Below are 236,417 nucleotides of genomic sequence, written 5' to 3'. Positions count from 1 at the left end.
TGCAAAAACATCTTTCTACACAAACAGCACCATTTATGGCTGCTTGGAGTGATTGTTTTGGTTTTATTGATGCAGAATATACAAAACCTCACTTAGGGACCATCCCAAATAGTTTCATAATTAAGTCACAATCAGCCAAAGTTTTCTAGTCTCTGTTGAGAGATGCAATTTTAAAGTGAAATGAAAGAAGAAATCTACCGTCAAACCAAAATAAATGGGTGACATCTCTTGTACATCCTAAACATGTAGAGAAGTAGAATTAAACCAACATAGGGGAAAATGTTTTACTGTATATGTATTTGAAACTTTTCAGAAAGTTTCTTTACAATCTGACATTGAACGTTTAGTTACCAGATGCAGTGACACTTGATAGGGTGATTTCAAGTTCTCATGACCTATTATAATAGGCAAATCTTCTCTGCTTGATGTCAATGGCTTTTAAATCTAAGTTATTTATTTTATCACTTACACTATATTCATTAATGTCCCTACACATGAATCTATTTTTTTGAACAACTGATTTAAATTAATTCTTTGTTCAGTTATATTCCTACGAACCATATGCATTCAGAATACCTTACTTGGTCCTGAATAACCATCAATAACTAGACTAAGGAACTGAGAAGAGGATCACCTTCAAGTACTAATCCCCAAAATGAAATGTCTTGAAAGAATATTGATACTGGCCTGTAACTTTTCTGGTTGTTTCATTCAATTCATTTGGTACTGATCTAGAAAAATTCCAGTAAAGTTATTTGAAGGCAGCAAAATCATAAATTCATTATTATTATTATTTTTTAAATAATTATTTTTTATTGAAGGGTAGTTGACGCACAGTATTACATTACATTAGTTTCAAGTGTACAACACAGTGATAAAACATTTATATACATAATTCTAGGTTCCAGCTATCACCCTACCAAGCTGTTACAATATCTTGACTTTATTCCTTATGCTATACATTACATCCCGGTTACTTATTTATTTTACCATTGGAAGTCTGTCCTTTTTTTTTTGTTTTTTTTTGTTTTTTTTGTTTTTTTTGTTTTTGTGAGGGCATCTCTCATATTTATTGATCAAATGGTTGTTAACGACAATAAAATTCTGTATAGGGGAGTCAATGCTCAATGCACAATCATTAATCCACCCCAAGCCTAATTTTCGTCAGTCTCCAATCTTCTGAGGCATAACAAACAAGTTCTTACATGTAGAACAAATTCTTACATAATGAATAAGTTACATAGTGAACAGTACAAGGGTAGTCATCACAGAAACTTTTGGTTTTGCTCATGCATTATGAACTCTAAACAGTCAGTTCAAATATGAATACTCATTTGGTTTTTATACTTGATTTATATGTGGATATCACATTTCTCTCTTTATTATTATTATTTTTAATAAAATGCTGAAGTGGTAGGTAGATACAAGATAAAGGTAGAAAACATAGTTTAGTGTTGTAAGAGAGCAAATGTAGATGATCAGGTGTGTGCCTGTAGACTATGTGTTAATCCAAGCTAGACCAGGGCAATAAAACATCCACGTATGCAGAAGATTTCTCTCAGAACAGGGGGGGTGAGGTTCTAAGCCTCACCTCTGTTGATCCCCAATTTCTCACCTGATGGCCCCCCTGCGACTGTGCCTGTCTTAGGTTGTTCCTCCCTTGAGGAATCTTACCCGTCTCTGGCTGACCAGTCATCTTCCGGGGCCATACAGGGAAATGTGAAGTTGGTAAGTGAGAGGGAAGCCTTATTGTTTGAAAAAGTTAGCTTTTTACTTCTTTGCATATTTATGCCCTGTGGCTTCTATGCCCAGCATTTGTCTTGAGGTATCTTTACCACTTGGAAGAATTATGATACTCGGTAAATTTGATATGAGGCACGAATTCTATTTAAGGGTTGTAATTAGGAAGGAAGAAGAAAAGCTATAGAAGTAGCAGGCGGAAGAAAACATGGGAAGATTGATTATTTCTTTGGCATATCTTCTTGTAGAGTAACTTCAGCATATATAGGTTTTAAGCTACTACTTAAATTGTGCACACACATTAACATAATAGGAGTATAGTTACATAACCAAAGCATATCTGTAATTACCAGCCATCTCCAGTGAAACCAAGAAAACCAGTTAGGCACCTTAGGCATTTGTGACAACTTATCTATGATATGGTGGATATTGTCCAACTGAACTTGAACAGTCTGAGAGAAATCAGACAAATTAAAACAACCCATTCCTGGGGACTGTTCACATGCCATATGTTCTTTTAACAGTAAATAGTCTGTAGTTGTAAGACTTTGGAGCGCTACAATTTGCACTTCTCCAAATTCTTGGTTGAGTTCCAACAGTATAGATCCAGTCAAATTTGTTGTTTTACTGTATGCACAGGCCAGCTTAGATATCTCCTTCCTCATTCCCATGGCAAGTCCAGGAACTGGTGGGATGAGTGCATCTACAGCTGTAGCAGTGCGTGGATCTTTATTGGGGTTTTTTGATGATCATCTTCTGGCATGAGTCTTCCAGAGAGTGCAGATGTTGGAAGTTCTTTTTCATATCATATCTTAGTTCATTTTCGGGATAAATTCATTATTATAGATAATAGTTTAGGTATGAGAATTACTTCCAGTTAGCATGGTTGTAAGCCTTTAACTTGGTAATCATTTTAATATGCTAATTGTTTAATTTTTCCCTTCATATCTATCCCTTCCTCCAAGAAGTAGACATACTCTCTTTGTATATCATCTCCCCATGGTTTCACAGTTCCATTTTTGGTGAGCCAGAAATAATTTATGAAACATTTGTTATGAAGTATACCAAGTATGAAAAAACAAATGTAACACCAAACAGTTAATTGCTTAAATATTTATAGCTGGGCCAGACCTAGGGTGAGGCAGGAAGGGTGTCTAGGGTGCAAAATTTAACATTTAGTTACCAGATGCAGTGGCACTTGACAGGGTGATTGTTCTCATGACCTGTTACAATAGGCAATGACCCCTCATTTGCAAGAACCTGGGGGTCTGCTTCCTTAAATCTTACACTCGGAAACCTCTTCTGCCTCACCGTAGTCCTAGGCCCTGATTGATAGCATCTAATTATGGGTTGGTTTTTTTTTGCTGTTTTGGTGAATCCAAAGTGGTTTACTAAATGAAATGTTAAAGTTTTTAAAAAAATTCATTTTATTATCATTAATCTACAATTACATGAAGAACATTATGGTTACTAGACTCCCCCCTTCACCAAGTCCCTCCCCACAAACCCCATTACAGTCACTGTCCATCAGCGTAGTAAGATGCTGTAGACTCACTACTTGTCTTCTCTGTGTTGCACATCCCTCCCTATGCCCCCCCCACATTATACATGCTAATCGTAAGGCCCCCTTTCTTTTCTCCCTGCCCTTATCCCTCCCTTCCCACCCCTCCTGCCCAGTACCTTTCCCTTTGGTAACCATTAGTCCATTCTTGGGTTCTGTGATTCTGCTCCTGTTTTGTTCCTTCAGTTTTTCTTTGTTCTTATACTCCACATCTGAGTGAAATCATTTGGTACTTGTCTTTCTCCACCTGGCTTATTTCACTGAGCATAATACCCTCTAGCTCCATTCATGTTGTTGCAAATGGTAGGATTCGTTTTCTTATGGTTGAATAATATTCCATTGTGTATATGTACCACATCTTCTTTATTCATTCATCTATTGATGGACACTTAAGTTGCTTCCATTTCTTGGCTATTGTAAATAATGCTGCGATAAACGTAGGGGTGCATCTGTCTTTTTCAAACTGGGCTGTTGGATACTTAGGGTAAATTCCTAGAAGTGAAATTCCTGGGTCAAATGGTATTTCTATTTTGAGCTTTTTGAGGAACCTCCATACTGCTTCCCACAATGGTTGAACTAATTTGCATTCCCACCAGCAGTGTAGGAGGGTTCCCCTTTCTCCACAACCTCGCCAACATTTGTTGTTTGTCGTTTGGATGGTGGCGATCCTTACTGGTGTGAGGTGATATCTCATTGTGGTTTTAATTTGCATTTCTCTGATGACAAGCGATGTGGAGCATCTTTTCATGTGTCTGTTGGCCATCTGAATTTCTTCATTGGAGAACAGTCTGTTCAGCTCCTCTGCCCATTTTTAATTGGATTGTTCACTTTTTGTTTTTTGAGGTGCGTGAGTTCTCTATATATTTTGGATGTCAACCCTTTATTGGATCTGTCATTTATGAATATATTCTCCCATACTGTAGGATACCTTTTTGTTTTATTGATGGTGTCCTTTGCTGTACAGAAGCTTTTCAGCTTGATATAGTCCCACTTGTTCATTTTTGCTTTTGTTTCCCTTGCCTGGGGAGATATGTTCATGAAGAAGTCGTTCATGAAGTTTATGTCCAAGAGGTTTTTGCCTATGTTTTTTTCTAAGAGTTTTATAGTTTCATGACTTACATTCAGGTCTTAGATCCATTTCGAATTTACTTTTGTGTATAGGGTTAGACAATGGTCCAGTTTCATTCTCCTACATGTAGCTGTCCAGTTTTGCCAGCACCATCTGTTGAAGAGGCTGTCATTTCCCCCATTGTATGTCCATGGCTCCTTTATCAAATATTAATTGACCATATATGTTTGGGTTAACGTCTGGAGTCTCTGTTCTGTTCCACTGGTCTGTGGCTCTGTTCTTGTGCCAGTACCAAATTGTCTTGATTACTATGGCTTTGTAGTAGAGCTTGAAGTTGGGGAGTGAGATCCCCCCCACTTTATTCTTCTCAGGACTGCTTTGGCTATTCAGGGTCTTTGGTGTTGCCATATGAATTTTTGAACTATTTGTTCTAGTTCGTTGAAGAATGCTATTGGTAATTTGATAGGGATTGCATCAAATCTGTATATTGCTTTGGGCAGGATGGCCATTTTGACGATATTAATTCTTCCTAGCCAAGAGCATGAGATGAGTTTCCATTTGTTAGTGTCCTCTTTAATTTCTCTTAAGAGTGTCTTATAGTTTTCAGGGTATAGGTCTTTCACTTCCTTGGTAAGGTTTATTCCTAAGTATTTTATTCTTTTTGATGCAATTGTGAATGGAATTGTTTTCCTGATTTCTCTTTCTATTAGTTCATTGTTAGTGTATAGGAAAGCCACAGATTTCTGTGTGTTAATTTCATATCCTGCAACTTTGCTGTATTCTGATGTCAGTTCTAGTAGTTTTGGAGTGGAGTCTTTAGGATTTTTTATGTACAATATCATGTCATCTGCAAATAGTGACAGTTTAACTTCTTCTTTACCAATCTGGATTCCTTGTATTTCTTTGTTTTGTCTAATTGCCGTGGCTAGGACCTCCAGTACTATGTTAAATAACAGTGGGGAGAATGGGCATCCCTGTCTTGTTCCCAATCTCAGAGGAAAAGCCTTCAGCTTTTCACTGTTCAGTATGATGTTGGCTGTGGGTTTGTCATATATGGCCTTTATTATGTTGAGGTTCCTGCCCTCTATACCCATTTTGTTGAGAGTTTTTATCATGAATTGATGTTGAATTTTGTCAAATGCTTTTTCAGCATCTATGGAGATGATCATGTGGTTTTTGTCCTTTTTGTTGATGTGGTGGATGATGTTGATGGATTTTGAATGTTGTACCATCCTTGCATCCCTGGGTTGAATCCCACTTGCTCATGGTGTATGATCCTTTTGATGTATTTTTGAATTTAGTTTGCTAATACTTTGTTGAGTATTTTTGCATCTGCGTTCATCAGGGATATTGGTCTGTAATTTTTTTGGTGGGGTCTTTGCCTGGTTTTGGTATAAGGGAGATGTTGGCTTCATAGAATGAGTTTGGGAGTATTCCTCCTCTTCTATTTTTTGGAAAACTTTAAGGAGAATGGGTATTATATCTTCTCTGTATGTCTGATAAAATTCCGAGGTAAATCCGTCTGGCCTGGGGGTTTTGTTCTTGGGTAGTTTTTTGATTACCGCTTCAGTTTCCTTGCTGGTAATTGGTCTGTTTAGATTTTATGTTTCTTTCTGGGTCAGTCTTGGAAGGTTGTATTTTTCTAGGAAGTTCTTCATTTCTTCTAGGTTTTCCAGCTTCTTAGCATGTAGGTTTTCATAGCAGTCTCTAATAATTCTTTGTATTTCTGTTGGGTCCGTCGTGATGTTTCCTTTCTCGTTTCTGATTCTGTTGATGTGTGTTGACTCTCTTTTTCTCTTAATAAGTCTGGCTAGAGGCTTATCTATTTTGTTTATTTTCTCGAAGAACCAGCTCTTGGTTTCATTGATTTTTGCTATTGTTTTATTCTTCTCAATTTTATTCATTTCTTCTCTGATCTTTATTATGTCCCTCCTTCTGCTGACCTTAGGCCTCATCTGTTCTTCTTTTTCCAATTTTGATAATTGTGACATTAGACCATTCATTTGGGATTGCTCTTCCTTTTTTAAATATGCTTGGATTGCTATATACTTTCCTCTTAAGACTGCTTTTGCTGCGTCGCACAGAAGTTGGGGCTTTGTGTTGTTGTTGTCATTTGTTTCCATATATTGCTGGATCTCCCTTTCAATTTGGTTGTTGATCCATTGACTATTTAGGAGCGTGTTGTTAAGCCTCCATGTGTTTGTGAGCCTTTTTGCTTTCTTTGTACAATTTATTTCTAGTTTTATACCTTTGTGGTCTGAAAAGTTGGTTGGTAGAATTTCAATGTTTTTGAATTTACTGAGGCTCTTTTTGTGGCCTAGTATGTGGTCTATTCTGGAGAATGTTCCATGTGCACTTGAGAAGAATGTGTATCCTGTTGCTTTTGGGTGTAGAGTTCTATAGATGTCTTTTAGGTCCGTCTGTTCTAGTGTGTTATTCAGTGCCTCTGTGTCCTTATTTTCTGTCTGGTGGATCTGTCCTTTGGAGTGAATGGTGTGTTGAAGTCTCCTAAAATGAATGCATTGCATTCTATTTCCTCCTTTAGTTCTGTTAGTATTTGTTTCACATATGCTGGTGCTCCTGTGTTGGGTGCATATATATTTATAATGGTTATATTCTCTAGTTGGACTGAGCTCTTCATCATTATGTAATATCCTTCTTTATCTCGTTACTTTCTTTGTTTTGAAGTCTATTTTGTCTGATACTAGTACTGCAACACCTGCTTTTTTCTCCCTATTGTTTGCATGAAATATCTTTTTCCATCCCTTGACTTTTAGTCTGTGCATGTCTTTGGGTTTGAGGTGAGTCTCTTGTACACAGCATATAGATGGGTCTTGTTTTTTTATCCATTCAGTGACTCTATGTCGTTTGATTGGTGCATTCAGTCCATTTACATTTAGGGTGATTATCGATAGGTATGTACTTAGTGCCATTTCAGGCTTTAGATTCGTGGTTACCAAATGTTCCAGGTTACTTTCCTTACTATCTAAGAGTCTAACTTAACTCACTTAGTATGCTGTTACAAACACAATCTAAAGGTTCTTTTCTATTTCTCCTCCTTTTTCTTCCTCCTTCATTCTTTATATATTACGTATCAAATTCTGTACTTTTTGTCTATCCCTTGATTGACTTTGAGGATAGTCAATTTAATTTTGCATTTGCCTCGCAATCAGCTGCTCTACCCTCCCTACTGTGGTTTTACTACCTCTGGTGACAGCTATGCAACCCTAGGAACACTTGCATCTATAGCAGTCCCTCCAAAATAGACTGCAGAGATGGTTTGTGGGAGGTAAACTCTCTCAGCTTTTGCTTATCTGGAAATTGTTTAATCCCTCCTTTAAATTTAAATGATAATCTTGCCAGATAAAGTAATCTTGGTTCCAGGCCCTTCTGCTTCATGGCATTTAATACATCATGCCACTCCCTTCTGGCCTGTAAGGTTTCTGCTGAGAAGTCTGATGTTAGCCTGATGGGCTTTCCTTTGTATGTGATCTCATTTCTCTCTCTGGCTGCTTTTAACAGTCTGTCCTTATCCTTGATCTTTCCCATTTTAATTACTATGTGTCTTGCTGTTGTCTTCCTTGGGTCCCTTGTGTTGGGGGATCTGTGGATCTCCATGGCCTCAGAGACTATCTCCTTCCCCAGACTGGGGAAGTTTTCAGCAACTACCTCCTCAAAGACACTTTCTATCCCTTTCTCTCTTCTTCTGGTATCCCTATAATGCGAATATTGTTCCGCTTGGATTGGTCACATAGTTCTCTCAATATTCTTTCATTCTTAGAGATCCTTTTCTCTCTCTGTGCCTCAGCTTCTTTGTATTCCTCTTCTCTAGTTTCTATTTCATTTATTGTCTCCTGCACCGTATCCAACCTGCTTTTAATACCCTCCATCGTGTTCTTTAACGATTGGATCTCTGACCTGAAGTCATTCCTGAGTTCTTGGATGTCTTTCTGTACATCCATTTGGATGTTGATAATTTTTATATTGAACCCCCTTTCAGGAAGAGTCAGGAGGTCCATATCATTTAAATCTTTCTCAGGAGTTGTATTAATAATTTTACTCTGGACAAGGGTCCTTTGGCGTTTCATGTTTGTATATGGCGCCCTCTAGTGTCCAGAAGCTCTATTCTGGAGCTGCTCAGCCCCTGAAGCAATGTCAGGGGTCACAGGGGAGCGGTACTGGTGCCTGGGGGGAGGAAAGAGCTGTTCCCCGCCTCCTGGCTGCTGTGCCTATCTCCACTGCCTGAGCCAGTGGGCTGGTCACACAGGTATAAGTTTTTGTCCCAGAGCAGCTGGATATGGATCCCCGCTTTCCACAAGTGGCCGGAATCCCAGTCTCCCCCAGGAACTCGGCCTGTATTAACTTTCCAACCTGGTAGTCATGCGAGTCTCATGAAAGCGCCATGAAATGTAGGTTTGTGCTCCCAGCGCAGACCTCCGGAGCCAGGTATTCAGCAGTCCCAAGCCTTCCACTCCCTCCCTGCTCCGTTTCTCTTCCTCCCGCCGGTGAGCTGGGGTGGGGGAGGGGCTCGGGTCCCGCGGAGCCACAGCTCTGGTACGTTACCCCCCGTTCGCTGAGGTCTGCTCTTTTCTCCAGGTGTGTGCAGTCTGACGCCCTCCTCTTTCCTGTTGCTCTCTCAGGATTAGTTTTGCCAATTAAATTTTCTAATTGTATCCAGTTTTAGGAGGAAGCCTCTGTGTCTCCACTCACGCCGCCATCTAATGGTATTGAAATGTTAAAGTTTTGTTTTTGACTGTTCATTGAAGCACAAATGTAATAAATATGAATTTTAAATGGAATTTCCAGATCATTAACATAGTGCTAATTAGTACCAGTTTTCTGAAGCACCAGAGCCCAGATTCCTCTGACATCCTTCCCCCAGGGTACTGCAAACCCTTTCAGGGCAGGGCCCTATCTTCATTTTATGATCTAGTGTCTTTGTCAGTGTCTGGTCCAGAGACAGTTCTAATAAACGGTGAATGCTTGAATGAATCTTGAATAAACAGTGAAAAATTCACCTACATTCTAAGAATCTGGCTTCCAAAGTTCTGCATGTTCTCATTAGGTGAAAATACTTTCATTCCAGAAGAACCACTAAAAATAAAAACATAATGAAACTACTCAATTGATTCTTTTGATATGTTAAAACGTCTTTCACCCAAGTCCAGTTCAGTGTAGAAACAATTCAGAGAATAAACTTTTTTTGGTCAAGATCTATCACTTAAGTCCGTCACTAAGCTAAGTTATTGAACATGCGAATCCTCCCTGGAGGAACTTACATTCGACCAGTCACATTTGTTGATTAACTGCCATATGCTCCACACTGTTCTTGGTGTGGTGGGGAAATTAAGGATAATTCAATCCAGCAAGCATTTATTGAGTGATTATTCTGATTAGGGCGAAGAGGATACACACATTATCCTCTTGTTAGGGGATTCATGCTTAAAAAAAATCTCAAACATCAGAGAATTAATATCTGGAGGGAAAGATATGTCCCTAGGTACCATGTAAGTGAAGTTGTGATAAGTGGCAAAATAGCAAAGTGCCATGGAGCACTTTAAGGAGAGAAATTAATTCTAATAAAAGTCCATAGAGAAAATGACTTTCCATGGTCCTTAAAAGATTAATAGATGTTTCACAGACTGGAGAGCAATGCAAGAGTCAGCAAAGTCTGCAGGTGTGACAGAATAAGATGTGGAAGAGAAAATCTGAGGAATTGGTGTGTTAGACAGTGTCTAACTTAGGTTAGACAGTGAGGCAAGGTGGCAGAGCTTTGGTATCCATACTAAGGAGTTTGGAGGTTATTCTGAAGAAAATGAAGAGTTTTTGGAGATTTGGGAGAAGTGAATGTATATTTATGTGTTGGAAATGAAGTAAAAGTACAGAAGATAGCTGATAGATGAAATATACAGTGATAGATATTGATACACAAGCATACATACATATATTTATAAACAGTATGTACTGTATATGTACTATAGCTTGACAGGAGAACTAGGCCAAGGCTGGACCTTGGGAATCTCATAAGTAACAGGGCATCTGTGAGGTTGAAGTTTAAGACAGGGTCCTTGCATTAGAGTAGCCTAGAAATTCCTTTGGGGTTTGATTAAAAGCTAATATATGCAAAATATGGCATAATTTGTGTGGTTTTAACCTTGAGAAAGGAGAGATTAGGGTAGGTTGGAGTTGTAGGAACTAGTTGGTGAAACTAATTTAGAAACACCAAACAGTAAACAAATTTCATGAATGATCAACTGAACTGCTCTTTAAAAAACTCATTTAATTTAAATCAGATTTGGCTTATATAAGTGCTGTTCTTAGGTTTGGCACTGTGTTTTGTGGTTTAAATCCCCATAGAGCTACTGTAGATTACACAGGGATTTAAAAACACCTCAGAACACTATTTGCTTTGTCCTAAATATGATAGATGTTTTTTCAATGAAGAAATTTCACAAAGTCAAATTACATTATCCGTATAAGTTTCTTCTGTTATTTCAAAGTGGAAAACAAGACCTGAAGATCATAAAATGGCATCAGAGCAGTGCTTTAATGCACAATTAGATAATGTTATTAAACTGTTTGTTTGAAAGAACTGTTATAGACTTCCTGTTGAGGCTCTGAGCTCTGATTACATATCACATGGGATAAGCAGATAAAACTGTAAATGAACTAAAAGCAACAGTGTCTGGAAGAGGAATAAAGACCAAATACCCTTGTTTTGCTGAATCAGCCAATCTTTTCTTATTAGTGTCTTTTATCCATGAAAGATTGCTGAACTTTGGTTTGTTATTCTTTTTTAAAAAATACCTCTGTTGAGATATAATTTACGTTAACAAATAATTCACCCATTTTCAGTGTACAATTCAATGGTTTTTAATATATTATTTACAGAGTTGTGCACCATCATTAAAATCAATTTTAGTTTTATCACCCCAAAAGAAACCCCATATGCATTAGTAGTTACTCCTCAGTCTTCTCCCCTCCCCACCAGCATCTACCCCTTCAGCATAGGCAACAACTAATGTTCCTGTCTCTGTAGATTCACCTATTCTGGACATTTCACATAAATGGAACATAATACATGATTTTTTTTGTGACTGGCTTTTTGACTTTACATAACGTTTTCAAGTTTCATCCATGTTGTAGCTTGTATTAACATTTCATTCCTTCTCATGGCCAAAAAAGATTCCATTGTATGAAAATAGCACATTTTGTTCATCCATTCATCTGTTTGTGGATATGTGGATTGCTTCCACTTTTTGGCTATTCTGAATAATGCTACTACTGACATTTTGTACAAGTTTTTGGGTGAACATCTATTTTCATTTCTTTTTGGGTATTACCTAGAAGTGGAATTGCTGGGCCATATGGTAACTGTGTTTAAACTTTTTGAGGACCCATCAGATTCTTTTCCAAAGTGCTGCACCATATTACATTCCCATGAACAATACAGGAGAATTCCAACTCTCCACATGGCTCACCAACGTTTGTTAGCATCTACCTTTTTGATTACAGCCATCTTGGATGGTGTGAAGTGGTATCTCAAGTGGCATCTCATTTATCTGCCTTTCCCTAATGTCTGATAATGTTGAGCATCTTTTCACTAAATCTGTTTTGAAAGAAGTCACTGTACAGAAAGCTCACTTAAATGGATGTACAAAAATGTATTATTTAAACCTAAGCAAAACAATCCATTTTATAGACTCTGCCCTTGATTTGCCAGAAAATGATACATTTGATAACGACATGCCTACAACTTTGGTCCAATGAAAATTTGGACCAAACTTGAATTAATAACAGGATAAATTTAAAATGCAGAACTGCATTCCAAGTATCATGAAGTGGTTATATACCATACAGATAAAACAGACTTAATGCCTCAGCTTGCAGAAAGGAAGCAAAATAATCTTCAGAGTTACGAGTTGGAAAGGAAGACTTGAGATAGGAGGGTTTTAAATATCAGGTTAGAAAACAACAGCTGACCTGACATGAGCAATGCCATTTATAAAATGGCCCGCAATGTTGATGTGAATATATACAAATTCAAATCTTTATCCAGTTTAAAAATTTTTTAATTGCAGCATCGTATTTAAGATCTTCCCTGAAAGTTGGATAATGAAAGAATAACTTATTTGTGTCCCATTTAATCCTAAATCCTACAGTTATATAATTCCTGGTTAACATCAAGCTTTTTTTTTAAGTACATAATAAAGCATAGTGTTTTAAACAATTCAGCTATTCACATGTCATGGGAACAGATAATCAGCCAAGAAACTTATCTTTTTGTTTTAAAGCTGTTGAGTTTTATATAAGAACTTTATACTTATTCCAGATTGTGTCCTAGTAATTTATTCATCTGTATTAAAATTTTTAACAGGTTTCTGACAAAGAACAGGTGTGATAAGTTGGAAGTCATTAGAAGTTCAGCCTAAAGTTCTTTTTGCCACCATTTGAAATCGCTGGACAAGAGGAAACAGATGGGTTTGGTGACATTATCCTTGCAGTGCCAAATAAACAGTTTAAACAAATAAAACGTTAAATGTCCTTTTGCTACATGTCTTCTTCTAGGCTAGGAATGGTGCTTGATGTTAACCATGCTAGTCTTTTCAGCTGCTCAATATTTAATGATAGAAACTTGATCTTTTAAAAATACATGGTATAAAACAGTTTATTTGAATCGTCACTGGATAACTCAGTTTATTCATTACAGGAAGCTAATTATGTGTAAGACACTGACTGTGCTGAGCAGAGGAAGGGGCTTAGATTCCTCAGGGAAATATTCAGGGGCCAGGTAGCATTTGAAGTGGGGTTGTAAACACAAGTACGATTGGGATACACATATGAAGATAAAACTAAGCATGGCAATAATCTAAAAAAGTAATAATCAAAGATAGTTACGAGTAGAAGCTTCCTGTCAAAGAATAGGTGAATAGCATCTATATATCCAAGAAATATTTAATAGTTCACAAAAGTAGTTCGGGTAATAACTGGAAATAACTAGTTCAAAAACATCCAGAAGGCAAAGATGCATACCTTTACAGGGCCACTGGAAGATACAGAGTAAACGAGAAATCAATGTGAGGGAAATGGATGGTGTGGGCAGAGGCAGTGTCTAAGCTGGGAGTTGAAAGATGAGAAGTACAGCCCGATTAAAGCTGGTGCCCTCCTGGCATTCAGTCACATTCAAAGGAACAACCTGACAAAGACATACTGGAAACCTTTGAACCTTTTTTTGCAACCTCAGAAAATGTCAAAAAGAGAGTCTCATTTCCAGTGTATAACACCAAGTTAAATGTTATTGTAAAGTGAGAAAATTTGTAAGCTAAAATGTGAATGGAATTTCAATCAAATTGATGGATAGATCATGCTTATTTTTCTCCTCTCCATGCCAAGAGTCATTAACATGGTAGTAAAGATGTTAAAAGAAATAGATTCACAAGAGCAATCTTATCAGTGGATGAGTGATTTCAATAAATTTCTGGAAGACAGAGAAAAGTAAATTAGAATAGACAATAGATGATATGGAGAATCTGGAGTGAATTGAAGCTGTGTATGTGTGTGCATATGTGTGCATAATTATGTAAGTGGGAACACATGATGTTGTTAACTTGAGACAAACTCTAAAAGCTATACAAGAGAGCAACTGCAATGTTAGTACACTACTCGGCTCTGCAATAAACAGTATTTATATACTTGTGATGATGTAAATGGTGGTTAATGATTTCATCAAAATCAGTGATATAATGCCGTGAAAGATTAGAGTAAGGGGAAATGTGAGATAGGATGCTAAACTCAATTCCCTGCTGAAAACTCTCTCATGGCTTACAATTGCAATTAGAATAATAGTGAAATTCCTCCCATGGTTTACAGATCTTTACCTTTTCTGCTCCTTGTCTGCCCCCTGATCGCACATTCACCTACTCTCTTCTTCTTTAACCACTGGCCTTCTTTCTCTCCTTTAGATAAGTCAAGGTCTTTCCCTACCCAGAGCCTTTGCCTTGATCTTTCCTCGGCATAAAGTGTTCCTTTGGCAGAAAATAAGTTGATCCCTGATACCCATTCTCCTCTTCTTCCTCAATAATGGGATTTTAGTTCAGTGCCTGGCTGCCCAGAAGGGAAACCGGCATTTTAAGTGGTTTCTTTTGCAGCTGAGTATGTCTGTGTGACTAAGTTCTGGCTAAAAGTATGAGAGCAGAAGAGATAGAAAGTTGCTGAGTCAAAGAGAAGAGACATGCCCTTCTTCCTCCACCTTGGGGTTGGGAAGGTAGATGTGGTGGCGTCATCTTAGGCCTTACAGATGAGGAACAAGAAAATAGAAGGAACTTACACTCCCAGATGGCCTACCCTCAGGCTATTATATAAGGCAAAATAGACTTCCCTTGTTCAAACCGTTGTTATAGGGTCTGTTACATGCATCCAACCCATATCGTAACTACTACAGCTCTTGCTCTAGATCTTCACTATGTGGCTCAACTCACATGGCATTTTAGAGAAACTTTTCTTGACCACCTGTGGATAAAGTGAAGGTTCCTGTGGCCAGGATTCTCACCTGGCTCTGGTTGGCAGGCTCACTACACACACGTGGGCAATATGTTGTTATTGACTCTATATAAAGAGCTCCTCCCAGTGCTCTGGGCAACACAGTGGCACAGCTACAAGGCTGCAGGAGAGCAGAGACGAGACTGGAGTGGTGGCAGTACCGAGAATAGAGAATGAGACAGCTGCGGGGGTAGAGCGGCCCAGAGATAGAGACTGGATTGCTGCATGCAGACTGGCTCTGAGAGGATGGGATTCTAGTGATTGACTTGCCACTGTGGGAATAAAGTTAGGTATAACCCTTTTACCCCAAGAGCATTCCACTGTCATTCTTTGGTTTCATTGAATCCATAGTGAACTTGTCCAGGGCTGAAACCCATTGGCAAGGTACCACCCTACCTGAAGTCAGTCTGTTTAATCTCTATTACCTTGTTTTCTTTTCTGTGTAGCAGGTAGCATATTAAATTGGTTTTTTTAGTTGTTTGCTTTGTAATTGCCCTTCTCTTAGAATTTAAGGTTCATGAATTCAGTAATCTTTCTGTTTTTCCCATTTCCTAGAACAGTGCCTGGCACACAGTAGATGACTAATATATATTTGTTGAATGACTGACTACATCACACTGCCAGTCAATAGATAAAACAGGTAAATCAATGAAAAGTGTTATATCCATGTTATTTGGAAATACAGAGATAAATTAAGAGAAACAACATCTGAAACATTCTTAAATGGTTACTTCTGGGGACTAAGGCTGAAGTGGGAACATGGCATGATGTTGCTTTTATTATAAATCCTTTAATACTGTTTGATTTTTTTAACTTGTGCATATATCACTTTGGAAAATATCAAATTTCAAAATAACTCAGTAAAACACTGTGCAATTGAAATTGAAGCGATGTGGTAGAAGAATGCTTAATGACGTGGAAAAAATATCTACAAAATGAAAATAAAAACAGTAGGTTACATAACATGTCAGAATGTAAAGCAGAACCCATTTTTGTATATGTGTGAAGCACATGTGGGTTAAAATGATGCTATATTATAGTCAGTGTATATGACAAATTCCTAACTTTAGATATAAATGGGTATTCAATTTTTATTAATAGACTCCTTTTTCCTGATTAACAATGTTGAATGAGTGTTTAAAGACTGGGTTTGAAGGAACCCTGTGTTGTCTTCCTTCCCAGGGCTTGACCAAGCCCTTCCTATAGGCCATTTAATAATGGGGTTTATCTTTATCTTATGGGCAGTGAGGAGCCACTGAAGTAAGTGAAGCAGACAGTGTGGTAAGATTGCTTTAGGGTTTCTCTCCCTAAACTGTGGAAATGTTTTGAGAGGCAAGCCCTGAATCAGAAGCAAGAGTTAGGAAGCAGTTAGGCAACAAGGCAGGAAACGCTGGGTTCCTGAAGCAGGAAAGCAGCGGCAGGGTTAGAGCGAAGGGGGCAGGGTCAGAAACGACGCGACAGTGTCAGCCGGACTAGTGGAGAGGCTGTGTGTCCGCAACTGTAAGCTCCGTGAGGATGAGGACCTCTTTGATGTCATTTACTGTTCCATCCCAGGTGTACCCAGCACAGTTTCTGATGCATGTTGACACTCAGTAAATATCTGTGATCTGAAGAAGAGGAAAGAATCAGGATGGCTGCCCAGAAGCCTGCCCGGGTTACGTGGGTGAAGGATGGGCTGTTCGCTGAGTGGTAACGTGAATGGCAGGCAGCGGGGCAGAGGGAGACGGGTGAGTAGTCTGGACTCGTGGGGTTGTGGATCCCCAGGGCTCTTTCACACGAAGGCAGTCAGTGGGCAGTGGGAACACCAGGGCGGCAAGACCTCGGATTGAGATAGATTTGACGGTCACCAGCGTAAAGATGGTACCTTGGGTAGGAGAGGGAATAACATTTCATTAGGAGAGCAGGACAGACCGTCTGAACACCTCCCAGAGTCAAGGATGGGGGCCTGGAGGAGAATAAAAGGGAGCTCCCAGAGAGGTAGGAGGGGAAAACTGGGTCACAAAAGGAGGGAGAGAGTTGGCAGTGAGGAAAGCGGCCGGTAGAGCATTAAGGTCACTTCTGAAAAACACCTATTGTATTTAGAACAGAGACAAAAAGGTTGTTGATGATGATCCCTGGGAGAGCTTTAGAATATACAGGGGAACTGGAGGCAGGGGACCGTTTTACTTTGCTAAGGAGACTGATGGAGTGATTTACCACCTTTCCCTCCCTTTTAGTTCTTCCCCTTTAATTTTACTGCATCTCTGAACTTATACCCTATACCCGCTGCTCAGTTGTCACTTTCTTATCCAGGTTCCCATGACTAGCTTGGCAGCAGGGAAGTTTTTCCACGTGGTCGCGCTGGTAATCAGTGCACTCCTGGTGAGCTGACGTGGACTTGTTTGTGGTGGTTCAGGAAGTGGCTCCTACAACACTGGGCCTCCAAATACTGGGCCTTTCCTACTTAATGAGGACATCCATAGTTTCTGTGTGTCTTTTTTTTCTATCTTTCCTAAAATAAACATGCAGACACACACACATACACACACACACACACACACACACACACACACACACACACACAATTCAGAAAAGGATAGATTTTATGACATTAAAAATTATGTCACCTTCACAGTCTTGATTATTGATTGGCATTTGGGTTGTGTCAAATTTTCTTGGGAAAGGATATTTCCAGCACATGGTTATTTTCTGAATACAGCTTTTTTCCCCCCTTTCTTCCCTCAAGCCATTATTTTTCTTTCTATCACAGCTCCATAAGATTTTTCCTTTTCCTTTATAATTAACCAGCCCTATTTCTTGCTCCTACTTAAACACTGCAAAATCTCTCTCTTTCATCTTCCCATCTTGCATTTCATGATTTTTCTCTTTGTAATAACTCTTGGAAGCAATAAGTGATTTGGCAAATTACAGAGGAATATTAAGGGCATGATTGCTTTGTGATAGAGTATACTGTGTTCAAACAAAATGTTTCTAATTTTTGTTTTGTCATCAAAACATTCAAGAAAGCACCTTTACTGGGCACATTCTAGGTGGTGGGTACCACATATGCCCCTGAAGATATCAAATGCAAATACAGTCCCTAGCAGCTATTCGCAGCTAACAGGTTTGTAAGTGAGAAACCTCAAGCAGCCACTGATACTGACAGGAGGTTTGGGGGATAGGATGAGAGGAGATTAGTCCCCACACTTGGAAAACCTTGCGATAAAGCTCTGACAACATTCTACAGGGGATGCTGCTCCCTCCCACACCAGCCCAGACAGGAGCAGATAAAGTGATGGATGGCAGGTCTTGAGTAACTTTGAGAGATGAATGTGAGTGGGTGACGCCCCACCCCCATCCCCCGCTCCACTATGTCTCTTTGATGATGACAACCTTTTGATTGGAAATCCCACCACCCAGAGGAAGAGGGGAATTTTTCCAGTTCTAATTAAATGTGGTGAAATTAGCCAAGTGAGCTGGGAACACTAACACAGCTTCATGACGTTCCAAGAGGTGAGGGGGGGTTAGCTCTGCGAAAAAAGCCATCAGTATCGTCATAAACCTGTGATTAATTTAGGACTCTGAGAAGAGATATTGCTTACACAGTAGGTGCAGTAATGAAAATTTTTGGTTTAGGGTCTGGAGACTATAGTTCAGGCCTGGTTCTGCCACTAGTTTTGTGATTGGCAAACTGATTCACTTTCCTGAATTACTGAAACTAGGTCTCAGTTTCCTCTACTACAGTGAGAGAGCTGATTGATCTCTAGGTCATACCTCAATAATTCTGTGAGTCTTAGCTCAGTTGCTTTTTTTTTTTTTAAAGTGTTTCAGGCTTTTCCAGGGCTTGGACATGATGGTGTTTATCAAACTAATTATCACAGCGGCTATGTCCTATAACATGAAAATATGTCAGATGATAAAATGCTTTGAGCCAATTTACTTTGATTAGTACTCAATATTTATTTAATTTTTCTAGTATATGAACAGCAAAAATTCTGCCAGCTTAGGTTTGGGGCCTTGGAGGTAGAGCAATGACCCATTCAGTACCTCATTGTGATATTAACTGAAAAACAGTTCTATCAATTGTAAAATGAGGCCATCAACAGCAACAGAGCAGCCTGACAGGTAGTGAATCAAACAGTGAGTGAGCAGAGCAGGTTCATTCGTTAGCATTCTCAGGGTAGAGCAAACACACCAGAGCGAACTAAGCCACAGGTGTAGATTATTCATTTTGATAAACAACATGTTGATACAAATAATTGGTAGGACCTATAAATTACATCAATTGCCAAACAATGGCTTATAGTTCAGAACCACAGTTCCCAGATTTACCTAGTGATGCAATGCTTTGGCAGGCTTTGGCAGATCTGCGGCACCCCTGGGTGACTCCGTGGGTTAATGCTATACTGCAGCGTCTGCTCCCCTTCTGCACATAGAATAAATGAATGGTCCAAGAGGTATCAATGAAGAGGATCTATTTGAAGGTCTGAGGTGGCACTGGGGTGAACTAGAAGTTGAAATATAGAGTAGTTGAGGGAGGCTGAGGAAGACCTGCTCATTTCTCGTTCATAGGAGAGAACTTTTGCATCCCATTTCCTTCCATGTATTCAGGATTCCCTCTCTAGGTTTAAGACAGCCAGATTCCCGGATGGAAATGGGCTCATTCCCTACAAGGCAAAGTAAGATGGAGGTTTGGCTCCTAATAGGAGTGCAAGAGGACACAGCTGTTTTGGAGAAAAGAGGAGCTTTTTAAAGTTTCATTTGCTTCTCTCTCTCTCTCTGCAGACCTCTTTATTAGCCACAGTGAGGATGGATACAAACACTACCAGGATTCAAACCCCACTGTTAGTCATGCAGCCGTTCTTGCAACTCCTTTCCTCCCAACCCTACAGCTAAATGTTCAAAAGACAATAAGCATTTCCCTCTGTTTATCCTAACGGGGTCCATGGAAACATTTTTCTCATCATTTCCTGGCTTGGTGAGAGAGGATATTGTCAACCAGCTGCCATTTTACTGATCAGATTATAGTGTCAAGACTAACAGCAGGGCAGCTGGTTTGCTTCACCGATAAAAGAATGAAAGACCTTGCTTGTAAATAGCTATGTCTGTATTAGCAGCCTCTTAAATTAGCGCTGCTCCCCTCACATTCCCCAACTGTTACTTCAGAAGTTCTGCTCCATTCCTGAGTTGTGAGTTACCGAGGCGACCTCATCTCGCTGATAGTCCTGCAGGTTTTCATTGTGGCATGTGGCATGTCTTGGTTAGCACCTGTGTGTGATGCCTTTGAATCTGGTGGGATGTGTGGCTCTGTTGACAGTTCTATGCCTGTTCCTAATAGTGTGTGTGTGTGTAGTGGGGTGGGGGAGGAATGTTCCCTTGCTGGGATCTGAGCTACTGAAGTTCTCCACCGCTTTACATCTTGCCCTTCACAATCACCTTAAAAATAAGAAAAGTAATCGATTCTCAACCAATGCCAAGACTCCGGAGATCGTGGCCTTTTGGCTTTTCTGAAGTTCTGACTCTCACCTCTGAGTTCTGCTGGCAGTTGTTACTCACTTACTGCATCTTCTAAAAATAGTCACCTGACAGACTTTGCAACAGCTTCTGGAAAAGGAGTTTGGATGAGAGGAGAAAAGAAGATAGTGCTTAAATGAACCACAAAAGAAGGGGAAAGGGGAGGGAGAGAAGAGGAAGGGGAGCAGGGAGAGGGACACTGGAAGGAGGAGGAAGAGAAGGCAACCAGAGGATGAAATGAGGCCACTTTTTGAAACAAAGCATTTGCCTTCATCTCTTCCCGAGGTATCCAGAAACTTCCCACTGTGGAATGTTTGGGTCACTTGCAGAAGGGCTTTTTAGCTCCTCATGGGTAGCCTTCTGAACTTACACTGAAATTACTCCAGATGACAGCTTAATAGGTGGGTGGGAACAGCTGAAGCAGCCCTGCTCTGCGCTCGGGGTTCTCAGAGGCCCATCTGGGGGCCTTTCTCATCATAATCACCTAAGGCAAATGCCTGGACCTAAATCAGTATCTCCAGTGGTGGGGTTTGGGTATTTGCAATCTTCAGGGCTTTTCACTTTGTATTTAAGAAGTAAGGGCCCCAGATGATTCTTAATGTCAACAAAAATTTGTGACTCACTGCTTTAATCCATAGGACTCAGAGCTCCGCTTTTCTCCCTGTAAAAGATAAATTTTAACAGTATTTTAGCACTGGAATCCTCAGCCAAGAAATGTGGGTGTTGCCTAGCTCTAAGCATCTTGAAACATTAAAAAAATATGTGTGTACAAATATTGAAAGAGAAAAGAGTTGCCACATTGCTATGACACAGTAGCTATCGTAAAAGATGCCAGCATTAATAGGTCACTTTGAAGAATATGCATTAGGATCCTCATCGGCTGGTGGCTTAAGAATGTAAGTATATATAAAGAAAAAGATGACTCACTGCAAGCACGGTTTGAATAGGAAGTGGCTTTGTCAGGGATCTCTCAGCAGACTGTCCTGCAGTGGATTTCTAGCACAGATGACCTCTGTCCACACTGGAAACATGCTCCACTGCTTTGGAGGGCACAGGGCTCATTACCCAACAGGTTTTGGGTAGTGGGGCCAGGAAAGGCAGCTGACTTTTAATTGTACTGTACTAACATCTGAGGCAGAAAAACATCGGGATCTAGCATCTAGCCAGATGGCTGGCTTATCCCACAATGCAAACCCACGCTGCCGAGTTTTCTCCGCTGTGGGCTCAATATGCAGAAGCTTCCGGAAGATGATCATAAATGACCCACAGAGGGGAGGGGGAGTAAGGATCATGGGGAGAGGACCATCTAGCTAACGGTGTGGTGAAAGATAAAACATGGAGGGCACCCAAAACCTGGTATCTGAGAATAACCCGAGGCAACAAACAAATGAGCGACAAACAAAAAATCCCTTTGCTTTCCATTTTATATTCCATGTTGACCCATCTGTTAACTGCATTTTTCTTGGACAGGAGTAGAATGGAGAGACTCCTATATGTATTTAGATGTAAACCTATCAAATCATTAAACTGAAATTTATCAAAAATGGCATCTTTTTAAATAAACAACGAGACTGAAGAACATTTCAAGAAGAAAATGGTCAGCACTGGTTCATTTCTGGTATCTGACATTAAAGTTTTTGGATGGTCAATATTCCATGAACAGGGGATTAAATGAACATTTCGTGGAACAATGAACTGGATAGAAAATAGTGCTGTGTTTTATTTGTAAAGGTTTATGTTGACAAATTTGGGAGTTTTCGATTTTTACTCAATCCTAATAGGTTTGGACAAATACTGCCTCTTTGCTTTTATGGAAGACCTACATTAGTACCGTTTTTGCTGACCAAATCCAAAGAGCATTTTTGCTTTCACAAAAAAAAGCCCCCAAGTGAGAAGAGCCTTCAGCTGTCGTGGGTTTTGCAGCGAGCGCACCGAGGCCCCCCACGCCCTGAGTGGGGAGCCGCCCCGCCCAGCTCCTATCCTGGGGGCCTCACTCAGCATCTCAGCACCAAGTCGCCACAGCTGTGAACTGGGTCTGGGAGCCTCTGCACTTTATCTTCACTTATTTTGTGCATTCGTTAGCAAGTCGCATCCTAAGGTATCAGAAAAGCCTGAGAGAGGTTATGTTTGGGGTCTGGGAGGGATCAAAAAATTTCCCATATAAATTAATGGTAGTTGCTTCTTCACTTAACGCCATTGCAGTTTATGAAAAATTTCATAGAACTCTCTACTTTTGGATAGTGGAGGGAACCTATATGTAAAACATTTACGACAACTTTGAAGAAAACTAAATATGCAGCCAGTAATTGGCACAGGACCCCAAGTTATAATACATACCCACTGATTTCTTACTACTCATGCTGATCACTCTTCACTCACTCTGGGAAGGAAATACACAGATAAGGAATATAAATCAATGATGTCTGTAAAACATTATCAAAAGGGATGCAAAAGGAGAAAATGACCACAATGAATGGAAAAGATGGAAAACTTTGTCATAAAATAGTTATTCAATTTCAGAGCTATTAACTACATAACAGGAAATCACTGCTTAAGATTTGTAATATTCTTTACTACATAAAGTTTTTATTTATTTATTTATTTTATTTTCCTATGCTATTAGGCTCTAAAGTTACTGATTATTTGTTACTTTTGTATTTTGGAAAATACAAATATATTTTATACACATATAATTTTATACAAATATACATGTGTATATTGTACAAATATATAATTATGTTTGCATATATTTATACAAAATAAAATATATTTGTATTTTCAAATATCATCACTCATTTGGATTTTTCATCCAAGAACTTATTTGAAGCATTCTTTAGCTCATTTATATTTTCAACCTGTACTTCCTGGTAGGGTGAGGAATGCCTTGATTCTATAGGTGTTTGGAAATGTGTTCATCTTGCATTCACTTCTTTAAAATTACATTTTCAAAATGTCACTAGTGCTCTCAGTCTCTACCCAAGCTCGGTGACTTAGAGCCCCCTCTTTCCAAAGGACATTACAAGGAGAGGCAGAGAGGCACTTTGTACTCCTGGAAAAGGGGATGGCAAAGGAGCAGACACAAGGGGAGGGACACTACCCAGATCCAAACAAAAACAGCCTCTGATGACTAGCTGCAGTCTGGCCTCCTTAGAAAGGGAATCAAAGTTGCATGGAAAAATCTAAAGAAAGGAGGTTAGCATAGTCCTGGAGTCAAACAGCCTGGGTGGGAATTCTTGCCCTTACTAGCATATCATTTAATCTAACCAAGCCTCAGTTCCTTCTGCTGCAAAGTGGCTAATATTTAGTCCTCACTTCGAGGGGTGACTATGAATAGTAAATGAGAAGATGCAAGCCTGCTAGGCGCTTAGCACTCCCTAGAGGCTGTTTGCTGGGGCCTTCAGCAGGCTAGAATGTTGCTCTGTTACCTCTAAGCTTGCTTCTGGAGGAATCCTGGTGTGGCAGCCTCCCAGGCCTTTCAGATGAAGCTTTGACCCCCCCCTCCAGTGGATCTTGGAGTACATTACAGTTCGTACAGAATTTAGAGTGCATTTTTTAATTTTCATGGCATCTGTTTCAGTTGCAGTAGTTGGAGCTCACCTTTCAGAAAACTCCAATTACAACTTCCTGTAGTCCCCTAATGATTTAAGCATGGTTTCATTATTCCCTTGCCTACACTGAAACTTTTCTGTTTTCATCCTGGCCACTCTCAGAAGTCAGCAAGCTCTTCTGCCGTCTGTCCTTATTAGCTTGGCGTTTGGCTTCTGGAAAAACTGAGCATGATGAACAAACGGAGAGATTTCAGTTCTAAATTACTTATAAAATTTTAGGACTAATTCTAGTGCAGATGGCTGGGAGGTCATTAACATTTGCAGTTTTCTATTCATAAAAGAATCATCCATCTATCCCCAAACTTTGACTGAGTTCCCAGTTCTTCTGGTTTGGGTTTATTTTATCTGAGGACAAAATCCATGGGCCTGAGCTCATTTGCATGTTAGCTTTAGACGGTCATTCCATCTACATCTGAGATTTAGCTTTTTTGCACAGTTAGCTTTTGGCTCCTAAAACCCATTACTGGGGATGAGCACAGTCCCCAGACTGGAGAAACTAAGTCTTCTTGTCCCCCAAGAACATAACCATATTAGCTGTTCAGCTAACATTCCTTGGCTGGGCGTGCACTAACACACGCATGCTGGGTCTTTGCTAGGGGGATATGACTTCCAGTTCTCATTGTCTTACTATCTTTCCTACCCCAGATATTTCTTGTCATGAACAGAGTCACATAGCTGAAACTGATATTTCACAGTGCAAACTTCAAGGGAAGCTCGGGTGGAGACTGAGAGCACTAGTGACATTTTGAAGATGTAATTTTAAAGAAGTGAATGCAAGATGAACAAATTTCCGAACACCTATAGAATCAAGGCATTCCTCACCCTACCAGGAAGTACAGGTTGATGCTTGAAATCACTACTTCTTTACATGAGAATTACTCACACAGATGTCCTTCTGTTCTTAACCACAGGTGGATTGGAATCCAATAAAAGTGACATGCTTCCTATATACCTTAGAATGAGGAAGTAGAGAGGGAACTTCACTTAGAGCAGTTGAGTCTTCCCTGCGATGACAGGAACAAGTGTGGCTGTTCTGTATTTTAAAAGCTAAGGTTGAATCCTGTAGCATCCTTTCTACAGTTTTGTTCTGATTCCAAATTCTGACTGTACAAATGAAAGCCAAGCCCTTCTTGGATGAAAACAAATGGTGGACAGTAATCTCCCTACCGCTTGTCTAGTGCTCTGTTTTTTAAGAATCCCTGTCCCACTCATCTCACTTACCCAAACTCTGACTAAAATGTGCAGATGCCATGAAAGCACTTAGTGAGAGCTCCGGTAAATTAGTGTGTTCCCTTCCAACAACCAGGTCCGGACAAGCTGGGGAAGCTCGTGGAGGCAGGCTGCGGTGGAAGGATCCTCCTACATTTTTTTCCGTGTCCTTATTTTCTCCCCAAATGCCACTACTTCTGCTTTTGTGTGCTCCTCAGACTTGTAACCTGGTGTCCTTCCATCATAGAGGACCTGCAGGGAGCTGGGGGGCAGAGATGGACTCCACACCTCTTAGTCCTTCTCAATGGCAGCCTTCTTCATTGGGTTTTCTAGGAGCCTTTCAACGCTTCTTACTAATTCATGCAATGACTCAGGGAGTTAGGAGTCCTAGGTTTACATTCTCGTTCTGCTACTGAGTTACCTCGGGCAAGTCTTTTGACTTTCTGGGGTCTTTTCACCTCACTGTGTAGATGAGCATGTTAGATCAGACGGTCTCACACATGCCTTCCAAATCCAGCACTCTATGTCTTACAAAGACACTTTAAGTGGCTGCTACGAATGAGACATACAGGAGACTGTGAGGAGGGATACCCGAAGGGACAGCCCTTCAGTAACTGTAGGGCAGTTGGGGCCTGAAGGCACACAAACAAGAGTCAGGTTTATCAGTCCAGGGCTATATGTTGTGAAATGTCCAAGCAGCTGACTGTTGAGGCTCACAATTTTGATTGCAAAGCTTGAAAATAATACTGAATACAGTTTGTAAACAAATCTGTGAGCTCTTGGGAGGCCAAATATCATCAACAGTCTTTTGCAATTTGTTGGAGTAGAGACAGACATCTGCAAATTGTGGGTATTTATACAGATGAAATGCAATACTCTAAGGGGATTAGACTGCGTCTCAGTTAAAATGCAATGTCCAGTTACCATATTATAAATTTAATTCCAACCACAATCTTTATTAAGCCTTTTGGGGCAAGAGGACTAGATGATATAAACATTTTAAAACTTGGCTGCTTTCCAGAAGCTAGTGCTCTAAAATACATCAGTTCTCTTTCCAGTGGCTGAGAAAAGATATCCTATTTTAGTCACATTTAAGTAACTTTAATTGAACTATCCACTCCTTATTAGTTAGTTCTTGAGACAGTAAGAAAAAAAATCAACCCATGTACAGGTATTTAGAAGACTGGCTACATTTCTGGTGCATATTCTTAACCATACTTGATAACAAATCAGGGTCTTCATGAGGCCACAGCCCTTAGTGTAAGGCTGTGTACATGGATGGCCTCAAAAAATTACTGCTGAGGGATTGACCTTGAAATTCCCATATAAAACCAACTTTAATTAAATAAAATAATTAACACTGTAAACTCAAAAATTTTATAAATGGTTTGCATTTCCATTATTTTTCCTTACAAATGAGGAAACTGAGGCTCATAGAGATTAACCTGCCCAAGATCATATTGTCAGGGCATCAGAATTCCTCTACCTCTAATTTAAAATCCTGTGGTTCTTTCTGGAGTCTTGACAGTTTAGAATATAGATAAATGCAGACATATAGATAGCTAGCTAGCTATATCTCCCAATAACTTTGCATATTTTGGAGGCAAAGAAGTCCTTGAGAAAGAAAAACTTTTTAATCTAGGATTTTTCCCTCCCTATCTCTTCTCCCATTTTCCAGGCATTCACAAACCTTACCTCGCTTGCACTGAGCTTTCCAAACGTCCACCCAAGTATAGGTTTCAGAAAAAGCCAAATAACATAGCCTTGAGAATCATTTTGAAGAAGTTCTTCTGTCCTAACAAATTCCTCTTGGTGCCCAGTGTGCATTGGCTGAGCTTCTGAACCCAGGCTGGCATCAGGCCTGGTTTTTTTTATTTCCCTCTACTGCTACCTGCTGGTAGCAGAGCTGCAATGGCGTCTTCCAGAACACAGACCATGTGATGATTCATGTTTTCTAGGGTCAGATTCTCTGTTCAGACCTAAATCAATGATTCCCAACTCTGGCCGCAGGTTAGAATCATACGGGATGCTTCCAAAATTATTGATGCTCAAGCTCCACACTGAGATTCTGATTCAGTTTGGTCTGGAGAGGAACCCATGCATTTGATGTTTTTTGGAAAGCTCACCAGAGAATTCTATTCAGCCATGATAGAGCACCACTGACTCAATTAATCAAATCTCACTAGTACAGATAATAAGGAGGTTAATGTAACCATGAAAAATATGCATTCAATTTTGTCACATCTATACCAGTTCTCCAATTTATTTCATACTTGTAATACAACTCATTTCAACTCTATGGGATTTTTATGGATTAAGAATAATTGAAAAAAAAAAAAAAGAATAATTGAAATCAATTATTTTCTCTGCAAATTTTCAGGATTTTCCTCATGACTAAACAGGAATCCAGCCTAAACTACATCAGCTTTATTATTTCATCACATTTCATATTTTAAGCTATTATATAAACAAATACTAAAAGTAAAATGGGTGATGAAAAATGTATAATTCAGAAAGAGGTAGGCTTGCATTTCAAATTAATGTTCCTGTAAACTTAGCATTCCTTTACCACATGAGTTCATGTTAGAACTAAGAAATCAGAGGCTTTCTTACTATTTTAGGCAGGCAGATTGAAAAGGCAATTTATTTGAGACTGAATTTTCTTTCTGTTCAGTCATGAAGAAAACTGAAAATCTGCAGAAAGAAAAGATAATACAAGCTTTAAACACACACACGCTCACCACATACATCATGTGTAGAGCCTCTATATTTTCATAAATTACATGTAAGTGGAAATAAGGTTTGATTTTCTTGGAAGTGAATTTGACATATAATCCAAGAACATCTATTAGAATAAGTGAATGTTTATTCAGGAGTTCCGTAGGCCTGCAGATCAGGAAGTGTCCCCTCAACCCTAGCCAACCCCAGTCTCAAACAACCCAAAAGAACGTGTGGCATGCTTATTCTATAGATCTTCATTCTTGTTGGGATGCTTTATATCTTGTTGGCACAGAATGTCAGGAAGTGTTAGGACAACCTGTACCTGCAACACCTTAACCCCTCAACCTGCTGGACTCCCTGTGTTAGGGAAACCACAGCGTGGGCATTTTCTCCTTTACTGTGTGAACTTTCTGGAAAAAAACCAAAACCAACCAACAAAAAACCCCCTTGGCATCTTTGGACCTTTAGACCTTTTCTTAGTTTTAAAAACATTAAGAACATATAAAAATTCACAACTTGTAAAGGAGTGTTTTTCCAGTCTGATGGGAGAGAATTGTCTCGGTTAGCTTCCACGGCAATTTCCACCGGGAAAAAAATTTTTTTTTATGTAATGGGACATAAGTCATTCCTTAACAAGATGAATCTGAAATTTTCACAGAAACTTAAAAGATTTCCAATAAATACAGCTCTTACAAAAAAACAAGGAAATGTGAAGGGCAGAGTCAATTCAGTTGTTTATAGTCTTACTGCCTGATTTCAACCTGATTTAAGTTCTGAAAATATTGTGCAATTATTTATTTTCATAGCTGAAGAGATGAGTTACAAAATGAGGGAGATGTGATCTTGGAATAATTTGAAAACAACTCACCAGCCCAGTCGCTCACCCTTGTTTCATCTCGAGGATTAGATTATAGTCCTGTGAGTTTCCTGATATTATTGTTTTGGATGTAGCCAAGATTCCAATTCTGATCATTCCAAACAGATCTAGGGGAGGTAATGTGATTTTAAAATATCTGTTAAAATCACTTTGTACATGGAAGGAAATAATTTCAATGCCCTTTGGTATTGAAAAGCAGACAGCCAGTTCTAAATTCCTGAGATCAGTGTCAATATCAACCAAAATGCTATCACTAAGGTGAATTGTTCCGCCTGGTTCTATTTAAAATGAAATGGGGGTACTCACAGAGATCCAGTCCACTTGATTCAAACGTCATCAAATTGCTTGTGAAGGAAGGCTCGTTATTTGGAGGGTAGATGTAGGTTTAAAATGAGGAGGGGGATGAGGACCCCATGAACTTATCACTTACCTAAAGTTTCACAGTGAGTGACTGGTGAAGGTCAGACCGACTCTGGACGTTTTCTTGTTCACCAACACCCCACTGCCTTGGGAATCCCACTGTTGGATTCACTGACAACATTACCCCCTTTTAATTCTTTTGATAAATGCAAGCGTCTGCAAATTTTTAACTGATTTCTTGTTTTTCCCAAAGGTGCACTTCATCATTTGAATGTTAAATTCCAGAACTCTTTATATCCAAAAGATGTTGCTAGGAAATATCTGATCCATTCCAACTACCTTGAAAAAATGAAGCAAAATTATGCAGTGAAAAATACTCAAGGCCTTTACAAGGCTATATATGTGGGCTTGCTACCTCTCAGGGCAAAAACAAGTTATTCAAGAGATTACGTTTGTCAGAGGGGAAAGCCAAGATTTTGCTGGCAGCCGAAACCATGATCCAGCAAGACCCAAGATGTTATTAGGAATAACAGCAAATTCACAAAAGCATTTTGATATTGTCAGCATGTTAAGCCTATTTGAAAATTTTAAATGATTAATTTAAAATATATGTATTCAATCAGTAGCATAGGTATACTTCATTTTAGGTCAGAACACTATTAAATTTTTTAGTAAGGATATAATTAAATAGTAAGCCGCTTGCATACTATTTAGAAGAGGTTATTTTCAATTCAGATGTTGGCCGATAAAAATTCTCCCCATCTATAATTGGCAGAAAATACATAGTATCTGTTAATTTTGTATGGAAAACACATCTATTATTATAATTCCTATGCTGGAGGTGATGAATTTACCAGAATGTAAGTTTTGTGAGAACAGAGATTTTTGTTTCTTTTGTTTATTGCTATAGCTCTGGTGCCCTGAATAGTACCTGGGATGTAATAGGTGCTGGAAATATTTTTTGAATACATGCTATTCTTAAACAGATACAAATTGGTCAGCAAGTAGCCAGGACTGGAAATTTGGAGGATTTACCAAGATTAAAGAGCATTTAATATTTGAATCTCATTCCCACTTTCAAGTTGAGGCTGGTCATGAATTTGAAGATAAGGAAGAGATTTTGGCTTTGACATTGATTTGTGTTTTCCAAATCGTCAGCCCATGTGTTGCAGCCACATGTTCACCCTGACAGTTTGCAATGCCAGAGATGGCAATAGAGAGAAGTGTTATGTTTCATCCATCTGCATATGTTCAGGGTGTCTTGCACAGGGTAGTTATTCAATACACGTTATTTATAGAGTTGCATTGGACTATGGAACTTAAATTTTAAGTGTAGCTTTCTATTTTTCTTGGCAAAGGTTAATCTGGGAAAGAATCAACATAAGGACTGACACATATTGTTTTTTAGTTCTGCCACAATGATTAAGTTTGGTTTTACTTCCAGACCTGAAATGAAAAGCAGTTGCCATATGGGAGAATGCTGCACAAACCCTTTCCACCTGCTGGTCGTTATCAAATAAAGTGCTATCTGCATTATTTTTCATGTGGTGGTTCTAGTGGACTTACGTTATAGGAAGATACTTTAGTTAAGCATTTCAATATGAGGCCCCACCAAGGGCCAGGTAGGTTGACACCGATTGGCTAAGCTTGCTCAATGGACTAACCAGGACTAACCACCTAACCAGGACCCATGCCCAGCTGGGGAGACTACATGGCGAGTTTTCACATGAGGGCACCAGGGGGAGTTGGGCACTCAGGAGAGGTGACAGCCAGTGTACTTCCCACCTCCTCACCACACCTACTTCTGCCCCTGCATATTCTCAGAGGGAGTGCAGATCATTGTTAAAGGCCGACTTCCAACAATTTTTACTTCCTTTCCAAATGGTCATCTTCACATCTAGAGCCATGAGATCAGGAATTTCCCATCTGAGAAGAGTTGTTATTTCTGGGTATTCATTCTGGTTTTATAAAGCTGGCATCTTGAGAAAGTCAGTTCAGGGTGTAACAGTAGAAACTTAGCCTAATGGTCACCGGATTTCCAAGTGATTGCCTCCTACCATGCGCTCTGGGTCCAGACTCCCTCCCAGAGCTGGGGACCAGCCTTGGAAGCACATTTCTGCCGTGAAGGTGGGTGAAGGGGCCGAGTGAGTCTTTGCTACTGCAAGTGAATAAAAGCGGGTGTGAATGCTTCCTTCTGAGGTGGTCATCTAAAGAATGGTTCTTTCTGAAAAGGGCCAATAAGCAAAGGTTTGATTTGCAGCCAGAATACTTCTTAACCCTGAAGACACATAGTCATGGCTTTTGGTTTTTCCATTTTGTGCAGGGCAGTGAGAAAGTGACTTCTTACATCATGTCATTTCTATACTAGAGATCTAGCTTTAAATTCTTAAACTGCTTGGAGTATAAGGACTAAAAAATATGTAATAGAACCAGAACCTCTAACCTAGAAATTCTTTGACACAGTATAGAAAGAATATATTAAAGAGCTTAAAGACAAGAGCAGAGAGTTAAGGGCCTCAAAGAAAGAGACAGAGGGGAAAACATCAATAGGTACATGAGATATGAGTCTTGAAATTATAACAATAATAAAAAAACTTAGTGCCCTTGGTTAAACATAGTGAAATAATAACAAATGGTAATCCCAGGGATGACAGAAAATTAGATTATCATATGTCAAAAAAAACTGGCTTTCCATATTCCCCTCCCAAGCTTCTCCAACGTGCACCAACTTTCCTACTTAGTCAGGAGCATGGAGTCAGACTCTGGGGTCTACAACTTAATAACTATGTGGCCCTGGGTAAATAACTTCACCTCTCACCTCTCTGCTCCTTAGTTTTCCCACCAGTAGAATGGGGATAATCAAGCAGCTAAGCTCAGAAGACTGTTGTCAGGACTAAATGAAATAATGCTTACAAAATGCTTGGCACACTTTCAGCTGTAGAGTAAACACACAATAAATGATAGTTTTGTTATCTTTATATGCAGTGGCCTTTTCACTGTCATCATTTTAAACTCTCTCCCTTTGCTCAGTCTGCTCTCTCCCTCCTCTTTCCAAACATTATTTATTCCTCCTATTCCCCATTTAGTCCTAGTCTATTCTAAGGGGCCTTGGGCCTTAGCTTGTATGCATGTTCTCTTCTTCTGAATTCCTGCATCATTTATTGTTTGGTAGATTCTAGCACTTAAATACATTCTTTATTAAGTTTTGCAATACTTGTTTCATGGTAATTAGTCATATCTCCCTGCATAGATTTAGAATAGGACTGAGGGTTGAAAGTGTTCCCTAAAAGATTAGATTATCATATGTCAAAAAAAGGTAATATTATTCCTATTTTACAGATGCAGTAACTGAGGCCCAAGAGGTCAATGAATGTTCGAGGCCAAGATCAAACAGCAACTAAATGACAGCTCAGTTGGACTCCAAATACCATGCCTCATATGGACACATGGGCTTCAGAGCCAGGCCGACCTGAGTTTGAATCTGTGACCTTGGGACAATTACCCTCTCTGAGCTTCATTTCCCTCATCTATAAAATGAAGGGTTTCATCTGTAAAATGATAGCAATTACCTTGACATGTTGTTTAGAAGATAAAATGGAATAATGTACATAAAGCCCCCTGTGTGGTGCCTACATTGTTGAATAGATGCTCAAACAAATTGGACCCAGCCTTTTCCTTTCTACATTCAGACTTACAAGGCATCTGCTGTAGCTTTTAAACTCTGTGCCTGTATACAGCAGCACTGGTAAAAAAATCAACACACTTTTTTATTGACTCAGGGGCAAAGTGGAGGAATTAGGGTAATGACAAATATTAGGACTCTATTGTCCCAAGACTCTCCAAACTGTACAGCCCTAAGAATTCGTCTTTGTAACTAAAACCAAGTGGAGGTTTGCCATACTGTGGGTATTGTAGCTGCATTTCAGGGAAGGCTGTGCATTATGAGATGTTAACATCATATTTCACTTCAATTTGCTATGCATCTATTATTCTGAGCACTCTTAAAACCTAACAATACATAAGTGACCAAGCTATGGCTTTGCTTGCAAACAATCCATGGACTTGTGTGAGATAACAAATATATTGTATTATATTAAAAGTGCTCATGGCACTGTGATTTGTTTCACTCTTATTTTCCCCTAATTCCTATATCACAGGGAATCAGTCAAGCAATTCAGATAGAGTTTTAATGATCTGGATCGTCATCTATGCTTTCAAATGCAGCAAATTGGGAGAGAAAGACTGTGGGGGTGGGGGAAGACTGTGGATGTGAAAACACTCTGAAGATAATGAATAATGTGCAAAGGCCTAAGACAACATAAGACCATATGAAGAGAAGCATCTTTCCTGAACTGAGGGTGACACTACTATCAACTCTATTTATATAGCTCAGTAAATAAATAGTGCATTAAAAATGTTCACAGCACTGCCTAATAAATCCACAGCCCAGCTCAAGTGTGGCTTACGTAAGCTGAGAGGAATCCTGGCAGAGCAATTTGCAATTTCACCCACTTTGTTTGGAAGTGTGAGATATTAATTAAAAGAAAAGCTGGATTACAGCATCTAGGCTGATTTGAGCTGGCAGCATCTTGTCAGCCATCTGTAATTGGTTAAGACCAATTTCTCCGTAAATCTCCCTCTTCTTGAGTTCAAGCCCTTAGCTCATTGCTAGAGCTTCTGATCTCCTAGCTGGGCTCTCAAGATTTGGTCATTGTTGAGGTTTCGTGAAGACCTTTTTACATGGTGTTAAATTTTGTGTGACATTTTTGTGGCAACATAATGGGATTGCAAGACAGTTTTTCAGAAACAGGGTCAGATTTGCACATCAGGCAAGAAACATTTGATCAAGGTTTTACCTTCCTTTGGAACACAAGAAATCCTGCCAGTCCTAAATATGACTGAGCAAAAATAGCAAGTATGTTTTCTCAGCAGTTCCTATAAGACTGGCTTATAGGAGTTCCCTTTATAGTAGGGAATATAATTTCTGGCCACTTTAGCCAATATCAATAGCTACTTAGTGTAGGGAATATTGAAGTTCCTATGGCCAGGATCCTCACCTGAACCTAAACTACCTGATGATGTAACTGGACTGCTGCTAGGCCACTGCTTCCACACCTGTAGGCAATAAGTTATTATTGACTGAGTCACTATATAAAGAGCTCTGCCCAGGGCTCTGGGCGGAGGCAGAGACAAGGAGGATTACAGACCTGCAGACTGTTGGATGCGGATGTAATTCTAGTCCTCAACCTGTCAACAGGAGAACAAGCCAGGTAATAAACCCTTTTACCCCAGAATGTTCCACTGTCATTCCTCAGTCTCATTGAATCCATAGTGAACTTGCCTGGGGCTGAAATCCATTGGCAATACACTTAGCTATTGAAAAGTTGAGAAATATGTTATTTGTCTTGGATGATTCATTGGTATCTGTCCTCTCTTTCTGTAGCCTAGCTCTGTATATCCTGCCCTTCTAGGCACTGAATGCTGTCTTGTCTTTTCTTGCCATCCTTCTATCTAAAGTAAGACTAGTATAGTCATTTATACCTTGGTATAAATGAACCCTTACATCGGCTCCATGGTCCTTGTGGTACTTTTATTTTAAGATTTGATGGTAGTAAGAATATCACCTATAAAGGAGTTAAAAATTATGGTTAATCAGTCAATCAACTGTTGTTTACACAGGGACACTCTTACCATCTTCACATGAAGTAATGTTTAAGAAAAGGCTGCTTAACCAGTCCTGGGGAAGGCTGCTCCTGCCTTTGCTCCTCATCAAGTATAAATGAGGCCTATCCCTGCGGTGCAGGAACGCCTTGATATCCAACATCTCTACCCTAGTTCAGAGTGTATGACTGAATTTTTTGTTTTATGTGTTTTACTGATATCATTTACATACCATAAAATTTACCTTTTATAGTTTACATATCATAATTTACCTTTTAAAGGTGTTAAATTCAGTGGTTTTTAATATATCCACAGAGTCATACAACCATCAGTACTATGCAATTTTGAAACATTTTCACCGCCCCAAAAAGAAACCCTATATCCATGGCAGTCACTCCCATTTTCCCTTCCCCCTTCCTTTGGCAACCATTAATCTACTTTCTATCTGTATGAATTTGCCTCTTTTCTGGATGTTTCAGAACAGAATCAAATGACATGTGACCTTTTAAGTCTGGTTTCTTTCACTTAGCACTGATTTCAAGGTTCATCCATGCTGTAGCCTGTCTCAGCACTTCATTCTTTTTTGTGGCTCAATGATACTCCATTGTATGGACATAACACATTTCACTTATCTGTATTTCAATTGATGGACATTGCCACTTGTTGACTATTTTAAATAATGCTGCTATGAATATTCATGTACAAGTTTTTGTGTGAACATATATTTCAATTCCACTTGGGAAATGTTTACCCCTAAGCAATTTTTAGGCTATCACCTTCCTGAGGTAATATATTTTATTTGTGTTAATATCACCAGTGCTTGGCATAGTGCCCTAAACCCAAAAGGTGCTCAAAAAGTGCTGATGGTGACAATTCAAAGGGTTTGAATTACTTGAGGATTAAGGAATTCTACAGGTCTTTGAGAACATCTTTGGACCTGCCAATTATATTGTGATCGCTATGCATTGGGGGTTGGCCTGTTCTAGAAGATCAAGCGAATTGTATTAACTCTTCCAGATGTAAAATTCAGACCCCTATACACTGCAAAAAAATAAATAATTATTATAAATATATAAAAGTCACCTTTCCTATGAAGCTTTCCCAAACCAACTAAATAGGATTAGTCTTCAAGTCTTTAACACTGAATTTGAACTTTAACAAAGGACTTAGGATATCTGGACTTGCCTTGTAGTTATCTATGTACCTGATTGTATTAACCCCACTTGATGATAAGGTTTGCAAAGTCAAGGGTTCTTTATTTCTTACTTCCTGTCCAAAGGACCAGCCTCATATTAGCCTTTGTCACTGAAGCACTGCATTAACTGCTTGTTAACTTGAATGTTAAATGAAGCCAGATGGACACCTTAAAGAAGGGATTGCAAAACATGCTAACCAGTCATAAGAGGCTCCTCCAGAGAATTTCCTGGTCCCTGGAACAAATGGTGTGGACTTTTATGGTTCTCCTGGGCAAGAGGTCCAGAAGATGAATGGATTTTATCGAAATCGGAGCTGTATGAAAAAGCTGAGTCATTTCACACATTCCTGGTTTCACTTGGAAAGCACGCTCCATGCTCGCTTCTGTCTGCATCACTGCCGTTTGTGGATTATCTTCTTCCAGACCTCAAGTCACCTCCTCCTCCTGCACAAAGTTTTCAGTGTGACAGCAAATTTGGCTTGTGGCCTCCAAAGCCAACCTGTCTGGTTTAAATTCTGGTATTGTCATGTACAGGTCAGAGCCTAGAGCGAGTGATTCAGTTCTCTGTGCTTTAGTTTCCCCATCCAAAATGTGGAGTGGGTGATAGTCCTGGTTTTACAAGGCTGGAGTAGGATTCAGTAGCATGTACTCACTGAATAGTAGTCCTGATTAACACCCCATTCCCCCATGATTTCTTTCCTCTCTGAACTCCTCTATCACCACACAGTTTGGTAGCTGATTGTTCTCTAATTTTACTTAGGGAGTAACTTTACTTGGCCACCCTTTTTCTGGTGGTCTCACCTATTTAGAACACGCTTGAGAATCAAGAGACTCGCAAATGACAGTACCACCAACACCACTATCAAAATAAGGGACCACCCCAAATCAATGCCACCAAACCCCTGCACTAAACACTAATGAGCTTTAGTCATAAACTCTCCTCTGCCCACAATCAGAGCCCATGAACTCTTAGTGTACGTGCACGTAAACAAACTATCATCTGCTTTCCCAGCTCACAGCATAAACAAAAGCAGTCCAGGATCATTTGGAATAGGGGAAATAGTCTCCCTATCTCAGCACTCCTTAGGAAATAGTTAGGGTGTGGTGAAGAAATAATGTCCATGACCATGACCTTGAGTAGAAAGAGTTTAAAAAGGCAAGAAAGTGTTAACAAATTTTAGAAAGATTATGATTAACGTACTCCCTAAATTAAATTTATAGAATAGTGCCTACTCAAATGACATCAGGTAAACAGAAGACCACAGTATGGTCATTTTTCTCTTTATCACCATGTCACAAGCTCTTGGTAAAGATTTTTAGATCTTGTATTTCTACAACAGCTGTCCCAGTCAATAGTGACTTCTTCAAAACACCTGTTAATTGTTGAGAAAACAGCTTACACTAAAAACGTACATATATTGGCTTTTAAATTGATTAGATCTGACCTCGTACCCAAAAAGAAATGCCATCAGAATCATTGCTGTGAATATTTTATTTGAATAATCAAATAGAATAATGCTTATGAATTAGTATTTAATCCCAAATTTAGTGATTCCTTCTTTCAATATGTGTTTATTGAGTACCTGTCATGAGTGATGCATTGTATTACATGCCAGGAATGTGGTGGCGAGCAAGGCATATGTGAATTGTTCCCCTTATGGGGGTCTCACATTCCAGAGCAGTGCTGTCCACTAGAACTGTCTGTGATGAGGAAAGTATTCTATAGCTGTTCTGTCCAGTACCTCAGCCTCTTGTCGTATGGGGCTGCTGAACCCTTCAAATGTGTCTAATGCAATTGAAATGCCAAATTTTAAATTTTATTTAATTTGAATTAGTTTGAATTTTAAGTCACATGTGTTTAGTGGCTACTGAAGGGAGCTTGCAGCTCCAGAGTCCAGTAGTATGAGTGCAAAGTTCAAGTAAAACCCTTAGTTTTCCAGAACAACCTACCCAGACTTGAGAATGATTCCCAAGATTCTTCCTGATCCTTGACCATTAGACAAAGATTTCATGAACACTAACATTTTCAAGAGCATTTTCCAATAAAACACATTTCTTGCATATCTGTAAATTCAACTTCGCTAAAGAACTGAGTTAATCCAGGTTCTGAATCTGAAAGCCCTCTCCCTGGGGACTGTTTATGATACTTTAAATTCTCCTTATCATCCCAAGGGAAAGTCACTTGGCATAAGCCCTGAAGAGAAAGAGTTGGAGAGGACATTGTGGTTTTTCAGCTTCTTAGAATTATTAATAATTAATAATTATGATCACATTTATAAATTATATTATATATTTACATTTATAATTAAAAATAATTAATATATTATTCCCTACCTGTCTTCTTTTTCTCAGTCTCTCTCTCATTTTAGCTCTCTCTTTGCACACACATATACATATGCACATACACACACATGTACATATATGTAAGCATACAGTGGTTCATTCTCTACGTAATGATGAATGCCTTTCTGGAATGTATGATGATATGTCAGCAGCTTCAAGTCAGGATGGATATATCTGGCCCAGCACATTCATTGCATATCTTACCAGCTGCTATTTAGATTTCATTCTGAATATTTCACATCCTCAGCAGGGAGAACAAAATGGAAAGCTATAGACTCCCTCTGAGGCATATTCTAGAGGCATTGGAAGAGGGGGCTGCTGGGGAGTAGCACCTGCCAGTGTCCTGCTGAAAAGTAGCGCAGGTGCACAAAAGGTGTTGATCTGGGAGCCGGGGTGGCCCCGGGAAGCCTCTTCACATTTCTGGGCTCTGGTTTCTTCTCCAGCAAGACTGAAGAGCTGCAGCACATTCAAGCGTGGTTGTGAGGGCCAAGAATGGCTTCTAATCCGTTCTCATCATCTCCTTCCCTCCAGGAACATGCCCAGAGCAGGGCCATCCCTTGCAGGGACAGCTGGGTCCATCACTCTTACCCTGTGAGTGACGCTCCCAGTCTGCCTGCAGCAGAATTCCCCGGAGCGGTCAATAGAATGCAGATTCTGCTGCAGCAGGATATTCTGGAAGTAGGAAAGGGCCAGGCGCTGGCTTGCTGCCCTCGCTGTGGAGTGCTGGGAGGAGCATGCACTGGGGGCCGGGAGTTCTGGGTTCCCCTCCCAGCACTTTTGTGAGCCATGTAAAGGATGAACTCCTATCAATGAGGAGGCTGAAGGGTCAGGTGGCTGCAGTTTGTCCATCTCTCTCATTTTAGCTTTTATTGGCCCTGTGATGTAGGCTTATGAACAAAAGAGGGAAGGATTTGGGGCTTCAAAGCCATATATCTGCCCACATTGTTGGTTTCCAGACAGTTTTACCTAGATGGCTTCTAATTTGCCTTCAGTGAGGTGGTTTACTTTCTTACTTCTGGAGGTTTAAAAAAATATATATGTGTATACATATATATATAATGTATATAAAAATATACATGAATATATTTATAACATAAATACATTAATTTTCCACACTTGTATTTATTTTTCATTATAAAAGTGACATACTGCAAAAAAAAGAAAGGAATTCAAACATTACAGAAATGTCTCTCATGGTCAACCCTGATCATGCTTCTCAGGGATGATTCTATTAATAATTCGATGTATGTTTTTCTAGACTTAATAAAAAGTATTGTCAGCAGCATAATTAACATTTATTGAGTGCTTAGTATATATCAAGCATAGGTGCCAGGGGACTGACAAACATCATCCATTTAAACCTTTAACAACCCAGTGAAGTAAGGCATTTCTCTCCCTAATCACGGTTGGGGAAATTTTATAAAAATGGATACTTACACACAAATAATTTATTTCCACAAAAATGGAATGATTTTATACCTCCTATCACTTGCTTTTTTTCATTCACAGTATGTTGTGAACATCGTTCCGTAACCATATATGCAGAACTTTTAGCATTTGGAGACTGTTCAGTTTTATGAAGTCATCATAATTAATCAATCCTCAAAGAATTTTTCTATTATTACAAATGATGCTGCAGTGCTACAGTAAACATTTGAAAAAAATATGTCTTTGTGTACCGTGTATTTCTGTAGGATAAATTTCTAGAAGTAGAAACACTAGGTCAAAATGCCTATCTCAAATCATTATGTTGTACACCTTAAACCAATATGCCACATGTCAATTCCATCTCAATAAAGCTGGGAAAAAAAGCAGTCAACTCCAGTCCAGTGTGAAAAAGAAACAGTAGGTCAAATGAGAAATTGTTATACTTTCGGCATAAGCTAGGTAGCAGAAAATGAACTGTTTTTGAATGTTTCTTCAAATATAGTTGGTCGTTTGTGCTGAAAGCCTTTTCAAATCCAAACTCAAACACAAAATGAAGATCAGGCTGTCTGTTTCTCAGAGCTGGTTTTATTTATTTATCAGAATAAAGTTGATATGCAATATTGGTTGCAGATATACAACATGGTGACTTGATAATAATATACACTACTAGATGCTTACCACAAACAGAGCGGGTTTTAGATTCTTGGTTCTGTCACTAAACAGCTATGAAATTGGGTGTCATAAAGGAAATGTATTATTGAACATTTGAGGCCTTGATTTTTCTCCCCACACAAAATAACAACAGGTTAAGATATATTCTCTGAAGCCCGTGTTTGCATTAACATTCATGGATTTTGATTAGTCCTTTAGTTGTCTGCCTTCGTTTCTGTATTTATGAAAAAATGATTTGATTTTGGGGGCCTTCCAGGATCTGTTAGTTAGTACATCAACCATTCAAACTTAGAACTGCTAAGTAGTTCTCTTATTACTTGCAGAGCAAACAAATCTTTGCTGGATATGACCTAAAACTGCTTCTACTAAAATAGTTCCTGGGTCTTTAAGAAAACAAGGTAATTATTGAACCCAAGAGGCCACTCTGTCTCAGCGTTCTGGACTATGCGCAGGATGTGTTTGGGAAGGCTGACACGGTATCACATCTCTCTCAGGAATCTTGCCTTCCTGGAATGAGTATTTCCAATTGGACAGTCCCAAACAAAGGCGGGTTGTGTGCAGTACGACTTCACAGAACACACTGTTTTATCTGAGGAACTTACCCATCTCTGTCTGTGGTGTCTGGGCAAAGTCTGAGATAATAAGGCCTTATATTGTCACAGTGTTCCATAATCATTAACCCACCTGGGCCTCTTAATATCCTCAATTCAATAGGCAGAGCGAATAGTTTAGATGCAGATGCAGAAATTCAGAGAGGTGCACTGACTTGCTCCTATCACACAGCAGCGAGTAGCAGAGTCCAGTACAGAGTCCAGGGCCCAGCCTGGCTCTGCTGAGGTGGGTCCTGCATTGCTACCTTCCAGCTCCTTTCAGCTGACCCTCCTGAATGGCCAGACTCCTCTTCAGTGTCCTCTGCAGTCCAGACTTATCCAGGTATAAAGGTACAACACCTTGGTATTTTAAGGGGCACCTACAGGCTATGGTATGGTATTTCTCTGAATTTGGGATCCGGCCAATGGTTTTACTTTCTAAAACTCAAGTGGCTAAACATTGTCCTTAGGATTATTTGTTCTTGGTCTGTCCTCATGCACACCCTCTGAAGCTGGTTTTGAAGAAAATCCTGCAATGAGCTATAATATCTGGGCCAGAGGAAGCCAGGATGACTTGTATTTCAGATGGAAGATGGGTTTTTATTCTCTGGCATCTACTGGCATTTTAAGGCTTTTAAGGCTGATACCAGAGAGCGTGAATGGTGCCTGGATGGGCCCAGTTGTACCAAGAATTAAAAAGCGTCTTGAAGCTAGAGAATCCAAATGAGAACCCCAGCCAGGAACAACCCCAGACAGAATCATGCTTTTCCTGCCATCTGGCATCTCCTCCCTGTTCCCATTCATCCCTTCTCCCCTCCTTTTAAAATCACACATCTCTCTTTTCATGGTCCCTACCCATCCCCACCCCAGCCTCCCTTTTCTCTCAACTGTAGCCTAACAGGAAGGAAAGTAGGTCTGATTGGTCCAAATGCTCTAAAACTGTGGTTTCCCATCTCCCCTTTGCTTTTGTTCCACATTCTCCCATCTTCCCTTCCAGGGGCCAGCTATTTGAATTTTTAAAAAGAACTGGCCATCCATTTTAACACGAAGAAGAAGTCAGGAATGTAGGAAAGTAGGGGAATTTTTTTATCTTCCAGATAATCACATTGGTGAACCCTCAGATTTCTCAATAGTATCTGTTATCCAACCAAAAGTGGGCAGGCAGAAGGAGCCCAGAAGTGCTCTTGTTCCCTTCCAGGCAACTGGCTTCACAATCTAGAAAGGCTGCAGTCAGTAACACCCAGGTAGAATTCCTGGCTCTGCTCCCGAGCGAAAATTCTTTTCTTGGCTTTGGAGCTGATGCCTGGATTTTGGGGTCAGTGCATCATTTAGTAACTTTCAAAAGAGTTCAGAAGATTATATCAAACCTTGGTCCCAGTGTGAATCTTTGACAAAGGAGATACTATAGTTACCAGACAGTTGTTCGGGGCACCTGAAAGCTGTCTCTTTTCCACCAAGCAAACATCTACCTAGTCTTTAAAACCCAAGCCAAAGACTCCTCTGAGACACCTTTCAGGCCTCCCTTAAGCAGATTTACTCCATTCTCTATGCTCCTGTGGCCCTGGGCTGCTATCTAGGGCACACACTGTATTGTAACTAGCCCATAACATGCTTGTTTCATCCACTAATCTGGAAGCTCCTTAAGCTCAGGCTGAGGCTGTTTTTGCTACTGTAGGACAGCACAGTATCCAGCATACAGTCGGTGTTCAATAAATGGGAGTGAGTGAATTCATGAACAAATGAGTTTTTACTTTGCCATTAACTAGTCACACATCTTAGACACTTAATCATTCTTAGTGGGTTTCCCATGTAGATAGCAGGGATAACACAATTTGTCTAACCAACAAGGTGATTGTGTAATCAAAATACTCTTTGCTCATTGATTGGAAATAATTTCCCTGGGCCATACATATTCTTGCCCATTTTTCCTTGCCTTCAAAAAATCAGAAATTTGCTGTTCACTGGACTTTTGGGTCCTCGTATACCCACCCACCTCCTGGCTGACACTCCCATACATCAATATCTTATTCCTGCCTCACTCAAAGACCTTTTGGGATGCAACAGTCTAAGCTCTGCTGAACAGCTTTTGCCATACACAGCATTTCGAGATGAAATTGTACTCTTCGTACACCCCATTTAGAATCATGAATCCTCACATCTCCGACCTACCATATCTGTCCTGCAGGTTCTGTGAGAGGAAAATAATTTATGATGTCAGGAGAAGAAAGGAACACATTGAGTTCCTGCCCATGGCTTTCATCAGGGACGTTACTATGAGATAAGATACTTGTAAAAGTCATATGATGCAACTCTCTCTGGCTCTGCACATACTTTCTGAGTAGATTTTGGCTTCCCACCTCTGAGATGGTATTTTCTAGCTGGAGATTGACCAAAACATTTGGAAAATAATATGAATGTAAGTTACTTATTAATGCCCAACCCCTCTTGGGATGTCTAGTGGATGGTAGACAATGGTATAGGAGTCACAAATGGACTAACTTGATTATATATCATGTCAGTTAGCACATTTCTCCACTGGAAATGATTCCAGAGATCATCCTGAAAAGAGTTAAAATTAAGAACAGTTTCATCAAATGCTCTTGGCCTTACTGAAAGCCTAAACATCTCCCTCCTGGTCTGTAAACAAACCTCCTAAGATTTGCATGCCCATAATTTTAACAGGAAAAGCTGGGTGACATGCTACCTAGATCTGTGTGATCCAAAGTTCCAGGACCTGAAAGTCTAGCCAAGGGAGAATTTCAAAAAATATTTGAAAATGCCACCCCACAGCTCAGGGAGCTGCTTTGCTTTTAGCTCTATGACTTGACTGTGCTTGGCCATCACATCAGGGAGAAGGGGAAGCTGGTCAGATTCTGGGCTGACTGGGAGACTTTTAGGAACTCCTTTAATTTGAATCCTGAGTAATGAGGGAAGCCTGCCTTTCTCTAACGGCACATAAAGTTTTAGCAGTTAGAACTTTATTTGTTTAATATAGACAATTGCACAACAGTCAGTGAGGCCGACTCCTTTTTGTCATCCATGGTCGGTGCTTCTGCATTGGCAGGTGAAAGACGAGTCAGTTCCTGAACCTTGTTCCTGCAGGGAAAGCCTCCCATTCTGGGTCTCTGGAAGATTCTGTGATTCCTCTTTGCTATCAGCAGACTCATGGGATGTCTCTTCGAAAAAACTAGAATATAAGAAGTTAACATGAACCCTTTTTTAGCATGTCTATTTACAACTTTCCATGGTGTGTGAATGAGATTTAAGTAGTGAACAGCTATGTGAAAACTAACAATGTCTTGAAGCATGTCCAACTGTCAGAGTCACAGCCACAGTTAGAATCAAATCCAATAAACTTCCCTTCTAAAAATGGCTACGGGATCAAAATAACTCTTTACACGGGAAGGTTCGGGGGACAGGAGTGAGAGTGTGAGAGGCGTAGATGCAAAATAGAAAATAACGTCCCCAGAAGACAGAAAATGTCCCGAGGATGTCACTAAATGGTTTTCTGTGGGTAGAGGAACTATTCTTACTTTTTCTTGGTTTTAGATTACTGAATAATGTGTTGAGCTTGGTCTATGGTAGTGCTTTTGTACTCATATATCAACAGTATTGTTCTATAACAATACATTAGCTAAAGTCAATTTAAAAAATATGTCAGTGTTACATACCAAGATTTCATTGACATGTAATAGTGCTCAATTCTCTTGGAGACCTGGTCTGCACTACCAGGTTCAATGGATTCACTAGAATCACTGGAAGCAGAAACATGGTCCAGCTATAGATGAGAGGAATAGATGTAAGGATGCAAGTCTATCAATAAGGCAGGTACCTTTTCATCCCTTACATGAGGGCTCAGGGCCCTGAAATAGTAACTACATCCACCATTGCAGGAACATGGTGCTCATTCTGGGAGACTGAACCAGGAAACTTCTGGCTGACCCAAAGTCTGCTTTTTTCTCCTGGGTTCCCCATGTTCCTGACACAAGTGTTGTATTGGACTAAACTGCTAGTTATTTTTCTGTTTCATTACACATTAAGTGTTACATCACTTAATGACATGAACTCTTTTTTCCCAACCAGTGTTACTGTAGAATCATGTCACCTGGTTGGGTCAAAGACTCTGGCATTTTGCAGAACTGGCCTCAGACTTCTTTGTTCCCAGGCAGTCAAGTTGCTTCAAGGAATGGTAAGGGTTCTAGAAAATACTGCCCTCAGGAGGCTCTCAAACTAGCTCCTTGGAATTATTTGAGTCATTTAAGGCAATGCTTGCTCAAAAACCTTAAAGACTTTCAATTGCTTACCTAACAAATTGATCGTTAACCCATCACTGGGACACTTCCTTCTGGTCCAGCCAGGTTTTCCGCCCTACACATAGTTCTCTTCTAGTAGCAGTTTTCATGCTTTTTCTTCACCTGGAACGCCCCTGTTCTCTTCTGCCTCATGAGGTTGTGTTCAGGCTTTGCCTGAGGTCCCATAGCAGCTCTGACCCCTTAGCCACTGACAACCTCTCCCCTCTCTGAACTTCAATTGCAGTTTTGTACTTAATTTTTCTGGTGGGGTAGGTGTCTTTTAAAAAATATCTTCAAGCTTGGTTTTATCTGCCTTACTAGACTTGGCATCTCATGAAGTATGTACCAAATGCCAGGCATGTAACCAACGCTCAGTACAACCTGGTTGTTGGACTGTCGTGATTGGTTGGTTGCCATCACCGTGTTCCAGAGAACACTGGCATTCAACTATTTTTGGTGAAAGAAGTGTTGTGTGGGCATATGAGCTTGGGAAATACTGTGTGTTGTATCCTGTTTGGCTATTTATGATGCCCCACTGCATACTACAGGCTCTGAGAACTCTGCAGTTAAGAAGTTAGAAGCTTGTTTAACTTACTTTAATTTGTTCTTTCTAGAACTTATTTGACCCCAGAATGCTTCTTCTGTGTGGACATGTCACCACTTTGTAGAAACCCCTAGTCTAAGAAATGTTGCAGCGCTGTCCCTCCCAATTTTGTCTTTCTACCTTTCATTTCCATTTCTTTTCTTTCTATCACCCATCTCAAATACAGTTGCTGGGTTAATTGTACTGGAAGATAATTCAGGTTTTGCCACTTCTCAACCCAGAAGCCTTCATTGCCCCTTGTGCTGCCTAAAAACTGCAGTCTGTTTGGCATGCAAGACCCATCATGACCAGCCCTTTTTTCTGTACCCTCATGTCCCCACTATGTCAGTCACTCACTTGAGATTGTAGCCCAACTAAACTACTCAGCACACACACACACACACACATGTATATATATATATGCCACTTCATCACTGAAGCCTTCTCTGACTCCAGTGGAGAGAGAAAATCTGTCCTTTTTCTATTGCTTCCAGAGCTCTTTGGCCATGCCTCTTGTGTAGCATTACCATGTGGTAACTGGTAAGAGGGTGAGCAATGTGGGCAGGAGCAATACTGGGTCCTTTCTTACAGCCATAATGTCTAGTACAGTATAGAACCTAGTATATAAAAGGTACTCAGTAGGGGCTTCCAAATGATCAATATATTGGCTGGTACATTCCACACAGTTTATCACCCAAGGACCTTTGCTCATATTGTTTCTGCCCAGAATGCAGAAAGATTCCCAAATCAACTCCCAAGTCCACATTTTACCCATTAAGTGGGGGTTGAATATCATCTCCACAGGATCTTCTCTGGCCTTCTGTCTGGAGGTCAGCTCTTCCACCTCCCACCCTTTGTGCAATCTGGGCACTTTATAAGCATCTCTCTTCAGCGTGGACTCCAATCTGTCCTGTTCCACGGTTGGCTCCTAGTCAGGTGTCAACACTGCGAACACATTCCTTTTGTCCTGATTCACCTCAGTTTTCCACTGAACCCAGCCTAGTGCCTCAGGAATAATGCATGGCAGGCACTCAGTAAACAGTTGCAGAAGGAATGAATAATTAATGGATGGAATGGTTATCTCTGAAAGAATGCTTCTAGGGCTAATACAGTGACTCTCTTCCTCTGTAGCTTGAGTGGTCTCTGAAGAGAAGTCATATGGTAGATGAGCTTGCCTGAGTCCTGAAGAACTTTTTCCCAATAAATGCTGAATAAAGAGATGAAGACAGAATTAATGTTTTTCTTCTTCTTTGCAAGAGACAAAACTAAACTACATACTTTCTGGAAAAGTCATAATAAATGAACTGGGTTTAGAAGATCAGAGGATCTTCCAAGGTCACATCCAGGGACCCGTACAACTTAGACTTGCCTCTTGAGTCTGGGTCACCACTGATGATGTAAAAACACAAGCCCATCTCCCAGGTTTTTCTCTAACACTGAGACATGTAACTCAGAACAAGTGGTTCTCTCCAGTGGGTGATATTCTAAGTCACACAGCTCCGCCACTGACTTTCCCACCCCCATCTTTTTTCTAGTTTTCATCCAGTGCCACCTGAGAAGGTAATTAGCTCAGATCAAGGCACTGCCCCTTTCTCGCTCTGCTCAATATTCTTCTTTTGTGTTCTGCTCATGTCCTTCTATTGTTTCCATAGCAATGCAATTTGGTAGTGTTGGTCATGTGATACTATGAATTATAGGCTTCAAGGTGATCTAGGTTCAACCAATTACTGCCTTCCCTCCCCAGTAGATACTAGATACTGTACTAAAGTAGCTGCTTTGCATGGCAGGAAAATTGGTATAAGTACAATTTAATTCTTCCAAGAACAATGCCTTAGAGCAGGGGTTTTTGAATATTCTCTAGGAAGTCCTTGTAAGAAAGTGATTTTTAAAACATAGATGTATTTGAGTTGTGTTCATTTTTTGAGCTCTAAGCTCGCAGAGCCAGATCATGCTGTGTTGGGGATGAGGAGGGGTGCCTACTTAATTTCAACAAGAACAACAACAATAAAATCCAAACAAGGTAGACGGTGCTCTTAACTGGGGCTGATTGAAAAATCCCTGGATTGGAATACATGGTGTGAAAAGACAAGATGGCCAGTACCGTTATCTTTAGGGAGAAGGGGTATCATGAGTGATAAATAAGAGGTATTTACTGAAAAGAGTTGCTCCCATTTCCTAGACCTTTCCTACGAACACCAAATGAGGTGTGTGGCCTGGTGAACTTGACATGCCACGAAAAGCTTTTAAAATAGTTGGCGAGCTCCCAATGAGATAAAACAGGAGGCTGTGACATATGAAGAAATACCTGGTACCTGGGGAGAAGGGAAAGTCAATGGTCACATCTCTGAAGGACAAAATAGTACCCATGGAAGAAAAGAAACCACTCTGCCTGGTTCTTAATAATACCCAAAATTGAGAAGATTGCAAACCCATAAAAGCTGACAGTACAATTACAAGTCACTTTCAAGGGGCAGATGTATTTTTTTCCTCAAAAGGACTTTATTAGAAATGAAGATGAAGTCTCCTACACATGCATACATACAGAGAAGCATGACTAATATGGATAAATGAAGGAAATTAATAGGAACTCTGATTTTGCCTCAGGAATACAGACGGATGGCAGAAGATCAAGTGGTGTTTTGGGAATCTTTTTACAGAGGCAATATGTGCCCTGTGTGTGAAAGGCAAGAGAAGATTGCCAGCCAGGCTTGTTTAGCTGGTGGGATCCCCACCCAACATGCCCAGATGCATGTTGAGGAGCATCTCCAAAATGAATGAATATATTTAGGGATAGGCTGGGCAACAGGAAGGATCATCTGCAGTACGAGAAACAGACCAAACATGACATAAATACTAGAGCTAAGAATTATTCGTATGGTGGGTTAGGTTTTGAGGATGTTGTCAGATACACTGTCAGATACAAGACTTTTGAAGCATCAATTGACACCTAGTTATGGCAACCTGAGAGAGAGGGGTAAGCCTCATTACCACGTCTGGAAGACTATTTCCTGGTATGGTAGAGCTGACAGCCTCCAGTGCTCTGCAAGGATGGCAGAGAGGGCTGGGGTCTGAAGAGGGCTTTTTATCAACCAATGAGAGTTTCTCCTACTTATTGAAAAGGCATATGGGAATGAGGGCACAGGTGATCTCTTGCCTGCAATGAAGGAACAGCCTCGTAACGGGCTCCCTGCCTCCAGTCTTTCACCACCGGCATTTATACTGCTGGCCAGCATTCTCTCACTAAAACCTGAAGAGATCTTGTCTCTTTCCTGCTTCCAAACCCTTGCGGACGCTCAGCCTCGCCCTCAGAGATGTCCTGAGCTTTCCTTCAACCTATCATCTCAACTCTATGTCTCTTCGCACCCCATTCCTTTGCTCTAATCGTTTGTGTCTACTTGTGGACACACCTTGTTTTCCCCTCCTTCTTGACCTCTACTTTTGTTGTAGCCTAGAACAATCTAGAAAACATGTCAAAACTAGAGACCAATGTTTCATTTATAAAGGTTTGCCCTAAGAAAGGACTTGTGTAAATTAGCAAAGGTTCTTAAGAAGTAAATTAAAAACTTAAAGCTGCTAGTCCTTACATTGAAGAGACATTATATTGAGTATATAAGATACGTGGAAAGCATTTTTATAGAAACCACCTTAGACTTAGTTATTTAAAAAGTAGCTGTTATGTACCTTGAATAACAATGATGGAAAACACGATAGTTTCAGCTACTATTAAAAAAAGCGACAGTTAACTTTCACTCCTCCCACCCTAATAAATAAAATTCTGAAGTCTCTGTATTTTGGGTCTCTTGCAAAACACAGAAGAAGTATTTTTTCCTATTGTTAATAATAAAAATAACAGAAACGAACATTTTCTCACTTACTTATTCCTTGCTAATGCCAGTTGCTAAGAAGGGGGGAAAAAAGCTATCGTTGTTTCTTTGTGAAAGAGGACTGCATTCAGGTGCCCTGTTATTTTATTAGTGATAATAGAGTCACCTCTGTATTCTGGGCTGCTTTTACATCCCGGCAGGATGATGACATGAAGGAGACCCAGTCTTTAATCTTCTCCCTGTTGATAGGAATAAACTTGCAGCTGGCATGTGGCAATAATAGCACCTGGTGCTCCTTTTGAATTAGAGAAGAATTATTTTATTAGGTTTGGAACAGAGGGTGGGAGAAGGTACTAGGAAATAAGGACATTTTCTTAAGGAGCTTAAGTGACCCACTGGTTCTTCACCACCTCCACACTCGTACACTAGAATCAACCCTCATGCTGCTTCTGTGAGGAAAGCTCAGAAAAATGGGAAGAAAGGTAGAAAACAGCAGAACTAATCATGGGGTGGGGAGCTTTGGGCTTTGGCAATGATTGCTTTTGTGCTCTTAAGTGAACGCCTTAACCTGTCAGTGCTGCTTTTGCATAGCTATCCAGGTGTGCCTCCCTTTCGGGCGTGCATGTGTTTATGAAGAATGCGTTTGAACAGATTTATAGAAATCACATCTTTTCTGTTGGCACTCATGACAACTTAAAAGAAAGCTTTTGCTTTGGGGGCAATGGATTTAAGTTCTTCATCTTTGGCTTTAGCATTTGCTGTCTCCTCTGCCCGGCTTCCTCCCCCAGCCTTAGTGTCTCTGTTCAGAGATAATCATCTGTAAAGAATCCATTAGGTCCCTTTGCTGGCATCAGGAGGCCCTTTGCTAGCATCAGGAGGCCTAGCAACTGGACTCTTTTCAGGGCTGGACAGAGCTCCTCCCTAATATATAGCTTGCACAAATGTTTGTGGATTGGGTTCTTTTCTGTGGAATGCATCTGGGGTGGTGGTGACTGTTATGGGTTTAATTGTGTCCCCCCCAAATTCATATGTTGAAGTCCCAGTCCCCAGTCCTTCAGCATGTGACCTTATGTGGAAATCGGGTTGGGTTGTTGCAGATCTAATGAACTAAAATGAGGTCATACTGGAGTAAGGCAGACTCAGAATCCGTTATGACTAGTGTCCTTATAAAAAGGGAAAAGTTGCATGCAGACACATGCACACAGAGCCAATGCCTTGTGAAGGTTGGACTTAGGCTTCCACAGGCCAAGGAACAACCAGAAATTAGGAGAGAGGCAGGAACAGATCTTCCCTAGAGTCGTCAGAGGAAGCATGGCCTTATGACACCTTGATTTCGGGCTCCTAGCTTCCAGAACAGTGAGATGATGCATTTCTAGGCCACCCAGTTTGTGTTGCTTTGCTATGGCAGCCCTAGGAAATGAATACTGTGACATTTTCAAGGTATTTTAACAAAGAATGCCTACCAGGATGGTGTTGAAGGTTGTCGCCATGAATTTCTGTTCAAAACATGTTTATGGCTTACCGATTTAAAATGATGTGTTTGTTTTTTATTTTGCACACAGGAGACACTGTGCTATCTTACTACTTACCTGTCACAGCCAATGAGGAAGCATTCCCTCTTAGTGGTTCTGATGGGCATCACCTCATCAGGGTAGCATTCAAACATCTTCTGAACGATTGCATTTTTTCATGGCTACTTATGCTAATTTGTACACTGGAGTTTCTAGTAGGTATAGATATAAAGTATTAAACAAATGCAAATACAAAATTAGAAAGAAAACTGACTAACGTTTTATATTAGGATTCAGACTAAATAAAACTATATATCTGATTGATTAATGATTTGAAAATTGTCTTTTAATTAAAAAAAATAAATTTAGATCTGGTTCATCACTGATTAAAACTAGTTTGTTTGGTCAGAAAGTTAATTCAAAACATTCTATTTCAATTGGATTCTTGGTTCCACAAATTATCACATTTTCTAATATTTTTGGTATGTAATTTCTTAAAGAGAAGATAAAAAAAACCAACCTAATATTTTTTAAAAGTCCATCTTGGGTTTATGAAATGATGCTTTCATCTGTTCTCGCTCATCCATAAGTTAAATCAAATCTTTTGTAACTAAATGCTTACTTATTAATGATTTATCAACTATAATATGTATAGGCACATAACAATATGAAGTAAGTGTTTAGCTATTTTTTACTCAAAATGTTGCCCATTTAGATTCTTTTCAGCAACAAATATTATACATGTGAAGATTTTGGTACTTTCAGTCAATGATTTAAACTTCAGTTTGCATGCAACTTGGTTATTATAAGCATTTTCTTGATTGAATGCGTACTGGTCAATTTCAGTGGACCCTCGGCATTGATGGTCTTTGTAATAGGAAATGCTAAAGCCCTTTTCCCCACTCTTTGCCAGATTAAAAAGACGCTTTTTCCAAGAGGCCTGAAAAATGAAAACATTTTGCATGTCAGTTAAATCTTAGAGGAAGAGAAAGGATTTAAAAAATGCTCATGAGGCTGGTGGGAGGCCTGTTAAATCATAATGAATACTTATAGCAGAGAAGAAAAGCTGAGGAGATGGTGATTTAATAAAGTAATCTTGTTTGCAGAATTCATTTTCATAATAAAATGTAAATTGTTTGCCTAATAAAAGAAAGCAAATAGACTCAGTTTGTTCCCTGTAAATTTCTGAAAAGAACTGCTTCAGTTGGAAAACACTGTTTCTCTCTGGAAGAGTCTTCAAATTATTCCGTTATGGAAAGAAACATCTACAATAGGCCAGGAAAACAAAGGACCCAAAGGACCAAGTGTGTGATTCTTACTCATCCATGGCCAGGACCTTCCCTCAGAGGACATTTGGAAGCTTCTTAATTCAGCTCATACCTGTCTTGCTCTCTGTTTCTGGAATACTTTGTTGGTTATCCGGTTGTGAGCAAAGGTTTGTCTCCATTCCTGTTGAAACATTAGCCACAGGAACTAGATAATGCTGCCTTGTCCTTCAGCTTGAAAAGGAGGTTAAGTCAAGAGGTTTCCAAAATGTTAACTGCTTCTCTGTAACTGTTGAAATTTTTTGGTACTTTTGATTTTTTCTTTATTTTTGAAAATGTCTGCAAGAAAATGTACATTATTTAGGGAAACACATTCATGTTGTTAAAATTTATTAAAAAAATAAAAGGAGCTTAATTTTGCTTTCACATCCAGGTTGTAGTTTTAGTTTGCCTATGGCTTTATAAAAGACAGCCTTTACTAAAGATGTAGGGGCTTCTTTATTAAGTGAAATCAGGATCAGGATTAGATAGTAGAGCTGACATGGCTATTATGCTAGTGTCCAGAAATTCTTAGGCAGCCTTTCTCTCCTTTCCTCCCCCTGCTCCTTCCGCGGCAACTCTGCCTGCTCCATCACCCTCAAACCCTCAGAAAAAAAGAAAAAAGAAAAAAAGAAAAAGAAAACAATACAGCAAAAAGTTTTAGCTCCTTTATTTAATAGTTGTGTGGCCTTGGATAAACTCATGGATTTACTTACTGACCAAAAAATTTTTAAAGCACCTTGAATCACCAAATTTCCCCCAGTTTCCTCAAATGTAAAATGGAGACAATGGCACTGACCTCGTAGGTCTGTGTTGAGGACTGTGGAGTTAAGGTACGGAAACCTCTCAGTCCTGGGCCTGGCCCACAGTAGATCTCATGGAAGAGAGGCTATTAATAATAGAGGAAAGTTTAGCCTTTATCACTGACAGAATAAACCAGTCTTCAATCTGCCTATAATATAGGTGCTCTTTGGTGGTATTAAGTTTAGAGGGTTCAGCAGATGTAGAGATTTTATGAAAATTTGGTCTTAGAAGTCTCTGATAACATTAACATAGACTTAGCAGAAAATTAGATTGAAGTAAATGTCTGTGAAGATGTAGCCCAGTTTTGGAACACTCAGGGTATCCCTTGTATTCACATCGGTGACCCGCTCCAGGGCACAAAAGTTCTGATGGTGTTTCTTGACTGTGCTGATGGTACAGTTTTCCCCAGAACTTGCACCGAGGAAACTAACCCAGTGGACAGTTTAGCCATGTTCATCTGAGCTCATGAAGCAATGCACACCTGGTAGTACCCCTGAAAGCATAGCAATAGGGACTGTAGGAATAAACGCAGAGTGAAAAAGGAACCCAAACACATTAGAAGAGCAACGGTGCACTGTGGAAGAATTTCAAGTGGCCTCATATACGAGCCATTGGAGTCCCTGAAGTGACGCAGGGAGACAGAAGAAATATTTGAAGAAGTAATGCCGAGCATTTTACAAATTTAAAACTATAAACCCAGAGATCCAAGCAGCTCAGGAATGCCAAACACAAGATATGTGAGGAAAACTATACCAAGGCACATCATAATCAAACTGTTCAAAATCAGTGATAAAAAAAATCCTTAAATGGAGCCAGAGAAGAAAAAAGATTTAATGCATACAGAGGGAAAAACAAAGATGTTGAATTTCTCACCAGAAACCACGTGAGCAAATAAACAAACAAAAATAAACAGAAATCACACAGCAGGAAAAACATATTTAAAGTACTGAAAGAAAAACACTGTCATTCTAGAACTCTATATGCAGTAAAACCATCTTTCAGAAATGTAGGCATCCATCATCAGGAGGTGTGCACTACAAGATACGTTAAAAGAAGTCCTTCAGGTGGAAAAACAGTGATACCAGATGGAGATCTGCATTTATAAAAATGAATAAAGACTGAACACTGAAGTGGTAACTGCAAATGTGAATATATAATCTTTAAATTATTTAAAACATTAAAAAATTCAATGAATTGTTCATACAAAAATAATAACAATGTATTTTGCAGATTATAACATATATAAGTAAAATGCAACCCTAATAAGTAAAATGCATGAAATCCAGGAAGGGAAAATGGAAGAGCACTTTTATAAAATTCTTATATGTAAATTGGTATAATATAATTTGTATTAAGATAGACTGTATGTAATATGATGAAACTGTATTCTATAAACCCTAATACAGCCACTAAAACAACAAAACAGAGTTATAGTGAATAAGCCAAGAAGGGAGGTAAAATGGAAACAAAAAATACTAAATGAATTCAAAAAATGAAAAAAAAAGAACAAATAAGACAAATAGAAAACAAGAGCATGTTAGCCTCAAACCTAACCATATCAAGAATCACATTAAATTTTAAATGATATAAAATAAAACATAGAGATTGTCAAATTGGATAAAAAAGCCAGCCTCAACTATATGCTGCCTGTAAGAAACACACTTTAAGTGTAAAGACACAAATAGGTTATAAGTAAAACATGAGAAAAAGATATACTATGATAACATCAGTCAAAAGAAAGCTGGAGGGGCTATAAGAATACCAATGCAGATTTCAAAGCAAAAATATATTACCAGGGATAAAGCAGGTCTTTTCATAATGATAAAGGGGGTTTTAATCAAGAGGATATCATAATCCTACACAGTTATGCATCTAATAACAAAGCTTCAATGTACATGAATCAAAAGCTGACAGAACTGCCCAAAGAAATAGACAAATCCATAATTATAGTAACAGATTTCAACACACCTCTCTTAGTAATTGATAGAAAAACCAAGCAGAAAATCACAAAGACATAGCAGACTTGAAAAACACTATCAACCAACTTGACCTGATTGATATTTATGGAACACTCCACTGAACAGCAGCAGAATACATGCTCTTCTCAAGGACACATGCAACATTTACCAAGACATTATATTCAGGACCATAAAATAAGTGTCAATAAATTTGAAGTCATACAAAGTATGTTTTCAGGACATAATGGAATCAAACTGAAAATCAATAACAGAAAAACCTCCAAAAAAAATCTGAAACAAATAACCCTTGGATCAAAGAAGAAACCCACAGAAAATTAGATAATTTTTTTGAACTGAATGAAAATGAAATCATAACATGTCAGAATATGTGGCATGCCAATAAAGCAGTACTTAGTGAAAGAAGCTAGACACAAAGCCTCATATAATTTAAGATTTCATTTATATGAAATATCTAGAATAGATAAATCCATGGAAATAGAAAGCATATTAGCAGTTGATGAGGGCCTAGGGGCTGGGGGAGAGTGGAAGAGAAACTGCTTAATGAGAGTAATGGTAATGTTTGGGAACTTGATAGAAGTGATGGTCACACAACACTGTGACTGTACTAAATGCCACTAAATTGTTTGCTTTATTTTTCCTTAAATTGAAAAAAAATTAAAGTGCTATTCCACTCTTGAGTAAAGGAATATATGATAAAAAAACACATACAAAAGTTTGTCATGAATGTTCATAGCAGCTTATTTGTAATAGACAAAGACTGGAAACAACCCATATGTTTATCAACAGGTAAATGGATTAACAAATTGTAGTACATCCATACAATGGGATACTACTTGGGAATAAAAAGGAATTAACTCATGATACGTAAAACAACATAGATGAAGCTCAAAAGAATTATGCTGAGTGAAAGAAGCTAGACAAAAAATGTACATAATGTGTGATCCTATTTATAGAAAATTCTAGAAAACCCAAGGAAATTTTTAGAGATAGAAAGCAGGTCAGTGGTTGTCTGGGGAAATATGGGTGTACTGAAGGCTGGAGTCGGGCGGAACAAGAAAACTTATGGGGTAATGGATATGTTCATCATCTTGATTTTGGTGATGGTTTTACAGATGTATACAGATGTCAAAACATATGAAATGATAGACTTAAAACAGGTCAGCATATAAGTGTATGCCAATTATACTTCAATAAAGTTTTAAAAAAATAAAAAAATATATTCAAAAAAAAGTAAAACATACTCTTACCAAACCCAGCCGTTCTACTCCTAGGTAAAGAAATACATGATCTTAGGAAATACTACATACAAATGTTTATATTGGCTTTCATCATAATAGGCAAAGACTGGAAGCAACCTAGGTGTTCATCAACAGGTAAATGAAATAAGCAAATATGATGCATCTATATAATGGAATATTGCTCAGTAAAAAAAAGGGTCAAACAAGTGATGTATGCAACAACATGAATGAATCTCAAAAAAATTATTCTGAGTGAAAGAAGCCAGACAAAATAATGCATAATGTATGATTCATTTATGTAAACTCTACTAAACACAAGAGAACTTAGAAAACAGAACAATAGGAAGGTGGATTGGGTAGTAGAGAGAAGGGTTACTAACAGGCATAAGAAAACTTTTGGGAATGATGCATATGTTCACTGTATTGATTATGATGATAGTTTCCCAGGAATACACACATACCAAAACTTAAATTGTATACTTTAAAGCAATTTATTGTGTGTCAATTATACCACAAAAATTATTTTAAAAATATGACCAATTCAACATGCATCTGATCATGTTATGCCTGTGTTCAAAAGGGCTGGTCATATGGGGTCAAGGTCCGGCTCAATATAGTGCCACATTTTTGCAGTCTCAACTACTTTCTCCTGTCCTACCTTATATCCATTCTTCTCTGACACATCCTGCCCCTAACCCACTCATTACTTCTGCTCATGCCATCCTTTTCTGAGATGGGCTCTCTTTTCCAATCCCTTTTAAAACTCTACACATCCTTTAGGGTCTCATATGACTTCTCCATAAAATGTCTCTGGATTCCCATAACTACTTGTATGCCTTTTTTCCCTTCAGACTCTGATAGCATTTTGCACTTATTTCATGATTTCTATCATAGCTGGATTGTATGTGTTTATCTTAACTTCCCAATAAAGCTACTCAAATATATTTATCTTAATTTCCCAATGAAATTGTAAACTCATTGAGAGCAATGATTCTCATTAATGATCCTGTATAGCCTCTTCAATATGAAGCCCAATGACTTATTAATAATAGGTGCTTTCAATAAATATTTAAAAATATTTGATTTTGAACTGAATTGGATAATTTGGTTTCTAAATAGTTTCATCTTAAACTCAGCAGTTCTAACCACTGGCCTCGAACGAACTATGTAAATATGAGTCTGAGCATTTGAGCAATGCACTTTGAGCTACCCCCATAATAAGCCCTGGTTACAATTTAGGCAGTTTCTCCAAGTAAGAATGTCATATAAAATGAAATAGTCTCCAGATTTCTCTGGGCTTTTGTTAGTACCGTCTCCAAGCAGCAAGTGGTCCATGACAATCAGAAAATGCCAGATTTCTAGTTAAGTGAGCTCTTGCAAAATAATTAACTGGATCCAATAGCCTGGCTACCTCCCCCAAATCAAGAATCATTGTTCTAGAACGCCAGTCCTCATCCCCACTAAAACCATCTTCTGTGACCTGGCTGGCTTGATGGCAACTGTTCGTCACTTGCAATAAAAAGTCTTTTCTTTCAGAGAGTATGAACCTCGGGTACCTGGACTCTCCTGAGGCTTGGCTTCCATTATGGTTGTCTGTTCTCGCCTGTCAAAAAGAAGGGTTACCTGTTCATTAGTTTCCAAACAGTGTGTTTCACTGACTACCCACTCAATCACCACGTATCAGGGTGGTGCCCACGAATGTGGGTGAGGTGGGTTATCAGCCTCCCCCTGTCCGTTCTGCTCCCAAGGCTGATAGTAGCCATGATAATATGGGCACATCCAGGCAGCTTGTGCTCAAGCAGCAGTTGTGTGGGGGTGTTGCCAGGATGGTCGAGACAGGGTCTTCCCTGGACTTTCTCTGCTCTTTCTCCTTAAGTGGCTCTGACAAGAGATCCCCTGGGAGAAGCAACGCTGAGGAGGAGGGATGAGAGCAGGGCAGGCGCAGGGTGCCAGGGGCCAAATGCAGCTGACAAAGCAGTTCTGGACGAGAGAAGGCCCAAGATAAGCCCTTCTGCATGCCAGGAACCTGGTTTCTCCAGATGGAAACCTAAGAGCAAGGGCCGGGGCATGCCTCTGTTCCTAAATTGCCTCAGTCTCTGAGCGGCCCGTTCCCAGGGCTGCCCGACTCTGGGGGCCGAGCGACTCTGAGAGGTGGAGTTCTTTCTGGACACCCCTGCTGGCGATCCCATGACCAGCATGGGCCTCTGTGAGAAGGGGACTCCCACAGGGTAAAGGGCTGCAGGGCAGGTGAGGTGTTGGTGACCAATTTTTACCTTGAATTACCAAGACTCAAAATAGAAGAAAGCACTGAACAGGACAGTCCCAGGGAAAAGGGAGATGGCGAAGGGCCCTCTGCCATCCAACTGCCCTACAGTCATTCTGTGCCCCCTCCCCCCGGTTCCTCCCTTTTTTCAGCATAAACTCATTCTTTCCTCCTAAGGCATAAATGGCTCATAGCATATATATATGTGTGTGTATATATATATATATAATTATATATGTATGTATATATAATTATATACATACATTCTTTAATCATATGCATATAAACATATGTATGTGTGTGTGTGTTTATGTATATATATATATAAATTCTTTAATTATATATATGATTTTTTTTAACAGAGATGGAAGTTCTAAGCCCACAGTTCTCAAAGTACACTTCTGGTGGTTTTTCACAAGCATGTGGAAGCTATCTGAAGATCAGAAGGGGATTTCCTGGACCCTGGACTCACCCCTTCCTGGACGCACCCCTTCCCTGACTGGAGAAAGGTATTTTTCTGTTGAGGTTCTCTTGTATAATAACAATAACGATTATGTGAACAAATAACAAACAGATAACAAGTAAAATATAATAAATTGCAGCCTCTCTGAAGTGTCTTAAAGGCATACTTTGAAGAACTGGTGCCCTTAACCCCTGCTTGGTGTGACATGCATACTTAGATCTGTGCAATGAGCTGGAATGCCTGAGAAAGGCGCTGTTGAGGCCAAAGCTCTCTGTTCTCTGGAAGAGCCATTCTACACAAGGAAGAGGAATAAAACCTATCTAAAACCTTGCCCACCCTCCAGAAAGCATGGGAAATTAAAAAATTTAATATCAAAGGTTTCATTTCATGTCTATGAGGTTCTTACCAGTTTCAGAGGTTTCACTGAAGCCGATTTGGGGACCAGTGGTTCTCAGCCCATCAACCTTCCCTCTATCCATGAGTGTGGGACTTGGCCACCCCTCCCATGGGGCATTTAGCCTCATGAGTGATGGAGCTCAAAGATCAGATCAGAGGACTGTGCAGGAGGGATTAGCTGAGGGTGACAGTTTTTCAAGCAGTGTGTTTACAGCAAGATCTTTGTTAAAATGCTAAAGTCTTTTTTTTTTCTTGATATAATAATTATTTCAAAAGCCTTTACAGTTTATAAAATGTGTTTGCAAGCATTATCATGCTTGGGTGTCTCAGTGCTGTCCTCTGACATAGCTTGTTTTACAAACGTAAAACTGCATGTGATAGAGGGAGAGCCCTGTGCCGTGTGTTAGGTTGCTCGGCAGAGCCGCACACGGCACCTCAGGGGTGCATGAGGGCACTCACAGCAACACGAGTGCGCCCTGCACATTGTGGATGACAAAGAGAGCTTTGGAGGACGTTTTTGGCCTTCCAATGTCTGTGAAAGTCTCCAAAGTCACGTAGGGACTACTTGTGTCGCTTTTCCTCACCCAACAAAAAAATGAGATGACAGATGAAGCAAAGCAGTAGGGTGTAGTGGTTTAGATTTAACTCTGGAATCTGGATTTAAATTCCATCTCCATCAGTGATGAGAGACGTGATTTGGGGTACATGATAACACCTTTCTACACTTCTGTTTCTTCATCTGTAAAATGGAAGTGGTGTTAATATTACCACCTCAAAGGATTACTGTCAACACTTGAGATAATCTGGCAGAGAAAAATCTACTATGCACTCAATGAATACTTCTTGTTAGGTAGCTCAGATAGTCTATGATTCTATGATTGGTTAATAATGACTAGCATTTATTGAGTACTTAATATATTCTAGGCACTTCTATGCAAAATTTGTATAATAGACTTCATATATATGTATACAGTGGATTTCATATATTTAATATATATTTATCTCATATTATCTATGTGAATTTTGTATTATATATACAAAATCCAGTAAATGCATACATATATGTAAAATCCATTACGTACATAGGCATGAAAGCTATTACATAAATTTTCTTATAAAAAATCAGCAAAGTTATAGTATATATATATAAACTATCAGTAGATTTCATTTATATATACTTATATATAAAACATAACAATACTATAAAATTTAACATTATTTTTACAATGGTATAATACCCATTTTATAGCTAAGGAAACTGTTACCAGAGAGATTAAGCAATTTGCCTTTGGTCATATAATTAAAAGAAGCAGAGTCAGAATTCTAACTTGAGAGTTGGTGTTTGAAACACTTTGTTCTCCCTCCTATCTAAGAAAGTATTAAATATTTTTACAGTTCTGCTTGCATTTCTTGTTGCCCCCAAACAAAAAAGCCTTTTAGATTTAGCTCTTTGGATTCATTCAGGAAAATCTACCCACTATTATTACCTAACCTGTTCATTGTAATGTCATTTGGGATTTGATGAGTGTGATACTAAGAGGCCCTATTTCCCTCTGACTATACAGCTCACAATAGAAGAAAGAGCCCATAATAGCAATTTTGCTCAGTAAGTTCCCAGATCACCCAGCCTTGAGAATCCAAGCCAGTCCCACCAAGCAGTACTTACTGGAAGTCAAGAGGTCACTATTCAGTTCGCAGCAAAGTGCCCTGTCCATGGATCTCCTGAAATTACCCCTTCTCACTCTGAGCTCTGATTGCCAGGGTGGGGATTAAGTACAAGTTTTGTTTGGAAGGTGAACCAACAGGAAGCTCCTGAACTACTATCTTAGGGCAGATTTTACTCATGCCTCAAGCTGCAAAGGAAGCTGGTGTCCCAGGAGGAGGTCCTGGGCTTTCATCCTTTTTGCGGTTTGGCACAAAACTGACCCTGGCATTCCAGATGTCTAGAGACAAAACTTAAAAGCAAACAAATAAAAAAATTCCCTACAGACTTTGGAACAAAGTCACAGTGGCTCTTATTGAGAACAGTGGCAGCCCAGCCTTGACGTCCGACAATGACTACCATTGAAACAATCCCTTTGCTTTCCACCCATCCATACCCTCCCACTGTCTTCCTGGGGAAGGTAGGAATGATTCCTTTGTGCCACGTGAAGAAACAAAAGCCTGGCTTCTCCAAAACACTTGCACATGCCAAGGTCTCCATGGAGATTTGCTTACTTATCCCTAATGAAATTGTCATCAGTAGGGTGGCACTAAGCAGGTTGTCCTGCCCAGGTACCCAACAATTCTTAAAAACAAGAGTTTGCTCAAAAAGAGGCAAGGGCAGTTGGCCAAGCCTTGTTGAAATTCTCTCTTCCCTTTGCTTCCAAGGTACTCTTCTCATCTGGTTCTCCCCAGCACCGACCAATTTGTCTTGCCTCTCGTTGCTCCTCTGCCTGCATTTAGCCCTTCCATTTCAGAATCCCCGGAGTTCCTTCCTTTGATATTTCCCCACTCTACAAACATCCCTCAGTGCTGGAAGTGCTGAGGGTCAATTGGGATTGGTAACCATGAATTCAGCAAGATTCTTATCTGCCTGATGTGTGGCTTTCTCTGAATAGCATTCAGCTATTCAGGAGCAGACACAGGGAAGCCAGGGGGTAAGGTTCATTCCAGGTTTCTGTTTTTGCCAGGGAGATACCACAGGGGGACAAAGAAGCAAGGGAGATTAGGATTCTTGCAAAAGCAATTGGAGATTACTATGGGGAGAATGGATATTGGGTGGGTTAATGTAAAGGTCTAGTGTGTATGTCCATGTTCGGTTCAAACGGCATGTGCGCAAGAAAAATCTTGATTTTCACCATTCTTACCCTTCTTACCAACATGTTCCTAGTCTCAAGAAATGACACCATTTCATCTACCTGCTTGGGGCATAAGCCTAGGAGTCATCCTCAATTTCGAGCTTTTTTTCACATTCCCACTTCAAATCTGCCAGCAAATCCTGTAGGCTCTACCTTCAAGGTAAGACCCCAATCTGAGTGCTTTTCATGACCTCCATGGCCACTCCAACCCACATCATCTCACATGGGCAACTTTAGCCAAAGCCTCCTGCCTGGGCCCCCTGCCTCCTCTCCTTCTCCCTTTAATCCAGTTTCCACATCATCTTGTACAGCAGTTCTTTTGATCCTATCACTTCCCCACTCAAATCCCTCCAATGTCTCCCCATTGCATTAGAATGAAATCCAAGGTGCTCATCATGGTTAGAGCCCTAGGTGATCCGCTCTACCTGCCTTTTACTCTTATTTCCCAGCACCTGCTCTGCAGCATCCACTTTCTTGATATTCCTCAAACAGGCCCAGGTGGTAGCTGCCTCAGGGCCTTTGCACTTGTTGCTTGCTCTGCTTAGAAACTTTCTTCTTCACATATCCATGTGGCCCACTCCTGCACTATACCAAGTTTCTGTGTAGACATGGACCTTAGAGAGGGCTTCCCAGCCTTTCTCTTGAACTTAACCTTCCCTTCTCCCACCTCACCATTCCTTAGCTCCTTTTCCTGCTTTTTTTTCTTCATAACACTTCTCACTATATGAAATTACATTAATGATCTGTCTTTTCCACTAAAATATAAATTCTATGATGACTATTTTGTTACCTACTCTATCCCCAATGCCAAGAACAGTGCTTGGCACCTCATTTAATAAATATTTGTTGATTGAAAAAAATATGTACAAAAAGTTATTTCCTTTTAGGTGTCTATCATGGTTAGTTAGACAAATGGTGGCTTCTCTTGTAAGTGTGGTTCACTCAGAACATGAATAGGTGCATTTTTACATAACCACCCACATCTTCTAAATCTTTATGCCTGAAAGAGAAATTGGTCTTCAGCTCCCACAAGTCCTGTTATAAGTTAGAAGAGAAATTGTGAACCATCTGTGATTTTGTGGAAAGTACAAATCCTCCAACCCAGGTTTCTTCAACTACAAATGGATCATTTTGCCCTTTGAAGTGAGAGAGATCTCTGCTCCCAATGGTTATGTAGCTGTTAGGTGCTGGTTGATTAATTATAGAAAATTCTCACCTGATATTCTTACCTAACCCATTACTTCTAGTCCAAATCTTCTGGTTTTAAAAATAGCCATAATGATTTTCCCTATACTAGGTGTTTTAAAATATAAGGTTTTTCTTTTTTAAGCAGGTGGAATATATTTGTGTCTATGTCACCTAGCTGGATCTATCTAAATTACCTCCTTCCTTTTTCCTATTTGTATTTTTTTCTCCTCCCCTTCAGATACTCAGTCTCTGATATCAATCTTATACCCACACTTTTCATTTAGAAATCTTCCCAGGCATATTTTGCCACAGGTTTACAAGCTTGGGAGCAAATTCGAATTCCATGGAGAGATTTCACAACCCTGGTTCCTGGTCCCACCCTGAAATCCTGGCCGAGTTGGTCTGGGTGCTGCCTGGGCACTGGGACTTGAAAAGTTCTCCAGGTGATTCTAAGATGTAACCACGGCTGAGAATCATCATATCTAGTCTCTCTCATTAGGGTCTTTAGAAACCGCCTGCTGAATAATCTCCTCAAACTCCTTGGAGCTTTCCAAACATCTCCTTAAATCCACTAAGACCTGGATTTTGCTTTATGACTCAGGGTTTTCATAACTGCACATACCAAAGGAAGTGTCTCCTACTTGATCTTAGAGTTCTTTGGAGTTTGCAAAACCTTTCCCACATATTATTTTTCTCCTTCCAACATCCCTGTGAGGTGGGCAATCAGGGCTAAGAGGAAGTGCTGGCAGCTGGAACAGAGGTCTTTAGAGTTAGGGCTAGGACTGCAAGAGTGGCACGCGCACACACACACACACACACACACACACACACACACACACACACCCCAATAACGACAACCACAACAACAAAACAGGGCAGACAAAACCAGTAAAAAAAATAACCACACAAAAAACAGGATACCCAGTTAAATTGGAATTCCAGATAAACAATGAAATTTTTTTAGTGTAAGTATGCTCCATGCCATGTTTGGGACTGAAAAGTGGTTGTTCTATCTGAAATTCCAATTAAGTAGGCACCCTTGTATTTCATTGGACATCTCTACACTCAGTGCCCTCTCCTCGTTCGAGGCCTGGGCTAGTGGCCAAGCCATGCTCTTGTCGTCCTTTGATCTCTTGGCAAGTTAACTTCAGCTCCTGCCCACCTTCTTCCTCTCTTCTGCATGCACAGCCATTATCCTCAGAAAGGGTCTTTTCTGTATATTAGAATCCACTTGCATGTCCTTTTCCCCCTTCCTAATGTCCTTTCTGTGACCCAAATTATTTATAAGGTCAGGCGGGTTGAAAAAAGAACCAAGCCTTTATCACTACTTCCTGTGTGCCAGGCATTGTGCCAGTGCTTTACATTAATTCTTCAATTTACTCCTTACAAGACCGTTGGAGGTTGGCACCACTTCCTATGTACCTACCCAGGACTATGTGCATTTTAAGCTGAAGAAATTGAGTTTTAGAGAGCTTGAGAGATTCATCAAGATCATATGACTTGGGTGTGCTAAAGCTGTGATTGAACAGATTTGTCTAACTCCAGAGCCTTTGTTCTTAACTAACATGTTAGGAAAACAAGATGGTACTAAGGGTCTTTGCAATTCAAGTCTTTCAGATTGTTCACTTTTGCTCTCTGAGGCTCCTGGGATTTGGCCCAACCATTGGATAAATCTTGTCCATGGCATGCGGGTGGCCTAGGAGATTAAAATTGTTGGCAATATAGCAATCCATAAGATGCATATGTATTTTTGGAAACCTTATTTTTAACCCTGAAAAGAAGAAGTGTCCCCCACAGGCTCTTGAAGAAACTTCAGCAACCATTGCCAGGCAAGTAAACACTAAATGAACCCAGGGACAATGTTCTTTAAACACATTTGCTCAGACCAAGGAGCAAAGAGTTTATGCTGATTCTGGGTAACTGGCCACAAATAAAATGTGTCAGAGAGGCCTTTTCCAAGTGTTCCATATCTTTTTTGGTCTAAGCTGCCCATGTGCTTTAGCAGTCTGTAAATATTTGTGCAATGAAAGATGGGTGCCTGCTGACACGAGCTGGAAAAGCCAGTGCACCTGCACCCATTCACTGCAAGCTGTCTGCTCTTCTCTTACGCTTCACAGGCTTCCAAGGAAAGTTGCCCTGGGCTTGAAGCTCCTCTTCAGCCTTGGAAAGTTCTTGAGAAAGAGTTCTCTAGTTCTTAGCATGTTTGGGATTTGAATCCTTTGCCGTTCAGTCTGGGGATAGGATAACTAAGTGTTATGGACTGACTGTATTCCCCCCAAATTCATATGTTGGAGTCCTAACCCCCAATGTGACGGTATTAGGAGGAGCTTGAATCATGAGTGTGGCTCCCTCATGAGTAGGATTAGGGCCCTTATAAAAGAGTTGCAGAGAGGTTTCTTTGCCTTTCCTCCATGTGAGGACATAGCAACAAGGTAAAGTGTAGGAAGCTGACTCTCACCAGACGCTGAATCTGCCAGCAATTTGATCCTAGACTTCCCAGCCTCCAGAAGAGTGAGAAACATGTTAACAAACTCAAGCTGCCTCATGCACGGTGACCTGTTATTGCAGCCCAGACTGACGGGGATACCTGGTCTGTGAAGAGCCAGTGCGTTGCTGGCCCTTTGCTGGTCTTTGCTGCCATTTGTGCCCATCTGCAAGGGAGCCTTTCAGTATCAGCATAAAGCTATCCTAAGACCACCTACATTAGAATCTCCAGGCAAGCTTGTTAAATGAGTAGATTCCTGGCCTCCACCCCAGAAATACTGAATCACTATGGCAGGTGGGATGAGATATAAAAATCTGCTTCATAGACAGATTCTCAAACAATCCAAAGCTTGGGAATCAATGGAGTGAAGGAAACATCTTCTACCTGCTGACCTTAATTTCCCCTTCTCTGCTGCCTCCCTTCAGCCTTTTTGGAAAGTTGAAGTAGAAGAGGATGATATTTCCTCTGGGAACCCCTCTCTGAATCCCCAAAGAGAGCGACACTACCTCATCTGCGTTCTGGAGTAATGTGCACACAGCGCTGTTAGAGCCACTATTTACTGGAGCGATTTGTTTACCTCCTCTGGGGAAAACATCATTTTTGGATCATCTTTGCCCAATACTTGACACAACAACTGACATTTAGTAGGATTCTAAGTGTTTGCTGCAGAAATCAGTCTTTGGTATAATCGCCGCACTTCTGGTAGACCTCACTTTGAGAGGCAATGACTAGAAGACAAGATTAAGGAAACAGCCCTTGAGGCACAAAGAGTGAGTGGAGGGTCCAGTGGAGCAGCTTCTGTTCTTTCCTTTCCATAAGCTTCTCATCATTGTCATCACCTTTGACCTTTGGCTGAGTATCTTGTGGCAGTCATTGTGCTAACATGCACTTCACATACATTAATCTCATTTGCTCTTCATGTTGCCATCCTCACGTGTACAGGAGGGAACTGAAGTATTGACTAAGATCACAGTATTAAATGGTCAAGTGGCAGAGCTGGGATTAGAACTCAGATCAGACTCAGAGCCAAATTTTAAATACTAATGGTTAAAACACCTTTGCTAACCCTAATCGTAAGAGGAAAGTATGATGCTATGATTGACATGTGTCTTAAACAAGTTAAGCTGGAAATAGCAATCTAGACCAAACCTATCAGACTGTTTGCCCTTCCTTCTCTTTTCCAAATCTTTCCTGAACTTTATGCCATCTACCTGGGTCAGACCATCAAAGCTCAAGAAATGCTCAGCCTTGTACATGTGTAGCCATAACCCCATGTTCCTCAAGTTAAGTCCTTTGACATAGTTTGACTTCAAATGCTTAAAATCAAGTTAGTAGGAAATTGTAATCCCATAAATATTTATGGTGTGCCATATATACCAAAATTCATGCCAAAGCCAACTCATCATATCTGGCTCTTTTTGAATGCTGATTAGGTACTTTTATTCGTGCGTGAAACTGCAGGCTAATGGAGTTTCCATGTCCGCATCAGTACTATGCTGGTGGCTGGGGCCTTCCAAATACGTTCTTGGTGTTTGTGTTAATGATTTATGAATCAAAAAGAATTACTTGCCATCTGATCCCAAAAGAAGTCCTAAGGCCTATCAAAAAGGTGATCTATGGCTTGATCACACTGGCAGGGAGAGGTAATAATTCTCTTGGTGTCTTGGTGTTTATCAGGATCTGAGGACAGGTGGAAAGAGACAAGCTCTGAGGCTTCAAGGTATAACGACTCCTGCCACCAGTGAACACATGCAATGAATGGTTCCCTTAATCCTGTTCTGTTTATGAAGATATTTTAAAGGCTGCAATTCACATTTGCAGATACTTTGAGAACATATAAATAATTTATACCACTCAGCAGAACACTCCTTTAAAATGGAGAAGGGCATAAAAAGTATACTATGTGAATTAAAGGCATCGTGTAGTTTTACAAGAGGACTTTGCTGAAGGTTAAGAGATGCCTGAAAACATGTCTTCTGTGAAAGCTCCGAAATATATACGTTCTTTCACTAATTTTCTTTAGGCATATAGTATATTATCAGCTCCATATTCAGTGCAGAGGGGAAGGAAAAAGGTGTAAGCAAGTGGCCCTTGACCTCAAAACAGAGTTTCTCAAACTGTAATGTGCACACGGATCCCCTGGTGATCTGGATAAAATGCAGATTTTTGTTGAGTAGGTCTCGGCCAGGGCCTGATATTCTGCATTTCTGACAAGCTCCCAGAGATGGCTGGTGTCACTGTGTGCATACCTGGAGTTGCAAGACACAATATTTATAAGGCAAGCATTGTAAAAGAACCTTTTGATCTGCATATCTGTGAAGAACTCTTAAGAACCACATTCCTTCAGAAATGAGTGATACCTGAGCTACTGCCATTTGTCTCTCTGCCTAATGACACTGAAGAATTGCCACTTTAAACTGATGACAGATGCACCTTCTCATCCAGCAGATGTTTGCTAGAAAAGAACCTGAAAGATGAAAAGCTGGACAGAAGGGTCTAGGTCTCCTAGGGAGTCAAAAGGCAATCCTTGGTTACGAGAGTAGTTGGTAACAAGATTTCAAGTGATGCCCTGCAAGACTGGGCAAAATAAGGTGTCTGTACCCTTTCAATGGACATCACTTTCTTTCTCACAAACAGGCTTTGGTTTCCTTGTTTTTAAACCATGTGAATATGCTGAACTCCAGCACTTAGTTTTGGGACCATTTTGAGCAATTCGTAGACATAATAGTCTTATGTTGGTTTATGGAAATTTTCTCAGAGAAAAAGCTCAGCGCAGAACGTACTGCTGACTGTGAATGTATTAACAGCTAACACCTAAAGCAGGTCAGTGGCACCTTCAGGAACAACAAAGAGCCCACTGAGTCGGCAGTAACACCACAGACCTGCACTGTCCTTTTCATATGACATCAGCAGTGCTCTGGATACTTTTATTCCAGAATAAAAGTATCCACACACGAATGAAAGTACCTAGAATAATCTATTCCTACCAAGGGCAGTTTGGTTTCTAAATAATCAGAATTAAGAATGTATATTCACCAGGACTGAGTTTTCCTTTAGTGTTACCTCAGAATTTTGAATTAGAAAAACCCAGGAAGTTTGAGGATGTAGGTGTGACTGAACACATACCCAACTTAGAATAGGACTTCTGATCTTAATAAACAAGTGTCTGCCCAATGAAGTATTCAAGGATGAAGACTCTTTCTTAACAGCCAGTCATATCTCTGATCCAAGGGACATGAGGTAATATTCATTATTTGTAAGCTTAAAAACACTAACTGCTGAGAGAATTAAAAAAATGTTCAGTGATTCAATAAGTCCAAATGACATTTGGAATCATTTCTCTCTTTAATGAAACTTACAAGGCAAATAACTAGAGGGCTGTTGTGTCTACTTCTGATGCGCTTAGGCATACTTATTTCCGTGATAGGGACCTGTAATAAAATAGGCTGTTTTCCAAAGAACAGCCTGTGAATTCTGGGAACGGTAAGGTAGGTGCATGTTTATTCTTAACTCATGATCTCCACTTATGTTTTGAACATTTGGTTTATTTTAGATGGCAGGATACCAAGGACAAGTCTAATAAACTGGCCCTAAATTAATTTTCTTATTGAAAGAAGATACTTTTACACCATCTGATCTTGTTGCCAAATTAATAAATGACAGCCCATCACACACAGCTTCAGAAGTTGATTAACGCTTTCGGTGAAGAGTTTCAGCTTCCTAAGTGATTATTTACTTATTGCTTTAATTCAAAAGGAACATGAATTATATTTTGTGTTGAGGTCAAGTCAGTGGGGTCAATTCTTACCCTGTTTTCCCATTTTTTCACTGCGATAAAAACTTTAAAAGGAAAGCAAACCAAGAGCATTAAGAATTAAACAACCACATTTTAATAAAAAATATAAACATTTGTTTGTTAACCAGTTATTATGCAGAATGAAATAGAATTCAAAAGATAACCTGGAGAGGAACAAAGTGCAAAAATCTTTACTATAAACTTTTCTCCACTTACAGAATTCGAGGTAACAAAAGATTTACTCAGAATAAGGATTAGAATAATCTAAAAAGGTCTAGGCGTATTTTAAAGCTAAAACAGATTATTTCGTACATCGTGGTCAATATAGAATATCTGACAACTCAATGAACAAATGATTCCATGGAGGAATGGCTGAACATGAGGGAATATGATTACTTATATTCACATTGTGGGCCAGGCCTCTCCCCATTTCTTGTTCCTCCCCTGCTTCACTAGCCCTCCCTCTGCTCTGTGCTACGGGAAGTCATATTTCTGAGGGCTCTTGTCAGCTGACCTCCAGGCAGGGCTGGAAGGACAAGGCACTGGAGGAAGGCTCAAGGGCAGAAGGAGGTGTGAAGCCAGGATTTCTCCATCTCTGGCTCAGCTGGTGTCATCATATCACAGGTGGTGGCTTTGTGCCTGCCATGGCTTCATTTTCCACAACCCCGTGGTGGTCCTAGCTCTTGCCAGGCACCTCCCTCTGTGGTCCCAGCTCCTGAGGAATGACCCCAGCTTCTGGACTAAGGGAACCACAGCTTTTCATAGCCCTTTGTGGTAACAGATTCCTTTCATTTGGCTTCTCTTTTATCACTTTTGTATGTCCATTTCCTCTGTTAATGCCTTCTGTTCAAACACCTGAAATGGTTTCTGGTGTTTTTTTTTATTGGGTTCTGACTGATACATATTAGAACCATTAGCTTTGTTCCCTCTCCAACTTACATGGGAAGTTTTCCATAAGAATCTGTCCTAAACCAATGAAAAATCACTCAAACCACAATCAATACCCACTTTCTGCAATACGAGTGAATACAGCCTGTGTTTTGTCAAGTACTGGGACTTTCCTTGCTAGGGGCAAATAGGACTCTGTCTACCGCTGTCATCAGCAATCACCATGGACACAGCTGAGAGTCATCTTCAGAGGTCACTTGTGTTGTATGACTAAGTGCAACAACAAGAAAAGTATAAACAGAAAATTAGTTTCAAGAGGAAATACAGTCATCACATGGAGAACACTGAAAAAAAGTTTCTGAAAACATAGGAACACAAGACAGCACCAGAAAGTTTTTCTTGTTGAATCAATACATTTTTCTGAAATTAAAATCCTTCAGGGTTTCCAGATATTTCAAGAGCATCAAAAATCTGATTCATCAACAAACGACTTGTACCTTCTGGGCTAGAATGCACCCCTGGAATGGTTATTTTCAGAAGTACAGTTCCTTGGTGAGCATGGAGACAACACATGGTATTTGCTTCTTCTCATGGAAGAGAGGGTCATCAGAATGAGACTGAAAGTGCCTGGCCACCCTGTTGTTCACTCTGGTGAGGATCTGCAAGATCTCCAGGCTTTTTCCATGCTCATTCAGGATGGAGCAGAGGGCCTGCACAAACCAGGAGCCGCTTCCGGGGCTCCTCCATGAGTAATAGCCTTCAGAGGGAGAGAAAGGAGAAGAGAGTATCAGTGCCCTGGCTGCTGCTCCACTCACTGAGAACTTCTCCCAACCCCAGGTCAGAGAATGAATCCCATACTGAGAACAGGCTCTCAGCATTTGGGGCCTTCACACCTGTTTTCTGAAATTATTTCACTCAACTCTGCCTGGAAGTCCCTGATGAGAATGATGTGATGCCGATGTGCTCAGAGAGCAAACAGCTTAGCTTTAGAGGGTTGCGTGAAGATGCTCAACAAGTGCTTCGCTGCTCCAGCACGGACACCCACCAGCTTCGTGAGTGAGCGCAGACAAGTCGGCACAAGGAGCTTTCCAAAGGAAAGGCTGGAGAACCACTCCCAAACTCTAGAACACCTCCCTGCCCTCTGGGGTGAGTGCCACTTTCTGATCCAAGCTTCAGGAGAGGGATTTGCAGGGGACGTTGAGGAATTTTGAGATGTGTTCCTGTCTCATTCAAGGGACACAGAATGAGAGCCTATCTCCTGTTGAAGAAATCTGGAAGTGAGAGGGGATGAATGATCAAGTGCCTTAGGGGTACATCCAGGAGGGCCCACTGCCATGGAAGGGCTGGCACCCTAAGAGCAAGGGGCGTTTCTCATGGGCAACTCATGGCAGAGAAAGCCGGCCTCAGTTTGCCCTGGGTCCTGTCCAACGGGATCTCTTGAAGGGACAAGGAGTCCTCAGCAGAAGGAGCTAGACAAGTACCTTAGAGGATGCTCAGGAGATAAGGGACCCCAGTGCACAACCAAGAATGGAGAAGCAAATCCAAGGGCCGGCAGCAGGGGTGGGAGGGCCGGGAACCCAGGGGCTCATGAAAGTGTCTAAGAGGAAAGCACCCAGCTTTGACCACGTCACTGGTCCAGAGCACAAGGAACCAGGCGACCATGGGACCAAGGTCTTACTGGTAACTCACTTCCCTCCATCCCCGCCTCCCTCCTGACTTTACCATGGGAGAATCTAAAAAGGGATCTGGCCAAGTGGGTAAGGAGGCAAGAGAGGTGAAGGATCAAGTCCTCCTACGACCTTAGTCCTGTAGCAGGGCTCACCTGGGATTGGGAAAAATTTAAAGCCAAGCCAGGTTCAGGGTTTTAAGTCACTATTTCAGTCTAAACATTCTGGTTACAGTACTGTGACTGAGTGTGACTTGGGAAGTGATCACAGTATTGTCTAATGTCTTAGCATGAGCAGCAAAGCCATGGCCCTGCTGGTTGTTCATTCAGGGCCAAGAGAAGATTCCACTACCCCCATCCCCTCAACTGAAAGGACAGCGTGCAACAAAATAAAGTTGTATCTGTTTTACATGAGGAGCTGTACTTCTTCCTCCTACTGCCAATTGGTCACACCAGTTTGATGATAATTGGGTCATTGTCCTTGTCATTTACAGCAACCAGTTACTGAATAAATGTACAATAAAAAGAAACAACCTATTTGTGTAAAGTGATTGAGGTACACTAAGAAATTCTTTCCTGTAGCATGTATATTGGTAACTATAGCATGAGGATTAAGGCTCTGTGCTGCTACAGTACAACAATGCATTGCATTTGTAGAGGGGGTAACATAAGTTATCTCATTCAGTATAATACCCTGGTGAGGCTGGACAAGTACCACAGTCTCCATTTCATTACCACCCTTGAGTCTGTGTCCTCTAACCACTGTCCTATGTTATCTGCAGGGAACCATTTGAGAAATGCAAATCTCATCCTGTGACTCTCCCCCCTAAAATAGTTTCCTACTACTCCTTTATCAGGGTGAAGTGCAGGCTGCTTAGCAAAGCACACGATGGGGCACCCTGCCTACCTGTCCAGGTCTGATCCATGCCAGGACTTGCCATATCCTGTGCTATGGACTGAATTGTGTCCCCAAAATTCAAGTGCTGAAGCCCCAACCTCCAGTGTGACAGGGCCTTTATGAAGGTATAAAGTTAAATGAAGTCATAGGGGTGGGGCCCTGACCCAAAGGAATCAGTGTCCTTACATGAGGAGATACCAGAGAGCCCCCTCCCCATCTTCCTGTCCTCTCTCTGCCATGTGAGGACAGAGCTAGAGGCAGCTGTCCACAAGCCAAGAAGCAGGCCTCACCAGAAACCAAAATGGCTGGCACCTTGATCCTGGACTATCCAGCCTCCAGAGCTGTGAGGAATACATTTCTGCCTCTGCGTGTGGTATTTCATTACAGCAATCCCAGCACGCTAACAGCCTGTGGTCCAGCCTCGTGAGTATTGCCAGTGCCCTTGGTACTCTGTCTGGGAAGCCATCTTTCTCATCCCCTTGTTTGATTTTCCAAGACAGTTACAGCAGGTCTTTTGCAGGGAAGCTGCACTTTCCTGCCTCCCCAGAGTCTTACCCTTCCTCCTGGCCCTGCTCAAAGGGCCTAGAACTCTGCTGGTCTTTGTTTACACAGATATGTGCCCCCATTGCACTGCTTACCTCTCAGGAGCAGGAAGACAAAATCCCTTTTTTACATGATTCTTAACTTTTGTGAAGTTATCATTGTCACAAAATCTCGTTTGTAGATCCTGCCAAAGCAGGGGTTTTCCAAATACACCGGCCTATTTACTGTAACCAATACCTTTGTATCAAGTATTTGACAAACTACTATTACAGCTGGGAGAATTCTAACTTAGTGATGCATTTTACCTAAAACAAAGGAACGGCCTTCCCTGAACTAAGGCAAACACAGAGCCTGGCAAATAATGGCCGGCTTGCTTATTACTGGAATTTTCTGGTATCTGCTTACAGATTGCAGTGTAAAAGAATCCTGGTCTGAGCTGTTGTGTGCCGTATAATCTCTGTGTGACCTTGAGCACATCACTGAAGCTTCCCCAAGCTCAACTTTTCTCCATCTGTAAAATTAGGATAGCAATAGCATCTTTCTTAACTTCCTACACAATTATTATGAAATTATTTAATATAAAAGACATGAAAAACACTCCCTAAGTTGTAAAGTGCTGTAGAAATGGTTTATCTTATAATTACCAGTAATAGTAATAATAAGGGAGAGAAGTCAGCTTTCTTGGAGAGAAAAGTGAATACATCCCCATGGTAGGCAGAAGAATGGCGCCCAGGGATGTCCATGCCTAACCCTGGAACCTGTGAGTATGTTACCGGATGTGGCAAAAGGGACTTTGCAGATGGGATGAAGGTTGTGGAAAGGGGTGGGGAGATTCTTCTGGGTTATCCAGGTAGGCCCTGTCTCATCACAGGAGTCCCTCAAAGCGGCTGTGGTCAGAAAGAGCGAAGTGAGGACAGAAGAGGAGTCGGAGAGACACGAGGCTGCTGGCTTTGAAGCTGGAGGAGGAAGGCCACAGAGCAAGGAATGTGGGTGGTTCTAATGTGCTGGGAAAAGCAAGATGTGGACTTTCCCTCCTAGAGCCTCCAGAAGGAATGTAGCCTTGCCAACCATTTGGAATTCTGACCTGCAGAATTCTACGATAATACATTTGTATGTTTAAAGCCACTGTGTTTGTGGTAATTTATCACTGCAGCAATAGGACATGGATACAGCCCAAGCCTTCATTTTGATGCTGGAATGGCACGGTCCAGTTAGCAGACAATGGACTTGATACCTGGAACTGTGGAATAGGCGAAGAGGAAGTCAGCTTCAACTGGGACCTTATATCGAGGATTGGCGTCCGTTTCACTGATAGGCCCAGAGTCAGCCTGGATCCCGTCATCGAGCTCTGTGCCCCGGCAAGCCTAAGTATCAAAGCGGAGATCACTTTGCGGAATTGGAACAGAGACATGTATCCTGCTCACTGCTCTGTTCTAGGCACCTAGTTCCTAAAACTGAGCGTGGCATGTACTGGCAGCTCAATGATAATCTGATGAAGTAATAAGTGAATGAATGTTGTGTCAAATTAGTAAACAAAGCAAATAGAAGTACTGCAAAGTCTTAAAGAAACCCTCATAATTTGCCATCTGACGCAAGTACCTATGCCAAACTTAGAGACAGAAATGTGAGTACCCCAAATGAAACATGTGCACATAAAGTTGTTTAATGATACAATTGGAGTCACTCTGTCATTTTTTCCCCATCTTCCATTGTATTGTCTTTGGAAAGTGATTACCTGAATGAAGAAGAGTTTGGGTTTCTCTAAAAGGGTTTTGCATCTATCCCCCCGAAAATGGGCTGTCAAGTTCTTTATTGCTGTCACACCATCCGTTCCATAAATTAAATTTTCCTCTCCATGGCTTAGTAAGACACAGGCGAAGCAAGCTGACTTTCTGTGGTCCTCTTCAGAAGCTGCAAGCAAGTGATGTGAACACGGAAAAAGTTAAAACCTAAGTCCTGTGTGAGTCCTCATAGATAACAGAGTATTCTGGCCTGGAGCTGCCACAGACTGCTGGAGATGGGAGAAGCACCTCTCTGGAGGACAGAGAGAGGATTCTAGAATTCTCTCTCAGTCTGAAACCAGAATGAGGCTGCCCCATGAGGAAAGGAGCCCCAAACTTGGGAGGGGTTCAGGCAGCGGCTGAGAGGCAGCATACTGGGGTGCCCAAGGGCATGTGACCCCACTGTAGGTTAGTTCTGTGACACTGGGCACATTACTTCACCATTTTGTGCCTTGGTTTCCTTATCTGTAAAATGGATATAGTAGTACCTATTAAATGAGTTACTATTTATAAAGCAGGCCACGTAGTAAGTGCCGTGCAAGTAATTGTTAAAGAAAATAAAACATCATGCTAAGTGAAATAAGCTAGTCATTGAAGGACAAATATTTTGTGACTTCCCTCGTGAGGTACCTAGAGTAATCAAGTTTGCAGAGGCAGAAAGTAGACTGGTCGCTGCCAGGGGGAGGGGAGGGAGAAATGGGCAGGTGGAGGTTCAATGGGGATGGAGTTGCAGTTTGGCAAGATAAAAAGATTCCAGAGATGGAGGGCAGGGATGGCTGCCCAACCATCTGAATGCCCCTAATGTCACTGAGCTATACATTTAGAAATGGTTAAGATGGTACATGTTGTGTTGTATATTTTACCACACTTTAAAAAGCAAACAAATAAAATTCCAAAAAAGGAAAAAACAATGCTAGATTGGCTGTCAGTTTAGGATACTGAGGAGAGGTTGGTTAAACTCAAACTCATCTCAGGTTCAGAGATTCCTAACTAGATAAATAGTTAGCTAGCTAGCTAATTAATATAACCTACTCTTTCTTGAATAAGATTTAGATTCTCCTGTGCAGTGATCTTGGTACTTAACCCCTGGCCCTCTGAAGGCCTCGTTTATCTATATTTCACTGATAAAAAAATGGAATCTTGGAGAGGCCCCATAACTTTGCCCAAAGTAGGCACAACCTCTTAGAGCCTCACAGCCATGCTTTACACCCAGGGAGTCGCAAAGCCCTGCCGTCTCCTCAGTTCCAGGCAGACAAGGAGGGGTGGCCCCTCCCATTCTGGTCCTGTGCCCCCTTTGCATCAACCTGCACAGTGACATTGTATTCACTTTGACAATAGAGGCACAAGGTGATGCACTTCTTTCTCCCCTTTAGCTTTTTTTTTGATCAGATGAATTAAGGCAGAGTTGGAAATCGGGAGCTTTGCCCACACTGGAACCTATTACACGTTAACAGTTGAGAAAAATAACTGCTTTGCTATTTTGATAGGACAAGAAATGAGAATTCTGTGATTGTGACATGCTCTGGGCTCAGGTGGAATGACTCACTGTTCATAAGAACAGAAATGACATTTGGGACAAGCCCTTACATCTGTACAGGCTGTCACCCTTCCCAAAGCACATTCACAAACCTCTTGGCTAAGCCTCACTCTGACCACTGAAACAGGAGGAGCTGGCATCATGATCTGCATTTCAGGAAAGCAAAGAATGAGGAGGACACAGTTGCCATGCCTTGGTGGCCCAGCTGTTAGAACTGGGATAGACCCCAAACTTGGGCTCCTAATTTCCAGTCTGCTCTACCACATGGCCTACTAGGGTACAGAAGGTCAGCTTTTAAGATTCATGTTTGAAGAAACAAGAAAAGATGCCTAGTTTTTAAAAACATAAGAGAGGGTAATATAAGAGATGGTGAGGCTCTTTTTCTTCGTTAGTTGTGTAGTTCAGAAAAGCAGCAGTGATTTGAACTCTGTGCCTGTCCGCTGCCTGTGGGTCACTGTCTAATCACTTTCAAACACTTGCCCTAAATGCCAGAGTCCCCTAGGTGGCAGCCACTAGACAGTGGTGTGACACAAAACGCAGTTGTTCTGGAGCCAGAACAAAGCTTGAGTTTCAGGTCTGCCTCTACTAACTACCTTTCAGGTCTTCCTCTACTAACTGTGCCTTCCGGATGTCCTTTACGCTGTCTAAAGCTCTGTCCCACATTTATGAATGGGGCATGATAATATTCTGATGGCCAGTACTGCAAGTCAGAGATCTAATGAAACGCTTTTGTGAATGTGCTGTTTAAAAAATAAGGCAGTTCTGAAGTATATGGGGATTATTATCCTCTGTCTGCCACAAGGGAAAAGATTACACTTAAACTCCACTCTGGGAAGAATGCCACAGATTTGCTACTTTCCTAGGAATTAGCCTTTTGACATTGAGACTGTCCTGTAGGTACTGAACCTATTTCTCTTGACGTCATGCAAGCTGACTTCAGCTTTTTAGGGAGCGATCTAAGCTTCCTGAAAGAGACCTGCCCTTTCCTGGAGACAGAGCTGGAGTAGCCTGGAGGAAGGGAAGGCTGCCCACGCTGAAATCCCTCTGTCCTGCAAAGGCGTCCGACACCAGCTGGGGCCCTGCGCATCTGCGGAGCAGGAAGGAGACTGCGGGAGGAGGCAGGTGTGCACCTTGTCTCAGCAGATCTTGCATCCTGGCACACGAGCAGTCATTATGGACAACCACGTCAAAACCCAGGTTTCGGAAGCACTTGAAAAGGGCCTCGGCATCTTTGTCCGTTCCGTTTCGGACGTCCATACCTGTGGGAAGCAAGCACCCAGCCCACGATGAGCAGTCCTTGGCTGAGTACTGCCTGCCAACATCAAGGGCAGCCTCGCTGGCTCTGGTGTAAACGCTGCCAAGGTTATAAGTGAAATGAGCAACTGAAGTAAGAAACAAACTCAAATGAGAGCGTACCTCAGCTCACCCACAGAAGGGGCTACTCTCTGCTCCAGTCAAGGCTACTCTCTGCTCTAGTCAAGGCTAATCAAGAATCTCCTTGACTCTTAGCCACTTGGTGCAGGTCCCGCCCTGGCAATGCACCTGAAGGGCCCTGAGACCGACAGTTCCCAACTCCCTGCACCCCCTTCCCCTGGACACTCAAATACCACTTTCCACAGGCTGTCTGCCACCACAGATGACATGGTGTTTTCCCAATGAAAATCTGATACAAGTCTTAACACAAGATGAAGAGAATGGAAGCAAGCAGGAGAGGCTGGCCCATGCCCACCACACCTACCTGTTTCTTTGTTGAAGTTCTTGTTGTTTATTATGATGCATTTTCCCACCTTCTCAAAATTCATGTTATACTGATATGCAGGCTCTCGGTCACGGGTGGTCTTGACTGAGCTCCCTGAGTCATTTTTCTTTTTCTTACTGGGGAAATATAAAGCCAGTCAGGGGTTGTGGAAGATGTTTGGACAGTAATGGCTTCTTAATTTTACTACTAGCATGGAAGGGGTGCCCAAGAAGACTGCAATATCTGCGAAGAAAAGACCTGGGGTGGACAGATGGCTCTGTTTAATTATCACAGTTAAAAGGAACAGGATCTCCTGTTTAATTCCACTGCATGCTAGAGAAATGCAAATTAAAGCACAATATGATGCCAGCGCACACTCACCAGAATGGCTACAACGTGTCAGGGACCATGTCTAGCACCTGGAGTTAATCATACATTGCTAGTGGGAACCTACTTTGTACATCCATTGTGGAGAAGCGGCACAGTCTACTAAAACTGAGCTTAAACCTATCTGAGGACAGAGCAGTTCTGCTCCTGGGCATATATATCTCAAAAGACAGACCCATGTACGTGCACAGTTGGTACTGTTCATCAAGAGCCCCAAACAGGAAACGGTCCAAATGTCCATTTACAGCAGAATGGGTCAACTGCTGGATGTTCATATAATGAAATGCCATACGACAATGAGAATGAGCACCATGACAACACAAAGCCCTATAAATGAATCTCACAAAAAACTGAGAAAGAGTCCATTAAAAGAACCCATATGCAGAAAACTTAGATCTGATATATTAGAAGTCAGGAGGAGGTTTTCTCTATGGTGGGAGGGTTAGGGGCTGAAAGGAGCCTCAGGACTTTCTCAGATGCTGTTCATATTTTGTTCTTGATATGGGTGTTATCTACATGGGTGTGTCAGTTATTGAAAATTATGAAGTGTGTGCTCTTTTCTATGTGGAATTATGATTCAATGAACATTTATATTAAAAGCGGGAGAAAAGGAACAGTGGTTTAAAAGAGAAAGTATCCCCCTTCCAATATCCAGACACTGACCATCCAGCTTACCAAAAGTCTGGCATGTAGTTGCTGAGGCTGGAACATGGGGCCTCACTCGGAGGGAGGACAGAGAAAAAAAACATTACATGTAAGTGGACAGCAGCCTTGTTAGTCATTTACCTGAATGTAAGCTTCACGACAGAAGAGACTTTTTATGTGTTCTGAAAAATCCTGAATTCCCAATACCTAGAACAATGCTTGACACCTAAGTTGCTCAATGAATATTTTTTATAAACTACAGACCAATATTTCTTATGAACATGATGCAAAAATCCTTAACAAAATATTAGCAAGTCAAATCCAGCAATCTATAGATAAGGTTATACACCATGAGCAGGTGTTTTTGATCCCAGGAATATAAGGTTGGTTTAACATCCAAAAATCAGTCAATGTAAGCCAGCATATTAGTAGAATCAAGGGCAAAATCATATGATCAACTCAGTTGATGCAAAAAAAGCATTTGACAGACTCCAATGCCGTGTTAGGATAAAAATACAGCATAAACTAGGACTACAACAGAACTAACTCCACCTGAAAAGGGCACCTGTGAGACACTCACAACTAAGATCCTGTTTAGTAATGAAAGACTGAATGCCTTCCCCTAAGATCAGGAGCAAGTCACATAAATCTGTTCTTGCCACTTGTATTAGACATTGTACAAGAGGTTCTAGTCAGGGCAGCTGGGTTTTAGAAATGTGTTATATGAATGAACAAAATCAAGTTTTATCCCCTCGTTTTATGGATCTGGAAACTGAGGAGAACGGGAGGGTGGGGTTGTCCAAGGCCGCCCAAGTGGGGTGCTCACCTAGGCCTCAGACCTCCATGGCAGCTTCTAGAGCCCTGGGCCCCTGAGTGTTTGTGCGGATGACTTGTCTGCCATTCTCCAGTTGGAAGAGGTAAAAGGAAAGTGAAAATTAAGCTTGTTAACCTGACAAATGTGGGTCCAAGGGAATTTCACTCTGAATTTTCATTGAGTCTTATTTTTGGAGTTTTTCAGAGCATCTGGAGGGACATGGCCTTTCCTACTTGGTCCAGATTACAGATCAGCTCCGTACATTGAGTCTTCAGACTCCATATTGCTATTTTTCAACTTCATTTATTTTTCAGTTTTATCCTCCACTTTTATGAAGCCCAGTTTTTCCATGATATCAGGTCTTTTTTTTTCTTTTTTTCTCCTCTAGCCCAGCCCAGCCCAGCCCTCATCATACCATTTTTCAAAGAGAAAAATGTCCTGCCTCTGTTCTGCTCCCTTCTCTATCTCCTTCCTAGACTCTCCCTCCCTCTAGTTTCTCTCTGTTTCCGGGGATGACTGGGGCCAGGGAGTCTCTGCCCTTCAAAGCATCAACTTCCTCTTCTGCAAAGCAGAGCCTTGTGTGACTGTCACGAGAAGGGAGGGTCGGGGCAGCAGGTACTCCCATGGAGTCTTCTCACATTCCCAGGCCTCTCTAAAGCTCAGAGACAAATATCGGCAAGATGAGTTAGTTTCTGTACTGTACAGGGTCATGTCATGCAGAGAGGAGTAAGATTTACTTCCTGATTGCTCCCCAGTCAGTGATCCCTACTGATTAAGTGTCTTCTGTGCACATTCAAGTATCTGCCCACAGTCTTTCACATGCACACAAAATCTTCCTCAATTGATGCCTCTGAGCTTAAGTGGAGGGGGCATAAATCATACCCATTTTATAGGTAATACATTTGTCATTGCTTACTAAGGGCCAGGACCTTGTGGAAAATCTCACCTGCATTTTCTCATGGACTCTTGACAGGTCTTCAGCTAATTTCAGGCATTCAAAGACCCTAATAAGAGTAACATTAAGTTTGACAGGCTGGAGATCTTTGAGAGATAAAATGCTACTTCTATTTTCTGTACTATCAATTATTTTAAACAAGCTGTACAACAATATCCAAGTAATAAACAAGCTGTGATTTCTTTAAAAGCTGCCATTAACTCCTCCTCAATAACGGGCAAAACCAAACCAGCAAGCATCTTTTATGAGAAGACAGACTTGGAATTAAGTCACACAAAAAAGAAAAGGAAACCACTTCTATCAGAATAGAATTTGGAAAATTAACTGGTTTAAAAAAAAAAGGGAATGCAAAAGCAGAAAAAGAAAATACTTTCCATGATTACAAAAAGAATCTTAAATTGATGATGAAATGTGATTCTTACCCCTGGTAAGTATCTCAAAAGGGAGTTAATGACAATTTCTCCTACCTATCCTGCCCCTAAATTGAACTCTTATTTTTAAAAAATAACTGACTACTTCCTCTTTCTGGATTTGAGTCAGTCACTATTAATATTTGCTTCTAACCAAAATAGCTTTTTTTGTTAAACCCAGGTCTTCCCGGACATGCGTATTAAAGAGTGATTATCAATTCACTCCCATTGAATTCATCTTCCTAAGGGGCGCTAGCCTGGGGAAAACCCCATCTGCAGTTTAACTTTGAGGAAGCAAACCTCCATGATTAGTTTAAAGCTTTGCACTAGAGAGACAAATAAGAGGAAATGATTGTTGAGAAAGCATCAGTGAGAAAAAGCCAGGGGAAAAAAGTGGACTAAAGTCCAGTGCACAGTCCACAAGAACAAGAGTCCAAGAGATTAGAGTCTGCCTCCTAACAGTTGTGAGACTTTGGGGCACCTTCTTCTGGGGTGCACCTTTCTGGCACCTTCTTCGTATCTCCCTTTCAGCCCCACTGCCCCTTCCAGACTCTGGTGAGAGCCGGGCCATTACTTCCATTCTGCCAATTCTTGCTGCAAGGCTGCCACAGAGATACTAAACATGGCCTTACATTTAGGAACTGATTGCTGAGAGGCAACTCTATTAAGGTAGCCACCCATCGCTGATTCTGCGGGAACACAGGACAATCGTTTTGCTTGACTATTTCTGTTGTGTGTGACACCTGATACTATTTGCAAACACTTTTGAACTGACAAGTTTTTGTCCCGTTTTTTCCCTGCCGCTCTGATTTCCAATTCTTAATAGTAAGCCTCAGTTAAAAACCCTGGCTAGCTGACATATGTTTATTCAATTAGCCACTCACTCCCATAATGGCAAGCAGGACAGGTACAAATATCTGGCTCAGTCTCTACTTCCTGGCTGGCCCATTAAGAAGAGGGTGTTTCACCAAAATCACACAGGGTTGTAAGAAAGAATGAGGAAACTATGTCCATATGTGGGGTGATTTCCAGTAAGTGGTGTTAGTTTGGAACTAAACGGGCAGAACAATGGGAAGAGTTTGCCACCTTCTGGAAAAAAATGAAGGGAAAACATCATACCTTATTATATTTGCCTGTATTTACATAAAGAGACTCTTGAAGGATGATTTAATGGATAAATCCATGGGTCCCGGGGCTGGATTGCGTGGGTTTGATACAGTGCTCCACCACGCAGGCTGAGTAATCATGGGCAAGTTACTTAACCTCACTTGTATAGAATTTGGAAAATTAACGGGTTAAAAAAAAAAAAGGAATGCAAAAGCAGAAAAAGAAAGTACTTTCCATGAACAAAATTACAGGATCCACCTCAGAGCATGTAAATTAGTTAAGATTCACAAGGCACAAGAACGGTCTGTGGCACATGGAAGTGGTAAATAAATGTTATTATTATTACTAATGTTATTCATTTATGGCATTAAAATTGGTTACCTGTGTAGGGAGCTAGGAGCCGGGCAGCAGGAAGGAGGGATTTTGACTATCTTCTTTAGACACGTGAATATGTGAATAAGTTAATTATTCAAAAGATTAAGATAAAAATTATTATTTAATAGTTAAAAATCACTTCTGCAAATGGATTTCAGATCTGGCCCATTGTGAAATTACTAGATTCATGCTTCTTGAGCTAAATGTTGAAAGGGCTCCCGAGACACACACCCCCCGCTTTTGTTTTTCACTGTGACTTTTACCTCTCTCCCCAGCCTTTTCAACTTGCTCCTCTATGTGTCAATAGTAAGAAAACAATAATAAATACCCTTATAATAATTACTATGTTTTGCATCCTCATCGCTTTATATGTGTATTATCTCATGTGACCTTTACAACTCTGTAAGGCATTAACCTCATTTCATAGAAAAAGGTTACATTAGCTTGGCCAAGATCACAAAGGCAGACGAGACAGAGCCCGGGTTTATTCTGAGGTCGGACACAGAGTCCCCTGTGCCGCATTTCTTACCTCCGTTAAACTTCAGATTCCTGTGCCTTGCCCTAGACCTAGAGAATCCGGTCTCGGTGTTTCCCTGGAGATGCTCACCCCCTCTGAAGTCTGAGGGCCGCAGCACTAGCTTGCCTGGCCACTGCCTGGGTCCTCTTGGCTCCCACCTTTCCTTGCTGTCTCTACTCTCGTTTCAAGCCCCTTGGCTGCGTCCATAACCCGGGGCAGCAGAGGTCCCGCCTGGCCACTCCTACTCCCACCAGCTTCCCCTAACCTATCAAACCAAACCTCACTCTCCATGTGGGTGCAGAACTATAGAATCCTTGGTTCTTGGCCAGAAGGTTGAAAAGATGTGCCTTGTGAAGCATGGCCTTGTAGAAGGCACCCCTTGGCCAGTGAGGGTATATTTAGGGTCACATGTGAGACGGCCAACTCTGTAAAAACCTGCAAGGTCCCCTAGGGGTGACAGTCAAGCTCAACATTAAGCTGAAGTTACTTTAACAACACAACTAAACTGTCCCCAGGAAATGCCATCCGCATGCTCCTCGTTTACACATTTGGTAAGTCCCCAGCACACCCTTGGTGGGGCAGTAACTCACTACCAGGGCAGGTAAGCTTTGTGATCCCAGTGGTAGCAGCTCCCAAAGAGTGACTGTCTGTTTGGAAACAATTCAGAGCCAAGCAGATCATCAGATGAACAACTGCTGTTGGACAGAAGCAAGAGCCTCCAGGGCTCCAAATAAATTGTGCTAATTAATTAGCCAACTGCAGAATGATGGCAGGAGTCCACAGCTCAGCGTGGGAGGCGCTTCCGGGGTGGGGCTTGGGGAGGGAATAGGAAGGGTAATAAGAAGCTTTCAAGGATCCAGGTTAAAAACTTCTTCAGCTGTTGATCAGCCCCCAGAGATAAGATTTTTTTTAAAGCAGCTGTTCTTGTCCCAGCTTCCAATGACCTTTCTGTAGAAGATGCTGGAACATATGACACAAGACTCCTACAGGGCGTGCACTCTAAGCTTCTTTCAAATCAAATCAATGGACACCAACCTTTCTCCTGAATCTGACAAATGGCATAAATATCCCCTAAGTCACCAGGGACAAGTACCAGTGATATTTGAATAGGTTTTTATGCTTTACAAAGTGTATTATTCTGCAAAGTACCAACAAGAGCCATGGAAAGACACAGCAAATAGAAGCTGGCCATGGTATTTTTAAGCCAGATTCTATCACCTGCCCATTCTACCCCACCCTCCTCCTTTCTCCTCCCTTTGCTAATTCTTCTCTGATAAACCCACACTTTGTCTTGACCTTTTTTTTCATGCTGAAGACTTTGGCCAAGATTAATATGCTGAGAAGAAACACAGGATTCTTGGAACCTGCTGTTAAGTGCAAGGCTCATGATAAACTAGACTAGTGAATTAAAAGTTTCAAATCCTCTTAAAAGCTCATGTGTTTCACAACTGGCAGCCGATTTTAAAAAATAAGTCTGGCCGTGAAATCACTGTGCTTGGGGTGAGGCAACCAAGATGGTAACAAAGTGCAATAGCCTGGTGCAGTGACTGGGTGAGTGAGTTTAAGTGTGCACTAAAATGCAATGGACAGTTAATTTACAGGAGCAGGTTAGCCACGAGGCTTCCTAACAATCCTTACTGTTTCTTGGTGCTGCATTTCTTCACTAATATGAGCAAGTACCATTATCTTCATTTCCCAGATGCATTCAGATGAGCTCAAATCTCTGCTAGGAACACAGAAAAGGCCAGCATTGATTATCAGGAAGGAACTAGATAACCCTAACTTTGCAGGTAGACAACCATTTTTTGGAACCTCAAATTTCACAGTGCAAGGCCAACTCAGTCATTTCAACAAAGTCAAGAGGCAAAAAATCACAACCAAGCTCTGATGGTTACTTATATGAAAAGACTTCCTTGAAGAGCCTATAGCAACTCACACCAGAAAACATTATATGATAATTATACTCTTTCTACCTTAACAAGAAGTGAAAAAACCTCTGGAAGTACAAGATGAATTTTACAATCCACTCTGGTGCCCTGGAGTGGATAAATACAGGTTTTATTCTCTTACAGATCCCCCAGGCTTCTCCAAACACAAATTATACCTTTCTAAATTTGGAAAGGAATATATAAGCATGCAAACCCACTATTATTTATTTTCTGAAGCATCTCCATGAATAGGATTCCCAGTAGCTTTGTCTGTTTGCAGACATTCATCAGCATGAAAGTAAACACACCACCGGGCACACATTTCCCCAGGGCTGTTTCATTTGGAACCAGAGCTCTGGTTTTCATAGCTGCTTTGTCTAAATATTTTTGGGCTGATTCAATGCATGGTTTCAACATTTCAACAGAGGGCATCCCCAGCAGTCCTGACATACCAAGGTACAGAGCAAGACAGAGAGGAGAGGATAGGGTGAAGGCAGATACCTTGCATCTCCATCCAAAAGCAGCCCCCTTTGCATCAGAAACAGGTTCTGCCCTGTAACAACGGGCAGCGGGTTCCCTTCTTCTCTGTAATAATAAAAACTCAACATGCTCAGCTCAGCAGGGAACAGAAGACTGGCACAGCCCGCCTGGCCCTGAAGGCTGTGACTGAATCAGCAGTGAACTGCAACGCTGGAGTTTTCCACAGCACCATTCATTCTGGGGCTGGGAAAGTCACACTGACCTCCCCCTTCTCTGCTGACCAGCAGAAATTCTCAGGCTCCACATTGCTGCAGCCCCCACCCCCCAGCTCCCCGGGGACAGCTCCCTAGAGAAAAGGTGACTTTCTAGGAGCACAGGGTTCAAAAAGAAAAAAACAAAAAACCCAAACCCCCCCACAAATTTCCACAAAGGTGCATCCAGTAGCACCATGTTTGAGAGTGAAAAGCTGGAAACAATAGTGGAATGGCTAAGCAAGAGACTGAGTATCACTAGAATAAAATACTACACAGCTATTTAAATAATGAGCATGCAGCTGCAGGCAACCCACCCAAGTGTCAAAACTACGAAAGGTGGCAAAACAGCACACACAGGAATTGAGAAATACATAAAATTATTGTAAGTAAATGAAGAAAAATAGGAAGTGAGTTTGTGATGAAATCAAAGAATTCGACTTTATTAGGTTATTTTTTTCTTCAGGAGGGTGCTCAAGGCAGTAATGCAAGTAATAAAAGACCTTAGAGTCATACCAAATACCTTGATTTTCAGATGAGGCATATAACTTTTTCAACGGCCTTGAAATAATGTGGATGGTGCAGGAGTTACTACACTTCTCCATCCCACCCATCCCTTCGCAATGAGGAAAATGTGAACACATAAAACCCAAGGCGCCTATTAAGCAAATGGCTCAGCAATGCTTTTCTCAATCTCCTGGTTCAAGGTCACAGCCAATGAAAGTGTGAAGTCCATGAAGGGGTGTGACACCCTCTGCTGCCCTGGGCAAAGCTCCTCGTCATTGGCCATCCTCAGGTCTGTCAGCAAAAGAGGAAACTGGCTCTGGACATTCTTCTCTGAAACTCAGTTTGCGAAAACATGCTTACACTGGAAAACGAAGTTGGATTAAAATAGGCTCAGGAGAGGAAGATTCCCCTCTCAAGCTTAGCCATCCTCCCATTGCCCTCTTTCCTCTGAAGAAAGGAACAGAGAGGCCTCTGACGATGAAAACTGACAAAAAACTTCAAAAAGATCAACCAGGAGAAATGAAGGATTGAATTCTTTTTAAATAGCCTAAAACTGTTTAAAAAGTAGAAGATACAATGATGTCTGTATCTTGGCCAGAGGCTCCCGAATTGAGAACAGCTGACATGCCTCAGTCGCATTCTCACGCCACCACTTCACTGCTCCTCTTCACTTCCAGCTGAGCGGTGTACAAACTCACCGTAACAGACGCATGCAGGCCAGAAAGCCATCAGCCCTGGTGAGCTCGGGGTCTGAACACGCAAGGCCAGGCTGCACATTTCTCACCTGTGGCCCCTTGTTCCCCTGAGAAGCAACAGGCCTTTTCATATTACTTCTCTATTACTACACTTAATTCCGTACTAAGTGTTCTAAAATTTCTTTTACTATGAAAACCCGATCATTCACCTCCCTTCCTCCCTTTTTCTTTTAACCTGACAGCTTATTTTTTCTTCTCTAGAAGAACAATAACTGAAAATAATTGGAGGCATTCTGTACAGGCAGAAGCCATGGCTTCGAAGGGTCTAGACCTTGTGAATATGTGTGAGAGGGTGGCTCGCCTCTCCTGAAATGTCCACTCGGCCCTCTTTATCAGAAAGCCCACTGCTAGTCCTGTTGGAACACCATCCATAGCCCATCCTTCAGCTGAAGTGAAGCAGAAAGGGAGCAGTTTCAATGAAGAACTAAATCTTGGAAGAAGAAAAAAACTGCCCTGCTGGTAGATTAATGTGCTTGCACAGCTTGATGCCACTGCAGTGGGTGACACTGATGAAAGGTGGGGAGCCCTGGACCCCAACACAGACCTAGGTCTTGGTCCTGGTTCTGCTGGGTGACCAGGGGTACAGCACTCTGCTGTCTCTCTGATCTTAATTTTCCTTGATCATTATAGAAGGAAATAGGGTAAGTTACGTTTTAAGGAGTCTTCCAGTTTTAACATTAGCATCCTATGATTTCTTCCTCATCAGGGATGCAGTCTGATTTCTTCCTTGTCAGGCAGTTCAGCAAGCGGACAGTTACTTTACTTAATTCTCATAAACAATCCAGTGGACAGGTATTCATATCCCTATAATGCAGATGAGGAAACTGAGGTTCAAGGACTTGCTATCATCCCTCAACGAGGGAGTGGGAGGCAGGACCAGGGTCTGTCCAACTCTACCACAGTGCCATTTTAAGGGGTATCATCACCTTTCTAAATACAGCATTCTATCTTTATTACTCTTCATATATCCATTTCAGAGACAGGCATTCAATATCCTGAAGTCTGAATTCAAAGTCTTCCTTTATGGGAAAGTAAACTCCGTCGGTATGTTGTAAAGTTCCTTTTATTTTAGGGGGCCCAGACCTGGCCTCTTTCAGTCAACGGCTGTGACTGAGCAGCTTCCTCCCCTTAGTCTGGAACATACTCTTGGGCATGAGTTAAGGTCTACTTTCTTTCTTCTTTTCTCCAGTTGCAAAGCATTGCTCCTTCTAAAAGCCCCCTGCACGAATGAAAAGGCAGGACACCTGCATCTTTCTCTCTTATAATTACACAAACGCATTTTTAGAAGGACCTGTTTACACGTATCATTTACTGTTGGAGAAACTTAAGTGGAGGTAGAGAAGAGAGAAGATTTATAACCAAGTGGGATTTACGAAACAAAGTGTAGGACACAGAGATGATCTGAGACAGAGGAAGCAGCTCATGTGATCTGAGCCAGCACCTCACAAGTGGGGAGTTCGTCCAGTTTTGAAAATGAGCCTTTTCTCCTGCTCTCTTCCCTGGGGAGCTGCAAGGATAAACAAACCCCTGTGCGGGGACACACAGGGCTCCACCAAGGCCCCAGGGAAATGTGAGAGTGTGTGGAGTGTTTGCTAATTTTTATTTCCTTTAATACTGATCTTGAGCAGAGCTCAGAAGGGAGCCTATGATTTCACAGCTGAAGTTTTCCTGGGAAGGACGTCTTCCAGGCTGCGCAGGGCTTGAACTTATTTCTACAATGGCCTGCAGTGGTGCCCCCAGGACCAAACTCACCCTGTCGGCGGGGTCCCGCCCACTTTGCCAGAGCCGGGGCTGCATGGCTGGGCCTGACCATGATTCCCTCTGTGGCCCTGGGCCTAGCAGGCAGGCTCTTCCAGTCCCCTGGCAACTCCACTTCCAACCCCTCTGCCCCCAGCCTTCCCTTCGCCTCCCAGCCTCCCAGAGCTCCCAGCACAGTTCAGCAGTTGGCTTTGGTGTCCTTAGGTATTTTCTGTAGCTGTGCCTAGACATTCAATAAGAACCTGAGTTGATATCCAAGGCAGGGACCATATTGTGACCTTGAATGGCAGGTAAGCTGTGCTGGGTGCTAGGGTTACCTTGATATCAAGAGGGATCCCTCTTCAAGTTCACAGACGACACTAGGCCTTGTTCCAAAACTATAGCTTGTAATGGATGTAGACTGTGCTATCTTTATTCCTTCTAAATCATGTTCTTTAAAAAGTCCAAACAATTAACTAATTTTAAATATCTCAAATATTTTTTCCCTCGTGGTCTTCTCTGTTTTTCAAGTGCTCACCAATAATCAGAAAATGAGAAAACACTTTAATACATTTTGAGGGTTTTTAAGAAAAATAAAAATCAGTCTGGATTACTCGGGGCTCAATGTAACGGAAATAAACGAGGCTGTCCTGCCATCTAGTGGCAGTGAGACAAAAGCGCCCAACAACCCAGGGCTTGGAACTACCTAGGGTCAGAGTCCCAGCCAGGCTTGCGGGAGAGGAGGGGTGGGCTGCTCTTTCCGTTTCCCAGAATCCTTGGGGTCTCCAGGGGCAGGTGGGTGTCCTAATTGTAGGCGCTACTGCCCCCTGCACTACTATACCTGATGGCAGTTCTGACACCTCGGAGAAGGGAGCTGGGGGTGGGTCGGGATGGGGAAGATGCCTGCCATCAGCGGAGGGGAGCGCCCAGGGGAGCTGCCAATGCACCCACACATCTGACCTGTGGGATACTTAGCACCCCGCACATGGCACGGGGGACCACACGAGGGTCTGCCATCTCCCCACACTCCACGATTTGCAGGAAACAACCCACCTCTCAGGCCATATTCAGTGACCCAATCAGTTAGATGTTAAAAGAATAACAATCCCATTAGAATCCTTAAGGCATGGGGGTGACAGCGGAGGGTGTAGCTGGGCCAGGTGTGCCAACGGACACCTGCTCCTTGGTCAGGCCACGCTGCTCTGAATCGCACTGAGAGTCTCATCCCACTACATTCAAGGTCCCTGACACCACTGAACTTCTCACAAGATCTCACAAGACCAAGGCAGCAGGGATGTTCAGGAGACAATGAAACGTGGCAAATGTTGGAGCGGTTCTGCACTGTGACAACAGGATAGAAATGTCATCAACCTTTTCCTAGCAAGAGGACTCAGTGGTTACTAGAGGAATTCAACCTTCCCTGAGGCCCGTCACTTCCTCATGATCTCTCCCTTCTTCAACCTCTCCCTCTTGGTCACAAAGTCCTATTGCTTCTACGTCCCAGGTACTCCCGGGGTCCTGCTGCCCCTCTCCACCCATCCCGTCCACTCCCATCCGCACCATCCACTTGCCCAGGAAACTCAGCAGCCCCTAACTTGCTTCCTCTCCTCAGTGTGTCTTCAACACAGTAGCTCAGGGTTGAGTATGTCCTGTACATATAATTGATCAAGACACTCCACTTCTTAGACCCTTTCATGACTTCTCTGTTCTTAGGATTGAATTCAAATCTTCAACGTGACAGGCAGACAATCCCTTCTAAAATCTGGCATCTGCCTATTTCCCCCACCTCCTCTTGTGCTGTCCCTCTGCACCCCACACTCCTGCCAGCTAAAACGATCCCTGATCATGCACACTTTCCCCTTCACCAGCCTCCGCCTCCCCATCAAGGCTCAGCACACACATCACGTCTCCAGGGGGCCTTGTTTGACCCCCAAGACCAGACCAGGTATCCTTTTTAATTTTACTTTCCCAGCGCACTGCTGTGCCCCTTCCTAGCACCATCTCACCTCAATTGCCTGGTCCATGCCTGCCTTTCCTACAAGAATGTGAGTGTCTGAAACTGGGGTCCTGTTGATCTGGTTGGTCTTTTCTTGGCTGCAGCCCCAGGGTCAAACACAGAACCCGGCACATAAAGGCCAAAACAGAGAGGCAGGTGAATGCAGTTCAAATCTTGGCTCTGCCACTAATCAACTATGAGGCTTGGTGACAGGCATTTAACTTCTGTCGTTCCTTAAGTATTTAATGAATGAATGAGATAATGAATTAGTGACCAAAAATGGCATCTCAAGTGGTTAATTTTAAAGGTAGTGATATTTTACCAGATGAAAGAAACTTCCATCTTACTGAAGAAAAACAAATGGAAAGGACTATCTAAATTTTAAGGGTACATCACAAATCTTAACTCATTTTATACAAACAGACTGCCTCCTGGGAGGTGGCCAGTGCATCATCTAACACATGGGTGGTCAGAGGGCAGCATCTGTTCAGTGCCCAGCAAAGGCAGGCGCGATAAGCAACTAGCAGTTCACAATCTGGAAGAAAAAGATAGCATATTGCCATTGACTGTAGCTCAGTATCATTTAATAATTCAACAATCATGTCTTACAAGAAATTCAACTAAAATAAGCAGTTTAGAAAATGGAATATAATTTAAATATTTTACAAGGATATTGTTTTTTTTTTTTTTTGATAATGAAGCTTGATGCCAACATCAGCCATGCTATAAAAAATATATAAATGTAGTAGAATGGAATGGGAGTGATGTGCCTCTCACGACTCGGCCTCTTTCACCCTGATTAATATTATCTCCAAACACACTATCACTGTCAAGCTAGGGTCCTGAGAGAGCAAAGCAAACACTGACTCAAGGAGGTAAACACAGCACCAGGATTTGTGCCCTTTCCTTCTTCCCTTACTACACTCCTCATCTCCATCCATCCATCTATCCATCCAAGAGTAAGAACTCAGAAACAAGCTGGTTGTCACGAAGCTGCCTAATAACACATTTATCAAATTGAAAACTGGTATCAGACCTTTACTGACTGAAAGGAAGTCTGGTGTGGCTGACTGGCTTGACAAGGAGGATTGGCTTTGTCAACTGGAACGTACAACAGACATTGTCCATAAATGGATGAGCTACATTTTAAGCTCCAAGGTTTTAACAAAAATATATATTTTAAAGCATAGAGTTTAAAAACATTTTATCAAAAAAGGATACTGACAAATGTTTGTTAATGCTATTTTAATTATCTCATCTCTGTTGGAGTATTTTGGGTTAAACAAGTTGCCACTAAGTAAAAGAGGAACAGGTTTAATCAACAACAGTTGTTTGAGAAGTTTTGATAAAGACTTTTCAGTGTACTTCCCAGAGACTGAAAAAATAGATGTCCTGAAGGGCTAAATAACAATTTCTTTTGTAAGTCAGGTAATTTCCAATCCTCTGTTTTCAATACAATTGAAAAAGGACCCAACTGAGTTGTCATTTCTGGCACAGAACTCAAACGGAATTCAAAGAATTAGGTGACATTATACCAAAACTCCTGTTATTCCTATGCTTATTTATGGTTTCTCAGCACTTCCATCTCTTAAAATGAAAAATAGGAGAATGAGGTGACATTGAGCACTCTTATTCTAGCAATAAGTATTATTTGTTCATTTATTCAAACTAGCTTTTTAAAAGTCCATTATGCCAGGTTGCAATTTCATTTTAATAATCATTTTGATGAATGACTTAAAAGTACTAATGAGGTGTCAACATTTATTTTTTTGAATCCACTGCACTAACAATACTGAGGAGGTAAGGCACTGCTCCGCATCCTTGCAGCCCTACTTTTAAATGGAAAGCACAGCAGAGCTGTTAGGTGAGTGGAGTTGGTACCGCGTGGGTTCTAATCTCAGTTCCACAATTTATTAACCATCATGAGAAAGGCAAGCTATTAAACCTCTTATCAGCTCCTCCCTAGCTATTAAAAGGTGATCCCGAGAGAACCATCTCCTGGGATCATGAGGACTAATGTAGTATTGAGCTGGCACGTAAAAGTTTAATAAATGAAGTTATTATTTTTGTTGTTGTTGTTAAATGTAGAGTTGAGAATTTTAAAAGTGAAGCCAAGAAAAGAAAGGTGGGAATCAGTAGACAGCATGCTTACTTCAGTGAAGTGCTGCCCTAAAACCTCAGATCCCGTGGCTCCTGGATTCTGCCTTTCAGCCAAGCCTGGTCCCAACTGGCAGCAGTGGCCCAGGCACTGCCCTGAAGGAGGCTGGCTGCAAATCACCTCTGATGAGGATGCACCCGTACTCCTGGGCAGCTGCCACCCAGATGCACGGCCACCAAGCAGGAGACCCCCAAAGCTTGGTTTCCCCCACACCTGGGCTTGCCGCAGAGACATGGGAGTGCACACAGGGGCCCTAGTGTTGGCACACACAGCTGGCAGGATTCTGGGCAAAGCTCCCATGCTCACACAGACCCCCTTCCCAGAATGTCCCCTCCCCATCATGGGTGGTGGAGACGGCACAGACATGGCAGGCTGACGTCGCCCAGAGCCCCTCTTTAACCCAGCAAGGAAGGGAACTTACCTCAGGAATGATGGGACAAAGGAAGACCGGTCTGGCTTAGCATCTACTGTATCTTCACTGGCTGAATCCCCAGCTCCCTGCTCCACAACGCAGCCTTGGTCATCTGCCATCTGGAAGGAAAGGAACCAACCGGAAAATTGGTATCCAGTGGCATCACTGGCCTCGTGATATTTTTAACTAATACTCATTAGGTGACTGAGTTTTAATTAAGCCTGGAGATGAGCAGTCTTGCGTATTTAGGTTCCAGGGCTACTAAACCAATAATTCATTCAAATGTCTGTGTGCTAACTCTATTTCAGACATTGTTCCGGAGACTCACTAAACAGTATTGAAGAAAACAAAGTCCTTGCCCTCAGGGAGCCTCTAAACCAGCATCCATGATTTTGTTGAATATTCACTGTGCACAAGAAGCTGTGGAAGGTCCATCCAAGTTTGTAACAAGAGACTCCCCCTAAATTTCTGACAAGTTATTCGCTGCTCATCCTTTGCCTGGCATTGCTCAAACCAAGTTCAAAAACAGCAGAAACCTGGAATGTACAGCTTTTTTTCTGTTTCAGATGGTTTTACATGGGTTTACCAAAATAAATTACATCAAATTATTTTTCTGCTCAAGAACCTTCAAGAGATCCCTATGATCTGAAAGTTCAAATCTACACCCAACTTCTCAGATCTCAAGGTGCGTCATTATCTACTACTAGAGTCAGCAAACTATGACCCACCACATGTTTTTCGTACATTGTTTTACTAGAACACAGCCATGCTCATTCCTTTACATATTGTCGAGGGCTGAGTTGAGGAGTTGTGCCAGAGACCATGTGGTCCAAAAAGCTTAAGTATTTGCTACCTGACCCTTCACAAAAGATGTGCCAACCTCTGATCTTAGGATAACTATCAGCCAATAGGATCCACTACTAACCTACTACCCCCTCTGCTCTGAGAAGTCAGTATAACAATAAGAATTGAACTCATATGTATTATTCCCTGTGCTAATTGTTTTATAAGCATTATTTTATTTAATACTCTCGATAATGCTGTTGTTAGATTAGCCCTATGATCACTGCCTTTTGACAGATGAGGAAGCTGAACCTAAAAAAAGGTTAACTTATCCTGAGCTGTGTAACTAATAAATAGGAGGCCTTGGAGCTGCAGCCAGCAAAGCACTCCAGAGCCCACTCCTCACACCATCCAGCCTTCCAGATCCAAGGTGTCCTCAGGCACACGGTACTCATTTCAGGCTCTTTCAGGGCTCGTGGTTCTCCCTTTCTGGAAGCTACCACCCACGTTTGCTGGACATGCCACCTCTGCTCAGCTGGCTAATTCTCAATCTTGAGAATTCAGCTTAAATGGCACCTCTGCACAGAGGCCCTCCTTGATTATGCCTACCCCATCAGCTACCCCTGATCCCCAATTCCCCTTGTATTTGTCTTATTTACATTCTGCCTCTCACTTGGCTCAAATATGACAACAGAAGTTCGCCATGGCAGAGGCACCTGGCACACAGCAGCTGCTTACTAGATAAACACTAAATGAATGGAAACAACCATCCCAAGAGAAGAGACTTAACTAAAAGTGAAGTAGCGGGTCAGAAGCAGAGCCTGTACTAGAGTCATTTCTCCTCAATCATGTCCTGTTTCCTTCCCCATGATGGGGCCAACTGTCAGGAACAAAGGGCCACCTCTCCAGACTAACTTCGGCTGGTCTCCACCTTGGAGAGTTGCCCAGAGAGGGCCGCAGCTGGCCCACGCAGGTCTGTTGCTGCTGGGCTCACCCAGGGATGTCTGCACTAGCTCGGAACCCAAGAAGGCATCTAACTGACAGAACATATTTGCCCCAAAGCATAAGTAAGGGCTTTTGGAGGTGAGGAGGAGTAGGAATCCAGCTAGGGGGAAGTGTCCAAGACAGCAGAGTGACGACATAGCACCCTTGAGCTCCAGGCGGCATTATTAAGTTACCTTGCAGCTTACCTACGGGGTGAGCTGGACAGTGAGAACTGGGAGGGAGGGAGAGTCCCACGTCAGGTCTCTACAGCAACTGCGTGGGAAGTCAGGTAGTCAACTTGTTTCTCAACACGTCATGAACTGTCCACCATCGCCACCCAAGTGTTTCTGGTTTGATTTTTCAGATTAGGGCCCAGAATATTTCTCAAAAACAGAGATAATCCTACCCCCAAAGGAGATAAGCTTAAGTCCAGGCACACAGAAATGCTCAGTAGTTTTTATTTCATCTCCTTTATGTAGATTTAGTTAACTTCCAGTGTGGATTGCTGTTAGAGAAGCATTAAAATATTTTCAAAATTAGCAAGTTAAAGTTATACAAAATCTACCAGAAAAAGACAAAAAAAAATATGTGGTGTTTAAGCCTTGAGCCTTTTGCCAATCTTAAAGGCTGAATCCAAGATGTATGATGATAAGATAATGTGACCATTATTTTTTAAAAAGGAGGGCCCTAGGCAAAACGGTTCCTAAGAGGGCCACACATTTGTTTTAATACTGCTGGGACCGCTGAGAATTTTGGAGACTCCTTTTCATTCACATGATGAAGATTTACCGGAAGTCTAATACCTCGGGAGCCGGGAGCCAGGACTACACCTGTGAGCAAACTGACCTTGTCCTGCCTTCCTGGGGACAGGCGCTGATAGAGGAATGACAAAAATATCAAGCTGTAACAGGGGTATGTGCCACGAGGACTAGCAATTTGTGGTCATATCAGGGGACCCCACTGAACCTCAGAGGAATTAGGGAACTCAGGGGAGGAGATGTCTAACCTGAGATCTAAAAAGGGGAAAAGGACTGGGTAGGGGTAGGGTGAGGCAGGCAGAGGGAATTGCACACTCATTAAACATCTCACACGCTTCCTCAAGGGAGGGGTGTGGCTGATATGCCTTGTCCTTCCCAGCCACGTGTCCGAACCTTTGGCCTTAGCTGCAGAGATACAAAGTACAGGCTGATGTTTATGGCTCTGTGGTGGAAGGCTTTCTCTTCCAACACTGGGCCAGCAGTGTCTCCTGTTCGAAACCTACCGCATCTTTTTGGGTTGATGCTGAACACTAGCTCGGGGCACAGCAAGCGTCCCTTCTAACAACCTGCCAGAGTGCATGGCTAGAACAAGTCGGTGGGGTGGGACTTTATTCTTTTAAATCTGTAAGGCCAATCATGCAGTGACTTACCTATTCTATGAGGCTGGGCTTGATTTCTGGGTGAAAACAAGTTCACCCAGAACAAGGATGATGACTGAGTGGGGTGCCTGATTTGATCCCACAGTTTCAGTCAAGCCAAGACTTGGTGTTGATCCCTTATTCTCACTCATCCTCCAAGCCCACCAAGGAAATATAGGCCTATCTCAGCTCTGCTGGGCCTGGAGAGGGCATAACGGGCATTATTTTCTTGTATTCATTCCCTTTATGGGGCTCAGGATGCAAAGAGCTGTCATTCATTCAAGGGACATTGCTTAGTCAGTTGTTAAACATGTCTATCTTCTCTTTAAATGAGTTAATACATGAGCACAGAAAGCATTACCAGTGCCAGGCACTCTAGGTAAGCATTCTATGTTAGCTCTTATTATTACCCTTAATATTATCCACTAGGACTCTTGAGTTCTTATCACTACCATTCAAGTCACAGAAAAGTGCCAGGAACATGGTAGGCATTCGTTAAATATTTCTTTATAAATGTTATAACTGAAACGTACTTAAAATTTTTAAATCCTTCAGTGCTCTGAATAAACTGTTGACACAGGACAGACAACAGAATCAAAGGGACCCAGGAAGGCAGCTGAGAGCCCAGCTGTGGGGGTCAGAGGTTAAATCGGCTCCTCCACCCTTTAGCCATGGGACCTTGAACAAAGTACTCAACTTCCCGAAGCCTCAGTTTCCTCATCTGTAAAGGGAAAACAACGATGCCTAAGTCACAGGTGGCTGTGAGGATGAATGCAACAATGAATTAGGATGAGGGGCACAGTAGAACATTCTAAATTTCACTAAACATTCCGTCTTATCACCACTGTCCACAGAAACTCAAGACTAAGAAAACATTCAGCTGTCAACTTTACTGATATTTTTAAGTCACACTCATATTTCAAGCAGCTTTTGTGGAGACAGAAAACAAAAATTCTGCTAGTTGTTGTTTTTAAACACTTATGATTGGTACACATCCGGTGGGAAACTCCCCAGCTCTTGGGAACTTTTCTTTTTCAAGATGGGGTGGAAATGGACTCATTGCAGCTGCTTCCCCTGAAAAATGTCATAATACAACTTGCACCCAACTCTTGTCACAGTGAACACAATCTCCCTAAAAGGCTCGAAGAGCGGCAGCCCTGAGGACCTCCACCTCTCACCTCTCACCTCTAGCACTTGGAGGAGGAGGGGGCTCTGCGGGGCACTCAGGCACTCCATGGTCACCTGATGCTCATATCACTGCTAGGAGGCTGGAGCCTTTAGCCTTTATTGCAGAAAAAACTTCAGTTTCTTCAGAGAGGTTAAGTAACTGGCCCCAAGCCACACAGCTAAGAGGAGGCAGAGGTGGATTCTGAACCTAGGCGATGGCTGCCTATGGAAGACAGGTCAGGCTAGAGACCCGGAAGGAGGAAACAGCCTGTAAATAAACAAGAGTTGGGGCCACGCAGCCTGCCAGCCCAGCAGTTCAAGGGAAAAGGCCTGGAAATGATTCACAAAGAATAAATCCCGTAAATGGCAAACGAGAACAGCAGTGACCGTCGCAAGGCCGCCTGCGGCCTGAGAATCGTGCCTTTTCTCACGTCCTCAAGGATGTTCAAAAGCCCTGCCCAAGGGCACCCCAACGACGATGGCAGGAGCTCCCGCGCGCTATGCCCGACGTTGGCACCGCTGTGCACCAACACCACTTTCTCGCATCCTCGCAGCAATGACCAGCGTGGGGCAACCCATCATCCGCATTTCACCGGCAGGCGCAGAGCAGGCCAAGGCCCCGCGGTGACGATCAGGGACGCGGGGACTGGAACCCAGGGCTGACCCAGAGCCCTCGCTGTTGGCCGTTGGAGGCAACGGACCCCTCCGTCCCGTCTAAATCGACGACTCCTCCCTTTCCAAATCCCGAAGAGCGGGGTGTTCCCAGCCCGCTGGCCGGGAGGGAAGGGAGGACCAGCCGAGCAAAGCGAGCGATGCCGCGGGCGCGGAGAGCCCACCGCCCAAGTTCGGGGTTCGGCGCGCGCCGTCGGGGCCGCCCTGTCCCGCCCGCCCGGCTCCCCTGGGGCTGCGCTGGGGGCGGCGGAGGGCCGGGAGGGAGGGCCGGGAGAGGAGGGAGGAGGCGCGCAGGGGACCGGCGGCGGCGGGGGCCGAAGTTACCGTTCCCGAGGCTGCTGGTGGCCCGAGGCGGCCGCGGTCTCCGGCCCTCCGCAGCCGGGGTCTGGGGCCGCTTTCCCGAAAACGAAAGTAAAAGCCCCAGCGCGGCCGGGGGAGGAGTCGCCCGCGGCGGGATGTGGCGCCGGGCTGGGCAGGCGCGCCGCCCGTGGCTCTGGACCGAGCACCCACGACGTCGGCGGCCGGCAAGACGCCCTGCGCCGCCGCGCGCCGTCTCGGCGGAGCGCTCCTGCACCCCGGCGGCGCGCCGGTGTCGCGGGCGCGGCTCCCGGAGGGCGCCCTCTGCACAGCCGGCGGCGTGCAAGGGGGAGCGTGCGCGGGGAAGTTTGCTGAGCCCTCCGGGATCCCGCCGCCGGACCACCAGTCCCGGCAGAGCCCGTTCGGAGCTCCGGCGCTCAGTGGCCGGGAGGGCGTGCTATGCACACCCGCCGCAGGCGGTGCCCCGGGCCACGGAAACTGAAGAGACTTCCTGGCGCTCTTCCGAGCCCCCATCTCCACGCCCCGCCGCTGCCCCCAGTCTACCCCTCCACTTGGCCATCCGCCCCAGTTCCCACTGACAGAGGGCTCTTCCCCAACCACAGCCTGGACCCACCCCAGTCTGTGAGGTTCGTGTCCCCAGCGCGGCTCGGGGGCTCCATCAGCTTGAGTTACCTTCCCTCAAGGCCGAGGCCCTCCGGACAGCAGTGGGATCCGCTACTTACCGGGCTCCCCGCACTGGCTTCCCCTTGAAAGGATGCTCTTCCTTGGCGCGTGGACAGCCGGACGCTAACTTAGGAGTCTCTGAGGCGGGTTCCCTCCTAAAGCCGCCCGTCTGAAGCAGCGCCAGAATCACTCGATCCGTTTATTGAACGCCCCCTTGTGCTAGCCACTGGGTATGTGGCCGTGACGGAGTCTAATACGCGGGAAGACCCCGTGCACTTTCGATTCCACCCCTTAATCCCACACCCGCGCAATACACGCACACGCACGCACGCACACACACGCACGTCTTTCTTCATCCTTATCCTTGGGGCTCCAACGGAGGCTTCCAATGCCTTTCTCTTCAAGACTCCTCAGGGTAGCAACTAATTAACTCAATCACACCGACATGTAAATATCTGAGAAGAAATTAGTTTAATTCATACCAGAGATATTTGCTATTAATGAACTATGAACACCTTGAGTGAACGGAGTGGAACCATGATGTCACATCGGGGAAGAACCATCTTGTCTTTCTGTCTGTTGGCTTCGCCTGGGCCTGAGACTTCAATATTGCCTCTAAATATTACCAGGTAAGGACACGTACTTGGTTTAAGAAAGACTAGCCCCTGGTAAGGAAATAATGATAGTTTATTAACTTGTGCAAAACTCCTGAATTCCTGAGTATTTTTAGCATGCCATGTGGTTAAACTATTTCCAATATGCCTATGCATACCCCCCATCCGCGACTTCTGCAGGTGTGGGGAGGGAGGGAAGAGCGTGGGAAGCTCAGAATACAGGCAGAATTCCCTGAAAGGGGCATTTATGTTGTACTTGATGTTGATTGATTGCCTCTCAGCTCCAAATTCACCCTTTTTATCTGTTCTCTGAACGCATCATTTTCCTTTGTTGCCTGTCCCCGCACCCCCGTGCTCCCCATTTTGTTAAGCTTTTCCAATATGAGGTGCTGGAGAAAGATTGCAGGAGGGAAAGATTTTGCTTCCTGGTTCTGCTGTGTCTGGCATGTACCTGGAGAATAATCAGGCTCTTGCCGTTTCCTGTAGCACCTGGCTTCCCTAGTGCCCACCTATTGCTGTGGCTGGTGTCCAGCAGGACCCAACAGCCAGCAACTTCCCTGGTCCTCCCTTCAGGTGTTTTGTGGCAGAGTGCCTCCATGGAGACACCTCCTAAGCTAGAGAGGAACAGCTCTCTCTAGCACCTACGGGGTAAATTTCCAGAAAGTTCTAGAGGACCAATTTCAAGCAAGTTCCCCTGTGTGGCACTGGCACCACACTGTCTTCTCTGCCATCTAATGAGCCATAGCCATATTTTCTCCAATGAAGTTTGGACCTCAGTCCTTGGGCAGGGCGAAGGTTGGGGGACTCTTTTCCCTTCTATCAGAGCTCTAGGGGTAGTGGCTTGTTAATATTGTTTTGTCATGTTATATGTTATTATGGGCTAGGTTGTGTTCCCTACTGCCACTTCCCCCAAATTTATATGTTGAAGTCCTAACCACCAGTACCTCAGAATGTGACTGTATTTGGAGGTAGAGTTTTTAAAGAGGTACAATGAGATTATTGGGGTAGGCCCTAATCCAGTACGACTGGCGTTCTTATAAAAAGAGATCAGGACATAGATACACACGGAGGGCAGACTGGAAACACAGGGAGATGGCTGTCTGCACGCCAAGGAGAGAGGCCTTAGAAGAAATCAGCCCTCTTCTCCCCTTGGTCTTGGCCTTCTAGCCTCCTGTGAGGAAGGAAGCTTCTGTTGTTGAAACCACCCTATCTGTGGTAGTTTGAGGTAGCAGCCCTACCTAATCAGTACATATGTTATCTGCAAGTATATTATATCTGCAACTGCTCTGTTTCTTAGAATTTTCTTGACTTCTTACTAGCCAATCTCTTGATATTCCAGTCCTCTGTTTTAGTTAATAATTTGTTGTATTAACCTTCCCCTGTTCAGATTACTGTACAGTTTCTCTCTCTTGACTGGATTCAGATGGAGAGACCTGTGTATCCCCAATCCAAGGGCTTCTTCATTTCGATTTTGTGATTTTCAGCACTAGGAATATCCATTTCTTGACTCAGAAAGAAAGCTCCAGCCCCATCCACAGGGTGTGTCATGATTCCCTGGCTCAGGAAAAGACAACCACAACAGTTGGGTATTACTGTTCACACCTGAGTGAGATTCCATCTGCAGACAGTCAAAGCCTCGGCCAGATGGGGCTGAGCTGATTCCTCTGCCTTCCTCCTTCCTGCCAGTCTCCCCAAAAGAATTCTGGTCTGGTTGCTCTTGGTGTCCTGTGAGCAGCCTCTTAGACTAGGGGTTAACAAACTATGGCCTGCGGGCTGTCTGTAGCCTACAAGCACAAGCATAAGAAAGGTTTCCTTTTTTTTTTTTAGTTGTAAACAACAACAAAGTTTTTTTTTTAGCTTGTTTTTTTAAAGTTTTAAAACTTTAAAGTTGTTTAAACAGCTTTTTTGCTGTTGTTGTAAACAACAACAAAAAGACAAAAAAGAAAATGAAGATGCAATGGAGATTGTATGTGGCCCACAAAGCCTACAGTATTTACAATCTGACTCTTTACAGAAGAAATTTGTGGACCCTATCTTAGACCAAAAGACACAATCTCATCTTCATAGCCAACAGCAATTTTCAATTAATGAGTGGTCTCAAACCAGAATTAGGCCTTTCTTCTAAGGCCTCTCAAACTAGTTCTCTGAGCTTTCTGTGTTTGAAGGGAGACAAACTAGTTCTCTGAGTTTTCTGGGCATGGACCTTACCATGGACCCAGTTTACATAAACCAAGAGATTACTTGCTTGATGTCTCAGTTAGGTACCTTCACCCATGTTCAGGCTTTCCCAGGGCGAGGAGAGACTATTGCCTAACTGTGGTCACCACGATCACAGCTACATGGAAGTACTTGCCTCTGAAGTCTCTAGTCCCCCATCAGCAGGTGCCCACCTACTTGACTCTGCCCGTAACCCACATGAACACCCCCACTAACCTCCCCCTCAGGGCACCTGTAAGCCCCTAGGGGTGGAGGTGAAGATAGGGTGGGAGTTGACCTGGGAAAGCATGAGAGCTAGAGGCAGGGTCCTGCTTGGGAAATTTTCCACTCCAGGTACCTGCCTCCAAGAGCAGGCCAGGGGAGTTCATGGTGTATCTCATAAAAACTTTCCTTTACCCTGGCTGCAGTCAGCTTCCTTGAGTGGCTGACTCTTGGGGTACCTTATGCCACAACTCTGTGCTCACTGATAGCTCCATACACATCACTGGGTCCTCTTAAGTTCCTGTAGTAGTGTCCCTCTGATTCTCTGCCTCTGAGCTTCCTCTGAAGCTAAAGTCTGTTCAGCTTATGCAGATAGCTATTCCCCGAGAGGTATAGGGGAGTTAATGCCCAAGAGACTAACTCACAACCAGTGTGAGATGAAAGTTCAGTGGATAAATCTCCCAGCTTCCCATCCTTCAGTGGGACAGTTCTGAGGTACATTCTGCTTGGTTCCTCAGAAGGTCACCAGCAAGACTGAGCCCCAGTTGCCCACAGGGGAATCAGCCAGAATATGACTTTTACTGACTCTTCTTTCTCTGGCTAACTCATCTCAAACCCCAACTCCTGCTTTTGGGACCACCTCCAAATAAACTCCCTGCACCCAAGTCCTTGTCTCAAACTCTTCTTTTAGGAGAACCTAAACTAAGGTAGGCACACCCCACCCTGCAGCCTGGCAGAAACAGCTCCAGTCTAACCAGACAATGACGGGGTGAGGGATCAGTAGCTTTTCCTCATTTTGCATTTGTCATCTCTCTGTAATTTCAAAATCATTTCACATCCACAGCCCTGGAGGGCACTGGGAATGATTCAGAGCTAAGAAGAATGCCTCATGTGCCTGGATGACAGACCAAGGCACAAAAAGATCTCGACCAGCTGAAGCAGTGGGCCACCATCAACAGGATGAAATTCAAAAGAGATAAATGAGTGCTACAGGTAAGGTCGAAAGGGAAATCAACTGCCCACATACTGAACATGATAGTCATTTATGTGAAACAAAATGTAGGGTTTTCCATTGAGCACAATCTCTGTATGAGTCAAGACTTAAACAAAAGTCAGAGCCACGTGGGGCAGGGTCAGCAGAGCATCCTGACGAAGAATCAGCACGACTCTCTGTGGCCTGGCTTTGCCACACACCACCACGCCCGGGTCCTGGCCTCGCTGCTGATTGGACAGCGTATCAGACACCTCTCAGGAGCCACTGCGCATCTGTTTGGCCTCCCGTCTTAGGGCCCTTGTCTGCTGTGCTGGTCCAGCCTCAGCAATGGCAACCAGCTCTGTGTGGGCTCTGGCCGTCTCCACAGGGGCACAACCAACAGAAGTCCCTGGCCTTCTGCTACCCTTACATTTTTTTCTCTTGTTGCTATTGAGGTAAATGATGCTGTGGGAAGCCCTGGGCATATAGACAGTTTGTAGTAACTGATTTAAAAAATGAATATACCTTTAAAAATAGTCACTCGGTCATCTTGGATAAAGTACATTTCTAATTTCCAACTAAAGCTTGAGAAATCCAGTACAGGGCAAACCATTCAGAGAACCCTTCATGTCTTTGTCCTTTACCTTTGCTGTTCCCCTTTGTCCCAATCCCATTTCAGCTTGGCTGTCTTCTGGAGCCTGGAGGCCCTCCTTCGAGTCCCCCTTCCTGCTGAGAGAGCAGCCTTGCACCCCACTGTCGCCTGTGGGGCACCTCAGACTGCGGCCTGTCCTTGGCATCCTGTGAACCCTACTCCTTGCTATGTAGCCTCCTTCTCTTCTTGGCTCTCCCAGCACCTCACAAAAGCACTTGTGATTTCTCTCCTCCTGGGGACCCCCAGCGTCATCTCAGAGCCTTTAGGCCAAAGGTCATTAATTGGTAGCCTGCCAGCCAAATACTGATTATGGCCCTGTTTTATTGTTTTAATCCCAGTGTTTTACAGAACAAGGCATTTTTCATGTGCAAATGCAGATATTTGGCTTCTCTGGAAAAATCCGAATATGTGGCAGTGCTGGCTAGTGATTCCCTCATGAACAGTTGGCTGGGACTGAGGAGTGATGGCTGCTTCAGATGGGGCATGTGCCCTTCTGTTTGGGACTGTCCCTACCATGACCTGTGACTTCACCTCTGGCCTCTGTATGCATTTTGGTGAGAGTATTACATTTATTTCATTGATTGGGTATATACCCATTGAGCGCCTTTGCTGTGCCAGGCCATGTTCTAGGCATTGAGGGTAGAGAAATGACAGGTACTAAGGATCTTATTTTGATGGAACTTATATTTTGATGGAAAAGACATAATTTTAAAAAGAAGAAACACTAATATTTAAGAAGTCAGGTGGTGGTAGCTGCTATGAAGACCAATAAGCAGGCAAGTGTCATAGAAGGTAGGGAGCTGAGGGGTGGGGACAGATGATAAGGTGCCATCTTCTATAAGCTGTTTCTAGATCTGTTTTAAGGTGACATTTCGGTATACACTGAGGGCCATGGAGGGCCTTCACAAAGCCAGGAAGAGAGTGTTTGTCTTCAAGCCTCCCCTCTTCAGCCTGGGAGGCAAGGGAATAAACAGACTGGCCTTCTTGGAACAGTCCCAGATAGCACACAGAGGCCAAAATCCTGGGAGTTCTCATTTGTTCTTATTTTTGCCTTCTAGTAGAAGCTAAATGCAAATTTATATCTTTATCAGTTTTCAGTCTCACTGTTGCAAACAATTTTCACAGATAAAGCTGAAGTTCAAATATGGTATCTACCCTTCCTGTGGAATGATTCAAGCCTGTTTTATTTCCTATATTTTTGGGAGCTGGCCTTTCTGCTTTAGTCATAGGCCTCAGAGAGCAAGCTTTTCTAATTTGATTGCTGGATGAAGGCGTGGAGTAGTCCTTGGGATTCTTTTCTTGGGTTATGATCACAGCTAGCGTTAAACTGCTACATGCTGCCTGATCATACACAAGTGTTTGATCATCCACATAAACATGATGCTGTTGTGAGTTCACTTTTCTATTTACAGAAGCATGTCAGCTAGAAATACCTCCACCTTACTGTCCAGACGCATGCGTACTGAGCAAGTCGCCAAAATAGCCCTTTGAGTAAGTGGCAGCTTTAAAAGCCATCCAGCTGCTGACTTCAAACTAGAAGGTCAGCAAAGGAAAGTGGAAGTTGGATTCTGAACGATCAAGGTGCCCACAGGAATTAACAGTGGTCAGGATTTTGAAGACTTGGACAACCAGCCTGGGGCTTCTCCTTAGATTTCTTGCCTGTTGCTTATTTTTCTCCTCTCTTTTGGGACATCAAGATGAATGTGCAGGCTTGCTCTAGGTGTGGATATGGAGTTTATCCTGCTGAAAAGATCAGCTGCCTGGATCAGGTCAGTGCATATTTCTTGACCTTTAGGAATAATAACAAACAAGGGAAATTTATCTTCTCACATATGGATATGTGGGTTTTTTTAACGATCAAAAAAATGACATGTTTCCCACCTTTCTTCAGTTCTACCCTTTTCTCTGTGTCTTCTATGTCATCTTGAAAAAAAACTTTGTTTATTTCATATATTGTAGCTGTGTGTTTGTGTGTGTGTTTATCACCATTTTATGCCCAAAGCTCAATTTTTTTAACCTGAAATATGTGAGAATCCTGAGTCTAAAAAAAAGATAATTTTGCTAAATCTTTTATATATGATTTTTAGATATGGCATAAGGCATGTTTTCACTGTGAAGTTTGCAAGATGATGCTATCGGTTAATAACTTTGTGAGTCACCAGAAAAAGCCATACTGTCATGCGTAAGTGTTTGGTGCCCTTCCCTCCCACCCTTTGAGTATACTTTATTTTTTAACAAGTAGCCAACAGAGGTTCAAATCATACACTTCAGAGTTAAGTCCAAGAAATCTCTTCTCAAAAGTCTCATATATTTGGCTTCTCTGGAAAAATCCGAATATGTGGCAGTGCTGGCTAGTGATTCCCTCATGAACAGTTGGCTGGGACTGAGGAGTGACGGCTGCTTCAGATGGGGCATGTGCCCTTCTGTTTGGGACTGTCCCTACCATGACCTGTGACTTCACCTCTGGCCTCTGTATGCATTTTGGTGAGAGTATTATGTTTATTTCATTGATTGGGTATAGACCCATTGAGCGCCTTTGCTGTGCCAGGCCGTCCCCACTACCCTTTGAGTATACTTTATGTTTTAACAAGTAGCCAACAGAAGTTCAAATCATACACTTCAGAGTTAAGTCCAAGAAATCTCTTCTCAAAAGTTCTTCACTTACATACAACCACTGAAGAGCTCTAAGGAGAGATTTTATGCAATGGCAGAAAGTCGAAAAATTTTTGATTTCTGATAAATAAGAAATAAATTTGTTCACTATAACCTCACATAAAATTATTAAATATTGTGCAGAATAGTGTAATGGCCATGGATATGCATATGGAGCTTTAAAATGTTTTCTTTTAAATAATTTCAGAATACTTTTCTATTTTTCAGAAAGTTTCAAGTGATTACTTCCAGTTAAATTTGTCTTTAAGGAATATATATTGAATTTATTTGATTTACTTTTTTATTCTTTAAGACTTACTGCCTAGAAAACATGAACATAATTATTATTTTATACTTATTGATTTAAAAAATGACTGTACCTTTAAAAATAGTCACTCAGTCATCTTGGATAAAGTATATTTCTAATTTTTGGTTTATATCTATTTTTGTAGTCATAACCCCAAGAACAACAGTTTCACAAGTGTCTATCACACTCCATTAAATCTAAACATGAGGAAGCAACCAGAAGCCATCCATGGGGTAAGTTACTTAATTTTGAATTTCAAAACAGCCTTTAATGAAAATTTCTTAGTTCATATACCTATTAGGTTTTTAAGCTCTGTGACTAGATGTGAACTTGACCATTTTTTCTACATATACAGGTGCAAAGTGCATTTTCATAAAAAATATTGCTATTTGTCCTACCACAATAGAGGGGTCAATACCCAGGATAATCTAGCTTGGATATCTAAGGTCCTTATATCCAGTGTAATCTCTCTGTGTCTGCCACCTCTAGACAAAAAGAAGACAGTTTATACAATAGGTCCTGTATACACTAGGTGCTTAATACATGAAACAAAGTTCATATAGTTGGAAAATATTATAAGGGCTTTCCTTTCTTTCTCTCATAATAATTTTCATATAGAAAATTAAAAACCTCTACTTCCACACTTAAATAGCTCTGAATTCAGTAGTGTTTAAGATTATTTGCAGCCTCTCTTTCCCCTTGGGGTAGGGGTAGGTCAAAAATATTTTGATTCTGAGTGATGTTTGGGTAGACAAGGAGGCCACGTTGATAAACCAGCCTCTTGAATAATCAACAGTGGAGTTTTATCAGATAACAAGCTATTCATTGGACACTTGCATTTATTAAAATGATGAATCATTTAGCCTCTCTTCCCCATGCCCCACAAGAAGTTATTCTGTGGGATGGAGCTAGAAGCTTTCTAAAATTAGAAAATTACACATGAGGCGAAAGGCTGTCAGTGATCTGCCTTCCTAATGTCACCTCACCTCATACTGACTCTCCTGCCTACCCAAGCCATGGTCCTCCTCAAGAAAACGTGTGTCAGATTGAGTTTATCCTTATCATGGGGCTCTCTGCACCTACTGTCAACTAGCTTTATTCACTCAGTGCTTTGCACTCATTTTGAGGTTTATTTTTAACAAGCTTATATAACATTTACTGTCCAATTGCTTGAATTCATTTAATACACGCTTCAAGCCAATAAACTAAGTACTATTATTATCCCATTATACTGGTGAGGAGCCTGAGGCACGGGAGTTGCTCATATATCATTGATTTCTAAGAAATCACAAGGCTTAAGAATTTAAAGCAATAAAGCAATCCTAGATTACTGAGAAGGCTAATTCTTCTAGGATTCTCTCTTCATCTCTTGGTGTCTAAGGGCAGCTACATGAAATTACAATAAATACTGGCTTTAGCTCGTACATAAATAGAGTGTCAAATACTCTGCTAGACACTATATGATCTCATTTACTCTTTACAAGAATCCTCTCCAATATTGTCATATTGCAGCTGGGAAGGCTGAGGCTCAGAGAGGTTAAATAACTCGCACAGTTTTACCCAGCTAGCATCTGGCTTTAGAACCCATATCCGGAACTGCTCCATTGGCCTATTTCCATGTACCTGGAGGGTGGCAAACTCTCCAGAAGGAAAAAAGGACTTGTTTATGTTTGCAAACATTCAGATGCTTCTGCAGTTATATAGCCAGAGTTTGACAGATTAAACACAAGGAGATACACATCAGAGTGCTGTTTGTGATAAATTATACTCTCTATGAAAAGATCTATAATATCTATCCTGCCAGATGCTAGCTCAGCTGGCATGTCCTTACCTTACAATCATGCAACAGGTCACATAATATTGCCTTTCTTTGAACTGGTGGTGGATTCACTTTCTTTTAACTGCGTGTGACAGGCCCAACCTGGAGTGAGGTTACTGGTGGCTCTGTTTCAAACCACAGATGCTGAAGTGAATTTCCCAGGAGGCCTGTGTGTGTGTATTTGTTTACATCTATGTGACTATGTGTGTATGTGTATAACTATATATGTGTGCATATGCGGAGTGTATGTTTGTGTGTATGTGTGTGTGAATATGTGTGTGCATGTATACCTACATGTATATGTGGTGTGTATGCATGTTTGTGTGTACATGCATATGTGTATACATCTATGTAGAAATGTCTGTGTATGCGTGTGTGGCATGCGTATGTATGAATATATGCATGCATATATCTCTGTGTGTATATGTGTGATTATGGTATGTGTACACACACATATATGGGTGTGCATGTATGTGTGTGTACCAAACAATTGACTGGTGAGATCACTTCCTCCTCTTTTCCCACCAGAGAAAAATTCAGATGGACAACTGTGTTCCTTTTAGACCCAGATCTTATAAGTGGCCTAGGGAGTGTGATGGATTACTTTCTTAATCCCCTGCATCTCTGAGAGACTTTGCTAGTTGAATAAAAAACAAATTCATTGTGCATGTGCTAAAATAAAGAGGAAAGAAATGGCTGCTTCAGTGATGGCATGAAGGAGAAAAATAAAGATTGTGAGTTGGCATTTGAAGCAGGCTGACATTTTTCTGTTTCCTAAATGTTATACTTTGAAAAATAAATAAATATTTACTAAGACAAAATTTCCTGTTTGGTAGGTGTGAATGGAATTTTTAGGAGAGCAAAACATCTAGGTTCTCTTCTCTTCAGAGAATGAACTTTAGCCCTGAATGCTTCCTTACCCCACCGGTAACATTTCTGGCTTTTTTTCCTTTTCCTGCTTCCTCAAAGAAATCATGAATCTCACGAAAGGTCTCAGGAGATGTGATTCTGATTCCAGAAGTCAGTGGCTCTCAGGGAGGGCAGTTTTACCCCCTAGGGGACATTCTGTGGTATACAGGGAATTTTTTGATTGTTATAATAATAACGAGTGAGGAGGGGTACTGTTGGTGGATGGAGACCAGCCACGCTGCTAAGTGCCCTGCCATGCAAAGACAGTCCCCCACAACGAAGGATGGAAGGCCCCCCCGTATCAGTAGGGCTGAGCCAACAAGAAACCCTGCCTTAAGTCTATATAATGTTCATGGTAGTTTCTCAAAATCCAGGGGAAAAAGCATGTACAGATTTCTCAATTTATGTATTAAAAAATGTACATATGGGAGCTGCATTAAGCAGCAGCAAGCCTAGAAAGCCAGTGACAAAAGGTGCCCTTGATAGGGAACAAGAATTCCTGATTCTAAACCTAGCTTGGATAATCCACAGAATGATTTTAGTAAGTTCACTTCTTTTCTCTGAGTTTCTTTCTTCATTTGTAAAATTAATGATTTGAGCTTCAGCTTGTTAAAATTGCATATTTCTGGGCCCTACCTTAGATCTCATAAATTATGACATGTGGGTTTGGACCTAAGACTTTCTGATTTTTTTTCTTTTATGGTTAGTCCTTTTTATGTTCTCTTTAAGAACGCTTTGCTTGTTCCAAGGTTATGAAGATATTGTTGAGATGTCAGTTCTCCCCAAATTGATCTATGCATTCAATTTAACCTCTGTCAAAATCCTGGTGTTTTTCATAGAAATTGACCACCTGATTCTAAAACTAATATGAACATAAGAAATATTCTAGGACAACCAAGAAATCTTGAAGAACAAAATTGAAGGAGTTAGATTACAAGATTTCAAGACTTACTACAAGAGTAGTAATAATTAACTCAGCATAGTGTTGGCATACAAATAGACAAATAGACCAGTGGAATATGATACAAGGTCCAGAAATAGAGGTGTACATATTTGGTCATTTGAATCTTGATGGTACACTGCACTTCAATGTGGCAAGAATGATCTTTCAATAAATAGTACTGGAGTGATTTGATACTTACATGGAAATAATGAACCTTGACACCTACTTCACATTATGCACCAAAATTAACTCAAGGTGATTTGTAGATCAAGGTGTTAAAGGTAAAATTATAAATCATAGGAGAGCACCTCTACTCTAATACCTGCTGTTTCTGAGGTTACTCTAACCTGAATACTTGGTGTTGTGTGATAAGCTCACAGAGACTTTAAGTCTTTTTAATTGCACTGCTAACTAGAGCTTTGCATGCAGCAGGTGCCCTATACATGCCTGCCACCTGGCTGGTGGAACAGATGAGGCTACAGTGAGATGACAGCACTGTGTGTGTTGTCATGCAGTTAGGATTCTTTGCAGTTGAGACTTAGGAACCACCTCCCCTCCAATTTCACTATATATTACTTTTTTTCTTTCTGTTCTCTGCTGGAAACATCACTGACAACATCTTCATTGTGCAGACTGGTGACCAAGACGATGGCGAGCGGTTTAAATCTGTTTTTCACTGGGATATGAAATCCAAGGATGGGGCAGCTGTACCGAATGGGCAACCCCTGGGGAATGAGGTGAGAGAATGGTCATGAATGAGCTTGGAAAAAGAGAAAAGAAAAATATGCTATACAAGTGGAACGTATTGTCATGATTACTTCTACAGGAGAGCAATTAGGCTTTCTGTTACCCAGTGTGTAATTCCAGTGTCTACAGAAGACCTCCATCAATGTGCCCTAGCCTCATCTTAACCCATCTACTCCAGTCCAAATTCACTGGCTTCTTCCTTCCAATCACTTTGTTTCTGTCTCTGGGAACAGCCATCCAGATGGAAACCAAGGTGCCCTTTCTTCTTCTGACCCTTCACTCAGCCCCACCCTTTCTCTCCATTTCACTCCCCCAGCTCTGACCCACTTCATCTCCTGCCTGGACCTTTGGGAGGGCTCCCAAGGAGACCTTTTCTCTTCTGCATTTGCCCCTCTCCAGCCTGTCATTGGTTACACACAGCTTCTAGGATGTCCCTTGCTCTTAACACTACCTAAGAATTTATGGCCACTCTATTGACAGCCCCATCATGTTAAAATTGCTCAGCTATTAATTTTTAATTATACACATAATACTTAAATTTTCTTATGAAAAAATCCAAGCAGTTTAAAGGGTGGACCCCTTGTGTACCATCTCCAGTTCCAGTTCTTCTATAGAGGCACCCATTGCTATCAGTCTTATGGGCATCCTTTCAGACTTGCTCTGCTCATTAACAAATCCATATCTATGTAATTTATTTACTTTTTTAGTACTTAACATTTGGATATGACTATTGGCACTTACTGAGGGACCTTTAATGAGGTCCATTTAACCATTCTTTTCTTTGGCTTTCTCACCTGTAAAGTGAACTCAAATAGTTCCTAATTCACAGAACTATTGTGAAGATTAAAAGAGTATATAAGTGTAAAGATCTTTGAACCATGGTAGGCATAATAAATACCAGCTTTTGTTTTTAATTGAAAATTATATATGTATATTTCTAGTGAAACGTATAATTTTTTTTCCATGAGATAACATGCATTGTTTTGCAACTTGTATTTTTCACTCAACAAATATCTTGGAGCTCTTTCTATGTCAGCATCCTTGTGAGCTGTTGTAGGTCGGTGCAGTTATCAAGAATGGATGGATTGTGCTTTCCTGTTGATGGGCAGAGTTATTTCCATTTTTTTAAAAATAATGAAGTTGCAATGAACATCTGCCTGTCCAGAATGAGGCCCACTGTCTACAGATTGCTTTCTAAGAACTCTCCTATTTCTCATCAATGCAGTATTAGAGTACACGAACCTTTTCTAATCTCTCATTATTTCATATGGGAGTTTTATCTCCCTAGATAGGCCATAAATATCTAAAAAGAGGAACTTTATCTTCCTTTCTTTTTTTTTCCCAGTGTTCATTGCCTAACACAGTATTAGCCACATAATAGGTAGTAGGTGTTTGCATGTTGTCTAATAATACTAATTAATCTCACATTGCCTGGCCATAGCAACTCCCCACTGCCCAGTGTTGGTGCAATAATGAGCAAAGAAGTGTTAAGTTACATTTGGAGCTCTTCTAGGATATAAGTGAATACCAAAAAGTTCAATTATTTAGCATGTTAGGTTATTTTCTAGTTTGAAAAATATGAACATTCTGGTTAGCTGACACCTACCATAATATGCCACTAGGAATTTAAAGTATTTAGAATGTTTCTATGTTGCATTGACCACATACATAGGCTTTCTGGGAGGCTAGTGTAGGTGGGGGGATCTTACCAAACAAATGTGTGGTGTGTGTGTTATTTGCATTTGTGTATTTCATTTATAGAGAGCCTACTGGTCTGGTTATGGTGAAGGGAATGCTTGGTGCCCAAGGGCTCTACCAGACCCAGAAATCGTAAGGATGGTTGAGACCCGAAAGTCTCTTGGTGAGGTAAGGGCCCTAGAAATTACTTTAGCAATGAGTTTGAATGTTTCTTTATTTTAAGATTGTGGTAGGCAGAATACTGGCCCCTCTCCCAAAAGGTTACCATGTCCTTATCCCTGGAACCTGTGTATAAGTTACCAAAAGGACCTTGTAGGTGTGATTTAGTCAAGTCTCCTGAGATGGGAAGATTATCCTGGATTGTTAGGGTGGGCTCACTGTAATCACGAGAGTCCTTATAAGGAGGGAGGCAGGAGAGGCAGAGGCAGAGAAAAGGCGATATGGCAACAGAAGCAGGGGTGCAAGCCATTTGGAGCTGTAAACCAAGGAATGCCGGTGGCCTCTAGAGCTAGAAAAGGCGAAGAACAGAGCCTTCTCTAGAGCCTCCAGAAGGACCTAGAACTGCCAGTCCATTTTAGGTTCCTGACTCCAGCTCTGTAAGAGAGACCAACTCAGTAGAAAAGGCACTTTTAGCCCAGACTGTGGAAATCATTAAATGATTTGCACACAGTACCCTCTAGTTCTCTCCACACGCCCAGGGCACCTGCCCTTTGAAGAAACCATTTTGGAAAATATTGCGTAACTTTTCTTTTAGCAAATGGAAAGAAAACAATATAAACATAAATGCTAAGATACTACATTTCATAGGAAAACTATTCATCAGAGATGCAAAATAAGCAGGAAAAAATGAACAGACATTATACTCCCAATGCTGTAGAACTATCTGTGGTGGAATAGTCACAGAAAAGTCTCCTGCAGATTAATTGCTGCATTGTTATGCAAGTCTTTGAGTCAAAGGGGTTATTTTCCCTTTGGGTCCCTTGGATTCTGATTTCACATAATTTGCTATAAGCATTGAAGGGGAATCCCTTGGACCTGGAAATACGATTTCTTTAGTGTTGAAGGTATTATTCAAATCACCAGTTGAATAACATTTTCAGATTCATTCCAGATTGAAATATTTTCCAAGTACCTTAGAAACCTAGTTGCATTGGTTCTGATGACATTTGCTATTGCAGTTTTATTAGTTTTCATCTGATACCATATTGGTTCTCATGCTGACTTGGTTCTGACCAGCAGGACTACACAGAAGACTATGAGCAACAGAGGGGTAAAGGGAGCTTTCCAGCCATGATCACACCTGCTTATCAAAGGGCTAAGAAAGCCAACCAGCTGGCCAGTCAAGTGAGTGTCTTAGTGCTTATGCACCACAGATTATGCTAACTTTTGTCATTAAGGAACCTCTGGGATTCAGACAAAATCCGTAAGACAGTGCTTTTGGGCAGTGGGTACCATTCACGTGGCATTACAGAGAAAACTATGTGCTTATCTTTTCTGCATCAGTTATCCCCTGTGCCTTGATTGGGCCACATCTATCAAATGGAGAGAAGACCATGGACCAATGGCTGGACCAAACAATTTCTTGAGGTTGCTTTAGCATCAAGGACACAGATTTTTATTAAGTGAATGGCAGATGCTCCTGAAGAGCAGCATAGTCTGTCAGTTAGCAGCTCAGATTTTGGAGCTAGAATGCTGGGATTTGAATCCTGGCTCTGTCACTGACTAGCGATGTGACCATGAGCAGATCACTCAACCTCTCAATTCCTCAGGAGCTCATTTATACAATGGGCAAAATAGTAGTCCTGCCTCGTGTGATTGTTACAGAGATGAAGTGAGTTGGTATTTGCTAACGTTTAGCTGTGTTTGGCACTCTTGGATGTACCCCATTAGCGTTGATGCTTTTTGCAGGGGAGCCCAGAACAGAGTCTTAAGGACAGGTTTGTGTTGAGTGCAGTCCAATGGTGTAGCTTCAGGACAGTTGCAAGGAGAGGTCCTCACAAAGGTGATGGGTATGGACTTGACTCTGTGCTGTCTCCTCACCAGGTGGAATACAAGAGAGGGCATGATGAGCGCATCTCCAGGTTCTCCACAGTGGCGGATACACCTGAGCTGCTGCGGGCCAAGGCGGGGGGACAGCTTCAGAGTGATGTAAGAAATGATGGAGGCTGAGGCTCAGTGACTGTGTTTATGATACCCCATTCTTTCCTTGCTTGGCAGTGGAGGTAGGGAGCATGTAGGCAGAATCTCAGTCCTGCATAGATGCCAAGAAGAACTTTCTGCTGAGATGGGTTAGCTGGCACAGACCTTGTGAAAACTCTTCTTTAGAGAGAAAACTTTAGATGGTAACAAACCCCATGTATCTGATTAATCTGAAAAAATTCTCTCTTGTCATTACAAATTATAGAGCATAACTTCTAAAGAATTTCTACCACTTGCCTTTTCTTAGCCCAGTTGCTGCATGGCAGAATAAGACCAAGAACTTACTATATTGTTCTGTGTGAGAAGTTTAAGCACAAATCCAGGTGCTGCTTAATAAGTGGCTCCCATTTGCCTTGAGTTGAGAGGCCTCTATGTCTCTCAAACTTGCCTGGCTTCTCCTCAAGGGCAGTCAGTCCTCCTCTGCTCAGCCCCACCACCTGGTCCACACCAGGTGCTTCACGAGTATGTGTTGAACTCTGCATTGAGTGTCTTCATATGCCGGACACTGTGCTGGGTGTTGGAAATAAAAAGGCAAATTTGATGCCCATGGTCCATCAAGCTAATCTCCCGTTACATTGATGTAAGAGCTGCCTCAGGGGATGTCCAGGATGGTATAGCGGCCCTTATAGGACTTCTCACTCAGATTGCCTGGTAGACAGTGGAACTGTAGCATGTGATTCACATTTTTTTTTCATTTTCCAGGTGAGATACACAGAGGACTATGAACAGCAGAGAGGGAAAGGCAGTTTTCCTGCTATGATCACCCCTGCCTACCAGATAGCCAAAAGAGCCAATGAGCTGGCGAGTGATGTAAGTGTCCGCAGCAAGTTGTCATGTTAGGGGAGGAGGCAGGAAGTTACCTGGGCCTGGCAAGTCCTGTGTGAGAACTTCCTGTCTGCTTTGGCATGCACCATGGATCCAGGAGGTGGCCTTCCTTCATAGTTGTCACTTTTACCAGGAAAATGATAGGGCACTTTCATGTCTAAGACACACTGCCTGGACCTAAGCAGCAAAAGACATTTCATTTTACACTTCTGACTTCTTTGCATAGGAGGCTAAATTCACCAGCCTTGTCTTTTCCCTTCAAATAGGTGAGATACCATCAACAATATCAAAGAGAAATGAAGGGAATGGCTGGCCCAGCTGCTGGAGCTGTGGGCACATTGCCAAAGGAATATGGGGACCCGTATGGCCAGGTATGTGATAAAATGATTCCCTGGGATAAAATGATGCCCTTTCCCATGATTGGCTCTCAGGTTACTAACTCACTAGCCTGTGACACAACCTGTGACCATCTAATCAGGACTTGGGCTGTGGTTTATCTTTGCCTAATTTATGAAAGGTGGATTTCCCAAGCCAGAAAGTAATAGACAAATAATTACACAGGGTGCAACTTGACCCACTTAGGAAAACAGATTCCAAGGACTTTTCTTTACCTTTTTAAAATAAAAGACCTACATCAATATGGTGGGTTTGCCAAATACAAATTGCCCTCACCTATTCGTTGAAGAATGGTCCCAAGGACTGAAACTGGCTACTTTTAGCTCATCACTGATAAGCATGAAAGGGATCAAAATGCATGTCATAAAAATGTTGAGCACTTTACTGAGTAGAAGACTCATTTTCCTAGAAAATACATATCTAATCGAGGTTGCTAGAGAAGGCATATGCCAAAGAATGCAAACCTTTTTCCCAGTTCCACTTTTCAAATAAAGGTTGAGGTGACAATTGCAAGATAATGTTTATGTGCACATCCCTTTGTATTTTCTGGTACTAACCAAGTCCTGTAGGAGAGAAAGGGAACGTTAGTTTTTCAGTTTTAACTAAAATTTATTGGGAGGCCTAGTATGTGTAGTGGAAGAGTACATTCAATGGGTTTAGTTGATTTTTTTAATTAATTGGACATTTGTTTGAATTTTTTGTCAGTGGGTAGATTCAACAACACACATGACTTATTCAATATACATGATTTATAAAAGGAAACAAATAACTTATTTTTCTACTTCATAAAAACAAGTTGCCTATATGGGGACACATTTATATGAGACTTAGAATGTGTGTAAAGATAGGCTGTGACCCCTCGGCAAATGTCCAAGCAAAAATGTCAAATTTTGAATATAAAATCCCATTTTATTAAATTCTACAATAGGTTAATTAAATGATTTCAGTGCTTTAAGCTCAATGAAATGTTGTTTTTTTTATTGGTTTCAAGTTTTAAAAATGTTTAGAAGGCTTAGGACAACTTAAAAAAAAATAAGTTTTAGAATATTTCGAAAATATTTGGTTTCTGTATCCGGCAAAAAATACTTGTTCTAAATTTGATAGGGCTGTCTGCCAGTACTTATCACCCACACATATAATTTCACGTGTGTATCTAGACATGTCTACACACATTGGTGAAATGAAACTTCGGGGTGTCATAGTTACTTCTTGATTATTAGGACATTCTGGCTAAAGTTTCCAATCCTAATAATAACGAATGCAAGAATCAAAGTGGGTGTAGTTTGATAGCACCACTAGCAGCTGTCAAAGGGTTCAGTCTTGTGTGGCATTTCACTGTGATTTAGCAGGACTCTCCAGGCATGAGTAGGAGGGAGTGAGAGAAGCAAGCAGTCATATAAACTATAAATATCTGTAGTGCCTAAACTGTCAAACAATTCATTCTTCTTTTTAATGAGTAACTATTCTTTTAGGTTCATGGACTAAATCATGTGATCAGTTTATTATTTGTAACCAGTCAGCTCCCCAATAGGACTGTCTCCCAAAAATGTTTGCAAACATAACATAGATACATATAAGCAGAGAAGTTAAATAAAGCTGCAAACTCGCCCCAAACCATGGAGCAGAATGGATACAAGGGGATTAACAAAGAATTTGAAAGCCTCCATTATTTTTTTTAGCTTTGGCCCAGAACATAAGGGAGCCAAGCACTCAGGCTAAACAGTTGTCTTTATTGGATAAAAAGGAAGCCTGGACATTCTGACCATGTCTCATCTAAGAAAGTGTGTGTGCCAGACTCCAAACCTGGTGCTGGCACAGGGCAGGCCCTTGCCCTGGAGGGGACCAGAGGGAGACGGGGTCATGAGCCAGAGGAGAGCATCCAGGGCAGGAGAGCTGTCCCAGATTTGTGGGAACACAGATAAGGAAGCAGCTGATTTCTGCCTGGGGCAGGTCTGGGAGCGAGGGAGGAGCTCTGCAGAGAGAAGGGAGCATCTGATGGGGCCTTGAAGCCATCTGAGTGCCAGGGAAAATGTACAGTATACTCGGTACATGATGACAGTTCTGTGAGAGAGAAGGGTTTCCCTTGTGAGGGTGGGTGGTGGGTGTGGGGAGGAAGAAGGAAGAATTCAAGACTCGGATTACAAAACTTTGTCTGAAATGTACATTTAGTCCCATTTCACATCCTCTTCTGGCAATTCGAAATATTTTCCCACAAATTACAAGAATTCAAATAGTTATATAATACTTTCCTTCTTGGCAAACTGCATCCATCCCCAGAGGAGTCCATATTTGGGATGTCAATGGGTCTCAATGCATAGATCTGCCAGTGGGCCTGAGAGAGCGAGTGTTTGAGATTTTTGGAAGACAGAGGGACTTCCCTGGTGTCAGCTAAGAAATGAGTTCTCTGTAACATGGGCCTTGGAGACTCAGAGAATGTCTTGATTCTTCTGGTGGAAATGATGGTGATGATAACGATAATAGTTACCATTTATTTAGTGCCGACTGTGTGCTTGGCACCAATATGGACAGGCCAATATGGGAACCAGCTCTAGGCAAGATCATTGCAAATCCCCCATGCATTCAGGGAGGCGAGCATTGCTGATTGACATTTTTGATTGGCCCAGCAGGGTTACTTGGAGGACTATGATGAACACAGAGGAAAGGGCAGCTTTCCTGCCATGATCACTCCAGCTTATCTGAATGCCAAGAAAGCCAACGAACTCACTAGTGATGTAAGTACTGCATAAAGATGACCCTCAGAGCCACAGAGGCAGAGCAGAAATGGGACTGTGCCTACTGAGATCTGCACACTGATAAATTTATTAGAACTGAGCCAAAGTAGAATGTTAGCCTTTAGTTTCTGTCCAAATTTCTGACGTCTACTTCTTTTGCTTGGGCTGTTGGGCCACATTTATCTGCTCCAGAGGAGATTGATGTGGCATAATTTGCTTTAGGTCAGTGGAAGCAAGTGTGAATACTGGCCCAGCCAGAGAAGCCGGGGTTAGGCGAGTCTTTACAAAACAACCCATCTAGAAATCAAGCACTTTAGAAGAAACAGCTGATTAAAATAAGTCATATGATTGTCAAACTGGGTGCAACCAAGTGGATAAAATTATTTTTATTTGCAGAATGTTGGCAATGTTGGCCAGCTGGCAATCTTGGGAAGATAGGCTATAATTAAACTTGGTAAAGTAACATGCACACTGTAGATCTAACATGACAGCTTCAACTTGGGCTATAATCAGAAGCTGAGAAGTCAGTTTGCAGCTCCTTTGCCCTTTTCCTATACTCTGTTACTATGCAGCTATTGTAGCCATTTTCCCAGAAAACAGCACTTTTGCCCTAAGCGCTGAAGTGAAAGACATATTGCTTCCTTCGCCCTATCATTAGCAGGCTACATGGGAAATGCCTACCAGGCAACCAAGGGCAGACCGAGTTTGGGATTACACCTTTTGCTATGATTGTTTTGAGACCTTTCTTCATGCAGAAGTAGAGTATAAACTATAAGAAGTGTGAAAAGGGCCAGAAAATTTTTAATACAGATGGGACCAAGTGGTGTGTGGATTTCGTGGAGAGAACGTCATAGGATTTTTTTCCTTCATAAAGTCCTATTAAATAAATGTTGACATTAAATACGGGGTGATTTTGAAGTAATTTCTCTCACAGAGCATGCAAACAACAACTCTGGACCCCCTTTGTGTGTTTCTTTCAGATAAAATACAGGCAGGACTTCCACAAGATGAAAGGCCCCGCGCATTATCACTCCCTCCCAGCCCAAGACAACTTGGTTCTTAAGCGGGCTCAGAGCGTGAACAAGCTTGTGAGTGAGGTGCGTATGGGGGACAGGTGCACCCTTGTGCTGACACCTCCTTTATCTCCTGGAGACAGTGGATGGGGCAGCCCCAGAACGAAAAGTTTGAGGGGGCACCACAGAACTACACGTGGGTTGCCAGCTCCCGAGGAATGAATATGCAGTACAAAGTAATTCATGAAACAGCCTAGAATCAAACAAATGCAATTTCTCTGATGGTTCAGAAGTTTCTTCCTGGATTCTCACAGGCCATAGATATTCAAAAGTTCCAGGCCATAGATTTTGGTTGCCAGCACACTGCCTGAGCCAACAACCTTCATAACAGTACTTCGTTCTTAGAGAGCAGAAGTCAAAGGTCAGGAAGTGCTTCATGCATCAGAGTGTGCCCTTGTCCTGTTACTGTAGTCAGGTTTCTGAGAAGCTGTGTGGACCCAGTGAATCCCCCTTACCTCAGATTCTGAACTGACGGCCAGAGGGTGTGTCTGTCTGGCCTACCCAGTTGGTAAGATTTTAGAATCGTTAGTCATTTTTGGCAAGGAAATGGCCTAGCTCCCCAAGTCCTTTTGATGCACTAGCATCTTTTCACAGAAGCTCCTCTCATTTGTGGTTCCTATCTGGACCCTAAAGGCATTTGAGTTGGCAAACAGGAGATTTAAAGGCATTAATTCTTTATAAATAAATCAAATAAAAAGTATTCACATAACAAGCTATCTGCAACTCAGACACAAATATGCAAAATAGCTGCAAATATTTGTTTCTCTCTGACCTCTAAAGATTTATCCTTTACCCAAAACTGTTACTTAACTTGAGGTTCCCTAATTTTGGGCTGCTCAGAGTCACCAGGAGTGACATTTTCCTGATCTCATCAGCAGCCTCATATACTTTGAAGGAGGAGGTGGGTACTGAGGTCTCAGAATCTGCATTTTAAAGACATATTCAGATGATTATGATGCTCTAGGTCAGAGGTCAGCAAACTTTGACCTGAGTACCAAATCCAGCCCACAGCCTGTTTCTGTAAATAAAGTTTTATTGGAACACAACAATGTCACGTTTGTTTACATATAATCTATGGCTACTTTCATGCTACCAGGGCAGAGGCCAGCAGCTGAGGTAGAGACTATGTGGCCCACAAAGCCTCAAATATTCACTGTCTAGTCATTTATAGAAGAAGTTTGCTGAACCTTGCTCTTGCTTCATAGAACATTATGTCTAGACAGGAACTTTGCAATATTTAGGCCCTCAGTTTGCCATAGGCCTGGAAAAGTAGGGGTCTTGTCCTGGTTTAGGGAGACTTTTAGGGATGTTCAGGCTACCAGACCTCTAATAGTACTGTTAACACTCTGGCTTTTTTTATGTGATATATATGAATATACAAAATATATCTGAATATAAAAAATATATAACATATATTTACTTAGAATTCAACTGTTTATACAGTTTTGTATACTTTTTTCACTTTCTGTCATATTGTGAGCACCATATGATTTTGCATACTTTAAAAGGCATAGTCCCACCATATGTTTTATAAGATGTGATAACAAATTGTATTTCCTTTGGTCAGAGGTGACAAGGGAACCTTCAATTTCTTTTTGCCCTTATGTATATCCAGTAAGAGAAACTGGAGAGAGCCTCACCTCTATTAATAGTAATCAGCCTTTAGCCACCTTCTCCAATTACTTGGGACACTTGGCATCTATTTAATGACTATACCCTCACGTCTTACATCTAGTTACCCAAGGGGGCTCAACAAGCCGGCCCATTAAAATTAGAAGACACTCTGTATCTCTGAGTGGTTTCATTGACTACACTCCTTTGTAACTTTTGTGGTTAAATTTTATTGAAGTATGCATACAGAGAGGTGCACACCTCGCAAGTGTGCAATAAGAATTTCTATAAGTAGACATATCTGTGTAACCAGCACCCAAGCTAAGAAACAGAACTTGACCAGAAGTCCAGCTATCCCCCCACAATCCCCAGACACTCCCCCAGGAGTAAACACCATCCTGATTTCTAAAACCAGTTTTGCCATCGTTTGAGCTGTATGAAATCTGACAGTATTTACTCTTGAAAGGGACTGTATATTTTTAACTTTCAGAACCACAACTGATTATCAACTTATTTATTATGTGAAGAGAAAATGTGTACAGTTAACTCACAGTAATACACGCTGCCTGGTAGTTTTAAATCTGGGGTTTGAAAGTTTTCTAAAAATATCCCAGTGAAGTCCTGTGGCATTTCCAAGAGTGACATTGGCTTTGGTTCTCTTGTGTGTCTGGTGTTTTGGTTTCCAAGGTGGAGTATAAAAAGGATCTGGAAAGTAGTAAAGGTCACAGTATCAACTACTGTGAAACGCCTCAGTTCAGGAACGTGAGCAAGATCTCAAAATTCACCAGTGATGTGAGTTTTCAATGCCTAAGCATTTTGGGTGCTTTTCTATGAGCTTCATTTCTAGGTCTACTGAGAGACAGTCTGTGTGAATGTATGTAAGTGTCTTGGAGAAGCATGGCCTCTTAGGCACAAATACTTAAGAGCAATGATTAAAATTGCCTGCCAGGACTGGTCCATATAGTGTTAAATTCTGTCACATCCCCCGCCACACACGTGACTTTGGGTCTTCAGGGCAGCACTTGCCTCTGCGTTCCTTGTGTATTGCAGTGTCTGGCTCCTGGGTGTGAAAGCTGGCGAGGGAGCCCGGCTGAGCATGCAGCGTCCCCCCTCCATGCAACTTGGTGCTTCTTAGTTAATGCACAGTCTCATTTAGTGTGTACGGTCACCCAGGAACCCGATGTTATTTCCCCATCTTACAGATGAGCAGATGTATGTTAGAGTGGCACTTGCAAATTTGGGAATTCTCAGAGAAGTTCTGGGGATGGTTCCTTGAGAGCATCCAGGACCTATACTAGATTATGTGATTTTATGTCTGATTAGCTGCACATAATAGTAGAATTTAAAATCGTGAGGGACTTTATAAGGCTTAGTGAAGAATTTATTGTGCATAAATGTAGTGGTTAAGAGGACCAGCTTTGGAGCTGACAGAGCCAAGTGGCTGACCTTTGGCAGATTGTTTAAGCTCTCTGAGCCACTTTGGCCATCTGTAAAATGGAGATTATACTAATTCGTTCCTTCTCATAGAATGCATGCGAAGATTAGCTGAGATAAGTAGAATCATGTCTGTTATATAGTAACAGTTTTCTTTTAATAGTCTGACTTACTGGAAACTCAGTGGCCTCCCAGGTTGGTGTTTCAATGTAGCTTCATTAGAAGCTACCCAGATTTTCCTATTTCTGACTTCTTGTCTTTCTGTTTTGATTCTTTCTTTATTTGATAAGCTGCATTCAGAACATTACATCATTATTTCATATGGTTGTAGTAGTAACCAATCTGTAATGTAAAAATCACAGAATTTGGCAAAGCTCAGATTTTATTCTTCATATATTTAGAAATGGAGATAGCAGCATGCAGTGATTTCTGCCAGCCCCCAGCATGGAGTTTTGCACACAGTGCCTGTAAAACTGGTTTTTGCCTGGTTTTGGAGAAATCTGGTATATTTACTTACAGCAGAAAATGTAAAAAAAAAAAAAAATCAGGTCTGTTTTGTGCTGTTTGTGATCATCAGATCCTATGTTTGCTTGTGCGCTTGTCTCACTCCAACGTCTTGTGCTTTAAAGTTAAGGTGTTTAAAAGAAAAGGTTCATATTTTATTCAGTGAAACACTACTTAAGTAGGTTCTATTTCATTATTTATATTTCCAATTTAGTGCATTAAGATGAATAGTTTATCTTCAGCAAATTGGGAAGAGAATGCTTTTTAAAAATCTTTTTGTTTATGTGTAGAATAAATATAAACAAAACTACCAGAACCACATGCGAGGCCACTATGAAGGAGTTGGTATGGACAGACGGACTCTCCATGCTATGAAGGTTGGAAGTCTGGCAAGCAATGTGAGTCCTTTTGTAAAGGGCCTGTAGGTCCTGGGGACCCGTGGGGTGGAGTGAGGTGGAGCATGAGAATTCAGTCAATTCTTTTTCAACCTTTCTTTTTAAAAATCAGTGTTTTTTTGTGTAAAGACTGACCCATAATATTTTATAAATGTTAACCAGTACAACCAAGGCTAAATAAAATCCTTAGCCTTTGAATTGACTTTTCAAAAGCTTCAATTTATTTCTCTCAGCTTTCTCTGGCTGGAAGAGTACTTAGATCTATTATAATTGATCCAGTGTGAGAAAAACTTTGTGTCTGAGAGATAAGTGAAATGGATGAGCATAATTCTTATTTGAAATTTCTCAAATGTCCAAAGCATTTGTGATTTATTTGGAGTTGATAGGTTGACTGGTCCATTTATTCACACAGTGGTCATTGAAGACCTTCCAAGGCCAGGCACTGGTCAAGGAAGAGGGACAACAAATAGATCAGGTCCCTGTTTTCCCCGTAACATGTCATCTATTAATCTCTCCTTGGCTTTGTCAATTAAGTTTACAGATTTGCAAATGCCAAGTTGTAAATCTTGGAGGTAAAGGGAACTTAAAATAAACTGATTTCATTATTAAAACATACAAATGTAAATTGGCCTCTGCTCAAGAATGTTAAATTTGACCTTTAGAAAAAAATTTAAATACTCTGAAGATTCTTGACTTTTCATTTATTTTCTGGGGGTTCGCCAAGAAGCTCTTTCATTGTATGCCCCTGTGCAAATGCTTCCTTTTAACAAAAACTGCAAGAGGTTCCATAATTAATAAGAAAGATAAAATAAACGTGCTACAGATGGAAGTTAACTAATGTTGGATTAATTAAGAAGAAGAATTCAAATTAATTAAAGGCAAAAGTGTGAACATAATTTTCCTTGGAGGTGATGAAATTGAATTAATTTTGTTTCTGGATGCTTTTAAAATATCTCCTGTGACATTCAAACAAGGTCAAAAGAAAGTGGGGGCTAATTTCTCTCTTTTTGTTCTTTTCTTTGTGTTTCAGATCGCCTACAAGGCCGATTATAAACACGATATTGTTGACTACAACTACCCAGCCACTCTCACGCCTTCCTATCAAACAACAATGAAACTGGTTCCCTTGAAAGATGTAAGTCCTCTTGCAATGGCCCCTCCTGCTTCATTCCTTGTCACTTTCCTTGTGTGGAATGGGTCCCAGGCAGCAAGATGGAAAGAAACAGGATAGTTCATAGGAGATGGAAGGGATTGAGAAGGGGAAGCCCTTTTGTGCATGTTTGGAAATGCTTCGATTTTTCAGTGTAAGGTGGGGACACCTCTGGTTTTTGCCTTGAAAATAACCTGCAGTTTAATTTCTCCTCTTGGAATTTGGTAGACTGCCGGCTGCTGGGCACATTTAAAGTGGCTGTTCCTTAACAGTGCTGAACTTTTTCTTTTATTGTAAAATTTAGGAGTGTGGTATTTTTAGGGGCTGAAAGAAGTACAGTGAAATGGTTGTAAGTTGAGAGGAAGTGGTAATGTTGACTTTTTTTTTCTCAGAAGCACTTTTATTTACTTATTTATAGTTTGACTTGCTCCCAATGAAATATGTATACTTAATTACATTTATTGTTTTCTAGTTATAAGAATTTTACTATGTATTATAGGAAATTTTGAAAAATACAGAAGTAAAAGGAAGATGATAAAAGTCATCTGCTATCTTAAAAAGTGGTTTAAAACTGAGTTGGTACCATGGTTATTTGTCAGCGAAGGTTATCTCCAATCAATCAGTAATTTATTCAAAATATATTTATTGAATACCCATTTATTGAATGCTACTTTCCTTCACATTCCTTTGGGATGGATGCAGCTCCAGTAGTTGACCTGGGTTTTGCTCTTGCCTGATAGGTCTTCACATCTCTCTCTCTCTTGCTCATCTCCAGTGTCTCAGCAGTTTACACAATGATGCTGGACAGTCACTGGCAGATGATTTAATGAATGAAATGGGCTTTCAAAGGTAGAGTAAAGCAGGGGATGAGAAGTAAAGGAATATGAAAGGCCTAAATTTTGCTTCTCCTTTCCTGAGAAGTTTGGTTGGGTTGACTTACTCATTTCACTTTAATGAAACTCAAGGTTAAACTTGACTGCCAAAGCTACTTGCTTTTTTGGGGGCTGCATGCATTACCTGGGAAAGTCAAGGGTCAAGAGCACCTCATTAAAATTTGAGTGTGTGCTCTTGCATTAGAATTCTGTAAATCACGCCTAATAGCACAAATCAAACACGATTCCTACAACTTTGTACACTTTCATTATAACATGACTTGCTTTATGTTGGTCTGTATAAGGCTGTGGATCAAACCATGCACCTGAATTATCCAGCTCAACTGGGGATTTCTGATAGAAGAATTAAACTAGACTGTATTAGAAAAATTAACTGGAAGCAGAGGTGGGTTCTAAGCTGGCAGCCCATGAGCCAGAGCCAGGCTGCAAAGGTGATTCACTTGGCCATACCATGTTTAAAAAATAATTGGACCAACATGTAGGAATTGGGAAAGTTTGCATGTAACTCATATTTTCACTTTTTTTGAAAAATTGAAAACTCTGGGAACTGCAGCCCTAGTTCCTGCCTGGTAGCAACTGGCTGGGACTGAGTGGCAGCTGCTCTCCATTTGCTTGTCCTCCTTTACCTTACCTTCTTGGCTCCCGTGTGAATCTGAGTTTACCATCCCTAATGGAGGGACTTCAGTCTTCAGGAAGCTTGTGGAATCCATTACAGTACATTTATTTTCTCTCTTTCTGTTTTGGTAGCTTTAAAGGTGGTCACTTAGCTATGAAATTAAATAAGCATAGGTCCTTAATTAGAGAGCATTCCTTTTAGATGGATTTTATAAACACTAATAGCATTGAAATGAGACTCTATTCTCAGTAAAGAGATCCTTCAGAAAGTAGATAGAAGCAATAGCTAAGCATCTGTAATGTTGCAAAGGTGTGATTAATCATGTCCTGTAGAGGAAAGTTATTGTACTCTGCAACATACTTAAGGTGGAATTAACAGAAAGGAGTATGCTATTTAAAAAATACAGGTTTTGTGACATTTGATCATGCATAATTCTGAATTCTAATAGACTTTTTATTATGAGATGATACTTTTCCTCTGAATTAATGTATTAGGAAGCAACTGTACTCTATTCTCAGTAATAGTTGACATTGAAATGACTTTGTATTTCCTTGTTTTCCTACATACCTCATACCCAAAACCCAGAATGAGCAAAACCTTTTTTCCTTGACCCACTAACCAAGGGCATAAAGCAATGCTGACCTTTATCTCTATGTTGTGGCCCAGTGTCAGGAACAGTCTGCTCTCCCTAGGTCCTGTTCTAGGAGTTCACTCACAAGTCATTGGTTTGTACCTGGAATACATTTCCTTGTTTAATTGATCTTAGCTCTGGCTCTGGGGAACCCCTGGTCCATCTGTATAATCACAAATAATAGTTCCAAGCACACTAGCTTTGGAGAACCAGGTTTATAATAATAGATTGAGGGCCATGTTAGGAGACAGAGTGCCGGGATTAGAATCCTAGCTCTGATGTTAGCTGGGTGGCCTTGCAAAAGTAACTTCAGGTCTCTGGGCCCCAGTGTTCACACTGTAAGGTAGGAATAGTGTAAGTGTCTACCTACAGGGTGGTTGGGAGGCTTAAATATGTTAATATGTGTACAACACTTGAAATAGTCCTAGGCACATGGTAAGTGCAATTTTTTAGCCATAATTTTTGTTAGCCAATGTTGGGACAGGTAACAATGGAGTGAGTACAAGAAAGAGGTGAGGTATTAAGTTGGCCCTTAGGCCTATTTCACCAAAGGTCTGTTTGGCTCTCATACACTTTGTGATCTTTGGGCTGCAAAGAGCCCCCAACATGGGCTGTCACTTGTGGAGGCAGCAATAGGAGGTAGCAGCAGGCAGATGGAATGGCAGGCGCATCAGATGCTAGTCTAGACAGGCAGGAAATGGGAGGGAAGTGCAGCAGTGGCTGCAGGCGTGGCCCCCATGAAGGGCAGAGCCAGCTGCCAGAGGAATGTGACCAGAGGCAGCAGGCAGAGGTCTGAGCAGGGATGGCAATAGGTCACGGGGTGCAGCAAGGGGGTGTGATGTTCTCAGGCAGAACCTAGGCCTAAAGAAGCTGCCATACCACGTGGGATGCTGGGTGGGGCCCTGGGCTTCAGGTAGTAAAACACAAGACTAGGCATGAATAAGAACAAGAATAAGAAAGACATAAAGACTGAGTAGATGTTCAGCGGTGATCTAATGACTGAACAAAGCCAGTGTCTCACCAACTAATGGGCCTACCTGGAGCATGTATGTGGACAGGTCACGTGTCCAGAGGGGCTGGCTCAGTGTGGGGTCCTGGGCGCAAGCACATGCCTAAGATCTCTACGTGCACAGGGCTGTGCTGAGTCTGCCCACTCTGTTCAGAAGAGACTCTCTGTAACTGTTGAAGGAACGAATGGCTGAGCAAGCAGATGCATGAAAGAGGACCAGGTGGGCACACCAGAAGAAGGTCAGGATTAGGGATGACTTAACTTTTCCTTCTTTACCTGGATTTAGGGCCAACCTTCATTAAATTGTGGAAGAGGCTATTTGCCCTCCATAGCCTCACGCTCTTTTCCTTCACCTGTCTGCATCCTGGCTCCCCTTCTACCTATACAGGTTTCTGGGGCTTTTCCTCAGCTCACCCCAGCCCTCACCCCTCATTACCCACCCACAGGTCTCAAACATATTCCTTTACCTCTCGGCTTGAGTTCCCATTCACTCTGCAGCTAATCTTAGGCATGTTTGGAGGAAAAGAAGATGACTGGATGAATATATTCTCATGTGGAGATGGCTAATCATCCTTGACTCTCTGAAGAGCAGATTATACTTTCAAAAGAGAAAATTCACTTGCCCCCAATATCTTGAAGTTGTGGGAGACTCAGGAGTCAATGCTCCAGGGTGCCCTCGAGGTTCCACGTCCTTCTCTTCTGAACCCACATCTTTTCTGGAAGTGCCAAGCTTAGGGCAGTTTTTTCAGGGGCTGTGGCATGGTGGAAGCTAGGGCCAGGCAGGGGCTGGTGTAAAGCGCAAAGGTACGTTCAGACCGTCCTCACAGAGCCACTGATACTCCATCATCTCCCACCTAGACATGCATATGGCTTTAGATGGACTTTCTATCCTTCTTTCATTTTCCTTTTCCTTAAAAGAAAAAGACTCTTTTCTTGTGAAGCAAAACATATACAGAGAAGTACACTGAGTGCATATACACAGCGTGAATTCCTGTGAAGTGACCTTGTGCCTGCAGTTTCACTGGGAATGCACCTAGGGACTGAAGAGTGGGGATGTCGGGGTGTGTATTTCCCACCAGGGGGCCACACCATTTCCCAAAGCGGTCTCCAGGCTGCTTTCCTGCCAGCTGTGTCATGAGGGTTTCCACAGCTCTGCCCCCTTGTCCCCACTGGGTATTGTCTGCCATTTACATTTTCACTCTTTGGGCGAATGTGGGGTGGTGTCTCTTATGGTTTTTACATGCATTTCTCTGATTAATAATATAGGTGAGCCCCTTTTCCTGTGCTCACTGGCCATTTAGTTGACCTCTTTTGTGAACTGCCTGTTCAAGCCACTCACTTTTCAATGTGCTATTTCACCATCAGTGTGCTGGAGTGTCTGTTGGTTTCCAATTGGAATATTTCATTTGTTTCCTAGTAGTTGAAACTCACAGCTCTGTTGGGTTTAGGGGGAGAGAGCTAAGCAAATCTTAGAGAAAAGTGCAAGCAACATCTTCTTGTGCCTCTTTTTACCTAGGCCAACTACAGGCAAAGCATTGACAAGTTGAAATACAGCTCTGTGAGCAACACGCCTCAGATTGTTCAAGCCAAAATCAGTGCCCAGCAACTGAGTCATGTGAGTGACCTACTCCTGCCCAGATGGATGTTGGGGACTTGTGCTTTGTGGCCTCTGGATATCTGGCTCCCTAAGGATATGACTTTGATTAATGCTGATATATGTCTTATCACAACCATGATGTGACCCCCTTGATTTAGACTCTTTATTATGGAAAATATCAAATACATTCAAAAATAGAATATATAATGAATCTCCATGCACCCATCACCCAGATTCAACAACTGTCAACTCATGGCCAGTCTTGCTTCATCTATATGCCCATCCATTTCTCCCCTCCCATATTGTTTTAAAGGAAATTCCAGGTGTTACGTAACTGAATCTAGAAATATTTTAGTATGCATCTCTTAAAAGATAAAAAATTATCCAATTTAATACTTTACAGCAAAAAAACAACAATAATTCTTAATGCCCCCAGTGTCCAATTAGCATTTGATATTCCAATAGTCTCTTAAGGTTAAAATTTTTTAACTTCCTTAGGATCTAAATAAGATCCACACTTTGTGATTGGTTGTTATGTCTTTAAGACTCTTATTGTCTTAAAGTATTCCTCTTTTCCTCCAAGTTGTTTGTTGAAGAAACTCAATTATTTATCCTGTAGCGTTTCCCACAGTCTGAGCTTTGCTGATTGCATCCCAGTGTAGACTTAATGTGTCCTCTGGCCTCCAAATGTCCTATAAAATACTAGTTGCATCTATTGGCTTGATCAGGTTCCATTTAATTTGGGGGCAAGATTGCTTCTCAGATAATTCTGTTTTCTTCCATTGGGAGTCACATAATGTCTGGCTTTTCTTTTGTGATTCTTTTCAATTTGGACAAGCATTTGATAATTACTGTTCGAGTATCTACCTTGCATATATCGTGAGATGTTCAGCACCACAGCAAGTTAAAACAAAGTAAGCTTCATACCCTCTCGTGTTTCCAAGGAGGCTGGGGACATCACCATGGAGAAACCTGTCACAAACTCATCTGAGTGTGCCTCTGAGTTGTTCTACTGTTCATTTGGCATGTTTGGTCTGTTAATTTAAGACATTCATAAAATTACAGGCTTCCTTGTAAAATGCCGTATCAAGAAACTCCTTCTCAGCTCTAGGTCTAAGAGAAAGGGGAAAAAGAGAGTGTTCTCTCCCAAATTCTCCTTCTGCCCATATAAAAACCTTGCATTGATCCCCTGGGTTTGCTTTAAATTGAACAGGTGAATTACCGTGCTGACTATGAGAAAAATAAGTTGAATTACACATTGCCACAAGATGTGCCTCAGCTGGTGAAGGCCAAATCCAATGCTGAACTATTTAGTGAGGTAAGCAAGCAACAGGCGTGAGAACGTGGGGTGGTTCTCCTGCAGATGTGGAGATGAAGGTACCAGTCCAACAGCAGGAACGGTGCTGTTCGTGGGAGGCCTTCATCACGTTATAGTGTTTCGTTTTGCTGCCTCAGCGGACAGATTGTGGCGATTTAAGTCATGTGAGCACGTGGGTGGTACTTGTTCAGACACACACGTGTCATCATCCTCTTTATCATCAGTCTAGTGACTGCCAACCGATGCTTTGCTATGTGGAGAAAATTTAAGTTTTAAGATCAATCTTAGTCACCAGATTCTTTCTGGAGTCGCAGGCAGGCTATGATGAAGCTTCTCATTCTAGATGGATTTGTGGGGCAGGAGAAGAAGAAAACGAACCAATGTGTTTTGAATGCTTGTTTTATGCTGGACACGGGGGTCGACACTTGAAGTATGGAATTATTCAGTTACGAGAACCCCCAGGAGGTATTTGTGGGAGGGACACAGTTAGTGGCAGGGCTTGCCCTGGGTCAGACGTCAGCATTGCTGTCTTTAATCCAAGTGACCCTGCATGAGGGGGCTGAGCCTCACAGCCTAGTGCGAAGAATTGGCAGCTGATGAGTAGAGGCCCTTAGGGAAGGAACACTAAGCTGTAGGTGGTGGCATCAGGCCGGCAGCAAACACCTTCCATTTGTGTGGCACTTTCCTAGCTTAGGATCGGTTCACATACTATATCCAATTTGGTCTCACAGCAACCCTGAGGCAGAAAATAGGATATTCTTTCTGCAGATGGCAGACTGAGGTCTAAAAAGGGAAGCGATTGGCCCAGGTCTCGTGATCAGCAGAGTGAGGATGAGCACGTGGGTTTTCTCTTTGTCCTGTCCCATTACCACTGCCCTGCATGGCCCAATAGCTCAGGAATCAATTAACTGGATTAATAATCACTATTACCATTTGATGATAATAGCCAAGATCCTGGTCTGTAAACAGGTGAAGAGACCAACTTTGCTGTTTTTTAATTTTTTAATGTCTTCTCAACCTTAGGCAGGAGTATAGAGAGTGAGTCCAGTTCACTTGCGTTTTTGTTTGTCAGGTTAAGTACAAAGAAGGCTGGGAGAAGACCAAGGGCAGAGGGTTTGAGATGAAGCTGGATGCCATGCCTCTGTTGGCCGCCAAAGTGTCTGGAGAGCTTGCAAGCAATGTAGGTTTTCTCTCATTATCTCAGAAATGCGTAAGAAATGGTTCTAATGAAATCTCAGTGGTCCTACAGAAAAAAAAAAAATGACTGCAAATGTTGAAAACATCAGAATACTTTAATCTTTTTCTGGGTTCAAGAAAGACTGGGAGGTGTTTTTTCTGAATCGTTCCCCTTGCTCTTGTTAAAACCAGAGCCTCTTAGATGGCAAAGTTTCTCTTTCCTTGATGGTAGACTTTCTTCTTTCACTCAAGATTAAATACAAAGAAGAATATGAAAAAACGAAAGGCAGAGTCATGGGAACTACAGACTCCAGGCTTCTGCACTCCCTGCAGGTTGCCAAGATGAGCAGCGAGGTAAACTCTTTTCTCCCTCAACCTTTTCCTTAGTGTTGAAAGTTTTCCCAGGCCTGCTTCACCTGGGACTCTTACCTTTTTATTGACTTCCACCTACAATTTCTTTCCTGGCTTGCATGAGAAGTTTGTTCACTTTCCTCATTTTGCCAAAGCATGCTATTCTTTTTTTTTTTATTGAAGCATCATTGATACACAATCTTATATTGGTTCAAATGTAAAGCACAGCAGTTCAACAGTTAACTGTATTATTAAATCCTCACCCCCTCTAGTGCGGTTACTATCAACATAGAAGGATGTTACAAAATCATTGACTGTATTCTCCATACTGTGCTACCCTCCCTGTGACCAATTTATATTGGGATTGTGAATTATTGTGCTCCTTTATCCCCCTTCCCCATCCGCCCCCAACCACCCCACTCCCTCTCTGGTGGTAACCACTGGTCACTTCTCAGTGTGTATGAGTCTACTGCTGTTTTGTTCATTCTGTTTTGCTTTGTTTTTGTACTCTGCAAGTAAGTAAAGTCATGGTGTTTGTTTCTCCACCTGGCTTATTTCACTGAACATAAAACCCTTTAGATCCATCCATGCTATTGCAAATGGCAGTATTTATTTTCTTTTTATGACTGAATAATATTCCATTGTGTATATGTACCACATCTTCTTTATCCATTCATTTATTAATGGACACTTAGGTTGCTTCCATAGCTTGGCTATCGTAAATAGTACTATGATAAACATAGGGGTGCATCTCTTTTTTCAAATCAGGGATTTTATTTTTGGGGGGTAAATTCCTAGAAGTGAAATTACTGGGTCGAACAGTATTTATATTTTTATTATTTTGAGGAATCTCCATACTGCTTTCTACAGTGGTTGCATCAATTCTCTTTCCCACCAACAGTGTAAGAGGGTTCCCATTTCTTTGCATCCTCACCAGCATTGGTTAGCATACTATTCTTTTAGAAAAGATAAGGCGTATAGCCCCTAACGGTGACCAGCATCTACTGACCAAGGTACAAAGGTGTTGGCTACATTTATTCATTCCATAGATATTTACAAACAACTATCCCGGACAAGATCCTGTGCAAGGGGGACAGATCCTGGGGCTCTAAGAATGGACAATGCATAACAGGGCTCCTTCCTAATGGAGCTTAATTCTCCTTGGAGAGTTAGACAGTAAGGATCCTACTTTTTGTGGAAATATCCTGGATGAATCTTGTGGTCACAATCACACGTGATTTTCAAAATATTTAACAAACCACTGAGGCGTCCAGGCTCCAACCAATCAAAAAAAAAGCTGTTGCTTGTAAATATCTGTGATGGCTGGACATTAACCTTGATAAATGTCATTTGCCAAAATCCTTTGGGGAAGGACAGTTCTGCTAGAAGGGACAGACTTGGTTGCTAAGCAAGTCTCCCCTGCCAGTGCCTAACAGGCCAAAAGGACATAAGAACATTGGGTTTCTGCCTTACAATTGCTGTTCCGAAGTGTGAAGCCAGCTTACGGTGCTCTGATGGTGCAGTCAGATCTAATTATCTGATGAGTCATTAAGGAGCCATAGCTTGAATAGAATTAGAGAGTTGGCGTCTGGGTTGCCACTTTGGATGTGACTACGGAACAAGCCCTGTGAAGCCCTGTGAAGTGCAGAGTCATGAAGCAAACAGAGACATTGAGGATTTGGCTTCAGTATCGACAGAGAACAAAATGGTATTTCACATTTTCAGCTGGAGCAACTGGAGCCAAAAAGATTGTGTCTTGCCCCAAATCATATATGAGACAGTGTGGAGGGGTAGAGAATTAGATCCTAGAACTCTTCCTGGCACCATACTGCTAATACTGTAGCATGCTACCTTACCCACCACCACACCACCCTCGTCACCACCATCATCACCACCATCACCACCAACATCACTACCACTATTATCATCAACATCACTATCACCAACATCACCACCCTTATCACCACCCACACCATCACCATCATCCCCACCCTCATCACCATAATCATTGCCATCCTCATTGCTAACCTTTGTCAAGTATTTGCTATCTTCCAGTCTCTGCACTAAGCAGGTTTCAGCTGCGATTTCATTTACTTATCACAGTCGTGGACTCTTAGAGAGGTGGTGTAACTTTCCAGAGGTCCTCCAGCTGGTGAAGGGCAGATCAGTTTTGAACTCAGATTTGGCTGGCTCTGGAGCCCAAGCTTTGTTATTCTCTCTCTTAAAGCTTCTACAGAAATCAGAGATAGAGTGTTCTCCCCCTGGAGCAGCCAGGTAAGAATATTTAGGATTGTTGAGGGGCACACCTTCAAGACAAAGCAGGGGCACCCTCAGCTCCTTGGCACACCACCTTAAAGAGCCAGGAATCAGGTCACACCCTTCTGACAAATGGATAGCATTCCCAAGAAAGCCAATTCCTCATGAAACCTGGGCTTCTTTCCTGTGTTTTTACATCACTCCTGCAAAGGCAGGCTTCAAGTAATGGGCCTCTTTCTGGTATATTCAAGGTTGAATATAAGAAAGGTTTTGAAGAGAGTAAGACCCACTTTCACCTACCCATGGATATGGTACACATCAAGCATGCTAAGAAGGCCCAAGCCCTGGCCAGCGACCTGGACTACAGGAAGAAGCTGCATGAATACACTGCACTGCCCGAAGACATGAAGACTCAGTGGGCCAAGAAAGCCTACGGGCTCCAGAGTGAGGTGAGTTCTGGCTCATTGCCAGTTCTCTCCAAGCTTCTCTTGTGATTGGATACAGTGACACATTCAGAGTGACTTTGAACCTGTGCATGAGTCTATTACAGGACTCAAAGAACTGCTGAGATGTGCTGGGCCGTGGGAGGATGGATAGGTTATAGATAGAGTTGAGACAATGGAGACTAGAGGATGGAGGATTGGCTCTCAGACCTACTGCAGCAGAAGCCAAGATGTTGGTAATGGGGATGAGCAGAAGGGATGCAGTGTTGAATAGTAAGAACATTTTGGAAATTTAGCACGATGGTTGATAGGGTCCTTGTCCTTTCAAAATATCTGAAAGGCCCTCTATTTGGTAAGGTTGTGGTATTTCAGTGCTGAGGTCGAGCATGCTCTTCTGGTGGCAAGGTGGGCCCAGTGGCTTCACCCCCAAGTAGAGTTCTGCCAGCTATAAAGGAGGAGGCAGCTGTTGTAGAAGGCAAAGGCAGGGCATGCATTTTCCTGACCCTCCTGTCAGCTTTGTCCAGTCTGCATCCGTGTGTCTGGTTATAGCTTGGGTTCTTCTCTTGCAGCTGCAGTACAAGGCTGACCTGGCATGGATGAAAGGAGTCAGTTGGCTGACTGAGGGGAGCCTCAATTTGGAACAGGCCAAGAAGGTTGGACAGCTGGTCAGCGAGGTAACCTGAGCTTAGGCCCTGGCTTTGAGGAGTTCTCAGCACCTGAGTCACCAAGAGCCATACTTTCCTCTGAGTCCACCTCCCCGGCCCCCACGCTTGGGCGTGACTTGGAGGAGTTCTTTGCTTTGCACCTGTAGCACACCCTGAATTAACCTTCCACACCCTTACACTTCTGGGGGAGGTATTTGTAAGAAGCCTCCAATTTACTTTAAGTACTTGCCTCCAAAGAGTATTTCAGTAGGGCTGTAATACACAAGCAGTTCACATGCGGGAAGACCGTGTTGGTTAAGGAGCGTGTGAAACGGAGAGTCTGATATTAGGAGGTCAGCATTCTCATTATGCCTGTGCCTTCAACTCACTGCAGACTTTGGGCAAGTCGCTCAGCCCTTCTGATTCTCTTCCTCTCATGTAAAACTAGGAACATTGAAGAGGTTCCTCTCGAAGTCCCTGTAGTTCTCAGCCTGTGCTTCTCTTTACACCAGGTAGGCTGGCTTTGGCAGCAAGCAGCAGACTTTTGAAGGGCATTTCATTTAGAAATGTGACTATTTCAGGAACTCCATTTGGGACCTTCAGAGGGAATTCTTGTTTCAGAACCAGGAAGGCTGAATTGGCATATCTCTTGTAAACGATAATAATAGCGATAAGGGTAGCTGCCATTTGCAGACTGCCAATGATTATGCAATAATTGCTCTAATTTATTGACCACCCTGAGTGGTCATTTCTTCATATTGTTCGTTTCTTGCTCACAATAGCCCTGTGTGAGTAGACGCTGTTAATATCCTATTAATATCCCCATGTGACACATTTGGAAAGTGAGACTTAAAGTCACATTTCAGGTGAGGAGCAGATCTGGGACCTATATCCAGCGTGTTTGGTGCAATGCCCCCGCCCTTGACCTTGAAGCCATATTGCATCCACAAGGCACATTTTGTAAGTTATTCTTATTTTTTCCAGTGTACTTAAACTTCTGTGAGACACAGGCACACTTAAGGTTAGACTGTATGTCTAAGGAAGTAGACAGGAGGGACTAACCTTTCAGAGTTGCTATTACTTAGCTTCTTTGAGACCAGCCGAGAGCCAGGTGAAGCCATCAGAACCCCATTTGTCTTGAATAGGAGCATGATAAGGCGACCTGACCAGCTGACCCTTCAGCCTGTGGAATTTTCGTTTCTTTCTCACTTCCTGGGCCTACTAATTGTTAAGCTCCTTGAGGGCCAGGAAGATACCATTTTCTTGGCCTGTTTTACATCTCTGTTGTGTACAGGGTAGATTCTTGGCTCCTCAGTAAGTACTTAGGATTGACCAACGTAGAGTCTGGGGTGACTGGGCATTCATTGCCAACAATGGACGGTCAACGTGACCTCCTTCAGTGATGTGCTGAAGTTTTCTCCATTCAACACCCTGGAACTGAAAAAGAAAAAGCACAAGTTTCTTTGGAAAGTCTTCTCCAGAATTTTTTTCCTAAAGGGAGGAAATTTGGAGTTTGAATATTCTAATCCCTCTTTGGGGTCCCGTTGGCATCTCTAACCCCCCTGCTGACAGCACTGGGGGTCTTGCTTATCTCTGATCTCCCCACCAAGGGAAGCTCCGCTTCAACCAGCATCCTCAGCAGCTGCCTTTCCTGTTGACTCTGGCACCTCCAGGGGAAATGCTAGAGGAACCAACCCCTGGGAGGGGAGAGAAGTCCCCGTGGGGAGACAGAATTAGCACATTTGAAATTTTGCCAGTTACCCTGTGGCTGTGAGATGGGGACACCATGAGGGCAAGCCCTTAGTCATCCAGGACATTAAGAAGCTGTGAGGATGAATCCCACATGACACTAGCCTCGTGTCTGCGGCTCCTGGCATTTCCCTCCCTTAGCTCTTAGTTGCCTCTTGGATAATATCACACCGTGAGTAACAGTTACGAATGACGGCTCATGCAGCGAGCACTGACTGCGCAAGGACTCCGCTCATGGAAAGCACGGTCTTGGGGCCTCCACTCTTCTGTTGTTTTCCTCACTGTACAGCTGAAGCAAGAGTGGTTCCAGTGATTAAGTGATATACCCAAGGTCGTGAAGCTGCAAAGAGGTGGAGCTGAGATTTGGACCTTGCTCTTTGTGGTTGTGAAGTCCAAGTTCCCTCCACCTCACTCTCCTATGTCAGACCTCAGTTTATAAAATGGATACCTCCCAGGGCACGTGGTGAAATACAGCATTTTTATTGAGGGGGAAAAATTCAAATCCCCACTCAGTAGTAGCGACTAAAACATGATCACCAGAGCAGACCATCTCAGTTTAAAGCGGCAGGACCCATGCTTGGGTCCCCGAATGTGTGCGTATGTGAGTGTGCATGTATGTGCTGGTGGGGACAGGCCACTCCTAATGCGGTAGGGCCCCTTTATTTTGGAAACAGAAAAACTACAGGCAGAAGGTGGATGAGCTGAAGTTCACCAGTGTGGCCGACAGCACCCAGATGGAGCACGCCAAGAAGAGCCAGGAGCTGCAGAGCGGGGTGAGTCCTGGGCTGCCCTTTCTCCACCAGGTGGCTGTGTCATGGGCCTGGGAACCTCTGGGGACAGGAGCTGGGGCTGCCCAGGCACAAACTGGAGACCAAAGAGCCTTCCCTTTAAATAGGCTGGACTCAACTTGCCACAGGCTTCCAGGCTGTCTCTGGGAACTGCTCACCAGGCCTGCCTGCCACCCACACCACACTTCTCCCCTGCTGGTTAGGGATAGATGCCAACTGATGTTATTCCTTCCCAGCCTTCAGTCTTGCCGAGTTCCCTCTTTCTCCTCCTTCTCTCTCACCCAGCACAGGATTCTCTTGGAGGAGGAGAATGCTTGCTTGCGGATGTGTGCATTGCATACCTACTAGAGCCTAAATACGGGAGGCAGAACAATAAAACACCACATATGCTGTTCGCATGTTAGTGTTCAACACTTTGTGTGCTTCTGCATGGAGCAGATGCCCAGCTGCTACAATCTAGCCAGCCCTTCCTAACCGTCTAGGTATACCTGCCACAAAGGAGGCTATCAGCATAAATGAGTCAGCAGAAAGCCACTCACGACTTGGAAAGTCAAATTGGGGAGTAGTTGGAAACCTTGGAAACTTGAGAAATAGCAAGAGTGATACATTTTCCTTGGAGGAGATGTTCACCCCTGTTGCCTTTGTGGTTGCTGCTCACTTTCCCAGGTGTCAGTACCTGTGGGTACAGGGGGCAGAGGATGCTTCCTCTTTTCCCATTTGTGGAGTCTGTGCTCATCTGAGTGGGCTGGTGGGTTATTCTTTGTGGCTGCAGCCATGTAAATGGAATAGCTTGGGGAGGTTGATGTCTTCTCAAGTGAAAAGTGTGAAAACAAACCCTTGGCAGGACTTTCAGGTTGCTGTCCTGGCCGCATTCTTCTCCCAGCTCCCCCCGGTTCTTTGCCTTCTCCCTTCCCGTCCCCCACCTTTAGCCTCGTGTGCTGTGTTCTGCCAGCTGGCATCTGGGCTGGTTGGTTTCATAATGCACCTGCTGTGCAAGTCACAGAAGAGCCAAGAAGACATGAAGACCCATGAGTGATGCCACCGCACCTGCTCCTGACCCGGTGCTCTCTCCCAACAGGTGGCCTACAAGGCAGGAAACGAGCAGTCTGTCCATCAGTACAGCATCAGCAAAGACGAGCCTCTCTTCTTACAGGCCCGAGTCAATGCTGCCAATCTCAGCGAGGTACAGCGAGTGGGAGTGCCAGCTGTGGGCCCTGCCTCCCTGTGTAGGTGCCTGGTCAGCAAGACCCACCCACCGAATTGGTGTGCCCACTGAGGTCACATGCTTCTGGACATTGTAAACGGCTTGTCCGGCAGATCTTGTTCCTGACCAGTGTTTTAGGGGGAGGGATGGACAACCTTTCATAGGCATAGGCTGGGGTGACTTGAAACCCTGACCGTATAGTGTGGCAGGAGGCAGGGGTTATTCCAGGGTCTGGCTGAAACAGCATTAGTGCATTCATAGAGGGGGAGCATGAGTTCAGATGTTAGTTCCAACTGGTCGGTTTCGATCCCTGGTGCTGCCACTTCAGGTCTGTGACCTTGGGCAAATCCTTTGCTCTCATTGCCCCGTTGGTAAAGTGAGGGCAATACTAGTCTCTTCCTCATGGGGTTGTCACGAGGCTTCAGTGAGTGCTTGGAGGGATGAGCAACAGGGTAGCCATTACTCTCAAGCATGAAAGCAGGCATTTTCCCAACTTTCTTCTGTCTTTTAAGGAGGGGCCTTCCATAGCTCCTCCATTCAGCTCCTAGGTCTTTGGGGTCCTGATCTGAGCAATGGGTAGAGAGGAGGATTAGAAGGAGCAGCAGAGGCTAAATTGATTCACATGGAGAAAGAGAGGAGAGCCTTCCAGAAGAAAGAATTTGCAATCTGGGCAGGACAGGAAATGGCAGCAACAAGGAAAAGACCCAAGTGCACAAAAGGCTAGGGGCAGAAAGAGAAGGGAATGTAGCTGGAGCAGCACCTGGGCTGCATGGGGGGTGTGGACAGAGATGGAGAACAGCCTTCAGATATGTTTCTGTGTGTTTTGCAATACTATTCCACCTTAAGCATGTCTTTGAGACTTCCACGAAGACTCCTAGTATTTTTCAAGGCCTTGGAAGTCAAGTTCTTCTTTTGATGTGTTAAGAGGGCTGAGGGCAGGAACAAGAGGCCTGGCTGTATTCAGGCTATGGGGTTTCTGTGGTTCTTGGCATTTCTGTGGAAGTGTGTAAGTGGTGTTTGCCTCCTAGAGAGGTAGTTACAGGGTCTAGGAAGCTCTCTCTCACAGGAGGATAAGCTCTTGTCTCCTAAATCCCTGTAGAAACTGTATAAGAACAACTGGGAGAATCAGAAGGCAAAAGGATTTGAGCTACGTCTTGACTCCTTGGCCTTTCTGGCAGCCAAAGCCAAGAGGGATCTGGCGAGTGAGGTGAGTTGTGCAGGACACCACGGATACTGCCTATTTACATCTGGGAGATCTGTAAGGGTCTGGGCAAGTTCTTAATCTCTCTGAGCCTCAGGGTTCTAATCTGTAAAATGGATAACTACAACCCCCTTTCCATGAAATAACCACGTAGGTGCCTAACACATAGCCTGCCACACATTGATTTTCAGTAAGTAGAAACTTATTATTAGTGGTAGTAGCAAGTGTAGTAATCTGAATAGCTCAGTTTACAGGTAAACGGATGCCCAGAGACATTGCATGACTCTCTGAGGATGCTGCAGCCTGTTAATGACTCAGAGTACAGGCCCTGGTGTCAGGTAGACCTTGGATAAAACCCTAGTTCCACCACCTACTAGCACTGTGACTTGGGGCTGTTGTTTAAGCTTTCAGAGTCTCAACTGGCAATTGCAAAATGACTATGAGGAAATGAACTGAACTGAGGCACATGGAATTCTGCAGATGAGTGCAGACAGTTGTGAGTCTGATGTGAGTGAGATAGAGAGCCAGAATGTAAGTTGAACTCTGTTTTCTTCATCAAGAGACCCTTACTTCCCAAACATACACAGATAGATAGATAGATGATAGATAGATAGATAGACAGATAGACAGATAGATATAGATATTAGCTGAATGTAACAGGGCTGGGTGATGCTGTTGACTGACATTCAACACCAGCTCCTCATCTCATCAACTGGTAACATTTCCAAACCAGCACTGGGTCTGCAGATGCACTTTGAATGGTTGATGCCATTAATTGATACCATACCCAGCTCAGAGTAAGTGTTCTATAAATGGTGGCAGATACTCACACTGTTGCTGTTGGCAGAGATGAGAGTGGAGCCCAAGTCTGCCAATGGCCACAGTAATGATAAAGTTGAAAATGGTGCCACACACTGGTAACCTATTTTTCAAGCATTTCCATATTGATTCTTTCTTCTGATCTTCATTCCTCTTGGACTAGTGTTTTTCTCCAAGCCTTTATGCTCCCTTTTGCTCCTCGAACTCCTGAATATTTCTATGTAGCCCAATTGTTCTTCAATTTGAGCTCCTTTTCAAACAGCAGTTGTATTTTGGATATTCTGCGTCTTTTTCATTTCATGACTACCTTTTATTTAAAATTTTCTCACTATTACCAAAAAGAATTTTAAAGGGGCTTTCATGAATGCAACAGGCCTTAAAAATAAATCCAGTAAGAGTGATCTCAAATAATACAGAACAAAGATGGAATTTCACCAGGAAATTGGGAGAAGACTGTTCCATAGCTGAGCATTCAGTTTAGCTCTGAGCTTTCTGACAGCTGAGGTGAAAAAGGAAATAATAGGTAATAATATTTTATCTCACTGTTTGTTGAAAAGAAGCCTATCGGTTGTTCAAAATTTGGAGGCAAGCTCTTCATGACATGAACTCTAGTAGGATTCTGTTGTACAGTTTTGTTTTAACTTTCATTCCTCTGGTTTGAACTTAACCATTCCTTTAGGAGAGTCTAATGTAGCCCTGCTCTCTTCCTCTCATTTAGGTGAAGTATAAGGAGGATTATGAGAGGTCCAGAGGGAAGCTCATTGGGGCCAAGGATGCCCAGGGTGATTCGCAAATGAGCCACTCACTGCAAATGTCCAAGCTGCAGAGTGAATTGGAATACAAGAAAGGATTTGAGGACACCAAATCCCAGTGCCATGTCCCCCTGGATATGATCCACCTTGTGCATGCCCGCAAGGCTCAGCATTTAGCCACAGACATAGGCTACAAGACAGCGTCACATCGCTTCACGGCTTTGCCCACAGACATGAAGGTGGAATGGGCCAAGAAGGCTTACAGTTTACAGAGCGATGTAAGCTCTGTGTGCATGCATGCGTGCATGTGCTGGTGTCGGTGAGAGGGTTTTCCCAAGCCCTTCAAGACAATAATTTATAGTCTGAAGTATCTGTTTCTGGATCCCTAAATGGAAACATTTTAGCTTCCTAGTGGTTTAACTTTTATTCAAACTATGCCCATTTTAGATTCTAGACTACCGAATGGAAAATCAGAAAGCTACTTTCTTATTCTTGGAATTCCATTGTATGCACATTTTCCATGTTTCCTTTTATTGCTGGGGAAAAATGCATTTGTTACCTTCTTAACTGTGGCCTCCCACACTGGTTGGAACTTCAGCAGTCCCCATTTTTAGAATGGGCAGATTGCTAATCTCACAACCCTCTCCCCTTTCTCCTTCTGTTCCTCACCTGGTTCACTTTTCGTCTGTCTTCAGTTGACTCTTGTACAAGAAAGTTGAGCTGAAAAGGCAGGTCAGCCAGACAGACAGTCGGTTACCTTCGGGATGGGGAGGGGGCAATGTAGACACACCCTTCCTGACAGAGCTGTTTCAGGGCAGACGGGTGACATCTAGTTTCAGTGAAGTGTCCATTTAAATGGCTTCCCATTAAAACTGTTCCTTCAAATGGCAAGTAAAGAAATGAGAAATAGGCCTTGCTCTGCACCGAGGTGCTTAGGAAGGAATGGACGCCATGGGAAGCCTCGGATGTCTTGTGAAATTCCCTCAAATAGCAACCCACCTGGGTTCTGTTGTGAGTTCTCATTTTCTTCTCCCCTGCATGTCATTTTAAACAAGAAAATGGGGAAAGCAGACAATGAGGACGCTCCTCTTTCCAAGGTAGACACAAGTCCATAATGAGGGATAAGGTGGATTCTACCCCTCCAGCTCCACCTCCGATAGTGTGGGGTGGGGCCTATGCCACCAGCAGCAGGGCGCTCCAATTAAAGCAGACATTAATTTACATTTTGGAGCCTTACCTGTGAGGGTGCAGAAATGGATAAGACAAAAGTGGCATCTAATTTGACTCGGCTGGCAGCAAGGCTACATCCGGGAGCCGTTAATAGCCCTTTAAATGTCTGTGCACCAACAATGGCCTGCCTTTTTTTTCCCCTTTCTCCTTTGTCAGAACCAATACAGGGCAGATGCGAAGTGGATGAAAGGCACGGGCTGGGTCGCTACCGGGTCATTAAATGTGGAGCAGGCGAAGAAGGCAGGAGAACTCATTAGTGAGGTGAGATTTCCTGACAGCGTGCAACAGGCCTGGCTGCACTAGGCGTGTGGCATTTCTGTATAAAATTAAAATAATTTCCATTCAAAAGGCAAAGCTACATGAAAGGCCTCTATGCCCAGACTAGGGCTGGTAATTAGAGGGAAACCATACACCAGACACACCAGTAGGGGCCCATAGAGCCCTGGCAAAAACAAAGTGGGTAACAAATGATATTATGAATAATAATGACAATCAAAAGGGGCTCAATTGCTACCCATCAACTTACCTTTTTAATGAAGCGACATGGGAAAGGTGATAAATTGATGCATGTATTGCACCAGGAAAGCCCTTTTGTGAATTTATGCACATTTCCTCCGTTTCTGCCTCGGTGTAAACAGATTTTGAATTCTCACGTGGTGTTGAACACGTTACCCAGTTCTCCCTTCTTGTGGGGTGGGTGGGGCTCACTTCTATTTAAATCTCACTCCTGTCTTCTCGTAGCCACCCTAGCTGGACCCTAAGGAATTGTGGCTTATAAAATTACTCACACTTTAGGACAATATCATTGAGTAGATCTTTTAAAGCCTAGATCAGCATTCAATCTCAGCACTGATTGACACTTGAAAATCCTTTGTTGTGGGGACTGCTGTCCTGGGCCTTGTAAGATGTTGGGCAGCACCCCTGGCCTTTACCCACTAGATGCCAGCAGTGCCTCTGCCCAGCTGTGACAATAAAAAATATCTCCAGAGGTTGCTGAAAGATGGAGAGGCGCTAGACTAGACACACTGGAGAGTTGTCATTGCCTCATACTCACAAGGAGGCTGCATACCCTCAAACAACACAAATCCGCCTCTGTTCATGTCTGTTTGGAGAGGAACTTATGCAGAAACCAAGTGAGCATTTTTAAAGTTGCCTTCAGAAAAGCCTGGTCTTTCTGGACTTTTCTGGGTGGGGAGGAGACCATAATAGCCATAGTCCCAGAAGAATTTAGTCTTGGCAATGAGCCTCCTGGAAACTTCTTTGGAGGAGACTTACTGAATATACAGTAAAAACAAAAGACACCTATGTAGTTTTTTCAAACACACCTGCCTGCCACTGATATTTTCCCATGGGCAAGTATTCTAGTTATCTGACATGTCACAGAGCTGATTTCAAAAGTGGGTTCATTCTAATTGGCTTAATTTTTAGGAACATTCATCAACATTCAAGGCTCAGAAGACCCTAGGAGCTCAGGGGAGACTGAACTGCCCTGAATAGTTCCATCTCATTAAGGAAAGGCCCTCTTAGCAGAATTAGCATGACTTACAGGAGCAACATTCAGGTTTGAGCATTCATGGTCCCATACTGTCAATATTGGGCCCACTCATAAAAGGATGCAAAGAATAAAGACCAATGTATACACAGTTTAGACTTTAAGATGATTCCTTCATCATTTTAGCCTGGCAACCAAGAGGTCTTTTTGGAACCATGTGTTGCACAGTGGTCTTAATTTTCCACCTAATTTTTCAGACTTACTCAACAAATGTGCTTATCGTCCATGTTTCATACCAGTTCTCAAACTTTATTGAGGCAGGACATCTTTCAGCAACTTTCCCCAACCATCTCAGTTCAGTTTGATCATTTCCAGTTTAGTGTCAAATTGACTAACCTCTTAATTTGCAGACAGAATGCCAGGCACTGTTGAGTCACAAATGTACACACACCTAGTATTTAAAGCAGGAGCCAGCAAACCTTTTTTTGTAAAGAACCAGATACTAAATATTTTCAGCTTTGTGGGCCATCTGGTTTCTGTGGCAGCTATTTGACTCTGCCATTGTTGCATGAGAACAGCCATAGACAATACATAAATGAATAAGCATGGCTGTGTCCCAATAAAACTTTATTTACATGAACAGGTAATGGGCCAGATTTTGACTTGATATTGAGCGGTGTCTTAAGACAGCTTTGCATACAAAAATCCAACCTGATAAATGAGGAAGTATTTATAAAATAGTTATTTGATTTGAGAAAAGATGTACTTCATAATTCCAGTAAGATAACAACGATTCTAGTCTCCTGGAAATGTACTTTGATTTAAAAAAACAAACAGGAAAGAAAATTGGGTATCTAGATCTCCAGCATTTAAATTTTTTGTAATTTTTAAAATTTTTACTTCAAATTGTGTGATGATTCCTTTTAATAGTAGCATACTTTTTCTTGTTATTGTAACATTTTAAAGAATTATTGTTTATGTTAACTGAACTGGATTATAAAGTGATTGGCTAGTGTACGATCACTAATTGTTAAATGCAGGAGTTTTCACTGTTAAGTCCTTTTGTAGAATGAAAATAGGAAGCTTCAGTTGATAAATGTAACTATGAAAGTTCTTTCTCTCTTGGGAGATCCAAGCTAAGATAGGTAAACAACTGCGAGATGGTATTTGATGCCTATAAAAAAGAATCCTTTCCTAAGTGGGTTTCCCATAGTATTTTACCAGGATAACCTAATTTTGAGATGCTTTATCTGCACCAGGTAGAAATACTTTAATGTTAATTGACATGAGGTTATTCTTAAATTGAAACAAATATTAACCTGAAGGCACCTCGGATATAAAGATGGAGGAAGCAGAATAATAATTATGTTCACAAATTCACTCTAATCTCAAGCAACCTATGATTTTCCCTTTCAAATGGCATGAAAGAGCAGCACAAAATTCACAGCTTTGATCTTTTTCTGCTCAACAGAAGAAGTACCGTCAGCATCCAGATGCTTTGAAGTTTACCAGTATTAAAGACACTCCGGAGATGGTCCAGGCCAGAATTAGTTATACCCAAGCAGTGGATGTAAGTGATAATATATATACATTATGACTTGAAGAGTGGGCTCTTCTTTCAACACTGCAATTGAAGCTGAGGGGTTCTTGGCTTGCTGCTTCTGTTGTTCTAAGGATGAAGGTGCTTCCTGTCCTTAGCAGGGGCGCACCTTAGCAGGGGTGCTTCCTCATTAGGATGCAAATGGGGTGTTACTTCTCTTAGGATGCCAAGTGGGGCTCTGCTCCCCCACTGCCCAGTGCTCTCATCCCTTCCCATTTGCATGTCTCCAAGATCTGTCTGGTGGGCCTTTGGCCCTCTCCTTTTGTCTTAAAGTCCTGTGTTCAGAACTGGAGCTTTTTGGCAAATTTCTTGGTAATTGGAATACTGAAGCCATGCTTAAGGCTCCTTGGGACCCAAGGGCAAGAATTCTTGCTCTCTGCATTCCTCAAAGACTGAAAATTATTTGGGTCTTACTTATTATGTACATTAGACTAACTTTCAAGCCATTTCCCAGATTCCCTTTACAATGTGACCTTCTGTCCTCTCAGCACACAGGTTCGAAAGTTTGTTGGAGACTAAATCGAATGATAAGGTCCTCTAAAAAAATCACTTTAGAATGGGAATCAGCCCTGTTTGGTTGATTCTGCTGAGAGAGGCCCACAGATGTTTGCACAAGGCAGAAACACCTTTTAAACATCTTCAAACCGTTCAACTTGCCACGAGGAAAATTTACACATCTTGGTGGGGGAGGGCTTTGAAAATTCTCTCTCTTGCTTCCCAATGGCACAAATTATTCTGGTTGTGCCTTATTTGACGGGCATTCTGAAGTGGTCTGAGTGCCTGTCAGAATATGTTGTGGGATGATTTACAAGTTTGTGGGTTTAGAAACTTATAATTTCCTGACCATCAGCCCATCAGAAGTCCAGTGAATTCTGAGAAACGGAGATGGTCAAATGACAACTTTTGCACGAAGGAAAACAATGCCTGCTTCTTCGTCACCCCAACCAACTCTAGAGGGCACTGCTGTGATATGTAGAAACTTGGACACATCTGATAAGATTTGGTATGGAAAAGCCTGCTTTAGAAACTTTCTCTGGTGGCTGATACCAGCACCAAGTGGCATCGCTCACCACTAAGCTCTCATAAGCCCAGATCAGAGTTCTGGGTGAACAGCACCCCATCCCAGTAGACACTGATTAGCACAAGAAGCCTTGAGATGGGGGATGGGCTAATAATTGAAGTAGGTCCAGGGGAAACCTCACTGTGGAAGTGATATGTCTCTCATGCCTTCTGAAGTTCGATGCCCTCTCACAGTTGATGGTTAATAACGAAATTGCTAGATATTAGCTAGACCTCATTTTCTCACTTGACACCCATCTCAGCAGCGGAGTGGTAACAGGTAACCAGCCTGTCAGGTTCTGAGGTGGAGGTAGAACTAGGGAGAGAGTGATGCACATATCACCCTGCTAACTCTGAAGTCTAGGTGGAGGCTGGGCACCCTGGAGCCTGTCTCTCTGGGGAGGCAGCAGCTATTGAACGCTTGTCTCCTGGAGGGTAACTTGGCTGATGGCTGCATGGAGCAGGCTTTTGGGTCTAATGCCAAACCTCTCCCTGTCTACAGAGGTTATACAAGGAGCAAGGAGAAAACATGAAGCATCATTATACACCCACAGCTGACCCCCCTGAAGTCCTGCTGGCCAAACTGAATGCCATGAATATCAGCGAGGTGAGGTTGATGGAAGGGGCGCTGCGTTTAGTTATGGGAGGTCAGGGCACCTGTGCAGTGCGTAGCATCTGTGCGCGGAGGCGCCCAGTGTCTGGTTTAACACTCTGCTGTCACCAGCTTGAAATGTGTAAGTTTTTGAACGACATGTTTGAACACATTTGCATTTGTACTGGGCCCTCCAAATTATGTAGCTGGTCTGAGAAAGAGTCAAGCTCATTTCTAAGCATGGGACTAGGAAAACTGCCTCAGTACAAAGGGCGTTTGTGTTGAGGGCCTCAAATGGAAGCACCCGAATGTAGGTGAGTAGATCCAGGGCTGTGGCAAGGATTTGGGAGATGTCAGTCTTCCCTCCCGTATTCTGTACCAGTAGCCCCTTCCTGTTCTCCAAAATAGACAATGGAGTTCTCTTTTTGCCACATGAAGAGCTCTGAACATAGCCTCATGCCTCCTTTTTCCAATCAACTTTCTGCTCAGACAAGTCTGGGTCTGTCTGACTCCAAAGTTCTTGCTTTTTACTACCAGCCCCCACCTCCGGCCCCCCGGCTCTCCACCTGCCACCAGGGGTGGACGCGGGGCAGGATCCAGCTCTTTGTTGGTTTTTGCTAAACCTTAATATCTCTAACTCCAACTGGGGAATTAAAAAACCCCACAACAAACCAGATTCCCATTTCGGTAATGGAAAGGACCAAGTCATGTGAATGTCTTTATTTGTGTGCATCTTCCCAACAGACACGGTATAAGGAATCCTGGAGCAAACTTCGAGATGGCGGATATAAACTGAGATTGGACGCTATTCCATTCCAGGCAGCAAAGGCTTCTGGTGAAATCATAAGTGATGTGAGCGTCCACCTCCATCACTGTGACAGTGTTGAATACTAACCAATTTTTTACTCCTTTTGCCCCTAACCTCTGCCTTCTTTTGCCTGTGGATAATATCCTCTCCTCTCCCCGCTGACTGTGTTAGGGCAATCAGATAACGACCAGTGAGAAAGAACGTACCTTACAACAAACAATCCCCTTGCCCAGGTACAAAGCCAGATGCTGGACTGTAGCCATGGGCGCCGGGCAGATGAAATGCACTCTCTGCCACATGTTTTCCTAAAGCAAGTCCATGTGAAGAGACTGTTAACAATGCACCACCTTCCTCCAACGTGGGCTGCCCGAGTGCTAGCATGTCCTGCCATTTCATATCCAGCCCTTTAGCATTGGGAGTCTTGCATATGAAAGAATAGGCCTTTTGACGACTCCCACACGTTTTCTTTTAACTCACCCAGGGACTGTCAAAAGAACAAAACATTTTTGCCCAATACCCACCTCTTCCATTCTGTGTCCCTTGTCCCTGAGCTGTTACTCTCTCCCGCTTTCTTTCCCTTTAGTACAAATACAAAGAGGCATTTGAGAAAATGAAAGGGCAGATGCTTGGCTCCCGGAGCCTGGAAGATGATGTCAGCCTTGCACATTCAGTGTATGCGAGCTCGCTACAGAGTGAAGTAAGTGGGAGAACGTGCAACGGAGCTGGGCCCCCTGCCTAATGATGCTCAGCTAGTTAATGGTGCCTGTCCTTCTGGTTATGGATACTGGCTCTGCTACAACTACTTACGTGGTGTTGTGAGGTCCCTGTGCCCCTCTGGGCTTCAGCTTCATCCTCAGTCAAGTGGCACATTGGGCTCATTGACCTCTTAGCTCCTTTTCATGCTGGACATTCTATGGTTTAACCAGGGAATCACTGAGATTATATCTGTCTCTTGAATTTCTGAATTTTCTCCAACTGAGGGAACCACAGGCCTTTGATACCTGAATCAGTGACCTCCAGGAGCTGGGGGTAGTGAGTGTCAGGGCCTGGAGCAAGTCCTGCTTGGTAAGCCAGCCCCCTGCAGAATGGCCCTGCCAAGAACATCTCCTGTGCTCACCTGGGACAACTGCATCGTAGCTGTTCTCTCTGATGGTCTGGATGCAAATGGTGGCTTTGAAATAGCTGCCGTTGTTCTGTCTACCCCTCTAGGTGAATTACAAGAAAGGCTTTGAACACTCAAAGGTGCAGTTCCATCTGCCGTTGGACATGGTAACCCTGGTGCATGCCAAGAAGGCTCAGAGCCTGGCCAGTGACCAGGACTACAGACATCCACTCCCCCAGTATACTTCCTTGGCGGAAGACCTGAGGCTCCGCTGTGCCAAGAAAGCTCACCAGTTACAGAGCGAGGTAAGGAGACCTGACCTCTCTCGGGGCTCTTTCCTCTCAGATTTCACCACAAGGCAGTGACCTGCAAGCTCTTGTCGGCACAGTGAAGGGCCTAAAGGTGAGGGGTCCTAAACCTGAGTTTTCTTTTGACAACACTGCCCCGGTGTTCCTGCCTAGCTCTCAAACACAACCCCACAAATCTCCCCAGCACCACCCCACCACCACCATCAGCACCACCACAATCACTTACTGAGTATTTCTGCTGAGTTCTAAGCATCACATCTTCATGTATTACCTCATTTAAACCTCAAAGTAACCCTACATCAATAGTCTTTATCCCCACTTTACAGAGAAATTGTAGTAAACCTCAAAGAAGTTAAGTAACTTGTGCAAGACCACACAGCTGTCAGAGAACAAGGAGGGGCAGGCTTGAGGCTTGAACTTAGATGGCATCTGGCACAGATGCCCTCAAGGTTCAGTTTTGCCAATGATATTGCCTCTGGCCTCAGGTTGGACTGGGGGTTCCTCTTGGGGTTCATATATTCCTGTGCCACATCTTCTGAGGAGGGCTACAGGCCTTGGGAGAGGTTGCTCACAGCCCCTTTGTAACTGGCCCACTTCAGGCAGAGAACATGTTAGGAGGAGGGCAGGGAAACCAGGGCCCCAGGGATCCTTCCTGGGTCCTCTTGAGCGGTCTTGGACACCATCACGCTTCTCTGGCTCCTGCCCCCTGTTTACGGAAGCAGAGCAGGCCGGGGAGGGTTGGGAAGCACGGGAAATTTCCTCACTCCCAAAGAGACACAGGATGTCTCCTCTGACCAGGCGGCAGCTTGCTTGGTTTTTCCTGTTCCCTAGCTTGCTGGGTTTCTGTGCTTGAGATTTGCAAGTTGTGGGTCTATGTGGAAAATAAAATGCCACACAAAACTGCTTCCTGGCTTGGTGATGCCTGCCCAGCACTCAGATCTGGGTATCTGTCATCTGTTGGAATTTTACACCTGTGTACAGTGTTTACTGAATGACATGAACTGTCAGGAACCCAAGAGCAGCTGTAGGAACAAGGGAGCTGCCGCGCTCGGCTCAGGGGCCCGTCTGTCACTTGAGCAGAGTCCTCGCTTGTCCTGCCTTGTATTGTGATAGCAATTGGAAGGCAGCACGCCCAGGGGGTACCTCAGTGGCTGAAGGGGAGTGAATTTGGGGACCCTTTAAAGTGTCACCCCTGTCACTCTGGCACACACACTCGCCCCCACCCACACAAACACGGGCAGGTCTTTGCCATCTTGTTCTGGATTCATTTATTAGTTCCTTCTTAACCCTTGATTAATTCATGCCACCCTCTGCTGCTGGGTTTTGTTTTAGAAGACCTATTAAACCATTTCCAGTTTGCCCCAAGACAACTGACTTTCTCACCACAGTCCGCCGCAGCGTTTATTTTTTGATAGCCCACATTAAAATAACAGTCTGCTAAGCATCCCTCTAACAGCTCTTGGGACAGGTGGCACCAGAAATTTTCTCTTCTGCCCTACATTTTTGTTTCCCTAAAGGGCATTTACTAAGAAGCATTTGTGTGTTTGCCGAGGATGATACACCTGGAGAGACGGGCTTGGCCTGGGGTTCAATTAGGATTCTGTCCGGTAGCGGGTCCTCCGGCGTCTCTCTGCTCGCTTGGTCTGTGAGTCTGACTTTTCTGATTCCTTGTATTGTTTCTCACAGAATCTGTACCGGTCAGACCTGAACTTTATGCGAGGTGTTGCCTGCATCATTCCAGGCACATTGGAGATTGAAGGGAGAAAGAAAGCGTCTGAACTCATCAGTGAGGTAACTGGGAGCCGGGCGTGGGGACGGTGTCCAGTATATTTGCACAGCCGCGGTAGGTCCACAGCGCTCGGTGTTTCTTATTGCTGGCTCGAGTTAGGTGTCACATCCTTAGCACTGGCAATTCTCTGCATAACCTCTTTTCCAGCCTGTCTTCTCATTGGTTTCTCCTTCATACTGGGTGTCATGAAGATGCCTTTGCAGAGAGTGATTCAGTTCCTCTATTAATGCAGAAGAATTATTCACTGGCTCCTAAGATGTACTTTCCTAGGGTCCCTTTGAAGAGTGGCCCTGGGGTACAATGAGAAGAGGGCAGACTTTGGAGACCCTCAGATGAAATTCCAGGCCAGCACTCATCTGCTGTGTGACCTCAAGCCAGTCACCTGTCCTCTCTGAGCCTCAACTTCTTAATTAGTCAAATAGGGATACTCATACTGCTCCTGTTTAGTTTTTGTGCGGATGAGCACTAATGTCAGCACTGGGTTTCTCCGGTGGCTGTATATCAAATGGTTGCTCTAAGTTTGGGGATAATTTCTTGGTAAAAATACGGAAGTCTAGAATTCTAAGTCTTTGAACTCCTAAGGGATGTTTATCTTATTTGACCCTGAGAGGGCTCTGGGACTTCCACTCATGGTGGATGCATAATGGAAGGCCCTGGAAGTAAAAGGCTGACCGTGGGCAGCCTGGGTGCTTCAGATGGGCTTACTCGTTGATGAGGAGCTCTGAGAAAGCGGGATTGGCCTCATTGTGGGAGGAGGGATTTAACTTTGTGCTTTGCTTTTCCAGTGAAATATCTAAAGCAAGTGGTTTCTAAACTTGGTAATGCATCAGAATCCCCTTTGGAGCTTTAAAAAAATACAGAGACCTGGGCCCAATGACGATTTACTGAATCCTGGCCTTTCTGGGTAGAGTGCAGGCATATGTATTTTTAAGATGCTCCGTTGTTTCTGGGACACTCCAAAGCTGGGGAGGTCTGGGTCTCCAGCAAGCAAAGGTCTCTGCTTCTTCATCCCACTGAGTTCTGAGGTCACAGGAGCGGCTGCTGGTCTGGATTCCAGATGGCAGACTAAGCAGCCTTTGCAAAATGACGTTGTATAACTAGTACTTAAGAGCTGGTTCTCCTTCTGGCTTTATCCCTTACCAAGTCTTCTCCTTCCCTCTTGTGTGTGACTTCAGAGTAAATATCGTCAGCATCCGCAGTCGTTCAGGTACACAGCCGTGGCAGACACTCCCAGCCTCCTTCACGCCAAACTCAGCAACCAGATCACAAATGAGGTAAAATCTCCTGACGGCTTTAGAATGGGCTTTTAAAAAACTGCTAGACTGTTAAAAATATGTGTGACTATTTCTGGGTGGGAGGAAGCATGGGTGTTTGCTTGGACGGTTGGAAAGAAAAGAATGTTATTATATGGAGCCTAAACATTTTTCCAGAAGGAAAGAAGACCTGGTTGGAAATCTGGTTTGGTCTATAGTCTTCCCCCATCAAATGCAAATGCAGTCACAGACCAGCAGTGCCAGCATCTCCTGGGAGCCTGTTAGAAATGCCAAACCTCAGGACCCACCTTGGACCCATTGAACCCTCACGATCTTTTAAGAAGATGCTCATGTAATGTGTTTCCCTTGCACATTACAGTTTGAGAAGTACTGGTCTGTCATTCAGTCGTTCTTTCTAGGCAAATATTGGTGAACCACTTTTATGTTGCCATTCAGTGATTAGCAGATGGAAGATGTGTGGTTATTCAAGGAGGTTATATGTGTGGTGTTTGTCAGACTTCTGGACTTTCTCTCTTCTCTTCTCCCTCACCATTTACCCAGTTCACACTTGAATATCTCTAGCAGAGGAGGCACGGAGAGGGAGGGAACCTCATTCATAAAATCACTGTCCCGGGCCTGTTGGTTCTGCTTCTTAGTGGCTCTTACAGGTTTGAAATAGAAAGTGAGCTCTTCGCAGAGAGTTAAATTAGAAGGCAGTTGAGATTTGGCTATTTATATGATTAGCTCCCACTCTCACCCAAGTCAAAAACTAAGAAACAGCAGCTTGGGATAAGAAAGTCCAAAGGGCTGTGTAATGACATTATCAATTTTAAATTCCTATGGAGCCTTCCCTGCCTGCTTTGTGAGTTGACTGCTGCGGGGTAACTATGCCTCTTAGGATGGCCTCTGGCCTCGGGGAGCGCAGCAACCACAGACCCAGTTCTGATCATGAGAAAAGATGCCTTCATACTGGCTGAGACCATCCAGGGCAGTGCTAGGACTTGCTCTCCCATGGAAGGAGCCCAGGGCTTTAGTAAAGGATGTAAACCAAGATTTGGGAACCTCCCTTTCACCAGGCAGAGCCTCCCCTAAATTTCTCAGATCTTAGTATTGTCTTTACACTGTGTCCTCAGGAAAAAGTTGATGGTGGGAAGAAGTTGGTAGTGTTCTGAAATGTGTTTTTCTTTCCTCAGCTTATTATTGAGCAAAGGGTAGGGGAGGAAAAAAAATACCTTTTCAGGGACCCATCTTAGGTTCTTAGCTGGGGTTCTGTAATGAAAGACAAATTAACAACAAAAAAAGCACACAACTTTATTTAATAGAAGCTTTACGTGAAACAGGCACTTTCATAAGAAAATGAAGAGCAAAATAAACAGTAAGTCTGAACATTTTTATACTAGGTGTGTTGAAGAGTGTAAAGTCACAGAAATGTGCTAGGACAAAAGAGGTAAGCTAAGTGTAGTAAAAGGGGCGATGTGGTGGTGGTGGTGGTGGTGGGGGAACCAGCAAGGTCTGTTACGATTCCCTCTGCATCCCTTGGTCTTTGGAGATAGGATGCGGTTTTCCTCCAGGTAGAGGGAGGGCACCTCTCCATGGAAGACCTTGCTGCTTGCTTCAGGAGAGAAGGTGAGAGAGTTCTTCCAGCACCTGCCATTTCTCAAATTCCTTCAGCTTAAAATATTCAATGTGCCAAGGTGCCATCTTTTGGGGTAACATGTTCCAAACCCCGCCAAAAGGAACTTGCAATTTCTTAGGTATATAGTCCTTTAATGGCACTCAGTTTGACTCATCAAAGACTGTCTTTCTGGAAAGAAACATCCCTGAGGCTGAAGGTGTATCCATGACACAGTGAATGGCCTTTTAAAACCTCTCTCTCAGTTGTAAACGAGGGACCTCCAATGCACTCACTCACTCACCTTCTGGCTTTTTCTTTTCTCTTGCTTTGCTCAGCGCCTCTATAAAGCAGCTGGAGAGGATGCGAGACACCAGTACACCACGACCGTGGGTCTGCCTGAGTTTGTCCGAGCGAAAACAAACGCAGACAATCTGAGTGACGTAAGCCTTCCCTGTTGCTGCGGTTCTGTGTGCTCCAAAGCCACGTGGACCTATGTCTGTGATGGGGTCTCACAGTGACCCTTCTGGTGGTCACGTAAACTTTTAGAAAAGTGTCTTCGAGATGCTCAGGTTAAATACACCTTTTCATAAATGCATCGGGGGCACATATACCAGAGCCCACGATGGTGTATGTGCTAATGAGATATTCTTTGCAAGATAGAAAGTTTTTGCTTGTCAGAAATGGATTCTGGAACAATGTACTACAAATGAAAGGGTTAGCTGACAGTACATGTTGGCTGATTCATGTAATTTTTTTTTTTAAAGATCTACATATGTTCCTACTGTAGGCAAAATACAAGGAGTCTTGGCGTAATCTCCGTGCTCAAGGCTACAAGCTGACAATAGAAGCTCTCCCCTTCCAGGCTGCTAGGGTCTCTGGAGATATAGCCAGTGATGTGAGTTGAATGATATGACCTTCCATCTTGCCTAATTTCTGTTAACTTCATGTAAAACCATGTCTACAGCTGATTTTCCTGAATTAAAGCAAATCTGTCATCGTGTGAGACACGATGTCACCTGCAGAATATATTAGTTATGAATGAGGTTCTTGGATGGAGGGAGGGAAAGAAAAGGCTCTGTGAATCAGAAGCTAAATTCAGGCCAAGGGCTCAAGCAGCTGGGAGACTATGATTTATTACTAATTGCAATGTCTAGGCAGTGATCCCACTGCAATGTGTGAACTAGCTGTTTTCTAATTCCACCCAAAACTATACAGACAACTCAGCCAAAATTGTAATACAGCCATAACACATCTCCCTCTCAGCTCTCTGTCATTTTCACACGTTGGCGTTAGGATTTGCCAGCTATGTCCCAGCCACTCTGTTGATAGCATCCATAGCTTTGGAATGTGAAGGTGACTTTTTCTTTCCCATGAACAAATCCTAGAAAATGTGGACTTCAAATAAATAGATCCTGTCTTTTGGGTTCCAAATGTGAACGGAGGAAGCAAAGTTTCTCTTTTACCCTTTCTGATAAATTCCTTTTAGCCACAGGACCTGTAAGGGAGTGGGGCCCTTACTTAGATTTTGAGGATCTGGTTTTAATTACGTAGAAAGAATGCAGCGATGTTTTAATTGTTCATCCCCCAGCGAGGAAGATTGCTCTCCGGCCAACCTCACTGTGCTCTTTCTTATAATCATCACCTCTTAGTGTAAGAACAGGTGATTTTTCTAGGGTTTGCAATGAAAATGCAATTGGTGGAATTGAAGCAGGTGCAATGCCAGCTCCTGACTGGCTTGTCCTCCCTTCCAGTTTCTCTATAGACATGACTTTGTGAAGGAACGAGGGAGGCTGATTGGGGCCCGGAGTGTGAGCGACGACCCCCGGCTCCAGCACTGTCGGCGGATGGGCCAGCTGCAGAGCGAGCATCAGTACAGGAGGGAGGCAGCGAGCAGCCAAGCCCAGTGCCACCTGCCCATGGACATGGTGCACCTGGTCCATGCCAGGAAGGCCCAGGCCCTGGCCAGCGACTGCAACTACAGGACTCGGTGCCATGAGTTCACAGCGCTGCCCGAGGACCTGAAGATGGCCTGGGCCAGGAAAGCTCATGCCCTGCAGAGTGAGGTAGGAGGGCCCTTGTGGGTCACACACCAGCCCCCACCTTCCTCCTCACATCAAGCCTGGGAAATCTGCTTCCTTAGCCTTTTGGACCCTTACCTCCCACTGCAAAAAAAGACTTGTTCAATTTATGTCATATAGATTGGAATCATTCAACAGATTTTATTGATCAGCTACTATGTACCAGACACCATTCCAGGCCCTGGGGATATAGCAGTCAACAAGAGTCAAAAAAGTCCTATGCTCATGGAGCTTCCATTGTATGAGAGGGAGATAAAATATGATAAGTAATATATATAGTACATCAGGTGGGGATGCATGCTATGGAAACAGACAAAGCCAAGATGTAGGGTAGGAGGGTGTGAACGTGTGTATGTACCTGCACATGTGTACATTAAAATAGGGGGTCAGGGTAGTTCCCACTGAAATGGTGACATGTGAGCAAAGACCAGAGTGGGTAAGGGCAGGGGTTAGAGCGCTCCAGCAAACAGAACAGCCAATTCAAAGGCCAAGACCCTGAGCTGGAGAAGCCTCTGCATTTGTGAGGCCAGAGAGCAGCAGGTGGGTGAGTGAGGAGGGCGAGGTCAGGGAGGGAGTCCCAGAGACAGCAGGGGCTGCACGGCGGGTGATGGGGATGGCGGGAGGAGAGCCATGAAGCACAGCTGACACCTGTGACTTCTTGCCCTCCTGTCACCCTTGCTACAGCACTATCAGGTGGGGACAGGTGTTGCTCTTATTTTACAAATGAGGTCACACAGGAGTGGCCAAGGCAGGACTGCTCCAGAACCCACACCCTCGTGCATCCCGCTCTCTGGGCAGGTGGCAGCTCAGTGCAGGGGAGTCATGCTTCCTACAGTGCAGGTGTAGACACCAGATATAGAAAGGAGAGCACCCCCCCAAGCCCCAAAGGCACCAACCCCTCCTACACGGTGGAAGGTTCTGGAGTCAGCTGCTCTGGAGTCGGTCCCATGCCTTCTCTGGGCCTCGCTTTTCTCAGCTGGACACGGTCAGATGATAGTGTGGTCATGGTCAGCACTGCAGAGCATGCAGTGCGTGGCAGGCACTGTGCCGAGTGGCAGGCACACATTGTCTCTTTAAGCCCCAGGAGGAAGGCACTCATTTTAGACCATAACCCTTGGGACCGTTGTCACGTAACCCTACCATCAGTATCAGGGTTTCTCCACGCCAGCTCCTTGGATGTTTTGGGCAGGATAACCCTTTGTTGTGGGGCCTGTTTTGTGTATTGCCGCATCCCTGGCCTCTAACCATTAGATACCCATAGCTCCAACCTATCCCCAGTTGTTCTAAATACCCCCAAGATGTTCTAAATATTGCCAAATTTGCCTGGGGGGCAAAATTACAGCAGATTGAGAACCCAGTTCTCAGTTGAGCCCTTAGCACAGGGTTGGGTCCATAGGACCATGCCAGTAAGTGTTAGCTGTTTTGATGATGTTCTCCATACCAAGCCTTTTCGGTTGCTTTCAGGGCAATGACTGCTCTTAGTTGAGCTTCATGGCACAGGCAGAGTATTATAGACACATAATTGATGACTAAGATGTAATAATGTAATGATTTAATGATCATCTAATTATCCATCACAATTTGCTGGAATGGCAACATTGTGCTGTTCACCATCAAGTCAAGTATGGAGCAGGTGAACTCATTGGGCCCCATACAGGGGACATAGTTACTAAAGTGCCAGCCGAAGTTCCATCTGGAAAGGCCTTCCACTTACTAGAATGTCATCCTGCAACCCTCAAGAATAGCTCATAGAAATAACTCCAGTGCCAATCAGGGCCCCTCTTGCCAATCGCCTATTCCTGGGGAGAAGAGAAACCTCTGGAACCAGGCAAGGCCCTGAAGAAGACCCAGAAGCCCCCTAGGGCAGGCGGAGACACTCAGCTGGTAGCCTGAAGATGTGCATTAGAAGCCCAGCTCTGTCACTTACTGGCTATGTGTCCCTGAGCGGCACCTTCACTTTCTGGGCCTCCATTCACTCCATCAGAAAAACAAAAACAATTTGATCAGTGACCCCAGATTTAGGGGCTCATGCGCAAATAGTTTTTAAATGGTGGCATCAACGTAATGTCAGATTTTAATTTTACTAAGTAAGGAAAAAGGAAAAAAACTAAACACCACCTCAAGCTATCATTTATGTCACTGTTATTTATTAAAAGAAAGGATATTTTAACACTAAAAATGGTAGGAAGAACAATCTAAGAAGTATTCCAAGGAATGGTAGTTGACAATAGGCTGACATTTTACAAAATAAGACAGGTATTAAAATTTAGAATGCTGAGAAACTATTACCTAAATTTTAAATTACCGTATTGTGTTTCATGTATTGTTTTTTGTTCATTTCAACTTTGTTCATTTAGGGGGTCTAGATTCTGAGATTCTGTGAACAGTAGACCTCACAAAGTCCAGCCTGGTTCTGAAGCTTCAGTTTTCTTGCAGTCATTATGGAAAAATCCAATTTCATGTGGCTATCTTATGCAGAAAAGGAAACAAATGGGCAACATGAGTTCACACAGTTCAGCAGAGGCTGTAGGAGGAAGAGTAGCCCCCTGCCTTCAGCCCCTTCTCCTGCCCTCTCCCACCCAGGCCTAAAGGAAAGCTGTGGGTCTGGCCAGAGGGAGCCAAGAGGTGCTCAGCCCTGGGGAGACGGTTCTCAAGGGCATGATTGCTCAAGTCAAGGAATGCTCCTGACACATGCTCTGTCCAGGCAATTCTCCACCATGAATGGCTGTGATCTTGCACAGGGGCAGGAGGAAGTACTAAAAAGCACAGGTAGGGACTGTCGGGGGACAGTCCTGGTCTCATCCTTTATAGCTTGTGACCTTGGGAAGACTCCTTAAGCTCTCTGGGCTTCAGCTTCCCCATTAGAAATAACAGTGATGACAATAACAATTTCTAAAATGCATGGGATGTTTACTCTGGGCCAGGCATCTGTTTAAATATTTTGCACGACTATGTCATTTAGTATCTAGACAGATACTAGTATTACTCGCATTCTTACAGATGCAGCAATATTAAGTAATTTGCCAGGATCCCAAGCTGGCAGGGAAATGACTTGCTCAAGATCAAACAGCGAATAAGGGGCAAAGACCAAGCAATGGTCTCCTGGCTCCTGGTTCAGTGCTCTTTGGTGCCCCCTGGTGGCTGGATTAGAAACCCAGGTGCTTTCTTAGTGCTACGTGTGTGTTACACCCAGACGACAGCAACTGATGGCTCCTCCAAGTTCTAAACAATCATTGGAACTCCAAAATTGCTCTGTAATGGGTAGAAGAAGCCCTCTGTTGCAGGATGGTGTGAGGACTGAGTGAGATCATGAGTCTAAAGCAAAATACATGCTATGTAAGGCAATGATTATAAAGAGTCTTATTAATACAATAAATATACTCCTTACCCACAGTCATCTCCCAGGTACAGTTGTTTATGTCATACCTGTTGGAATCAGGGACCAAAATGTGCAGCTCGTATATTTGTAATGCAGTGCTCCAAAATATGGGAGCTGGGAAACCCCATAGGTGGATTTGAAGGTGTCAGCCAGGCCTTAATATGTGCAAGAGAAAAAAAATAGAGACTACCGTTTGGAGAAGAATTTAGTTGGGCAGCATGAGAAGATGTCTTATTATCTCCGACTCTGTCTTGGAAACCATCTTTGGGCAGCTGATTCTTTTCGATTTCCTTCCCCTCCTCCCCTCTCCCATCACCAAGTCTGGGGCAGGCGTGTTGTTTTTAGGGTCTACGTGAATAGTCAGAGCTGGGCTGGGAGCTGAAATATCAATAGACAATCCATTTATAAGAGAGTCGGAGGCACAGTCAGATCTTTGGGGAACCTGCATCTTGCCTTCTGACTTACCTGCGATTGTACTGTTCAGCTCAACAAAAGGCAAGTTGAAAGAGTGCTCCCCACTTCATCTCGCTTATGAAAGGAGCAGGGCCTAGCTGTGAAGAGGCCCTGTAGGATTATTCTCTCTAACTTAGAAATTTATCCAATTTTCTCTGTTCTTTATCAGAGTGGAAGGCAAATGCTTTGCCGGTGTAGACTAAAGATCGCCGTATAAAAAGCAATCTTACTGACATGGGGTTTTGAAACCTGCTCCTGAACCTGAGTGATGTCTCCCTTCACCAGTTGGAAAGCAGAGTCGAATTTGCACAGGGGCATTAACCAGCAGACAGTAGATCAGAAAGGGGCCCTCTTTGAGGCCAGCTGTGAGCAATGCTGTGAATCCCAAAATGAAAGAAAACTAAAAACGATGAAAGCCTGACTTCTGGAGTGATATTTTGCGTTACAGCAGAGCTTATATCTAAATTAGACAAATGCCCTCAGCTTCATTTAAATCCAAATTTCAGATTTCCTTAGAGAGGCTTTTTCCACCTTTAAAAATACCTAATTTCCATAAAGGGAGCAAGAAAAGCATTCATGCAACTATCTCATCCTAGGAAATGGGCAGACAGAGGAATAGTAATAAGATTTAATGTTTTAGGAGACTACTAATAAGGCCTGTTGGCTTAAAGCACCACTTAACGATTTTCTCCCAGGAATGATGCCATAGTTCTAATCTTCTGAGTCCTTAAAATGAAGAAAATGGATACGACTTGGCCCATTTTTGCAATATAAGCAAATCATGAGTGATAGGAGGAGGAGTGCATAAACCTAGGCGCAAAAATATTAAAATGGCTTATATTACTCTTACTTAGACGGTGGCATCAAAGTTTGCTCCAGTTTCTGGAGTCCTGCTATAATTACCTCCCCCTCTCTCAGCTGCCACAAGACAAAAACAATTCTAACATATAGAGTGGCTTTTGCTCCTGAGCGCTGTCAGTTATTTTCATAGGAACAGAGGGTTGTTATGACCTTCAGGTATCAATAGAGAGAAACTGAGTCACATTTGGTAAAGTGATTTGCTTTGAGTCCCAGCAGGCTTGATCCAGAGCTCAAAGTCCTTTCATCAGTTGAAAGTGTATAAGATGTTTCTATTTAGGCAGGCAGGCAATCACCTCACTGCCAAAATGTAACAAGGTAATCAGGTCTGATGCTTGGGCTCAGGCATATTTCTCAGCTCTTTCTTAAGTTGATCCTCTGCAGAGGTCATTACCTTCTGCCTGAAATCCTGCCAATTCACTGGTGGGGCCTTCTTGTATCTTATGTATGATCCATTATTCAATTTTTGGCAGAGTGCACAAATTCAAACAGTTTGACTTAATGACATGCAGAAGACATCCAAATGAAGGTGTTGAAATGTTGTGACAAGGCATTATTACAAGTGTAATTACAAATCAAAGATCTTTTTGAAATGCCCTAACAGCCTTAGAGACTCCTCTGATAAAAGCCAATGATTCTTTTCCTGCAGTTGCGCTACAAATCAGACCTGATGGGCATGAAGGGGACAGGGTGGCTGGCACTGAGTTCCCCACAGATTGAGAATGCAAAGAAGGCTGGAGAACTCATCAGTGAGGTACTGTTAACATGACTCTATCATAAATACAACCAGCATTTATTTTCCCTTGAAGAGGAAACCTACTCATGGGGTGGAGAGGACCAAGAGGGCCCCAGGGTAACTGGACTCCCAGTGTAAAATTTTCCAGGGACATTTGCAACCAAATCCCAAGACAGAACAAGATTTCCCTCCAAATGAACACACATGCTGGGGAGTCAAAGGCATGTTCCAAATCAGACAGTGAAAGAGGGATGATGCATTAGAAGATTCTCAAGAGAAACCTCATATACAATTATGATCTGAACTGGCCCATTAATGGGGAGTGTGTGGAATTTGCCACCCACCTACTGAGTTTATTCCGAGTGTCCAGAACCCAGGGGTTAGCTACTTTCTGATACTATTAAAAGTTGCACAAGAGTCATTACATTTACTGAGCTCCCCACGGTATTGATGGGAATTCTTACCCTGAAATCTCCTCTAGGAGATCCTGCGGCCTTCTTCAGTTTCTTAATAGCAGAACTTACTTGGACAAGGTCTGAGCAGGGCCACACTGATGCCAAATCCTTCCCTCTGCTCAATTCCTCTGTTGTGGTGAGCTATGGTATTTTGCAGCCTCTTTTTTCAAGAGAGCAAATACCTATAAAATCATCCTTATCACAGAGGCAGCTTGGATCTCTTCTGTGCTCTTGTAAGGTGCCCACCAAGAAGAGGGACTTGTTTCCGATAATGTCATTGGCATCTTTGGTACTAGGTAGGTGGGGGGAGGCTGCATCCAGAAAAATGCATGGTGTTGGACTCTTCCTTGGAAAATCTTTGTCTTCCTCTTACAGACCAAATACCGTAAAAAACCGGACAGTATCAAGTTTACCACAGTGGTTGACTCCCCAGACCTGCTTCATGCCAAGAACAGCTACATGCATTGCAGTGAGGTGAGTGTTTTCTCATTGCTCATCCGAGGTGTCCAGTAGTGGGGAATGCTTCCCAGTGGTCAGTGCTTAGGAGAATGGGCTCCGGAGAGATGTGAGTGCAAACCTTCCATTTACCTGGGTCTTCCTGGGCTACTTCATCTCTTCTGACCTCCATTCCCTTCAAAGGAGGGGAATGATTGCACCATTTCATAAGATCAAGTGAATTAAAACAAGGATTATGTAAATAAAAATCCTTGAAGCTCTTAGCAAGTATCTAGAACATAGTAAGTCCTCAATAAATGTCCCTATGGTTTGATTTGTAATCATAACAATAATACTAAGTATTATTGATGATCCTTTGCCAAACACTACATCAGATACATTATAATAATTGATATATGGTGATGGAATTAAAAGCTGAACATAGCCCAGTTAGAAAAAAAGAAAAGGACAGCTATATGCAAAACTTCTTTCTGCTTTTACTCTAAGATTTATTCCAATTTCTTCTCTCCTGTATTTATTTCAAAGATTAGGAAGTTAAATATGTTTTTTCTCTGAAATTGTCAAGGGATTCGATTTCACACACACGTAACAAAGCTGGCCTATCCTTCCACAGAGTCCAAATGTTGTACTGACTCAGTCACATGTGCAAAGCCCAAATTGAATTTGGGGAAGAACCAGAATATTAAATCCTATATTTGCCTCTCTAAAAATAGATGAGATTCAATCACTTCCTAAAATTGTTTGCAATGCTCAGATCACTGCTCTAAAATAGCAACTAAGATTAAGCTTGAGTTTTAAAATTATATCTTCCTGGGACGCTGATGGACTTCCAAAACTTTAATTCTCTGAACACACATTAAGGCATTGTATGATAAAAAAGATGTGTTCGCTCTTGTGTCTTTTCATAATGTTAATGTTAAGCCGCAAAGGCGTGAAGGCATCTGGTTAGTAGTAAAAAGTTTGAACAACGGTCAATTGCAAAGACTCTGAAGTGTCCACTCACTTACACTGTTTGTAAAACACACATATGGCCAACCAGGATGTTGGTATGCTGCTCATCTGGAGCGGATCTTGATGAATTTTTTAAACAGGGTCTATTTTAAAACCAGCCAAGTCCACCTGACCCTGGGCACACGGGCCCCTCCATGAGTGCTTTTTGGCGGGGGGTGCTGTCCGTGTATAGGGCTGGGTTCTGCTCCCACGGTGGCACTTGGGTGGGAGGGGCAGCTTGCTTTTCACCTGCAGTTTCAGCAAGGACAGCTCTTTGTTTACTGTGAGCCTGTCTTACCCACAGCGCCTGTACAGGTTGGGGGATGCGGAATCCCTGCATAGATACACCCTGGTCCCTGACCACCCTGATTTCACCCGAGCCCGCCTCAACGCGCTGCATCTCAGCGATGTAAGTGAACCGGCAGGTCATGTGCTGTGTGCCTGATTTCTATGAAGTTATCTGTGCCCAGGCTGGATTTTATTTGTTTTTTTTTTTTTAAAAAGACAGTCTTAGGAAGGAGGACTTGGAACAGAAAGAACACTGGACTGAGAATGGGACAAACTGCATGTGCAACTTTGAGTCACTTTCCTTTCTGGGCCTCAGTTTCCTCAGCTGTGAAATGGGGATGAAGCTGAGCTAACTGACACCTGTGGTTCCTTCCAGCTCTACAATTCTGATTCTGGGCATGGCTCCAAAGAGCTCTGTCATCAGAGGCAAGGTCCCCTGGCCATGGCAGCTGTGGACCCCTGCTCTGTATGTTCCCTGCGCACCTCTCAGCTGTTCAGAGCAGCAGAACTTCGGAGATGGAGTGTTCCTCCTCGCTCCACAATTTGGAAAGACGCCGTGATTGTAGTGCATCGGGTCCGAAAGCAATCCGCTCCTTTGTGTATGAGGCTGTGGCCTCCAACACTTTAGTTTCCCTTGGATGTGTGCCCTTTGCGTGCATAACCAAGATGCTGTTTCCTAAACCCACGCTTGTTGTTAGCAGGGGTTGGAGGCCCCTGGTTGTAATAGAATAGGCAGCTGCTTGGCCAGCAAGGCTGTGATCCTGGGATAACAGGTAGCAAGGCGGCAGAATCAAAAGACGCTGTCAGATCAGAATAACACAGGCTGAGTGTGTCGGACCGGGGCAGCGTGGGGCCTCCCAGAGTCCGGCCATTCTTCCCTCCCTGGCCTGGCCATTGTGTCCTGGGGCTCCGTGCAGATCAACAGCTGCTACCGCTCACCCCAGAGGTGGCTGCCTTGCAGGGGTTGGCGAGAGGTGCCTTCTAGTTAGCGTGTGTATTAGTTTGTTGCATTTGTAAAGCCCTGTGGGATCCCATGCAGTGAATGCGATGGCGCTTTGTAAATATGAGTTATTATGACCATTTGATGCTTTTGAGGGATGCACGAGGGATAATTTTAGAACAGCAGCTCTGGTGGGCTGACCTCCATCTGGGGAAGCGGGGCCTCCCCCCCAGCAGAGCTCTGACAGAACATCCATCATGTTAGTGCTTCACGGATTGGGGAAGGCAGGGCCTCCATCTGAGGAATACTGGAGGCCCATAGCCCTGGACCCTGGGGTAAAACTGCCAGTCCACTGGGGGCCCAGCGTAAGGAGGACAGCCGCCCCAGGTTGGTGACAAAGCATCTTTCCTCTCACAAGTCTGTAGAGTCCAGGAGCTGAAATTAGCCACCAGGGCATGCGGATATGGAGAACTGATGAACCTCCTTTGAAAGAGCACTTCTTGGGGGGCGTGTAGAATACGCACAATTGGATCAAGTGCTCTGTGAGGAAGATGTGGAGGGAAAGTGACCTTTCTGGGCAAAGAAAGCCATTGAGATGTGTAAGGCAGCCGAAATAACTAAAAATCAAATGACTCTAATGTGTGAGGATGAGGACAAAACTGTGCCCACTGTGATAAAGAAGAGGAGCACCCCGGGTCCCAGATCAAAGAGCTGACGGAATCTAAAGACTCCCAGTGGCAAAGCAAAAAACCTCAACAGAATATAAAAACTCAGGGAGGAAGTGATGACAATCAAGCAAATAGTATACAGGGAGAAGTTACCAAGAGAAAGGGAGCCAGAGCCTTGGGAGAACCCCAATTTGGGCCATGTTCTCTAGGTGACCCTCAGTTGCAGAGACTTGGAAGCTGGGGTGCGTTGAACACCAAAGTGGGGGTGATACTGAAGTTTGCTGCCGTGTACAGTTGTTATCGAGCCTGGCTCTTTTGTGGGGAAGCGCTGACAGTCTCCTTTTCTAGGGAATGGGAAGGGTTTTGACTCCATTTGCTACTTGAATATTTGGGGGACTGCCAAATAGGATGCATCATGCTAAAGGGTTGGTTGATTATCTGAATGCTTCCCCCCTTCTGCATTGCTCAGTCCCACCTGCTAAACTCAGTGGTGACCCAGTTAGTCTAATTCCTTGGGCCTGTGTGTGACCCATCAGTTAGGTGAGTACCCCAGTGATTGCTGGCTCTGTGTTTTTTGCCCTTTGAACATAGGGGGTGTTTAGTATTTATCATGCTTTGTGGTGTTGGATGTTGGAGTCGGCGGTGAGACTGAAGGTGAAGGTGCTGACAGACAGCAGTACCTAAAAATGATGAGGTCCACCAAGTTTGGCGCAAGCTTTACATGGCCCCTTGCATTCCAGCCCACTTGTGGAGGGCGTGAGGCACTTTGCTTTTTATCTGCCATTCCTCCTTTGCTAAATCCCCCAGTCTCCTGTAGAAGAGAGCTTCAGCCTTGACCTCTGTTTCCAAGTGATAAAAATAAGGTTCTTAAGCCTCCCACCCCCCACCCCGCCCTGACCTGCTGGGGCTCCTGGAGTGAGTGAGCGACCGACCTGGTGTGGGGCTGTCACTTTGTCATCTGCTGGTGATGTGTTTCACCTGCTGTCTCCCTTCTCAGTGGCTGAATAAAGGACAGCCCTCCGCTGGGATCTCCAGATGGCTCCTTTCATGGTGCCATTCCCTTCTCTTAAAAAATAATATCAGCTCCATGAAAGCACGGGAGATTTTGATGCCTCTCTCGGTGCTGTGGGTCTACCTGAGGTCTAAGAGGATGTGATTACAGACTCCCAGAGGGTGTGTGAGAATGGCTTGAAAAGAGAAAAAAATGAAAGAGGAAGATGTGAAATACATGGGTCAGGAAGTCGGTCAGGTTCTTGGCAATCAGTTTAATTCAGGTGAAGGCTCTTCCTCACTGCAGGCACTGGGGGTGCACATGGGATGGGGCAGGCTTCAAAGTGGTGGTGTCACATGGCATCAGAGGTCGCTGAGGGACCCCTAGGAAGTCAATGCAGCTAATGAACACGCGGGTGCCAGGACCCAAAGAACAGCACATCCAGCATGTGGGAAGAAACAGGGTTCCCAAACTCTTGAGTTCTGGCATCTGTAAGCTACAAACTTGAGGCACAGAAAGTGAATTCCGAAACAGGAAGGAGTGGGGTGGGGTGTCTGATGATACCAATGGGATGTAGCCAATGAGCCAGACCCACTGGCCCCAAAACCCCCAAGAGGAGGGCCTCACGCTCATGTTGGGGGCTTAGAGCTGAAGCTCTCTGTGGTCAGCCCCACTAACCCCAGAGCCAGGGAGGTCCTTGGGATGGAGGTGGAGCCATGGGTTCTGCTGTTCTGGGCACCAGCAAGGCAGAGGGGATGCGCTTAGGAACTGCTCCCACTGAGAACCAGCTACGTGCCAGACATGGAGTGATTCACTGCCTGCTCACTCACTTTGTTGTGTTCCCCATCTAGAAAGTCTACAGAAACTCTTGGGAGCAGACCAGGGCTGGCGGCTATGACTTCCGGCTGGATGCCATCCCATTCCAGACTGCCCGGGCATCCCGGGAGATCGCCAGCGATGTAAGGCCTGCGGCTGTCTCTCTTTTCCTCTATCAGTGATGGGTTTTACTCTGGTTTTCCCAGTTCTGTTAAAAAGCAAACCACCGGGAGCCAAAACTGAACAAGTATTTCAAATGAAAGAACCTTATTTTCCAGAATCTTAGCCAGAAATTTGGAATTAAGGAGGGTTGTATTCCTACTCACTCTCTTCTAAGAGAGGCACTCTTAAAAACTGAGGTCTGAGTACCTAGAAGTTAATTAACTTGTGACTGATTGTTGATTTGCAACAGAAGGACTTCTCTTAGCTGAAGTGCAGTGTGATAGGGCAGAAAGAGTTTGGGCTTTTCTCCTGGATTGACTTGAGTTACATCCTGGCTCAGCCACTCTGGACTTGGTTCTGTGTTCCTGGGCAAGCTGCTTAATCCTCTGAACTCCAGCTTCTCCATCTGCGAAATAGGGATCAAATTCCTGTCTCATATGGTTGATATAGGAATGAAAACAAAGTAGTTTATGGTGTCATGCGAATAACAAGTGTTCGAAACATGACAGCCATTATTAACAAAGAGTAAGGCATCATTGACTAGATACAAAATCATTCATGAATAGCTTGGTACTGGTCCACATGAGGTAAGTACAGAAATCAAGAGCAAACACTTAGAAACATTTTTAGCAGTTAGATAGTGTGACACCAAGCATGTGACTCATGGACTCATCTCATTGAGCAGGGTGGAGACCAGTGTGTGTGTTATCAATCAGATGCATGTGGTGCTACTACATACTAATCAGGTGGTAGGACCACATGGTGGACTTCGAGACTGGAAATTTAAAAAGCGAAAGGAAATGAACCTGGTTCTTCACCTAGTTGGTCTCAGGACCACTGGACTGGGTCCCTGAAGGCTGGAAAGAATCAGAGGAAGAGTAGCTGCCAAGAGAGTGAGTGTACTTCTCTTCCTGCCAGATTGTTCATTGTAGCAGCAACAGTACCAGTGCCCACTCACTGCTCAGTAACCTTGAACCTGTGTCAGATATGAAGCTTTGCACTGAATCCTCTCACTATCCCATGGGGTGGAGGTTCATTCTCACATTTTATCAGGTGGGGAAACTGGGGTTCAGAGAGACTCAGTAACTGGCCCAAGGCCACACAGCTAAATAGCAGAGGGAGGTGCAGGTCCCAGGTCTACTTGAACCCAAACCTGTGCCCTTACGTTACTGTTGAGCTTCTTGCTGATAATCCTGTGGGCTGGCCCTGGAGAGGAGGTGGGTGCCCACGAGCCTCTCTGCTCCTCTGACCTGCAGTTTCGGTACAAAGAGGCCTTCCTGCGGGACCGGGGCCTGCAGATCGGGTACCGCACTGTGGATGACGACCCAAGGATGAAGCATTTCCTCAGTGTCGGCAAGCTCCAGAGTGACAATGAGTACAGGAAGGACTTCGCCAAGAGTCGGTCCCAGTTCCACAGCCGCCCAGACCAGCCTGGCTTCCTCCACGCCAAGAGGAGCCAGCAGCTGGCCAGCGACGTGTGCTACCGGCAGCGCCTGCCCCAGCCCACCTGTGACCCGGAGCAGCTGGGCCTGAAGCACGCACGGAAGGCCCACCAGCTGCAGAGTGATGTGAGTTGCCCCTGTCCACCTGGCCACAGGCCTTCCTCTGGTGCCCCATCATAAGAGAAGGCAATCCCACATTCCACATACCTTCTGGAAGAGCTGGACTGAGTAGAAGCCAGGAGACCTGACACTGTAGTGCCAGAAGGAGTAACAGTAATTGCAGCTTATTGAGTCCTTCCCATGGGCCTGATGCTTTGCAAGCACTGCCGTGTAGCTCTCGTGACTGCCCCACATTACAGAGGAGGAACCTGAGGCTCAGGGTAGGTACTGCTCAGTACTACTAGGGTGTATTATTACTCAGGTTAAGTAACTACTCAAGATCACTCAGCAAATACGGGGCAGACTGGGGCTATGAACCCCGTTCGGTTCATGTGAGAGCCCAAGCTCTTGACTGCTGTGCCAAACTGTTGCCATGGGTCTTAGTAGTCACCTCCCCCAGTCCTTGCATTTCCTCTGGGAGGGAACCGAAGCCCAGAGAAGGGAAATTACTTCCCTAAGGCCACAGAGCAAGTTCAGGTTGGAGCACGGACTTGAACCAGGTCTCCCTGCCCTCCGCCCCCCCTGCAGCTTCCATCACTGGAAGAGAAAGATGCAGGAAACAGTGCTATTCTGGCCAGCTCACGGCACACTGAGTCCTCAGTGCCGGGGAGCTGCTGCTTAAGATGCTTGCCCCCCTTGCTTTACTGACAGCATATTCTCCATCACATGGCAGCCTTTTGAAGCCTATCCCCTCTGTGGTCAAACCACCCCAAGCCCTGCTGATGTATTCCTCTGGTTTCCCTCCTTCCCCAAGGTCAAGTACAAATCAGACCTGAACCTGACCAGAGGTATTGGTTGGACACCTCCTGGGTCCTACAAAGTGGAAATGGCTCGGCGGGCTGCAGAACTGGCCCACAGGAGGGGCCTGGGCCTCCAGGGTGCTTATGTGAGTAGAAGCTACAAACCCGCCCCAGCTTGCAAGGCTGTGAGGAAAGGCAAACTCAACTGTTTCTTTTCAAACTTTATTTTTGGCCAAAGGTCAGCTAGCTCTAAAGAAGTGTGAAATGCAGTGCCTAATTCCATGGGTCTGAGGTGACCAGGCAGTTGATACCTGGGTTAAATTCCTGCAGGGTTTTCTCTGAAGTCACAGCTATTAGCTCTGCAGAGACAAACCCACTGGGCCCGTGTGAGTCCCAGGCCCCAGCAGCCCAGGCCGTGCTGACTGCTCACGTGTTACATTTGTGGAAAGGGTCAGGGACTTGCTGGCAGCAACAGTCTGGGTTTTGAACCCTACTTTGTTCAGAAGAGAGGCATCGTGTCTAAATGAGAGATGGGCTTTGCTTCTTTCTCCTTCTTGCCTTGAGGATCCTTTTTCTTGGGGCAGGTGAAGTGGGGGAGAAGGAAGGGGAAGGTGAACATTTAAATGTTTCCAGGGCTTCCTAGACAGCATACCCTGTGGGAGCAGGGTGGGAGCTTCATTTTAACACAGGAAGGTGTTTGATTTCTGCAGGGGGGGCCAGAAGCTGTGGAGACTGAAGATAATCAGAGGGGGGATGTGAACCCAGATGCCACTGAGATTCTGCATTTCAAAAGGAGGAAGGCTGTGCCATTGTGAGTGAGCGTTGTCTACCCAGGATTCTTGGGAGAGGACCTGGAAAGGAAATTGGTGCACCAGAGACACATTTAGATGGCTTCTGTTTGGGCGAGCTGTAAAAATAGCACACCAGCCCATTCCCTGATCTGCCTTTATTAAAATAGTGACTCTCTGAAAGCAGTTGTAGTTTGCATCCTCTGTCTGATACCTGGAAGTGGATGGCTGGTCCTGTTGTGTACCCTGAGTGTTTGACATGAGGAATAAAGATGTAAATGTGACTCCCACCAATGCTGGGTGTTCCTAAATCCTGCATTTGCAAGTGTCCGAGGTGGAGGCACTCTGTGAACACTGATTTTCTAGAAGGTACAGTTGTTCGAAGGGAAGCAAACATAATGTGTCTCAGGTTGATTCTCTCATTTCTCGAGTTACCCAGGAGGCACCCTGATGAGATGCTGGAAGCGCTGGTCCAGGACACCCCAGGCTGGGCAGCGTTTGCCTATGCGCGGACAATTCACGTCAGGCTTCCTGGCGGTTCCGGGGGGATCCATCGCTGCCGTGAGGAGGGTGGGCCTGAGGTTCGGAAGATGCCTTAGAAACCAGCCTCCCTTTGGATGGTGGCTTTGATCCAATTCAGGAATCTTGTGACTTGGGTGTAGACCCCAGGCTTCTTCCCACATTCCAGGCCCCAGCTCACTATCCCGTAGACATAGTGGGTGCCGTCCCTCTCACAGGTCAGAGGGCCCCCAGAGTCACCCTGAGGGAAAAAGACACAAGTTCAGCTTTGTGAATCAGAAAACATTCAGGGGCAACCCCACCTTCCATGAGGGGACGCCAGGGGGCGGCGGGGGGCGATGCTGGCCAGCCACCTGGGCCTCGGCTTCTCCCATTGTGAACTGTGGTGAGCAAAAGAAGCCCCACCCCCTCCCCGGGTTCTTGTGAGGATTGGTGTTTGTAAAGTACACAGAACACTGTGTGGTTCATGTTAAGCCCCCGGTTAGCTGGGGAGGAGGAGGATGGTGAGGAGAGCAGTTAGGACCATAGCTTACCTACTACAGCGGATAGGATTTTCAGTGAATTACCTCTTTTAATCTCAGCCACAACTTTATGACCCTGTGGAGATGCTATTTCTGTTTTTATATATTAGGCACCTGAGATTGGAGAATTATTTTGGTGCAGTGGACTGGATGTTTGTGTCTCCCAAATTCATGTGTTGAAGCTTAGTCCCCAGTGTGATGGTGTTAGAAAGTGAGGCCTTTGGTGGGTGATTAGGTCACGAGGCTGCAGACTTCCTGCATGCGATTAGTGCCCTTGTAAAAGGGACGCCAGAGAGCAGCTCTCTCTTTGCACCATAGGAGAAGGTGAAGCTTTCAGTCTGCAACTCACCAGAACCCAACCGTGCTTGCACCCTGATCTCAGACCTCCAGCTTCCAGAACTCTGAGAAGTTCCTATTGTTTAAGCCTCTCGGTCTATGGTGATTTATGATAGCAGTGCAAACTAACTAAGCCATTCAGTGGTGGGTAAATTCACACAGTAAGTGATGGAACCAGGTTTCAAATCCAGAGTGTCTGTTTCTAAAGCCTTGAGGTATCTAAGGAAGGAACAATCTGTTTTCTTTCTCATCTTTCAGATCAGGGCAGATCACACCCATCTGCCCACGCCTCTCCTTTGGGTAGGTGGATATCTGCACCCTCTTGGGAAGGGACAGAGGATCGCAGTAGAACCACAAACCCACAGGGAGAGTGAGCAGGATTTCCCGTCCCAAGTGGATTCAAGGCTGGCGGATCACTGCTGTCTCTGAAAGGAGGAGCTATAGGGGTTTGAATGCATCTGTTCTAGGGTTTCTAGTGCAATTGGGTGGTTTATGAGGACAACAGGCAGAAAATTCTAAATTTAGGTGTTCCTGAGTCTGGAAGGACATTTCCTGTGTGATGTGACCCCCCACAGAGAGGGGGACTATGGGGAGTAGGCTTTGACATGGGCCAAGAGCCTGAGGTCGCCTCAGCACAGCAGATGGGCTCACCACCATCTCCCGCTCCAGCAGCCGCTGAGTCACCACAGGCCTCACTAGCCTGGGGTCCCAAGTCCTAGACTGGGGGTATGTGAGGCTCTAGGTTGGCTGTGACCACAGAGGAGCCACTTAGACACTTTAGTTTCCTAGGTCTAAATCATTCTCTCTGTCTTTCTCTCTCATACACAAGCCCATTTAAATCCTAACGATCAGTTAATATTATTGCAAATTCTCTGGGCTTCTCCCCTCTTCTACCCACTGGTCTTTTGGAAGTTTCCCTGCTTGTTGGGATTTGCAGACCTGGTGCCCAGCACTAAGGCCAGAAGCACCGTCTTCATACTTAAACACAGTGGAGCAAGTTCCTGCTCTGCCACTTACCATCCAGGGGCTATGGGCCAAGATGATCTCTCTAAGCCTCTGTACAATGGAGGTGATGGCATTTCCCTTCACCAGAGTGTCATGAGAATTAAATAAGATAGTACTACAGGCGAAGTGACACCATGGTTATAGCGCTGAGTTATCCTGGGTTGATGTGATCCAGATTTGCCGGAGAACAGACATGCCCACCTGTGCCTTAGCTTTATGACAGGTAACCTTCTGAAGCACCTCCCATCCCAGGACTCTATAAGGGGCCTCTGTGCCCAAGTATAAGTCCTGCCAGCCTCTCCTTCTCCAAGTGCCATTAGGAGTGTCTGACCTGGCAGGAGTCTTGCCCAGGCTTCTGAAGGTTTCCAGCACAAATCATGCTGTCATCAATCATGTGGTCATAGAGTCGTCGGGAGTTGCACACGCCGTTGGTGATCAGCTTGACTTTGGCATCCAGGAGCTGGCGGGACCCTTCCCCTGTGGGGTACAGAAAAGAGGTCTCCACTGTAAGGACCAGAGTGGCACATAGACAGCCAGATGCCAGCAGTGGTAAGAAGAGGGCCACGAACTCTGAGCTTAGGGAGAGTTTTTCTGGGAGATGGGTGGAGAAGCCTCATCTTTCAAGGCTGGGGGCTCCTTGCCTTCAGCCTTCACCGTGGTTTGCAGATCTTGGTGCTGTGCCTGTCTCAATCAGCAGAATCATTTATTCCCTCCTCTGCCTCCTCAACTAGAGCGTGAGGTCAGGAGGGTAGTGATGGTGTCCTAAACCCTTTTGCAATTTCCCATGCCTGGTAGAAGGCTGGCACAGAGTGGATTCTTCATGATGGTCCCTCCAGCTCCTGGACGCCACGTCATCTACATAACGTGCGTCCTGGAGAAGACATTCCCTCCCTTAAAGAGCCACTATTCTGCTCAATCTGCTGTGGTCAACAGGGTGATGTTGAATGTTTTGGCTGGACTGCAACGAAGACAACAAGAAGGGTTTTCCGGTTAACCTGAATCCAGGTAACCAGAAATCTTTTCCCAAAAGCTTCTTACAAATTTGTGTATTACATTGCACCTTCTTCATGAAAACAGGCCTATTTAATGTGATTCTTGCTTTCCATGATTAAGGACAGGATTTCAAGGGAAGAGAAATATATTTTGAGTATTTGAGAAAGACATGAAATACACCTCTGACTTTTGTACACTAGAGGAAATATATAAGCTCACCATGAGGAAAGTACTGTGAGGAAAGTAACCCTTTGGTTATTTTTTTTAGCTAAGACCATATCCTAGAGACAAACCACAATCTTGATTTAACCACATTTTATAGGACACTACTATGAGGAGAGCGCCCCCCTGCAAAGCCTTTTGGGGGATACAAAGGTGAATGAGACCGAACCCCAGGGCCTGACTTAATAATGAATATCTCTATAGCATTCTATCATCTCCTATTATTATGATTCCAAACCAGGGAGGTAAGTGTCTTTACTGAGAAACTAAATCTCAGCTGGCCAAGTGACTCTAACACAAAACTGACTCCAAAATCCACTTTCTTTTCCATCTACCTAGGGAAGGAGAAAGGTTTCCATGGTTAAAGGATCAATGATTGACGAAAGTAGAGGATCTAGGGGTAGGGGCCTGGGACAGGGATATCAGAGAAGACTCCTTGGAGGTGATGAGGTTAAACTAGAACTTGAAGGACGAGGCAATGTCTTTCTTTTGAGAATACATTTTTGAATATAACACTGATTTCAAGTTCAGAAAGGCAGTCAAGTTGAACCCTTTCTTTTCAGGTTGATGTGACTCACGTGAGTCTTGGGAGACTGGATGGCCAGACTCACCTGTCTCCGTAACACCCCAGCCAGAGATGTGACACTCAGTCCCAGAGGGCAACGGGTCATCAGGCAAACACACAGTCTTCACGTACTTGGTTTCCACAGCACAGTGACCATCCACTGGCTGTAGCTTGAGCAGAGCTGGGCAGAGAGAGAGGGGGGACATGAGTAATGATCTGTCTGTCAGAGAAGCGTCAGCTTCAACTTGACAGGAGGTGGTCATAGCAAAGCCCGACTGGGGGATTTTGTCTAAAAACTTTCTTCCTCAGTTATTTCATTCTTTTAAATTCCACCTGGGGAGAAGTACCATTTCAGACTGAGAATAATAATAGGAAACAATAGTTGAGTTTGAGATCATTTCCAATCCATCCTGTAAAAATAGGCTTTAAGAGGGTAAAGATAAATATTGAAGGAGACAGAGTGAAAAGTTCCATGAATGCAGAAATAAGTGCAGAACTGAGTGTCAAGAACACCATTGACTGGGTACCTGAGCACCTTGCAGGTGCCAGCCGTGCATGGGGACACAGGCGTATCATGTCACTTAACACGTAGGAAGCTGAGAGCTATGCAATAGTGTCCCATTGTATAGAACAGGGACCTGCAGTATAGAGAGGTGAGGCCAGCTGGTAAGCAGGGCAGCTGGACTCCTTCCATGACACAACATTCTTGGTACCTCTTCCCCTCAATTTAAGAGCTTGTGCACATTTATCCATACACCAGCACACACCTTTAAAAACCAAAAAGCTTTGGAATCAATTCTCTACCTTTTAGGATCTATGAAGGACCAAAAAGCAGAGAGCACCTTCTAGAACTAAACCTCAGCTTTCCATCAGTAGAGAAGTCCACCCAGAACAAGACCCACGGGAGATCCACGACAGAAAAGAACTTGCCAATATCATTGTGGGGAATCTCATCTCTTTCATTGTAGTTGCTGTATTTGAATATCTTCTCCACCCCGAAGCTCTGCTCATGGAATTCTGTCTTCTTCAGGTCCTGGTCCCCTAAAACCACTTTCAGATGATTGGCTTTTATGCTACAAGGCAAAGTAGGATGGTCAGGAAAGAGGCCTGGCACTTGAAGGACTGGAGCTAAGCTCTGGCTCTGTTTCTGGTGAGCTGTGTCTCCTTTGAGAAATGATCTTTCTGCAGCCTCTGCCTCAGCATCACAGAACTCTGGTCCAAATAAGATATGTGAAGAAACTGCTTTGTTAATGGAACAGTCTCCAGATATTAGCTGTAACTTGCATTCTGTATTTCCTGAGGGACCTCCCATTCTCCCTGGTCTTCACTAACGAGCAGCGAACTAACATCTTGATCAAATATCCTTGGTAGATGGTAACATTTGCATGCTTTACCTCTCTTGAGGAGCACCTCCTAGAATTCTAGAGGAAATTGTTTAATAACAAGGTGAACTAGAAGAACTTCAAGCCCACCACCATGGGACCAGCCCTGACCATGAACTTAGGAACTTTGGGACTGTGGTGATACGCAGACTCTCAGAGGGTGCTGCTTCTCTAAGGCACGTGGGGTTTGTGACTGAAGACAACTGACCCACGAGGCTCATGGGTGATGGCATCAGTAGGGAGCTTGTTATTTTTCTCCAGGGAAGGACTGGAGAGGTTAAGGAAACAACTAGATCTGGGTTCAGATCCCTCTTGCTCACGTACTTTCTACATGCCTGTAGGCACGGTGCTAACTTTCCCATGACTCAAGGTCCTCGTTTACGAAATGAGAATAACTATCAACCCTCTCATCGCACAAATATTTACTGGGAACTTGCTCCATATGAAGATCTGTGCTAGGCACTGGGTATGCTACAATTAATAAAAGATAAAAATCCCTGTTTGCCCTCATCTTGTCTTCCAGGAGAAAGTTCTGAGATTAACTGTCATATACATTTACTGCACATGGTAAGCATTCTAGGCACAGTTGCTCTTCTCCATCTGGTTTTGAGGAGCCATTCTTTGTCCTTGAACTAGATCAGATGATCTAATCCTGCCTGAATCACCAACATATGCTCAGATGGGAAGGGTAGAACACTCGACCCATAGACTCGAGTCATCCCGGCCTCTGCTTCCAGCAGGCACCTACTCAGTGCAGTGGGCGGCAGTAAGCACCCAGCAGGGGCGGATCAGTGCCCCCCCACAGTAGTGGCCCTGGGGCATGGAAATGGCCAATGGCAACGAGGTCTGCAAGGACGCCTGCCATGGGTGCTTGCCCGCCGTGCTCTTGAAGCCTCCGTAGATCCTCTTGACCTTCCTCTCTGCTGTTTCAGTCCTCCCGCAAGAGTCAAACCCTGGAAGATTGGTCAGGGGCTCTGTGTGCGCAGTGTCTGTAGGACGCAAGAAGGACAGATCATGCTAATCACCCTCCCTTCGGGTCCTCAGAAGGACCTTGTCAGAGGTATGGCTCAGTACAGCAGCTTAGTTAGAGAGATTAGACTGGTGCATACAGGGTGGGCACGTACTAGGTGCACAATTAATATCTGTTGACTACATTGATTAATATAAAGCAAGGCTATAGAATTATCTATAGAAAAGGTTGCCTTTTCCTTATTTTGACATGTATACATACACAAAAAATGTGTGTATGTATATATATATATAATATAAATATATATATTCATATATATTTAGTAATATATAAAAACAATTTATAATATATATTGTAAATACATATTTTATATTATATATATTAGATTAAAATATATATAATATAAAAAATATATAAAATATAAAAAATATATATATAAATATATGATTCATCATTCATTAAGTACTTAGCTATTCATTAATGTACACTTTTATTTGGAGGCTTTTTCTGTGTCTAGGGGAAGATATCCAGAAGAAATAGAGTGGAGAGGATAAGACATTCGCACAGACGGCTGTCACACAAAGGAGGGTGTGATAAGTATAGGATGGTGGTGCCCATTCTACCCATGGGGTTTGTAAGGAGGGAGAGATAACACTTCACTTGGTAGATCACTGAGGACTCCCTGGGGGAGGGGCTACTTAAGTTGGTTCTCAAAGAATGGTTGGCTATAGGTAGGAGTAGATATGGAATGGAGTATTTTAGACAGAAGTGACTATAAGAGCAAAGGCACAGAATGAAAACTGTCAAGAGGGGTAATCCCACCGATTGGGGTGGGAGGGTACATTGTTCCACACCTGGGTAGGGAGGTGGGCCAGGGCAGCTCAGCAGGAAGACTGTGAGGCTGGAAAATTCAGTTCCTGCTGCATCCTGAGAGACTATGGAGGCCCAGCCAGTGTTCAATGACCATTGTGCACTGACGGTCCTCGCACAGTGTCTGGCACACAGCAAGCAATTGGTAAATGTGTACTGCATGCACTGACTAGGAGTCAGGAAACATGAGGGTACACTTGGAAAACTGGCCTGAGTGTACAAAGGTATCCGAGCTTCTGGGAATCTGGGAATCTGGGAATCTGAGCCTGGCATCTGGGAAGGGAGAAGAGGACTGGGTGGCTGGGTTGCCTCTGGGATCACAATTGTTAAGGCAGATGGGTAGACAGGGTGAGAGAGGGGGTATCTATGGAGGCGACCTCCCCACTACCAGGACCTCTACACAGCCACGGTCTTACCTAGGGCTGAGCAGGCTGAGACATCACAGTACTCCCATTTCACCTTTGAATTGTTTACTTTAATGAAACACCAGGGCCTTTTGTCTCCATCTGGGTTTCTAAAATAAAAATAAATAAATAATGCAGGGTCAAGGCTTTGTGAACCAGCTGGATCTCATTGAAGACCTTTGGGTAAGAGGGTACCAAGTCCTTCATCCCCTCCGGGACTACATTCCATTCCATTCCTCCGACAAGCTAGCAAACGCCGGCGTGTAAGGGTGGTCGTAGCATTTTGATAAAACTTTAATTTCCAGAAGCGAATCCCAATGGCCAGGAAGTAGCTCACAGCCTTGCGCTAGTCCATGGGGCATATCAAACCGCAGAAAAAGAAACGAGATCCCTGCTGGAGATCCTTCTTTGTCAGGAAAGTGGAATAGCCACCGAAGCATGGTGAGAGGAGGGCTTCTCTGCCCACGCCTCCAAGCCCCAGCATGGGAATTCTCTGAGGAAGGCTGCCCCAGGGGCTGCCCTGCAGACAGCTCCGTGGAGAGAACAGCCCTAACTGGTGATTTGTGCAAGGAAAATCCTCTTGCTCCATGGGACCAGTTTAAAGCCATACAAAAAACCGTTGCCCCTTACATGCAGATCACATACGTCTTTGGCCTGTGTTAGACAATGAGCAGTAGAAGGAAACCATCAGAACGGTCAGCATGAGGAAGAAGGCAGCTACTCATCACCAGGGACTGAAATGGCATTATCCTTACTTGGGACAACCTGAACATCCTGTGGCAGAGACGTTAATACTCACCAGACAGTCCATTTTCACCTCTATATTTTTCCCTTTAAGTTATGTGCGACTAGGCAACTATTTCTGGCTAATGAAATATGTGTGCAGAGATGATGTGTGACTTCCAGGTTGAGGTAGTAAAAAACCCATGTTATATTTTCCAGTCTCTCTTTGCCTTTCCTGGGTATTTGAGTAACTTTGTGGAGCTAATCTCCCACCCTTATCCCCAGATGACACAAGTAGCCTTAATGAGAAATAAACATTGATGCATTCAAGTCCCTGGGATTTGGGAGTTGTTTGTTGTAGCAATACAGCCTAGCCTATCCTGAGTAGGAGAATCTTCCTGGAAAAAAAAAATGTTGATGAGTTTCAGTGTTCTGTTCCAAAATTTTAGGCTGGCCCAGGAAAGCTAGGAGCAGGGGAAAGGGGCAAACAAAGCCTTACGCTGACAAATGGCCAAGACTGAGCATAAGGAAGGCAAGTTTTACCTGCAGAAGTTGTGCTCTGCAATCCCATGGGCCTCAGCATCCTCCATAAACGTGTTGTAATTCTTCTGCAGGAGGAGGTGGGAATTCCAGGGAAGGCACGAGTGCTGATTGACCGTCCTACTTACTTTCCCTCGGTAGGAGTAGCCATCACCAACATAGCAGTCATCAGGACCTCGGAGAAAGCAGGCAGGGACGTGAGAACTGGGAGCAGCTGGCATGCTGCTCCGGAAAAGGACTTGGCAGATGCATCAAGTGGAAAGAGGATTGGGCCTGAATAGTGATCACCCTGAGATTTCACCCCAATGTCTCAGAAAGAAGGCAGCTTGAATGTTCTGCATTCAACCCAGTCTGAGACACTGGGGTTATTCTGTTAGGTTGGAGGGCCGAGGCAATAGTAGTTTGGGAATCTTGACTTGAACCCCATTCTGGCAGCAAAACCCAAACAGGAAAGGATTCCAGGGCCCTAACTCGTGTCCCTGAGCTTCTGATGAAGTGGTGATAAGGAACCATACCTATTTCACAGAATCTCCCCTTGAACTGGTTGGGGCAGGTGCAGGAAAATTTGGATCTCCGCCTATGCCGGGAGCAGGTGCCACCATTCTGGCAGGGATTTGGCCGGCACACAGGAGCCGCTGTGAACACAGAAAGTGGGGCCAGAGAGGAGTTGCATCTGAATTGATGAGATGTTGGCATTCTTCTTGTGGCCATCATTTCACAAAAGATGAGTCACCAAAGGGAAAAGACAGACCCATTGACACTCTAGTAAATGTATGCATGAAACTTAAGAACATAAACAAACATGGATGAAGCATATGATTGGTTTTATGCAAAAAAAAAGCATGTGAATAGATGGATCATTCAGTAAGAAATAACAAGAGGCATACACTGAGCAGGAATTTGGGGCCTAATCTGAGCTAGGTTGAAACTTGGCTCTGCCTCTTGATGGCTGTGTGACTGTGAGCAAGTTAGTTAACCTCTCTGAACTTCACTTTCTTCATCTGTAAAACAGCGCTCTTGGGAGAATGTGAAAAACACAGAAATCTCCAGGGATAATGCCTGACTCATAGCAGTGACTAAATATAGACTTTTTCCTTTACCTGGCCCATTCCAGGAACAGACCAGGGCTGCTTCCTGGAGGAAGTAAGTTTCGAGATTCTTTCTGGATAGGAAGGGACACAGATTGGTCAATTCTCATGGCCTCTCCAGGAATGATGAATCCTAAAAAGTCTTAGTTAAAAGGGCTACCTTGGATGCCATTAAACCATTGGCTGTCTCTGAACTCCCAAACAGGGTAGAGAAAGCCTAGCATAGAAGGGGCCTCCGGCACTTACCGGTGGAGCAGTGTGGACCCCTGTAAGGGTGTTTACAGGCACAGCGATAGTAGGGAGGACTCTGAGTAATGACACATTCACCCGGGCCACATGGATTGTTCTTGCACTTGTTTTGCACTGTAGGAGAACCATAGAGAAGTAGGGCCAAAGTATAGGACATTATTTGGGGCACATTTTACTTATAGGGATACCTGTACAGTATAATGTTTGAGGGACGGGGTGGCACTCATAGAACACGTGCCCTTGTCCATGGTCCTGAAACAACATGCTACTCCCAGACAAGGTCTTTCTCTTATCCTTGGTTCATGGATGATTGCTTCCCAGTTCCTTCCCGTGCTCATAGTCTTTATTATTCTATCTTTATAAAAACCCTGGTAATTTTTACACCTTCAACAAAAAAAAAGAGCTGTGATTCGAGTTTCTCCACTTTATAGCTGATTTTATATGCTGTCTACAGTTTTGTCATTCTTGTGAAAAGTTGAGGGATGAACCCTAATACTGTTTATACCTGATATCCCAAACCATCCTGAAGCATTTGTAAAAGGATTCGTAGGATTGAAAACGGGAGGAATAAATGAAGAAGGAACAGAGGAAAGAAGTCAATCATAAAAATGCTATAAAAAGACCTGCATTGCCTCCCCAACCCCAGTTAGATGGTTGCTAGAGGAACAGAATCTGGGTTCTCTCTAGGGGTGCAATTAGCCCACAAGAGTTCTGTTCCCAACACCTAACCACATAGCCTCATGTTAGGTCCACAAGAGGTCACTAAATGTAGACACTATTTTATCAGAGTCTCCGTGAGTGAAGATGGCAGGAAGAAAGAGTTTGGAGCAGGAGTCAGGCACCAGGGCTCCAATTTCTGCTCTTCTTCTAGAGCTGTGTGGCTGTGAGCAAGTCCCTTGTACTCTCTGGGTTCCCTTTCTCTAACTGGATTGGGCCCATGTGCCCTGAGATCCTCCCACTCTCCCACCTAGGAACATTTCTCTGTTGTAGTTATTCTAAACACTCCTCTCAACAACAACAAATAATCCTGAATTTAGGATACATTTTGGTCAGAGCCCAGCTCCTATCTCCTCTTGGCTTCAATGTTCTCATCTGTAGACTGTGCATACTAATCCTATTTAGCATGCAGGGGTGAGGATACAGGGAGATGCTGTTTATGTCCAAGCTGAGGAATCCATTAGGCATGACACAAAGTGTGTGGCTATGTCCTTTCCGTGGGCTCACTCAGCCCCTCTTTACCTCCTGGAGCTGGAGGAGGACCTGCCTCTTGTTCAGCTCTGAGGGAAGAGTGAGTCTGGTGAAGATGCACTCACCATTCTGACACCTTTTTCCAGAGAATGGGGATGGGCAGCTGCACGTGAAGGTGTCCCCGCTGACAAGGCAGCCTCCACCATGTTCACAGGGGTTGGACAGGCATGGGTCTATGACACGTGGGTAGAAGTCAACATTTGCAATGAACTGCAGGTGAGAAAGCCCCCAACTTGCTCATCAAATTTCAGTCTTTTGAAAGACCATTTTTCAAAGCTAGATGGTTTATGCTTAATATCCCAATCCCAGATCATCCTGAAACATTCATTAAAGGACTTGTAAGATTGAGAATGGAAGGAATAAATGAAGAGGGCACAGAGGAAAGAAGTCAATCATAAAACCCTATAAAAAGACCTTCCCTTCCTCCCTGATCCCAGCCAGATGATTGAGGGTGACGAGAGGGTAACTGCATAGCCAGTGACTGGGGATGGGGGAAACACACATTGCCCCTAGAGAGCAAGGAAAACTGCAGCCACACAACTAGACAGAAGGATTCAGGGGAGTGAGAGGACAGGTGAGAAGGAGTAGTGACTGTCTCCCCTTGGCCTGGCTTTCGATGGGGCCTTTCTCATTGAGAAACTCTTCTTTCCATCATCAGTATTTTTCTCCTCCCAGTCTCGCTGGGAGTGCCACGGGGTCTGTCTCTGATGCTGAAGGCATTTCACAAGCCTGAAGACCTCCCCTACTCCAGTGCCCGGGGGTGGAGGTCAGGAGTGGGGAAAGAAAACCCACCCCTAATGAAACACAAGCTTTCTGAACATCAGGAAAGAAGACCAAAGGCAAGAGGGTGACAGAAGAATTGACGGCGAGGAGGAAATGACCCAGTGGCCTTCATCTTTCTTCAACTACTTGTTCAGTTAGATTTTGTCATATTTCATCTGTGCCTTTGGCTTTTCATGGTTGTCTGAATGGATCGTCCCTTGGGGAATTCTTTATCCTTCTGTTCACACACATTGTTCTTTGGTTCAGGAACGAGGATCCCTGGGCCCGGCTCTTGTTTTGATGGTCCCTTCTGATGTTCCCCTGATGCCCTGTGTCTTGGCCCTGCCTTCCAGGCCACTTCGCACAGTTACACAGTTTTTATTCCAGCTGCGAAGTGCTTTCCATCCCTTCTCCTGCTTTAATCTCATGTCTTTGCTTGGGCCCAGGTTCTCATTTTCCTGTCTGTCCCATTGCTTGGGTTTTGAAGCCATAAAAACAAAAACAAATATGGCAGAAGCACATGTGTGAGCACACAGACACACAGACACACGCACACACACACACACAAACACACACAACTGAGCAAAGCTTCTGAAAAAGAAAAACCCAGCATAGGTAGAACTGAATGGAAGTCCCAGTGCCAGATCTGAATGCTACAATCTGATGCCTGATGCAAACTCAAGCTCTTTAGCATCATTGCGTGTAACCAAAACTAGGCACGATTTTGAATGTGACTCTTGCAGTGTCAGGAGACCTGGAGGATGATGCAGTAACTTGCTGTCTGACTTTGGTAAATGATTCTAACTAAAAAAAAGTGGGTCTAAATAATTTCTTGGACACCTATTTTATGGTGCTGGTCAGAAAGGAAGAGAGCGAGACCCTTGCATATGGCCACACATAAACTCCCTTCCCGGCGCACTGCCCTTCTCCCAGGAGGGCCCCCCCAAACGGCATCGGGACCTACCATCCTCTGTGTAGTACCAGTCGGGATTCTCAGCATAGGCAGTAGTACTACTGGAGGGCTCCTCTGGGTCGTATTGCTCATAGCTGTACTCATAGTTATCAGGAGTCCAGACTACAGAAGTGGGAACAGGACAGAAGAAACCCTGATCATTAGACACAAATTAGTCCACATTTTATTTTGCTGAACAGCTTTTTTCCCTAAATATTTCTAAGTTGTGCAGAAAGAATTTGTGTGTCTTTCCAGCTCCTCACACAGATGAGGTAGACAGAAGGGGTCATGCGCAGCGAGTTTTCATTTGGGGGGATGTGATGACCCAGCAAGGCAGCCTTGGCATTTGGCAGGGTCAAGAGCAATGGATTGGAAAGGGGAGAAGTCAAGTTCTGGCTTTCCAATGACCATGACCTTGTATGCCAATTGCATTCTCAGTCCTCAGTTTTCTCGTCTGCAAACAGCAGGAAGATGATTGGCACCTGGAAGCTTTCCAAGGTCCTATATGAGATCTGCCCAAACTCAGACCCAGTGGCACTTGAATGCTTTGTTGGGTAGTTCTGTGAATGGCATTTCTCAATGTGACTTTATTAGTCACCTTAGCTTAATGAAGTAAAGAAACTCACCACCTTCCCCTTGGTCACAGCATCAAACTACTCCCAAGTTGTATCTACCAAGTCATTACAACAACTAATATTTATTAAGCCTTTACCACGTACCAGGCCCTGTACTAAGCATTTTACATGCAACATCTTCTTCCATCCTCATAAAAACCTAGGTTATTATTATCTCTACTCTAAGTTGAGAAACTTTAGGCTGAAAGAGGTTAAGTAATGCCCAAGATCATATAGCTAATGATTGGCAGGGTATGAATCAAGACAGTTTATATCCATGTAATTCCTAAATCACACTAGTTCGAGTCCTTCAACTGGTCTCTAACACTGCCTCAGATAATTCTCACTTCCCCTTGGGGAAGGATTCCAACCATCCCCATTGCATATTCCACCTGCTAATGAGAAATTGCCCGAGGACCACCATGAGAAGCTCCCTGCAGTTTGTCCCCAAAGACGGAGGGAAGTGTATGGTGTTGCCCACAGTTGTAAACCTCACACTAGGCCAGTCTGTTGGGACAAGTATGTGTGTTTAAGGCTGGACTCAAGCTCTTTGTTGTCTGGGGGCTTGGAAAATGCTGGTAGCTCTGTGGCTCATGGAAAGAATTTTTGGAATTTGAAGTGAGTTGACTTGATTTTGCTTTCTCCACCTGGCAAGTGGATAAGGAAGCTGTCCAGAGATGCGCATGATAAGGAGGCAGGAGCAAGTGCAGATAGCCAACTCCAAACGGCTCCCCCACAGAGCCAGCTGATGGCTGGTTAGATGGCGCTTTTCCTAAGCCTGATTATCAACCACATTATCTTACTGGTCTCTCAGTTCTTCCCCTTACAGTCTTTATCTCTTGGACTTTTGAAAAATCGACTTTTGCACAATGGCTGTTTTATATTTCCCATTAAAGTGGAACTATCTTTTTTATTTCCTTTTTGAATACGCCAACTCTGGTTCCTTGCCAGAGCTTCAGCTCATTTATCACAGTGTCAAGTCAAGACTCCCTTTGCTTGCTCATTATTTCTCCGGAGCTGCTTTTCCCCCACTATGAAAATGCTTACAGAGGAGGCCACCTTTCCAGGGATGAGGATCTAAGCTGAAGATAAGGCCATTGTTTTCCTGGAGCAAATAAAGTTTCTTTCCAGTCAGTGTGATAAAGCAGAGAGAGAGAAACTGAGAAAAAAATGTTTTTCTGAGTTTGACATGAAAGATTTCACACTGACATTTAGGAGAGACAACGGGCTTGGTAATGAGATGATTGCATCACTTCTTTCTTTTTTTCTTTGGAGAATTCATTTTTGTTTTTCCAACGGGTGTTTACAGATAAGTGCCTTCAGATTGCTCCTGTAATTTCTTCCATCACTCCCACAGGTTGAGGGTCAGACTGGCTAATCTTGGCTAGACCATTAAGAATCATTCTCTTCGCAGATACTTGGAAGCAGAGAAAGTTTTTACATGGAAGGAATGATGTGACCTTTCCAGGTGACAGACAATGGATGAAATGTCTGTTGGAGGATTTTGACTTGAATCCAGCTCCATTAACAAAGTCTGCTCATTTCTTAGTGAAGCGAAAGAGAAATAAAACGTGGGCTTTGAATCACACTTGTGCTAAGCAAGGCAATAAATCCCTCTTATTCTCTAGGACTCAGGTCCTTGTTTGATGTGGATAGAAGCAGGAGAGGCTTGGTGGCTCCAGAAGCCATCAAGTTGCAAGACTGTACAAAGGAAGGTACCAAGGTCCTTTACATTTGGGATGGGCTGCAACATATTTTAAAAGTGCTTTATGGGAGCAACCCTGGGAGTGTTTCTCTACCTCCAGATTCAAAGCTTATTTTGTCTTTTCCATTGTGTTGGCACTTAAGGAAGACATTGGGAACAGAGGACATCCCACATGAAAATGAGTGGGATGTGGCCTGTTATCAAAGGACCCTCCAGTCTAGGGTGGGTGGGGTAAGAAAGCCAGCCAAGGAAGGAGACGTGAGTTCTCCATGAGCCCTCTGGTGTGGTGTGAGCCGACCTGATGAACAAAATGGCCCCAGTTCTCCACTCCTCCCTGGAGCCACACCTTTTGCAAAGTGACTTTGCCGCTCCTCCTACCAAAAGATGGAGCCAATTTCCCCAGCCCTCTGGTCTGGGTTGGCCCTGGGGCTTGCTGCGGCCAAGAGCACATGGTGGAAGGATGGTGTGCCAGCTCCAAGCCTGTGGAGCACTTCCTTTCTCTTTTCCTCTTTCTCATGGACCCGTGACTGCCATGAGAACAAGTCTGGCTTTTTCTACAGAGGATGAGAGAAGATTTGGGGCAGCAGTAGGTCCGGCTGTCCCAGCCAAGGCTGCAGACGCATAAGAAAGCCCAGCCGATCTACTAGCTGACTGCACACACGTGGGGTGGCTCAGCCAGGACAAGGTGAGCCTGTCTGGACTGGAAGAACTGCCTGGCTGAGCCCAGTCTAAACTGCCAACCCAAAGAATTGAGTTCTCAATACATGGTTAATGGTTTAAGCCATTAAACTTGGGGTACAGTACTATGCAGTAATAACAAATGGACACACACAGGGCTCAGTTGATACTGGGTTGCTATTGGACTAAGAATTTTAGATACCAGAGCATTCCTCACTGGCCCAGGTGGCTGCCAAGCCTTCGGTTTCATGGATAGAGCTCAGATGGCACCTCTCTCTTGTGGCTATTGTTGAAGTTGGTCTATATGATTTGTTTCCTCCAACCAGACAGTTAGTTTCTTAAGAGTAGGGACCATGCCTACTCCTCCTTCTGTCCAGGGTCCAGCACAGAGCCCTATATGCTGTTAATGTATGTGTGTGACAGGTCACTTTTTCCCTCTGTGGCCAAGCCAGAAGGAATCTGATTGGCCAAGACACAGAGGATACCCAGCTCTCCCGGCAAAGATCGTTGTCTGCTTGGAGCACAGTAATCAAGGAATTTAAGAGAGAGTGAGATTTGGATCATAGGAGTTTGGTAAAGAAAATGCATCCTGAGCTTTGTAGGAGGCCAGAAATTTGTCCAAGTGCTTTTCTGGGTAAAAAGGGATTGCAGCCTGACATGAAATTTGGTTCCATTGATAGGTCCGAGAAAAACACTCCGGGTTCAAATAAAAATTATTTGAGACTTTCTCTAGGCTACAGAAAAGGAGAAAGCTTTAGGGGAAGAATGCAGCAGCTGTCAGAAGCATTTTATATTTAGTACAAGAAGAAAGCATTGTGGATTTATCTTGTTTATCAGAGTCTGTTTCTAGAATTTACAGGAAGAATGCTGAGAGTATCCTGAGTTAACTCAAATAATCCTAATAATAGTTTATTATCTGCTGAGTATTTTCTATGTATTTAACCTTAAAAAAAAAAAACCAAAGCTGTGGCATAGGTATTATCTTTCCTATTTTACAGAAAAGGGCAGGATGGTATCGGAACTCAGCTCTACCTAACTCCAAGTCTGTTTGGCTTTTTTGCAAGTCCCAGAGCCTCCTGTGGGTTTGTGTTTTATGGCATTCCATGAGTTTTAGCTTCCAGGAAGTAGCACACATTGCGGAATCATTTTTAGCACACACTTCAGGTCCCTCGACCAGGATTACTGTGGTCTATACCCACGGTCTCTCAGAAAAAGCTCAGAGTTCCCGTGAAGGGGGCTGTGCAGCTGCTCTGGTTAAAGAGCTTGCCAGATGTGTGGAACGGAATAAAAATCCCTGGAATGCCGTCCCTGTTGGTGTCATCCATCACCGTGGCACAGACGGTTCCTCTGAGGGCCTCCCCCCAAACCCCAGCCCTGTTGGCCCACATTTGACGTTTCCAATCCAGCTGACAGGGCAAGCCCAGCAGAGACCCTCACTGGCAGGCATCAGGACAGCTGATGGATGGGCTCAGCTTGTGTCGCTGGGCAGAGCCAAGCCAGCTTTGAAGAGGCATTTCCGCAGGCCTGTTGGCTGTCACGTCACCTGCTTTAGGGAGATGGGCAGAGTCTGTGCTGTTTGATGGCCACCTCCTCTGCCACCTGCTGGGGCTGATGGCCTGGGCACCTTCTGCTCCAGCAAGGCCCTCACCAGGCACTGTTTCCAGCAAGACCAACTAAAGAAGCAGGTTGCCTGTGGACATAAGCATGGTGTTACCTTGGCCACACGTTTGTCTAAAGCCAACTGGGATCTGACAGATTCCATCAAGCACAACCCCCATGTGAAATTAAATCAGACACTAACAAGGGTGTTTTAGAAACCTAACCTGTTCTTTGCAGGAAGGCCCAGCTACTACATGTAGCACGTTCCACAGCCAGATATTGACAGAACACCTTAAGATGGACTCGGGAGCCCAGAGGTGGTGTACTCCAGGGTCCCTTCATCTACTCACCAAACTGCCAGAAGCTATTGGCAGAGTTATAGAGCCCAGGATTTCCAAACTCTCCACTCCCTATTAAGTGGTTTTTCATCCTGTGCTTAAATACTACCAGTGATGGAGAACTCACTACCTCACAAGAGTCCAAAAGGACATTCAGTTTTTTGGCCAGCTCTTTAGAGAATTTTTCCTGTTTTCGATCAAATTTGACCCTACAGCTTCCAACCTGTTTAATTAAAGCTAAAAGCCTTATGGACACTCAGAATAAATCCACTCTGTGATCTCTGTTCAGTAGTGTCCCTGCCTACAGTTTGAGAGTTGCTCACTGCACAATTCCAGGGTGTCATAAATGGATAGTCATTGTAGGTGTCTTTTACAACTTCCTGGCAGAGGGCAGGGAAATGTCTAGCGATAAAGACACCTCCTCATTCTCACTAGGATGGGGCTTCTTTTTGACCCCTTGAAGAGAACAAGGTCCCTTGAGTCTTCTGTGTTCCTGTTTCTTCCACTCTGTGACTCCCCCACCCCCAGCTCTGCAGCTCTGTCTCTCTGACACCCAGACCTAAGCAGCCCCTCCGTGGAACCTGAGCAATTGGGGTGAAGGCTGGGGAGGGAGGCGCCTCTTTCCGCCTTTTGGCTTGGACCCTGCCTGGGCCCCACAGAGATGCTGGTGTGACCAGCCGGGGGAGGCTCTGACATCTGAATCTGCCGAGGAACTGCATTACATGCTGCTGAATAGAACACTCTCCTCTGCTTTGGGGGGAAAGACACAGGTCCTCTCCAAAACCCACATACCACGCTCATGTGTTTTTTTTCTTTCCAATTCCACAAACGTGCCAAGCACACGAGGTGACCAAAGTCAGACATCACTTGTGGTGAGCCAGCAGGAATTTGTCTGCCCATCCAGGGCTTTGCTGCTGGGCAGTATTAATTCTCAAGCTGAATTCGGCCCAGGGGTCACTGCCTTTGCTCCAAATAAATCCTCGATGCAAAGTTTTAGGAGTTACTGTGAAGTCCATGTGCCGCCTGCCTGCTAGCGCATGTCCGCTGGGGGGCACCAGCCTCTGCACCGATGGAGTAGGGAGCAGAGTTTCCTCTCTTGGGTCTCAGAGCAGCAAAGGGAGACTTGGACCCAGTGGCAGAGGCCACAAGGGGACGATGTGGCAGGGGCAGTGGCCCTGCTCAGCCCCAGCCGAGGGCAGCGGGCAGAGGAAACAGGACTGGGAGAAGGGGAGAGGGCGAGTCTGTGGGAGACAGAGCCTCTGTGAAAGGGCGGTGAGGACGCAAGTCAGCAGGGGGCAGCGGTGGGGTGCTGGTGGGTGGCCGTCGCTGGAGTGGGTCAGCCTGCATGCTGCCATCCTCTCAGCACCGGGTGCTGGCGCCCCACCAGGTGGGCTGCAGGGAGTCGGGGTGGCACTGGCTGCCTGCCTGGGGGTAGTCCCTGCCCAGGGACGCCCTCGCTTTGCCTTGGCCTTTTCATCTCATCTCAGCCACTAATGGGCTCTGTGACCTGTGGCAGGTTACTTCCCCTCTCTGGGCCACAGTTTCCTCCTCTGTAAAATGAAAGTGTTTAACTGAGCCAGTGTTTTTTCCCTTGGGGTCCTGAGACTGGGCACCAGGGGTGTCTACAAGCCACTTGAACTTTTGTAAGGCATTGTGTGGGTGCACGAACAAACATGCCGAGTGCACTTTTCTAGGAAAATTCTCAGAAGGGTCTGTGACACTTCCAAACCATTTGAACCTTGAGGCTGCTCCAGCATTTACGTGCATGGGCCCCCTTTCCTCCACCTCAAAACCAGCCTGAGGTTGGTAAAGAGCCCAGGGCGACCCTCACACTCACCTGGGTCCAGGTCTGCGCGCAAAGACATCAGGGAGAACTGAAAAACAGAAGGACACAGAGCAGAGGCAGGTGCAGTCAGCCCCCTGCTACACCTTCCCAAGCTCCTGCAGCCCAGAGGGGCCTTTTCCAGGGTCATAGCCAGGGCACAGGTGCTCTGGGCACTTTCTGACAGCTGCACTGCGACCAGGTCGGAGGAGGGGACTATTTGAAGAGGGCCCCTCTTGCTGTGCTGTCTGTGCATCTGAAGCATTGCCTTTCTCCGTATGGACTCGTGGAGTTTACACTTACCTGTTCCTGTCGGGAGTGTGGCTGCCCAGGTATTGAGGGTCTTGTCACTTATGGTGATTAGCATATATTGAGCACCTCAGCTCTGCCTGATTCTAATTGCTGCATTTAATGGTTAGGATGGCCCTATGAGGAGGCTTCTATTAGCCAGATGAGAACATTGAGGGTCAGAGATCATACAGCTGTAATAAAAATTTAGATTCACACGCAAGTCTAGGGATTGTCTCAGGTGAGAGCTCCTTGGGACTGGGGATGGACAGATGCTTAAAACTCTCCAGTGACTTCTCATTGTTCTTGGAATAAACTATAAGTACATGCCACGACCTACAAACCTCCTCCCATACCCTTCCCTCCCTCTGCCCCTTACTAATCTCCATCCACACCTGGGTTCACAAATGACACTAACCACACTCCCCCCACCTCAGAGCCTTTGCACATGCTGTTCCTTCTGCCAGAAAGCTCTTCTCCATGACTGTCACAACTTAAATGTCATCCTCTCAAGGAGAACTTCCCTAGGTGCCCTATCAGACACCCCCCTCACTGTCTTGTCCCTGCACCTGTTTCCTCCATGATCCTTGCTAGAACACATAGTTTTGTATTTGTTTATTGGCATGTTACCTGTTCCTCACGTTAGACTCTGCCCTCCAGAAAGGCAAGGATCTTGTCTGTTTTGCCAATGATGTATTATCCCCTATCAGGCACAGTGCTTGACACATAGCACTCCTCAAAAAGGTTTTGCTGAATAAATAGTGATATGAACAGTTCCTTTTAAAATGTGATACTTACCAGAAAAAGAAAGTTTTTCATCATTTAACAGCTGAAATATTTTCTTTCACTTACGTCAGGGGCCAGCAACCTGAGGCCCTTGGGTCAAACCAACAGTTTTGGTTGTATAAATACATTTTTACTGGAACACAGCCACACCCATTTGCTTACATATTGTCCAAGGCTGCTTTTGTGTTACAATGGCAGGATGGAGACAGAATAGCCCCAACTATTTCCTATCTGGCACTTTACTGATTTTTAAAACAAGAGTCCGATCACCCAACATTTTCCCCTTTGGATCTTGGCAGCTGAAAAGCTGCGTCCAACATGGTTATCTTCCCGGTACCCACATTCGTCTGGGCAGTCTAGTATATTTTCTCCCTCCACCCTCAGCAGAGGTTTTAATTTTCTGTTGTACTGAAGGCCTCCTTAACCATCTGGGGAAGTAGGCAGATGATAAATTAGGGAAGAAAGGTAAAACGCAAGAATGCATCCTGACCCGATGAACCGAGGGCACCACATGGAGCAGGATCCTCGACAAAAATGCTTATCCTGAATCTTCTCATGAGGGGCACAGCAGAGCCAAATGTGGCCATTCTACAAAACTAGCAGGTCAAACTCTAAAATAAGGCAAGTGTCATAAAAGGCAGAGAAGATGGGAAGATTGCTCTTTATTAAACGAGACTCAAAAGATATGACAAGTAAATGCTCCTTGCTTTTAAAAAAAAAACTATGAAGGACATTACTGGGACAATAGGAAATTTGAATATAGACTTATTTTAGACAGTATCAGTGTCTCAATGTGGTATTTCTTGAGAATAATGTTGGTGGGATACTGTAGGAAAATGTCCTTATCCTTAGAAGATGATGCTGAAGTACTGAGGGTGGTGTCTGCAGTGTAGCTGCAAATAATTCAGCCAAATAATTCAAACCAAAGCCAACATATGTAGAGACGCACATGGGAGAGCAAGAAAGCAAATGTGGCAAAATGTTCGTTGTTGCATCTATCTGGTGAAGAATATTCAGTGTATTATCCTTTCCATCTTTCTGGAGGGTTGACAAATTGCAAAATAAAAGGCTGGGGAGAGGAAAGGGATGCAAACAAGGAAGGGAGACCCTTTGCTGTCTGGCCTGAGCAGCTTTAATTCCCGCCTGGCCCGCCAGCCCTGTTTCTGCAGAGAATGAGACAAGAGGTGGGTGTTCTGTTTGGGGTGGTGGTTGATAGTGGGGACCCTCACAGAGGAAGGGTAATTTCAGGTCTGAGAGGTGTTCCAGGGCCTGGGGCTTGAACAGGGGGAGTCTGAAGTTGACCCCTCTGGGCTTGAGTGCCCCGGCAGTGCCACACAAGGGGCATGAGAGGACTCCCAGCACAAACCGTTACCCCCCTTCAATCTCACTGTCCTCGCAGCCAGCCACCTTGGTCCTGGTCCTTTGTCCCACCTCATTTTCCTCCCATGGAGCTTGACAGAGGGCAGGGCCTGTGTCACTCCACCTGTATTCTCCCAGCCTTGGGGAGACAGCTGCTGACATCTCTCGTTTGAGCTGAATAGCGCCGGTTGTGCCTGGCCACCGTCAGCCCTGAGAAGTGGGCAGGACAGGAGAGAGGACTTGGAGGAAAAGCTCCTCCAAAACCTGCCTGGGCCAGAGCCCCAGATCTCCAAAACTGGAGCCTGAGGGGTGACCAGGTGCTGCGCTGCCCACAGCCAGCAGGTGGCAGACGTGCCCTTCTCGGGAGCAGGAGCTGGGGCTGGAGGGAAAGCAGACAAAAAGAGCGGGCCTTCCAGGGCCGGAGGGCCTTCAGATGCCACTGGCTCTCAGGGGAGCAGATGCTGCCTCGCTGGGCAGCCTGGGCTGCATGTCCGGGGTCCCAAGGACTCGAAGCAGGCCCACTCATTCTGTGAATCACTGGGTCTACTCCCAGAAAAGCTGTGGTGACATGTGGAAACTGGCAGCCCAAACACCAGGCTTGTATCTGGGGAACCATCTGAGAAAGGCCAGGCCAGTAGCCAATTACTTATGCCATTCATCTGGATCCGGAAACTGCCCTGCATAGTGGTGGGGCACGTGGGGTGGGTGGACAGGCACAGTATTTGCCTCCTTTCATTCCATTATTCATTCACTTTTTCCACAGAGACAGGGAAATGATAGAACTCCGGGCCTAACACTTGCAAATCCAAAGAGGAAGATCACTGAAGCCAAAGGAGGAGGAGGAGGAGAAGGGAGAGACAGCTGAGACTTCAATGCACATTCATTAAGAGCTGCCACTGCGTCAAGGACTGTGCTCAATATTTTACATGCATTTTTTGCCCACAATACTTGGTAATTGAGGTACTATAATTAGGTCCATTTCAGAGGTGAGAAAACAGGTTTGCAAAGGTTAAGTTGCTCCGAGTAAATGAGCTGGGAAGGGCTGAGGCCAGCGTAGAATGGAGCCAGTCTCACAGGTGAGCTCTTGCCCTTGCTCCCCACTGCAGTGAGGGATGGGGGGCCACGGCAGGCATGCAGTGCAGTCAAAGGGTGGAGGAGAAGGAACCGGAAGAGCACCGAACTGTAAGAGAGGCAGGCACTGAGCCAGGTTAGGAGATCAGGCCCCTGTTCTTGGAAAGCTTCAGGAAAGGCCTGCCCAGACTAGTCCAGGCCAGCAGGACACAGAGAGGGCCACTGGGCCCCACTGACAGCTGTGGACGGCACAAAAGTCAGCTTGGGCCTCAGTCAGTTCACTGTGGCAAACACATCGCAACAAACATCACCACGCAAATCAAAAGGCATGCAAGCCACCGCTCTCTTCTCCCACATCCATTCCTAGTCTCAAGAGGGCTAATGCAGCATCTGGTCACAACTGCCCCAGTTCCTCTTAGAGTCCTGGAAATAGTTGCTTCTTGCACATGGAAAGAGAGATGCTTTGCAGTAGATTCAGAGAGACCCCTCTAGGTCCAATTGCTGGTCCACCTACTCCACACTCAGGCTTCTCAGTGGATCTGTGACTTGGGACTCTGGCCTTCCCCAGCTAAGAGCAGGCTCTCAGCAATGCTGAACTCCCCTCGGTCACCAAGGAGTGGTTGCAGTGTCATCTAGGCTAAGCCTGGTTAGTTAGGAAGACGGGGAGGGGTAGAGAGGATATGGTGCCTTGAGTATTGCAGTTTTTAAAGTGTAATCTTTGGGGTGGAAGGCATTGAGGTCTAATCTATTTTGTCCTATCTCTAATTTAGTGACTATTTTAACTCAGGTTCTTCCTCTACCTTTCAGAATTCTAAACCTTCTGGAAAACAAAACAAAAAGGCAGAGGCTAAAGTGCAAAAAGTCTGTGTTGATGAGTTTCAGGAATTAGGTGATGGAGAATGTTCTCAGAGGATTGGGAGGGAGCGGAGGGATGAGATATGGGGCTTGACTGTCCTTCGGGGCCAGAAGCTTGGCTTAGAATGAATCACCAACAGAAAAATATTTTACCTGGTAGGTAACGATGGGACTCTAATCCCAGCCATCCCTTCCTCCTTTGATTTTTTGCCATGACCTGGTGGTAGACCAGATGTCTACTGACCACCGAGGCAGGATTGCATTACTGCTGGGGCAGCTGGAGAGGAGAGAACTCAGCCCCATGGCCAAGCGAGGCTGCAGCTACTGGGCTGGGACAAGAGGGCGTAACTCAGGGACAAGCACGCAGGGGCAAGAGTACACAGCTCAGCAGGCCAGTCCTCCCTGCTGAACAAAGAGCTCAAGGTCAGGCTGAGCGGTGGCAGTGACAGAAGACAGAGGTGGCCAGTGTCCCCGTCACTAGCTCAAGTGTTGCCCCATACCCCTCCCACTCTGGCTCCTACTGCAAACAAGCTATGTCATAAGATGAACAGTCATACAGAGCCACTCGGTCCTTTTTTTAAAAAAAAAATATGTAAAATATATGTAACATAATGTTTTTCATTTTAACCATTTGTAAGCATACCATTCAGTGACATTAGGTACATTCACAATGATGTATAGCCATCACCACTATCTTTACCTAAAACTTTTTCATCATCTGCAACATAAACCCTATATTCATTAGACAATGATTCCTTCCTCCCTGTCCAGCTCCTAATAACTGCTATTCTATTTTCTGTTTCTATGAATTTGCTTATTCTAAGTACCTCTTTATAAGTGGAATCATACAATATTTGTCCTTCTGTGACTGGATTTATTTCACTCTGCATGCTATAGCATGTATCAAAATTTCATTCCTTTTATGGCTGAATAGCATTTCATTGAATATCTCATTTTGTTTATCCATTCATCTGTTGATGGACACTTGGGTTGTTTATATCTTTTGGCTATTGTGAATAATGCTACGAAGAATATGTACAAATATCTATTCTGGTCCCTGCTTTCCATTCTTTTGGGTTATACCTAGGAGTGGACTTTGCTGGGTCATATGGTAGTTCTGTTTAACCTTCTGAGGAGCAGCCATGCTCTTTTTGACAGTGGCTGCACCTTTGTACATTCCCATAATGCATGAGGGTTCCGATCTTCCCACATCTTTGCCAACACTTGTTATTTTTCATTTTTAGAAAGTCACCCACCCAGACTAATAGGTGTAAAGTGGTGCCACTCAATCCTTTGTTATCACAGGGAACCCTTCCCTTCTTGCTTTAGCATACAAGACGCACAGTGCTGTTTCAGGACTGGCGGGTTCACTGTGGCTTTGCTCTAATCTGAAGCTCAGGGCAAGGGGGTAAGACTCCAAAGGGGAAATTTAGAGGCCAAAGGAGACACACTGGCCAGTGGCCCACGTAGGTGGTTTCCTTCTTGAGAGCCTGGGTAAAGCCCAGGACCACAGTGACCGGCCATGGTGCATTGTGGAGAGGAGCTGGTCTAGACCCTTCATGTACAGAGGAGGAAGCTGAGGTCCAGTGGGGTGAAGTACTTCTATAAGGGCATGAGTAGGTTGGGGGACGGACTTGAGGACAGACCTCCTGGGGCCAATCATCGGTGTCTGGCTCAGAGGGACCCTGGGCAGCTTTGCTGCTGTAAAGCTCAGACCTGTGCGTAGTTAACTGAGGGCTGGCCTGAAATTCCATGTGGCAAGCAGAGATGGAGCAGGGGCAGAGAGAAGAGTTCGTTGGTAGAGCCTGGGCATCGCCATTTTGACCAGAGAGCTTGGTAAAAATTCAGATCCCAGGCCCTACTCGGAGCAGCTGTGCTTGCTGGGCCTGGAGTGGGCCCAGATCACGGACTTTCAACAGCACCCAGCAACAGCAAGGGCTCTGCCTTTGGCCACACCTTGATTATACCTCCCTTTGGCATGAAGCTCCTGGCCAAGGAGACTCATGAACCTATCTTTGCTCCCATGCAAGTCGTTGACTCTCTCTGTGCCTCAGTTTCCCTAATTATATAAGTAAGAATTCCCTTACCCAACCTGATGTTTTATTCCAGGGGATTTGGCTGCTCAGGGGGAGCATGGCATTTGCTAAGGACTTCCTGTTCCTTCAGGTAAGCACTTGGTGAGGAATATCAGTATAAATGGAGCATCCTAGGGACTTGGGTTAAACAGACTTGGGGGTGGAAGTTGATGGTTAAGGAGTGAGGTCATCCAAGATAGGGAGATTGAAAAAAAACAAACATTCATTTCTGGATCTGATAATGCACCTGGAAGCCTTTTGAAAAGGCAAATGAACAAGCAAAGCGCAGGATGAGTCTGAGGCCCACCATATTGGCCAAGCAGCCTCAGCAATAGCCCAGAGGTTCAAAAGAGGAACTTCCCGCTGATGGGAACCAGCTGCACCCCTGAAGCTGTCTCCACTTCTGTGTTTTCTTCTGTGTGTGGAACGTGAACCACGGGTGGTACCCCAGCTGACTTGGGTGTTGCCTGGCCAGCGCATGACATAACATCAAACCAGCGTGAGAAAGTCATTCCTTCTCAATATTACTGTCAACTCTTCCAATGCCATTACAAAGAAAGACTCAGGGTGCTGCTGGCAAGTCTCTCTCCTCTCCCTCTTGCTAATCTCCCCTTCTAGCAAGAAGACAGCAGGGCTTTAGGCTCTGGGCTTTAGTGTGACAACTGCAGCCAGTTAGAATTCAATGACACTGTTTTGTCTTTGATTTTTCTATTTATAGTAGTGACAGTTTCCTTTATAAATATATTTAGATAGCAAAAAGGTGAATCTGTTTAACAAAAGTATTTAGAAACCACTTTGGGCTTTGGCAAAATGCTGAAGGTGGATTTATTCACAGCTAAAGTTTTGGAAACACTGAACTAATATTTGGCAAGACTTGATCCTCCTGGGGTGCAAAAGAAAAGCTTTGGGAACTGTTGAAGGAACCTCCAAGTAATAGGAACTTTATCTGCAGTCTGAGGCCACTGTCCCTTCTGATACCCTCAGTATCACATTGAAAGGTCCCATTTGTTTTAGGGTAGCGCCTAGCATGGCCAGCTCGACCACACTAGTCCTGAACATGACTTGGCAGCGGACGGACCCGGGTTTCAGTCTCAGCTTTGGAACCCCCTGGGGCTGCCGTCTTAGGCAGATCATTTAACCTTCTCCATTGCTTAGTTTCTTATCTATAAAATGAGGATGACAGTGGTCCCTACCTCATACCTCATGGGGTTGTGGGAGGCTGGAAGAAGATAATACAGAAAGGATATAATATCTGATTAAAGATGTAATAAACTTAATAAATGGTTCCTGCTATGATTATCATTAGGATTATTAGCCACCGTTGTCAGTGAGTTGGAATAATTTTTTTTTCATAAATCGTGGAATGCCTGAGGAGAGCTCACGCAGCACAAACTCCTCCTGGAGCTTGTTTGTCAGGTCACAGGCATGTCACACCAACCCGCCCTCCCCCATTTTTCCCGGGATGCTTGCCAAATTTTAAGCCAGGAAACCTTGTTATATTAATTATGAAGAAAAAGCATGTTTTATTTAAAATCCTGGCTGCCAAATATTCTGCCATGCTGTTTCTCTGTGACGGCAGAATTGCTTTTGCATTTAGGAAACCTTAATGAATTTAAAAATATAACTATATCTGTGCCTATATACACACGTGATTTCCTGCGACCCGATTTCCCGCGACCCGATTTCCCTAAATACCAGTGTATACTGCCAAAGCTAATGAGCTGGACTCGTGCTTACGATGCATGTTTTTAAAAAAATCTGTAAGTCGCAGTGAAATACAGTCCCTCTTTTTTCCAAAGGGCTCTGTGTGGGTCACAGCCAGAGGGAGGGATATTCCTTTAGGCCTGAAAGAGACTGACATTCTGGAGTGTCACCGCTTTGAAAAGGGTGTCTTGTATCCTTCTGTCACAGGCCTTGTTTGGTTTCGGGGTCCATACAGAATTAGAAGCTTGGATTAATCAGATGCTGAGTCTAGTTAGTTGACCATCCAAAATGGGCTCTAATACTTTGATATCCGTAGTGTTTCTGAACAACAACCACACAAGCTTGTACTCTCTCTGTTAGTCTGTCACTCTCAAAGATAGAATCAGGCAGGTAATGTACATCCATCAAGCAGAAAGGGTGTCAACAGTAGAAAGTGGAGGGGCCTGTGGGGCCTAGGGGGGGCTTATTCTTACGATGATGGGAGTAATAGTCCCTCCCCTCCATGGTACTATGCAGGAATGTGAACCTCATGTTACTGGAGTATCTGATTTTCAAGAAAAGCTGAGTATCCATATTGTTCTGTGAAATGTGCTGATTTTCAAATGTTACCAAGCAATTGCAAGGAATTGAAATACTCTGCAGGCTGGACTTCGACCCACCAAATAAAACATGGGCTGTGAGCAGAATGCACCCCAAGCTGTCACTTTGCAAACTCTGGTTTATGCAAATATTTCCGAGGCTCTCTACTTGGGAGGATTCTAGAGTTCTAGAGTTTTTGCGTTTAAACTCTAAAGCCCAGAGATGGGGGAAAGAAAACAAGCATATTAACTGTAAGGTCCCTCGGGAGAGGAGAAGTCAGTATTTTCTCTCCTCTCTGGGGATAGGCCAAGATAAGCAGGATAGGCCTGACAAGCTTGTTCCTCTGGCTTCTGACTTTGGAAGAAGTCAAATTGTATTAATGGCCAAGGCCAGTGTCCTCCAAAATCATCCTAAGAACCAGAGCAGGAAGAGATTTCTAAGTTCTGGAGAGAGAGCATGCCCTTCATATAGCTGAGCAGACCTCCTGCAAGGGGCAAGGAGTCGGACAGACTTGGGTCTCCATCCTGGTTGGGAAATTAGTTTAACATCTCTGGGCTTGTTTCTCATCCATAAAACAGGGATAACAGTATGGGGCTGTGCTGGGGATAAGTGTTCAAAACTGAGAGCCAAATCAAGGCCAGACCAGGGAGGCACTGTGATTGAATCCCTGGAGGTCATTGCAACAGTATTTGAGCCATACTTCTCTGGATCATAGGTGTGGCTCAATAAAATCTAAGTTAAAGATGAAACCACAGAGAAGTTATCATAAGGTTGACTGCTTGCTCTGAATTCATGGGAGTATCCAGGCGTCTTTCCAATGGGTAGTGACCATATTTGTTGCTTTTCTTGAAAGTTCCAGAGGTACCTGAGTCCATGACACTCCAACCAGCAAACAGAGCCCTGATCTAGGAGCCTCCTGTTCCGACAGGAAGGAGCATGGCCCTGAAGCTCTGTGAGCTGAAGAAATCCCATCTTTAGCCAGGGGCCAGGCAACAGGCTTTCTGGACAGTGGACACCAGTCCATCGTCCCGAACTCAGTTCTGTCACTTTCCAGATGTATGACTTGAGCCCACTTATCTAGTTCTTTATCTGTAAAATGGGAGCAATAACAGCACATACTTCCTAGGGTCCTGTCAGAGATGAACTGAGCCACTGAAAGCAGAGCCTGGCACACTAGATTTCTCATTAAATGGTAGCAGTTGGTTATTATTTTTAGCTATCTGGCTATGTGGCTCCTTTCCCTGATGATGCCCGGGACCCTCCAAAGCATCTGAGCAAGTCGGCCACTCTCCCCTGGATGTGTGTGTAGTAGCCTGTGGAACACGAGCAGCCTTCCCGACCACCTGTCTGGCACACATCTGGGGCAAGAAAACATTCCAAAGCCCCAGATCCTCTCTGTGGAATTGACTAAGCTCATTGCCTGAAGGCTCTCTCTCATATTTTCTCTTTTATCCATTATTGACTTATAATTTCATTGCTAACCCTACAAATTCACTGGAGCTTGCAAAAAAAGGGATTTTGGGGGACCATTATCTTTCTGTGAACTTCAAACAGACTGCATCAGCTCTCCTCCTTGCCCACAAACTTTAGGATCTAATTCCTTCTGACTGGTTCTTTCTGTAGACCCCTCATGGGCCACTGATAATTTCCACCGCCTTTCTCTAGACTGTGTTATTTCTGCTGTGTCTCAGCCCCAGACAGCCAACGAGCAATCAAATGATGTAGGGACTTGATAATTTGTAATTGCGGCTATGCCACACATATACAAGTCATCATTGGAAGAGAAAATGCTTGCAGAGGTGAGTCACTTGGCAGCTTAATATGTGGCTAAGGTAGATTCTGAGAATAGTTCACCAAAACAGGAGGAGAAGCTGTTGTTTTTAATGCATCTAATCAGAAAACCTGGAATTTAATCTGCTTCCAACAGGAAAGCTCAATGGAGTAAAATGAGAAATAAAATGCAAAAGTATTTAACAAGATATGAAGGTTATGACTATTGCTTAAGTTCTCATTCTCTTCCTGTTCTTTAAACCCCCTTTTCAATGAAGGGGCACATGTACTGATTTTTAGAGAAGTCATGTTCATTCCGAAAATTTTGAGGGAAAAGAGCTAAAGTTTATTGAAAGCCACATGCAATACTTTGTTTAATTGGTCTAATCAGTTCTGCTCCTCCCCACATCTGTGAGATTATCACTTGGTTTGCAGTAGAAGAAATTTAGGCTCAGAGAGGTTAGGTTACTTGCCCAACATTCCACAGCTAGAAGGGGGCAAAACCGAGATTCAAACCCTGCCTCCTAAACCCACACTCAGGCTCAAACCATATCTTGTATGGAATTCCAGGAGGTTCTGTTTCTGTTGAAAGTCCCCCTCACGTGCCCACAGAGATCCAGTGACCACTCTTGGACCACAGTGGCACACGGCAGCAGCCGACATCTCTACAGCTCACTCGCTTCCAATGCCTAGTGTCCCCATGCAAGTCCCTCTGATGGTACTTCCTTTCCCTGATCATGATGGCCTCTCTTGGGTCCCTTGCTTGCCCTCTCTGCCCCATCCTTTGAAAGGATCCTTTGAAAAAGGAGGAAAAAGTATTACTCACAAATATGCTGCCCAAATCCAATCCATCTAAGTAAACCTGTTGCACAGATCAGTTGCATCCAGCAGGAATCTCCTTCAGGACAAATCACAGCGATTCTTACCCTAGTGTTGCCCGAAATGGCTGGAAAACTGGGTCTACATGTCAGCACGTAAGGGAGAATTTGTGGCTTTCACTGTCCTCTCAAAGGGATCTTGAGATCCATGCCAGATCACAACCCATTGTCTTAGCAGATTTTCTCACCGCGGTCCCCTTCATTGGAAGCTGTTTCTGGAAACTGCTCCAAGAGGGCTCAAGTCCTTTGGCTGCTGTACAGCCGCCAATGTTACAGGCCCTCATTAGCGTGGAACCTAGGCAACTTGGCAACCCCAGCCCTTCACAACTACAGCTTCTCATCACTCTTGGCCTAGCTGGTTTGTTCCTACTAGTAACCTTGGAGTCTCTCGACTACAGATACTTGTGAGTGAAAAGAACACTTACCCCAATGGCTGTCTTTCCCACCAGAACCATGAGCAGCGGAACATGGAGAGACATTCTGGCAAACATCTTTGCCGTTTAAGGACTCTTGTTTTGCTCTAAATACAATTTCTTTTGTTGTCTATGCCTTTGGGGGGTAGGGGGGACAGCAGTCTCCAAAGATTCAGGAACAAATGAAGAGGATGCCAATTATTAACTAGGCATCAAATACTGTTTAATGTTTAATGTTTTGCAAACCAACTATCTTGATTAAACAAATGGTAACTTTGGAGCTGGGCTGAGTCATGAGTGGTTTCTTTTCAGGGAAGAAAATCTCTAAAGAAAGTGGCAGCGATAAAGAGCTCCCGGCCCCTGGGTGCACCCAGGGGGCTGCTTTACCTAACATCCCGCTCATAGGATGAGAGCGCTGGATCAGGTGAGGCCCCTGTCACAGGCCCTGGCCATTGCTGGTTCAGACAATGTTAACAGAGCTCTGATTCATTCAAGCTCAGACAGAATTAAGGCATGGATGGGCTCCTAATAACATCATGCTTTATATTCATGAAAGATAAGGGATGCACAACTGCTATTGATGAACATTGATTTGGGCCCTTTGAAGCATTGCCCATGGTTGCTTACTGGCTTCAAAAGTTTTCTTTTAAATTTCATTATGTAAGTTTTTTACTTTTTATTTATTTTTTCCTTTCATTGGAGTCTTTCTTTGATCAAGAGGGGGAAGGCAAGCCACGATGCTCCTATCTGGGCCCAGTTGTTTCCTATGTACCATATTTAGCTCTACTGGTTGCAGGTAGGACTATATAAAGTGAGTTATCTATTAAGCATGGGCCTTTAAGGACGCAATTGATCTCTTTAGTAGGTGTGGTCTTGCGCTCTTATAAACACCTGATTGCCCACAGTAATCTATGCAGTGGCTCCAGAAATCCTCCCTCCCGGGTCCTAAATCCGAGGTCTGAAACCCTGCAACCGACTGAGGCAGGTGCTCACCTGGGCCTCCTGCTCTCCCATCTGCCGTCCCTGTTGAGCGCACGCACTCACACTGCTCGGTGGCTGCTTCACCTCTGGAAGCCGGGTTGCTATCTCTGGCAGGCCCCACAGGTACTAGCGCCAGGGAAGGCCAGTCACTGCCCCAGCCACCAGATGGCCTTTGGAGGACAAACCAAATCCTGCCATTTTACCTCCTAAGTGACTCCCACTTTGGATTCTTTTCTCCACTTATTTGTCTCCATCTCATCCCTGGTCAGTACTCACCTGTTCCCTATATGCTCACACTAGTCCCTTTTTCTGGAAAGTTCTTCTGTGACCTCCCTCAGTCCTTCCCTAATCCTAACTCTCTGCCTAACTTTAGCAAGTCCACTTAGTTAACTCACCTAGCTAATGCGCCTTTCAGATCTCGGCCCAGACATTACTTCCTCAGAAGGCCTGCCTGTGCTTTTCCTTCATAGCATATATCAAGGTCATAACGGTGCACCTGTATTGCTGTTTCATTAACAATTGTTCCTCCATTGCTTTGCGAGGCTGAAAGCTCAGAGGGCAGGCATTCTGTTTGCTCGCCATTGAATTCCAGGCATTAATGTCTGACACTTGTCTGGCATGTGGTAGGTACTCGATAAATATATCTTAAAAGAATAACCACTCTATTAAAGTGACAGCTGGATACTTTATAACCAGGACAACTAAGATAGCATAGCCAACTCGATGTGAAAAGAAAAATGGATGTGAAACACTGAAGTAGTTGTGAAATTTTAAACACATGTCAACTTATTCATGAATACGACATTCATATCCATTGAATATACGATGGTCTGCTGTGAGCTAGACGTTGGCAATGCTGGCATGGAGGGGGCAGACACCAACTTCCCTCTTAAGGAGCATGCAGCATGCTTTCTGTGAAGGGGAGACAGGTGGGCATTGAAAATGCAAACAAGCTAATCTTCGCTGGTGTTAAGTGTGAAATGAATGAAGAAAAGGTAATGGAACAGAACTCCCCGGGAGTGGGAGATTTCCATAGACTGGTAGGTGATGATGTTGGTGATGGTGGCTAAGTGGGTGACTGGTGCAGTGCTGAGGACATGTTGATGGCTATCTGATCACAGAGTGAGGGTCAAAGAGGCAGCATGCACAAGGAATCTGCTGTTTGCTGGAGACTTCGTAGCTTCTGTACAGTCAAAAGTAAAAATGGAAATTCTCAGGCAAGTGCATCACTCATGTGACTTAGGCACCTCTTTTCTCCCCTACAGCCTGGTGTCAGCTCCTGAGCTTCTGACTCGGTGGGAGAGATTCCCAGAAAACAAAGCAGAAGCTTTTCTACCTGTGTCAACAGGAAGTGCCCGGGGTGAGTTTGATGTTCACCTTTTTACTCCAGATTAATTTCCCTGACATATAATCTTCCCACTAACTCAGGCAAGAAGTGAACCGCTTGGCTCTTTGTGTGACAACCACAGGCCTCCCACATATTGTCTCTTATTTCCCTGAAGTTTGGTCATCACAACATTGTGAAGTTGAGGACGGTTCTGCATGTAGCCCTAATGGAGAGAGTTCTCTAAATGATGCTTAATCCTTTTAATTTAGGACAACAGGACTAGCTGATGATGTAATGTCTTTGTCAGGGAGTTGGAACAAACCTACCTGGGATCTCTGGTTTTAAAATTCAAACACAGAGCCGCTAGCCCCTCTCCTGGTGGGGTTTCAGATGGTACCAAGTCAGTCCATTCTGTGGGGCCGTTTTCTCCTGAGTTGGGTTACATGCTGCTGCAGACAGCTCCTGTCCTGCCTGGGGTGGCCCGGGGACACCTGTTCTCTGTGGACTGACTCTTCCACCCAAGGAAAGACTTCCTCATGATGCCCGTGCTGGAGACCCAGCCTTTGAGGTACCTGGTTAGGGACTGTTTTTATACCGCAACCACGGGTTGGGCCTGAATCAGCCTGCTGCATATGTACTTGTAGTCCTCATCGCTTATACGCAACAGCAGTTCCTTCCTGCTAGGCCTTCGGTCGGTCGAGTGCTGTGGGGTGAGGTGGGGGCAGCATGGAGCAGCCTTAAGATCAGCAGCTGAGACTCAAAGCCACAGCCCTGCAGAGCGGCTGTGAGCCCATCACTTACTCTCTCTGGGTCTCAGTTTCCTCATCTGTAAAATAGAGATAATACAGTGCCCGCATTATGGTGTTACTGACAAGTGTATGTGAGGCATTAAGTTAAGGCACTTAGTGCAATGGCTGGCCCAGGGGAGGCTTTGCAAAACACACTGGCTTTGATACCAGTAAAGTGTTTTGGTGGGACGGTGCTTGCTGGGCCCCCAGACCCTCAGAGATGAAAGGGCCCTGTGCTCAGTGAGTCTGGTCTCCAACCAGGGAAGGAAGACTGCCTTCTTGGGGGACTCTTTATCTTACTTGTTCTCGCTGGGACGGGGGTCAGCAAACTATTTCAGAAAGGGCCAGATAATAACAATTTTAGTTTTTTTTCTGGCCACCCAGTTTCTGTTGTGACTACTCAACCCTGACACTGTGAAAGCAGCCACAGATAATGCTTGTGCCAGTGGCCATGGCCTTGGCCCAGTAAGGCAGTATTTACAAAAAGAAAGCTGTAAGTTTGCAGTTCACTGTCCTAGGAGAAAACAATGCAGGTGCAATGAAAACATTGCCGACATGAAGGGGCCGCCAGAAAACAATGGGGACACACTAGAAACCACGGGAGGGGGCCTGGACCCAGGGGACCCGGCTGCCCTCAGAGGGCTTGCCCAGAAATTGTGCCCCCATCCCAGAATCCTCAACTTCTTTGTGGGGTGAGGGGGCTAAAGATCATTTGTCATTAATTCCAGAAGTATGTGTTGGGCACCTACTATGTGGCAGATAGTACTGCAGGGAATAAAGAGGATAGACCAGGTACCAGTGGTGTTACCTTCTCATGATGACCCTCACTCAGAGTCACATGACTTAAAGTCATCCCTAATTGGAGGAAAGAAGGCGTCCTGCGGGGAAGTGTCACTGCTCTTCCTGTTCTTCCCAGAGGCCCCTGCCTTCCAGGGGGGAACCCTCTTCAGGGGGGAAGGGAACAGGGGAGATGCTTGTTAACTTGGCATGGGGGTAACCTTTCCTCACTCAGACCCCGGAATGCTCATGCCACTGTAAACTCATTAGTACTGAACATCTCATTCTCTTACCGGAAGACACTAGGAAGTCTCCCACCCCCCTGGGTTCGTGAAAGGAAACCAGCAGTTACAGACCAGCTTCTCTGTTCCCATTACTTTTATAATCCTTAGCTCATGTAGTCTTTATAAATACCCTGCAATGTGATTCGACCCCTTTTACAGATGAAGAAACTGAGGCTCAGAGAGGTTACATAAATTGTTCAAGGTCACACAGCTTGAGAGAGAGCTAGGTTTCAAGCTCTTCCTGCTCTACTGCAAGGACTCCACGGTACTGGGGTAGTAGTTTACCATGAACTCCAAGCCACCTAAGAACTTACTGAAGAAAACAACTTGTCTAAAAGCGAAGATTGCCCACTGTCTGGCCAGTTTCCATGTTCTCATCATCCTCCCTATTACTTACTATTAGGGGTGGCAGTGTGCCCAGTATTTAGTAAAGAAATCCTGTCCTCCAGCAACAGATGGGTTTCCTGGGAAACAGAGATGTTGAGGTTTGTGGGCAGGAAGCTTAATGGGGAGTGTTCTTGGGATCAACACCCATGGGGGAACGAGGGAAGCAACGCTGAGCAGAGGGAGAAGTTGGGCTGCGATGCAGTCACAACCGAGACCCATCCACTGGATATTTCTGGTGCTGAGATGGCCCTCAGTGTTGTCCTGCCATGACCCAAGGCAGCTGGGCTTTTGTACTGGGGTCCACCTGTCACAGGCTATGGGCTATCCCCCCGGAAAGAGCTTGAGTTCAGGCAGGGCAACCCTGGCTGAGGGTGAGACTCAGAGTAGTACTCAGCTAAGAGCCTTCAACAGCCTTTTGAGAGGAAGAGGGCCTCACTTGTGCAGAGGAGATCTGGGTCCTCACCACAGCACCCACTCCAGCTACTGACTAGAAATTCATTCCTCATCCCCTAGCTCGAATACTCAATGAAGGACACTGGAACGACTCGGTCAGATTCTGGACGAGTATCCCTAGTTTGTTCTTGGTCCAAGCATTGCTAACTGGAGCCATGCACACAGCCAGGCTGATCCAGGTGCACAGGACAATTACAGCTGCTTATTTGGGGTAATGAATATCAAGGAGCAAACCAGAACGCTATTATGGAAACCATAAATTCTACACAGTTACTAAGCCAAGCTACGAATTTACAGCTAAGCTCTCTGTTGGCCAAAGGAAGGAGGAAACCCTGATCGTTTGGCATGATTTTCATTTACTGAAGTCAGTTTTGCAGGAAAAATAGGGTTTTTTTTAAACCTATGGTCAATTACAGGTCAATTTTTGTTTTTAAAAAACCTTATGATCTGATGAGCACAGGTTGGAGTTAGGTAAACAGAATGGGGAAGCCCACAGACACACTGGGAATCTCTTGCCAAAATGAACCCTGGTCTTTGGTCACTCGTTGGTGGTTCTGGCTTCTGTGATCTACAGGTTTGGAAAGATAGAAGGGCGGTCAATGCTGTTCAGCTTTGGAACTTTCAAATGCGGCACAGCCCCGTATGAATTAAACACCGCAGGATCTTCGCACAATAATTGATCTGCCCATTTGTAGACTTTTCCTTTCTTTAATCTTTCAGTGCAGCTTCAATCTTCCCTCTTGCATTTTAAATTTCCTCTGTTCGGTGGTTGTTTATGGCAGAGTGTATTTTTTCCTGATCTCTCCCATCTCATTAATCAGTTCTACAGAAATACAAGTTCTTCCTCTTGGATCTTCAGCCTCACAAGGAGCTATCACCTGGGCTGTGTGATGCTTCTTGTTCTAAGTGCGTCTTTGATTTATTAAACATTTTGAATAAAATTCTGCTTACGTTTTGCATGTTGGAAAGTTTCCCCCCCTCCCTTTGATGTAATAGAAAATTTGAAAGAGAAGAGGGATCTTGAGATTTGGGTGTCCCTTTCTGTCTAGACTTGTTGGCATTCTGAGTAGCTGTGATATTTTCAAAAGCCTTTTCTCTTTTGGAGAAGGCAGACCTCTGAGCACCTCTCTAAAATATACTACTTCTAGACATGGTCTGACATTGACATCTTTTCTAAGCACGTTTGCTTCTTATCTCTAGGCTGTGGTGGCAAGAACATGGGCTGGCATCAGAGCCAGTGGCAAAGCCATTTAGTTGCTGTGTGATCTTGAGCAAGTTTCTTAACCTCTCTGAGCCTGTCTCAAATAAGTGTGTGGATTAAAAGATGACATGTGAAAGTGCCTGGTATGCAGTAATTACTTCATGAGCATTAATTTTTCTTTCTCCCTTTTGCCATTCCATTTCTTGACTTATTTTTAATTTATTATGGAAACTATACATCTTTCTCCAAATTAGCATGATCATCAACGAAGTAAGTTTTTATAAAAGGAGTTAGACAAGAGTAGAAACAACACACATTAACACACAACAGCTGTGTGATTTGTCTTCCTGAATCATTCATCTTTGACTCATCTTAGGAGGTTTCATTGAGTTCTGGGGACTATGGCATCCTAGATGCATAAGAGACTTCTCTCTCTGCTGAGAGAAGCCCAAATAGGTGAACTGACAAACGTTTATGAGGCCAGATCCTTGCTGAGGCCAACTCTGAGCCACGCAGCGTGCACAGAAGTCAGAGCAAGGCCCACTGGAAGAACAATAGGTGCAAAATGGGTTCTACTGGTGGTTAAAGGACAACCTGTCACTCACACTCCAGCCTCATGTTTAGTTAGTAAAACCAGTTGCCATGTTGGTAATTATTGCCTATCACCTAACACGTATTTCTTGTGAGTCCAGCACTGGGATTGGCTCTGTGGACAGAAATCGGAGGACAGACCACACCCACAGCCTCTACTTTCAGGACCCTCATACCCTATCTTGGGAAGGAGGCTTTAATTTCTTTATGACTCAGTTTACTCATTTGGGACATAAGAACAGTATTAGTATGCACCTCATGAGGTTGTTACAACGATTATGATGTATAAAGTTCAAAGTACTTGGAATTGTGCCAGCATGTAGAGTGTGTTCTGCAAGCATTTGTTAAATGATCAGGCCTGCGGGGCATCTGTGGTCGGCGCTCCAGTGTTACTCTCTGTAGCCGCACCAAGGGCCCAGCTAATTAGCATGAAGGATGTTAAAAGAAATAAATTGTTGTGTTTAAAAATGAGTGATATTGAAGACAGATGATTGAGAGGACTGAGCAGGCACTTTTGCTCGGACATAAATAAAATGAAAGAATCTGGTGAAGCCTTCAGAGAATTCTAGGCCTCGACATCCTTCTGGTCTTGCCTCTGGCTCCTGGTCCAGCAAGGAGGCCAGCTGACCCTGCCATTGAACTGTGAATGCAAAGTGACCCTGCCCTGGAAAGTGGGGTCAGAGGGCCTGAAAAGGCAGAGGTTTGGGACTTTCAGGGACCCACACATGGGTGGTTTTATGCTTCTTTGAACATGTGGCAGAACTTATTTTAACATAATGCCACCAGGCAGCAGGTTGAGAAGGGAAGCTGTGTAGCACCCATCTTCGGCTACTTAGCAGAGGACCCTATTATTTCCCAAAGACCCTGACAGGTATTGAATGGACAAATTGGCTAGGTCAGTTCACAGCATATGAAAAGTTTAGAACATCTCCTACCATGTGGTACAGATGCAAATGTTAAGCCATTTCTACCCTATGACATGATTAGCAACTGGCCAAGTGTTAGATAATGTAGAACAGACCTATCGATTTTCATGCAACGTGAGTTGCAGAATTTAAGAATAGGAAGTCAGGAAAGTGTGACCAGAAGCTAAACTTGGTCTCTGGACATTGTGATGTAGTTCTAGCTCCATCTTGCTCCAGCTTGGTACCTCTGGGTAAGTCAGCTATTTCCCTGAGCATCAGTTTTCTCAAGTGTAAAATGTAGTTCATTCTCCCTATTTTGTTGATGTGATTGATGAGGCAGGGCTGGAATGCTTCAGAAACATGACCATGCCCCAGTGTAAGGGCTGGTTCTTTCCTTGCCCGGGCTGAGTTCCCTCCTCCCTGAACTGAAACGGTGGTCTATGTGCTGTCACTGTGCCGTGCACCTAGCTGCCACCTCTGTGATGTGCAGTCAGAGCTCATCAGCTGGCCTGGAGACACGTGATTTTGTCTTCAATCACCTCCTTTCTCCAGAATTCATCTCCTCCTCTGTTCTGCCAGGGTCTGTGGAATGTACTTCTTCCAGCTCCCAGGCCTAGTTCGCCCTGGGACGGGAATCCCTGCAAAGGATGCGCATGATGTGTCAGTCTGTGTGTGCACCCACTGGTAGCTGTCACGTCTGTCTTCTCAGCCCCGCCCTCACCACCACACTCTTGCTCAGACTCCCCACATCCCGTGTGGGCTCCTGCAGTGGTCTCCAGGTTCTCAGCCCTGTCCTCAAAGCCAGCCTTCACCAGGGCAGATGAGCCATCTTCTAAAATGCCAATCTGGTTGTATCATTCATCAGCTTAAAACTCATCAGAGGGGCCTCACTGCTTACGGGATCAAGTCCAGACTCATTAGTGTGACACAGGAGGCCCGACTAAACAGGTCCCTGGTGACTTGCTTTCTTCTTTCCCCACCAGCTTTGCTTTATTCCCCACTCCCCTGACAAACATTCTAAATGCTCACCCTATGCTCCAGTCACAGGCCAGTCTGATGCCTTCACTGACTTACACTCCTCATTCCCCTGAAGAAAACTCTCCTCACATCTCTGGCACTTGGAGAACCCCACCATTTTCTTTTTCAAAACTCAGCTCAAGAGTTATCCTAAGTAAAGTTTTATTTCCCTAGAAGTTGGAGTCCATTCTCTACCCTGAGGACTCATGTGGCATCTTGCATATTTATGACCTTAAGACACTGGCGTGTCATACCTGGGGACACTCTGGGGCCCAGACTGGTTCTCTGGGCTTTGAATCTCCAGCACATGGCACACAGTAGGTACTCAATACTTGTTGGTGAATGAGATGGATGTGTATATGTCGCCTTAAGAGTGTGTGCTATTACGGGGATCTTAGAAAGGAGAAAAAGGCAAGATAAAGAGGGAAGGAGGCAGCTTATACACAAGCAGTGGTGCCCTCTAGAGATAACAGGTCCCCAGGTCTGGTCTGAGTCTATTCAGTTGCTGTCCTTGACTTCTATCACTGGAGTTGAGAAAATAAGAGCAGCCCCAACAGTAAACAAATAAAGGGAGCGTTTGTTGATGGACCCATGGGAATTGCTTCTTTCTGAAACAGGCTGCCCTTCCCTGTCAGCAGTCACGCTCCTGCCAGTTCTGGCTCCTGTGACCCCTCCCATGGGCTTCCACAAAGATCTTTTCTGCAAGCCCATCCTGAGCGTTGATGTTCACCCACAGGAATGGTGGAGCTGGGGAGTTTGGGGTTTGGAGCCTGGAGCCTCCATTTTCTAGCCCATTGATCTGGGACTGGTTGGTTATTCAATCAGCTGTGACCAATAAGGCCAATTGAATTAGATAATATTCATGAAGATCTTTGCACAGTTCCTTGCACATAGTAAACACTCAATAAATGCAGCTGCTATTTCCCTGAGCTACTTAAAAGCAAAAATTCAGCAACCACAAATGAATGTACATTTTGCAAGAGAAAATTATTGATGTACTTTGTATAGCTTCCTCATGGTTCTTGTATGAGGCTGGCATTCTTCATTTGATTTCTGCCCTTGATTATGTGTACCCAAGGAAATCACAATAGAAACCATTACACATCAGTATTAGTTTCTAGAAAAATAATCACGTCTTCTCTTCAAGTCTTAAAGTCAAGCTCATTGCATGGTTGGATTTGGGACTTTGTGATCAGATTGAGGCCAACAGATCCCAGAGTTCTCCAGGTCTCTTTCTAAGTAGGACTTCTTCCAGCTCTTTCTCATGAAACCAGTTCTCTGGTATGTTCTTTGCAGAGATATCCTTGAAACTTTTACCCTGCCGATGGCAACCAACCCCAGAAAGGGACACGCTCCCTCAGAGAACAGCAAGAGTTTCCCAGTGTTTGAGGAATCAGTGATTCACCAATGACACTTGGATCAACTAGTCCATCCCTTGTTCTATACACAAGCAGTAGAGTGCTAGAGCTGGCTCATCCTGGCTCACAAGACTGTACCCACCTCTTCCCAACTCTATACTCAGTAACATCACATGGGTAGCTTGAAATCAGCCATGTGGAAATACTTATCACAGATATTGGCAAGAGCTATAGACCAGGGCTTCCTGACCCTAAAGAGCCAACTGTTCAATGGTCGCCAGTACACTACTTTCTCCAATGGAAAAGAGAAACAGAGAGACCAAGAGACTTTCTCAGTGTCACACAGGCCAGTGGTTTAGAAAGGAAATGGTTAAACAGGACATTTTAGAGGATGTAAAACTTGAACTGGGCTTCTGCAGGGTGTGATGAATAGATGAGAATAGAATAGAATAGATAGAATAATGGCCCCCAAACATGCCTGTGCTCTAATGCCCCAGAACTTGTATTAACAGGTTACCTTATATGGCAACAGGGACTTTGTAGATGTGATTAAGGGTATGCAGCTTGAATGGAATGATTATCTTTGCTTATCTGGGTGGGCCCAATTTCTTAAAGGCATGAGCCCTTTAAAGCAGAGAACCCTTCCTGGCCGGGTCAGAGGGATGAGACAGAAAAAAAAGAAGATTCAAAGTACAAAAGACCAGACTATGAAGATGGAGATAGGGGGACATAAGCCAAAAAATGTGGTGGCCTCTAGAAACTGAGAAATAGCTTGAAGAGGTCAATGAGCCTACCACCCATCCCAATGCTAGTCAACAGCATAGCCAGAATGTGAACTAAGGCAATCTGATTCTAGAACTCTTGCTCACCAAGGCATGTGCTTTACAAAACAGGGCTGGCCCATGCCTCACTTTGATCAGCAAACCATAACCCTCCCAGATCCCATGGGCTGACAACAGCTCACGATGGGCCTTCACAAGTGACATTTCTCCCTGCAGCTCCAGGAAGGGAAGAGCAGCCTCGAAATGCTCCGGCAGTTGAAGTTTTGATAGACACCACTACTTGGGCCCCAGAAAGGTCCTTTGGCTTTGATGGGAGACACGATCCCATCCAGGCAGTTCTGGGAGATAGCTTTGCTCTGAAGAGATAACTCAATACAAAGAACAGGAAAAAGTGGAGGGGTGGAGGGAGGGGAGAAGGGAGAGGGGGGCGGGGGTTGGGGGAGAAAGTCCCTGATTTCACAGAGTCCAGCCCCGACAAGACACTCTCTGATGACCAGGGGAAAGGCTTTGAAAGTGGAGGGGCAGTGCCACAAACCCCGTTCCCTGAAAGTGGAGGTGGATCCCGGCAGAAATCACATGGGGACCCCCGCTGTGGAACCAGGGAGACCAGGGAAAGAGTTCAGGTGATAAAAAAAAATGTTAATAGAGGACTGCAATGCGTCTGGCTGTCATTCCAGTCTCTGGATTCCCAGTTTGAAATTCTGGGGAAAAAACGAGCAAGCTGGCGCTGCTTCCAGCCCGCCGGGATGATGGTCCTCAAAGCCGGGGCACCTTTCGCTGTCTGCAGTGTGAGAGTTGCCGGATTAATCATGGCCAGGCAGCCACCCTGGTTTGAATGGCTCTTCTGTTAAGCACCTTCCTTCTCTCCCAGATCCCTGAATTACACTACACGTATGAAAAAGTCTGGAGAGGAGATGGACACTTTTCCCCAAGAAAAATATGTGTCCATGCATCTAGTTAGGAAAGAGGGTGATACCTACAGTTTGTTCTCCAAGAAGGACATCTTAAAGCACAAAACTGAGGGCATATTGCTTCCCTGCTGATATATTTCTGTTCCTTCCTATTGTGCTTAGAGTAAAATCCAAACTCCTTGCTTTGCCAGCCAAGCCCTGTGTAGTTTGACTCTTCTGGCAACTTCTCCATGGACCATTCTCCCCTTTGCCTGCCAACCTCCAGCTGAAGTACATCTTCTCATTGCTTAAACACACTCTGTTTCCAATCACTACCACAGGGCCTTTGCACTATGCACTTTCATCTTCTTGGACCTGTCTTCAGGCTGCTTTTTGCAAGCCTGCCTCCTTTGTATTCTCTGATCTCCACTTGAATTAAAGTATTGGCTGACCTTTTCAATGGCTTCTTGAGCCCCACTACCAGAGTTTAGGGACCTTGTCTGTCTGCACACTTGTGTTCTCAGCATCTAAGCATAGGGTGGTTCTCAGCGAGTATTTGTTGAATCCATGACTGACGGAAGGAGAGCAGGAAGCTGAGAAGCACAGCTGGGAACTTGGGCAAGAGGAGTGGGAACTGTTCCTGTGGGTGTCTCTTCCTATGGGTGGCTGTTCCTGTGGGTGACTGTTCCTGGGGGGTATTGTTTCTCAGGGGGACTGTTCCTGTGGGTGGCTCTTCCTGTGGGTGGCCGTTCCTGTGGATGACTGTTCCTGGGGGGACTGTTCTGGGGGGTTTGTTCCTGGGGAGACTCTTCCTGTGGTGGCTGCTCCTGTGGGGGCTGTTTCTGTGGGAGACTGTTCCAGGTGGAGACTGTTCCTGTGGGGCACTGTTCTGGGGTGGGGATTTTTCCTCAGGGGGACTGTTCTTGTGGTAGCTGTTCCTGTGGGGACTGTTCCTGTGGGGGACTGTTCCTGGAGAGACTATTCCTGGGGAGACTGTTCGTGTGGTGGCTGTTCCTGTGGGGACTTTTCCTGTAGTGGCTGTTCCTGTGGGGCTGTTCCTGTGGGGACTGTTCCTGTGGAGCTGTTCCTGTGGGACTGTTCCTGTGGTGGCTGTTCCTGTGGTGGCTGTTCCTGTGGGGACTGTTCCTGTGGAGCTGTTCCTGTGGGGACTGTTCCTGTGGGGACTGTTCCTGGGGAGACTGTTGCTGTGGGGACTGTTCCTGGAGGGGTATTGTTTCTCAGGGGGACTGTTCCTATGGGGACTGTTCCTGGAAGAGGTGAGAAGACAGAGTGAACAAATAGGAGCTGGCTGGTGAAGAAGGAAGATTACAAAAGAGGGTCCATGTCAGCAAGAGGAAGCCTGTGCTGATTGGCTCCCAGAACCCTTGGCATCAATGCCCAGCCTCTCTTGGCACCTGACTGTCTTTGGGCAGATGTGTGTAAGAGCAAACCTGGGTGGACCTTGATTGCGTCACTTTCCCTGGGCCGGCTTCCAGGGCTGGGGACACCAGCTCCTCAGGCATGTCACCCTCCCCTTCATTTTGCTTATCGGTGGGACTGCAACAGTACTGCGAGTGGTCATTCCACTCACCCAACCAAATTTTTTTCACCATTTTGAGATCATGTAGATGAAGTCATGTAAGAGAAATGATGAAAGAAGGGAAAGACACTACAGTACATACGTACATATACAGACATGTGTGTGAATAATTCTAAACACATGTGTGCGTTATTCAGACAAAGGCGACCAAGAGAAGAACTAGGAACTGTGCCCTAGTGCTGGTGGGAAGAAAGGAGAGAAGAGGTGGGGGAGTGCTTTGAGTGAGTCAAATCCTTATCTACCAAGCAGAAGGTCCACAGATATAGTGAGAAGTGGTGGCAGAAACAGTATTTGGAGATGTGGAGAGGATCAGGAACTAAAAACAGAAACGATGATAAAAATAAAAAAGAAGTTGCCTCTGTGCTTCAGAGTGGAGGGTCATTTTTCACCGTAAACCGCCAAGCACTATTATTTTTCTAATCGTGTACATATCACTTTGGTACAATTGTAAAATTGTTAAATTTTTTAAGTATACATTTTAATGGTTTTGGTAAGCATTAAAAAATATTTTATGTTTTCCAAAATATTCATACATTTAATTTTTTTTCCAAAAGATAAAGACAGGTAAAATTACAACAGGGCAAAAGGAATAGGTTAGAAGGCATGTGCTGGATGCCGTGTAAAAACCTGGAGAACAAGCTAAGATGCAGTATCTCCCCACCAGTACCCCTGTGCCCAGGTCCCCCAGGCGAGTTACATGGACCGCTTTCCTTTCTGGCATGTTCCCCAGCCTCATCCCCACCCAGCGCCCCTGGGAATGTTACAGATCCCTGAAAAGCATGCAAGCCCAACATCCTTCCTCTTCACCAGCTGTGGGGGCAGGAAATTAATGACAGAGAAGCCGTCATGACCCTGAGCACAGAAAATAAGCAGCACTTGAAAAATGACGAGTCCTTGAGGTTCCCAAATCCCTGGAGGACAGGAGCTCAGCGACTTCCTGGGGCACCTTCCCCATGTGGCAGCCTTTGAAGCATCAGTTCCCACCTTCCTAGGGCCCTGCCAAGCCCCGCAGACAGGGCTTCCATTTCCCAGGGCCGTGCTGGGCTCCAGGACTGGCCTGCATTCTCCTGGCATTCGCATAACCTTAGACGGAAGAGAAAACTATAGCTCTTCCTTTAGCCTGGAGCCGTTTCCCTCCCTTCTGAATATCTCTCTCTTCTCTTTCTTGTTTTTTAACAAAACAGGGCTGGGTCACTTGTGCTGCCCTGGGGACCCCTTTCTCCACCAGCCTCACTCTGCAGGGCCTTCCTGTGCATGGGGTCCTGTCACTTCCCTGCTCCTGACAGCCAGCGCTTGTAGGGTCCTACCTGCAGAGATTGCAGTTCAGTCTTGATAGGTGTGATTATGAACTCATGTGACTGTGATTTTAAGTCACCAGCACCTCCACATTAGTGCTGTCCTCTTGGAAGCTCTCAGTTCTCTTGGAAAACTCAGGAATCCCAGTCAGGATGCAATAGTCCTGTTGGACCCACCTTCAGATCCCATGTCCCGTTGGCGCCTTTGATGGCAATCCTCAGCTTTCAGGCACAGGCCTAGAATCCTCTGGAATAGAAGCCTGCCTCTCCTGAGAATGCTGTGGCCTTAGGTTAGACCCCAGGTGTGCCACGAGTGTGGTGTGTGGCTTCCTCATGGGTGTGTTAGGTCCTCTGCAAGTGTCCTTCTACTGGACCGGAAGCCAAACCAGCCAGCCCCACCCCTCAGTCTTTGCAGAGCCCACCATTCATGCTTTAAGTGGCAGGAAACAGGCAGATGGGTGGTCCCCAGGCGGAGAAGGAAGACACCTTGGTGGCTTGACAGAACGTATAAGTGACACCAGGGCGCCTCTTCCTCTCCCTGAGTGTCCTGAGGAAACTCACCCTCTGTTTGTCCTCTGTGGGCTTGTCTTTCTGTCCTTGGGCTGCAGGGAAAGGACGCATCCACATTTCCACAAACAGCTCAATGCTGGGGCTTTGGGGAGGGGCTCTCTCTTATCTGGACGCATCTTTCTCGGAATGATGTTCAGGGCCCATTTCAATCTGGGGATTAAGCTAACCCAACACAGGATCCACTTCTCTGCAAGGAGAGAGCTCTCCAGTCTGCTGTTTATCTGTCCTCTTCCCACCCCCTCCCTGTTGCTCCCTAATCTTTGGAGCTTAAAAAGGCTTATAATGCTTCTTAGGCATGGAATAGTTCTTATAAGGCAACTATTGATGAGCTAAACAGAAATGACTTCGAAACTTAGCATGTGAACTTTCCTCCCTGACTGCCTTGCAGGATGCCAAGAGAGAGGGGAGAGAGGGTCCTCTCCTGACTTTGATTGTCAGATATTTTCTTCCTGGGGGAAGGCTGACCACCAGTATGTTCAGATATGGAACCTGGAACCTGCCTTTGGGGCAGCTGTGCCAAGGGGCCCTCTCCCTTCTCCCTTCACCACTCAGCTGATGACGTGGTGACAGGCGGCAGGAGAGCCTCAGCCCAGCGCAGACCAAGCCCTGGGCCCCCTGACCCTGCCCTGTCACCTCACCCTACTGCTGCTCCACTCACCAATTCGTGCCAAGTGGCATGCAGCAGTCGCCCCTTATCCAAGGTTTCACCTTCCACGATTTCAGTTACCTGCGGTCAACTGCCGTCCAGAAGCAGATGATCCTCCTTCGAACGTATGGTCAGAAGGTCAATAGTAGCCTGACACTGTGTCACAGCGCCACATCGTTCCCTTCCTCTCGGCATGTAGGGATTTTACAATCTCACATCGTCATGAGGAGAGTGAGTACAGTATGCGGTACTTTGAGAGAGAAAGACCACATTCACATAACCTCTATTACAGTTCATTGCTATAACTGTTCTAGTTTACGATTAGCTATTGTTACACAACAATCTCTTACTGTGCTTAATTTAAGATTTAACTTTGTCATAGGTATGTGTGTATTGGAAATGATAGTCTATAGAGATTCTGGTACTATTCATGGTTTCAGGTATCCACTGGGTGTCTTAGAATGTGTCCCCTCTGGATATGGGGGCACAACTTTATTAAAATAGAAACCTAAGATCCAAGTTGCCCCTTCGGTTTGAAAACTGCTTTCACATGCATTGTTTCACCTTCTGCTCACTACAACGCAAAGAGGTAAAGCACAATGATTCCCGTTGGCCAGATGAGAGGACTGAGGCGCAGAGAGCAGAAATTACTTACCCAGGGGATCTCAGTTACTAAAGCTGTACTGTTAGGTTTGAACCCAAGCTTCTGACCCCATGGCCCTCCAGAGGCCTATTTGTTACCATAGCAATGAGCAAAGCTGCAAGACGGGTGATGGTGGGTAACCTAGGCAAAGCATGAGCCCTGTGCAGTATTAGGAAAAGACGGGTCTGTGAATCACTCCCCAGTCAAATCAACTGGAAACTCCATGCAATAGGATGGAAAGTAAAGGACCCCCAAGTCAGTATCTCTTAGCTGAAATGAACACACAAAGAACAATTTACCTTAGTGAGTTGGGGAGTTAGAATCCAGTGACCTTAAAACCTACCACCTAGGGTATATTAGGGCTGCCCTAAACATGCAAAGGTGGGTGGGGAATTAAGGGCAGAGCCAGATAATGGAGAGAATGCTGATGATTCTGGAGGGAAGCAGAGGCTAGAAGTCTCTCGATAATTCCATGGCATTCCCTTCACGCTGCATGTTTGGACAGGCTGAGCTGAAGGAGGAAAGAGAATTTATGAAATGCTCACTTGCCTTAGCAGCCCCCATCAAGGCTGATTGTCCAGAGAAACTGGAAGCACAAGTTTTGGGGTTAGAAACCTTTGCTGCTGACATTTAGCTTTTGAATCTACTATTTGCATCATTGAGAAGGCAGTCAGTGCTGGGTGCTTTCTTTACAATGCTTGTATATTCTCCTGATGTGGAAGGACAAAATGGCATGAAGTGAAAAGAAGAGATTCAGTAATACGAAGAGAGCCTGGGATGCAGGCATGGAAATCTGGCGATATTCGTTCTGAGTACTGGGAGGGACAAGGCCCCCAGCTGTCTTGTCTAAATCATTCGAGGAGCATGTGACATCTACTCAGGGACTCCTGGAATACCCAGTGGTGTCCTAATGAAACAATAATGGGGCATATCCTCTTCCCCAGCATTTCTACAGGGAAGATTTACCATTACCCCAGACAGGGATTAGGCCTAATAAATTACACTTCAGGACACAGGATGCACACAAAACGTCAGGGTTGCACACATACACACGGATGGCCCTGAGCACAGAAAATTCATCATCTTCAGGTTAGACACACAGCAGGCACCGAGCAGCAGGAAGTGGCCTGGAAAGCGTCCCAGTGCAGTGGTCTTGGAGCAGGGAAGGAAATACCAACGGTAATGCAGGGGGTACTGACCGCGGGGGGAGGCCGGGCCAGAGGACTTGGTTCCTGCTTTGGGAGCATGCTGTCCCTCGCTGCTTCTACACCCCGGTTTCTCAGCCTCGGCACCACTGACATTTCAGGACAGACGCTTCTTTGCTGGGGGTGGGGTGGGGCTGGCCTGTGCACGTTAGGGTGTTAGCATTATCCTTGGCCTGTACACATAGATGCCAGTAGCACACACCCTCCCCCTGACTTGGATGACCAAAAATGTCTCTAGACATTGGCAAACTCCCCAGGGTGGGGCAAATCACCCCCAGTTGAGAGCCGCTGGTCTATACTAGGAAAGACCGAGAGTAAGCCTGCTCCTCTGTTAGACTGCCAAAGCCTCCACTGGCTTCCAGTCTCCCTCGAAGCCCATCAAGGACCCCGGGCTCCTCTGTGATTCTCCAGTTCAGCCTCCCCCGCACCCAGTGCCTCTTCACCCTGCTGGCCCCATGCCAGCCGCTCTGGCCAGCTTGCTGCTCCTCATGTGCACCCAGCATCCCCTTGTCAGGGTTTGTGTATTTGCCTTTTCTTCCACCTGGAATGGCCTCGGCACTGCTCTCACCTGAGTGGGGAGGCTCACTCTGTGGTGTCCCTTCTTCCTCATGGGACGCATGCCCTTTGAGGACAGGAGCCTGTCTGCCAGTCACTAGCTACAGTCCCGGCTCCTCCAGCAGGGCCTGGCCAACCACAGGTGCTCGGACACGTGTTGATTGGAGTAGGATGGATGGTGCCTGTATTGGCCCCCAGTGGGAACTTAGCACCCACATAATGGTAAAGAGGGCTGCTAAGTTATGAAGAATGAACTCTTGTACAGTGTCTTCTCTCACAGGTATGAGGTGGGAGTAAAATAGAAGTCAGAACTAACCAAGCAAAACACACATACTGGGAATCTGCCTGCGCCCAGTTCTCTGTGGGGCTAAGAGCTTGGCTTGGGGTCAGACTGATCTGGGTTCAGATATGTACTGTGAGTCCTGGGGAGACAGGGTGTTCATTGGCTGTTAGATCTTCAATAAATTGTTTAACTCCTCTAAGCCTCGGTTTCCTTGTCTAGACCATGGGCATAACAGTAGTCTCTTCCTCAAAGGGTTTTGGGGATAAGGACATGAGATAATATGTACAATATACTTGGCACATCCTGGATGCAATGAATGGCTAGTCTTAGTTATACATAAGCCCAGGGCTGGTCCTCAAGACACTCATAATTTTGTTAGAGATGGAAGAGCAGTCAAGTGTAGAACCAGGCGGAAATGCTCCAATCTCACGGCAGGCTGAAAGGCCTCAGGGAGGAATTTCTGGGTACCAGGTGGTATTTACCACAGGGTGGGACAGAAGCCAGGGATGCACGTGGTGCATAAGCATCTCCAGTTGCACTGCACTTCACTTACAACACTCTTTCCCATTGTCATCTCATTTGATCCTCCCAGCACAGTAAAGCAGATAATCTTTCCCCCACAACGAGGGAGGAGAGGTTTAAGACACTGATGGTTATAAGGAACAATGAGGAAGTGGCAGGACCCAGACTCTAATGCAGGTCTTCTGGCTCTAAATTCACTCCAGTATTTGAAGGATCAGAGTACGGTAAAAATATGCCTAATACTATTAAAATACTAGCCACCCTTTGTTGCCGGCTACGAGGTAACAGGTGCTATGCTAAGAGCTCCGCAGGCATGGCCGTGTTCCCGGGCACCGTGACCCTGCGAGGGAGGTCTTCTCATGTACTCTTTGCAGTTGGGGAAGCTGAAGCTCAGAGACAGGAAGGCACTTGCTTAGGGAGGCAAAGCTGGGAGTCAGCGCTCCCTCCCTGCCTCCAACTGGTGTGAGATTCTGGCTGCCCCCTGAAGCAGATGCACTACGATGCTCCACGTGCCCTCTCTTCCTGCAGCCCACGCTGCTTGAGCAGGTTGAGTGATGGTGGGAATGGGGGAGAGAAGGAATGGCCCTGTACCTCCGACCTGGGCGAGCCCCACCTGGCATGGCTGCCCAGAGGGGCCTGAGGATGAGCTGAGAGGGGGACTGGCTGAGCTCGGGACTCAGGGTCAGTGGGCAGCTCATTCAGTGAGGGACCCACCCCACCCCTGCCTGCTGTGGGGCCCACTGCCAGCTTCGTCCTTCCAGCCTACCACTGTCTTCCCTGTGGGTAAGCAGGGAAGAGTCCCATGGCTCTCTGATCTTCCAAATGGTGACTGGGACTGTTTCAGCTGGGTGCCTGAGTCTGCCCTCTTGCCAGCCTGCAGGCTCCTTAGAGACTGTGTCCATTTTGGCTTTGTATACCCAGCTCATGGCAGGATTCCTGGCACAGGATGTGGAACGAACTAGTGACTCATGAGTGGGTGGCCTGCAGACCTTCATTCCATGACATTCCTGTGCCTGACTTAGGTTCCATGTGGACCAGTGGTAGGCCGGCAAGAGGAGGGCTTTGTGGACCTATTCTCCAAGGGCCCAGGTGACCTGAGATAGCTTTTCCTATTTCTGTCCCTACCATTTCTTCCTGAGGTTTTTCCCAAGACTCAGATCCATCCCCATACTCTCATACTCCTGGCTGCAAGAGAACATTGCACAGATGCATTTCCTCAGGTCTCCCCTAGGCAGGATGGATCCCTTCAGCTCCTTCTCCTGGAGCCGAGGACAGCCTCATTCCTTCCCACCACTCCACTTTTGCCCTGACCTTCTCAGTTCTTCATTAGAGCAGACACCGAGGTGGGAACAGCAGTCAAGGCCCTGGGTCACACTTTCAGCAAGGAGAGCCATTCAGCTAAGTGCCCAGGCCCTCTCCTGGTCCCCTTCTAGTGGGGAGGAGGGTGGCGTAACAGGACACCTTTTGCCTTTCCTGTGAAACATTGGGGATGAGAAGAATATTTATTCTATTTAAACCCAGGAAAGGGGCAAAGAGACAAAGGAACAGAGGCCCTTAGAAGAATCCAGGAGTTTCCTGACAGTGACTCATTGTGGGTAAAATCCTAATATTTCCAGAATCTCTTGCCTGGCTTTAGTGCATCTGCATATCAATAGGTGTTTCAAGGGGTGGAGACAGGTGGCCATCTAAGTATCAATAGGTAATTACAAGGGCATGTGAGGGTTTATCTGGACCAGGGAGGTTAGGTGGAGCTCTCTTCTGCTTCAGCCGGGTCCAGGACGACTGCTTGTAAGAAATAAACGGGTTTCTTAACTTTATTTTTCCCTTTTACTGATTTCAGTTTCAGAGGTATTTTGCCCTGGGATTTTTCCCCCGGAGTTACACCCATCATCGAACATCTGATGGAAAGTCTCCTTATCTGGATGCCTGACACCAGGCAAAATGTTACAGCGAGGTGGGCTTGGGCCTGGGACACAGCACTTAGGAGCAATGGTCTGTGGTCCTTCCCCTCCCTCAAGTGTGAACCCCAGTCTTGAGGCATGGCTGTAGCATGGTGGTTAGAGTATAGGTTCTGTACTTAGACATCCTGGGTTCAAATCTTTCCTCTGCCACTTGGTAACTGAGACCTGAGGGAAGTTTGTAACATCCCTGGGCCTCAGTGATCCAGCTATAAAGTGGAGATGATAGTTTCCTCCTAGTCACAGTGAGGTTGGACCGGGTTAGCACATACTTAGAACAGTCTCCGGCACGTGGCAATTGCTCAGTAAATGCTAGGTATTGTTATACTGACAGTTTAACCCTCCTACAATGAATTGCTTTTCTACCCTAAACTCCAACAAATGAATCAGAACCTTCCAGACTTTTAATCTTCTGGCCATCAGTGGTAAGAATTCTCCAGTTTCCTCAAGGACAGACCTGGGGTCAAGTAGAGGCCCCATTTCTGCCCACTGGCTTTGGTTCAAGGACATTTTCTTTGGGTTGGTAGGGTACCCCACCCATGGGTCAAGGAGGCTGCAGTACTGGTCAGTGTGACCCCTCAGGAACTCCTGTGTCATGTAAACATTGCTGGAAATGGGGAAGGACTGGAGAGCAGACAGCAAAGTCCTCCAGACCCCCCCCCCCACTCCGGGCACAAGCGAATGGAGTGTGACAGTGAGCTGCTAATCTCCTGCAGAATTCCTGAAGCCTCTCCCACTTTGTCCCTTACAGGACAGTGCAAAAGAAATGTGCCCTTTGGTTCATATCAGTGTAGGGTTTCTCTGTCTCCTTTACAGCACTTCTCAGGAATCCTATCAGCCATGAAAAGATACACTGATTGTTTAAAGTATGTTCTAAAAAAGTTAGGTGCTAGGATAAAAAGATAACTCTCCTACATTCATTGCTTATTATAAGTCAAATACTAGACTTAAACCTCTACACACGTTATTTCATTTGATTACTGTCACAGTCCTGTGAACTAGGTACCCTATTATCTCTATTTTATGGATGAGCGAACCAAGGTTCAGAGAGGTTAAGTATCTTATCCAGGGTCGCACAGCCAGGAAGTGGTAGAGCTGAGGTTCAAATCCAGGTCTGTTTGACCTCTGAGCCCAAATGACTTTATTATACATTAGAAAATGGAGTCTCCTAATGAACGAACTGCCCCTTGAACTCTCTTCTAATTGCTTGGGTATTTCAGTTAAACATCCACTTTCTTTTCTTAGCAACAGGGATCTTAGGGGTCCTGTGCCTGAGACTTACTGTCCCCTATTACCCGAAAACACTTTTTTCCCCACTCATTTTAGGTGATACTGTGAAAAGGACACTTGACCCAGATATGCAGTATCTTTTGGAATAACAGGATTGCAGCAAATGCCTCTTAATTAAGCCATGACCTTCACCCAGTTCATTTTCCTGAATGCATGCTCTCTTCTCCCACCCAAACTGCTTTGAGTAAAAGCGAGGCTAGGCGGGGAAAGCATGAACCTTTTTTCTCTCTTCCTCTCTAATATCTGCAGCTCTGGCTCTGTTTCCAATCTCCCATTTCCAGCTGCCCACAGGAAATCGCCACTGATGTCCCTAAGTCACCTCCAACTCCACATGCCTGAAACAAAGCCCATCCTCTGCTCTGTGCCCCAGCCTCCCTTCCCGTTGGAGAGGCTGTAGTCCTCTCACCCTGAAGAGCTCAAGGTCACAGAAGCAGCTTTGCGGCACCACTTCTTCATTCCTGAGGTGCCGGGAGGCACCAAGCCTACCAAGGCTTCCTTCCCAGTCTCCTGTGTTTACCTCCCTCAGCACCTTATCCCGAGTTCCAGCCTTCCTCACCAATCCTCAGGACTCGGGCCCCTTTGCAGGCAGCGCTGCACAGCTGCCAGAGAGATCTCTCCCCAAAAGGACCATTGTCACATGTTCTCTTGCCCACCGATCTTCTGTGATTCCCTTTGCCTACTGCTGCAAGTCAGCCCCGACTCAGTGGGCTCCATAAAGCAGCCGCTCTATAACTTACTCCCTTTTCCTATCAGATCTGTCTTCTCATAAGTCATCCAACTTTATTCTCTCTGGTTAAGATGCCTTCCCCCCTTCTTCTATTATTAACTACTCATGTGTCAAGACCTAGAAAGATAAATTAAATTATATGCCATTTCCCCCACTCTGCTTAATTGTTTAACTGGAGCGCTATCATGAGAACTTTGAGATTATGTGCTTGGTTTGTGTGAAAGAGAGCTGTGATTGATTAGTGATGTCTGCCATGGGTAACCGGGAGAAACTGAAGCATGTTGAATCTGGCTAGAGCCAGCTGACAGCCTGCCTCTTCCCTGCAACCTTGAGACAAGGCAGCCCTATGGGTCATATTTCCCACGATGCACTATCATATTAATAATGGACTCTGAGAAAAAAAAAAACAACCCTGAGATCTGCCTTGGGGAAGGCCATGATTAGGATTATATTTATCCCAGTCTTTATCACGTGCCACCTGGTTCTCTATCTGCACTAGACAATTAAAAACCTTATTTATAATAATAATGGGAATTACTCTGTGCTGGGCACCATGCTGAGGTCTTGGCACACATCATGTCATTTAACTGTCAAGACACTAAGAAAGAGGAACCCTTACCAGGTCCATCTGGCAGATGAGGAAATGTTCAGAGTGGTGGAGTAATTTGTTCAAGGTCATGCACGCAGTAAGTAGAGGACAGGGACGCACATCCAGGGCTGTCTGGTTTCAAAGCGTGGCTGTTAGGTTGACAGGTATTTCTATGACTCTGTGAGTAGACGGTGTCATATGGTGTCATCCTGAACTACTCACGTTCGGTGGAGGTGTTACGAACAGACTCTTAGGCCTCTGGGGGCAGAACTCTGCCGCGTACTTCGTCACATCCTTCTCTTCCACACCCAGGGTTGATGGACACTTGGAGTTTCTTTGATGCTTATTTTGAGGCTGGTCAGATCCTATTAGTTACTTGTCTATAATTATTTTAATATATTTCTCAAGATGCTGGAGGGCAGATTACAGATACATACAGGATATTTGGGGCCAGATCCACATGACTCAGGGATCCTAAAAAAAACCTGTACTCAGGGAAGGGAAACTATTTCCCTCAGGCCTCAAAGAAATCGCCTGCTTTTTCAGCTGCAGGAGCAACTTGTATCCACAAGAGGGCAGTAAAGACAAGGCTACCAGGACCAAATCTCACCAGACTCCTTCCAGGAGGGAGAAGCAGCAAGTGGAGACCTTGGCAGCAATTTTTGTTTCTTTCATTATGGCCACTAGCATAAATCTTCAGATGCAAAGTAACCACAACAGGCTGATGCAAAGACCTAATTTATGACTTCCTTGCGATTTTCAGCATAAACTAAGCTAAATAGGATTTAATTCATGAATGTATTTGTTCCACCTGTGTTTATTGAGCACCTACTATTATTACAAGCACTTGACAGATAACTGACATCCAGTACAGATTTCTAAAAGGTACCTGCAACCTCAGAGGAGGCGCACACCATGTTCTTGGAAGAGACCAGGATGGCATCCCAGAGAAGGTGACATTTAAGCTGGGTCTGGGGGTTCCCAGATAGAGAAGTTTGGAGAGAGAGGGCATCCCAGACAACCAGAATAGGGAAAGACAGCTGCAAACATCACTGGAGTGGAAGTGAATGTTTTTACTCTTTGGCAGGGGCTGGAATTTAATAGCTATCTTCAGATGGATATTCCTGAAATTCTTGTCTTTTTTGGTCAGGTTTATAACCACTCAGAGGAATGGAGCTATAGGCTCTGGCTAAGGGTAGCAGCAGACACCATCTTTTCTAGAAAGTTCTTGTGGTTATATTCTTCCTGAGCAGATTCATGGGAATTCCCAGCAAGGGCATCACAGATCTTTCCCTGGAACAAGCCCAAAGGGATAAGACTGGGCAGGAACCCTTGGGGGCACTACCACCCCACCTCCCACACCAGGCTAGAGGTGAGCTGAGGACCCAGCTCTCAACTCCAGAAAATAGGCCGCAGTCCCTGGGCAGCTGGATTTCCAGGCTGCTCTTTCTCCCTGACATCTTTTTCCATAATGGCCCTTCCCTTTTCTCCTCTTTAGGCCTTATCTGAATTCTTCAGCAAAAACAACTGCCCTGGCACTTGACCTGAGTGTAAGGCAGGGGTAGGAAGTCACAAGGTCGCTGAGATCAGCTCTTAGCTCAAATCTAGGCCATGTCCACATCTTGGCTATGTGAGCTTGGACTCGGCACTTAACCTCTCTGGTCTTCCATTTCTTCACGTGGGAAATGGGCGTCACAGTCCCTGGTGATGAAAAGTAGCAGAGGTAACTGTGAACTGGGGTCCCAAGTGAGGGCCTAGCTGTGACTCCAGCACGACTGGACATGTCCGGGTGTCAGTAGCACGTGGGCAAGGCCATTGCTTAACCGGCCCAGGGAGCCCACCGGCGGGCTGGGTGCCCTCCCCCTGCCAGCGTGTGGACCCCAGTAAGGAAATGATACCCAGAAACCGTTGGGGGAGGTTACTGTCCGTCAGCCCCAGGAACCTGGGAGCAGAGAGGGCCTGAAGGGACGAAGGGGTAACTGCGGGGCAGGAGCTGACCCCTGGGGGTGCCGGGGTAGCCGTGCCTCCCTCAGCAGCTTCCCCAGAGCTGCTTATTCTCAAGGGAAGCCCCAAAGCCGGCAGGGCCGCGAGGGACGAGGGATCACGACCGTGGCTGTGTCAGGGCTGCCCCCAAGGCCAGGAGGGGGCACACGAGCCCAGCATCGCACGGCCCTCATGGCAACACCACACAGCTGCTGCCAACAGTCACAACTTCAATTTTCTGAGCACCTAGCACCCTGCGGACATCTGTGCAAGCGATGTGAGCACAGCAGCGCCTGCATCGGGTCACCCCTGTTCACACTTTACCAGTGAGGATGCTGAGGCCAGAGCTGGAGGAGAGCTGGGGGAGAGCGGGGGAGAGCTGGGGAGTGGGGCCCGCCCTCCCACGCCTCCCACGCCCTCCCTTCCTCCCCTCCCCCCACGCCCTTCCCCCACCCCCCTCTCCTCCCCACCCTTCGGCTCTCGGAGCGATTCCCCCAGCGAGAAGGCAGCCCACTTCCCTTCGGCCACGGAGAGAAGGAAAGTGTAAAAGTTCTCAGAGAAGATTTGTTGTTCTCTCCTGTTCTGGAGAGACTCCCACCTGCTCTGGGAAGGCGGGAACTGCAGCTGGGGCAGCAGGGGGCCAAGCACCCCGCAGACTTCTGCGCCGCCGGCCAGGACGCTGCCCTGCGCTCCGCCCCTCCCCGGACAGCGGGGCCCTTGCACCTGCCTCGGAGCCCCAGCTCAGGGCCGCCCGGCGGACCACACCCCACCCCGAGGGCCCGCAAACCCTGCCCTCCCGAGCCAAGGCCCCGTGTGCGGGTGGGCAGAGGCGCCTCCCTGCTGCCCCGGAAACATTTCCTGCTCAAGGGCCGCCACCAGCAGCTCCCGAGCCATTGGGGTCCCAGGCAGGGAGTCTGCGTTGTCTCGTTTTTGTAAAAATGAGCCATATTTTTGCTCCTTGTTTGCCTACCCATCTTCCTTCTTGAGGAGCTGAGAAGGGAGAACCGGGTTTAGATAAAGGGAGGGTGGATGTCAAGTGCCCACACAGCGGAAGGACCCAGTGAGGTGCTGGAGACGCAGCCGTAGTGGCCAGCCCATGGGCCCAGAGGGGGGCCCAGCCAGGGCGCAGGGGCAAAGCCAGGACTGGCTGAACTCAAATTCTAAACAGGCGGTATTGACCCAAAGAGATGGAGCTAACTAGGAAATGGTTGCATAAATAGAAGATATGCAGATACAGAGATCAGATGCATCTGACCTCAGCCCTCCTTATCTGTTACATGGGTATCACAGCACGGGTCCAAATTTCCTTCTGGTTGTTCTGAACTCTGAAAAGCTCTGAAAACAGCAAGTCTTTCCTTTTCTCCCCAAATGTTCAGCACTAAAATTCATTCAGTGCTGAGATCTGCCCAGAACTGATGTGAAGCCACTTATAAGTTTTATTTGTGTTACCAAATCTGAAAATATCAATGTGTTTGATGAAGGGGGGTGACCACAGATGCTGTGTGTGTGTGTGTGTGTGTGTGTGTGTGTGTGGCGGGTATTATGTGCAATTTGGTCTATGCCCATATTATTCCTTTAAAATCTAAGGGTAAAGGCTTAATTTGGAAACATGGCAGGCCCCGAGCATTTCTGGATAAGGGCCGAGGACCTGCAATACCTTTCCCAGAAGATGATCCTGAGAATCAAATGGGGTAACACATGCAAAGCCCTTAGCTCAGGATTTGGCACCTAAGGAATTCTCTATTCAGCCCCTGTCCCCAAATAGCATTCCTGCCAGGCTTATGCCTCAGACAGAAAAGACACTGGGCATTCTCTTGAAGGGGAACTTTTCCTGAGGGGGCAAAGGGACACACCAAGAGATACTCCAGCATCTCTCCTTGCACCCCCAAATCATATTTCCCCCACTGAATCAAAATATCCACTCTGATGCCTCCCAGTTTGCCCATCAAAATGAGTCAATTTCCAGAAAGAATACTGTATTACACACAGCTTTCTCCCCAGCTGCTTCAAGTTGCAATCCTCCCTGTTGGTTATGAAGTTGAAAAATACGTTCACATCTGTCCTTGATCTGGTAAGTCAAGAAAGTAAAAACAGCACCACAAAGGCATTCTTCCCGCCCCTTCCAAAGGAGCAGTTTCCATCAGCCGCGCCGGAGATCCAGATCTGCTTTACATATGTTTTTGATGCCGAAACTATAACATTTGACTTTTTTTTCCTGCTCCAAAGTGTTAACCAAATAAATAAGAATTAGATGATGTTTGCGTAAACTTAGATACACAACCTAAGATTCTTGTTTCTCTTCTGACTTTGGCAGAAGGCTTAGCTACTTAATCCCTACACTTTAAAGCATGCATTCTATTTATTTGTTTCTCTTTTCAAATCTGTTTCTGCAGTGAATAACCCCTTCCTTGGCAAATACACGAGCCACGAGGTTGTTTTGTACTCTCTCCAAGGTGGGATGAACCCCACATTGAAGCCTGGTGACTGTCTAGGGGTTCGGTTGCTTCTGGATCGATGTAGGTTCTTTTCTGCCCTCCTAGTCTTGGTCCTCTTGACTTCCAGTCACTGGCTTTGAGGAGGAAGGGGTGTAGGGCAACCAGGTGACTCCACTTGCCTGTGACTGAAGGGTTTTCTAGGCACAAAACTTTCAAGTTTTAAAACGTGGTAAGTCCTGAGTGAACAGGGACCAAGTGGTGACCCTGGCATGGGTGAGAGAATAGGGAGTGTCAAATTAACCTACCTCCACTGCTGGGTGAAAATACGCGGGCCATTGAGTTAAGGGTCATCTTTAATTCTGAAGAGGTGCACTTGCCACATGGTCGCACACCAAAGGAAGGAAGGGGAAGGGGGCTACCGGCTATGAGGACTGTGGCAGGAGCCACTGTGGATTGCTCAGGAACAGCAGGCGGAGAGCCCAGCCTTAGCAGGGACCGGCCACCAGGGCCCCTGGGACACATCCCTGAAGGGCTTGGCGAGGACCCAGGGGTGGCACAAACAGAAGCAGCCCACTGGACGTGCCTCCCCGACAATGCCAGGGTGGAACACAAGTGCCCCACCCCCACCCCGCCACTCAAACAACTAAGACAACAGTGAGCCACTGGGCTGTCCCCCCACCCCTCACCCCCACTCCGGGGAAGGGCTGGAGAAGGGAATGAGGAAAATCCAGGGTGAAGTGAGAACGCATTCTAGAATGGTCAGGTCTTTCCCCCAAGGAGTTCATCTTAGACTGTTTTAAATTGGAAGCGACTGAGATAGTAACGATGCCAAGTATGAGTTTTGTATTTCTCTGTGGTGGGGGTACAAGATCAGGTTGACATTAGTTGCAGGGGAAAAGTAACACTCTGAGGACACATTTGAGTCTTATAGTGTAAGTGTGGACACCCCACCCCCAGCCATGGTTTTATGATTATGACAGCTTCCATTGCTTTTAGAATAAGGTCCAAGGCTGCCCCACAATACCCTGGCTGACATGGCCTCTGCTTTCCCAATCCCATCTGTACCATTGCCTCTACTCCCTCTCCTTGCCCGACATACTAGCCCGTTTCCTTTCTCATGCTCAGATTTCCGCCTGCCTCAGGGCCTTTGCACACCTCCTGGTCCTTCCTCCCAAATACCTTCCTCACTAGATCACTCTTATTTCCCCCTTTTCATCCTACATTAGATGTCCTTTCTTTGTGGATGCAATTCATGACCCTTGAGATTAGGACACAAGCCTCTATCATTACCTAGATTCAATGGGAATTAATCACTTGTGATTGCCTTTTTAATTGTTGACTGAACCACTAGATTGTAAATTCCAGGAGGGCAGAAACCAAGTCTGGTTTTATTAGTGCTTTATTTTTAACAGGTAGGCAGTATCTGGCACATATTATGTTTGTGGAAGAAAAGAAGGGAGAGAAAGAGAGAGGGAGGGAAGGAAATGAGGAAAGAGAGAAGGGAGGAAAGGATGGATCCAAATCATTGACTAGAACCCTTCCTGGTGCATTGTGGTGTTATTAGACCCAGATTTTTGCCAAGAGTTTCTATTTGTCCTAAGGATTATCTCTTTATGGCAAGGGTGCTTGACTTATTCTGTATGTTGTCTCTACCAACTATCTAGCATATAGCAGGTGTAAAATAAGTATTTTTTAAAATGAAATAATTGTGTCTAGGGCTGACAATGTGTTGGCTGGAAAACAGCAGAGCTCCACTGAATGACCAAGACATAGTTCTTTGGATGCTGAATGGCCCATAGCCATTCCAGGTTAACAGCTGCTTCTAACAGCACGGTCACTCTGTCAGTCCGATGGTCCCCTGACAGTAAGGACGTCACTCAGGGCACTGTCCTTGATAAAACCCGGTGACCACTCCATAGGGATTCATGGGAGGAGGGCCTCTCAGGCCTAACATGTAAGCAACAGATGTGGATGCACCTTAGGGACAAAGCGAACTGAGTAATTTATAGTCTTTCCTACTTCACCTCAACTCCTGAGAACTTAGAGACAAAATGGCCCACCTCCAGCACATGGAGAGAGCTTTCCAGCGCGAAGTTTGTGAGTTAGCCTCCCTCTCTGGGCACGAGATGACTCTTCTGGGGCTGGTTTCCTTTGCCTTTTTCTCTTTACCTGTTTTTAGCTGTTCTTTCCATATTATATGTGAGTGAGGGTGAGATGTGTGTATAGATTACCACTAGGTAATTTCAGCCTGCCTAGGCCTAATCAGTGCTCTCCAAGTCCCAAATACTCAGGTTTCCATTCATAACAAATTTAGAGACAGGAGCCTCAAAGAAGGTCAGTTCTGGGCTGGTGGGGAGAAGGTGACCCTTGTCTGTTGTGGGGCTGTGAACTTACCGGAAGTGATGGCGTGGTGCCTCCCCCTCTGAGCACAGCCCCTAGAAGCCGTGCCAATGGGCCAGCACACCACTCAGCTATCCCATTTCTATTAATCCAGAAATTGGAGGCAATTTCTGGATTCTACTTCTTCATTTAAAGACTCAGGGGTTCAGGAAAGGGTGGCGGGCTGGCAGAGCCTTCATGATGGACATTCTGCTAATAGAGGGCAGATGGTGTGCAGGCAATGAACTGGAGAGTTGAAGAGATGTGACTGTACTTGTGTCTTGAAGCATATAAGCAACATAAATGTGTTCACCCACATCTATTATATACACAGTGTCAGGCTATTAATGACCTTCTGGTGATAACAGCAGAAGGAGGACCATCTGCTTCTGGACTGTGTATGAGCATGGGTAACTGAAACCACAGAAAGTGAATCTGTGGAGTGGGGGGGGACTGCTGGGTGCCATTTTGTGTTGTGGCCTCTGTGTAAGTTGTTGGCCCACCCATGCCAAGTGTGACTCAGCAAAATAATCAGGAAGGGTCAAGGTCCATGTTTCTCTGATGATGAAGATGCTTCCTTAGTCCAGGCTAGACTGTAGTGAAGGCCGGTGAAGGGTCTTGTGTCCTTCGGGCATTCATCTGAGTTTGGTGGCTGATGAGGAGCTGGCAGCTGGAGATCACACTTGATCTCAGAGAGAAGAACTCAGAGAGAAGCTTCTGGAGCCTGGTGGTTCAGAATGCTGACTCGTGAGTAAACTGCCTAGGTCTGAATCTAGCTTCCTACTCACTATCAGTGTGATCTTGGGTGAGTTAACATCTCAGCATCTGTTCTGTCAGAGTAAAATGAAGGCTTAAATGAGGTTCCACA

The 236,417-nt window shown here is 44.2% G+C and overlaps 4 protein-coding genes and 1 long non-coding RNA gene across 14 annotated transcripts; 2 read left to right on the top strand and 3 right to left on the bottom strand.

The window, feature by feature from the left end:
• The first annotated feature begins 15,627 nt into the window (after nucleotides 1-15,627).
• Nucleotides 15,628-95,125, top strand: LOC130684657 (uncharacterized). Its single transcript, XR_008999025.1, has 3 exons — nucleotides 15,628-16,636; nucleotides 59,227-59,373; nucleotides 94,826-95,125. It is a non-coding gene; the product is annotated as an uncharacterized LOC130684657 (long non-coding RNA).
• On the bottom strand, nucleotides 43,217-58,185 carry PLEKHS1 (pleckstrin homology domain containing S1). The gene is given in 12 exon segments (XM_036898621.2): nucleotides 43,217-43,337; nucleotides 44,049-44,141; nucleotides 44,143-44,253; nucleotides 44,738-44,838; nucleotides 47,017-47,148; nucleotides 48,930-49,046; nucleotides 49,932-50,004; nucleotides 51,355-51,442; nucleotides 51,445-51,488; nucleotides 52,110-52,215; nucleotides 52,327-52,416; nucleotides 58,158-58,185. Coding segments are annotated over 12 exon segments (1,089 nt in total). The 3' UTR covers nucleotides 43,217-43,231.
• On the bottom strand, nucleotides 70,104-100,692 carry CASP7 (caspase 7). 2 transcript variants are annotated; one of them, XM_057506356.1, is made up of 7 exons: nucleotides 100,560-100,692; nucleotides 94,527-94,636; nucleotides 79,084-79,220; nucleotides 78,476-78,604; nucleotides 75,763-75,938; nucleotides 75,262-75,391; nucleotides 70,104-71,677 (listed from the first exon to the last, which is right to left on the bottom strand). In XM_057506356.1, exons 2-7 carry the CDS (start codon nucleotides 94,634-94,636, stop codon nucleotides 71,454-71,456), a joined length of 906 nt encoding a protein of 301 aa, XP_057362339.1. In that variant the 5' UTR covers nucleotides 100,560-100,692; the 3' UTR covers nucleotides 70,104-71,453. The 2 variants fall into 2 exon arrangements, with proteins under 2 accessions (XP_057362339.1, XP_057362338.1); XM_057506355.1 differs by lacking the exon at nucleotides 100,560-100,692 and adding an exon at nucleotides 99,844-100,354.
• A 5,980-nt stretch (nucleotides 100,693-106,672) lies between these two features.
• NRAP (nebulin related anchoring protein) lies at nucleotides 106,673-173,428 on the top strand. 9 transcript variants are annotated; one of them, XM_036898907.2, is made up of 42 exons: nucleotides 106,673-106,926; nucleotides 107,245-107,339; nucleotides 108,262-108,349; nucleotides 112,420-112,524; nucleotides 114,296-114,400; nucleotides 115,472-115,576; nucleotides 116,276-116,380; nucleotides 117,134-117,241; nucleotides 117,523-117,627; nucleotides 120,277-120,384; nucleotides 121,365-121,481; nucleotides 123,756-123,860; nucleotides 125,297-125,404; nucleotides 126,432-126,536; nucleotides 131,217-131,315; nucleotides 132,511-132,615; nucleotides 133,688-133,795; nucleotides 134,044-134,145; nucleotides 136,650-136,847; nucleotides 137,411-137,515; nucleotides 139,909-140,007; nucleotides 141,101-141,205; nucleotides 142,326-142,433; nucleotides 143,965-144,276; nucleotides 145,385-145,489; nucleotides 148,192-148,290; nucleotides 149,882-149,986; nucleotides 150,716-150,823; nucleotides 151,363-151,476; nucleotides 151,989-152,186; nucleotides 153,876-153,980; nucleotides 155,154-155,252; nucleotides 157,182-157,286; nucleotides 157,634-157,741; nucleotides 158,598-158,909; nucleotides 164,264-164,368; nucleotides 165,181-165,279; nucleotides 166,556-166,660; nucleotides 169,990-170,097; nucleotides 171,373-171,684; nucleotides 172,472-172,603; nucleotides 173,168-173,428. In XM_036898907.2, exons 1-42 carry the CDS (start codon nucleotides 106,855-106,857, stop codon nucleotides 173,270-173,272), a joined length of 5,196 nt encoding a protein of 1,731 aa, XP_036754802.2. In that variant the 5' UTR covers nucleotides 106,673-106,854; the 3' UTR covers nucleotides 173,273-173,428. The 9 variants fall into 9 exon arrangements, with proteins under 9 accessions (XP_036754802.2, XP_036754803.2, XP_036754800.2 ...); XM_036898908.2 differs by having other exon boundaries at nucleotides 115,469-115,576; nucleotides 120,280-120,384; XM_036898905.2 differs by having other exon boundaries at nucleotides 115,469-115,576.
• A 248-nt stretch (nucleotides 173,429-173,676) lies between these two features.
• HABP2 (hyaluronan binding protein 2) lies at nucleotides 173,677-205,299 on the bottom strand. Its single transcript, XM_036898915.2, has 13 exons — nucleotides 205,141-205,299; nucleotides 193,366-193,402; nucleotides 186,607-186,717; nucleotides 184,946-185,053; nucleotides 183,630-183,746; nucleotides 182,811-182,930; nucleotides 182,299-182,470; nucleotides 181,045-181,142; nucleotides 179,537-179,777; nucleotides 178,337-178,479; nucleotides 177,453-177,587; nucleotides 175,958-176,103; nucleotides 173,677-174,005 (listed from the first exon to the last, which is right to left on the bottom strand). The coding sequence occupies exons 1-13, from the start codon at nucleotides 205,204-205,206 to the stop codon at nucleotides 173,841-173,843; spliced, it is 1,659 nt and encodes a 552-aa protein (XP_036754810.2). The 5' UTR covers nucleotides 205,207-205,299; the 3' UTR covers nucleotides 173,677-173,840.
• Nucleotides 205,300-236,417: the final 31,118 nt, after the last annotated feature.

The sequence above is a fragment of the Manis pentadactyla genome, chromosome 8, assembly GCF_030020395.1.
Source record: "Manis pentadactyla isolate mManPen7 chromosome 8, mManPen7.hap1, whole genome shotgun sequence".
Classification (NCBI taxonomy): Eukaryota; Metazoa; Chordata; class Mammalia; order Pholidota; family Manidae; genus Manis; species Manis pentadactyla.
The sequence above is the reverse complement of the archived record's forward strand: the minus strand, read 5'-3'. Positions and strand labels throughout refer to the sequence as shown.

Excerpts from the sequence above, each read along its gene's own strand:
- HABP2 (XM_036898915.2), bottom strand. The coding sequence starts at position 205,206 with ATGTTTGCCAGAATGTCTCTCCATGTTCCGCTGCTCATGGTTCTGGTG. Across the intron at positions 183,747-184,945 it reads TGGAAAAAGGTGTCAGAATG|TGCAAAACAAGTGCAAGAAC; the intron begins GTGAGTGCATCT and ends GTTCTCCTACAG. Across the intron at positions 174,006-175,957 it reads CTGGGCAAGACTCCTGCCAG|GGTGACTCTGGGGGCCCTCT; the intron begins GTCAGACACTCC and ends TTTTTCCCTCAG.
- CASP7 (XM_057506355.1), bottom strand. The coding sequence starts at position 100,350 with ATGGGGGCTCGGAAGAGCGCCAGGAAGTCTCTTCAGTTTCCGTGGCCC. Across the intron at positions 94,637-99,843 it reads CACCAGCAGCCTCGGGAACG|ATGGCAGATGACCAAGGCTG; the intron begins GTAACTTCGGCC and ends CTTTCCTTCCAG. Across the intron at positions 78,605-79,083 it reads GAACTTCAACAAAGAAACAG|GTATGGACGTCCGAAACGGA; the intron begins GTAGGTGTGGTG and ends TGCTTCCCACAG.
- NRAP (XM_036898905.2), top strand. The coding sequence starts at position 106,855 with ATGAATGTGCAGGCTTGCTCTAGGTGTGGATATGGAGTTTATCCTGCT. Across the intron at positions 145,490-148,191 it reads CAGGAGAACTCATTAGTGAG|AAGAAGTACCGTCAGCATCC; the intron begins GTGAGATTTCCT and ends TCTGCTCAACAG. Across the intron at positions 171,685-172,471 it reads CCCACCAGCTGCAGAGTGAT|GTCAAGTACAAATCAGACCT; the intron begins GTGAGTTGCCCC and ends TCCTTCCCCAAG.